Here is a 288358-nt window from a genome sequence, read left to right as displayed (position 1 = left end):
GTCAAGACATCCTCCAGGAAATACTGCAGTCTACAAAGTTGCCAGATCGAGTATGTTGCCCGACGTAGAATTCTGAGCGGAGCACGACTGTATTTCCACTTTACGTGTTCGACTCGACGGACAATTTTTTTGTGTAACACTGTTTTTACAACTCATATTGCACGCCGAAGGCCCAGCAGAAGTAAAAAAAATAGTTTATGACAGCAACGTTAACTATAGCGTTCGAAGTATTCATAGTATTGTATACGTGTTTGTAAACGCCCTCCAATGACCACTCAAGGAAGACAAGGATACACAGTCTAGCTTCAATATTATAAATACGCCTCAGTTTGTGGGTGAACTCAGACTTAGCTGATAATCATTTTGAATATTTAACAGTACTGTACCCATTGGTGTCAAACTCGTTTTCAACCAATGATTCCCACAGTTACAGTAACACTGCATGTGATGCCTCTTAGACCAAATACTTACGGAGTGCTATCAGACGAAAAGATCAACCTGACACAAACTGTGTGAAGATTGTTTTACAACCTTCGTACCTGGATAAAGAGCTTTTCCTATTTGAGATACCTGTGAACATTGCTGCATAAAACGATTTAAGGAGAAACTAAATTCCTTCAGCTACGTCAATGTTTAAGTAAACTGTATCAACGGCACTAAATCGTGGTTTGTGAATCGTTTACTGGCAGTACTCTGCCGAATTTCGCAGTTTGGAAGACAAAAAAGCTTAGTGACAAATTTCACAGAAGGATAAGGGGGACGGAATGTCTCTCACTGGAAGGTCATGTTGTTTTATTTAAATGATTACAAAATCAGCTAAAACGAACAGTGAGGTTGTCAGTATAAGCATATGAATGTTATCAGTATGATGTAGCAGTGCCAGGGGCCTGTAATAAAGGGGCCATTTAGGTCAGTCATATTGTGGACGAGAGAGCACCACTAAATTCTACAATCCGTATGCATTGCATACACACAGAAATTACTGTTACAGTGTACTTATGGAGCCCAGTGAGTCAACTGCATGACATAACTCGTCATCCACCATCTTGACGTAAACGACGCTACTTGTGATGGATAGGTGGGTACCGATGATATGCTGTGTTGGTATTTGAACTTCGTCACGGATGAATCGTTCGACTTCAAAGGCTCGTGGTCGTGCGTAGTCGGGCTGGAAGCTGATCTTGATGGTAGCTTTTCTGTACGAATGAGCCATGGCGACCCAATGTTAACGGATGCGAGTATTAGCTGTGGCGAGGAAGTAAGCAAACTACGCGCGCTCGCGACTCTTGCGGACGGGACGTAGACAAGACGTCCTCGCCGCTCACCGGCCGAAAGCAGACTGACTGACACGTAACTCTAAAACCTCCAGAGGTCAATAACAATTCCTCCAGAACTTGCGCATTCCACAGTGCTGTGAGATAATGAATATGAACGGATCTAGACTTCGGAGAGACAGACAGTTACAGCTTTCCTTTTGCACTCCATGACATTTTCAACAAACAGATAGCACAATAGAGTAGCTCAAGTGGAAAAAACACTTCCTATTTAAATTTCTGCATCCTACACTGTTGGCAGTTCTGTGTAGGTGGCAGTTACGCCGGCCGTTGTGGCCGAGCGGTTCTAGGCGCTTCAGTCGGGAACCGCGCTGCTGCTACGTCGCAGGTTCGAATCCTGCCTCGGGCATGGATGTGTGTGATGTCCCTAGGTTAGTTAGGTTTAAGTAGTTCTAAGTCTAGGCGACTGACGACCTGAGATGTTAAGTCCCATAGTGCTCAGAGCCATTTGAACTATGTTTTTTTGGCAGTTACGTGATTTTATTTCGGTAATTACAAAACAGAGTCGAATGTATGCACTGGGTAGCTGTGGCAGCTAGTGCATGGCGATTCAGTCAATCAAGTAAATGAATGTACTGAACGTGCTGCAAACCACTACAGGGAGCCTGTGTAGCAGAATTCTGATCCAGTGTGGCGTTCTGCGCAGAGAATTCGGTGGTCTGTTGGATTGATAATAATTTCATATACTTCTGGGCTTCTGGGCTTCAGCTGATGATTTTTGATAGGGGGAGACAGATTCTATTCTCTTCTGGCTACGCCAAGTGAAGAAGGTATAACGCCATTGTGGTCTGAAATTCACATTAATCACGATATCCCTTCTCTACCAAGTAGACGTTAGGTTGAACCACAATAAAATCAGGAGTGGCGACTTGTAGAAACTCTGTCACCAGTAACCTTTATTGTACTAGTTATTTATCTATAGTGACGAAACATACGCTATGTAGGGTCACAGGACGCTTCTTACATCTTCTATTAAAGTTTCTGTATGTCGATAAAACTGGTTCTGAACTGGGAAAGCAACTCAGACCGCTCTTAACGCGGAATTTGATCAATTCGTGACAATACAGCTCGACTACAAATTGTTGTTTGTTCAGAACTGCAGATTCTTCAACATCTCCACCTATTGAGCGTGAATGGGTACGAATCCCCAGCACTAAAGTTTTCGTTATGTATTATCAAGCTGTAGCATGAGATCACCTGTCTGCTGGTGGATAATAATTTTCATTTTTAATGTATTTTCATTCGTTGTCAACACTAACGATATCTGCTGTTTTTGACTCCCAGTGAGACACAGGACAATTTGCGAGATCACTGTAAGTTGAGGGATGCTGGTGGAGAAAAATTCGGTAGCTGACGACTCTTTGTGTGTAGTCAACAACGATATGTGTGGGGTTCTATTCCCAGTCAGCACTGAACTCTTCGTCATATTATTTCTAGTTCAAACTTGCTCACATGTCGCTGCTGGTGTAACAAACCCATATTTAACGTTCGTTTCCTCTAGAGTATAACAGCGATAGGTTTCGGGTTGGAGTCCTGGGAAGGAAAAAATTAATGTTTCGTCTCGTCATTTCATTTCAAACATATAGCTACTGCCGAGAAAATCCGATATGCACAGTTGATTGTGCTTCGATAACAATCTGATTAGGTTCTGGGCTCGAATCCCTCTCCAACACAAAGCTTTACCTCAAGCCATTTCAAGTAAGTTACATGTGAAGAAACAATATTTAACATCTCCCGTAGTTCGTTAACAGGGACAACAGATGCTTGGTAGGAATTCCTGTCCATTAAAAATGTTAACATTATGTAATTTAAAGTTGATATTTGCTAACTGATACTGTCTAAAATCGAGGTATATCACTCTCTGTATGCATAGTCAGGAATGACTGTTAGTTTCCGTCAGTCACGAAATCTTTGCTTTGTCTGCATGCCCTGGGTTTGAATCCATATGCAGAACGAGACGGTTCTTCGTGTCATTTGAAGTTCGTACTTATTCTGAACTAACTGCTCCTGAATAATTAAAATTTTTAATGTCATTTTGTGTTAAATAATAAGTACGGTACGTTACTTTGTAGAGCAAATTATGAATATGACGAACTTACTACGTGCATTACGTATCTGACGTTATAATGAGAGTGGTAACATTTCAGTTATGTCATTTATTGTAATAAATGTTAGCTTACAAGCCTTAAGGACAGTCTTATCTGTGATAAGGTGTTCCCTGTTATTTGTAGAATCGTGGTATATCTTTACATCCTGAGATATTGCGATACACAGCAGTGTTTTCTAGTGGTGACTTGTTGGAACCATTTTCAACAGTCAAACGACTGTACCGAGGAGTGATTAGAGGACCTGCTAGACAGCTGCGTTATGTGGGTTGCATACGAATCAGGCGAAATGCAATTCAGGTCGTTCGGATACTTTTTAGCATGAATGTACATTACTCTGAACCGTTCCGCATTGTTGGAGGGAGACCGGCTGCAGATAGGCAACGGAATTATCGTCACACGCGTAGTCTACTGCTAAAGCCATAAAGCAGACGACTGCATTGCGAGTGGTGCTGTGACCAAGGAAAATGTATTACTAATTGTGTTCAACGATTAATCGCTATTTTGAACTGTCTCAGATGACTAGAGTCGACGTGTATACTGGCGATCTTGGGAGAGGTCCCAGTATCCCAACGATTTATATAGACACAGGCGTGCTACTTCTCGCAGTGTGAGCAACTATGACTTCAGGTTGCGGCTGGCAGGGGTCGAGACAAATCACACATCACAATGGTACGTCTCGGACATCCTGGAACTCCTTGAATTACCTCTCATGAGAGAGTATTGTGGTGCCATTTTTCAATTCGACGGTGGTTGTCCTCTCATGGCATGTTTCCATATGAACACTCTCCTGATGTTTCATGACCAGATCTTCAGACCTGTCCCCGATAGAATACTTGTGGGAACAAGTGTGGAAGTCTCCACAACTCCATCACCATTAACCAGGATATTACAGACCTGTTACAACAGTTTTAAGCCAGCGTACCTCACAAGACGTAAATCTACCCATTCGAAACGGCGAATCAGTACATGCATCCCACATAATGGTTTCTTCCTTATATTGTACGATCTATGTTATGGTATGTTGGCGGATAGCAACTTTGTCTTTCTGTTCACGGCCGGCCGTGGTGGCCGAGCGGTTCTAGACACTTCAGTTTGGAACCGCACGACCGGTGCGGTCGCAGGTTCGAATTCTGCCTCGGGCATAGATGTGTGTGATGTCCTTAGGTTAGTTAGGTTTAAGTAGTTCTAAGTTCTAGGGGACTGATGGCCTCCGATGTTAAGTCCCATAGTGCTCAGAGCCATTTGAACCATTTTTTTATCTGTTCGCACGCGAAACTATCCCAAAGATGGTCATCAAAGATTGTCCAGCCCCTTGCATTTAACAAGAAACAACTCCTAGTCATGGTTTCCTGCCATATATACATTCTTAAGATCTTTGCACAATTGTAAGAGTTATGCCTCTGATCTTCTCTTCTGTACTACTCTGTTTACTCATGTTACTAGTGTATTTGTCTTTGAAAGTCCATTGCTGTACACTGGAATTCATGATGTGCTCTACATATGAGACCTGGCCATTATTTAAGTAAAGGACGATGTGATGTGGCTTACACTGTTTTAATCTGATAAATATGCAGTGCAATATATACATGCATACTTAAAAGATTAAAACTGAGCCGCAACGTCACATCTTCCATAACTTAAGTAATGGCCACGTGTCATATGTAGAGCACAGCATTAATTGCAGTATATCACATGGGACATTCAAAGACGAACATATTAGTAACATGTGTAAACAGAGTAGTACAAAAGAGAAGATCAGAGGTACAATTTTTACAATTGTACAAATATCTTTAGAAAGTATTTTCCTCATATGGCAGAAAAACATCTAGATGAGTTCTTTCTTGCTAAACGCAGGCGATTGGACTATGTTTGGTGAACATCTTTGATATAGTTTCCCATGTAAACAGAAAAACAAAGATTCTTTGTGCTAGCATACAATAACATATATCTTACAATATAAGGTAGAAACTATTACAAAGTCCTAATGTTAGCAGCAGGATAATCATTGCATATATTCGATGAAATGTATGCAAACAAAAGTCGATTATATCTTAATCGAGTCATGGCAATGATTAAACTACTGTTCAACATTAGGGTTTTATAACGGTTTCTGCCTTACATTGTAAGATCAGTGTTATTCTATGTTTGTGGACAGAAACTTCGTTTATCTGTTTACATGTGAAACTATATGAAAGAAGTTCACCAAAGGTAGTCCAGTTTCCTACATTTAGAAAGAAACTCCTCATCGAGATATTTTTGTGTCACATGACGAAAATACTTTCTAAAGACCTTTGGCCAACTCCTCGATATTTTGTGCAATTGTAACACTTATACCTCTGATCTGGTCTTCGGTACTAGTCTGTTTACTAATGTTATTACTATGTTTATCTTTAAAACTCCTGTGTTGTATACTGGGACTGGTGCCATGCTGGACATATGAGACGTGGCCATTATTTAAGTAATGACTGATGTGATGTTATAATTTAAACTGCTTTAACCCTGTAAGTATGCATGTATATTTCGCATTTCCTTAGAAAAGAATTTGTAACATTTCCTGTACACTACATGTATTATTTTGTATCTGTAAATAGAACCGTTGAAGAAGGTCCGTAACTGAAACGAGTCGACATTGGGGTTTTAAATAAACAAGTAGCTGATGGTCAATCATGCATTTTGTATACAAAACAACACTTTTTCGCTACTCACTGCTTTATTTTCCCACCTACTGTCTCTGTCTACCTACAGTACGATTAGTGACAAAAATGTAAATAAAAGTGGGTGCATCTTATTGTGGAATATATATATATATATATTCCATCTTATTGTGGAATATATATATATATATATATATATATATATATATATATATATATATATATTTATATATATATTCCACAATAAGATGCACCCACTTTTCCATCTCCACAATAAGATGCACCCACTTTTATTTAAATTTTTGTCACTAATCGTACTGTAGGCAGACAGAGACAGCAGGCAGGAAAATAAAGCAGTGAGTAGCGAAAAAGTATTGTTTTGTATACAAAATGCATGTTTGACCATCAGCTACTTGTTTATTTAAAACCCAAATGTCGACTCGTTTCAGTTACGGACCTTCTTCATCGGTTCTATCCAGAGATACAAAAAAATACATGTAGTGTACAGGAAATGTTACAAATTCTTTTCTAAGGAAATGCCAAATATACATTGATACTAACAGGGTTAAAGCAGTTTAAACTATAACATCACATCAGTCATTACTTAAATAATGGCCACGTCTCATATGTCCAGCATGGCACCAGTCCCAGTATACAACACAGGAATTTTAAAGGTAAACATACTAATAACATTAGTAAACAGAGGTTGGCAATCGATTTCGGATGTTCCCATTTCCGTTCCTGCACTCCTTTTTCCTTAATAAAATCAACAGTAGCGTGTTTTAACTTGAAAAATCACTCCAGGCATGCCGCTTGACTTAATAAACATACTTTGCAGCAGTACATGGTCTCCATACCTTTGTTTTGTTCCATCGAAAACTATTATATATATATATATATATATATATATATATATATATATATATATATATATATATATATATATATATCCCAGAAACTGGTAATCGTTAGCCTGACGATGCTTTCACTAATGGCGAAATCTTTCTGATACAGGACGGACACAGGACAAGAACCACTACTGGTACTATCCCGAAATACTTCATGGAAAAATGCTTTCAAGGAAAATGTACTTGCGCGTGCGTTGCGACAGGGTGAGGAATTGTCTAAAGAAGTGTTGCAACATTTGATGATTTTTGCCTACAACTTAGTTACTTGAGGAGACCTTTTCTGCCCTTCTCAGTATTAAAACATTAAAATGAAATCGTCTTGATGTGGAATCAAGCCTAATATTGATTGTGACAAAACTTATTCCAAATTTCAATGGAATCGTGGAAAATCAAAAAGAATTTTGTTCCTGACAAGAGTGAGCCCACAAATCAGAACATTGTTTATCAAGTAAATTTCTTTAAAAAATAGATCGATTTTCAGTTACTGTACTTACTGTGTTGCATTACTGTATTTCCTGTGTTAGTACACTGTTACTCTGTTACTGTAAGTTACTATATTTTCAATTGAAATTTCATTCCGTAGGCAACAATCATGTAACTTCTGTATAAATTACTTATCGCGTTATTTTTCTTGATTCTGTTGTCACTGGTGATTCTAATAAGCACATTTTCAATGCCACGTGAAATTTTGGATAGCGTTGCAAGGAGGTCCGCAGATCACTTTCCGAATAAACAGGCGGACCATGTTACCGCAATGCTTGAAAATCAACGGTATTAGACTGTTCATACCGTTCAAAAGAACCTGTAATTCCTCTTCACCTTCAATGACAATGTCAGTATCATCAATGTATATCATCAGTGATATAATTTCACCTAGAATTCCTATCCCTCTCTTACGTTTCTTTTATTTACGTTATTACTTCTTCGATGTATAGAATTAACAGTGGGGGCGAGGGAGCTCTTCGTGCTTGGTCTTCCAGTCTTTTTGTTCCCTCTTGGCTCTCGTAAATGTTGTACGTTATCCATCTTCTCTGTAGCTCACTTCTATTATGCTCAGAGTTTCAAACTTGTTGCACTACTTTACACTATCGAGAGCTTCTTCTAAGTCAGAAACTTCAATTTTGCTCCAGTCTTGTTTCCATTATCAAGCACAACATTGGGAATGCCTGTGTAAAGCCTCTTCATTTTCTAAACCAAAACTGATCGTTATCTAGCAGATCCTTAATTTTCATTTTCATTCTTCTGTATATTTTTCTTTTCAGGAACTTGGATAACTTAGTTGTTAAGCTGATTGTGCGATAGTCCAAAGATGTAGGCTCCATTAAGCACAATTCATTATTGCTAAATGCTAACGTAGTACCTACGACGATTCGTGGTACCTTGGAGAAGACACCTAATTATTACTGCGTAGTACCATCATGTTAACCGCGCGGGGTAGCCGCGTGGTTCAGGGCGTGCTATCACGATTCGCGAGGCTCTCCCGTCGGAAGTTCGAGTCCTCCCTCGGGCATGGGTGGATGTGTTGACCTTATCGTACATTAGATTAAGTAGTGTGATAGCTTAGGGACCGATGACCTCAGCAGTTTGGTGCTATCAGGTCTTATCACAACCAACCATCATGTTATGCTCAGTGAGCTTGTACGCGAATTGTTTCCGAGACCTATTTTCCCCGTTATCCTATTTATAGTCGCCCTTGGTATTTCCATTGGTTTATCCTATATTTGTCACCATTTCACAAGTGTAATGCCACATCTGACACATCCAGCACTATGACTGTACTTGTGCGTCACCCTAAACCAGGGTCGGCTACGGCGCGCCAAACTTAACGCGTGCAGCGTGTGTTGGCTGTGGGTGTCTCCGTTTTGTTCGATTCATCCGGAAGTATTGCGGTGTAGCATTTTCACGTCGCCACAACTCTCTGCAGCTCGGCAGAATGGTAGTATGAACGATGTTTACCCTTCGATATTTCTTCGTGATATGGAGGACCATCACAGGTCCACTTTGCAAAAAACAGGCATTGTAGCAATCTGTCGGAACAAGCCTTAAAAATTTATAGCAATGACAGAAAAGGGAGAGGAGTTTCTCAACAAACAGGGTGATTTTTCCACCGGGTACAAACTCTAAAAATTGATCGATGAGAGGATACACAACAAAAAAGGTCAATGAAGTTATGTCCCCAAATGCATTATTTCCATGCTAGAGACCATTTGTCCAAGCATACTTTGTTACAGATACTACGGATTAACACGCGCTGTACTACGCAGCCACAGTTACAGTACGCGTGATTTCCTCCTGGAGGGTTGTACTACTTCTCATGCGTTATGCCTATCGTCCTCTCGTGCCATGGTAATTGGCAATGTTGTGTCCGTTTCACTTCTCTGGCTAACTCACCCTGTAGTGGATGTGACGCAGCGTTGTACACAATAAGTTGGTTTCGTATTCGAATAGAGAGCTTGCTGCCATGGTATTCACATGCGGAAAGGCAAATGGCCATGGACGGTATGTAACAAGATTGTATCAGGCGACCTCAGCCGATATCAGCTGCAGCATTCCACGTTAGCTATATGGTTTCGCCGTTTGTCAGAGTCAGGGTCGTTTCAGGAAGCAGGAAATCATGAACGGCATACCCGAAATGGTCGGACACCAGACCTGGAGGAAAACGTGATTAACTCTGTGGAAGGCGACCATCGCGTCAGTACCAGGCAGTTGGTCCGCCAGTACAAAGTAAATCAGGCGACCGTGTGTAACATTCTCCGTGTCAATTGTTACTACCCTTATCACTTACAGCGTGATGGCTTACTAGCGACAGACTTTCCACATCGGAAGTAGTTTTGTCAGTGGTTTCTTCACCAGGCGACTACGATTGGGTGTCGGTGCCACCCATCGTATTCACAGATTCACGGAGTGGTATCTTCAACATTCATAACAGTCATCTGTCTTATAGTATGCAGATCCCCCACGGTAAGGTGACAACATCGGTGCAGTCGGACTGTGTGGACCGGGATAATTGGTGACCATATTTTGGGACCAGCTACGTTGCATATCAGGCCGAAACTATCGGCGTTCCTTGTGGGTGACTTTGCGTCCCCTGCTGGAAGAAGTGCTATTGATGATTCGAACTCGTGATGACTGGGTGTTTTGTGCTGTCCTTAGGTTAGGTTTAAGAAGTTCTAAGTTCTAGGGGAGTGATGACCATAGATGTTAGGTTCCATAGTGCTCAGAGCCATTTGAACCATTTGATGATTCTAAGGGTTATGGGGCTGCCGCCTGACGGTGCTCCTGTCCAATTCGCCGTTAATGCCCGGACGCATGTAAATCGTGTCTTCCCTGGTCGATGAATCGGACAAGAGGATCCAGTTGAAAGGCATGCTCGTTCACCGGATCTCAACCAGTGTGATTTCTGATTAGGAGGCCATCTCAAAAGTATCGGGTATGCAGAGCGCATTCCAGATGTGGAGACACTAGAGCAGCGTATTCATGCTGCCTTTGACACTGTTCGGATGCAGCCTGGCCGATGTGAACGTGTGAGATAGAACGTGCCATGGCGGATACAGACATGCGTTGAGGCATATGCAAACCATTTTGGACACATACTGTAACTGTGCCTGCGTGGTACAGCGCGTATTAGGCCACGGTCTCTGTAACAATATATGTTTGAATAAATGGTCTCTGGCATGCAAACCATGTAATTCCAGACGTAAGTTCATTAGACCCTTCTTGTTCCGTACTCTCTTATCGATCAATCGTTTGTACACGGTGGAAAAAATCACTCTCTATGTTATGTAGTCGCATAAGTGACGGATATTCCAGATTTGCTATAAAATGACATTACAATACCATGTACACAGAATTTAAAGATTTAATTGCCAGTGAGAGGGCAAAAATTTACAGAGGTTGAGAGACGGAAATAATTGTTCTATGCATCAAGAAGCAATATGTGCTAAATCCGCAGGCATGGAGGACGTGAACAAATTAGTGTTACAAATAGTTAAATTTCTAACAACGCGCCCATTATTCCACTATCAGTGGTAATAGTTTTCGATGGAACAAAACAAAGGGTATGGACACCATATACTGCTGCAAAGTATGTTTATTAAGTCAAGCGGCATGCCTGGAGTGATTTTTCAAGTTAAAACACGCTATTGTTGATTTTATTAAGGGAAAAGGAGTGCAGGAACGGAAATGAGAACATCCGAAATCGATTGCCAACCTCGCCCTGAAGTGGACTTGACCACACCGCACCCAGGTAACTCATTGCAAGGAGAGATACAAAAAACTTCTGATTTGATGGAGATCGTGATGTGGAAGAAACACATTGTGACACATAGTCCAGTTCCCTAGGTTCACTGGCGTTAAAGGAAATACAAGATTTGAATAATTCATTGAGGCCTCAAATTATTACAAGGATAGTTTAGTAAACGTTTTGAGGACACTGCCAGTCTTATATCATTTTCCTAGTTGTTTTCGAGACATTTTTGCGGCTTCAGTTGAAAGCACCCCTGTACATGCGCAGATGTAATTGATCGGTCTGCAAGGCACACGTCATTACTTACCTTTAACAAAGACAAATCCCTTTAAAGATAAAACTGTCAAGGTTGTCTACGTAGGTTTCCTCAAATACACTTTCCACGTCATAATAATGAGGTTGCAAAGGTGCTACATAATTTCCAGCGATATATGTGTGTGGTACAGGTTTCAGCGATTATGAAACTAAATAAGAAACAATTATGTGGCATCCTGAGGGAGAAAATATGTGAAATTTCCTGTGTCTGTCCGTGTGCCTACAATTCGCACCAGATCGAAATTATGTGTCTGCAGGGCACCAAAAGAAATAAAATAATACTGAAAACTAGTTTTGTTTGTGTTCCATGCTTTTGATAAGCTTGAAATATAAAATCAAGTCTTATACAATGCGATTGCGTTGCCATTTCAACGCGGCTCGTTCGGAGTCTCCCCCCCCCCCCCCCCCCCTCGTTCACCATCATCATGCTCAGACAGACTGGGGTGACAGTGGGACAAATGTGCCAAGCTGGCTGAGTGCTATGAATCTCACTCTCGTGCCAGGGTAGAGCCTGCGAGTGAAGTTCTTGGCCACACCTGCTCTAAAACTTTCTTCACGTATTTCTCCATTTCACCCGCAGGTCTCTGAAACAAGATTCCCAGAAACTCGCATCAGTTCCAAAATCACCTATCTTCCTTTAGCTTAGTAAATATCAGCACTCTGTGATCATTATTGGTATAGGGCTTGATCATACACTGAAGAGTCAAAGAAATTGGTGCACCTGCCTAATATTGTGCAGGGCCTAAGCGAGTACACAGAAATGCCGCAACTCGACGTGGCATGGACTCGATTAACGTCTGCAGTAGTGCTGCAGGGCTGTCCATAAATCCCTAAGAGAACGAGGGATTGGAGATCTCTTCTGAACAGCACGTTGCAAGGCATCCCAGATATTCTCAATAATGTTGAGTCTGGGGAGTTTGGTGGCGAGCGGAAGTGTTTAAACTCAGAAGAGTGTTCCTGGAGCCACTCTGTAGCAACGTTGGACGTGTGGGGTGTCGCACTGTTCTGCAGAAAATGCCCAAGTCCGTTTGAATGCACAACGGACATGAATGGATGCAGGTGATGTCACAGGATTCTTGCGTAGATGTCACCGGTCAGAGTGGTATCTAGACGTATCGCGGGTCCTATACCGCTCCAATTACACACGCCCCACACCATTACAAAGCCTCCACCTACTTGAAAAGTCCCCTGCTAACATGCAGGGTCCATGGATTCATGAGGCTGTCTCCATACCAGTACACGTCCAACCGCTCGATAGAATTTGAAAGAAGACTCGTCCGACCAGGCAATACGTTTCCTGTCATCAACAGTACAATGTGGGTGTTGGCGGACCCAGGCGAGGCGTAAAGATTCGTGTCGTGCAGTCATCAATGGTACACGAGTGGGCCTTTGGCTCCGAAAGCCCGTGTCGATGATGTTTCGTTGGACAGTTGCACGCTGATACTTTCTGATGGGCAATCATTAAAGTATGCAGCAGTTTGCGAAAGAGCTGCGTTTTTGTCACGTTGAACGATTCTCTTCAGTCGTCTGTGATCCCGTTCTTGCCGGATCTTTTTCAGGCTGCAGCGATGTCGGAGATTGGATATTTTACCAGATTCATAATATTCACGGCACCCTCGTGAAATGGTCGTACGGGAAAATCCCTACTTCATCGCTACCTCTAAATGCTGTGTGTCATTGCTTGTGCAAGTTAAAACGCACTTCAGTCTTGATAACCTGCTATTGTAGCAGCAGTAACCGATCTAACAACTGCGCCAGACACATTTTGTCTTACATAAGCGTTGCCGACTGCAGCGCCGTATTCTGCCTGTTCACTTATCTCTGTATTTGAATGCATATATCTGTACTAGTTTCTTTGGCGCTACAGTTTATATCTGTCTTTGTACGCTAAGCTACCGAATATATATTCCTTTACCTAATGATGGTGTAATGGAGGCGCGATCTTATCGGAACTCGTACTATTCTTCATCACGAGTAATATCAATAGATGATTCGCACAACCAGATGGAATTTGTCACAGACCTCGAGAAGCGTGTCATCTCATTTATTTCCCTGAAGCCTGCCTATATTCATTAAACATTGTGCCATTAACTCTCTTGTTTGTTACGAGTTCCATCATTTTTGTCGCATTATTGTTATTCAGTTTTCTCTGTTCTCTCATGGGTACTGGAGGAAGAGAGGAGGACAACTATGTCATTAGAGACGGATTACAAGCTCGGATTAGGAAAGAGTGGAGACGGTAAGCGGCCGTGCCCTTCCGGAGTATTCACCCTAGCATTTGACTTAAGCGATTTAGGGAAATGATGGGAAACATATATTAAGATGGCCAACTGCATGTTTGAACCACCGTCTTCCCGAATGCGTGTCCAATGAGCTAAGCACTGCGCTAACCTCCTCTATCTCGTGTATACTGTACAAATCAACAAAGATTTTGCATTAGCATTATGTCGGGTATTTGTGTTGCTATTGTGAATTCCTGTACTGATCGGATGGGCCACCTGACGTACGTAGTTTCGAAACACACATACCGTTTCCTTAAAGGCCTAGTTCGCGTAGAACGCTGCCCCCGAATGGATTGCAGTACGTCAGTTGACCGTAAAGCACCAAGGGGAACGCATTACAGACACCTGTGGAACAATATAATGAACATCAATAATGCCACGAAGGACAGTTCCGAACAATGTCGGCGTTCACATCATCAAGTAATGCGTAGTACGCTTGTCAACAGCAAAAGTTGATCGAGGTATGCACGGGAATCAAAGTGATGTATTGCAGCCATGGAATGGTAGCAATTGATAGTTGTTGTTGAACACTGAAACGTCACAGTTCGTTCTAGTTCGTCCACATTCGACTGGTGCACAAAATGATCGATATCTACAACTTCTGATTCACGGTAAGCCTGGGCTGATCGCTCAAGAACGGCTTTCGGAATTCTGTGAGACTACAGGACGTCATATATCTTATCAAAGTGTTAGACGATACGACGGTGCGGCTCTCCATTCCTCACGACTATGGAGAGCACCACGTCGTGTACTACACCACCATGGACTCAGAGATGGACACGAAATCATGCAGAATATACGCCCCAATACTGGCGTACTGTTTCGTTCACGTCTGACACTCGGAAGTGTTTGTACCCTGATTATGACAGACAATGTGTTTGGAGACAACCAGGTAATTTCTGACACCTACAGTTACATGTTTTACATGTGCTACAAGCTGGTACTGGACTGATGTTCGGGGTTGGCATTATCTGAGGCAACCGTACATCTTTCTTCGTTGTTGAGGGAAATTTTACTGCTCGAGAATACAGGGACGAGTCTGTGTATCCAATAGTGCCATCGAAGAACCAACATTTTGCTGACAACTTTACCTTAATGGATAGTAACTTGCTTCGTCTTCATCATGTTCTCGTAAAACTTACCTAGGATTACAAGAACGGAGTGCTTGCGTATTCTCCAGACAAGACCCCAATCAACCACGTGTGGGATCGATTGAGACGAGATGTTTTTGGGTGTCAACAGCGACCATGTACACTGCGCTACTCATGCAGAATAGACAATGAAGAGTGGACGATTTGTCGCAGGGCTCTAACTTGACGATCTCAAGGACGATATACCACGAGAGATTCAAGTCAACATCCGAGAAAGGGGACGTTCTACCCCGTAATGACGTTTCTTAGGAGTGCGGTGAAACTCCGGTCCTGCCCCCATGATTCTCCAATTTCACATATATCAAATGAATATATACGCAAGCCTCACAGCCAGTTTTAGTTTTCTGTGCCATGAATATCGAAATATAGGAAGGATGCTAAACTTTTGTTGCTGTGTTTGTGATGTGGGTATCATGCCATGGCGTATCATTGTCACCAAGAAGAGGAAAGTGAGTGCTACGCTGTAGAATGTACATAAAACTAATTAAAATCTGAGTTTGTATCCTTCGCCATTGGTAGTGGGAGGTAAGAAACGAAGCTGATGTAGAGCTTACTATAAGATTCATACGTAATGACATTAATCATTGCAAGGAATGATACTTATTGTGGTCAGTGAGTGAGCCTTTAACTATTTCATGTGGTACCTGGTTCATGACCCTGTGGCCGTAGTGGAAGTCCTAATGTGGCACCTTCAGCTGACACTAGCGATGATGGCCTCGCAACTCCAGCAGACAATACAGGCCGATTATGAGAAGTGTGTGTGGCTTTACCTGTAACTAAGAACATAAAAATTAGTTACTGAATCATTCACATATTGCTGAGTCTACACCTCTCTCAGTTTGCAGACGAGACGAAGTTCAACCACAGTAAGATTAACAACACTACTATACAAAGCTTAAGGTCGAAACAGCTCAAGTAACGTAAGTTACGAACTACTAGCCGGAAATTAATGACACTGCGGCAGAACGTTGCTAGAGGTCTCCCACTCGTGCACAGAAAACTGGATGACTCATGGCGTGGGGCATACTTAAAATAGCGCCAAACGGGGCTGTACCCACAACACAAGGCAGTAGAAGAAACAGGGAAAGACAGTGACATCAGCGAGTAGATGCGGTGTATTGTAATGGTGTTCATTACAAAAAGGCCCGGAGACAGCATTTGGTTGACTGAAAGTAGGGAAGAATCATCAAGAAGCTAGAGGAAGGACGAAGTGTTACGGGTGTCTCCCAAGAAACTGGTATTGTTCAAATTATTATTGTTTCACGTGTATGAGCAGCGTTCCAAACTGAAGGCACTACTGCCCGAAGCAGACGAGGTGGTCGGCTGCTGTTAATTACAGCGGTGTATGATCGCTAAGTGTGCAGCGGGCATAGAGGAACCCACGCCAGACCACGGGTGCAGCTGCAATCACAACAGAACCACAAAGCACTCTATGTAATTTGCACGGTGACTGTGGCGGTCGGTCTCTCTACCCGACGACGTGTAGTTTGTGCTCCGGTGATACCCGCGTATCGGTGACACCGGATGTGATGGGGACTGGACCAAAATGGACTGGAGTGGCATGGGGAGCACGTCCTTCTGCCGTGTACAGGGGACCACCATTAATCCCGGTGACTTCAGTATAATTAAAGTCTCCGAATAAAAATATAATTTGTGTTCGTCTCGTTCTTCTCTACTATAGTGTAGTTGGTCTCTCTATGTATGATACAAAGTTCAAAGAGATATGTTACTTGGCAGTGACACAACATGTGAAAATTACTTTCATCCCTGACTTCCGCTATCCATCGTATTTACTGGTGATTACATTAATCCTGGGACGAAGTGTCACATTATTACAGGATGGTGGACGAATATAAGACTATTCAGTATCGTACCTGGACGTGGATTTTGTGTGCGTTTTCCTTGCTTTGATGGACCCAGTATAATGTCTGCACTGGTCAGTCGTGATGGCTTTGCCATAAATCCTGGAATTATTTCAGGGATTTTCGCAGATGTCGGGATGGTGATATCTGAAATAGTGCATATCACATATTAAAATTGAATACTTGAATACGGGATTAAACACACCGAAAATCTGCGGCATGCTATATTATCACGTAGTCACCGCTTCTCCAACATTCTACGACCGATAAAATGTCAGGAAAAAAGATTGTTTCGACATTTTTTCATTTTCGACAGTAGTCCTTCTAAATGTATTTAATCCATGAATTGTCACAATGATAATCCTGTTTTTACTTTCAGTGTCCTTTTAGAAATTATAATTACGTTGCCAGCATTTGCTGAAAGCGAGAACAGTGAGGTATTCGTTATTAGGTAGAATGCAGATCTTCTGATCTAATCTCATAAAGAATGACATGAAATCATGGCAAACTTGGCCTTAGACCATTACTAGAAACAGCTTATTGAAGTAACTCACCTATATCAGTCAAAGCAGAACTTAGTGGTTCCACAATTTACCACCTAGTTTCCTACAAATAACGATGCTTTAATTAACAGGAATTAAAATTGTAGAAAGCATTCTTTCACTGGAGAATGTGCAGCGATCGGTGTAAAATATTTTTAGACTTAAGTGAAACTGTTTTCATTGCCACCGATGTTTATTTTGGTTGACATAAGGCTTGAGCCTATAATTTAGACCATGATGGCGGATGGTGACGGAAGATGGAGCAAGATCCGTAAGAACATGGATCAAAAAATCATTCTTTCTGGACAAGACTGTTTCACTAAATTAATAAAATTAATTAATTAACAGACTATATAGAAGTACTGATTAATTTTCTTATACGTTGAATTGACGAAATATAATAGCCGATCCTAATTTCTTAGTGCACTGCTTCGTTAGATATGTGTGGTATCGTCCTGAGATGGCAGTGCTAAGCCAAACTTGGCAAAGGAAATTGATACCGCAGACTGTTAGCGGGGGCGCCCCACATTCCACAACAACCAACAGGACGCACTTCAGAAGATACCCCCTACCTCTCGGCACCCTATACCTGAGATCAATATACTGTCGAGCATTCAAGAGAATTGAATCAACATTATAGTATAGTACCAACGAGATGTTAAAGTTTCTGTTGAACTTACGCTTTATTAATGTAGAACAATGTACCTCAAGAGAACAGTTTGTTACATTTTGCATCAAGTGATGCTTTGCTAGCCAATAACAGTTGTAAGCTACCCAGTGTTCCTGCGGACAAGATGTGCGTCAAAGTTAAGTACATTTTTTTATTCATTATTGCAAAAAAATGAACTAATGTTTCATGAGTTATTCTGGTCTGCCACAGCGGATGTCGTGAAAAACATTAGAGCCCAAGCTTCTAGTTCTTCCAAGATGTACGGAATATCTAAAGTCCACTAAGGAAATATTCCATTGTGATCAGCTGTTTGCACTATTGATTGTCCTACCTACAGGCTAGCCAAATATTTAACTACGTTGATGACTCCGATAGTTGGCCGCTGCGAACTTTACATGAAAAACTCTCAGGCATTCATTAAGAAAATTGAACAGATGAAAATTGGCCCAAACGACTTATAGCCAGCCTGGATGTGGACTCACTATTTACAAAAGTTCCTGTGGCAGACACTTTGAAACTATTAGCACAGCATTTTCCTCTTGAAACGATAAGGTTGATCCGAAATATGATGAAGACCACGGGTTTCTTGTATAGCGGTAACTTTTATAAAACGACGGGTATAATGGCTATGGGTTCTCCGTAGTCGTCATCAACGGTCAACATTTTTATTGAACATTTTGAGGAGCATGGATTAAATTTGGCTTCCCTTCGTCCATCTTCACTTTATAGCTACGTTGACCACAGGTTTATTGCCAGACCACAAGGCGTAGCAGCCCTTGAGCACTTCCAGGAACATATGAACACCATGCATCTAAGTACCCAATTCATTGCCGACACTGAGGGAAAAGGAAGGCTGCCACTTTTTAGGATTTTCTAGTACAACAAAAACCGGATGGACGTCACGGCGACACAGTTTACCGCGAGCCTATGCAGACTGACTTACATCTTAAACATAAGACAGAAGGGATACATAACATTCCATCGGAATTTCTAAAATAATGGAGGATGTGGCAAAAAACGACTGTTCACGTTGGTGTGTCGAAAGTATGAGCCGGGTGATACACAGTATAACTTTCAGAAATATGTCATCCACGTAATTCCGAAGGCTCCAAGAGCTGACAAGTGTGATAATAATAGCACAATCACCTTAACAACTCACGCATTGAAGTTGTTCACAAGAAAAATACACAGAAGAACGAAACCGAAAATTGGGGATGCGTTAAATGATGATCAGTTTGGCTTTAGGAAAAGATAAGGCACCAGAGAGGCAACTGTGCAAAAATGGTCCAAAAGGTTCTGAGCACTGTGGGACTTAACGTCAGAGGTCATCAGCCCCCTAGAACTTAGAACTACTTAAACCTAACTATCCTAAGGACACCACACACGTTCATGCCCGAGGCAGGATTCGAACCTGCGACCGCAGCGGTCTCGCAGTTCCAGACTGTACCGCCTAGAACCGCACGGCCACTCCGGCCGGCGAGCCAATTGTGACGTTGAGGTTGATAGTGGAAGCAAGACTAAAGAAAAATCAAGACACGTTGTTAGGATTTGTCGAACTGGTAAAAGCGAATGACCGGGTAAAATGGTGAACGAAGCGCTAAGATTAAAAAGGGTGTAAGACATTTATATAGTCTTTTGCCTCTATTGTTCAATCAGTACATCGAGGAAGCAACGATGGAAATAGGAAAAGTGCATGAGTGGAACTAAAAATTAAGGTGAAAGGATATCTTTGATGTGGCTCGCTGACGACATTGTTATCCTGAGTGAAAATGAAGCAGAATTACACGACGTGCTGAATGGAATTAACAGTCTAAGGAGTACAGAGTACGGATTGACGGTAAATCGCAGAAAGAAGAAAGGAATGAGAAGTAGCAGAAATGCCAACAGCGAGAAACTTAACATCAGTATTGATTGCCATCAAGTAAATGGAGTTTAAGAATTCTATAACCTAGGTAGCAAAATAACCAGCTATGGACAGAGCAAAAATATCAAAAGCAGATTCGCACTGGCAAAGAGAAGTACTCGTACCAAACAAACGCCTTAATTTGAGGAAGATATTTCTGAGGCTGTGCGTTTGGAGCACAGCATTGTATGGTAGTAAGGTATGGACTTTGAGAAAACAGAAATAGAAGAGAATGGAAGCGTTTGAGATTTAGTGCTAAAGCCGAATGTTGAAAATAGGTGGACTAATAACATGACGAATGAGGAGGTTCTGCGCAGAATCGAAGAGGGAAACAATATGTGTAAAACACTGACAAGGGGAAGGCGCAGGATGATGAGACATCTGTTAAGACAAGGACTGCCTTCCATGGTACTAGAGTGGGCTACAGATGGAAAAAGCTATAGAGAAAGACAGATATTGCAATACATCCAGCAAACAATTGAGGACTTTGGCTTTTGCTACTCTGGGGTGAGAGGTTGGCACACACGAGGAATTCGTGGCAATTTGCTTGAAACCATTCAGAACACTGATGACTGAAAACAAAAGAAAAACGATAAGGCAGCAGATGACAGGCACGAGTACCTCTGCTAACAAACAGCACGACAACACTTGATGCGCATCTCCTGGCTACGCACCAATCGGTTGCAGCCTGGAAGACTGAAAAGCAGTGTCCTGGTCAGATGAGCCCCGATTTCAGTTGGTAAGAGGTGATGCCAGGTTTCGAGTTTGAGCACACCTCACGAAGCCGTGTGCCCAAGTAGTCAACACAGCACCATGCAATTTGGTGGTTCAGATGTGTGTAAATTACTATGGGACCAAACTGATAAGGTCATCGGTCCCTAGACTTACACACTACTGACACTAACTTAACTAAGAGCAGCACACACCCATGCCCGAGAGAGGACTCGAACATCCGGCGGGAGTGGCCGCGTAGTCCGTGACATGGCGCCTCAAACCTCGCGGAATTAGGTGGTGGTTCCACAACGGAGTGAGCTGTGTTTACGTGGAGTAGACTCGGTTCTCTAGTTCAACTGAACCGATCACTGACTGGAAACGTTTATTTTGGGGTACTTGGAGACCACTTGCAACCATTCATGGATTTCACGCTGTTAAACAGTAATGGAATTTTGTGGGATGCTAATGTGCCATTTCACCGGGACACAATTGTTCGCAATTGGTTTGAACAACATTTTGGACAATTTGAGCTAGTGATACAACCATCCAGAATATCTGACATGAGTCCCATCGAGCATTAGAGGACACAATTGGAGTTCAGTTCCTGTAGAATATGCTGCACCGCCAAAATTTTCACAATTGTGGAAAAAATACAGAGGTAGTATGGCTCAATATTTGCGTAGGGTACCTCTAGCGACTTGTTGAGTGACTGATAACCTTAGCAGTTAAGTCCCATAAGATTTCACACACATTTGAACATTTTGAACTTGTTGAGTCCATGTCACATCGACTTGCTGCAGTATACCGGGCAAAAGGAGTCACGCGCTGTATTAAGAATATTCGACGTCTTTTGTCTATTCAGCGTATATGCAGAAGTAAACAACGAAACAAGGGTACAACAATGTCCACCGGGTTTTCCTAGCAGTCATTATCTTATGAAAATAATTTACATGTGCAAAAATAGCTTCTCTTCCCTCTCATTTTATTTCCTCACAATCCATATACTCACTTCCTGAAATAATGTTCATACGTTTGAACTATTTCTTCATTTAATCTCGTTGCTTATTACCAGATCCGGATTTTGGCAGCTGAACTTGTTAAGTGGTCCTCAGTGTTATCTAACTTTTAGTTGTCAAATTAATAATTTGATCTCTATTTACCTCATAGTAACTCATACTGTTAACAAAATTGCTGGTCATGAAAGTTTACCATTCATTCATACTGTAAGTATTACCCTATTAATATCTGAGCAGTTACTTATGTTCAATAGCTTTCCTTCCCAGTCATCCGTTCCTGGTACCAATTCCTCGTTTTTTCTGATAAGCTCCAAATTTCCCACAAGAGCCATTTTCCCACTTTACTTGATCGGTTTCGTGAGAAATTTGCGTATTTTGTTGTTATTTGACATCGTTAAATATGGAAACAACCGATAGGTAATTTAAAAAGCAGGGATTAAAAATCCTTGGTCAAGATCGCTAAAATATCTATATCGATAATTAGTTCCATCTCAATGACGAACCATCTTGAAATCCAAAAAACATAAGAGATTACCAATAATAAAATTCATTTGATAATTTCACTTGTATTGGACAATATACAGGGTGAGTCACCCAACATTACCGCTGGATATATTTCGTAAACCACATTAAATACTGACGAATCGATTCCATAGACCGAACGTGAGGAGAGGGGCTAGTGTAATTGGTTAATACAAACCATAAAAAAATGCACGGAAGTATGTTTTTTAACACAAACCTACGTTTTTTAAATGGGACTCCGTTAGTTTTGTTAATAAATCTGAACATATAAACAAATACGTAATCAGTGCCGTTTGTTGCATTGTAAAATGTTAATTACATCCGGAGATATTGTAACCTAAAGTTGACTCTTGAGTACCACTCCTCCGCTGTTCGATCGTGTGTATCGGAGAGCACCGAATTACGTAGTGATCCAAAAGGAACGGTGATGGACCTTAGGTACAGAAGAGACTGGAACAGCACATTACGTCCACATGCTAAAACCTTTTTATTGGTCTTTTTCACTGACGCACATGTACATTACCATGAGGGGTGAGGTACGCGTACACACGTGGTTTCCGTTTTCAATTACGGAGTGGAGTAGAGTGTGTCCCGACGTGTCAGGCCAATAGATGTTCAATGTGGTGGCCATCATTTGCTGCACACAATTGCAGTCCGTTCCGTAATGAAAGTCGTACACGCCGCAGTGCATCTGGTGTAATGTCGCCGCAGGCTGCCACAATACGTTGTTTCATATCCTCTGGGTTTGTCGGCACATCACGGTACACATTCTCCTTTAACGTACCCCAATGAAAGAAGTCCAGAGGTGTAAGATCAGGAGAACGGGCTGGTCAATTTATGCGTCCTCCACATCCTATGAAACGCCCGTCGAACATCCTGTCAAGGGCCAGCCTAGTGTTAATTGCGGAATGTGCAGGTGCACCATCATGCTGATACCACATACGTCGACGCGTTTCCAGTGGGACATTTTCGAGCAACGTTGGCTGATCATTCCGTAGAAACGCGATGTATGTTGCAGCTGTTTGGGCCCCTGCAATGAAGTGAGGACCAATGAGGTGGTCGCCAATGATTCCGCATCATACATTTACAGTCCACTGTCGCTGTCGCTCTACCTGTCAGAGCCAGCGAGAGTTGTCCACGGACCAGTAATACATGTTCCGTAGATTCACTGCCCCGTGGTTTGTGAAACCCGCTTCATCGGTAAACAGGTAGAACTGCAACGCATTCTCTGTTAATGCCCATTGACAGAATTGCACTCGATGATTAAAGTCATCACCATGTAATAGCTGATGTAGCGACACATGAAACGGGTGAAAGCGGTGATGAAGCAGTATGCGCATGACACTACTTTGACTCAGTCCACCGGCTCTCGCCATGTCCCGTGTACTCATGTGTGGGTTCGTGGCAACAGCAGCTAACACACCAACTGCACTCGCTTCTCCTGTGACGGGCCTGTTACGGACCCGTTTGCGTGCTGCGACCGTACCTGTTGCATACAGTTGGCGGTAGATGTTTTGCAATGTGCGGCACGTTGGATGCTCTCTGTCCGGATACAGTTCTGCATACACCCTGCAGGCTTCATCTGCATTTTGTCGACACTCGCCATTGATGAGTATCATCTCCGCCTTTTCAGAGTTCGAATACACCATGGTCACAGTTCCTACAACACTGCACTATCACAGACGTCTGGTAACACGGTGTACTACAGTTGGTCTGCGTGCGGAGACGAATGCAGAATAACAATAGCAGCAAGCGCTACATGCGGACATTGCGACAGCTAGACCAAACCACAACAGTGCACTACAGCCACACTCGTGAACACGGTCGTCATCGTAAACATGTTCCTGCAGATGCTGCTCGCCTACCGTGGCCCGTGTTTGTTACAACACGCAACTGAACGTCGGAGGTTTCAAGCGTCAACTTTAGGTTACAATACCTCCGGATGTAATTAACATTTTACAATGTAACAAACAACACTGATTACGTATTTGTTTATATGTTCAGATGTGCTAACATAACTAACGTGGTCCCAATTAAAAAAACGTAGGTTTGTGTTAAAAAACATACTTACGTGCATTTTTGTATGGTTTGTATTAAACAGTTACACTAACCCCTTTCCTGACGTTCGTTCTGTGGAATCGGTTCGTCAGTATGTGGTGTGGTTTACGAAATGTATCCAGCGGTAACGTTAGGTGACTCACCCTGTGTATGAATATGAAATTATTATTTTGTTCGGTGTGCGTATTAGCCAGAAGGCATTACATATCCTCATAATCTGTTGAGCTAGATCATTCTTATTGAACTGAAAGCCGTATGGGTTTTTACATACAGAAAAATATATTAAATCGTAACAAAAGTGAAGAAATACAAACTTATATTAGGTCAATTGTGAGAAACTATTTTCTTATCTATTGTAAAAGGTTGTCATTGGTTTTCTATGACGTTTGCCATTTGTCTTATATAGATCCATAGCTCTTATTGCCACACATGTTCGTTAACACACGGTTACTGACAGCGGTAACAGTTACATATCCCGTATGGGGCTGTAAAGAAGACGTATCATTCGCAGTGTTAACTACAACAAGTACTAAAACTTTCCTGTAGCTGGCGTTGCGAGAGAAATGTCTCTTTTACGGCCCTATTGGAGTACGTGACGGTTAGCGGTATCAGACACTGTGTATTAACACGTAAGTGTGGTAATATGGACACTGGATGTATACATGAGAAATGGCTAACATCGTACATTTTCTCTCTCACATTATTATTATTTAATATTTTACACAGTGAAAACTTTTCACTTTAAGTAAGTAACAGCTTGCTGCTATTTGTTATAATAGTATAATGCAGTATGTCTTAGTTTTTGTCTCGATGTAATATATTATTCACTATCTTCATAAGAGACGTCAGTTTAGTAAGAGAAACTGGCAGTGGCAACAGATTATGACTTCGTGTGATGCATGCTTGCTAATACACAAAGCATAAAACAATAATTTCATTTCGTATTTTTCATATGGTACACTTTCATACAATAAACATGTGTTGTTATTATTGCATTCTTATATGAAAGTTCCGGAATTTTAGATCTGAAGATGGCTTGTCAGTGACCTGAAACAAATTATAAATATACTTTCGCGAACTTTACATAGGATATGTAGTCCACATATTTTTCCCCGAAATTGTAGAGTCTCTTAACAAATCACATCGTGGACTACGCTTACAAAAAGATTTCAGCGAGACACTAGCTTACTTCAGGAAGGTTTTGTGAAGGAACTGGTCCTTATACGAATGACGCAGAGAACATAAAACTTTTTATTATTGGCATACTGTTTGTTTCCTCGATACGGTTTAGTCTTCCATGAAAGACAAGTACCTGCTTGTGAATTTGATAGCCTAATTTTCCTCTCATAATACTGGATTCCAGCGCCCTAGATCATTGACGCACCGTCCTCATTTAGGAACAGTATTCGTTACATAAAAACTATTTAACGGCCACAAAGCGTTTAATTAGAATTGGTTATAATGGAGCACGCTGTCTCCTGATTGCCACTCATATACGCTAACTCAAAAGGTACTACCCCAGATTCTATGACTAATTAATTTTAGAATGTTAAGCACTTGCGAAGCATTGTTTTTGTCTTCACTGCAGAATACACGTATTCTAAAGCAGAGACAAGTTCGTTATTTACATTCCTTCTTCAATGGGGAATGACTTTCTGTATCAAAGCCTCATTTTTGGCCGTAACCAGTTGTATTAGCGATGCTCGACCGAGAAATCAGTAATGTAAACGGGATATCCTGAGGTTTATAATTTGAGTCCGAAAGAAGATCGAGCACATATCACCCAAGAGGCCCGAAACCTACCCAGTTCAAGAATGAATCACATTCCTGTAGACTGCGCGCTGTTTTCTGAACTTTCTGACAGATTAAAACTGCGTGCCCGACTGCAACTCAAATAAATAATCTTGCCATTCGTTGGGAGTGCTATAACCGAACGATCCATCCACACACGCTTCACCATCCGTTGTCACAGCTTTACTTCCATCCAAACCTCTCCCATATTCTCCAAAATTCATTTAAGTTCTCTTACACCCCTTGCTGTTCTATCACGTACTCGTGGATCCGTATTGGCAGATTGTGAGTCTGGTCTAGTGGGTGAGAATTTAGCTGGACTACAGTATGGCCCGAGGTTACAATTCCGGTCCGACAGAGAGTTTCAGTCTGCGAGGAAGTTTAATCCGTCCACTTGATTCTGCATGCCCAACAACGGCGTAACTCCATTTGAGGAATTCCTATGGTACTGGGGTTTCTACGTTCTACTCCATCAAATGGGTCATGAGTACCTCCGTTCGAGGAAAAGTGTTGCTGTTTGAGTGACGTGCCGTGATATATAATTTTAGTTTATAGTGGCCGCCGACAGCTGTTTTAGGTAATTATTGTAGACGGACGGTCCACATTGTTCCTAATCACTCATTACTTCAGCATATGAGCAATCGTTACATCATGTACCCATAAATATATAGAGGGTTCAGACCATCCCGCACATACCGCGAAGATAACATGGGTCTACAAACACTACCATAGGACGCTGGAAGATTAGACAAAGTCCAATGAGCTTCCCATTGGTGCAGTGTTCAGAGATGGTACAAGATGATGGCACGTTACGAGCACCTAGGAAACCTTATGGCACGCAAATCGCACACTGCACTCTGAAACGCAGGCGTTTACGGATTCCCGTAAAATTGCCTACATGCAAGCACTGGATGGAGAGGTTGTCCTCCAGATGGACCCTACTGCGCTCATTGTGTGCATGTGATAGCCACTTGATCTGCCACGTCCCTGTCACCGTTTCATAGGCTATGGCCACGCTGTGGGATTTCTAGGGTCTCAGTTGTCTTCCCATCCCCGCCCATAGCAGGGCACAGAAAGTGTAAAAGCGAGTCTTATGACATGATCCAACGCCATTTGCCGAAAGGTGGAGGATGTCACATTAATGCGGTCACCTGTCAGAAAGCTAGATTGTTCACCTTTTGGAGCTCGGACGAACAGGAAAAGAATCCACGAGTTCCGAAGGTACCGACAGGGATGTGGAGCCATTGTGGCTCCAGTGCTGCTGCCAGCTGTACTATGCTTCTTGGTTGAGGATGCGTTTTGCGAAGAACCCGATCGAGGTGGTCCAAGAGATTCTCAATTGGGTTTAAATCCGAGGAGTTTGGTAGGCAGAGGAGTACGCTACACTGAACCTTGCACTCTTGAATCCACGGTCGAACATTGAGAGGTGTGTTCGTTCTGAACTCATGGGGCTGCGTAGCTGAGACATGCAGTGATACCCGGCTGCTTCAAGCTCCTTTATGATAATGTCTCATTTATGGTCCAGACAGAACTATTGTTACCCCGTCATTGGTATAAGATGGCTCCATATTGCTATCCGCGGTGTACTTCAACCACAGCAGCATGCGAACAATTTACTAACTCAGCCATTTTGGAAATGGTTCCACCCTTGTGCAGAAAGCCAGTGTTCATGATGTTTTTGTCGTCAGACAGATCGTTGTGTTTCCTCATTGCAAAAACGGCTGCGCCGTATTCCCTCCCACACTGCTAGTGCTACCACCAGTCGTCTGTGAGTGGCTAATGCACATTGACACAGAACATTTACGGCAGTGACATTAATGTGACTACACCATGTATTATGTGCATGCTATGAAATAGGCCTTCTGTTACCTTTTCCGTTGAATGTCACCACAGAACAGTAAGGGCATTCGATGAGGAGCAAGTTTTCGTCCTCAGCAGTACCCTGCCGTGAGCTGTATCTACAGAGAGATAACCGCAGTAATTACGTAGAAACGTATACGAAACACTGACATAACGTTTCGTCTTCTCCTCACTAGGAACGCAACGTCATTTACATTGACATATTTGTAAGTCATCGAGTGATAGATAGGCCGAGATCCTATTGCCGATCAGACTTTTCCTATATTAGCAGATATTGAGATATCATGGATTAGAATATCTATACGTTGGCTGTAGGTGTTTCATATCATGTTACGTCGCCATTGCCATCGGAACAAAAGTGAGTGTTTCAAAGTAAATGTAGATTTGTATAATTCCAACGGTCATAAATACATACAACTCGAGATTAAGTATGTGAGTCATTGTGAAATATTTTCACATTCAGAACCGATACAGATACTGAAAAGCGAACCAAACGCAATGATATTAGTCCTTGAGAAAGCTAGGGTTGCTCATTGCTGCTGAATGAGTCTCAAACTATACTACGAGGTACCAGATCCTGGTTCTAGTCGCAGTGTGCCTGGTTGTGCAAGTCCTGGTGTAGTGTCTCCAGTCAGCACGGGGGACGGTGCTGCCACAGCTCCAGGAGCAGATTCAGGCACATTAGTGGGTGATGGTGCAGCTGCATCTGAAATAAAGACTATTATCATTAACTTTAATAAGTACATGGACCTAGAGTTATGTGTGTCGACAAGGCGAAGTACTGTGACAAATCTTTCCGATTTCCGCGTGCCATTACTTGCTCGATTGCTTCAAGTTTCTTTAGTTCTTACACCTAAATTGATTAATGTCTGCAAGTGTACCACGGGGTGTTAATTTAGGTACATTTGCAGATTCCGGCATGATTGTATCTGATACACGCAATAATAAATCTTAATAACTGAATCGATGAACTCAGGATGAGGAACTTTGACGGGATGGAGTATTGTGATAAATTCGCTTGATATCACAGCTGCTAACATTCGATGTCCAGAAACATGCACTCGATCAACATCTGTACAGCTTCTATTAACCGCTGTAATTCTTTTCTCTGAGTTAAAATTTCATACTTTATTCTGTGGTTCCAGTGCTATGTACGTAGAATAGACACTTTCGATTATAAAATGGGATGTCGTAATATGTTTTGTTTCTGTCAATGAGCAAATTAAGACTACATTTATTAAATCAATTGTCGTTATATGATTCAAATATTTATTTTAATTTCTATTGTAGCTTGTACCAAACGTTTTTAACCTTCATTGAGAAGCATAACAATATTTTATTCGTCGTAGGATAATACACATGGGGAAGAATAGTGCCCAGTTGTATCCCCTTGAAACTGGAAACACAGTGAAACTCGAAAAAAATGCGTTCAGACAAATTTTACATATTATTGACTTATTTACATAAACTAGTCGAAGTTTCTTAGCATTCCTGCACTCTGGAATTTTGTTGTGGTATGACGACACATGTCAATAATGACAACGAATCTTTACCATTTCTGCTTCAATAACTTTTTATTGAATACAGCATTTTATATCCCAAATAAATCTAGTGTTGATAACGTCGCGGCAGTTGCGGTACCAGTTCCAGATAAAACTGTGCTCAAGTTTGCGCCGTCCACTGCTGTTTCAGCCGTTCCAGATAAAAGCGGTGTAATTTCGTCTGTATCTACATTTATTGCAGTGTGACCTTCCTCGCCGTACTGATATGTATGACGCCGGCGCAGTCCAGTATTGACTTCTTCTGATGGCATTGGCTCCAACTCAAATTCGACGACTTCTTCGTCTAAATCATCATATGCTGGATTTTCTCCGTACCTAATTTCATCTGCGGCATCTTGTGGAAACATTGTGTGTATACTATTATCTCTATTAACATTAAAGGTGTTTCCATGTTCCGCCATTTCAATATGGTCCACTGGTTCTGGATATAAAGTTCCTCTGTCGTACCGAATTGAACTATGTGATCCTGTGCTTAAATACTGATTCAACCACGACATTGTGCTGACTGAATAAAATATAGAACATTCTGCATTTATATACATATTGCATGACGCTCGAAAACGAAAACTTATACACGTGCCAACCTTTTGCTGGCGTGGGTGCTTGCTCAGATAATTGTCCTAAAAGGACAAATTATCTCAGCGGGACAGGGACCGCCGCCATGCTGACCCTGGGGGTCCCCGGTGGGTAAATGACCTTGGGCGCTCACGAAACGAAGACATGACGACTCGTCTTGTTGAGAGGAGAAGCTCAAAGAATGTTCAAATTGCAATTAAATTTCTCGACAGACTTAAACATCAAAGAAAAACTGGGAATGAACTCTATAGATGTAGGAATCAGGGCGAACAGGCTTAGATGGTGGGGTCATGTTACACGCATGGGGGAAGCAAGGTTACCCAAGAGACTCATGGGTTCAGCAGCAGAGGGAAGGAGGAGTCGGGGCATACCAAGGAGAAGGTACCTGGATTCGGTTAAGAATGATTTCGATGTAATAGGTTTAACATCAGAAGAGGCACCAATGTTAGCACTGAATAGGGGATCGTGGAGGAATTTTATAAGAGGTCTATGCTCCAGACTGAACGCTGAAAGGCATAATCAGTCATAAATGATGATGATAATGATGACTTATACATCAGATGAAGCTGACACTGTACAAGCCAGTTTTGTAAGATTTACATGCGATAGTCGAAAGTAATATAGCTGAACCATCCTCCCTGAGAAATTGTAATTGATAATCCAAAGGTTCTTTAATAAGTATCATCTTTTCATATGTGAGATCAATTTCTGAAAATACATTAAAGCATATTCGTTACTGATATTCAAATTGTGCCAAGAAAACGGCTACTTTATGAATGTTAATTTTTTATGAATCACTGAAACTTGAAATGAGTGAAGTATAGGTACTTTTATTCTGGAGAAAGCACTGCAATAACTGAAGCAAGTTATCATTTCTCTATCATAGAATTCGTATTTTTATCAGAAAGGTTCTCTGCCTTTTGCTAATTGTTTGGGACTGTAGCTAGCCTTGAGAAAAGAGAAGAGTCTTGTTTCTACTTTCTGTTTGAGAGTGCCGGCATTTTTGCTGAATCTTAACATTATGTAGGTTGCTAGATGCCTGATCAGTTATAATTGATTGTGATTCTCCACTGCTAGCGCAGGCTCGCCAATCTTTCGGACGTAGTGAATAAGCATAGAAGTTTAACTGCCCCCACACAGCAACTTTCTTAGGACATGTGCATCATGATATGTTGCCGTCGGCGCCAAGATTCTACTTAAGTGAACCCCTCCATCTTGTTCAGACCAGCATCTAACCACAGGCTGTTGGCTGCGTTCAGTCTTCTTACAAAAGCAAGTGAGATTTCAGTTCACCATGGAATGGTACGTTCAAGGTAATTAAAATTTATTCAAGTGATTCACTGCTCGCAGAATATTAGAGGTCATGGGGTGTGATTTCAAAACAGTAACAAGTGGTCTATTTTTTACGTTTGTGAGTTGAGTGTTTGCATATCCGTTTTTAACGTAGTTTTGTGGTGAATAAGTTAGCTGCTGTATTTCTCAGACGCTGATGTGCTCCCACATGTCCAATAAAGTTTGTGTAACCATCAACAGTGGCGTCAGACAATTAGATCACAACATTTCAGTGTTAGTGTCGTATCATCAACTTTCGTTGTCAGAGGGAACACATTTGAGTGTGTAAATACGAATTACAGGAATTTCTATGGCAGACTACTTTCAACCTTGTTCCCTTCCAATATAAAGTTACCATGCCTTTGATTACTAATTTTCAAACTAATTTCACTATCAGTGCACAGAGGAACCTAAAAGAAATAACTGTTGTTACCATGGTATCTTTATCTACGATATTTTCGCGTACTGGGGAGCTTGGGAGACTAGGACTTTGTTCAATCCGATTTTCACCTCAGAATATTAGAGGTCATGGGGTGTGATTTCAAAACAGTAACAAGTGGTCTATTTTTTACGTTTGTGAGTTGAGTGTTTGCATATCCGTTTTTAACGTAGTTTTGCCGTGAATAAGTTAGCTGCTGTATTTCTCAGACGCTGATGTGCTCCCACATGTCCAATAAAGTTTGTGTAACCATCAACAGTGGCGTCAGACAATTAGATCACAGCCGGCCGCGGTGGTCTAGCGGTTCTAGGCGCTCAGTCCGGAGCCGCGCGACTGCTACGGTGGCAGGTTCGAATCCTGCCTCGGGCATGGATGTGTGTGATGTCCTTAGGTTAGTTAGGTTTAAGTAGTCTTAAGTTCTAGGCGACTGATGACTATAGATGTTAAGTCCCATAGTGCTCAGAGCCATTTGAACCAAGCCAATTAGATCACAACATTCTGAGCAAATCTAATGCCTGCATTCCTGACATTTTTATTGATTTCTGACATACGAAATTAAGACTGGTTTCACCCAGTTTTGCTCAAATTCTCGCACATGTCTATACAAGCACATGTAGCCAACAACAGTGTTGCTAAATGAATATATCTCAACTTACTCAATATATTTAATATGTATATCTAAGGCCAATTTCATTCGTTTCGTGATTTTTTAATTAATTAATTCTTTTGCATCATGACACTTGTCAGGGAACACAGGTCATTTTACTGGCGAAAGTACTTTAGTGATCTCCTATTCCTATCTGAAGAAGGGAAAATGCCCTTGCAGTTGAGTATCTTGAAAATATGTTTGTATGACTGTTTGCTACTTTTCGACGTCAATATACTCGTATGTTACCACATGGCTATCCTAGAATACACGATGCAATGTGGTACGCTGAACGAATACATTTAATTTAGAGGTACATTCCACAAATATTACTGACTTCTCGATTATTTATTCCCACGTTGGGAACGGAATGTATTACATGACTAACTACTGCTTTTTGTTTGACAGTACCGACTTATTAATTGTATAATAAATATTTTGTGAAATTTCTTGTGAGTCTAGATATCCTACTCTCATGTTCCTGCACATGTTGCCCCTTCTTTTAACTTACTGGTTCTAACCGGATAGAGACGTACAGCAAATTTATCAGGACTACCTCTTGCCTACATGCGGTCGGTGTGTAAGTCGTTATCCTTTGCCTCTTTTAAATTCATTACACTGTATTCTCACTAACTGAACTAGCGAGTCCTATTACGGTAGTTGTGCATTTGAATTTCGGTCGTAACAGTCAAACTGTTTCGAAAACATCTTTTCTCTTTTATGGGATCCCGCAAATAAGTCAACCATAGTTGTTGGTTACGTTTTATTTGTAAATGTCTCTTTGGCTAGACTTTTTTCGTACAGTCTACCAATTGATTCCTGTCTTTGACTTTGCCTTACCCTGTAACGTTTCGTATTGTTTATGTGGCAGCAATTTGCGTGTCCTGCCAGGATCTTCTGTAAGCTAGACGGCCCTCATCGTTAGGAAACAGGTATCTTTTACTCTTCATGTGATGGCTATCTAAAATTTGTCGAGACGTGCCAGGACGTGTTATACCTACCAAAATGAAATCACTAGTTATGTTTTCATAGACACTCAGTCAGGAATATACGGTTATATCATTCAGTTCTTCTGATAAGCAGCCAGACACAGACGTATCTATCTGTGAACAATGTATGGCTAATAGATTCCATTTCATATGTATATTAGCGTTGTTTATTTTTTCCAGTGTTTTGTTGTGGTTTTATGTGTCTTGGCGTATTTGTTGCTACAATTTGGTGGATTTTGTGTAACTGAGGGGGACATTATATGTGTGATGAATTTCGGAAGTGAGAAAAATGTGGTTAGGATAATTCTGTTGGCCTTTCATCATAGGTTAAAGAGCAGCTGTACGAGAGTAAGAGATGAGGATGTGGAAGAGATTGTAGGCATTGAAGTAGGGGTTGAGTAAACCCTATGGTACGTATGAGTAGAGCTGTCCCAGTTAACAGACAAATAACACTACGTGAAACAACCGGAGAAATCAGTGTGGGTCATATAATTAACGTATCCGTTATGAGAGGGCGGCGAAATTTGACGTTAACAAGCCAGCGAATGGTCTAGGGGTGGCGCCTTTGATTAGTATTCAAAACGTCCTCAGTTCCAGGATCGTAATCCACCATTGCTTAATTTTTGATTAATAATCAGCTTTCGCGGCGCATCTGTAAGACCAAGAACTCCGGCACAGAAGTAACCATCTTTCTGCCAACGGCCTCGTCAATGAGGTCGAAGGAGCGGTCAGAGTTTCTGGGCACTCATTCCCCCTTGGGCTGGAAAACTGCCCCTACACGCGGAAGAATCAATAATGATCAACGGCAAGTCGATTCAGAAGGCTACGGAAACAACAGCTATACAGACACGTGGATTTATCCTCCAAGCGTAGCATTTGCAACCAACGTCCTCAGTTATTTGCGGGATGTATTCCAGTCTTTTCCTTCTTCTACTCCTGTTGGCAGCTGTTCTCTATTCGAATTCTGGAATATTCACTTCGTCTTCTTTTGTGAAGCCATTTCAGAAGGCTGTGTTTAGTAACTCTGCTTTGGCAGCACTGTCTTCGATAGTACCTCCATTGCTATCGCGCAGAGAAGACATTCATTGTTTCTTGCCGCTGACATACTTCATATAGACCAGAATCTCTTTGGATTTCCTGCCAGGTTTCGAGAAAAAGTTTCGTTGTGGAAACTGTTATAAGCATCTCACATTGAAGTCCGTGCTAAATTTTGAGCTTCTGTAAAAAGAAATCTCCAATTTTGGGGATTTTGCGTCTGTTTAAATTTGGCATGTTTGTTTCCTTGTTTCTGCAACAGTGTTCTAGCTTGTTTTGTGTACCAAGGAGAATTAGCTCCGTTTTTTGGTATAAATATCTCAACTACTGGCGATACTATTTCTTTGAATTCAATCCATATCTGGTCTACACTGATACTATTAGTTTGGAATGAGTGGAGATTCTCTCTTAGAAAGGCGTCAAGTGAATTTTTATCTGCTTTTTGAACAGGTATATTTTTCGCTAATTTTTGTAGAATTTGGGGATTACAATATTCAACTTCACTACGACAGCCCTGTGTTTACTAATCCTTGTATCGGTTTTGATGTTCGTTATTAACTCAGGATTATTTGTTACTAAGAGGTCAACCGTGTTTTCACAACCGTTTACAATTGCATGGGTTCCTGAACTGATCGCTCGAAATAATTTTCAGAGAATGCGTTTAACACAATTTCGGATGATAATTTATGCGTACCGCCGGAATGAAACATGTATTTTCGCCAACATATCGAGGGTAAAATTTAGTCACCATCAACTATTATCGTATGATTCGGGTACGCGTTTGAAATCAAACTCAAGTTTTCTTTGAACCTTTCAGCAACTGTACCATCTGAATTGGGAGGTCGGTAAAAGGATCCAATTATTATTTTATTCCGGTTGCCAACAATGACATATGCCTATACTAACTCACAGGAAGCATCTACTTCAATTTCGCGACAAGTTAAACTACTTCTAACAAACACGCCACCACCAACCGTGTTTAGCCGATCCTTTTTGAACACCGTTAGGTTCATCCCAAAAATTTCGGCTGAGCTTATAACCGGCTTGAGCCAGCTTTCAGTGCCTATGACGATTTAGGCAGCAGTGCTTTCCATTACCTCTTGGAGCTCTGGTACTATCCCAACACAGCTACGACAATTTACAACTGTTATACCAATGGTTCCTGTATCTACGTTCTTCCGGTGTTCAGCCTGAACCCTTTGTGACTGAGACCACTCTTGTGTTTTCCCGAGATCCTCTAACCTAAAAAAACGCCCAGTCCACGCGACACAGCCCATGCTACCGATAAACTGGAGGTGACCAAGAGAAAAAGATTGAATCCCCCACGTAAGGATAACGTTCTATGAGTCGGGGCGTGGAATGTCAGAAGCTTGAAAGTGGTAGCGAAGCTAGAAAATTTGAAAAGAGAGATGCAAAGGCTCGATCTGGTTATAACAGGGGTCGGTGAACTGAAATGGAATGAAGACCAGGATTTCTGGTCAGATGAGTGTAAATTATTATCAACAGCAGCAGAAAGTGGTATAACTGCAGTGGAATTCGTTATGAATGGGAAGGTAGAGCAGAGAGTGTGTTACTGTTCAGAGTTTAGAGACAGGGTCGTTCTCATCACAATCGACAGCAAACCAACACCGACAACAATAGTTCAGGCATACATGCCGACGTCGCGAGCTGAAGATGAAGAGGTAGTGATAGTATATGAAGTTACTGAAAGGCTAATACAGTACGTGAGGGGAGATGAAAATCTAATAGTTATGGGGGGCTGGAGTGCAGACGTAGAGGAAGGAGTAGAAGAAAACAGGTTACCGAAGAATATGGGTTTGGGACAAGGAATAAGAGAGGGGAAAGACTAATTGAGTTCTGTAATAAATTTCAGCTAGTAATAGCGAATACTCTGTTCAAGAATCACAAGAGGAGGTGGCATACTTTGGAAAGACCGGGTTGTACGGGAAGATTTCATATACGTTACGGCATGGCCAGACAGAGATTCCGAAATCAGGTACTGGATTGTAAGACGTAACCAGGAGCAGTCACTATGAAGCTGTTATGAAGAGGTGGCTGAAGTTTGAGAAATTAGTGAGGAGGTATCAATACGCAGGAAAGTGGGATCAGAAAGTACTAAGGAATGACGAAACACGCTTGAAATTCTGTATGGCTACAGATACAGCTGTAAGGAATAGCTCAGTAGGCAGTATAGTTAAAGAGGAATGGACACCTCCAAAAAGGGTATTACAAAAGTCTGAGATAGAAACACAGGTACAAACAAGGTAACTGCGAAGAAATAATGGACAACAGAAGAAATATCTCAGTTGATCGATGAAAGAAGTGAGCACAAAAAATGTTTAGTGAAATTGAAGAATACATAACTGTGATTGACGTAGGAAGCAAATGCGAAATTGTTGTGTGAAAAGTGAAGAAATGATTGTCGGAAGGACTCCCTCTGCATAAGAAAAAATTAAAACAACCGTCGAAAGAAATTAAAATCAAGGATGGTTAACATTAAGGCTGAAATGCCTCTCTTAAATCCAGAGGAGAGAGGAGAGGTGAACAGATTACACTGAAGTCCTCTGCGAGGGGGAACACTTGTCTGATGACGTGATAGGAGAAGAAACAGGAGTCGGTATAGAAGAGATAGGGGATCCAGAATTAGAATTAGAATGTAAAACAACTTTGGAAGACTTAAGGTCAAGTAAAGCAGAAAGGATAGATAACATTCCATCATAATTTCTAAAATCGTCGGAGAACTGACAACAAACTGAATATTCACGTTGCTGTGTAGAATGTATGAGTCCGGCGACGTACCATCTGACTTTCGGAAAAATATCATCCACACAATTCCGAAGACTGCCAAAGTTGACAACTGCGAGAATTATTGCACAATTAGCTTCACAGCTCACGCATCCAAGTTGCTTACGAGAATAATATACATAAGAATGGGAAAGAAAACTGAGAGTGTGTTAGATGATGATCAGTTTGCCTTTAGGAAAGGCAAAGGCACAAGAGAGGCAATTCAGACGCTGGGGTTGATAATGGAAGCAAGACTAAGGATATGTCAAGACACGTTTATAGCATTTGCTGACTGGAAAAAACGTTCGACAATGTAACATGGCGCAAGATGTTCGAAATTATGAAAAAAATGGGGGTAAGCTATAGGGAGAGACGTATGATATACAATATGTACAAGAGCCAACAGGGAATAATCAGACTGGATGAACAAGAATGAAGTGCACGGATTAAAAAGGGTGTAAGGGAAGCATGTAGTCTGTACATCGAAAAAGCAATCATGGGAATAAAAGAAAGGTACAGTACTGGAATTTAAATTCAAGATGAAAGGAAATCAGTGATACGATTCGCTGGTGATAAGGAAAGTGGAGAAGAATTACATGATCTCCTGAATGGAATGAACAGTCAAATGAGTATAGAACACGGATTGAGAGTAAATCGAAGAAAGTCGAAATTAATTAGAAGTAGCAGAAACGAGAAGATCGACAAAGTTAACATTAGTATTGATGGTCACGAAGTAGACGACCTGAAGGGATTGTACTACCTAGGCAGAAAAGTAACCAATGACGGACGGAGCAAGGAGGACATCGAAGCCAGACTAGCACTGTTAAATAGGAAATTCCTGGCCAAGAAAAGTAAACCAGCATGAAACCTAGGGCTTAATTTTAAGGAAGAAATTTCTGAGAGTCTGCGTTTGGAGCATAGCCTGGTACGGTAGTGAAACATTGACTGTTGGAGAACCGGAACGGATGAGAATGGTAGCGTCTGAAATGAGGTGCCATAGGCGGATGCAGAAAGTTAGGTGCACTGGTTAGGGGACGAATGTGGAGGTTCTGCGCAGAATCGGAGAGGAAAGGGATGTATGGAAAACACTGACAAGGAGAAGGCACAGGATGATGTGGCAGCTGTTATGAGTATGACATCATTGATACTAGATGGAAATGCAATAGGAAAAACAGTAGAAGAAGAAATAGACTGGAATACATCCAGCAAATAACTGAGGACGTAGGTTGCAAATGCTACTCTGGGAGGAGGTGGTTGGCACAAGAGAGGAACTGGTTTCGAGATCCATCAAACCAGTTAGAATACTGACGACTCAAGTTACAAAAAAAGAAAAGGATTAATGTGAGTAGACCATGCACTATGTGAATTCGGCCTTCTGGTATGTTTTCCAATGAATGTCACCACACAACAATAAGGGCCATCGATGAGGAGTAATCTTCCGTCTTCAGCAGCACTCTGCCGTGAACTATACCTACAGAGAAATAACGTAGTAGTTTGGTAGAGACGTATACGAAACACTGAACATAACGTTTCTGCTTATCCTCAGTAGGTACGCAACGTCATTTACGTTCAGATATTTGTATGGCAAAGAGTGATAGGCGTAGATCCTATCGGCGATAACTGTTCCAGGATTAGCAGATACAGAAATATCACGTATGAGAATACACTCCTGGAAATGGAAAAAAGAACACATTGACACCGGTGTGTCAGACCCACCATACTTGCTCCGGACACTGCGAGAGGGCTGTACAAGCAATGATCACACGCACGGCACAGCGGACACACCAGGAACCGCGGTGTTGGCCGTCGAATGGCGCTAGCTGAGCAGCATTTGAGCACCGCCGCCGTCAGTGTCAGCCAGTTTGCCGTGGCATACGGAGCTCCATCGCAGTCTTTAACACTGGTAGCATGCCGCGACAGCGTGGACGTGAACCGTATGTGCAGTTGACGGACTTTGAGCGAGGGCGTATAATGGGCATGCGGGAGGCCGGGTGGACGTACCGCCGAATTGCTCAACACGTGGGGCGTGAGGTCTCCACAGTACATCGATGTTGTCGCCAGTGGTCGGCGGAAGGTGCACGTGTCCGTCGACCTGGGACCGGACCGCAGCGACGCAAGGATGCACGCCAAGACCGTAGGATCCTACGCAGTGCCGTAGGGAACCGCCCCGCCACTTCCCAGCAAATTAGGGACACTGTTGCTCCTGGGGTATCGGCGAGGACCATTCGCAACCGTCTCCATGAAGCTGGGCTACGGTCCCGCACACCGTTAAGCCGTCTTCCGCTCACGCCCCAACATCGTACAGCCCGCCTCCAGTGGTGTCGCGACAGGCGTGAATGGAGGGACGAATGGAGACGTGTCATCTTCAGCGATGAGAGTCGCTTCTGCCTTGGTGTCAATGATGGTCGTATGCGTGTTTGGCGCCGTGCAGGTGAGCGCCACAATCAGGACTGCATACGACCGAGGCACACAGGGCCAACACCCGGCATCATGGTGTGGGGAGCGATCTCCTACACTGGCCGTACACCACTGGTGATCGTCGAGGGGACACTGAATAGTGCACGGTACATCCAAACCGTCATCGAACCCATCGTTCTACCATTCCTAGACCGGCAAGGGAACTTGCTGTTCCTACAGGACAATGCACGTCCGCATGTATCCCGTGCCACCCAACGTGCTCTAGAAGGTGTAAGTCAACTACCCTGGCCAGCAAGATCTCCGGATCTGTCCCCCATTGAGCATGTTTGGGACTGGATAAAGCGTCGTCTCACGCGGTCAGCACGTCCAGCACGAACGCTGGTCCAACTGAGGCGCCAGGTGGAAATGGCATGGCAAGCCGTTCCACAGGACTACATCCAGCATCTCTACGATCGTCTCCATGGGAGAAAGGTGGATATACACTGTACTAGTGCCGACATTGTGCATGCTCTGTTGCCTGTGTCTACGTGCCTGTGGTTCTGTCAGTGTGATCATGTGATGTATCTGACCCCAGGAATGTGTCAATAAAGTTTCCCCTTCCTGGGACAATGAATTCACGGTGTTCTTATTTCAATTTCCAGGAGTGTATATGCATTTTCGCTCTTCCTCACTGTATTTGGGTCGAAAGTGACTCTTTCAACAACGATCTAGATCTGTATAATTCCAGTGGTCATAAATACATGTCAGTCAGTCATTGTGAAATATTTTCACAGGCAGAACGGATACAGATACTGAAAAGCGAGCCAAACGCAATGGTATTAATCCTTGAGAAAGCGAGGGTTGCTCATTGCTGGTGAGTGTGTTTCAAACTGTACTATAAGGTACCTGATCCTGGTTCTAGTCCCAGTATGCCTTGTTGTGCAAGTCCTGGTGTAGTGTCTGCAGTCAGCACTGGTGAAGGTGTTGCCACAACTCCAGGAGTAGGTTCAGGCAGATTAGCGGCTGACGGTGTAGCTGCATCTGAAATAAGAACTACAATCATTAACTTTACTGAATCCATGGACCTAGAATTATACGTATCGACAAGGCGAAGTACTGCGATAAATACTTCCGATTTGTCCGCACCTATTACTCTCCCAATAACTGCAAGATAGTTTACTTCTATCATCTAAATTAATTAATGTCTGCACGTGGAATACTGTTCCATATTTCAGGGTGTTAATTTAGGTACATTTGTAGATTCCGGCACGATTGCATCTGATACACGCAATAATAAATCTTAATAACTGAATCCATGAACTCAGGATTAAGCATGTTAACAGGATGGAGCATTTTGATAAATTCGCTTGATATCATAGCTGCCAAGATTCGAGGTCCAGATGCAAGCACTCAGTCAATACCTGCACAGCTGCTGTTAACTGATCTAATTTTATTTCTCTAAACTAAGTTTTTGTATGTTACTATTTGGTTCCAATGCTATATACGTTGAACAGACACTTTCGATTATAAAATGCGATACCTGAAGGTTTTTTTTTTCTCTCAATGTCTAAAATTTGACTACACTTACTCAGTCAATTGTCGTTATAAGATCCAAAAATGTATATTGATTTCTATTGAAATTTGTACAAAACGTTGGTAACCTGTATTGAGAAGCGTTGTAGGATAATAGACATGGTGATGGATAGCACCTAATTCTATATGACTGAAATAGGAAGAACATGGGTTCAGATAATATTTATATATTACTGAGTAATTTAAATATACCAATAGAACAAAACTGTTGAGGCTTTCGTGGCCACTTGTTGACAAACTGCCTATTGGCTTCTGTCTCGGGTTCTTCGGCCGAAGTTCATCTAATGATTTTACTGACGTTTCGCCAGCAAGAGTGGCTGGCACTGTCGAGCTTCACCCTCCATTACCGGGGGTGAACTGGAGTCGAGCTCGCGGCCGCAGACTATATGTACCTGGCGCGACAACGTCCGAGGGCTTCTCCGCGGTCATTTACAGTGCGTTTCTCCTCTTGCTACCTGCGACGGTCGTTCGCTGCACTACGGGAAGCCATGATCCGTTTACCTTAAGGCTTTCCTCTTTCTTGTTGAATCTGTTGGCGCGTTTTTGTATTTCTACAGCTTCTCTGAACAAGCGCGTGTGATAGTGCTTTTCTATAGTCAGAACTTCCGTGTCGGCGAATTTAGTTACGTAGTCCGTCTCACTCAGTGCGTGCTCTGCCACGGCCGATTTCTCCACCTGCCCTAACCTGCAATGTCGCTTATATTCTTTGATCCTGGTGTTGACTGACCGTCCTGTCATGCCGACATCAACTTTTCCGCATGTGCATGGTATACGTTACATTCCTGACATTGCAAGTGTGTCCCTTTTCTCCTTTGCCGTTCTAAGTCACTCTTTGATCTTCCTTGCCGATTTGAAAATCGTCTTTACGCCATGTTCGCGCAATATACGGCCGATTCTGTCCGTCACTATGGGAATGTATGGCAGAAAGGCCGTACCCGAGATTTCTTTTTCTGATTCCTTACTTCTCCAAGTGTTTGAGTCTGTTCCACTTCTAATATAATTTGTGGAGTATCCATTGCTCCTCAGAACACTCTCCAGGTGTTTCATTTCGCGTCTTTGGTGCTGCGACCCACATATTCGTCCTGCTCGCCTTTCGAGCGTGTTAATCATGCCTCTTTTCTGGCTCGGGGGGTTTGATAGTTTGTGGAGGTATCGGTCCGTGTGTGGCGGTTTTCTATACACGCTGTGTCCCAGGTTTTCACCATCCCTTGTGACCAGCACTTCTGGAAATGACAGTTTTTAGTCCTTTTCTACTTCCACGGTAAATTTTATGTTTATGTGGAGGCTGTTCAAGTGGCTTAGGAAGTCAGCGAGCTGTTCTTCAGCATGGCTCCACACAACGAAAGTTTCATCGACATATCTGTACCACACCTTAGGTTTGCAAGTCGCCCATTCCAGTGCCTGTGCTTCGAATTGTTCCATCAAGAAGTTGGCCACCACTGGACTAAGAGGACTGCCCATGGCGACGCCTTCCTGCTGCTCGTAGAAATCACCATTCCACGTGAAATAGCTCGTGGTGAGACGTGCATGGAAGAGCTTTGTGATGTCTTGCGAGAAACTGGAACCGATATGTTCCAGTGCGTCACTGAGTGGCACTTTCGTAAACAAAGAAACAACATGAAAGCTGACCAGGATGTCGTTTGGTGCAAGTTTCTTAAGCTTGTCAATGAAATGTCCTGAGTCCTTTATGTATGCGTCAGTCTTCCCTACGTGTGGCTGGAGTAGAGAGGCAAAGTGTTTTGCCAGTTTATTTGTCGGTGAGCCAGGAGCGCTAACAACTGATCTTAGTGGAACGTTGTTTTATGGATCTCGGGTAATCCATACAATCGAGGTGGTAGGGCTTCTGTGTTGCGCAGGTTTCTCTGTATGTCAGCCGGCAGAGAAGACGCCTTGATTAATAGATTCGTATTCCATGTGATACGCTGCGTCGGATCTGCGCTTAGTTTTCGGTACGTCGTCGGATCTAATAGGTCTCGGATCGCCAGTTTCGTAAGATTTTCATGCAATAGTTGAAAATAATATAGTTGAACCATCATTGCTGATCTCTGGTAGCAGATAATCTCTACAGAGTGAAAATCTAATTCTGGAAACATCCCTCAAGCTGTGGCTCAGCCATGTCTGCGCAATATACTTTCTTTCAGGAGTGCTAGTCCTGCAAGGTTCGCAGGAGAGCTTCTGTAAAGTTTGGAAGGTAGGGACGAGGTACTGGCTGAATTAAAGCTGTGAGGACGGGCCGTGAGTCGTACTTGGGTAGCTCAGTTGGCAGAGCATATGCCCGTGAAAGGAAAGGGTCCCGAGTTCGAGTCTCGGTCCGGCACACAGTTTGAATCTTCCAGGAAGTTTCATATTCTTTAATGATTTTCAAATGGTGCCAACAAAATTGCTTAATGATGAAGACTAATTCCTGCATTATCACTGAAACTTGGACGTAATGATTGAACTTCAGTTACTCTTATTCTGGAGAAAGCATTGAAATATTTTAAATACATCTGTCAGATTTCTTTCATAGAATTCGTCCAGTTTTCGGAGATATTCTCTGCATTTTGCTAACTGTTTGAGACAGTAGCTAGTCTTCAGGAAATAAAATGAATCTTTTTTTTCACTTATACCTTCTGCTTGAGAGTTCCAGCATGTTTGCTGATTCCTAACCTGATGTGGGTTGCCAGAGGCCTGATAAATTGTAGTTGAATGCGACTCTCTCATTGCTTGAGCAGGATTGCCAATTTTTTGTGATGTAGTGAATAGGCATAGAAGCTTAACTGCACCCACAGGGCAATTTTCTTTGGTCTTGTGTATTGTGTTAAGTTGCCGACGGTGCGAAGATTCTCCTTAAGTGAACCCATGCATCTTCTTCAGATTAGCATCTAACGGAAGGCTGTTGACCGGGTCAAGTCTTCTTACGAAAGGGAAGTAAAGCAAGTGAGGTAGCAGTTCATCATGTAACGATACGACGAATGAAATGAAATGTTATTTAAGAGGTTCATTACTGTGATTAACGATTGCAGTTCAGCGTTAGTATCGTAGCATCAACTTTATTTGTCAGCTGGAGCACATTTGAGTGTGTAGATACTAATTATAGGAATTTCTGAGGGACACTACTTTTAACTACGGTCCCTTTTCGAATTAAGTTACCATGCCTTTGAGTAATGATTTTCAAAATAACTTCACAGTGATTGTACGAAGGAATATAGAAGAAATTACTGCTCTTAACATGGTACCTTAATCCATGATATTTCCGTCTATTGGGGAACTTGGAAGACAAGTATTTGGTGCCAATCCTTTCTTCACTTCAGAATATTAGACGTCATGGGGCTTGATCTTAAAATCAGTAACAAGTGGCCGTATTTTTTAGGTTTGTGAGTTGAGTGTGTGCCAATCTGGTTTTAACGTAGTTTTGCGGTGAACATGTCCACCAAAGTACGTTTAACCACCTACAATGGTGCAGAACATTAGATCATAATTTTCTGAGCATAACTAATACCTGTACTCCTGACAATTTTTTATTGATTTCCGATATACGAAATTAAGACTGTTTTCATTAAGTTTTGCTCAAATTCTCACACATGTGCATCCACCAAATGGAGCTATCAATATTAGTGCTAAATGAATACATCACGCCCAATTTCACCGGTTTCATGATTTTTACATTAAATTAATGAAATCTTCTGCATCCAGCCACTTGTCAGGAATATAAACAAGCTTACTGCCGATGGCACTGTAGCGTTCTTATTCTGGTCTGAAAAACGGAAAACTCCCTTGCAGTTCAGTTTGTATGTATGACTGTTTACTACTTTTCGAGGGTAATACACTTTACCACATGGTTATCTTAGAAGACACGATGCAGTCTGGTACTGTGAATGATAATGCGTAACTTGGAGATACATTCCCCGAATTTTACTGCGTAGCTTACTGTTTATTTCCATGTTGAGGACAGACTGAATTATATGTCAAACTACTGCTTTTTTATGCTGCAAACTCGTTTATTGTTTAATGCATCTTGTTTGAAATTTCTTGTAAATCGAGATCTCCTATTTCCATGTTCCTGAGCCTGTTGCTCCTTTTTTTTTTTTTTTTTTTTTTTATCTTACTGGTTCCTACCGCTTTGTGTAGTTTGAAAAGAATGTCAGTTCAGAGACTACTGGCTGTTCTAGAAGAAAAGCAAACGTTTCAGAACTACCTTTTGCCTCCATGAAGTCAGTATGTAAGTCATTATCCTTTCTCTCCTTCAGATTCATTAAGCTGTAGTAACTGAACTGGCGAGTTCGAATGGCAGTCAGTTCTCACCATTTGGACGCAGGTATTTTTACTCTTCATGGGATTGCTGTGTTACATCTGTCGAGACGTGCCGAGACATATTATATCTACAAAAATGAAAGTAATAGTTCTCAAAATATCCACGGGTGTACTGCCTGTCTACAGTGTCCAACGGGCACAATATTTCGGCGATCGTACATGTCGCCATCATCAGGTGAACTGACGGACTGAGCTCCTGTGAACGTGCCGGCACGGAGATTCGTACGCTATGGCTGCTCAGAGGGAACTGGGTTCGGTCGCGGCGGCGGCAGATTTAAATACTCTCCGTCCGCGGCGAGCTCCTTCCGCTGTCCGCGCCCCGCGCCACGGTCGCGCGGTGGAACAGATTGCGACGGCGTCTGAGATGACGTCGGTGTGATGGCTCTGTCCGCCGTGGTCTTATGTGGCTTGGTGTAAATGTTGCGAAAATTTTGTCGATTTTGTGCATTTGTGTAACTGACGGGATAATGATATGTGTGACGAATTTTGGAAGGGAGAAAACTGTAGTTAGAGTAATTCTGAGGAAATGGCTTCTACAGCTTTTTCTTTTAAAGACCTGATTGTGGTTTTGCCTTTTGTTTTCTTTGTCTGTGACTAAGTTATTTGGGACGAATTTGCATGTCGGATAAGTCGCTGGACACTACTAACAGAACAATGTGGTCCCGACTACCTGACTATAATCCATAACCAACACCCAAAGTAAAGAATATCTTATGGACTGCGTTGCCTTAGAATGAATGGTACGCAATTTGCTTTCGAAATTCAGCAAATAGTGTAAGTAATATATCTGGGCTTCCCGTCCCGACTACCTACTCCCAGACTATACAAATGGGTATACAAGATGTCGCAGCTAATGGGTTTACTAGTCACGAATCCGTAATTTGATGTTTCAGGAGATTTGCTGTTAATATTTTCATTCCAGTCATCAGTGCTCAGACTGACTTGATATTTTCCGCAGGAATTCGTCGCCTGCGCCAGTCTCTTTATCTCAATGTGCATCTTGCGTCCTCAGTTATTTGTTGTATGTATTCACTCTTTATCTTCCTCCATAGCTCTCGCTCTCTAAGACTCCTTGTAGTACCATAGATGTTACTCCCTGATGCCTTACCACACATTCTACAACACTCCCACGTTCTCGTCAGTGTTTTTTATATGTTCATTTCTTAGCCGACGTTGCGAAGAACCTCTTCAATCCTGGTCATCTAGCCGGCCGGTGTGGCCGTGCGGTTAAAGGCGCTTCAGTCTGGAACCGCGTGACCGCTACGGTCGCAGGTTCGAATCCTGCCTCGGGCATGGATGTGTGTGATGTCCTTAGGTTAGTTAGGTTTAATTAGTTCTAAGTTCTAGGCGACTGATGACCTCAGAAGTTGAGTCGCATAGTGCTTCAGAGCCATTTGAACCTTTTCATCGTTATGATTTTTAGTTTTCTTCTGTAGCACTACATCTCAAATTTTTCGAAACTCTTTTGTTTCCATTGTCCATGATTGATTACCATACAATGCTATGTTTCAAACGTATGTACATCGCAGAAAAGTCTTCCAGAATTTCAGACCCATGTTTGATATCGGTAGACACCTATTGGTTGCTAGTTTACTCTTTTCACATGCTAGTCTGGTTCCTTTGACATTATTCCTCCGTCCGTCATAGGATTTTTGATTCCAAGGTAGCAGAAGCAGTTTTACTTCGTCTTCTTTGTGGCCACCAATTTGATCTTAGGATTATCGTTATTTTCATTTCTCCAATTTTTAGTTACTTCCCCCGTCTACTCTCAGTCCATAATCGGCACCCATTAGATTATTCATTTCATACGTCTTCACTTTCACTGAAGGTAACAACGTGAGCAGAGAATTTTATCTCTGATGCCTTTCAAAAAAAATTTTCATCTCACTCTCGAACGTTTCTTTCATTTCCGTCATTACTTCTCGATGTACTGCTTGTTAGTTTTTCAGAAGGTTTCAGTAAAAATATTTAGAAACAAGGTGAAATATTTAGGGAATTAAATATAAGGCTCTCGGTTACAACTGATAAGAAGCGAAGCAAATTCTTTCTACCCAGGTGTGGAAGGAACTGAAATAAGAACAGGGGTTGCAGCGGTATATATGAGCTTTAAAAAAAGCAGCGGAAAGGTAAACAGAAAAATGGTAGTTCATGGTAATATTGAAAGCGCAGGGAACACTGGGAGCCTTAGGGAGCCAGATACAGAACAAGATTCTCTGACGCCATATTTCGAAGGTAAATTCGAAGTTTTAACGTTAGCACCGACGGATGCAACTTTAAATTTGAGAAGTGGACTGTGTAAAATTACAAGATGCCTAAGTAACTGAAACTTCAAGACGAGTCAGAACTGTGTGGTGGATTGGGACTCGGACCCAGGAACTTTGCCCTTCGCCGTGATGTGCTCTACCGACTGAGCTACCCCAGCTGAATTCACAACCGTTCCTCATTGCTCTACTTCCTGCAGAACCCTATCTCCTGCTTTCTGAACTTCTTTAATTGCATTAAAAAGTTACCTATCAAACGCAGAGAACACCAGTGATGAGGTATTATCTGTTTCGGTAGCGGAATCTGAAGAGGCAAAAGCTCTGCTAAAATTCAAGTAAGGACAATACAAATTTAACATGTGTCAGTGTGGAGGAACACATGCTTTACATGAGCATCTCGCACAGGTAGAGCGGAGGACAGGATATACGGCCGATGGTGTTGGTAAATGAAGTAATGATCAGTGTAATGACGATGGTGATAACTCAGGACACGAAGACGATTATAAATGAGGTCCAGAGGATTGTGAACTTGTGCCCGGCTTGAATAATATTCTTGAGGTGGTATCTTAGCTGTATTTTCCCTTGGATGATGTGTAACTCATAGAAAGTGAGATTCAAAAACCAGGTTCTTCAAACTGAAGCAGATGTTATGGTTTAGAAGCCTATAGCTTTCAGCCATCGCCGTCAAATGGGATATCCATTTTTTTCTAATTAATTTCTTGCAAGAAACAAGGCAGGTCATCATTTTTGTTAGTGTGAATTTTATCTTGTGTTAGGACTTTCTGGAATAGTGAAACATCAGCCCTGCATTTGACGTGAATTTTTTACAGTGGATAGCAGACATGTTTAGGTACTATCATGCTCAAATGTATCCGAACTAGACGAGTTTCAGTGTACCGGTTTGTATCCAACCCACATAACGTAACTTCTTGTAGGTTCTCCCCTCTTTTTCCGGTACAGTCGTTTGACTATACAAAACAGTTACAAGAGGCACTAGAGACAACAGCTCTGTATGGTTATCAGTCCCTATGCAAATCAGTAAGAACACTCTGCAGCTATCAGGAAACACATTGTTAGAGATAACACAGCCTCCGGCACTTGTTAACTATAATTTAGTACAATAAAATGTAACATTTCAAAAACCATGTTAGAACTTGAAAATTACATGACGAAAATCTAACAATCACTGTCGTTGTTAAATAACTGCAAAAGATTGTAAATACGTTTTGAAATGAAAGTAACAAGGTGTGTTTACAATTTAACTTATTAGGGCTGCAATGTTCCTGATGGATTTGTTACTCAGGTGACACAGAATGACTAGCCGTCCACGTTCCAGGTCACTGAGTTTTCCTGACTGAACGACTCTACAACTCTGGTGTTACCGGTTCTCTACTGACAACACAGCACACACCACTTCCATTTCTACTGGCTCTATCTCGTGCTAGATTTTCCATCTCCATAGAACTATTGCTGCTTGCAACTATCTGAAGTTGCCCTCAAAGCCTTCTTCTCTCTATCCGATTGTTATCAGTTCACTCATTTTACGTAACTGGCTACTTCTTGACGTTTCATGACTAACTGAACTCTTATTGTAATTGAACTATGACCAACATTTGCTTTACCCCCACTCTCACTCAGTTCCAGCTCATTTATTTTCCGATGCACCTATGTCATCTTCAGAATTCCTCTGCTGCACAAGGTTTGAAAAGATTAGAATTCTCATCTTGTTTGAAGAGTCTGCCGTACACATTTCGCTTTCTCAGGCAGTTACATGCCAGGCAAATACGTTCAGAAAAGACTTACTAACATATTCGTTCGTAATATCTGTTCAGAGAGATTTGTACCAAATGAGTTAATAAAAATTGTACTGATCCTCACGGAACTCAGAGCAAAGCACAACAACGAAACAAGCCTGCCAAATTTAAAAGAACACAAATTCTCCGAGACTGGCGATGTTTTACTGAGACTCGAAAGTTAACGCGAACTTCTACGCGCAATGCTTTCACTACAACAAAATCTGACAGAAAATTCCAAGAGGATTCGGTCCTATGTAAAGTACACCACTGGCAAGACACAGTCAGTACCTTCACTTCATGATACCAATTGTAATATAACCGATGACAGCGTCACTAAAGCCGAGTTATTGAACAAAGTTTTCCGGAATATCTTCACCACAGCAGATAAAGAAATTTTCCACAATTCTAATAAAAAAAAGCTGTCAATGAGCAACTTAGAGGCAGATGTCCTCGGTGTAGAGAAGCAGCTTAACTCAGTCAATAATGGCAAGTCTTCTGGTCCAAACAGAAGGTTCCAGTCATAGTGTGCTGACACAATAGCCCATACTTAGCAATCTTGTACAATCGCTCAGTCCACGAAAAATCCGTACCAAAGGAAAGAAACTTGCACATATCACAGCAATGCTGAACAAAGGAAATAATAACAATCCGCAGAATTCCAGACCCATATCCGAGACGTCGAATTGCTGTAGAGTTCCGGAACAAATACTGTATTCGAAGATAAAGAATTACCTCGGTCTGTTGACACGTAGACAAGACAGATTCATAAAGTATCGTTCTTGTGAGAGACAGCTACCTCTTAATTCACGTTATATAATGAATGCTATAGATAGGAGACCTCATATCGATTCCACATTTATAGATTTCTAGAAGGATTTTAACACCGTTCGTGTCGGAACACGTGTAATCAAATAGCCTGCCTACTTCGTGCTGCTAAGTTCTGCCACTGGATTCGTGATTTATCATCGTAAGGGTAGCTGTACGCAGTAAACGACTGAAAATCATACAGTAAAGCACAAATGATAACTTGGCATCTCCATGGAAGCGCTATAGGCCCCTCTTCTATTCCTAATCTACGTAAATGATTTAGGAGATAATCTGAGAAGCCCTCTTCGAATTTTTGCCAATGATACTGTCATTCATGCTGATGAGTCTCCAAGTCAAGTGTCTGTGAATCAAACCTTACTGACGGTGGTGAGTCTCTCGCTGAGGTAGGACCTGGACATAAAAACGAAGCAACATAATTAAAATCTAAAGAAAACCTTGACATCAAAACATAAGAATCTGCAGGTAGTTATCTTATAACGTTTTCAGTAGATCAGTAGGTGCTGTACACTCATGACTTTCTTGGCGCTTAAGCTGTCGGAAAATAGGACGTGTTAGCTAACATGGACGAGTCAATCTACAAGTTTCGTCAAGTCACTTCCTGCTATATCACGGTGAGGAGCCTTTTCGTGACGTGAAACACAAAAGAAGTTCTACGATATTTCGGTGACATGTCACGTAAAGTAGAACCAGTAGGTATCAATAACGTTCCGTAGGTCTCAAGAAAGAAGCTTGAGGCACGCTGAAAGCAAGAAGCCGTACTATAATTGTCGCGTTTGGAAGAAGCCCTTATTCGATAGGTTTTATGTTATACCCCATGAACATATGTTGTGTGTATGCACAGCACGTTGAAAGTGAGAACGTATCCCTATAGGTTTGATCTTTTGTAACAAAAAGATGGCGTACTAATGATTTAAGAATTTTCGTATTTGCCTATTACTGCGTAATTACTCGCGTCTCATTAGAATAAGCCGTTTTAACGAAACGGCACATTGAAGATCCGCAAAAAAAGTGTGTCGTTCTTTTTAGGATTTTGTATAACTAAATATAAATTTATAATATTTCGGCCATTAAGTCCTGTAGAACACAAAAAGCTAAAATAAAAGTCGCCTGTAACGAAGATACAGCATAGCATAGTGAGCAGAGTCACCAACTTTCAGAGCAGAAGTTAGATCGATACAGCACCCTAGGCGTGTTATACGCAATTTTTTAAAAACTTCACGTTCTCCAAAACGTTGTTAGACTGTCTTATGAAGCTAACAGAAAGGATTTCTGCGATACTTGACGTTACGTAAATATAACTGCGTTCTCTGTGAGGAGTGTGTTGGTTTGATCTGGTGAACGTCTATAAACTGATATCTTTGGTGGCTGGACTCGTATCTATCCTTTCTGTCTGATTACTTGTCCATGAATACTGAAGTTCATACTTATGTATACCACAGACAGAAAAACATGAATTGCACTTGGACAAGGGAGGAAATGTGCTTGTTAGTGGAGCTAATGTAGGAATTTTACGTGCGTTCGTTTTCGTAAACAAACTTTACCATTTGCGAGTCAAATGAAATGAACAACTGCCGCCGGAGAGAGCTGGGAGCGTAAAATCATGTTAACGAGATCGTCCCGTGTGGCAATGGCGCTGTTTCTTGTGACTCGGTACACCACTCTCTTCAAACTTTCAAAAGACCAAATACCGCAATTTCAAAACCAGTAAGAGTTTTCATTCCAGCAAGTGTATAACATATGAAGACCAGCAGGTCGAAGAGGTTAACAGTTAACATATCTGGGATTATAACTCGATAATAATTTCAGGTGGGTAGGGCATACAACCGAATTGCTGTAGCTCCTAAACCAATCTGTATTTGCAATGAGATTGATGTGAGATTCAGGTCATATAAAAAACTTGCATACTTTACTTACTTTCATTCTGTTACATAATACAGGATCAGATTATGGGGTAACGTATGAAACCGAGCAAAAGTTTTGAAGGTGAGAAAGTATGTAGTAAGAATTAATTGTGATGTAAATTAAAGAACATCATATAGAAACCTTTTCATGGAACTTTTTATCCAACCCCTGGTTCTTAATGACATTTGTTGCAAGTAATATTACTCTATTTTCAAACAGTAGCTCAATACATAGTATCAATACTATGGACAAGAACAATCGCCGGCCGGCGTGGCCGAGCGGTTCTAGGCGCTACAGTCTGGAACCGCGCGACCGCTGCGGTCGCAGGTTCGAATCCTGCCTCGCGCATGGGTGTCTGTGATGTCCTTAGGTTAGTTAGGATTAAGTAGTTCTAAGTTCTAAGGGACTGATGACCACAGCAGTTAAGTCCCATAGTCCTCAGAGCTATGTGAACCATTTGAGCCGATAACAATCTACATAAAGGCTTAAAATCACTTTCCTTGATCCAAAATAGGGTTCAATATCCAGGAACACACATTTTCAATAAACTGGCAGCAACCATTAAAAACTTGTTTTCATGTAAAACACGTCATAAACAGAGTATGAAAGGCTTTTTCATAGGCAAATCCTTCTATTCCATAGATCAAAATCTTTACTGAGACTGTGGTACAAGCTTATGTAAAAATGGCTGTTACGTTTCAGTTTCGACCGAACTTCGTCACAACACTTAAGATTAACTATTTTTTTGTATGATAGATTTATTAAAAGTGCATACCAATGTTCCCTCCTGACAGTGTATTATTTCTGTAAATATTATCAGTTCCAGTTTAGTGTAATATATTCACCAATTATCACAATTTCCTGGAAAATGATCTGGGTGATATCCATTATATTCAAGTGTTTTCTGTTTTTTACGTTATACTTTCTGACATGTTGCACAACGACGAGAATCATCCCATTTTTGGGTCTATGGAACGAAAAGTGAATCTACTCTAACGTAATCTAAACCATTCCGCTTGCACGTCAGAGTTAGCTGCTTTGTCCCAATTACTGTTGGCTTTAGTTATAAATGCCCTCAGTGGGTCTCTGGAGCATTGCTCGGAAACTGGAGTATGCTGGCCCTGTTCCATTTATTGGTGTTTTATGCTTCTTTAGATTAGTGTTTAATGCTGCTTGTGTGAGTGTGTGTTTTACTGGACAGTTGTTATTTAATACATTGGTTATTGAAATCAAGAGTCTATCTGAGAACTGTCTTCGCCGAATGCATTAGTTGGTCTTACCGCTTTCATCGGATCATTTTTGGTAACATAATTTCCTCATACATATAAGGAAAAGAGATCTACTTTAGGTTTTAGTAAGAAATTTGGCCAGCTGATTCTACTGAATCTGCATCACTCGTTAATAGCTGTTCACTATACTAGCGACCTGTGTGATAATGCTATTGTTATTTACTTTTCTACCATTTTTGCCTTCCAGGCTTAACTAACTCATTCTCTACTTGTCACTGGCTATTGCTACTGTTTCCTTCCATGTAACCCCTTGACATTAAAGTGTCGACCTACCTTTTTTGTTCTATATTTCAAATATATGATACTGTTCATGTGGCCTCTATATTTATAATTAGTTTACCTTATGATTTAAAGTCTCACAAATTTCACAACTTGTACTTTGTTTGTTTGTTCGACCATTGGTGCGTAATGGTGATTGTGCTTATCAGTCACATAGACAGCCTGTCGCCTGAGGTGGGTTTGGACATAACCTGAAGATCCATTACAATAATTACAATGGTTATCTTGTACTCTTAACCAAACTTTGTGTCAGTCCTAAAGCAGCTTCTCCCATTGTAAAACTTGTTTGCATGGTCACTGGCCATTTATTCTGGTTTCCTGTACCTGTTTCAAATGTTCTTAAATTTTTATTTCTAATATTTGTATTCACTGATGTTGTGAACCTTGGGTATAATGTCTTATTCAGTATTCATCGTTACTCCAACTGTTAAATTGTGGATCTTAGTAATTTTAAGGCATTCATTTGCTTTTATTACTGAACTACTGTTTATGTATATATAATTTCACTCCATAACCAGCTCCCTCCCACCTAAGTGGTACTGGAGTGTAGTTAGATATTAGTGGCAGATTACTGATGCCGTTTAGTTTTAGTATATGTTAATTTTATTGCTTGCTTTGTGTTTTGGTTTTTATGTTCCAGATTATGATCAAGAGCTGAACAGTCATTGATCACAGATGTGTATGGCCAAACCCCATCTTACAAAAGCGCAGCTACAAGAACTAAATGCGAACTGTATATGGGGGAGGGTTGTGGGGGAGGGGGCGAGAGAAAACGAAAGAAGGCCGTGCACAGGTGGGACAATGCTTGCGAGGCGATCTGGGAGGTGGTCTTATCATTACAGCTAACATCATGGGTGAGATTAGTGACAGCTTCCTTTCAGGTCTGGAGCCCATCGCTTACATGCAGCAGCGGAGTGTACCCATCCACACTCCACTGTTCAGAATCCAGGTTCATCTCGGTCAACTAGGTTATCTAGTGCCAGACTTCACAATTATAAATACAGGCCCTAAACATTGATTAGATGCCGGTTCAACAGCCAGTTACCATTTACCAACACCAAACATGAGGTAATTAAGAAAATCTGTTGATCAGCTCTTGGATGATGGTATACATAGGCCACAGGTTTCGCCCTACGTATCACCAACAGTTTTGGTACCAGCCAGAAGAGGATTATGAGGTATTCAGTCAGAAAGTGAGTCAGGAATTCGAACCACTGTGCAACACTGTATTCTTTTCATGGTCTCATAAATGCAGAGTGATTTCTGTGCTAGTTGAGAAAAAGTTCTCGTGACCTGTATTTTATCCTCAAGCTATAGATGTAAGGTTTTCTTCAAAGAATCGTTTAATACAAATCATGAATTCACTGATATCCTCATGTTTTGTTACAACTCTCCGAAAACTAAATTGATCTTCACCGAGTTCAACTTCTGTTACCGTTGTCATTCTTCCAGAGATAATTTATGTTGGTATTTCACAACCATTCCTTTTAAAAGATGCTTTGGTAGCATTCAAACGTTCCAGAAACCCTGGAATGAAATCTCTAGTGCAGTTGCATGATCCGAATGGCAGAAAGACTTACCTGACTGTAATGCCGCTCCTGCCACTGAGGTATTTCCTTCAACTGGAAGTACCTGCTGGGGAGCAGGCGATACATCATTTTCCTCCATTCTTAGTTTGAGGTTTACTTGTGGAACACGCTGAAGAGCCTCCAAGTGAGCTATCAGTGAATCATGCGTTTCAGACGATAGCGAGTCACGTGCTGAAGTTTGACCTGGACATAAAAGCGGAACATAATTGTAATCTAAAGAAAACTTTAGCATTAAAACATTAGACCCGGCCGGCAGACCTTTATAACGTTTAAAATGGATCAGAATGTGCTGTGCACTGGTGACTTTCTTGGCTCTTAAGCCGTCGGCAAACCGGAAGAGTTAGCTAACGTGTTTCGTGACGTCACTTCCTGCTATACCACGCTGAGGAGCCTTTTCGTGAATTGAAACACAAAGTAAGTTCTGCGGTATTTCGGTGACGTGTCATGTGAAGTAGAACCAGTAGGTATCAAGAAAATTCCCTACGTTACAAGCAGGAAGCTTGAGGCCCGCATAAAGCAAGACGCCGCATTATAATTGTCGTGTTTGGAAGAAGCCCGTATTCGATAGGTTTTTTGTTACGCCCCGTGAATGTACATAGTTTCTAAGCACAGAATACTGTAAGTGAGAATGAATCTCTATTGGTACGATCTTGTGTAACAAAAAGAAGGAAACATCGTACTAATGGTATAAGAATATTCGTACTTAGCTATTACCGACTTTTTACTCGCCTCTCATTACAACAAGCCATTTTAATTCAAAGGCACATTGAACATCCGCAAAAAAAAGAAACACTTGTCGTTCTCTCTAGGATTTGATTTAATTAAGTGTAACGTTCTCCAAAACGTTGTTACTTTCTTGCGAAATTAATAGAAATTATTTCTCTAATACTTGATCTTATGTAAATATAATTGCGTTTTCTGGCTGGAGTGTGTTTGATTGGTGAACGTTTATAAGCTGTTGTCTTTACTGACTGGACTCGTATCTCTCCTTTCTGTCTTATTACATGTCCACGAATACGGGAGTTTACATTTACGTATATCACAAACAGAAAAACGTGACTTGCACATGTACAAGTGAGGGAATGTGCTTGTTAATGGAGCTAATGTAGGAACTACACTTTCGTCCGGTTTCGTAAACTAACTGTATCGTTGACAAGTCAAATGAAATGGACAACTGCCATCGGAGAGAGCTGACGCCGTAAAATCACGTTAACGAGATCGTCCCGTGTGGCGATGGATCTGTTTCTCGTGAGCCTAGATACCATTCTCAATAAACTTTTAAAAGACCCACCATAGGTATTTCAGAACCTGTAAGCGTTTACCTTCCGCCATTTGTGTAACATATGAACACATGAAAGAAGGTTATATACATGGAAGAACCCTGGAGATACTAAAAGGTATCAGATTGATTATATAATGGTAAGACAGAGATTTAGGAACCAGGTTTTAAATTGTAAGACATTTCCAGGGGCAGATGTGGACACGGACCACAATCTATTGGTTATGACCTGTAGATTAAAACTGAGGAAACTGCAAAATGGTGGGAATTTAAGGAGATAGGACCTGGAAAAACTGACTACACCAGAGGTTGTACAGAGTTTCAGGGAGAGCATAAGGGAGCAATTGACAGGAATGGGGGAAAGAAATACGGTAGAAGAAGAGTGGGTAGCTTTGAGGGATGAAGTAGTGAAGGCAGCAGAGGATCAAGTAGGTAAAAAGACGAAGGTTAGTATAAATCCTTGGGTAACAGAAGAAATATTGAATTTAATTGATGAAAGGAGAAAATATAAAAATGCAGTAAATGAAGCAGGCAAAAAGGAATTCAAACGTCTCAAAAATGAGATCGAAAGGAAGTGCAAAATGGCTAAGCAGGGATGGCTAGAGGACAAATGTAAGGATGTAGAGGCTTATCTCACTAGGGGTAAGATAGATACTGCCTACAGGAAAATTAAAGAAACCTTTGGAGATACCAGAACGACTTGTATGAATATCAAGAGCTCAGATGGAAACCCAGTTCTAAGCAAAGAAGGGAAAGCAGAAAGGTGGAAGGAGTATATTGAGGGTCTATACAAGGGCGATGTGCTTGAGGACAGTATTATGGAAACGGAAGAGGATATAGATGAAGATGAAATGGGAGATACGATACTGCGTGAAGAGTTTGACAGAGCACTGAAAGACCTGAGTCGAAACAAGGCCCCCGGAGTAGACAACATTCCATTGGAACTACTGACGGCCTTGGGAGAGCCAGTCCTGACAAAACTCTACCATCTGGTGAGCAAGATGTATGAAAAAGGCGATATACCCTCAGACTTCAAGAAGTATATAATAATTCCAATCCCAAAGAAAGCAGGTGTTGACAGATGTGAAAATTACCGAACTATCAGTTTAATAAGTCACAGCTGCAAAATACTATCACGAATTCTTTACAGACGAATGGAAAAACTAGTAGAAGCCAACGTCGGGGAAGATCAGTTTGGATTCTGTAGAAACACTGGAACACGTGAGGCAATACTGACCTTACGACTTATCTTAGAAGAAAGATTAAGGAAAGGCAAACCTACGTTTCTAGCATTTGTAGACTTAGAGAAAGCTTTTGTCAATGTTGACTGGAATACTCTCTTTCAATTTCTACAGATGGTAGGGGTAAAATACAGGGAGCGAAAAGCTATTTACAATTTGTACAGAAACCAGATGGCAGTTATAAGAGTTGTGGGGTATGAAAGGGAAGCAGTGGTTGGGAAGGGAGTAAGACAGGGTTGTAGCCTCTCCCCGATGTTGTTCAATCTGTATATTGAGCAAGCAGTAAAGGAAACAAAAGAAAAATTCGGAGTAGGTATTAAAATCCATGGAGAAGAAATAAAAACTTTGAGGTTCGCTGATGACATTGCAATTCTGTCAGAGACAGCAAAGGACTTGGAAGAGCAGTTGAATGGAATGGACAGTGTCTTGAAAGGAGGATATAAGATGAACATCAACAAAAGCAAAACGAAGATAATGGAATGTAGTCGATTTAAGTCGGGTGATGCTGAGGGAATTAGATTAGGAAATGAGACACTTAAAGTAGTAAAGGAGTTTTACTATTTGGGGAGCAAAATAACTGATGATGGTCGAAGTAGAGAGGATATAAAATGTATACTGGCAATGGCAAGGAAAGCTTTTCGGAAGAAGAAAAATTTGTTAACATCGAGTATAGATTTAAGTGTCAGGAAGTCATTTCTGAAAGCATTTGTATGGAGTGTAGCCATGTACGGAAGTGAAACATGGACGATAAATAGTTTGGACAAGAAGAGAATAGAAGCATTCGAAATGTGGTGCTACAGAAGAATGCTGAAGATTAGATGGGTAGATCACATAACTAATGAGGAAGTATTGAATAGGATTGGGGAGAAGAGAAGTTTGTGGCACAACTTGACCAGAAGGTGGGATCGGTTGGTAGGACACGTTCTGAGGCATCAAGGGATCACCAATTTAGTATTGGAGGGCAGCGTGGAGGGTAAAAATCGTAGAGGGAGACCAAGAGATGAATACACTAAGCAGATTCAGAAGGATGTAGATTGCAGTAGGTACTGGGAGATGAAGAAGCTTGCACAGGATAGAGTAGGATGGAGAGCTGCATCAAACCAGTCTCAGGACTGAAGACCGCAACAACAGCAATGAAAACATGCATATTGATAATGTTAAATTTCTGGGATTACAACTCGATAATAAATTCAGTTTGGAAGGGCATACAACAGAATTACTGAAGCTGCTAAACAAATCTGTATTTGCAATGAGAATGATGTGAGATTTAGAACACATAGAAAACTTGCCTACTTTACTTACTTTCATTCTATTACATCATACAGGATCAAATTATGGGGTAACCAATGATATCAAGAAAAAGTTTTTAACGTGTGAAAGCGTGTAATGAGAATCATTTGTGGTGTAAATTAATGAACATCATTCTGAAACCTATTTGTGGAACCTTTTATTCCAACCACTGCTCCTCAATGAAATTTGTTGCAAGCAATATAAGTCTATTTCCAAACACTAGCACAATACATAGTATCATTACTGGGAGCAAGACCAATGTACATAAAGACCTAAAATCACTTTACATCTTCCAAAATGGGGTCCAATATTCAGGAAAACACATTTTCAAGAAATTGCCGGCAATCATTAAAAACCTGGTGTGGAAGACTTTTTGAGAGATAATTCCTTCCGCTCTATAGATGAAAATCTTAATTGCGACTGTTGTACAAGCTTACTTAAAAAGTCTGTTACCCTCAGTTTCCACAGAACTTCGTCACAACAGTTAAGATTAGCAATTTTCTATGACATATTTATTAAAAATGCATAGAATGTTTCATCCTGACAGTGTATTATATCTGTAAATGTTACCAGTTCCAGTTTAGTGTAATGTATTTCCATTTACCACAATCTACTGTCAAATGATCTGGGTAGTATCTACCGTATTCAAATGTTTTCTGTTTTTTACGTTATACATTCTGACATGTTGCACACCCAAGAGGATCAACTCATTTTTGGGTCTATGGAACGAAAACTGAATATACTCTAATGTAAACTAATCTCTTCCACGTGCACGTCAGAATTAACTGCGTTGTCCCGAATGCTGATGGCTTTAGTTATAAATGCCCTGAGTGTGTCTCTGGCCCGTTGGTGGAAACTTGTTTCATTTATTGGTGTTTACTGCTTTTATAGAATTGTGTTTAATGCTGCTTGTGAGTGTGTGTGTGTGTGTGTGTGTGTGTGTGTGTGTGTTTTACAGGGCAGTCGTTATTAAAACATTGTTTATTGAAATCAAGAGTGACCCTTAGAGGGGGCCTCACGATATCCATTAGTTAGTCTTGTTGCTCTCATCAGATCAGTTTTGATAACATGAATTCCTTATACACATTTGGAAAAGGTATCTATTTTAGGTTTTTGTAAGACATCTGGCCAGCTGATTCTACTGAATCTGCATTACTTGTTATTAGATGTTCACTATACTAGTGACCTGTGTAATAGTTTTATTGTTATTTACTTTTTTACCTTTTTGCCTTCCACACTTAACTGACTCATTCTCTACTTCTTACTGGGTATTGCCATTGTTTGCTTCCATGTAACTGCTTGACATTTAAGTGTAGACCTACATTTTGTGTTCTATATTTCATATATGTGACACTACATATGTGGTCTATATATGTATAATTCGTTACCCACATGGTTTAAAGTCTCACAAACTTCATAGCTTGTACCTGGTGTGTTTGTTCAACCATTGCGCCATACGGTTCATTGTGCTTATCAGTCACACGGCCATCTTGCCGCAACGGTTGGTTTGGACGCAACCTTTAAGTCCATTACAATAATTACTAATAGGCATCTTATATTCTTAATCAAACTTCGTGTGAATTCTAAAGCACCTTCACCCAGTGTAAAACTTGTTTGCACTGCCACTACCACTGGTCTTTGATTCTTCTATCCTGTACCTGTTTCAAATATTTTTAAATTTTTTATTTCTAAGATTTGTGTTTATTCATGTTTATTGATTCACTATTCATCATTGCTCCCAAAGTCAAATTGTGCCATAATGATAATAACCGCCTCATTGGTACCAGAGTGTGGTTGCATATTAGTAGCAGACTTATGAAGCTGTGTAGTGGTAGGATATGTAAGCTTTGTTGCATGCTGTGAGTTTTGGTTCCAGATTAAGATCAAAAGGTGAACAGTCATGGATCACAGAAGTGTATGGCCCAACCCTATCTTACAAAAGTGCAGTTACAAGAAGTACATGCAACCTGGATATGGGGGAAGGAAAGGGAGGACGTCAGTACAGAGCTTTGTCTATACTTGTGAGTTGTGCTGGAGTGTTGCCTTATCATTATGGCGTGTTAAGCTTAACAGCGCATTTGAAAGATCTAGCGACCATCGACTAGTACTGATTCTGTATTTTTATCAGGTTATCTATCAGCTGACTTGTGGGAGGCTAAGTAGAACACTTCCTGAAGCTTTTGGTGTGGCTGATCCATTAAATGCGCTCTGACGAAGGCTGTTAGAGTTGTCTAGTCTGATTCGCAATGACCTAACGAGTGAATAATTTTTTTCAGGTTAGGGGACTTGAGGCAATTTTTGTGTTGTTTGTCGATGATGTCTACATTGTGATGAAAGCTTTGAGGCATGACTTTACTGAATCAGTAGCTCATTCGAAGAGATGCGGCCAGAGAACATGTGGGGGCTATTATTTTTTAGTTGGTCCAATGACTTCTGTGAATTTAATGGGTTGGTTTTTCGGGATTGGAAATTCCCTCTTCAATGATGAGAATCATGTTTTGGCACCATTTATTCCTAGAATATAAAAGCGAAGTCAGCGGCCCTATAAGGGCTGCTCAATGGCCAGCCAAAGATCAGGGCTATTGCAGAGACTGACTCACCATTCATGTCTGTAAACATGGATCATGAACCAATTTTTGAGCTGTTAGATTCTGATAGAAATGTGTCACTGGCGAACTGGCCATGGTACATTAAACATTCTGTTATTAGTTGAGTTACCTGATATTCAGAAACTGAGTTTAGTATATCACTCTCTGAATGGGAGGCAATTACCGATGGTTGGCAAGGTGAGATTTAACTTAAGTACGCCCATCCTAGCTGTACCAGATGTCGAAAGAGAGTTTATCTCGAAGATTGATGTTTGCTAATCAGGTGTTTTGGCTACCCTCCTCCAAGAGAAGATAGGAGAGAGGAGGACTATCAGTCACATCTCCAGGTCATTATCTGTATCTTTGGAACCCAGAAACTTTCAGTTAGCGTCTGTACGGCATCTAATGCGTCCTGTGAATTTAAAGGAATTTGCTCTAACTGCGCTATTTTTCAGTTAATCATCACTTGTTTCCACCCATTACGCTTCTTTGAGGTGTGTGAACCGCAGTCGTAAGCCATCCTTGACCATTTAGCACGGGAAGTTGCAGACAGTGTAGGACTCACGAACTGGGCAGCTTAATTTGTTTTCAACGGGGCTGTGGTGAATCTCTTCTGAACGCTCTCTACAATGCTTTGTACGCATTCTATTTGAAGTCACCACTTTCCAGTCTGTGGTCGATCAATGACCTCCTTTATAAAGACAACGATCCTAAGGTCTTCAAGGTGACCTGGGAATATGCAAGAAATTTCATCAGCCCTGCGCTCCACCGGAAGGTTGCCTGTTAAAACAAGGGTAGGCATCCGACCTCGCTATGGCGCGGGGGACTGAGTCTACTTGAAGAACCTTTGGACGAAGAGAAAAGAGGGACAAATGGTCACATATTTTTCCACGGTTTGTGGGAGTCTACAATATGGTCCAAATCACTTGCCCAATGAGCTTCCTAGCCCAGAACCTACCAGTGACAAATTAACCAAGGTCGTATCAGCTTAGTGAAGGTCGTAAACTGGGGGGTGTCTCCTCATATATTGCGGCAGCTTGCCCCATCGTTTCCAAATTAACAGCTGCGGGAGGCGATTATGCCGTGTGCTCGCGACATCTTTGGTGCCCAGTTGTTGCCCTGCGTGTGTGTCTACGTCCCGTTTCCCGTTACTGGCTGACCCCCGATCACTCGAGCACGCAAGAAGGTGAATGCGCTATTGCTTTTGATAATCAACTACAGTTTAAGTACATACAGTTTGTAAATTCGCCACTGTAACACCTCCTAACCAGCCACCTAGCGACTCAAAATAGTCATAGTACACAACCTTCTGATCATCGGATGGTAGATATTATTGCTTACTTGGTACATCATATTTAGCTAGACACTGGGGATGCGTTAATTGATTGTAGGCTCTGTATGAGAAAACGGCTACCTAAGAATTTTATCTTTTGGTTGATGAAAACTGATACTAGTACAGTGCGTTTCTTATCAGGTCCTAGGACGTCATTTAAATGGAATAACGATCCTGCTAGCAGCTGTTATCATTTATGCATAAATACCATGTGATTATGATGTTGGAGTAGAGCGGAAGGTGACTAAAGGATAATAAAGTATATGAAAACTTTGAATACACCTGGTTGCAGAGAAATGTCAACATGGTTCTTTTGGAGGAAAACCAGAGCATCGCAGGTATTCACAGACGCTTGTAGAATGTGTATAGAGAACTGGTAGTGAATAAAAGCACTGCGAATCCAGCAGCACTCATCAAAGCTACTCGAATACAGCTACATGAAGAACTGTTCCACTCCATAGTAGTTACAGAAGTAACCTGGGAGCTCCAAACAGGCATCAAAATTGTGCTACAGTGGCATTGCCAATCAAAGCGTCTGCAGAAAGACGTGAACAATACAGGAGCCTCAGTTTGGTAACACATTCGTAGAAGACCTTCACTTGTGTCACTTTATGGCGGATCGAAGACAGGACAGATGCAGTGATCATGGACGAGCAATTTGGCTTCGTAGGAGGAGCACCCAGTGATAAACAGTACTCGGCTTACGATGAATTTTTGAGATAGAGCTAAGGAAAGCTCAAGACACGTATATTGCTTCGATAGACATAGAAAAAGCATTTGACAGGGTTGGCTGTCGACAGCTTTTTGAGATTTTCAGAGTTCCACAAAGTAAATGGACAGTAGCTTAGAGCAGAAACTGTATCAAAAAGAAGTGGTTGAGATATGATATGGAGAACATGAACAAGAAGCTACTATTAAGGAGGGGGTACGACAGACTAGCTTAGTCTCTCATGTCTTGTTCCAAGGATACACTGAGAGGGCGTTAGAGGCAGTTATGGAGCTATAGGAGGAATTACAATTCAAGGTAAGAGTCTAGAAATCTTCAGATTTGCTAACGATATGGCAGTGTTGACTGAGAATGGGGATGAACTGTAGGCGATGTTGGCCAAGATGTAATCTCAGACACGAAGTACAGAAAATGTATTCGCATTTGCAGGTAAAGACAACCATCAACTGTATAACGGAATGGCGAAAACGAAAATTTGTGCCGGACCGGGACTAGAATCTGGATTTCCCGCCTAGTGCGCTACGTCGCCTTTGCATTTGGCTATCTGAGCACGTCTCACGGGCAGACCCAACGTTCCATATGTCATCATCCACGTGTCTGCAAACTGTTCTCGTATATATGGGAAACTATGAAGACAAGAGAAGAGGCGCTGCCTTCTCAGGAGATGGTTAGGTAATGGGGAAGGCCTTTAGAGAAAAAATTGTGTGTGAAATCTTGTGGGACTTGACTGCTAAGGTCATCAGTCTCTAAACTTACACACTACTTAACCTAAATTATCCTAAGGACAAACACACACACCCATGCCCGAGGGAGGACTCGAACCTTCTCCGGGACCAGCCGCACAGTCCATGACTGCAGCGCCTGAGACCGCTCGGCTAATCCCACGCGTCGCCTTTAAAGACCTGGTAAGGTGGACACGGTGAAGTAAATAAATACAATGCCTTAAAAACGAAAAAAAATACAAAAGTATATATCTTCTAAAAATTTTACTCAACCACATAAAAGAAAGTATCGTAAGACCAGTAATATGGAAAAGTAAAGAGAGTAGACGACGCTACAAGAACTTTAGACAAAGCAGTGTCGGACTTGGAAACTGCAAGCGCTTCTCTGTACGCAAATAAGATGTTTCCATGATATGAAGTACTAAGGGAGGCCTATTTTTCACATTACGTGAGGCACAAATACTGTGTAACGATGAATGACGGCTATAGATTCATTTACATTGCAACATATCCAAACATTTTGAAGAACATGAAGAAAACCTATGTTTTTTAAGTCTACTCTTCATTAAGATATTTGTTCCTGTAGTGGAGCTCAAGTTATAAATTTATCTCTCTTTCAGGACGACCATAGGGATACCTTTCTCTATATTAAGCTAAATCGTAACATTATTTTCAACATTAGGAGCAATGCATCCTTAAGTGATTAAGATGGATGTAGAAGTGAATTTATCTTTAGCGCTTTTCCAATCCTGTTTGTCCCTTGCATTTGGTTTTGATGGTTTTGCCTGTTTGATAGATATAGAAATCTCCAGAATCAGCACAGGGGGTTTTCTTCTTGTTGTTTGTATATATATACTCTCTAAATCATCGTATGTGTTTTTGTCTGTCTCAATATGCTGATCTCACATGCTACTAGACAAATTTTCATCGGGTTTCCAAGGGTAATTTGAGAGTAGCTCTGGGCAACGTATATGGTTTAATTCGTCAAATTCGGATCCAGAAAAGAAAAAGATAACGTGGTTTAACTTTTTATCTAAGACCATCGTCTCTGTTAGCCTCTTTGAACACGCTGGTCTCCGGAACTACAAGCCGAATTTTCACAGGTATATAAAGCTAAGCTTTGGGCCACACATAGGCCTACCATTTATTTCATCAAAATGGATGACGGAAAAAAAGTATAGCGATTTAAAAGTTTATCGAAATGCAACCTGTCTGTATTACAGTTTGAACACGCTAATCTCCAAAACTACAACACGAATTTTCATGATATGTGATCTGAGGCTTTCCCGGCGAATGTGCTGCATCCAAGGTTCTCGGATGTCCAGCCGGTTCCGATCGTCGAATCCGATCGTCGGATCCGGCTGGACACCCGAGAACCTTGGATACAGGACATTCGCCGGGAAAGCCTCAAATCACATATTACCAACCTCTACGGGGAGGATATATACCAACTGGTGAAGAAACTGGAAAAGTTTCGGAACCAGAAAGGACGTCTGCTGAGTTCTCTCGCCTTTTCACTAAGGTGTAGGGATAAAAACACCATACCTACTTTCGCCAAAATGATGCATCACATATGCACGCCTGCAGCGAATCGTATTAAGCGACGAGCCAGTCTGGCCCTGGTCAGGGAGAGGATTCGCTACACCCGTTACAACTCGACAAGAACGCCAAGGAGCTGCTGCTTCTTCACCTACGATTATCCTCCGTGTTCCAAGAAGATCACTCCTGGGAATGGGTGAACTGTGTAACCTGGGCCCAGGCAGACTGGACCCACCGGAAATCCACGGAAAAGCAGATCACCAAGTTTGCACGACTACCTGGCAAACCGAAAACTGAGATAGTGCCCACTAGGCGGGCCGTGGTTAACCTCACGGGTAAACCAGTCGACGACACAGCTACAGCTGTACTTGAAAAAGGACTCACTTTCGCACATATACCTGCATCTCTGCCGTTCAATGAAATAATCTTTTCAGTAGAACAGGCAGTCCGTTGCTTACCAGATGACGAAGCAGAAGAAATCAGAAGCGAAACTTCCCGGATTGTTTCAAGGCCAACACCGACCAGAAGCAACATCTCGGGAGCAGAAAGAGCAGCACTACGAGCCCTCAGAGACAATAAGGAGATAGTCGTTCTTCCTGCCGACAAAGGAAATGCCACAGTCATCCTTGAGAGACGCGACTACGAACAGAAAATGCTGCAATTGCTAGACGATCCAGCATATCGGAAAATCAACACAGACCTGACCAGGAAGATACAACAAAGCACCGCGACCTAGCTGGAAAATGGCACGCTCGAGGACAAGGACATCAAAAGACATCACCAATGTTCGGCGGTAGCTCCGAGGATATATGGTCTCCCAAAACCGCACAAAGAAGGGATGCGACCCATACTCAGCAGCATTGGGGCACCGACGTATCTTTTGGCGCAGCACTTAGTGGGCATGCTAAGACCTTATGTGGGGAAATGTGTGCACCATAACCGGAACTCGATGGACTTCATTGGCCGCCTGAAGGAGATGACAATACAAGAATCCGACATCACGGTCAGCTTCCATGTCGTCTCATTATTCGCACGTGTCCCGCTCGAAGATTCTCTCCACTTAATCAGTGAGAAATTCGGGCCTGAACTGACACAACTGTTTAGGCACGTGCTAACATCTACGTACTTTGTCTTCAACGGTCAATATACGAGCAGACCGACGGAGTAGCCATGGGGAGGCCGCTTTCCCCAGTGGTGGCCAACCTGGACCTGGAGAGTATCGAAAAGGAAGCACCGGAAGCCGCCGAACTGAAACCTGTATGCTTCTTTTACTACGTGGACGACACGTTTGTCATCTGGTCACATGGACAGGAACAGATACAGATATTTCTACAACATCTGACTTTGGTCCACAGTAACATTCGGTTCACCATGGAGACTGAGAAAGATGGAAAACTACCCTTTCTTGATGTCCTAGTGGAACGTAGGTCTGATGGCTCACTGGTTGACAGTGTGTACCGCAAGCCCACACACACTGACCTGTACCTACATGCATCCAGCTACCACCATCCGGTGCAGCTTAATGGAATGCTCTACGCCTTGGTACATAGAGCATACTCGATCTCTGATGAACAGAACTTGCCAACGGAACTCAAACACCTGGAGACCGTGTTCCGCAAAAATGGGTATGGCAACCGCCAAATCCAAAGGGCCTTCCGACAACAGAAGTAGAGCAATAACCGAGATGAAGAACAGCTCCAAGAATAGAAGCAAGCTGTGGCCTTTCTGCCGTTTGCTGGCAACGTGTCGTCAAAAATAGGGAGACTGTTAAGGCGAAATAAGATTGACACAGTGTCAGAGTGCCGCATATGCCTTCATTCAGACAATCATGGTGCTTCAATCCGGAACCGCGCTGTTGCTTCGGTCGCAGGTTCGAATCCTGCCCTGGGGCATGGATGTGTGTGATGTCCTAGGTTATTTAGGTTTAAGTAGTTCTATGTGTAGGGGACTGATGACCTCAGATGCTAAGTCCCATAGTGCTTAGAGCCATTTGAAGCATTTTGAACAAGAAAATCGTCGGAGACGTGTATGGAGGCAAACCGGTTAGGCTGAAAGCCTTAGACACACTGTCCAGCTAGTGCAGCAAGTGTGGAGGTTCTCTGCTGTTTTGGGGTGGCATTATGTGGGGCTGACGTACGCCGCTGGTGGCCATGGAGGGCACCGTAACAGCTGTACGATACGTGAATGCCATCCTCCGACCGACAATGCAATCATGTCAGCAGCATACTGGCGAGACTTTTTGTCTTCATGGAGCACAATTCGCGCCCCCATCGTTCGCACCTAGTGTATGACTTCGTTCAGAATAACGACATCGCTCGAATAGCGTGGCTAGAATGTTCTTCAGACATGAACTCTACCGAACATGCCTAGAATAGATTGAAAAGGGCTTTTATGGACGACGTGCCCCACCAACCACTCTGAGGGATCTACTCCAAATCGCCGTTGAGGAGTGGGACAATCTGGACCAACAATGCCTTGATGAACTTGTGGATAGTATACCACGACAAATAAGGCCTGCATCAATGCAAGACGTGCTATTGTGTTTTAGAGGAACCGGTGTGTACAGCAATCTGGACCCCACCTCTAAAGGTCTCGTTGTATGGTGGTAAAACATGCAAAGTGTGGTTTTCATGAGGAATGAAAAGGGAAGGAATATTGTTTATGTTGATCTTTATTCCATTTTCTTTTGAGGTTCCGGAACTCTCGGAACCTAGGTGTTGCCAAATTTTTTTTGATGTGTGAAAATGAATTAAAATCATCATAACTCCTGAAAGGGTTGCATTAGAACGTTCAAACTTCTCGGTTGGCCGCGGGGCGTGATGGGAACTAGTACCCTCTGCACGCTTAGCGACGAAGATCGCTTTTATTTGGATGGGTTCGTCAGTAATCAAAATTGTGCCATCTGAGGGACTGAGAATGCTCATTTCGCAATCGAGAGGTCTCTTCACCCTCAACAGGTGACAGTGTGGTGTGCATTGTGCAGACACGCAATAATCGGTGCGATATTCCTTGATGGTACGGTGACTGCCGAACGGTACGTGGAGGATTTCCAAGATGATTTGATCCTCACTATCCAAAGTGAGCCTGACTTCGGCAATATGTGGTTCATGCAAGACTGACTCGATCCCTTCGAAGCAGGAAAGTGTTGATGTCCCGGAGGAGCTCTTTGGGGATCTCATTCTACCAAGAGACCATTGGTATGGGCCGCTATTAGCCGACATATGCTTCAGATCTGAATGCGACTGCTCTCTGTGGGGCTGTATTAGAGACAAGGTGTACATCAATAAACCCAAAACCATCGATGAAATGAAAGCAGCCATTCAGGAGGTCATCGATAGCATCCATGTTCCGACACTTCAGTGGGCCATGCAGAATTTCGCTATTCGTCTGTGCCACATCGTCGCCAATGACGGCAGGCATTTCGAATATTCATAACCTAAATCCGAATATATGTAGGCACGTTTATATGTTGAATAAAATGTGTGCACGCCGTAGTTTGCAACTAATTTACGTTTTTTTCATATAGTTCAATAACAGTCACCTTGCATGTTAACCAGGCCGTCGGTAGTGATACCACGCATGAGGCTTTATAAAAGGTGAAAAATCGTTTATGGCTCCCGTCTCATATCCTGTCGTCATCATCATCTAAATTAAATACGAAAATATTCACTGGACTGAATGGTTAAGCAGGACCAACAGACGAAAGTTTATCTTTATAATGGATCCTTATAACAAGTAGAAATCGATTAAGTTCAAAATTATGACTAACATGAATGAACAGTTCCTCTCTACCAAAATTACAGTACCTTTAAACAGACTTGATTTGAGTGACATTTTCCCTCAGATTCTTCACAGTGACATGGAAATGCCGTGTGGTTAGGGCCTCCCTTCGGGCAGACCGTTCGCCTGGTGCGAGTTGACGCCACTTCGGCGACTTTCGTGTCGATGATTATAAAATGATGATGACAACACAGCACCCAGTCCCTGAGCGGAGAAAATCCGCGAACCAGCCGGGAATCGAACCCGGGCCGTTACGTATGACATTCCGTCGCGCTGACCACTCAGCTACCAGGGGCGGACTTCACAGTGACATGGAAATGAAGATGTCATCAATGTTCTACATCTAATTACTAAATTGAGGGTTACAGATTATCCGGCTCAGCTGGACGCCAAGCTCATGGAACACAATAATAAAAGAATAAAAAATAATCATGTCCTTGTTTTTCCCTGCATCTAGCAGCTGTCACGCGTACAACTATTTGAGGGGCTATGCTATAAAGACACTGGAGTTTCTTTCTGTGTGTAAGTCCTAAATAACCAGTGATAATGCGACAGGTCTCGTTAAATGTCACATCTATGTTCCTGGCATGGCTGGATTTGTACCATGACGAACATGAACATTCAGCAATGGAGTACCACGTCACTCGCGCGCTGTAGTTCAAAGGGCATGGATGCGCTCCGCCTTTGGTACCCGTATATTTCCGCCCTGTGTTGATTATGACAGACACTTTCTGATTCATATTTAGACAGTGTGTGTCATATAGAAGCGTACAGTCCAGAGAAACTCCCAGTTGGACAGCGTTCAAGAGCAATTCCTTCTGAGACAATCTGAAGGGTTTTAGCTACTCAAACATTTTTATGATGTTTTAGTTACTGATACATTTTTAAAATTGAAACTAAACCTGTACAACAGAAACACAACTGTATTGTACATCCAAACAAGAAATAATAATTTACAGTCGTGCTGACTAATTATTAAGAAGGTGTACGAAGGTTATAACTGTTTTATAACCTGGAAATAAAGCTTTTCTGAACATGTTTCCGCCACCTACCCATGGTCAAGAGATAGCGTCTTTGATTTAATAAGCAAAACGTCCTCGGTCCCGGGTTTGAATCCAGCCAGCATTGGCTGCCGAAGACTTCCGGCATAAGAAGTCACGCTCGTTCTGCCAACGGCTTTGTCTAAGAAGGCGAAGGAGCGCACGGATGATCTGGGCACTCTCTTGTCCTAGGGAAAGTAGTGATCAACGGCATGAAGATGCAGAAGGCAATGGAAATCACGGCATTCGAGACACGTAACGTGTATCCACAGGACATGTGGCCTGTAATTGAAGTACCATGATGAACTCTCCATGGTAAACGCTTCCGGAATAGTCCGCCATTCCATTCTCCGGGTGGCGTCTGCCAAGGGGGGGGGGGGGACTACTATGAGAAAAAGATTCAATAATCAATGGAAGGGTAACGTTCTACGAGTCGGGGCGTGGAATGTCACATGCTTCAACGTGGTAGGGAAGCTAAAAAATCTAAAATGGGATATGCAAAGGCTCCACCTAGATATAGTATGGGTCAGTGAAGTGAAATGGAAAGAAGACAAGGATTTCTGGTCAGATGAGAATAGGGTAATATCAACAGTAGCAGAAAATGGTGTAAAGTAAGTAGGATTCTTTATGAATATGAAGGCAGGCCAGAGAGTGTGTTACTGTCTACGGTTATGTAACATGGTTGTTCTGATCAGAATCGACAGCAGACCATCACCAACAAAGATAGTTTAGGTATACGTGCCGATGTCGCAAGCAGAAGATGAAGAGATAGAGAAAGTATATGAGGGTTTCGAAAGAGTAATATTGTACGTAAGGGAATTAAAAATCTAATAGTCATTGGAGACTGGAATGTAGTTGTAGGAGAAGGAGGAGAAGGAAAGGTTGCAGGAGGATATGGACTTAGGTCGTGGATGAGGGAAGAGAAAAGCAAGTTGAGTTCCGTAACAAACTGCATAAATGAGGATATTGACAGAGAGAGTTTTGGCCGTTAACGAAGGAGTTTGCGCTTGTTTTATAGACTGGCAGAAGGCCTTCGACAGAGTCAATTGGAATATATTGATGAACATCCTTAAGGAAATAGGAATCAACTGGAAACATCGGAGACTTATCAGGAATTTGTACCTGGGACAAAGGGTAAAGGTACGACTGAACTATGGAGACACGAACAGTGTGGAAATAGGAAGGGGGAGTGAGACAAGGATGCTGTCTGCTGCCAAGTCTCTTCAACCTGTATGGAGAAATGCTGGCGACAGAAGCGCTGAAAGGATGCGGAAGCTTCAAAGTAATCAAGTATGCAGACGACCTGGTAGTGCTTGCCAAAGATCAGAGACAGCTGCAACACATGATGAACAATTTGATGGAAACGGGAAGAAAATACGGCATGGAAACCAACATTGAAAAATCAAAAGTGGTGCGCATATCAAAACTTAAAGATAACTGTTGACAATCAGGAACTGGAAAATGTGAATCAGTTTGAGTACCTGGGAAGTTTTATCACAAAGGATGCCCACTGCACCAACGAAATTCGAGCAAGAATCGCCGTGGCCAAAGCTGCTTTCAACAAGAAGACAGCTCTGCTGACCAGCAAGTTGAGTTTGGCATTGAGGAAAAAACTGATATTTTGAGCATTGCACTGTATGGAGCAGAGACATGGACCATGAGAAAGAAGGAGAAAAAAAACTTAGAGAGCTTTGAAATGTGGTGCTGGAGGAGAATGGGAAAGGCCAAGTGGACAGATCGCATAAAAAATGACGATGTACTGCGAAGAGTAGGAGAGAAGTATTCTGCGTACAATTCTTCAGAGAAAGGCCAACTGGATTGGATATCTACTTAGACACGAGGGACTCATACATGATGTCATCGAAGGGAAACTCAGAGGAAACGCAGGACGAGGATGAAGAAGAATTCTACATGTGAACGACATGAAAGATGGAAGGAGATACAACAGACTGAAGGAAAGGCTGAAGACAGGGAACAGTGGAATCAGAAATTTTCCGTACGAAGGCATGGACCTGCCACTAGGCAGAATACCACATAATAATAATAATTTTCAGCTGGTAATAGTGAATACTCTGTTCAAGAATCACAAGAGGAGGAGAAATACTTGGAAAACGCCGATAACGCCTGTTGGCCTGTTTATACGGGAAGATTTCAGTTAGATTACATCATGGTCTGACAGAGATTCCGAAATCAGATATTGAATTGTAAGCCGTACCCTGGAGCAGGTATTGACTCAGATCACAATGTAATAGTAAATAAGAATAGGACGAGGTTTCAGACATTCGTCAGGAAGAATCAATATGTAAAGAAGTGCGATATGGAAGTACTAGGGATTGACGAGATACGCTTGAAGTTCTCTAAGGCTACAGATACAGCAATATGGAATAACTCAGTAGGCAGTACAGTTGAACAGGAATAGACATCTCTAAAAAGGGCCATCACCGAAGTTGCAAAGAAACAAATAGGTAGAAAGAAGGTAAATGCGAAGAAACCATGGGTAGCAGAAGAAATATTTCAGTTGATCGATCAAAGGAGCAAATATAAAAATGTTACGGCAAACTTAGGAATACAGAAATTCAAGTCGCTTAGGAATGAAATAAATAGTGCAGGGAAGCTGAGACTACATGGCTGTATGAAAAATGTGAAGAAATCGAAAAGGAAATGATTGTCATCAAGACAGACTAAAGCATACCGCACAGTCAAAACAGCCTGCGGTGACATTAAAAGCTAGGGTTGTAACATTAAGAGTGATGTTGGAATCCCACCGCTAAATGCAGAGGAGAGAGCGGGAAGGAGGAAATAATACATTGAAAGCCTCTATGAGAGGGAATATTTGTATGATATTATATAAGAGGAAACAGTAGTGGATTTAGAAGGGATAGGAGATCCAGAATTAGAATCAGAATTTAAAAGAGCTTAGAAGGACTTAATGTCAAATAAGGCGAAAGGGACAGATAACATCCCATCATAATTTCTAAAACCATTGGGGAAGTGGAAACCTAACGACTTTTCATGTTGGTGTGTAGAATGTATGAGTCTGGCGACGTACCATCTGACTTTCTGAAAATCGTCATCCACACAATTCCGAAGACAGCAAGAGCTGACAAGTGCGAGAAATACCACTTGAACAACCTCACAATTATTACATCCAAGTTGCTTACAATAATAATATAAAGAAGAACAAAAAAATTGAATATGCGCTAGATGACGATCAGTTTGCCCTTAGGTAAAAAAAGGGCACGAGAGAGTCAATTAGGACGTTGTGACTAATAATGGAAGCAAGATTAAAGCAAACTCAAGACACGTTCATAGAATTTGTCGACCTGGAAAAAGCGTTCGACAATGTTCAGCTGTACATCGAGGAAGTAATGATGGAAATAAAAGAAAGCGTAAGGAGCGGGATTAAAATTCAAAGTGAAAGGATATCAATGTTACGATTCCCTGATGACGTTACTAACTTGAGTGAAAGTGAAGAAGATTTACATGATCTGCTGAGCAGAATGAACGGTGTAATGAGTACACAGAATGGATTGAGAGTGAAACGAAGAAAGACGAAGGTAATGAGAAGTAGCAGAAATGAGAACAGCGAAAAACTTATCAAGATTGATGGTCACGAAGTAGAGGAAGTTAAGGAATTCAGCTACCTAGGCAGTAATATAACTTTGACCGACGGAGCGAGAAGTATACTAGTATCAAACATAGACCTTAAGTTGAGGAAGAACATTCTGAGAACATATGTCTGGAGTACAGTGTTGTAAGGTAGTGTAACATGTTCTGCGGGAAAACCGAAAAAAAAAAGAGAATCGAAGCATTTGAGATGTGGTTTTACAGACGAATGTTGAAAATTAGGTGGACTGATAATGTAAGGAAAGATAAGGGTCTGCGCAGAATCGGAGAGGAAAGGAATATGTGGAAAACAATGGTTAGGAGAAGAGACAGGATGATAGAACATCTGTTAAGACATGGAGGAATGACTTACACGGTACTAGAGGGAGATGTAGAGGGCCAAAACTGTAGAGGAAGACAGAGATTAGAATACATCCAGCAAATAAAAAAAGTTTCCAATAATTCACTTTCAATGTCGTTTTCTGTTATTAGAAAATAGGTAAAGGGCTTGCTTAGTTGGCTAGTGGGTAGGAATTTGTTGAATGTCAGATATACTGTGATAGAATGAACAATATGAGAAATGTTGTTGTTGTGGTGTCACCGCCAGACACCACACTTGCTAGGTGGTAGCTTAAATCGGCCGCGGTCCATTTAGTACATGTCGGACCCGCGTGTCGCCACTGTGTGATCGCAGACCTAGCGCCACCACAAGGCAGGTCTCGAGATACGATATAGCACTCGCCCCAGTTGTACGACGACATTGCTAGCGACAATACGGACGAAGCCTTCCTTTCATTTGCCGAGAGCCAGTTAGAATAGCCTTCTGCTAAGTCCATGGCTACGACCTAGCAAGGCGCCATTAGCCTTACATAGTTAGAGAGTTATAGTACAAATGTCTCATGAAGAACGCTGTAGTCATCAACTAATAAAGTTAAGTATAAAGCAGCTACGTACTTTTCTTGCTACCATTCAATAGTTATCCTGTTCCAGAATTCACGCCCGTCGGCGTGTGTGTACGCATGCCTTTCTTTCGGCTACTTCAGTGTGGCGTAACAGTCGTGTTACGTCACAACAGTTGTCATCACGTAAATATGAACAACTGTTGCGAAAATCTAGTTTTCTGTGCTATTTGCTTCGTTTGATGAAATGGTTTCTATACATACCTCGTTGTTTTAACAGCAGTTTGAGGACTCCAGCAATAGCTGCTTCAAGAAGACCATGTGGATATGGTGTTACCGGCTTTGGTGGCGGCGGTTTTGTGACAGATGATGGCGGAATTTCTTGCACGTTGTCCGGTACTGGCGCCGGTGTCAGTGACGATACAACTGGTGATTCGGTTTCTGGTAACAGTTCTGGCGTTGAATCTGAAATTTTAATAATTAGTATACGCGCTGAAAATTTATAGGATACAACGCAAATTATAAAATGAAAACGAGGAATTTTAGCAGGAGCTTCATAATTTACGTTAATTATTTATCATCATTTACGTAGAAAGTCACTTAAAGTCATGTAGGTAAAGTACAAACAGTAGTTATGAAACAAGGTACAACATTTGTAGAAGACATAAAATGATATAAGTGACAAACGTCACGAATGAATAAGCAGTTTTCGTAAACTATTTGGTTGCATATACGACTTCATAGTGTTGCATAGTTTTTTTTGTGTAAGGTTGGCAGCACCAGCAGAGGAAGGTACATATGATGTGTCTGAGGGGGTGGGGGTGGGGGTAGGGGGATGCGGAAAGCATTGCAGCCGTCGTTGTAGTACGGAAATTGAGCGATTAATCTGACGTCACAAAGGGCATAATCATTGGTCTCAGGGCTAAAGGTGGAAGCATTTCCGAAACAGTTGAGTTTGTAAACTGTTCACGGCTCGCTATGGTGAAAATATGCCGTAAACGGCAAAGTGGCACTGGCGTCGACGCAACGTTGGTGCATCATAGGAAATAGATAACAGCGGTGAAAGACTGCTGCCGAGATGTATAAAAGTTAATAGACGTGCAGCTGTTGAGAAATGTACCCCTCAGAGAACGTTACAACGTATGGGCCTCTGCAGATGGCGCCCAGTTCTTGCACCCATCCTGACTGCCGTTCATCGTCGACGAAGACAGGAATTTGAACGCCAGTACCGGAAATGGTCGTCCACTGAGTGGCAACAGCTCCTATTCTAATTTTTTTTCAGAAGAATCACATTTTCTCCTCCATCGGGGTGCAACGTCTGAAAGAGAACCCTACAACAATTGTCGGAAGCATCCGAGTCGGAGGAGGGAGCATTATGGTCTGAGGAACGGTTCAAATGGCTCTGAGCACTATGGGACTTACCATCTGAGTTCATCAGTCGCCTACACATACAACTACTTAAACCTAACTAACCTACGGACATCACACACTTCCATGCCCGAGGCAGGATTCGAACCTGCAACTGTAGCTGCAGCGCGGTTCCGGACTGAAGCGCCTAGAACTGCTCGGCCACAGTGGCAGGCTCTGAGGAACGTTTCCGCGCCATCGACAGGGTGATGTCGTTATTTTCGAAGGCACATTGGATCAACAGAAGGATGCATCTTTCCTTGCGGACCATGGACGTCCCTAAATGCAGTTTATTTTCCTCACCACGATGGCATCTACCAGCAGGACAATGTAACGTATAACACGCCTCGCAGTGTGCAGGCGTGTTTCTAAGAGCACTAGGTTGAGTTTGGTGTACTGACCTGACCACCACACTCCCCGTATTTATACCTAGTCAAGAATCTGTGGATCACCACAATCGGCTGTTCGTGCCACAGATCCTCAGTCGAGAACCCTAGCGCTGCTGGTCTCAGCAATCGAGTCGCCAACGCTCCGCATCCCTGCTGATACTTTTCAGAACGTCAGTGGCTGTCTTCCTGCACACCTAGCAGCAGTCAGCACCGCAAAATGGGACAATTCAGGTTTTTGCAAGGTGGTCACGTTAATGTGACTGGACAGTGTAAAATTATCTTGAAGCAGTTTCTTGGAGTTGTAGTAAAGAGTGGCTCTGCAGCGTAAACTGTCCGTTTCGCGCGTCGTTTGGTGATGATCGTGTGATCACCCACCACTTTCGTCATGCTTGGCTTCCCAGGTCCCCAGACCTCACTCCGTGCGATTATTGGCTTTGGGGTTACCTGAAGTCGCAAGTATATCGTGATCGACCGACATCTCTAGGGATGCTGAAAGACAACATCCGACGCCAATGCCTCATCATAACTCCGAACAAGCTTCACAGTGCTGTTCACAACATTATTCCTCGACAACAGCTATTGTTGAGGAATGATGGTGGACATATTGAGCATTTCCTGTAAAGAACATCATCTTTACTTTGCCTTACTTTGTTATGCTAGATATTGCTATTCTGATCAGATGAAGCGCCGTCTGTGGGACATTTTTTGAACGTTTGTATTTTTTTGGTTCTAATAAAACCCCATGTCATTGCAAGCATGTGTGTCAATTTGTACCTCTCTACCTACATTATTCCGCGATTTACTCAGTTTTCAAATTTATACAGGCTTTTTAATCACCCGGTAAATTAAATGTAATTGAAGAAATTGCTTAGAGCGATTATAATAGGTCTACGCTTCATTGGTAACGTACTAGAAAAGAGAGACAGAGGACAACAGCAATCCGGTATTCTCCGCAGAAGACACTAAATCAAATAGACGATAAACAAGGCTCAAACACTGTACCTAGATTGGACATCATAGTTATTTGCTAGCAAACTAAAATCCAGGAAATATACACCATCTTTCTACACTAGGTGCAGACTTATCCATATTCCGTTCAACAGTAAAAATAATAACCCACCTTTAGAACAGAGTGAAATTTATAGGATTTTATGGATTTGTGTAGCAAATTATACGTCGATCAATCAGGCAGGGCTGCTACTAGTAGGCTGATTGAACATGAAAGAAGTGGGAGGCCGAAAATGAAAAATTCCACTGAACGTGCTGTGAGCGAATCTCTTTCTTACGATATCAAATGTTGTGTTCTCCATAGAGAAAATAAAGGCAAAAAACTCACATTACTTTAAATTGTGGCTATCAATAATCATTAATCCCTAATCCTGACTTAATCCGCAGTCATCAGATACAATCTTTTATTGATCTTTGCAGCTGTAGCAGCAGCCAATTGACATTTCCCTCTAAAGCGCTGCATTCGTGGACTGTGCAGCTGGTCCCGGCGGAGGTTCGAGTCCTCCCTCGGGCATGGGTGCGTGTGTTTATCCTTAGGATAATTTAGGTTAAGTAGTGTGTAAGTTTAGGGACTAATGACCTTAGCAGTTAGGTCCCATAAGATTTCACACACATTTGAACATTTTTAACATTTTCCTGATCATAAGATAATGCGCTTGTCGTAAACAGCACTGAGCGAGGTGGCGCAGTGGTTAGCACACTGGACTCGCATTCGGGAGAAAGGCAGTTCAATCCCGCGTCGGGCCTTCTTGATTTAGGTTTTCCGCGATTTCCCTACATCGCTCCAGGAAAATGCCGGGATGGTTCCTTTGAAAGGGCACGGCCGACTTCCTTTCTGTCCTTCCCTAATCCGATGAGACCCATGACTTCGCTGTTTGGTCCCTTCTCCAAAACAATCCAATCCAATCGTAAACAGTATAACATTTCGCCACGTCTCCTGCCGTCTTCCACTACCCCATCTGCTCGTCCATCACATTTACCAGTTATTTTGTCAGTATAACATAGCAGTATGTGTCAGTACACATTTGCGATTTGGTTTGGACTGCACATTCTTATGTACCTTCAATCTTTATGTAAAATGTAGCAGTGTGATAATTATATGTTTATTGCATCTCTGTGCACTTCATAATGATTGTTTCCGTATAGTTTTATAGTCGTTAAAGGTCATACATCTTTAGGACACCAAGCATTGTACAAACACAAACTATCGTTAATGTTGTGTGCGCTGTCTACTTAGTCTTGAGTTGTCTAAGGATGGCCTAAATACTCGTGAAGAAGCAAATGAATTGTAATTTAGTTTTATTCTGGGGCGTTTACATTGCGTATTAAAATTTTAATATGTGTATGTTTCTCAAAGTGGCGACAGAATAGTACGTAAGTATGCCACCCTTGCACTTTAGTTTATTTCCTCCACCGTATTAGGAATGAATGAATACAGGTGACTTTCAGGAGCCAACAGGCATAGGAAGACATTTTAGTTTCAAGTACTATCCGCTTGGTACGTTTCTGTTATACTTTCACTTGTTCCGTCGTCGTCATCACGATTCTGTTATGTTAACAGGCCGGTGTCTCCATTTCAGCCTTTCCACCACTTTCTTCTCAAGGATGCAGTATGTGCTGCTATCAAGCACGTTGTCCATGACCTGAAATCTCTTCATCCCTCGGTTCATCTCCCTTCCCATACACAACCTTAGGACTTTTTTTGCCGGCCGCGGTGGTCTGGCGGTTCTGGTGCTGCAGTCCGGAACCGTGGGACTGCTACGGTCGCAGGTTCGAATCCTGCCTCGGGCATGGGTGTGTGTGACGTCCTTAGGTTAGTTAGGTTTAAGTGGTTCTAAGTTGTAGGGGACTTATGACCTAAGATGTTGAGTCCCATAGTGCTCAGAGCCATTTTTTAGGACTTTTTGTCCCCACCTTCTTTGTTGCTTTACGTCTTATCCGGTTCATTTCACTTCTCTTTACAACGCTGAGGAATTCTTTCTCACGTTTAACTCTTCATAGCATTTGTTTTGTTTTCACCGAATACATCCAGCTTATACATTCTGTTCCCCAGAAAGTACACAACTCAGAAGTCTACAGACTTGCTCCGTCTTTCTTCCTCGTTGTGTTCGCTACAGCAACAACCAGGAGGGCACTCCGTACAAAACAATGTTTTCCTCATATATTCGACCTTGTTTACTTGAACATTATTGAGCCACAATGGTGCACTGTATTCTGCAGCAGACTGCACCTCGCTCATAGGAGGTATTAGTAGTGAAAAATGGTCCCTTTATTGTTCTACAAGGTATTTTACACAACTATTCACCGCATCCGAAGTTTCGGAGCGATATGTGTTGTATGTTGTCTATAGTTTAAAGTTATGCCCATGTGCACATGGTCATAGTATGGAAATATCGTGTTCTGAAAACGTAATCTGTGTTTGTGTTCAACTATTATCTTACGTGCGAACATATGGCCTATGTCTTGGTAGAGCTAGAGTAATGTATCCACTCACGAAAGCATGTGCAACAGTCAGCGTTATAACTTGTCTTGAGTGATTATTCATTGAGTTGATGTCAGCAACGCTGTTGTGGTTACTTTACTGTCACATATGTACACTGCCTGAGGCTTGTGTAAACACAGCATTACACTGACTTTGGTGCCCTGTTCTACGAGTAATTAAATGACCACAAAATATTAATCAAGATTTCTTCCACTGTTCGTGAATGTACATGCAAATGGTTGCTTTCAGCAGGACAACGCTTCACTACTCCTGCCTCCTGCTACTTCCTCGGTTCTAACAATACTACGGAATGGGAAGACCTACCGTCTGAAGTATACTCAGTCAATAGCAATAGTGTTACCTTCTGCCTTATTATCAATAAACATCTGAAAATTCGTAGTAAATGTCAGCGAAAATTCGACCTACGAGTTTGGATTATCAAGGGTGGACATCGACGTCCCGACGTCTATAGCTTTGGTTTTGTTGATATGGCGCCGCAGCGTCTTAGCGAAATCCAGTACGTTCGTGTTTGGCGTAGAAAATGTAGCTCCGGTAAACGCCAAATTTATTTGTAGTCCCAGCTGCTATTCCCCTCTAACATTTTCACGAAGAATTTCCTGTGGAGTTTACTAGTCGACTGATACTCGTTACATAGGAGGAAGTAGCACATCAAAATCCAGAATTTTTTCGTACCTATATCCTCATTTCCTAGAAATTCAGTTGCTTCGTTGTTCTCCGTTTCGGTTGGTACTTCAGTTGGCACTTCGGTTTGAGATGGTGGAAACTGTGTAGTCGTTGTTGACAACTCTGACACTGTTGTATTTTGCGTCGGAGTTACTGTCGTTGCGTCTGAAATAGAAACCAGTATGTTTTTGAATAGAGATTCTTATACATATAATTATAACGTAACAAAGAGACATAAATAATGTTGCCCCTGGGCAGTTATAGAGTTAAATTTGGATTTTTTACTGTCTAGAGGTCCTATACTTCAACTCAAGTCGAGTGGAAGTTTATCTGAAGAACTATTTAGTGTATCCGACATTTTAAAGTGGTCGTATTGCGCGTGCGAATTGATGGTGTAAAATATCGTGCAATCATAGTACCTTTTGTTCTCCTTGGTTCCTGGAAATCCGTTGAGAAATAAGGTGAACGGTTTACACAGTTTCAACAGTAAAGGAATGGTAGATGAGCTGAAAAGTGATGGAGTTTCGTCCTGCGATGGTTCTCGTGAAAAGTATCTTACATTTGCAACCACATACGAAAACATCAATAAAGTGCGCGGCACGGTGTTGGATGATTGGTGATTAAATGTATCTTAAGCTATATCATTTTCTAGAGTTATAACGCAATTAAGATGAATGATCAGATATGAGGAAGTTTTGTGTTAGTTTGGTGCCACATTTATTGACTGATGATGAACAGTACGATGTATGATCAATCTGAAAATTTATATAACTGACTATATAGCAAATTCATTCCGGTAGATACATCGTCGGGAAATATTTCGTGTCAGAAACGAAGAAAGCAATCGAAGCAGGCTTGGGAAGCTGGTGAAGCAGAACAAAAAATATCAAAGCAGTTGTTATTCGTCGTGGAGTTTATTTATTACATTATAGAGGGTTAACCAGTAACTTGTGAATTCCAAGAGTTTTTTTCTGGATCAACAGCATTAAGAAGTATGGGACTGGACGCCAGTATTGTTAACAAAGAACGTTATCGTTTATCAAGGCAGTGAACACGTCTAGAAAGATTGATTAGGAATGAGAAAATTGAACTACATGGTCAAGGAAGCCGCTGTACCATAATACAGTTCATGAGATTTCACTACTTCCGACTTCCAATTATTTCAACAATTAAATTAACTCGTGCGGAGAGCATAGTGTGACACCAATGAAGTCGATGTGTTAATCGCAGAAGTTTGTTGTGCACACTCTCCAGAATCATGCTTCGGGGATGTAAACTACTCTTTGGAGAAAGGATGAAATTTATGTACTTCAAAGGAAGAGTACGTAGAAAACTGGGTCCACATAGGACACAGAACAATGTTCCATCGTCACAATGAGAACTTTTTTCGTTGCTGTCGTACATAGCTCACACAAAGTTAAATGTGAAGTATTCAGGAGATGCATTAGCTCACTGGAGTGTGGATGTTTAGTCTTTTTCTTTTTAATTCGTTCCCTGTAATTTAATTACATGTGTTTCTGCACGATCTGGCATAACCGTGGGAAAATCGTTGACTAATGAGTCCCAGTACTGTTGTTGGTTAATGATATATCGACAAAGTAATGAGAGTGATTAGATAATAATTCGACTTTATTGACACAAATTTGAAAACAATAATTACTATAATTTAAGCTGTGATCCTGTTGATGGCAGACTTCTACGACCTGACAGTGGAAAATTCTAGGGCCCCTACCCGAACCTCGTGGTCCAGGTCGGAATGTTAGAAATTGCTACAAATGTCAGGAATCCATCATATTTAAAATATATGCTACAATTAAGTGATGACATACCCGCTCCGATGTCTCCTAGCTTGACGACAGGTGCAGTGGCTTGTATTTCTATCAAGGCACATAATGCTGGGTCAGATAGCGGAGGTTGTGCCGGGGTGGCCGAGCTATGAAGACTGACGGTGGTTGAAATTTATTTGAAATTGTACTGATGTTTAAGTTAAATTTAGACGATTTCAGGTGTCAGAAATGAGAAAAATGCTGCTCATGCTTCAAATTCTGTGCAGAATCTAATAAATGTTTATTTTTTTTGTATCAGTAACAGATCTCAATTCGTATTCATTTGCTTACGGTGTTTTATAGAAATGTGTGCATTACAAAGCAGTAACCTAATATGAGTTGCCTTAGAACGGTGAGTTGATTTTGAATGTTTAAATTCATTGTTGCCCTCTTGTGTAAGATAACAAATTACCTGTATAAGCTTTCCAATCAACGAGTAATACATTCTTTCAAATTATGTAGTTGTCGAAATGATATTATCCTGTCTACCAAAATTCCCGAACCATAGTTATTTGGAACACAGCAGACATCTGCATAATATGAAGCATTGAGGTTCAAAAATCGTATATTAGCATTTTCAGACAATGTACATGTCTAAATTTAAATGTACTGAAAGCCTAAGAAATTTAGAGTGTTCGTTGTTGTAGTAATTAAATGGGACTGAAAGGTCCGCTTTCCTGAGGCGATCAACTGATCAGTTATGGAAGATTATTACATGTTGTATGCGGTGTTGTCCCAATCTTGTTATTTGAGCAGGTTGGTTTAACAACACTATGTACTTTTTTATCGATTTGTATATAATTATGGCATATTTTAGTAACTAATAATAGGTTAGTTTTATTGTCTCATTTTTGTAGATATTGTGAAAGAGTAGGTGAGTAAGCTAGTTCTCTACCTTATAAAAGCTGATCGACAGGCAACCCTGAAGTCGCCCCAATATTAATTCGTGATGAAGATGTGTCACTAACAAAGGCCTCACAAACTTTTAAATTACGAGAAGGATTACTGCGTAACAGAATTATAAATAAACTTTTGAAATAATACCTGGTAGACGAATAGTTCTTACTGTTAATGAAGAGTAAATGTTGTTTCTATAATATCAGAATTTTGTTGTAAAGATGAGAACTAATTTTTGGTCTCTAAAGAGGTAAGAAACAATGGTAAGTTAAAAATGTTCACATAATCATGTAAAAACTGCTTCAATGCACAAAAAATACGTTATTGCTCGTGAGAGAGTTGTCGTTTATAAAGACGACCTCAACTTTCAGCAAGTGAAGCAACAATTCCATGTTCGAAGAGATGTCGACCATTGTTTGATTTTGAAGGCAGACAATATGAAAAAAAGTAGAAAAGAATAGAAGATACAAAAATATTTAATATGTTTTCCATAGTCTGTGATATCCTGAGTAGTCTTGAGAAGAGTTTGTTATCAGATACGTATGTAGTGTTGGTGTACTTCTGCAATTTTCTATAATGTTGAAAGTCACTTCATTTTACGGTATTCTGTAAGTGACAATGAGCAGTATGACTGTATCCATTCTGTCACTGTATCTGTTTATTACATTCAGGGGTTTCCCCACATTTAATTACAGATGATATAATTAATCAAAATATATTTCATTCCTTTAAAGAAATTTTCAGCACGAGAAACCATTCAAGGCATCAGTGTATTGGGTTTTTAAATCGATTCCCCATTACATTATATGGAGAAACGTAGACTGTACAATTTGTTCAATGCCGAACTGGAATTTTCTCTGGAAGATGCTTTTGATTCCAGCTGGTAAACGTGATTAGAACGTTAGGATAGGCGTTATTAGGATCATATTTTCAAAAGTTCGTTTCCAATGTTACCGAACTCTGCTGAAAAATTTCATTAAGAAAATGGTTATCACACCTGGAAACTAAAGTTGGAGAGCTACTTGCCATCCTTGTTGAGGTTTCAGTACTATGTCTTGCTACGACAGTGACCAATAACAGAAAATTACTGATTCGTGGGCGATATGGTTGACACTAACCATGATCCATGTGAACTAACTGATTTGTGTATCAAGCCATCCTCTCAAGGTTCGATCTGCGTGCTGAAGTTGAGAATATAGCTAAAAGATCTGAGACTCGTGATTAGAGCCGCTCTCTCCGAATAGGATGTGCAGCTTTTAATGGCGTGAAGATCATTATCTCGGCGCACTGCTTCTAAAGCAGCAAAATGGTTGCGGGGAGCAGGTTTTGAGATGCGTTTAAGTCAACATACACTGAAGCGCCACCGAAACTGGTATAGGTATGCGTATTCAAATACAGAGATATTTAAAGAGACAGAAAACGGCGCTGTGGTCGCTAACTCCTATATAAGACAAGCGTCCGGCGCAGATATTCGTTCGGCCACTGCTGCTACAATGGCAGATTATAAAGATGTAAATCAGTTTAAACGTTGTGCTATAGTCGGCGCACGAGCAATGGGACACAGCATCTCCGAGGTAGTGATGAAGTGGGAATTTTCCAGTACGACTATTTCCCCTGTGTACTGTGAATATCAGGTATCTGGTAAAATATGAAATCTCTGACATCGCTGCTGCCGGGAGAAGATCCTGCAAGAACGGCTCCAACGCCGACTGAAGAGAATCGTTCAACGTTCGACGTGGGGCCCTACACGATATTATTCAGGTATACCAATTCCTTTGGCTCTTCAGTGTATACCCGACTGATCCACGAAATGTTAGAGCTGTGTTGCTCTATTGAAAGTTTCAATACCAGTCTGCCACAGCCGCCGTTCAATATGTTCCAGGTATCATACGAGTGTAACAAACTGATATGTGAAATGGCAGGCAGTACATGGATAGACGGTGACTCTTGTTGCTGTTTTGCAAGTTTCAAGACAAGTTGGTCAGAGTCGCTGTTACCAGTTATAACCGAAGCATTTTTTAAACACACCGTATCATCTTGAGATAGTTTATTTGTCGTCGAGATGTCCTGAAATGTACCAATTTTGACGTTTTACTCCAGTGTTATTAGGCGACTAAAATGTCCATAAGCCTTGTAACACCCTTATATTTAGAAACTGCGTCGTCTCTTGTGCAGGTCTTCTGACCCCTAAATTTATCTATTGAAAGGTTTGTAATAAATTAGTTGAAGAAATTCAGCCTTTGTTGGTCGGAGCCGTGTTTCTTCATGTAACCTACGAACGATGTTCTGGGTGTACTGTTGCCTGTGGAAAAGCACGCACCTAGAGGGGGAAATATTGCCTTACTAATCTGTAGATGGGAATCGAAACCAGGTAATACCGAACTCCTCAGTCAATCCCGCAAGGACGTGTGTCGTTTGATTTCTTGCTTTCCTTGCATTTATTTCTCCTATAAAAGATTGCTTATCTTCTTTCAGAAAATTCTTCCACATTTCATCCCTACATTTATTGTGAGAGCTCCGAGTTTTACTACACTTAAGTATTTGTTTTGAAACGCAGTAATGAACACCCTTTTCAGCTTCCTTTAAATGTAAGTGGTCGTTAAATTTACCTTCGTTTCGTCACTGTTCATTTGCCTTTTTGTATTACCTGAAGCTGGTAAACCACAGAGTTTTAAGAAAAACACAACCAATAACTTTTAATGCTTGTGTGTTGTACACTGAAAACGATATATGCAACAATAAAATATTTAAAATTTCTAAGAATTAAACTTAAGGTGGAGGTTAGATAAAATAAAATAAATAGAAATATAAATGATACAATTTGGTACATATGAGGAAATAATCTAGATGATTGTAGAATTTTAGGTTACAAACCCATTAATTTTTATGTGATTTTTAGAGAGTGAGGAAAGCTACAAGTCTTAGTCTTCAGCGTTTTACAAGGGACCGAGCTACACAATCAGCATGTGTAATAAGAATTGAAAACGTGTCGTGAATCAGAGTACTGTGACACGTCGTTCCGAGTAGACAAGATGGGTTCCTGAAGCACATGCTTAAATCTGAAGATGATACTGAGCGATCGGAATATGGAATCTAATTAAACATGTTCAACTGAGACGGAACAATAAATGAGGATTATCTTAGGTATTACATTGTATTTTCTTGAAAAACTGTTTTTGGAATTGCGACAGGTCCTAAGAGGGAGAGTAAGGCTGAAATTGGAAGCTGAACGGCCACTATGTTTTCAGTCAATTATAGAAAATGCCTTTCACGTAATTTGGTAGTAGACAGGTATTAACTGCGCGGGTTTTGAGGGGTCTGTGGTCAACCCTCGAGCTGAGAGGTCACAGAGTCCTAAACATTTTTGTACACCTTGTGTAGTTATTGTTTTATGAAGAACTAGATTAACAAGCTAAATGTTTCTTTACAGACGTGAATAAAGTCCACGGAAATCTCGAGTTTTTGAATGAGAAGTGAACCTTTATTTCGGAGGGTATTACATTCCTCGTCTATTACTATGTAGCTGTAACTATCACCTTTCCGAGTAATAAAGGTGATGAGGAATCGCATCCATTAAACATCATGGGTCTCCTTAGAAACTCGTTGTTAACTGATAACAAGGGCGATTCTTTCAGGTTGCGAGTTCAAAACTTCGGATGGCTTCTAAAGAGAAAGCGCGTGCATTAAGGGTTAAAAGATTAGTAGAAAGTGAACTTGTTGCCGAACTTCCATTTCTGGAGCTTCGTGGTAATGTGAACTAGATACCAACACTTGAGTGCTCAGACTGACAAAACAGAACATATATTTAATGGAAGAATATTTCTTCATTTGGTAGTTACTCGCCGACCTAATAAATCAGGTCTAGTAGTAACTATAAGAGCCGGCCACGGTGGCCGAGCGGTTCTAGGAGCGTAGTCCGGAACCGCGTGACTGCTACGGTCACAGGTTCGAATCTCTCCTTGGGCTCTGATGTGTGTCACGTCCTTAGGTTAGTTAGGTTTAAGTAGTTCTAAGTTCTAGGGGACTGATGACCTCCGATGTTAAGTCCCAAAGTGCTCAGAGCCATTTGAAGCATTTGAAGTAACTATACGCAACTTGTTTACACGTGCTTCGCTGATAGTTTTTACAGCTTTCACTGTAAGTAGCACTGTAAACTATTTCTGAAAGGCTCTCAAAGGTGAGTAACTGTCGATGTCACCAGGAAGACGAAAGAGGATGCGTCGCCTCGCTTTGTACTTTGGCAAACGCTACGAGTAAATAGGATAGGCCGGAAGGAACGAAAGCCAAATGTTGTTATTCCTGTTGTTGTCATACTAGTAAACTGCTATAAAGTAGGTAAAATAAGTAATCCGGCCACGAGGCATTTTCAGCGATGTTGGTACGAGGCAGTGTTGAAAAGCAATGCCTCTGCATTTTTTATGTGAAAACTCTTAAACCGTCGTAAATAAAATAAATCTGTTAACACTTTCCATCTTTCTTCTTCATTTCTACAAATTTATTTTTCAAAATAGCCACCCTGGTGACGATGACATTTCTCCGAATGAGAGACCATTTTGTTTATACCATGAGCGTAGGAAGTTTTACTTTGCTGACGGAGCCACAGTCTCACCTCTGCTTGTGTCGCTTCATTATGATCAAAGTGAAGTCCTCGAAGGTATTCCTTAACTTTTGTAGACAAATAAAAATAAGTTGGTGCCATGTCGGTATTATCTGGTGGATCACCTATAGCAGTGAAAGCTATACGTCCGATTATTGCAGCAATCGTGTCTGACCTGGCACTGACAAGCTGAAGGAGCAATTATAGCACTCCATTTTTGGTGCACCGACATAACCATGTTACATACTGTCATGTTACGCTCTACAGTTCGCAGCCCAATAGAGGAAGAGGGCTGCAGATATGTATATATGAAGAATTATAACGTAGAATGTTAGTAAAGTTGTTTTATTTAAAAAAATTTAAAAGTTTCCTCACAAAAAATAGCCCTTGTGTGTAGTATACCTACGACTGTATTGAGTTGTGTTAGAGATGTAGTAGTTTAGACTGTGACGCACTAATTCCAGCCATGTCGAGCTGTAAAACTACCAGACGATTAGATAAACTTCAAAGGCAATGCACCTATTGGCTCGATTGAGGCCGTTGGGACTAAGTTCTACTCCGAAATGAAGTCTCCCAAAGAGGACTCCTTTAATCTAATTGAATGCAATCGTCTTCAGGAATCGTCCGCAGCCGTCCGACAGCGGCAGCTTTGATAACTGTAGAAGACATTTCTTGGTGTCTTAAAACATATCCTTTCATCCTCTCACCTCTTGTTGTCACTATTTTCCACATGTTTCACACTTCGACGACACTTCAGCGAACCTCCTCATTTCCTATCTTATCAGACTATCTGATTTTCAACATCCTTATACAGCACAAATTTGTTCATCGTTTTTCCCACAGTTAATGACCCACTTCCGTACAATGCTGTGCTCGAAAATTACGTTCTCAGAAACATCTTCCTCAAATTAAGACTGATGTTTGATACTAGTTGACATTTTTTGGTAAGCAATGCACTATATGCCACTGCTAGTCTCCTTTTTATGTCCTCCTTGTGTCGATCGTCAGGTGCTATTTTGATTCCAAGAGAGAAGAATACCTTCATTTCATGTACTTCGTGGTCCTCAGTTCTGATGGTAAGTTTCTCACTACTCTCATTTCTGCTTCTCATTACCTTCGACTTTCTTCGGCTTACTCTTGGTCCAGCCGGCCGGTGTGGCCGAGCGGTTCTATTCGCTTCAGTCTGGAACCGCGCGACCGCTACGGTCGCAGGTTTGAATCCTGCCTCGGGCACGGATATGTGTGACGTCCTTAGGTTAGTTAGGTTTAAGTAGTTCTAAGTACTAGGGGACTGATGACATCAGAAGTTAAGTCCCATAGTACTCAGAGCCATTTGCACCATGTTTTTCTTTTTTATTCTTGGTCCAGAGCTTGTTCTCATTAGGCTGTTCATTACATTTAAGAGGTCTTTCCTTTTTCCTCAGTTCCACTGAGGACAGCCATTTCAACAGCGGATCAAATCATCATACCCTTTCACCTTGAATTTTAACCCCACTACTTAAACTTTCGTCATTTTATTCCTTGCTTCTTCGATGTTTAGATAGAACAGGTGAGGAAAGGCTACCTCCTGGAAACTTAGTTCTTGGGGTCCCATCCGTCTTCTGCGTTCTTTATACTTGTACGTATTGTATATTACCCTCTTAACCTGTAGTTTTTAACTACCCGTAGTTACGTGAGAATTTCGAACACCTTGTGTATCGTAGCAAGTTATTACGAGATAGCATTCGATGCAGAAAGGCAGGCAGCCAAGTAGCACGGTAGCTTCAGGATGCCTACGTTTTTCTTCACTCTCACAGTGCAGCTGACGCTACCAGCCGTGAGAACGTTCTCATGTAACATTCAGTCGGTGCGCAAATTCATATCTCTTACGAATCTAACTAAACCATAGTAATTATCATCCGATTTTGTTCAAACTTGGTACGCATGTGTCTGCAGTATCCTTTCGTCTAGGAGTGCTAGTTCTGCAGCATCGCAGGAGGGCTTCTGTGAAGTTTGGAAGGTAGGAGACAAGGTACTGGCAGAAGTAAAGCTGCGAGTACCGGACGTGAGCCGTGCTTGGGTAGCTCAGACGGTACAGCGCTTGCCCGCGAAAGGCAAAGGTCCCGAGTTCGAGTCTCGGTCCAGCATACAGTTTTAGTCTCCAGGAAGTTTCATATCAGCGCTCACTCCGCTGCAGAGAGAAAATCTCATTCTGGATACGCAATCTTTTGTTATCAAGGAGGGGATCCTGTCAAAGTTTCGGGTTTTTATCTATTATAGTTACAGATATTGAGAAAATTACTTAAATCTCCTAAAACCCACACTTATGTACAAAACTTAGTTATGAACAATAACCAAATGTCTTTTATTATCATCTGAAGTCATAACAAAGCTCACAGTATATAAAATCACTTAAGTGGAATTTTATTTTGAAAACTTTAATTACTCTACGTTATGTAGTATAAAAAATCATTCTAAGTTATTATTTGCTTATATAATATTTTTTTGTGTGTGAATACATGGGAATGAATGAGAGAGTATATGCGGGTCATACGCTAAAACTTAACGTCATTTTATGTAAAACCTTAAAAAATTGAACCGTGGGAAAATTGTACTGGAACCACGACCCTGATGACGTTTGTCAATATGTGCTTGCTTTTGTAAGAGAGCAGCCAGAACAAAAGTCTGAAGCGGAAAAATTTTCCGTATTGATTTAAAGAATATTTTACATTTAGTTCTATTTTATTAAACAATATATTAGAAACTGAAATTGTAATGACGTCAATGAGTATCTGATTAGTTGTTGGCTATGCCGAGTTTTGCCGCGAGAATGATCTGAATCGATCATTCTGATTGGTTATTCAGATCAATATCCAATCACAGTTAAGTGGTTCCAGCGTGCAGATAGATAGGCAGTGAGGAGCATCGAGATAGTCGCTCGCTAACCCATCTTACGAGTATCACCATGCTAGATGCCTCAGCGAAAATAGTACGTATTTAAAGGAAGAGCTAGTGAGATCATTTCAGATAAAACGTGTCGTGACTAAAGCGGTTTAAGTTACGAACATTTTGAGGAAAGTGTGATGTTTCGGAATTAATTAGTAGAAGTTTTATAAGCGTGAGATCGTTTGGTCGTAGAGAAAATTCCGCGTGCCACATTCCATATTCTTTATGAAATACTTTGGCGAGCACTTCTGACATAGAAGACCACTGAAACGACCGAATGTTCTACTCACTAATAGTGGTGGGTCAGTGACTGTTAGATCGCAAAATTAGTCGGGTCGGATTCGCCTAAATTCTCGCTGTTTTTTCGTGTGAAATACGTTCTACAGAAAGTGAATATGGAATGATAGAGTAGTTATCATATTAATTACTAAATTGATAGCCATATCATTGGATTCTTATTTAATAAAAAGCCGTTTTTATAGAATTTTCAAATGGTTACTGCAATTAAACTGCATTTTCCTATCGCCCAAAATTTGTGAAAATGAACTTACAGGAACTGATTTGGAACTTGAGTAACGCGGCCTCTGTGCGGTAGGTACTAGGTAGTGGTTTCATCAACGCTGCTTTACACTGTCTAGCGTGTGTCTACTACTGCAGAGTGAAGGGACATCGGAAGAAAGAAATATAGAGGTAGGTGAACTGTTCAATGAAAGTGACTGAGAGAGAATAAGGAGCCGAAAGAACAACCGACCGAACCTGGCCCGCCGCACTTGCAGCACCATCTTACATTGTCGAACGCTTTTTCTAATTTAACAAATCTCATGAACTTGTCTTGTTTTTTTGTTAAACCTCGCCTCCAGCATCAAGCGGGAATCAGAACTGACGCCCTAGTGATTGTACCTTTCCTCGCGCCAACTCATTGTCATCTAGTAGATCCTCAACTCCTTATAGAGTCTTCTCATTATTATTCCTGTCAAAACATGAATGAAGGAGCTGTTAAGCAGACTGCGTGATAGTTGTCGTACTTACTACCCTTTTTTCCTTCGAGATGATATTTTTCCGAATGTTTGGTGGTATGTCCGCACGACAGTTGTCTCTTCCTCCGACGATTTTAGAAATCCAGGAGGAACGTTACCTATGGATACTGCTTTATTTCATCGCAATGTTTCCTGTGATTTGTCACTCTTTTACGCTAATACCGGATCCTCCGTGCTTCGCATATCGACTCCAGTTTCTTCTTGTGTCTAGTCATGAGACACTTTTATCACCTTGTACAGGCCCTCAGTGTAAAATTTCCACCTACCCGCTATCTCCTCTGCGTTTAACAGTACTATTATTGTTAATGTCCTTGATTTCTAATTTCACCGAGGGCGGTTTTATTTTTCCTATACGCTGAATCGGTCCATTCACCGAGAATTTCTTTTACGCTTTGGCTTCCACAAAACTTCCTGTGTATTCCATTCCTAATTGACTAATTTTGCTATATTCCTGTCTGTTCGTATATATATTTGTATTACCTTCTTCCATAGGTTGCTCGAAGTATTTATTCTATTACTCGAAGTTGCCACGCTGTTCTGTTTGTCTACTTCGGAGATTGCCCTTTTCAACTGGTCTGCCTATTCAGGTATTCACTATCATAGTACCCACATTCTTAGAGAATTTAAGCTCTTCCGTATCCTACTTCATTCCACATTGATTCTTCCAGATTACTCTCTTAAACTTCAGTCTACTCTCAATGAATACTCACTTGCGATATGAGATAATACACTGTGTGATCAAAACTATCCGGACATCACAAGAAATATCCTTTTTCATATTAGAAGCATTGTGCTGCCACCTACTGCCACGTACTCCATATCAGCGACCTCAGTGGTCATTTGACATTGTGAGGGAGCAAAATGGACCGCTCCGCGGAAATCACAAACTTGAGGCGTGGTCAGATGATTCGGTGTCAGTCACTTGTGTCATACGCATGTACGCGAGATTTACACACTCCTAAACATTCTTATGTCCACATTTTCCGATGTGATAGTAAAGTGAAAACGTGAAGGGACACGTACAGCACAAAAGTGTACAGGCCGATCTCGTCAGTTGACTGACACAGACCATCGACAGTTGAAGAGGGTCGTAATGTGTAATAGGCAGACACAGGAATTCCAAACTGCATCAGGATCCACTTCAAGTACTATGAGAGTTACGCGGGAGGTGAGAAAATTTGGATTTCATGGTCGAGCGGCTGCTCATTAGCCATACATCACGCCAGTAAATGCCAAACGATGCCTCGCTTGGTGTAAGGAGCGCAGACGTTGGACGACTGAACATTGGAAAAACGTTGTGCGGAGTGACGAAACATAGTACACAATGTGGCGATCGGGTGTCGGGGTGTGTGTATGCCGAATGCCCAGTGAACGTCATCTGCCAGCATGTGTAATGCCGACAGTGCAATTCGGAGGCGGTGGTGTTATGGTGTGGTCGTGATTTGCACCCGTTGTTGTTGTGCGTGGCACTATCACAGCACAGGCCTTCAATGATGTTTTAAGCACCTTCTTGGTTCCCACTGACGATGAGCAATTCGGGGATGGCGAGTACATTTTTGAACACCATCGAGCATCTGTTCATAATGCAAGGCCTGTGGCGGCGTGGTTACACGACAATAACATCCATTTAGAAGACTGGCCTGCACAGAGCCCTGACTTGAATCCTATAGATCACCTTTGGCATTTTTTGGAACGCCGACTTCGTGCCAGGCGTCACCGACCGACATCGGTACCTCTGCTTAGTGTAGCACTCCGTGAAGAATTGGCTGCCATTCCCCAAGAAATATTCCAGCTCTTGGTTGAACGTATGCCTGCGAGAGTGGAAGCTGTCATCAAGGCTAAGGGTGGGCCAAGGCCACATTTAATTCCAGAATTACCGATGGAGGGTACCACGAACTTTTAAGTTATTTTCAGTCAGGTGTCTGATTACTTTTCATCACATATAGTATCTGCTCATAAATGAACCTTAAATCCAAAATCCGATTTCGCAATTTATGTCGTACCATCTTCCCCTGTCTTCACGTCTATTCCAAGTAATCTCACCGGACAAAATAATTAGTCACCCTAGTGCACGCAGACATAAGAATCGTCAAGCCATTACAGAATGCGCAGCGGTCGAGTCATGTGCTCAACCGCGTGCCCGCTGCCTCTGCGTCAGCATAAGGAAGTAGTGACCAGTGACACACTGCGATCTGTAAGTCATTTGTGTTTCTAGTGAACATTGTACGTAAACACGGATAAATGTAATGGCATGACAATCTGACAATAAGGGGCCATGGCCGTAGCCATGCTCGTGACCATAAAGTGAGCGAAGTTGCTGTATTGTTGGTGTTCCGCGGCAGACTGTTTAATGTGTCTTCAAGCAATGGTGTAACTCACGTGGCTACGAAACACGACGTGGGAAATGTGTACGGAAGAAGATCCTTGCTGGGAAGAGCCGGAGATGAGTTTCACGACTTGTGAATTACAATCGCTTCCAAATCTGACAGGAGTTGCTGTAGGCAGTGACAGTAGGTCGACCCAAACCTGTTAGGAAGAGAGCATTGCGACAGGGACTGCAAGCAGTGGCCATTTGATGTCAGTCACCTCGTAAGAGTCCATTGCTCAAAGAGGCACGTAAAGACGACAACAGATAAGTTTATCGGGCTGAAAGAATATGTGACTGTCTTTCTGTATTACCACTCGACTAGTTTACAAAATTACCTAAATTGAAAACCGCAGAAAAACTGTGGATATATTGGAACGGCGGGTAAAACGTCGTCATCAGCATACCTGCAATTTTGTCGAACAGCCCAATCGAATCCTCAGACAGTAGATGAAACTGAATGGGGCTTTCCTGCATAAGCTTTTGGAATTACTTCCGGCCCGAATCCCTGCAGTTATCAAGCACAGGGCGGAATGAGGCGGTATTAAATCATGCTTGTAATGATTACCTTAGGGGTGACTTATTTTGTCTGATGAGCTTGTATCGTCTTCTGGAAACGGGTTCCAGATAGCGTATCTTAAGGGGGGAAAATGGAAATGATCGTGTTGCATCGTTGGGCGGGAGGCCCCGTTGGCGGGAGTTCGGCCGCCGTATTGCAAGTCCTTTTTAAGTGACGCCACATTGGGGACTTACGAGTCAATGATGATGAAGGACACACAACACCCAGTCCCCTGCCAGGAATCGAACCCTGGCCCCCTGCGTGGTAAGCGATAACGGTGCCGCTACGCTGCGGAGGCGGACATCTTAGAGAGTGACCGAGGTTCAGAGTCGCAGGCGCAGCACTGCGACCATATCCTCTACAGCATAGCCATCAGCATGTGAGCGGGTTCCAGCAGAGCTGTCCAGGAGTAATTATGGTGAGCTTAAGTCGCAGTACTAGTGTGATAGAGCATTGCCCGTCCTGTCAGTTTCACATATACTGTACTAAGTGCGTGGGCAGCCCTCCCGACTAGCCGAGCAGTCTAACACGCTGCTACCCGAACCGGAAGGCTTGTTGGTTCCCGGCACAAATCCGCCCAGCCAGTGGATGGTTTTAAGGTGGTTTTCCATCTGCTTCAGCGCATGTGGGCTAGTTCCCAATATTCCGCCCCAGCTACAATATGTCGGCGATTGCTGTGAAAACACTCTGGGGAGGGGGCAAGGGAGTCCACTGGGACTGAACTGTACAGTAACACCCTGGGTTCAGTTTGAGGCGGCGGAGGTGTGGGAGGACTGCTGTGATCTGTTGGGGGGGTTGTGAACCACTGAGGACTACGGTGGAATGAAACCTCTCCATCGTTTCTGGGCCCACAGGTCAATACACAAGCACATGAGCCTGTTTACTAACCAACAGGAGTCAGTTCACTGTTTCTTTGGTGTTTACGAACTTTTAGACCAAATTTCTGTTTAGTATTTTGCGTCTGAAAGCCGTAGTCATCTCAGTGTAGTTACCTCACTAGAGGAAAAAATCTAGCAGTTACCGTTATATGCACTGAGTTTGTAAATCATATACTACTAATCTTCGGTAATATATCCATTTTAATGTCTGTAATTGAATAAATTACTGTGTTTAATGAAAGATATTTCGTGTTAGAAAACTTCCAATGATATTAACATAAAGTGTTAAATAAATCTAATCCATAGGTTCTATGGGTACGGCCTTAGAAATCGGATTATTCATTAAAAATGGTTAACTTCGATATTAAAGGCGTGCCCAGCTCATAAATAGTTTTCTGGGACCAGACAGCTTTTTGCACCAAGGGGTTTCGCAACACCTTTTCGATTTCAGGCTCTTTGTCCTGTGGAAAGTTTTGGTAATTTTAATTTTTCTTAGGTGCATCTGCCTTCCCCTGCCGGTTTTGCCCATTTCACTTCCCTGTAGTACCATGGAGGCTACTCTGTCATAGCTTAGCACACGCCCTGTCATCTGTCCTTTTTTCTTGTACTTTGTTTGTAGAGAACCTCCACATTCCTTACCTTATCAGCCCATCCAATTTTCAACATTCTCCTGTGGTAGAAGCGTCAAATGCTTCGATTCCCTTCGGTTCCAGTTTTCCCACTGTCAATTACACACTAATGTATACAGCTGTGCTCAAAATGCATATTTTCAGAAATTTCTTCCTATAATTAAGACTTACGTTTTATAACTGCAGACATCTCTTAGCCAGATTTCACTTTGCCTGTAGTACTCCTACTCTTTAAGTCGTCCTTGTTTCGTCCGTCATGAGTTATTTTGCTGCCGAGGCAGCAGAATTCTTGACTTCTTTTACATCAAAAATATTGCTATTTTCTCGCTGTTCTCATTTTTGCTACTTCTCATTACTTTTGACTTTTTCCTGTTTAATCTCAATCTATCCTCTGTAATTATTAGACTGTTCATTCAATTCAGTAGTCTGTAATTCTTCTTGAACTTCACTGAGGAGAGCAATCACATTACGTCACCGAACCATATCAATGAAATCCTTTCATATTGAATGTTAATCGCTTTCTAGAACTTTTACTTTGTTTTCGTTATTGTTTCTTTCCTCCCCCGTTAACCATGGACCTTGCCGTTGGTGGAGAGGCTTGTCTACCTCAGCGATACAGATAGCTGTACCGTAGTTAGTATCTGTTGAGAGGACAGACAACCGTGTGGTTCCTGAAGAGGGGCAACAGCCTTTTAAGTAGTTGCAGGGGCAACAGTCTGGATGATTGATTGATCTGGCCTTGTAACATTAACAAAACGGTCTTGCTGTGCTGGTACTGCGAACGGCTGAATGCAAGGGGAAACTACAACCATAATTTTTCCCGAGGGCATGCAGGTTTACTGTATGGTTAAGTGATGATGACGTCCTCTTAGGTAAAATATTCCACAGGTGAAATAGTCCTCCATCCGGATTTCCGGGCGGGGACAACTCAGGAATACATTGTAATCAGGAGAAAGGAAACTGGCGTTCTACGGAATGCCAGATCCCTTGATCGGACAGGTAGGTTAGAATATTTAAAAAGGGGAATGGATAGGTTAAAGTTAGATATAGTAGGAATTAGTGAAGTTCGGTGCCAGGAGGAACAAGACTTCTGGTCAAGTGAATATGGGATTAAAAGTTCAAAATCAAATAGGTGTAATGCAGGTGTAGGTTTAATAATGAATAGTAAAATAAGAATGCGGGTAAGCTAATACAAACAGCATAGTGAACGCATTATTGTGAACCAGATAGATACGGAGCCAACGCCTACCACAGTAGTACTAGTTTATATGCTAACTAGGTCAGCAGATGACGAAGAGATGGATGAAATATATGATGAGACAAAATATATTATTCAGATAGTGAAGGGAGACGAAAATTTAATTGTCTTGGGTGACTGGAACTCGATAGTAGGAAAAGGAAGACAAAGAAACGTAGTAGGTGAATATGGAATGGGATTAAGGAATGAAAGAGGAAGCTGCCTGGTAGAATTTTGCACTTAATCATAGCTAACACTTGGTTCAAGAATCATAAAAGAAGGTTGTATACATGGAAGAAGGCTGGAGATACTCGAAGGTCTCAGGTAGTATATATAATGATAAGACAGAGATTCGGGAACCAGGTTTTAAATTATAAGACATTTCCAGGGTCGGATGTGGACTCTGACCACAATCCATTGGTTATGAACTGTAGATTAAAACTGTAGGAACTGCAAAAAGGTCGGAACTTGAGGAGATGGGACCTGGATAAACTGAAAGAACCAGAGATTGTAGAAAGCTTCAGGGAGAGCATTAGAGAACTATTGACAAGAATTGAGGGAAGAAATACAGTGGAAGAAGAATGGGTAGTGTGGTGTCACCGCCAGACACCACACTTGCTAGGTGGTAGTTTAAATCGGCCGCGGTCCATGTAGTACATGTCGGACCCGCGTGTCGCCACTGGGATCGCAGACCTAGCGCCACCACCTAGGCAGGTCTCGTGATACGAGTGTGGACTCGCCCCAGTTGTACGAGAGCCTAGCTACCGGCCAGTTGTACGCGAACCTAGCTATCGCCCAGTGGTACGAAGCCTTTCTCTCTCATTAGCCGAGAGACAGAATAGCCATCAGAAGTTAATGGCTACGAACTAGCAAGGAGCCATTTGTATCAGTGCCTATAGCTTACGAGTATTCAAGAGAAATAAAAGTTAAGTAAAAAGCATCTACCTACTTTTCTTCTTATTCATTTATAAGTTCTCATGTTCCAGACTTCACGCCCGTCGGCGTGTGTGTGTACGCGTGCCTGTCTTTCTTTTGGCTACTACCGTGTGGCGTAACAGTCTTGTTACGTCACAACAGGTAGCTTTGAGAGATGAAATAGCGAAGGTAGCAGAGGATCAAGGAGGTTAAAAGACGAGGGCTAGTAGAAATCCTTGGGTGACAGAAGAGATATTGAATGTAATTGATGAAAGGAGAAAATATAAAAATGCAGTAAATGAAGGAGGCAAAAAGGAATCCGTCTGAAAATTGAGTTCGACAGGAAGTGCAAAATGGCTAAGCATGGATGACTAGAGGACAAATGTAAGGAAGTAGAGGCGCAAATTACTAGAGGTAAGATAGATACTGCCTACAGGAAAAGTAAAGAGACCTTTGGAGAAAAGAGAACCACTTGCATGAATATCAAGAGCTCAGATGGAAATCCAGTTCTAGGCAAAGATCCGAAAGCAGAAGGTAGAAGGAGTATATAGAGGGTCTATACAAGGGCGATATTCTTGAGGACAATATTATAGAAATGCAAGATAATGTAGATGAAGATGAAATAGGAGATATGATACTGCGTGAAGAGTTTGACAGAGTATTGAAAGACCTAAGTCGAAACAAGGCCCCAGGAGTAGACAACATTCCATTAGAACTACTGACAGCCTTCGGAGAGCCAGGCCTAACAAACCTCTACCATCTAGACAGCAAGATGTAGGGAACAGGCGAAATACCCTCAGCCTTCAGGAAGAATATAATAATTCCAATCCCAAAGAAAGCAGGTGTTGATAGATGTGAAAATTACCGAACTATCAGTTTAATAAGCCACTTCTGCAAAATGAAACACGAATTCTTTACAGTCAAATGAAAAAACTTGTAGAAGCCGACCTCGGAGAAGATCTGTTTGGATTCCATAGAAATGTGGAACACGTGAGGCAGTACTGACACTACGACTTATCTTAGAAAATAGATTAAGGAAATGCAAACCCACGTTTCTAGCATTTGTAGCCTTAGGGAAAGCATTTGACAATGTTGACTGGAATACTCTCTTTCAAATTGTGAAGGTGGCTGGGGTAAGATACAGGGAGCCAAAGGCGATTTGCAATTTGTACAGAAACCAGATGGCAGTTATAAGAGTCGAGGGGCATGAAAGGGAAGCAGTGGTTGATAAGAGAGTGAGACAGGGTTGTAGCCTATCCCAGATGTTGCTCAGTCTGTATATTGAGCAAGTAGTAAAGGAAACAAAAGAAAAATTCGTGGTAGGAATTAAAATCCATAGAGAAGAAATAAAAACTTTGAAGTTCGCCGATTATATTGTAATTCTGTCAGAGACAGCGGAGGACCTGGAAGAGCAGCTGAACGGGATGGACACTGTCTTGAAAGGAGGCTATAATAAGAACACCAACAAAAGCAAAACGAGGATAATGCAATTTAGTCGAATGAAATCTGGTGAGGCTGCAGGAATTAGATCAGGAAATGGGACGCTTAAAGTAGTAGATTAGTTTTTCTATTTGTCGAGCAAAATAACAGATGATGGTCAAAGTAAAGAGGATATAAAATGTACACTAGCAATGGGAAGGAAAGCGTTTCTGAAGAAGAGAAATTTGTTAACATCGAGTATAGAATTAAGTGTCAGGTAGTCGTTTCAGAAAGTATTTATGTGGAGTGTAACCACGTATGGAAGTGAAACGTGGACGATAAATAGTTTAGACAAGAAGAGATTAGAGACTTTGAAATGTGGTGCTACAGAAGAATACTGAAGATTAGATGGGTAGATCATATAACTAATGAGGAGATATTGAACAGAATTGGGGAGAAGAGAAGTTTGTGACACAACCTGACCAGAAAAAGGGGTCGGTTGGTAGGGCATATTCTGAGGCATCAAGGGATCACTAGTTTAGTATTGGAGGGCAGCGTGGATGGTAAAAATCGTAGATGGAGACCAAGAGATGAATACACTAAACAGATTCAGAAGGATGTAGGTTGCATTAGGTACTGGGAGATGAAGAGGCTTGCATTGGATAGAGTAGCATGGAGAGCTGCATCAAACCAGTCTCTGGACTGAAGACCACAACAACAACATTGTTTCTTTGACGTATAGACTGAACAGTAGAAGGGAAATCTGCATCCATGTTTTAAATCCCTATTAATTCGAGCTCTTCGTTTTTGAGCTTCCCATCTCGTTGTTCCATTTGATGTATTTACCGTCCCCGGTAGCTGAGTTGACAGCGTGACACAATGTCAATCCTACGTGCCCGGTTTCAATTCCCGGCTGGGTCGGAGATATTCTCCGCTTAGGGACCGGGTGTTGTGTTGTCCTAATCATCTTCATTTCAACCCCATCGACGCGCAATAAGCCGAAGTAGCGTCAAATCGAAAGACTTGCACCAGGCGATCGGTCTGCCCTCCCAATTTAGACCATCTTACATTATTTTAGGTTGGCGAAAGCCTTTACTAGGTCGAAAACCCTATAACCCTATAATTTATCATATTCCTTCGCTCCATTATCGAGTCAGAATTGTTGCTCTCGTTCATTTACCTACATCAGAGACCAATGATCTTAATCTGTTTACTAGTCCGAGACATACTATGTGTCTAACGTCGTTGTTCCCACCGTTAATTTGCTGTTTTGAAGTCTCGGGGACGGTATGATGAGTGATTTCTACTGCACCTAGACTTAAATCTGATGTTACTTCTTTGGTATAACTATATTAACATTGTTTAACTGAAGAATCACCAATTACTCGTATGCTATGTTTACAATGACGGCTCCAAATGCACTACTGGCCATTAAAATTGCTACACCACGAAGATGACGTGCTACAGACGCGAAATTTAATCGACAGGAAGAAGATGCTGTGATATACTAATGGTTAGCTTTTCAGAACATTCACACAAGGTTGGCGCCGGTGGCGACACCTACAACGTGCTGACATGAGGAAAGTTTCAAACGGATTTCTCTTACACAAACAGCTGTTGACCGGCGTTGCCTGTTGAAACGTTGTTGTGATGCCTCGTGTAAGGAGGAGAAATGTGTACCATCACATTTCCGAATTTGATATAGGTAGGATTGTAGCATATCGCGATTGCGGTTCATCGTATCGCGACATTGCTGCTCGCGTTGGTCGAATTCCAAAGACTGTTAGCAGAATATGGGATGGGTGGGTTCAGGAGGGTTATACGGTACGCCGTGCTGGATCCCAGCTGCCTCGTATCACTAGCAGTCGGGATGACAGGCATCTTATCCGCATGGCTATAACGGATCGTACAGCCACGTCTCGATCCCTGAGTCAACAGATGGGGACGTTTGCAAGACAACAACCATCTGCAAGAACAGTTCGACGACGTTTGCAGTAGCATGGACTATCAGCTCGGAGACCACGGCTGCGGTTACGCTTGACGCTGCATCACAGACATGAGAGCCTGGGATGGTGTACTCAACGACGAACTTGGGTGCACGAATGGCAAAACGCCATTTTTTCGAATGAATCCAGGTTCTGTTTGCAGCATCATGATGGTCGCATCCGTGTTTGAAGACATCGTGGTGAACACACATAGGAAGCACCTATTCGTCATCGCCATACTGACGTATCACCCGGCGTGATGGTATGGGGTGCCATTGGTTACACGTCTCGGTTACCTCTTGTCCGCATTGACGGCAGTTTGAACAGTGGACGTTACATTTCAGATGTGTTACGACCCATGGCTCTACCCTTCATTCGATCCCTGCGAAACCCTACGTTTCAGCAGGATAATGCACGACCGCACATTGCAGGTCCTGAAAGGGCCTTTCTGGATACAGAAAATGTTGGACTCCTGCCCTCGCCAGTGCATTCTCCAGATCTCTCACCAACTGAAAACGGCTGGTCAATGGTGGCCGAGCAACTGGCTCGTCACAATACGGCGGTCACTACCCTTGATGAACTGTGGTATCGTGTTGAAGCTGCATGGGCAGCTGCACCTGTACACGCCAGCCAAGCTCTGTTTGACTCAATGGCCAAGCGTATCATGGCCATTATTACGGCCAGAGGTTGTTGGTCTGGGTACTGATTTCTCAGGATCTATGCACCCAAATAGCGTGTAAATGTAGTCACACGTCAGTTCTTGTGTTTTGTCAAATGAATAGCCATTTATCATCCGCATTTCTTCATGGTGTAGCAATTTTAATGGCTTTTAGTGTACCAGTGAACACACATCGGTCTTTGTAGTACCTCATCAAGTCAGGGGGACACGCATCAGTCTTTTTAGTACCTCATCAAATGATCCTTGAGTCATATCGCTGGTAATTTCATTACATTGTGAAAAGTACCTGGAACTGACCAGTAGGTGCCATGAGTTTGCGGCCGGGGGGATGACTTAGCAGTGAAAAATGGTGGTGGGGGGGTGGGGGGGTGGGGGGGGGGGAGTACTGCATTGCCTGCCCTGAAGCGGTAACAACAGAATGGGCCAATCAAGAGGACTCAGTGGTTTAACTTCAGTAATAAATCCATTAGGGACATGTGACCGCTTCTACATCCACCCTTAGATCGACTGTTTTTGACGTGACAGTGAAGGGGAAACACGAAATATCATCCACAACCAAGATCAGGCAGACCTCATACAGTGATGAACAAACACCGTCAAGCTTTGCGAAAAATGATATCAACAAACGTCTTGAAATCAGCTAAGGGAACCACCCGTGAGTGACAAAGTGCTACAACATGCCCAGCTAACACAACAACTATATGAAGTGAACTGCTAATAATGGGGTATAATGATCGAGGAGCTCTTCATAACCGACAAATATCTGTATTCAGTGTTAAGCGACGCTTGAGGTTGTGGAAAGAGCAAAGCTATTGGACAGTTGGTGACTGGCAACAGGGTATTTGGTATGTTGAGTCACGTTATACTCAGTAGGAATCCGATGGAAGAGTCTGTGTATGACGGATGGTTCCCTTCGCTGATTTCAAGCCGTTTGTTGAAATCATTTTCCGCAAAGCTTGACGGTGTTTGTTCATCACTATATGAGGTCTGCCATCATGTGAAGCGCCAACATTGTTTTTCGCGTTTAGGATGTGGCCCTTTTATCGCACCTAACAACACGCAAAATGCCATCGGACATGAACCCATACTAAACTGCTGTATACTATGTACTGTGGAAGAACAGGTAGGAGACGATGGTTGTTCGAAACAGCGTGGCATTGTTCCCTGTCATAAAGCAGCATCAGGGAGCCAATAGTTTGTGGTTAAGAACATTCCTGAAATGGACTGGTCCACCGAGAATCCCAAACCGAAGTGAATGGAACATGTATTATTTCAGTTTGAAAGTCAATTTCGCTCCATACTCTGGAGTCCAACATCAGTACCTTCTGTGATTTCGGCTCTTGATGAAGACAATAAGACACCTCACTGAAAGTGTCTCCGCCATAGTTCAAGTCGTCATAAATGGAAAAGTAGGACACCACTCATTCTGATGTCCGTTAATAGGTGTCCAGATACAATTCCACACTTCACGTAGATCGTATAGAAAATCAGCGTCTTGTCTTTTAAGATACCTGTATTTTGCGTTACATCTGAAACCACACTTTACAATCCATAACGTTCTCAGTTCTGTAGGATGAGTACTGGATATGGTCTACTGTGTTCAGTTTTACATCTGGATGTTGTCGTTATTTGTGTAATCATGAAGAATTTGAATGAGAGAATGGTTCAAATGGCTCTGAGCATTATGGCACTTAACTTCTCAGGTCATCAGTCCCCTAGAACTTAGATCTACTTAAACCTAACTAATCTAAGGAGATCACACACACCCATGCCCGAGGCAGGATTCGAACCTGCGACCGTAGCGGTCACGCGGTTCCAGACCGTAGTGCCTAGAACCGCTCGGCCACTCAGGCCGACTTCAATGAGAGAGTTTGGGCCATGTAATACTGATATGGCTCCGGTGAGAATCATTTTTGTTGTTTGGAAAGTCCATGTCAAAGTTCATCGTAATCGTTAGGATGAATTCTGTAGCCTATTCTTTTTATATATGCGTGCAGTAGTAAAAAGGATTTATTTTTAAGTAAAATGTCACTAAAGTTGTTTTCACGGACGTTACTCTATCACTGACCTGTGGTTGCTAGTAGTGGTAGTGAAAGGTATTAACAACACAATTGCTGGAAACTGGGGAAATATGTATTGTACTCCTGGGGAGTGCTATTGGAACCGTCATCGTGCATGTTATACATCGATGGCATAGGAACAGTAACAATCTCATGCATATCGCAATGATGAAAATGTAGCATCGAACTGAAATTCAAATGGTTCAAATGGCTCTGAGCAGTATGGGTCTTAACATCTGAGGTCGTCAGTCCCCTAGAGCTTAGAACTACTTAAACCTAACTAACCTAAGGACATCACACACATCCATGCCCGAGGCAGGATTCGAACCTGCGACCGTAGTGGTCACGCGGTTCCAGACCGTAGTGCCTAGAACCACTCGGTCACAACGGCCGGGAATTTGAAGTTTTAAGTTATTTTTATAATTATTACTGCAATTAATTAATTATTCGTAATTTTAAAACATGTAATTATATCGCATTTAAGTAAGAAGTATAGCGTTGACTTTCTCTGCCTGAGACGCCACTCGACGCGATCCATATACTGCTGCTAATGCAATATGGTGTATAGTTATCAACGAGGAAGCTCTGTCTGACAAAAACTGAAGAAATATTCAGGTGTAGACACTATATCATCGTGCTGTAATGACTGACAACCTGTTCTTAATGTAGAGAGAGTCCAAGTTATTCACTTAAAAAATGAAAAATAATGGTACATTTTAACCGCAGACTTCATTAGTGAGATATCTGGCCAAACAAATATGTAGAAATGTTCTTGCGGTCTTCAGTTCTGAGACTGGTTTGACGTAGAAATCCCTACTACTGTATCCTGTGCTAGCTTCTTCATCTCCGAGTAACTCCTGCAATCTACACAATTCTGAATATGTGTAGTGGATTCATCTCTTGGTCCCCTTTAGGATTTTTACCCTCCACGCTTCCCTCCAATACTAAATTGGTGATCCCTTGTTACCTCAGGACGTGTCCTACGAAGCGATTCCTTTTTCTGCTCACGTTGTACCACAAATGCCTCTTGCCCTAAATTCCGTTCAGTACCTCCTCATTAATTACGTGGTCTAAACATATAATCTTCAGCATTCTTCTGTAGCACCACATTTCGAAAGCTTGTATTTTCTACTTGTCTAAACGGTTTATCGTCCACGTTTCACTTCCATACAGGGCTACACTCCATACAATACTTTTAGAAAAGACATCCTAACAAACCCATACTCGATGTTAACAAATTTCTCTTCTTTATATATGCTTTCATTGTCATAGCCAGCCTACATTTTATATTCTCTCTACTTCGACCATAGTCAGTAATTTTGCTCCCCAAATAGCAAAACTCATCTACTACTTTAAGTGTCTCATTTCCTAATCTAATTCCCTCAGCATCACTTGATTTAATTCGACTACATTCCAATATCCTCGTTTCGCTTTTGTTGATGTTCATCATATATCTTCCTTTCAACACACTACCCTATCCGTTCAGCTGCTCTTCCAGGTCCTTTGCTGTCTCCGACAGAATTACAATGTCGTCAGCAAACCTTAAAGTTTTATTTCTTCTCCATTGGTTTCAATTCCTTCTCCAAACTTTTCTTTTCTTTCGTTTATTGCTTGCTCAATATACAGATTGAATAACATCTGCCGTAGGCTGCAACCCTGTCTCACTCAGTTCTCAATCACTGCTTCTCTTTTTGCCCCTCGTCTCTTACAACTGCCATCTGGTTTCGGTAAAAATTGTAAATAGCCTTTCTCTCCCTGTATTTGACCACTACCGCCTTCAGAATTTGAAAGACAGTATTCCACTCAACATTGTTAAAAGTTTTATCTAAGTCTATAAATGCAAAATGCTAGAAACATAGGTTTGCCTTTCCTTAATCTAACTCCTAAGATAGCTCGTAGGGTCAGTATAGCTTCGCGTGTTCCATCATTTTTCCGGAATCCAAACTGATCTTCCCCGTGGTCGTCTTATACCACTTTTTCCAATCGTCGGTAAAGAATTGGTATTAGTATTTTGCAGCCATGACCTATTAAAGTGACAGTTGTGTAATTTTCAGACCTGTCAACACTTACTTTCTTCGGAAAGGGAATTACTATATTCTTCTTGAAGTCTGAGGGTATTTAGCCTGTTCCGCATATGTTGATCACCAGCTGGTACAGTTTTGCCATGGCTGGCACTCCCAAGGCTATCAGTAGTTGGAATGGAATGTTGTCTAGTCCAGGGGCTTTCTTTCGACTTATGTCTTTCATAGCTCTTTCAAATTATTCACGCAATATCATACCTCCCATTTCATCGTCATCTACGTCCTCTTCCATTTCCACAATATTGTCCTGAAGTACATCGCCCATGTATTAGATCCTCTATATACTCCTTCCAACTTTCTGCTTTACCTTCTTTGGTTAAAACTAGTTTTCCACCGGAGCTCTTGATATTCATACAGTTGGTTCCTTTCGTCCTAAGGTCACTTTAATTTTCCTGTAGGCAGTATCTATCTTACCCTAGTGATATATGCCTCTACCTCCTTACATTTACCCTCTAGCCATCCCTGCTTAGCCATTTTGAGGCATTTATACATTACTGAGACGTATAGCTAAATTCAATATCTCTTCTTTACCCAAGGATTTCTATTAGCCCTCGTCTTTTTACCTACTTGATCCTCTCCTGCTTTCACTATTTCACTTCTCAAACATACCCATTCTTCGTGTATTGTATTTCTATTCCCTGCTCTTGTCAATCGTTCCCTACTGCTCTCTCTGAAGCTCTTTGCAACCTCTGGTTCTTTCAGTTCATCCAGGTCCCATCTCCTTAAATTCCTACCTTTTTGCAGTTTCTTCAGTTTTAACTGCAGTTTAGAACCAACAAATTGGGGCCAGAGTCCACATCTGACCCTTGAAACGTCTTAAAATTTTAAACCTGGTTCCTAAATCTCTGTCTTACCATCTTATAATCAGTCTGAATGCTTAGTGTGTCTCCAGGCCTGTTCCACGTATAGAACCGTCTTTCACGATTCTTAAACCAGGTTTTAGCCGTGATTAGGTTATTCTCTGCGCAAAATTCTACCAGGCAGCTTCCTCTTTCATTGCTTACCACCAGTCCATATTCAACTACACTTTTCCTTCTCTTTCTTTCCCCAATAAATATTGAATTATCATCTCTTTTAAGTAGCCGAATAATTTCTCTTATCGCATCATACATTTCGTCATTCTCTTCCTCATCTGCGGAGCTAGTAGGCATATAAACTTGTACTATTACGGTAGGCGTGGGTTGCACATCTATCTTGGCTACAACAATGCGTTCATTATGCTGGTCTTAGTAGTTTATCAGCGCTTCTATTTTTTTATTCATTATGAAACTTATTCCTGCATTTCGCCTATTTGATTTTGTATTTATAACCCCGTATTCACCTGACCAGAAGTCTTGATATTCCGGCCACCGAACTTCAAAAATTCCCACTAAATCCAACTTTAACCTATCCACTTCCCTTTTTAAATTTTCTACCCTACCTGCCGGAATAAGTGATCTGACATTCCACGTTCCGCTCTCTTAAAATGCCTGTTTCCTTCCTCCTGATGACAACGTCCTCCTGAGTAGTTCCCTTCCAGAGATCCGAATGGGGGACTATTTTACCTCCGGAATAATTTACCCAAGAGGACGTCATCATCATTTAACCCTGCGGTAAAGGTGTATGCCCTTGAGAAAATTACGGCTTAGTTTCCACTTACTTTCAGCCATTCGCAGTACCAGTACAGCAAGGCCGTTGTGGTTAGTGTTACAAAGCAAGATCCGTCCATCACCGTGACTGTTGCCCCTGAAACTACTGAAAAGGCTGCTGCCCCTCTTCAGGAACCAGACGTTTGTCTGGCCTCTCAACAGACACCCCTACATTGTGACTACACCTACAGTACGGCTATCTGTATGCCTGAGGCACGCTAGTCTCCTCACCTACCTAAGGTCCGTGATTCATGGCGCGGGGGATGTAGAAATATGAAATGGAATTGAATTACCCTATGTCAGTAGGCAAACCACGCGTGGCTCTACGATTCATTAGTAGAAAGCGAGGAAAGTGAAGACTATTTACAAACGGACTCCCGAACAGAATTCTTATAGGTTCCACACTTAGATACTGCTCAGTTGTACAGAATCTATACCATACTGTAAGTTAGTAGGCAAACTATGCGTCACTCAACGATTCATTAAAAAAATGGGGGAAGTGCAGACTGTTTACAAACAGAAACCCGAACAGAATTGTTAAAGGGTCCACACATCAGCCCTGCTCAAGTGCACAGCACCCATATCAGCTTCCACTCAAAGATGCATCGAGCGTGTGTGCAAAGAAGGTGTGAGTTAACGAGCACTTCGTTCTCATTTAAATATATGGCCGCAAGATTCAGCCTTCAGGAATTGTGAAACGAACACTGCCGCCCAAGACTGTGTGCCACAAAGAGCGCAGATTCACCATGAGATGGGGAAATTCACAGGCGTCTATTGTGCTGAATGAGACATAAACGCTGTACTTTTGCGAGTGAGAGATACGAGAACCTACGTCATAGGGAACTCCCCGTAGAAACCGTTTGTAGTGAGGGAGACGTAACACTGTTAAATATGGTGGATCTAAGATTGGTCATAAAGGGAAACATTTATAAAAACTATTTAGTTCTGTAATAATTCGGGGAATGAAGCCACAGTAATTTTAATCTACTATCCTTCATAAATTGTCATGGTGATCCCAATAAAATTTGAATATTGGCCATATCTATTAAAGTTTACAATTTACTGTTAAAGTGAAATTAACGAGTTTTGTAACAGAGACCTGAATGCTAAAATTTGAACGTTTTGGTCGATATTAACTATCGTCATTTCATATAGAACCGCATCATTAAGATGAGAAATGCTGTAAATATCAGCTCTGTATTTTTATTTGCTTAAAAGATATAGTAAATTTAAGTTATCAGTATTTTCAGTTATCAGTATTGTGACGAGCCAGTTGCTCCACACAAAACACATTGAACGATGACGGCATGACGCCTTATTGAATCGTTAGGTAATAGAATATTTGTTGTACAGTTCAGTGCATAATAGTTACTTTTGTTCTTTACTTATTTATCAGAAAGCACGTGGGTGCAAGGCTACTGGTGGTGGCATTCAAAGCTAAAAAGGAAATTATATTGGTTTTATGCAAAAGAATTTAGCTTTTATTATGTAATGGATATTATTGTCACTTTATTTAGAACGCGAAGGCGGTCAAGCTTTGATTATTTAAATATGTTAAAATGTAAAATAGTGTAGAATAAGCTGTAGTCAGTTAGATGGACGGCTTCAGGAAAGGGAACTGCCGTAGTAAGTTGAGCGAAGATGTTCGGTGCGGGGGAAACGCGGCCGGGAACGGGCAGAGGGACAGTGCTGGCTGAGACCCGAGAGCGGACGGTCGGTCTTTAGGTAGCTACGAAGTGAGACGACTTATAAAATTTCGCGTTGTGTGGTCTCGTGAGACTTAGTCTCTGAGCGGTGAGCGGAGGCGCGTCCGGTGTCGCGTAGCTAACAAGGTGGAGCATTGGACTTGTAATTCGCGATGAGACTGTGAATGGTTGAACTGTTTCAAATGGATATGAACTCCAGTGTAATAGTAATTCTAAATACGACCACTTTCGCTATTATTTCGCTTTTTAAATAAACATTATTGCAATCAGATAGCAACTGTGTGGTATGCATCATTTATGGGCTCCCGATATTATACTGTTGTTATATGTTATATTAACGTATGATGTTTGAACAATTTCGCAAATTTTCCTTCAGCCAAACAATTTAAGCAAGAAGTTACAAGTGTCTAGTTTAGAGCGTGTAATGCGACACGTGCGGTTCAACCCCAAGGCGAATTTGAGCCAAGACATTTTGACGAAGAGGAAGCGAATATGACCCCGAAAATCTTTGGGATGTTAGCTCGCAGTGGGTAATGAGATTTCTCACAGAGTTATTTAGCGAAGGAATCTAACTGATGTCATAAAATTTGAACTGATTTCGTTCTAACATTTTGTCAGAAAGCTTTTCTACGCGAATCCATAGGTTCCTAAATGGAGAAAGTAACTGAATAGTTAGCATCAGTTGGGTGTTGAACGATTTTGGTGTGCTCAAGTATGTTGCAGTGAATTATCTTTATTTTTGTGGTCGTCGTTGGTTGTTTTGAATGGAAGCACGAGTCTTTTGGAGCTGCTTGCTTTGTGCCCTTGTGAATAGTTTAAGTCTTACGGGGAAAAGTAGTATCCTCCGATCCAGCGATTTCAACGAGCTTTACTATTTCTGTCACAGACAGCTGGGGAAAAGTACCCATGACAGGTTTCACCAAAACAACTCAGATGAATGGATATGACAAAGAATCGTGTAGGACCAAGTGAAAGTATTATAGGAGTTAAAAATTATAACAAAAGAATAGTTGCACATATCAGGACCGTGGGCTAACATTTACCAAGAGATCAAATAATTAGTGATCTCGATCTGTTCTAGACATAATTATAACATAAAGCCTGCATCAGTTGGTTCGGAGTTTAAGTGACATAATGGCTGTATTCCGATTAGTGTCACCTACTGCACGCGAGAGCTACAATCACATTTGTTGCAATAACTACGACTCTTTAGCAAGGGAATATATTATGGATAATGAAAAAGTGTTTAAAAGTGACACGCAGTTGTTACCGGCATCTGTTTCTCTTTCTTTCTTTTTATTTATGAAAGAATACTTAATTTTACTCCTATTGCGGGGAACCTACTCAGGGCTATAGATAATCATGAAAACAGAGAAAAGTTCATTTGAAGAAAACGTTTTTCCATCGCTGACACATAACCCTTCGAATATGCGATGGAAAGCATTCATTGATAAAGACACATAGTTAAAGCGGTAGAAAAGTACAGATATATCGTTTTACATTTTCAATCGAAAACTGAGAATTTTTAAGTGATAACATTGCATTATGTGCGGTTCGAACCCGTGTACAAGACAGTACGCTGTGCTGCGACGCAGTCCTAATACCACTTGCCCACAACCCCGTTTCGTAAGGATTTTCCTCCTGATGTACTACTAATTCTTCGCTTCCTTGGAAGCTGATACTTGAGTAGCTTGATGTACTTAAATAAGATTTTCTTATTTTTCTAGTGCTCTAGCGTTTTTAAATGGTCCGAACCGATTTCTTCGTCACAATTTGTGTCCAGAAATTTTTTATCATCTAAGCATTCTAAGCTTTGCGACCTAAAACCTTTCACACGTGTGTCATTCTAGCGGATTCCTGACTAGCATGCCAGAACTGGGTGAAAGGGATGTGTCACAGTGGCTGACATCGTTAACTGATTAGACATATTATTCCACACATACCTTTTTCAGGTAAGTGTTCATCTCGCCCGGTGTCTTGAATTGGTTCGTTCGGTGTTTCTGTTGCACTGTCCGCCGATTCTGTTGATGCTGGAGGTGGCGAGAGACTTGTTGCTTCAGTGTGTACCTCCACTACATCCGTATCTACTGTTTGTTCCCCAGGAGTTGTTTCTGAAACTGTTTTTATAAATTAAATTAGTACTTCATTCATCATAATAAAAACCAAATAGAGATTTCAGTTGAAGATAAGGCGATAGGCGATAGGAGTATACATATAGGGACCTTACGTAATCATACTGGAACAAACTTAACTACTGATAATTTTGTGGTAACATAATAAATAGAACACGTATGGAAATAGGTAAAAGTATAGCAACATTATGTCGGCGGTTGAACGACTGTCAGTATGTCCTTCACAGCGGACAGGAATTCCATTTTTCGCAGGTAGTGGCACACACAAGATTCTAGACTCTCTGGATCGTCTGTTGTTTGATAGCATCTCTCTGTGAGAGCATAGCAGTCAGCATGGATGCTCAAGACTGTCAATCTCGTTATCAACATAATTTCTTTGTGAGTAGACGTTAAATTTCGTTTGAACGTAGCTTGTAGTCGCCACTGGCATTATAGTCTTACAGTGAATAATAGAGTATCGGGTTACGCCTTTCTTCTTTGAACTTCGAGAGGTTATACGTTTACTCTCTCCCTTAAACCGTCCTCGCACTGGACGTGTTTCTCACAGAGAAGAGGGCCATACGTAGTGTCCAAGGTTGCTGTATGCTCTGAAACGACCTGCCACATCCTACGAAACGTGCTGCACAAAGTGATTTGCGACCTCAGCGTTCTCTAGCGGCAGTCTGTGGCATTTGGTACGAAATGGACGCATGTAAATTAGGTTCTCTGCCTTAACTCTGTAGAAGCTATTCATTAAGTTAGATTAATCTTCAACTCCTTTTCGGTTTTAAATTGGTTGTATAGTGTATAGCGTCAGTCTGCTCCTCCCAAGTATCCATGTTGTCGATGCTGCATTGACTACAACCACTCCTTAATAACGTACCTCATCACATACGAGAGCTATTCTGAAAGTAAGATCCCATCGGTCGCGAAATGGAAAAAGTCACCGCTTGGTGCAACCAGTGGTTCCTCCGTATCAAACCCTCGAAGACCCGGACGATCATCATAGGCCGCACCACAAGCTCCTTCCGCCATCATGATTTCTACCTCGCCATTTGTGGCCGTCCTATCCAACTCATTCTTACCCTCAGATACTTTGGCCTCAGTCTCAACCGCTACCTCATCTGGGCTCCCCATCTCCTTACCATCCACTAACCGAGATAGTCTGCTGCAATGCATTCTCTTTAAAAAAGACCAAGCCTGCTTGGTTCCTAACAAATTTGAGTAAGTAAACATGATTACTCATACTCTGACATGGAGTTTGGATGTGGACAAGAACTTGGAATAAAGTATGACATCAAATGTGATTAGGTTTCTATACTGAAACATCAATACACAAAAAAGTATAGTTCATTAATGGACCATCGTAAGTAGTCTTTAACATCAAATGAGATCTTTTAACAAAAAAGCGACTCGTGAAATGACGTTAAAAATTCATCAGTTATTCCTTCTTACAAATTCAAATCGGACACAATGCATGGCTGTTAATCTTCCCCCATACCGAAGTGTCTGAATGTCTAAACAAGGAATGTGTAACTAAAATTTGCCGGAATAAACTACAAAAGACATTAGTTACTGCAAAATAAAAGCTCTTCTATTACTCATGGAACTAATCTTGATAAAATATTCTTCTCAAACTGCTTAAACCGCTTCCTTATCTCAAATAATTAATCAATAAATCAACAAGTTTCCTTCTCCAGGATATAATCGTAACCGTACCACTCCGACCTATGCCACGCTAACGCTCATGACACACCACTGACGACTTCTGTGTCGCCCCATCTCACGATTAACAGTGGGTGCTCACTATCTCCCACACATCTTGCATAGATGGTCCAAGTTGACGTCATTAGCAGAGGATGACAATTGTTTTGTACTGCACGGTATATTTTTTACCCTAGCACTGTGTCTCTATAATATCTGTCTGACTCTGAAAGTAGCTGAAAGTGGATAGTTGAAAACACTGCGACTGTACCAAATCATAGGGCCACTATAGTGTGTTGGGGACTTTGGGAAGTAGTTGGTAGTCGTTAGTTGAAACCATGCTAACGCTCCTTCTTTCTTACATGAATGTGTATCAAGTCAAGACATAAAAACTGCTTGTTGAGTATCCTGTTTGACTTAAGCGTCATATAGCTGTCAGTGTGCCACAGTGTAAGTCCTTTTGCACCAAATGAACCTTATCCTGTAAATCAGATCAGCAGTGATATTTTTGTTTGTACTATTATAGACAGAATTCCGATAAATTTTACACAATATTTTTGGGTTCTTTAAAGTGTGGCACACTGATAGAACTTTGTTCATCGACAAGTACTACTTCACCTGTAGGTTATATCAGTAGAGCCATGCGTGTTTTGTAATGCTACAGAAAATAACTTTTATACATTGTCATAACTAATAACATAACTTTGATTTCTTTAAACTGTCACCAGTTGTAGGTTAACCTGAAAGTTATATCAGCAATAGTACACATACTTGAGCTATGTGTATTATTGCTGTTACCAAACAGTTAAGTTACAGCAAAGGCTCTTATGTGTTCAGACCTTGTCTTTGAGCAATACTAAATAATAGAAAATTCTCCATGAGATTATCTACAGCCCCACCCCCCCAAAAAAAAAAAAAAATCATGAAATTATGTGCAGACCCCTATAGTAGCATTTATGGGATGTTTTTATGTTTTTTATGAGTAAAACGGTATATTTTCGTAATACACAAGCATGTGTATTAGAAGAAAATTTATTTTGAGGCAACTGATGTCAGCTTAAGTACATTCCTGGAAATTGAAATAAGAACACCGTGAATTCATTGTCGCAGGAAGGGGAAACTTTATTGACACATTCCTGGGGTCAGATACATCACATGATCACACTGACAGAACCACAGGCACATAGACACAGGCAACAGAGCATGCACAATGTCGGCACTAGTACAGTGCATATCCACCTTTCGCAGCAATGCAGGCTGCTATTCTCCCATGGAGACGATCGTAGAGATGCTGGATGTAGTCCTGTGGAACGGCTTGCCATGCCATTTCCACCTGGCGCCTCAGTTGGACCAGCGTTCGTGCTGGACGTGCAGACCGCGTGAGACGACGCTTCATCCAGTCCCAAACATGCTCAATGGGGGACAGATCCGGAGATCTTGCTGGTCAGGGTAGTTGACTTACACCTTCTAGAGCACGTTGGGTGGCACGGGATACATGCGGACGTGCATTGTCCTGTTGGAACAGCAAGTTCCCTTGCCGGTCTAGGAATGGTAGAACGATGGGTTCGATGACGGTTTGGATGTACCGTGCACTATTCAGTGTCCCCTCGACGATCACCAGTGGTGTCCGGCCAGTGTAGGAGATCGCTCCCCACACCATGATGCCGGGTGTTGGCCCTGTGTGCCTCGGTCGTATGCAGTCCTGATTGTGGCGCTCACCTGCACGGCGCCAAACACGCATACGACCATCATTGGCACCAAGGCAGAAGCGACTCTCATCGCTGAAGACGACACGTCTCCATTCGTCCCTCCATTCACGCCTGTCGCGACACCACTGGAGGCGGGCTGCACGATGTTGGGGCGTGAGCGGAAGACGGCCTAACGGTGTGCGGGACCGTAGCCCAGCTTCATGGAGACGGTTGCGAATGGTCCTCGCCGATACCCCAGGAGCAACAGTGTCCCTAATTTGCTGGGAAGTGGCGGTGCGGTCCCCTACGGCACTGCGTAGGATCCTACGGTCTTGGCGTGCATGCGTGCGTCGCTGCGGTCCAGTCCCAGGTCGACGGGCACGTGCACCTTCCGCCGACCACTGGTGACAACATCGATGTACTGTGGAGACCTCACGCCCCACGTGTTGAGCAATTCGGCGGTACGTCCACCCGGCCTCCCGCATGCCCACTATACGCCCTCGCTCAAAGTCCGTCAACTGCACATACGGTTCACGTCCACGCTGTCGCGGCATGATACCAGTGTTAAAGACTGCGATGGAGCTCCTAATGCCACGGCAAACTGGCTGACACTGACGGCGGCGGTGCACAAATGCTGCGCAGCTAGCGCCATTCGACGGCCAACACCGCGGTTCCTGGTGTGTCCCCTGTGCCTTGCGTGTGATCATTGCTTGTACAGCCCTCTCGCAGTGTCCGGAGCAAGTATGGTGGGTCTGACACACCGGTGTCAATGTGTTCTTTTTTCCATTTCCAGGAGTGTACTTTATTACGGCAGCTGGTAGTTACACTTTCTTCGTTTAGACATTTTGAGACTTGAGAATTGGGGAAGATTAACAGCCACGCATAACTTTCAATTTAAATTTGGGTGAAGGAATGGTTGTTGAAGTTTTAACGTCATTTCACGAGCTGCTCTTTTGAAAAGATCTTATTTGATCTTTTAAAGAGTACTTACGTTCGTCCACTCATGGACTGTAGTTTTTTGTGTATTACTGTTTATGAAGCAAAGAAAGAGATAATTTTGCAGTGTAGAAAAGCTAATCAAATTTCATGTTATAATTTATCTCAAGTACTTGTCCACATCCAAAGTCCATGCCAAAGTAGGAGTTATCATGTTTACTTACTCAGATCTGTTAGGAGCCAAGCAGGCTTTGTCTTTCTCTTTAAGAGAGCGCTTTCACTATAAGAGCAGTGTCACGGTGTTTCCATTGCGCAACAAGTAAGCCAAAATTGAAAAATAATGAAAAAAAGGGAACATTCAGTTTTTCCAGGGCCATTATATCAGTTTAAAAATTTCATCATTCACAGTGTTGGATTCAGACCGTATTCTTGTCATTACGAATTTTTAAACAGACAGGGAACCAGATAGACACTTAAAAGGTACTTCCTGGCAGTCAGATTTCTCAACACATTCTCGCAGTCGAATTCTAATGTTCAAAGTTGACGGATTCCTGTATTGAAAGTTCACGTATGCTTACAGACAGCTTACACTGCCAGCAAGCAAAACTTCTAATGTATAACAAAAATAATATTGTTTTAATTAAAATAGCGTTCAGCATCACTTTCAGTGTGGTTTACTGTTATGCAGTGTCGGATAATAAAACGTCAGTGGGTAATAAATATAGAGACGCCGTGTGCTACAACCTATGTGTTTTTTTCACAGACTTTTAGAGGTGGAAATGACATTTTGACGCCAAGTGTGCATCAGTAGTGCCAACAACCGAATCACGTGTACTTTGTTCCGATATAGAACAATTGAGACACGACAAATGACAGTGATGCTATGCCTGAGGATCCACTGTGCCTTACACAAGTGTGGTACAAAGACCGAACTTTGTTTATAGATAATACAAATTGGTGAGATGCGGATTTATTGAATTGTGCCTGCACCTAGTGTGGCACAAGTACAAAAATTTGCTCTTTGTCAGGTGGAAGGTACAGATAACAAAGAAGTGAACTGGCTATTTGTTTAAAATGGCTAACTAATTACTGGGATTGAAGTGGCTGTTTCAATGTAATGGCTGGTAAAATTCTTTTCAGTAAGTGCGAGAGCAAAATACATGTTAGTGAGCTCTCTGACTGGCTACGTGGCGTAGCTTAAAATAGATTTGAAAAGAATATGATTGACTCCTAAACTGCTGGCCTGTGATTGTGAACTCTAAATATGTGTCTTCCGTTTCCCTTAAAAGCTCTCTGATTCGTCATTTTCTAGAAACGGATATAGATTAGGAGACGGGAGTTACATGATGAGGTAATAGAAATTGGTGTGACTCATGACGTCATCTGTAAGTTACAAAGCGCAATACAGTACTAACACAGAGTGATTCCGTGATGATGTTACCAACTCTCAGGGGTGATGGAGAAGGGTGAAACTACCTATTTGAGGTAAGGGAGTCTGGTCAGGAAACAAACAACTCAAAAGCTACAAGCGAAAATCATTGCTACCTGTGACTGTGGAAAACGAGTACTGGTACTGTTGTGGCTACAATTTTAGGATCGATAGCTTATAAAGATGTTCGTATAGATCCAAAACATAAAAAAAGTGTGGTAAACGTGATTTCTGAATGCCTACATGAAGAATTTTGAGCACTTGTCCATCTTCAGTACTGTTGAGTACATGTGCAACAATGTCTTCGATCTCCGTGTTTTGTGAGAATGTAGTATAGACAAAACAAAACAGAATTATCTACTAACCATGAACTCTAAAATGTAAACCTCAAGGGTGCCGAACACTTGTTCAATACACGAGATGTGTTCCACAATAGCGAAGATGAATAAGTGGTCATTGGTATTAAAGTATGCATTTTAAAACCCAAGTTCAGAGGACCTTTTCTCTAGTCTTGGTCCATACTGTCATCTCTGAAAGTTGTGTACACTACAGTCTTAGCGAAAACAGTACCAATACGTCTTGTACTCCACTGTCAGAGGTTCCAGAACAATTATCGCCCTTGATTTTATCCATACTGGATGAGAGGTCGTGGTTGTGAATGTCAATGTTAAAAAATATATCGGCTCAACCACTTGTTTATAGCGTAAAACACCAAGACTGACGCATTTCGGAAGTCAAGCTTCCATCATCAGAATAATAAAAAGTAAAAGATCGTGTTAAAATTCGCTAAAATGGAACATGCACCAGGCACAATAAAATTGATAATAAAATTAAAACATCGTGGCTACTTCCCTTGTGGCACCCGTGTCTTCCAAGGTGCATCTCCACGTAGTGGTCAAAATATAAAAAACTCTAAAATGGTGTCGCCTATAGTGCTCAACATCTAAGCACACGGCTCTCTCCTCTATCGTCGTAAACCGGCCGTGCGTCTTCGTTGATACCACACACCCCGTAGCCAAACATGACACTGAAACGCGAGTGAGCTCACGCGCAAGTAAACAAGGAAGTCACAGAGATGTCTATAGAAGCAGATAACGTATGCATGTTTCAAGGACCTCATGAAATGATGGTAACTTGCCAATCGCTAAAAATGTAGTTGCTAAAAGAAACCAGTGAAATGTTTGAAAAAGTTATTTGTATCACCAGTTAGCTGTTCATTCAGTGTGTTCTGACTATCCACGCTATGTATCGTAATTTCCAGTTGCCAGGCGAAGCATTGAGGTGTATTTATAAGTACAAGAACCTGCAGCGCAGGTGGTTAAAAACAACAGCTAATTTAAATTATAACAAAGCGTGCGTGACATATAAATGTATCCCCAATTACATCAAAGTCAAATTATGTAATTCCAAGACCAATGTACGTAAAATAGTGATCGAGAAAACACAGAAAGTTTGGCTGGCAGCGGAAATAAAATTCCTCCATAAGAAAAAAGGTGTAATTAACGAATAGCTACTTAGGGCCCACTTAGAAGCGGCGAATGCAGTATCCAGTGCGTCATTGGACCTTGTTATAGCCGAAATAGACGAGAGGCTACAGAACGAATTCTTAAAAATTAAAAGCAGGCAAGATACTAAATTAGAGAGTTTACGACAACGGTACAGTAATGGTAGAATAGAGAGAACGCAACAAGTAGATAGGTTCCAGTTTTACCCCAGGGTTGTTAACGAAACCGATATCGTTTTCAACAATGACGAGCTAAATTTACGTAAGGGGCTAAAATTTAATGTACAACCGGCTTTAAATAAAAAAGTAATAAAAGATTTGGTTGTGGCAACAAAAATCGCAGCTGATGTTGCTAAACTAAATACAGATGAGAAAGGGCATGTGGGGCATAAATTAGAAAAAGCAATTAAAGCTGAACAAAATAAAAATTCGAATAAAGCATACAGTCACAGTAAAAATTACAGACTGTTACTTCTATTAACGGAAAGCTTGAGTCAAATAACGCAATCGTTACCAAAGCGGACAAATCAAATTCTATTGTTATTGTTAGTGAAGAGCAGGACATTAATATAACATTGCAGTTCTTTTCGGAAAACAATATTACAGAAATCTGCATGGATTTAAGAAACAAAGATACAAGCCGAGTTAAAAAAGCTATTGAAGAGGACTTTCTTCCTCTTCACAGAAAAGGAAAAAATACGCTGCTCCGTCATGAATCCGAAAGCTCCACGACTTAGATCCCAGTTTAAGGTACACAAGGAAAATTGTCCTGCTAGAGTAATTGTGAATTCTAGAAACAGGCATTTATGCAAAATTACTAAAATACTCTATAAAATTTTAAAAGAATCTTTCGTGTTCGAGGATAAGTTTTCAATCAGTAATAATTCAGCTTTGATAAATGACATCAAGGATAAGCCTATCGCTGACACGGCCCGCCTAGTATCTCTAATTAAAAACCTTTATGCGAATGTGCCGGTAAATGAGGCCGTTTAGGTGATCAAAGAAAATTTGCATAAGTACAAAACACTGTCTCAGCAAGAAATAGTCGAATTCATCGAACTGTTGGATTTCGTTCTGAAATATAATTATTTTTCTTTTAACAATAAATTTTATTTGCAAAAAGAATGACTGGCTATGGGTTCCAGCATATCTGGGACCATATCAGACATCTTTATAAATCATTTGGAAAAAAGACTCCTCGTTAACCCGCAACATCCCGTGGATAAAGTAGTATCTTACAAACGCTATGTAAATGATACGCTGCTTCTTATTGATGGACAAGAAAAACAAGTTGCAGAAATAGTAATTAAATTTAACAAGTTACACCATAAAATTGAATTCACTGTGGAAGAAGAAAAAAAAATGGTGAGCTGCAATTTCTCGACCTAAGTATTAGGAAACAAAATTTTAGGCATGTTTCTAAAATATTTTGGAAACCAACCACAACTGATGTGTTGAAACAAAATAATTCCGGCCATTCTAATAGCCAGAAACTTTCTGCTTTCAGAGCTTTGATAGATAGAGCCTTTAGAGTCCTTATGAATGAACAAGATAGAATGACTGAGATGAACATCGTGAAACAACTAGCCAGAGCTAACGGATATCATCAAAACGTTGTCAATAAAAATAATACGACAGAAACAGCGCGTGAATGCAAGGAAGTATACCGCAAATAATATTACGGGAGTCACACTACCATACTTCGGTGATATTTCGCAAAAAGTTGGTAACATTTTGAAACCTTTTAAAGTTGATACCGCTTTTCAGGCGAATAATACGCTGTGGTTTAAACTAAGAAATAATTTACAGCAGGAAGGCGATAAATATGAGAGAGCTGGGATCTATAACATTCAGTGTAACACGTACAAGGCAAGCTATGTGGGCCACACTGGTAGGTCCTTTAAAGTACGTTACAAAGAACATAGTGATGCTTTACGGCTTAATAATTTCGAAAAGTCAGATGTAGCCACGCATATTTGGGAACGGGACACCCCATGTTGAGAATAGATCAGGATCTCGTTATTTTACATAGACGGGACAAAGGCAAAAAGGTGGATCTACTACAACAGCTGGATATTGCGATGCATGGCGTGCATAATCAGAACACACTGAATGAACAGCTAACGGGTGATACAAATAACTTTTTCAAACATTTCACTGGTTTCTTTTAGTAATTACATTTTTAGCGATTGGCAGGATACCACCATCATTTAATGAGATCTTTGAAACATGTATACGTTATCTGCTTCTATAGACATCTCTGTGACTTCCTTGTTTACTTGAGCGTGATCTCACTCGCGTTTCAGTGTCGTGTTTGGCTACGTGGTGTGTGGTATCAACGAAGACGCACGGCCGGTTTACGACGATAGAGGAGAGAGCCATGTGGTTAGATGTTGAACACCGTAGGCGACACCACTTTAGAGTTTTTTTATATTTTGACGACTACGTGGAGATGCACCTTGGAAGGCACAGCTGTAACAAGGGAAGTAGCCACGATGTTTTAATTTTATTATCAATTTTATTGTGCCTGGTACATGTTCCATTTTAGCGAATTTTAACACGTTCATTTACTTTTTATTATTCTGATGATGGAAGCTTGACTTCCGAAACGCGTCAATCTTAGTGTTTCACACTATAAGCAAGTGGTTGAGCCGATATATTTTTTAACAATTATCACCTATAATTTTCGACTCGGTCGTTACTGGACGGCGATCTCATACCCTAAACTGATACATCTACCCCTCTCCATCACCCAAGAAAGATTGTAACATCATCACGGAATCACCCGCTATACGCACCGAAAAGTGTTCGACAATGCCAATTACTTGGAATGAAAATGGCTATCGATTATCCACCCTAATGTATAATCAATGACAGTAGCTTCTTCAGGATACGCTGTGTTCCCCAGGACACAAACCACTGTCAATGGGACTACTGACATCGAACTCGATGTTAACTAACGGGTTACCTGCTCAAGCACAGATTACTGTAAAATCGCATGAGGTAGCTTGGAACCGCACAAAATACAACCCACAAATAGGTGCAGCGATTTTATCAATTTCTACCCTGATTAAACCATTAGGGACAGAAATGTAGTTGCAGGATACCTTCAAACGGTTTTGTAATTGACTATTTAAAACGCTGTGTCACAGTCACAGAAGATTCATAATTTAATGCTATCACTGATGTGATATTTGCATAATAATGTTAACTATGTTAGTAAATGTTTAACTTTTAATGTTACACAAGACAACAACTGACGTCTTGTTATTTTCCTGACTGGATATCATCTGTTGAGATATACAAGGCACGTAATTCGGAGCTGTTACTGCATCAGTAAAAGTGACGAAGAAAACAAAATGGGTACCTTGTGCGGGAGTTGTCGGTGCTACTGCAGCTGTCGTTAGTTCAGGTGCAGAAGGTTTCAATTCAGACCCATCAATAGATGAAACTGTGGTAAGTACTGTTGGCGTTGGCGTTATCGGTTCTGCAACAGAGGATAAAGAGAGCAATTAGCAAACGAAAGATAATGAACTGTGTTGGAACTGCAAGGTAACTTAAAATAACTTTTTCAAAATCAAGCCACTCGAAGGATATCTTGCATAAATTAATTTTAATCCAGGAAAACGGTGCTCAGTTACGGCTTCCATAATCAGAAGGTTCCAGGAAGTGACTACTGCCAGTACCAGTTTCTTTTAACGTATCGTGTGCTACATATATTCTGAAACACAGAAGCATTCCATACCGCACAAATGAAATTCGATTATACTAAGGATTTCTTGATAGGGATGGCGCTGAACTTTATTTCGATGGAGAATAATGGATACTAACTGATGCAAGCCTTGGAGAAGAGCCTTGCTCCACCTGTTCAAGCTTGTTATTAATGATATAGCAAATATTACTAACAGCATCATCGGACTATTTTCAGATTATACAATTATGTGTGCTGAAGTAGTTTCTAGAAACGTCCAATAAGAGCTTGTAAAGATCTGAAAGGGGTGCAGATTGGCAACTAGCTTTTTATGTTCTGAAGGGTAAAATTATGCAACTCGCGAATCCGAAAATCGTTTTGCTAGCAATGAGCGCAATGTCAACTCATACAAATACCTGCGACTACAAGTGTGTGGACACAAGGAATGTAATGATCACGTTAGTCTAGTGACAGGGCTGGTGTAGCAAGTGTTATACTCCGCTTCATTGATATGGTTCAAATGGCTCTAAGCACTATGGGACTCAACATCTGAGGTCATCAGTCCCATAGACTTAGTGCTACTTAAACCTAACTAACCTAAGAACATCACACACATCCTTGGCCGAGGTAGGATTCGAACCTGCGACCGTAGCAGGCTGGCGGTTCCGGACTGGAGCGCCTAGAACTGCTCGGTCAAAGGGGCCGGCCATTGATATGATAATGGAAATATACAATAAGCTTAAAAAGGGCATCACTTTGAAACTCTCCGGTGACTCAGTCTAGAATATTACTTAAGTGTATGGACCTCACACGCAACAGGGCTAAAAGTTGGCATAGAACTTACACAAAAAAATGCAGCACGAACTGTCATACAGTACCAGAAGAAAATGCAGCACCTTCAAGGGCAAGGACATTTTATTGACAAGCGATGTGGCTGTAATACACTATTGTAGAAACATGTGCTAACGAATTCAAACTAAATGAAGCAGACATGTCACAGTAAAGGATGCTCAAACCGTCCCATGAATGCACAGTGGTTCCCCCTGTGCCTAACACACAGGCGGGTATTACAGCATGCGAACGGTCACAAGGGTGCCAAATGTCATCTTACGGTTGACCATCTCAGGCTTCTTGCACCTTTTGTTGCATTTCACCAATTTTTCAAGCTAAGGAGAACGAATAAGTTCCTGCTTCATTAGGTCCCATACCTGTTCAATTGGCAGGAAGAGCACGTGGCGTCGCTACAGCAGTTATGTGGACGTGCATTGTCCTGCTGAAGAAGCATATCACCTCGCTGTCGAAGAAAGAGCAGTCGCACATATGCAGTGTAAGAGGTACTCGCTATTTTACCCTCCATAAACACTAAAAGTGACCGCAGATTGTAACTGGTATTCCCCTAAATCACGAAGCCTGGGATGTGTCCTGTGTGTTGTTGGCGAATGCATTCCAGAACAGACCGCTCACCAGGTCTGTGCCTTATAGGTGTTCTTCGATGAATCTCATACAGACAGAAGCAACAATCTGAAACGAAAGTTCCTCCATTTAACTGTATAGTCGTTTATTTTATTGCACAATCAAGATTTCCGCCCTTGGCCGTTTAGATGTACCACGATGTTGGGCATGATCAGATTTCAATGAAAGAAATCACATCTAAATAGATTAAATTTTCTCATATAACGCAGGGTTCACAGTATAAAAAACGAGAAAACATTCACAATATGCCTGGTAGGAGTAAAACAAGCATGTTTACTATACAGTGAATAATTGTCCTATGTGTGTGTGTGTGTGTGTGTGTGTGTGTGTGTGCGTGTGTGTGTGTGTGTGTGTGTGTGTGTGTGTGTGTGTGTGTATGTGTGTATGTGTGTGTGTGTGTTATCACAAATGTTTGTCTTGTTTCTGCTAGACACTTGGTGAAAGTGGTTTTGTTCCAGCATTATATAAGCAAATTTAACTTATTTCGATGAAGACTTTGTTTATAAAAGTCCTAAGATGTCCAAATTTGTGGTACCTGAAAATGGTCAAAGGCCAAAATCATGATTGTTAACTCTTTTCGTCCGAACAGGCCTCAGAAGGGTCAACGTAACCGAACGACCGCAGTGCCATCCTCAGACGAAGGCCTCAGTGGATATGGATACGGTAGGGCACGTGGTCAGCACACCACTCACCCAGGCCAAGTGGCTCCATTCAATGAAGTAGCTCCTCAATTGACCTTACAAGGGCTGAGCGCATCCCGCTTGGCAACAGCGCTCGACAGAGCTCCATGGTCCTCCGTCCAGATGCTAGCCAAGCTCGATAGCGCTTACTTCCGTGTCCTGACGGGAACCGGTGTTACCACTGCGACAGGGCCGTTGGCAAAATCAAATGGTGGAACATCCATTTAAAAAGTTTTGCCTGACTATGGCAGCAGACCAGGGTAAAATTAAGAACCTACTCTGATCACTGAAGACATCTTCCAGCCGACTGTTTCACAACACCAGAGAAGCCGTTCATCTCTATGTCATAGTGTCAGTAGCGAGAGGCACACGTCATACTGGTCCTGCTGCAACTAAACAGTTTCCAGCGGTCCTTGGTGACGCATAAGGTAGAATATGGGCCCAGGTTTCTCCCCTGGATGAATTTCGGCCGGCCACTGCTGCTCGATAAGTGCGTCGTAATTGAAGTGTGTCTGTACTGCGCGGACCTGCAGAATCTGGTCTGAAGGTCAAACAAGATTTCACAGACCAATGTTGAAAGCAGAGACGCACCATTGATACACTGTGCCCAACATGTGCAGCATCCGTCGATTCGTCCGTCCAGTTCCTACAGATCCACAATGCGATGCCTTAAGTTGTTCAACAGGCGTAGATACTTCCCTGCGGCGGATGGTTGTACTCCTGAATGAGTGTTCCAAGCACTTTTCGCCCTTAAATCCAGCACTGTCACTAGATTCAGAGCTAAAGCAGAGGGGCCACAGGCTGCTCTCTCGTCAGCGCCCACTGATTGCTGATGACCGTTACAAATAAATCACTAACACTACAAGCCCTCAGTAAGCACATGTTATATTCTGGTGTCATTGAGCAAAGCCCTTGAAGATGTTGCATCTTTCTTGGAATTGTAGTTTGGCTTGAACCCCGGCTTGAGCCTTAGGGAAATGCTAAAAATCCCTTACTGGTAGGCGTTTGTTGATTGACGTCAGCTATAGTACGAAGGCCTACTTCAGTAGAAATAACCAGATTTAAGCATGCAACTTAGGAATGTATTACAGTTCCCACGTTTCTTTACTACAGGGGCCACCAGGACGTGATTAAGACAGTTTAAATCGCACTCTGACGCGCTAAGGAAGTCCTTTATCCTGAGTTCCATACATGAATGCAACGAGAAGCAGCCCTAATACACAGCACAACCACAAGTACAGAGATCTGCAAAGCGTGGGCATCTAACGATCTAACGATTGATCCTATGAATGATGCAAGTACGTAAATCGAAGTTATACAGCAATAGTGAAAACAGTAGAAATGTAAACAGTTCATACCTGAAGCCGGAGTCGTGTGTAGTGCAGGTGCCGTCGTTGCTTCTGGTGAGTCATCAAGACCTCCTTGAACCACCAGTGTTGATCCATCAGAAGGCTGTGTTGTCACTATTGGTGTGTATGTTTCTAACTCCGGCGTGCTTGTAGTTTCTAGAACTGGCGATTAAGAGACTAGATATTGTACCAAATAAAACGAATAATATTGGAATTGTTGAGCAATAGTCATCAAAAGACGTTTGCAAGATACTAGATGGTTGTTGAAACCATTTACCTAAAACCATCAGGCGAAAATGTTTTTCTGCCGAGGAAGGTTCACCTTCCAAAAACAAATGGTGAGGTGCCAATGATTGCTGCCAATCCGGCTTTGCATTGACGTATTGTCTCTTTTTCGATTTCGGGATTTGTGACACTCTAAACTGTATTTAGATGGTTGCGGATATGAGAATTTAATGTTAGGAAATGAATATTTCAGAAGTAACATGTTTACGAATAAGTTATTCGTGCTAGTATTAATCAATTTCTTATGTATCTCGACTAACAACTTCCTCCCCGTTCGACATTGGTGGCACTACCTTCAAAAGGAATACACAGTCGATCACCAGTGATGTGTCGCAAGACTACACTGGTTTAGCGGCTTGATTTGAAAGACTACAGGCGGTTGTAAGTTCACCCTCACAGCAATCCTTTAACTTATAAGCCTGTCATATGTCTATCTGGCTATGCATCCGCTAAATTAATCATACCCTGTGACTGTAGTTGCTGTTCCTAGCCTGCACTGGAGGTTATCACTTTAGTGAGAATCTTAGGTAAAATTTGAATACTGAAATAATGTTATGAAATGGTTGCCACGTAAATTATTGACGGCTGATTAATATATCGACGCAGGATTAATCTTGTATAAAAATGTCAAGAATTTATAGATCATAAAACACAAGTAATGGAAAAGACAAATAAATCATTCACGTATGGCAACACAAATAGAAACAACAAATAATTAGCATTCCAATGGGTGGCGTTTGGTTGGCAAAGAGTACGGTTTATCTGTTTAATCTATTTGTCCTGGCTCAAAACATGGAAAACGCAATTTAAAATTATCTAACGCTGAGTAGACTTTGAGGAATTCGTTCTACCCAGAAGTTATTCTGTATTAGTGCAGCTGAGAACAAGTGTCCAGACTGTTATTATGTTTGCCTTAACAAGCTGGAGCAGCAATATTATACCTCTTTCTCGATGCTTAGCGCTGTCTCATGTCACGGTTGTGGCGCAAGCGTCTGCAGAGTTGCGATGTGCGTCGCTATAATCCGTTATCCCTTGCACGAAATATGCAAAGTCGTGGGCAATATCTATCTGATGGCGTCCTGCAACCTTCCAGCATGTGACGCACCTGTTCTCTAGTAATACCATTGGCCAATTTGACTCACTGATATAGCAGTGCACACAAAGGGATCAAACGTCAAGGTGGTAGACCTGATGGGAATAAGATTATCCTCGGCAAAGCGAGTTGTCCAAGGTGACTGATGTCTAAATGGTGCTGATAAGACGTCACCACATGCTCCCCAGTCAAGTCGAGTGACCATGTGAAGTCACCTGTGTCCTAACTACAAGCGATTCACAACAACAGTCAAAACCAGCATCTCCTCTCCAGACTGGAGTCTGAATCAGAAACACCATTTCTCCATTTGTTCTTTTCCATCAAACCTCGGTAAATTTAAAAGCGCATCCACGCAGCTCCCCCCACAAAGATTTTATGCCAATCACAAGACTCCACAGCTACCATGGCTTCTCTCTAGCTCATTTGCTCTACCTTCCAGTCAATCCTAAGCAAAGGTAATGATATTCTTTTCCCTGCTGGAGAGGCAGCCAGTCTCTGACAAATTTCAGTACCGGGAGGAGAAGATGTTACGCTCCCGAACTGTCTTCCCACAGCCACTTCAAACAGTGTGTTTTTATTTTCTCATAGGTTTCAAGTGATATATATTGCAGATGGGCTGATCGTTACACATGTCCCGCCACGGACCTCGTCTAAACTGTGAGAAATGCTTTTGTTTCCCAAAACAGACCATTTGAAATCCACCATAAATTTTGCGTTCCATCCTAAAATTAGTCTGAAGGCCTGAGGCTTTTGCAAAAAACTCGGTAGGCAGAGGGACAATGACACCTGATGGCTCCATAGATAGCGTCAGATCCGCGGTGAACATCGAAACTCGTGAATCTTTATGTTTGTTAACTCTTTACACAAATTGGTATTTACGACACTGTCAAAATGCCTAGGCTAGGGGCCTCACTTCCCTCCGGCACCCCCGTCCCTGACGTGGCCAGAAACACCTAACAGATAGATCCTGGTAGCCAGTTTTTCGCCTCTTCGGACAGAAGCATTCTCTGCACATCGGTGCTAGAAATTCTTGGGAACAGCATTCTATCCCTGGTAAGTGCTTTCAGGTGTTCGTCTCCCTAACAGCTGCACATGGCTTCGAAGCCACAAATGTCTACAGCAAGGTGCTGTAAAACGCTATTTCAAAGAGAGTTACCATATACATACCGAATCCATTAACAATGTACATGCTCCCATCAATGACTGCACATGTTGATAACTTCCTTTCGTCTCAAATATATATATATATATATATATATATATATATATATATATATATATATATATATATATATATATATATTACGGTGCCATATCAGAATTAAAGAAGAGTGTTGTATATGAGAATAAGTGAAAGACTCACTTCCCCTCTCTCAGTGTCCGTGGTGTTTACCATTGGCCGCAGCTCTTTTCTCTTTGTCCAAGATGCAGTATTACTTGTTACACAAACATACGGACATTAATTCAGTATTTGGTTCAGTAGAACGTATTATTAAGAAATAAAACCTAATATATTGAGAAATTTTTCCCTAGTGATGTGTGCCTTGTAGTGACACAGCGAAGTCAATGGAGTTACATTAAATGTGTTGTGTTATACTTGTTCATAAAGTGCAGGGGTTTCTTTAACTCTCTTCACTTACGTTTTGAATTTTGAAGAATTACATTCCACGCAGACTGCTTGCTCCTTTTATAGAATAATTTTGCAGCGCATTCACGTGGGACGTGGGAATCCTAATAGAAGTTCGAGCCTTCAGGGACTCGGCATTTGTTTACTAAGTACGGGCTTGGCTATTCCGGGATTCTTCAGCTGGGAACTGGTAGGCACCACCAGTTCCCTTTCACCATAAGCTCTGAGCACGTTTCAGCGAACACCACAGGGCGCGGTGATAGAACGTGTTTGTCTCTTGGAATGGGGATCTTGGCTTGACCACCCGGATCGTGAGGATGGTAAAAACATCTATACAAAAACCCTCTATCTCAACGTGTGCTGCGCACTGATGAGATGCATGGCTGTTACGGTGCATCAGTCAATAGCGGGCGACTTCAGAGGAACCTGCCGCAGCTCAGTTGTATAACGCTACCCAGACACGAGGGGCTCTGTGTGGGTGGACTTTCCTCCCTAACTGTTCATGGGAACACCATGAAGAATAGATTTCATTCTTCTAATCCCAAAGGTTCGGGTGGGTGTTGGGCAGTCTTACCACCCAAATCCTAAAAAGGCCTCATGTGGCTAGTCCACTTAGATCATCTCTGACTATCGATGACAATATCCACAATAATAGACCACTTCCTGTATGGATAGTGTTTATGTTGTTATCAAATGTGTCGAGGATTCTTTAGAAAAGCTGACGCCATTTTATGTCCATAAAGCACTCAAAGGACTTGCTTGGCCACTCAAATCTATCAAGAGGCTACAGAATGGTACTCTTCTGCTGGAGACTGTGAAGGCTTCCCAAGTACAGAACCAACTGAATGCCAAACTACTTGGGGAATATCCCACCACTAATGAGTTTCACATTGGGTTAAATAGTGTTAAGGGTGTTGTTACTTCCCAGGACATTATGGGTATCGATAGGAGAGAACTACAAGAGGAGTGGGCAGTTGCACTGGTGATGGACGCCCAAAGTCTTATGAAGAGGGTTGATTGGGATCTCCATAGGTCAGCATAATTTATTCTGACATTCAGTCATCTCAGGTTGCCAGACTATATTGAAGCAGGATTTCTTCACCTTTAGGTCAGACGGTACGTCCCCAATCGAACGCACTGCTTCAAGTGCCAATGCTTCTGTCATACCAACACGGATTGTAACAGTTGGGTTACATGTAGCTGATGTGGCAGCATAGCATACGAACAGGGTTTCCAGTGCACTGCGCCACCCAATTGTGTTAATTTCTCCCAGGTCCATCTAGTCTGGAGTACGGATTGTCCTGTCTGCACTCAAGAAAAGAAGATTCGGGAACTGAAAGTCACCTGTACTCTAATGCAAAGGAGGAATTTAAAACCACTCAGACACCAATTTTCGTCAAGTCTTTCCCCTCCATGTTGATGCAGCCTGTCCATCCAGAAGATCAGTGTTAGCACCAAGACTGTGACTCTTAAGTAGGGCACATATACCTATAAATGTAGTTAACATCCTGTACTGCGGGTCCCTATCGCTAAAGTATTAAAGTATTAGCCCCATCATTGTCAGAAAACCCTCACAGCAGACACTGGATGAAGTTCCACATGGTGTTTCTCTTCCATCAGCCTTGTCAACGTCCCCCAAATCTAAGCTGGGGTCGAAGGCCAAATGATCAAAGCAGTTCGTTCCGAAGCCAACAGACCGTGCTCTCGTCTGATGGATCTGACAGAGATAATCTCATCGCTGCTATGACCCTTGATGTTTGCCCAAGTGTACCAGCGAGTCCCTCAGGTGATCCCCTTTGTTGCCTTATCGCCATCGCGATATATCAAGAAGGGGAAAGACAGAGTAAATCCTCACCTTTAAAATGGCTTCGATACTGCAGTGGAATATCAATGGGTTCAGGACTCATGTGGAGGAACAGAAACTCCTAGCACAGGCGCGCCCCTTGTGCTTGTGTTTTGAAGAAACTCATTTCAAAGATAAAGACGTCCCTGTGATACAGTGTTATATGCTGTACATCAAGGATGACCTACAGGAGCCAAGGGAAGGGTCACCATGTTCGTCCTGTGCTCTCTCCCTGTCTACTGACCCGCAGGTAGTTACAGTTGTAATTCATTTCCATTAGAGTTTTACAGTTTGCTCGTTGTATGTACCTCATGATGCTGTAGCCTCTGAAGCTCTTACAGCTCTTGTGAAACAACTCCCCAACCCATTTCTCTTCGTGGACGACGTTAGTGGCAATCACGTCTCGTGTGGCTCGACCACTAGTTGCCCTCGAGGTCGTGTTTTGGAGAGCCTCGTGATGTCTCATGTGATGCGCATTCTCAGCACAGCTCCTCCCACTCATTTCTGTTCAGCTAAGGGCTCATTGTCAGCCACTGATCTCTCTTTCTGGCTGCCCACACTCACAGGCTCTGCTCAGTGGTAGGTCACTGACAACCTTTATTCTAGCGTAACATTCCAAACCGCATCCCCTTACTGGATGGAGCCCCACCTGCAGAGAAGCCACTGACATGAAGGGTCAGCATAGCTAATTGGAGGCTCTTCCGACAGCTGGCTGTGTTTGAAAGCTGCGACAGCGTCCAGGAATGGGTGTACCACATCACACGAGTGGTCCATCATGCCGCTGACCAATCAATTCCGCAGTCCCCTGGTCATTTTAGGACGCAACCTATGCCTTGGTGGACCAAAGACTGCCCTTTAGCCATTCGGAACAGTCATGTGGATTTCAAAGCCACCCTTCGGCAGACCATCTTATGGCCTTTAGAATGGCGAGAACCAAAGTCCGACGTATGATTAAGGAGAACAAGAAACGGTCATGACAAGCGTTTCTGGTTTCCATCAAACGTTCCACTTGTCCTACGAAACAATGGGAAGAAATCAAGAGTATTTGTAGTAAACACAGTCGTTCATCAATAGCAGCAGTGCTGGCACGGCGATGTCTCCAAACAGCGCCCAAAGACATTTCTCAGACTGTTGTTGTTGTGGTCTTCAGTCCTGAGACTGGTTTGATGCAGCTCTCTATGCTATTCTATCCTTTGCAAGCTTCTTCATCTCCCAGTACCTACTGCAACCTACATCCTTCTGAATCTGCTTAGTGTATTCATCTCTTGGTCTCCCTCTACGACTTTTACCCTCCACGCTACCCTCCAATACTAAATTAGTGATCCCTTGATGCCTCATAACATGTCCTACCAACCGGTCCCTTCTTCTGGTCAAGTTGTGCCACAAACTCCTCTTCTCACCAATTCTATTCAATACGTCCTCATTAGTTATGCGATCTACCCATCAAATCTTCAGCATTCTTCTGTAGCACCACATTTCGAAAGCTTCTATTCTCTTCTTTTCCAAGCTATTTATCGTCCATGTTTCACTTCCATACATGGCTACACTCCATACAAATACTTTCAGAAACGACTTCCTGACACTTAAATCTATACTCGATGTTAACAAATTTCTCTTCTTCAGAAACGCTTTCCTTGCCATTGCCAGTCTACATTTTATATCCTCTCTACTTCGACCATCATCAGTTATTTTGCTCCCCAAATAGCAAAACTCCTTTACTACTTTAAGTGTCTCATTTCCTAAAGTAATTCCCTCAGCATCACCCGACTTAATTCGACTACATTCCATTCTCCTCTCTCAGACGCTGGTGGAAAATTTGGCACTTACTGCTACAAATGGCAGCTAGGATCCGGCGTCTCGTCCCTACCATGCGACTGCAGAGAGGAGAAAGTTTTACTTTAGAGCCAACGATTCCGAAACTTACAACTACCCTTTCTACATGTGGTAGCTGGAGTCAGCTATGTCCAAGACTCGTGATACCACATCCAGTCAAGATCAGATCCGGTACTGCAAGCTTAGAAATTAGCCAGTAGCATCGAAAGAAATCATCCTTGAATGTTTTAATCCTATGTGGCAGACGGGTATTTTCCCCAATTCGTGTAGAGGGACAATTTTGATACCTCTCCTCAAACCAGGAAAGGACCATACATATCCCAGTAGCTATTGGAATATCGCCATAACGTGTAGGAAAGATCCTGGAGGAAATGGTTAACGTCACCTGGTCTGGTTGTTAGAGACCAGACATCTCCTTAGTCGCTCTCAGTGTGGATTCCGGGGATTTCGGTCCACTGTCGACCACCTGGCTCTGCTAGAGGCGACTATACAGCAGTCTTTCCTAAGCAAGCACCACTGTGTCGTATCAGCATATTCTTTGATATCAGTGGAGACACTGTATTCTCACACAACTGCGTCAGTGGCGCCTTCGTGGCCACCTCCCCATTATCATGCGGTCCTTCCTGTCTCACTTCTAGGATCCGAGTTGGTGCCTCACTGTCAGATCGATTTGAACAGGAGAAATGTGTCCCTCAGGGCATTTTTTTAAGTGTTACCCACTAAGCCATAGTCATCAACAGTATCACATTTATGATATGGAGTCCAGTACAGTGCTCCGTACTTGTGAACGGTTTTTCTGTTTTCTGTTCCTCCTCGGTGTTGCCACAGCGACTTGCCAGTTGCGACTTACACTGCGGGGTTAGATGAGTGGATTGCGAAGACAAGTTTTCAATTTTCTGCAGGTAAGTGTATGTGTGTGTTCATTTTAATGGTATTTTTACTTTACCTGTAATGTATGCGAGGGACTCCATGCTACATTTTAGAGATTCAATGCAATTTCAGGGCCTTATTTTTTTACCACAGTTTGGCGTGTCTGCCACATCTGAGAGAGCTGAAAGCCATATTTGTTTCTCAACATAGTCACCCTGGCGATGAATACGCTTCTCCCAACGAGAGACGAGTTTGCCGCCACCGTCAGTGTACAATGTTTGAATATTATTGTCGGAGCATAAGCACACCTTAGCTCGTACTGATTCGACAAACTGAAAGTAAGTCTTCGAAGATATTCTTAAACCACTGAAAATAGATGAAAATTAGATGGGGCCAAACGTGCTCTCTATGGAGGATAATCAGTGACAGAGAACGCTTGTATGTGGTCTGACATTGTCATGCAGAAGGAGATTGTGTTCGATGTAAGGATGAACTCTCCGAATTCGAAACTCGACTGCAGCATGGTGTTTCTCACGCACCCACACAGTTACGTTACACACCACCATGTTACACGCTAAAATTCCATATCCTCTCGCATCAGGGGAGTGCAAATATGCAGACACGGGAAATGAAGATATAAAATCTTAATAACATGAGTTATATATAAAAAGCTGCAAGGTTTTCACATAAAAAATTCTGAGGCCTCATCACAGCTCCCTTGTGCATTCTGCATGCCTTTTCCATTTCGGGTGGGTATTTTGTCCACATCTCCACTGATTTATAGTTCGAAATCAGAATGATTGCACTGTTTAATACTTCCTGATTTGGTGCATCACCTGCGTCTTTACAATCCGAAACATGATGTTAATTCTCCAGAAATACTTCAATATCAGATATGCTCAGTAGTGTGTCTGAGATTTCATCATCTTGCAAAGAGGCTATTATGTTGAGAAAAAACATAATGTTTAAGAACTCTAAAGGGAGGATGATAATGACGTGAGAAGAAGTGAATTTGTAAAGTGATGTGGTTACAGCAAAAACACAGGACTGGCGTTCCCCCATCCCTTCTTTCCACGGAAATAGACATTCTGTTGTTCAAAACAACGTTGACATCATTTCTTTACACCAGACATACTGTAATTTTTCTTCTCTGTGAATATACTCCAATAAGGGGTAAATAGTCATTATTAAAACATTATATTTTAAATGTTGTTAACGAGCAAGAACCCTTGTGAGTCAAAATATAATCAATACCTTACGACTGTTAAATTCTGACTGTAATACTGGATCGCCTTCGTCCTCCACATCGACGACAATTACTTCCTCTATCACATCATCAGACAACCCCTTCCCTCGAAGAGGGCTTCAGTGGAGTCTTCCCACAGATCTGCTCGCTCCTCTAAATTTAACGGTGGGAATGCCATTGCATTCATAATATTATCACCCTTGTCTTTAAAGTCACAGAAGGTTGGTTTGATTTTCTATATACTGAGACAATCCTCCCGACGGTCATTTCTTTTTCTGATTGTAATACTTCGTTCCTTCAGCCAGCCTTAAGGTGTTTGCATTGCTTTATGCCTGCATTTCCCTGAACATTTTTGTAATTCCTTCTCTTTTCGGTCACCTGGAATTTTTCTTCGGTTGCACAAGGTTTCTTTACAGTTACTTTCCTTGTACCTATGACTGTCCGATATTTATGACTGTCCATTTCAAAGATGCCAACTCCTATTCAATTGAACAGCCTACATTGCTATTCCTCATCACAATATACACGTCTTTAGCTAACTTCAAACGCTTCTCATTACTCCTCAAAACTTCGGTATCGGACATGCTTCCAAACAGATACTTTTGGACGATGCTCTTAAACTTCAGTCTACTCTTCATCATTATTTAAGAGTGTTCTGAGTCTACATTTGTGCATAGGTTCGCCTTACAATACACAATCTGATTTCGCTCTAGTGTGTTCCAGCTGTAATCTTCCCCTGTATTTTCCAAGTATACTACCCCTTCTGACTTTTGAACTGATTATTCGCTATCAGAATTTGAAATTTAGTGCAAAATTTCCTCCTCTGTCATTACTACTGTCAAACTCATATTTTTTCGCAACCTTTTCATCTACTCCTGTCTCTAAAAATCACATTCGAATCGATTACCATTATTATACTTACATGTTTCTTTATATACTGCAATATGCCTTCAATATTCTCACGAACTTCCAAATTCTCTTCATGTACAGATTTCACTGCTAGAAATGTCACCTGAACTGTGGTTCTGGATTGCTGTCGAATCTGTAAGGAACAACCGTATTACTGAACAACTCACAGTACCTCCCTCTTGTCCTACCCTCAGGTTATACTATTTTCTGCTGCTGTTGGCATTACCCTACAGTCGACTCACCACACATCCTTACGATCTTTCCATTCCACTTTACTCATCCCCACTATATGTAGACTGAGACTTTGCCTTTTACTCATGCCCACCTCTCTTTTGTCAGTTCCCACCCGGATATCCAAATTGGGGTCTAATCAGGAATCTTTCACCAATGGAGAGATAATCTTGCTATTTTTTTCCGTTAAATGCCACATGTCCTATAGATGCACATTATGTGGTTCTAACACAGTTGTTACTGTTGGTCTCTGCATCGTCATGGTGATAATTGCTGACCGTTTCGGCTTTTAGGAGAAATGTCATGCCCAGTGGCAAAGGTTTGCCCTGAGTCACTGTCCGCCCATCCGCCATCTTTAACGACGCAGTTGACAGACAATGGACACTTTCCTGCTGAAATTTATTCAATACTGAAGCTGTGGCGGGGTTTTAACCCGGACCTTGGATGTTTCGATTACTAGCTAAAACAGTACGAATACTTGTTGGACTCCATTGCCAGAAGTATCACAACAATTATTCCCTGTAATTATCAAATCGGTCGTTACTGCACGGCGATCACTTACTTCAAACTGATACATTTACCCACAACCATGTTGTTGTAGTTGTAGTCTTCAGTCCTGAGAGAGGTTTGATGCAGCTCTCCATGCTACTCTATCCTGTGCAAGCTTCTTCATCTCCCAGTGCCTACTGCAACCTGCATCCTTCTGAATCTGCTTAGTGTACTCATCTCTTGGTCTCCCTCTACGGTTTTTACCCTCCAAGCTGACTTCCAATGCGATATTTGTGATCCCTTGATGCCTCAGAACATGTCCTACCAACCGGTCCCTTCTTCATGTCAAGTTGTGCCACAAACTCCTCTTCTCCCCAATTCTATTCAATACCTTCTCATTAGTTATGTGATCTACCCATCTAATCTTCAGCATTCTTCAGTAGCACCACATTTCGAAAGCTTCTATTCTCTTACTATCCAAACTATTTATCGTCCATGTTTCACTTCCATACAAGTCTACACTCCATACAAATACTTTAAGAAACGACTTCTTGACACTTAAATTTATACTCGACGATAACAAATTTTCATCTACATTCCCTTCCATTTCCAGAATATTGTCCTCAAGTACGTCGCCCTTGTACAGACCCTCAATATACTCATTCCATCTTTCTGCTTTCCCTTCTTTGCTTAGAACTGGGTTTCCATCTGAGCTCTTGATATTGATACAAGTGGTTCTCATTTCTCCAAAGATCTCTTCAATTTTCCTGTAGGCAGTATCTATCATACCCCTAGTGAGATAAGCCTCTACATCCTTACATTTGTCCTCTAGCTATCCCAGCTTAGCCGTTTTGCACTTCCTGTCAATCCCATTTTTGAGACGTTTGCATTCCTTTTTGCCAGCTTCATTTACTGCATTTTTATATTTTCTCCTTTCATCAATTAAATTCAATATTTTTCCTGTTACCCAAGGATTTCTACTAGCCCTTGTCTTTTTACCTACGTGATCCTCTGCTGCCTTCACTACTTCATCCCTCAGGGCTACCCATTCTTCTTTTACTGTATTTCTTTCCCCCATTTGTGACAATTGTTCCTTTAAGCTCTCCCTGAAACTCTGTACAACCTCTGGTTCTTTGAGTTTATCCAGGTCCCATCTCGTTAAATTCCCACCTTTTTGAAGTTTCTTCAGTTTTAATCTACAGTTCATAACCAATAGACTGTGGTCGGAGTCCACATCTGTCCCTGGAAATGTCTTACAATTTAATACCTGGTTCCTAAATCTCTGTCTTACCAGGATATAGTTTATCTGATACCTTCTAGTGTTTCAGGATTCCTCCATGTGTACAACCTTCCTTTATGGTTCTGGAACCAAGTGTTAGCTATGATTAAGTTATGCTCTGTGCAAAAATTCTACCAGACGGCTTCCTCTTTCATTTCTTTGCCCAATCCATAGTCACCTACTATGTTTCCTTCTCTCCCTTTTCCTACTCTCGAATTCCAGTCACCCATGACTATTAAATTTTCATCTCCCTTCACTACCAGAATAATTTCTTATATCTCATCATACATTTCGTCAATTTCTTCATCATCTGCAGAACTAGTTGGCATATAAACTTGTACTACTGTAGTAGGTGTCGGCTTCGTGTCTATCGGTACCACAATAATGCGTTCACTATGCTGTTTGTAGTAGCTTACCCACAGTCCTATCTTTTTATTCGTTATTAAACCTACTCCTGCATTACCCCTATTTGATTTTGTATTTATAACCCAGTATTCACCTGACCAAAAGTCTTGTTCCTCCTACCACCGAATCTCACTAATTCCCTCTATATCTAACTTTAACCTTTAACCATAACCCATGAAATTTTGTAACGTATTCACGGAATCACCCGGTATACGCACTGAAAACTTTTCGAGATTGCCAATTACTTGGAATCAAGATGGATACCGATTATCCACTCTCATGTATAGTCAGTGACAGTACCTTCTTCTTGATACGTTGTGTTCCCCAAAACACACCAACTCTATGAAGGGGACTGGTGGGAGCGAACTCGATGTTGACTAATGGGAGATAGATTGTAAGTTAACTTCCCATGCACAGATTACTGTAAAATCACATGAGTCAGCTCAGAGTGCACAACATACTACCCACGAACTGGTGGAGCGATCTTATTAACCTCTACCGCTGGTTAGACCAAAAGGGACAGAAATGTAGTTGCCGGATATATTCATACGATAATGCAATGACTACTTGAATCGCTGTGTCACAGTCACGGTGGATTCATAATTTAATGTTATCACTGATTTGATATTTGTATAATGAAGTGAACTATTTGTGTTAATGCTTAACTGATGTGTTATACGACACAACAACGATGGTCTTGTTACTCGTATTTTGCTGACCATTATAGTCCTTTTAATGTTTGTTGGATGTGATGGGTTACGAAATGTTGAGATATGCAAGGTATATAAATCGGAGCTGTTGCTGCGTCAGTAAAAGGGGCAAAAGAAAACAAAATGTGTACCTGGTGCGGGAGTTACTGGTGCTGCTGCAGTTGTCGTTACTTCTGGGGCAGAAGGTTTCAATTCTGACCCAGTCGTGGATGAAACTGTGGTAACTACTGTTGGCGTTGGTGTTGTTGGCTCTGCAACAGGGGATAAAGTGTGTACTTAGCAAACATAAGACTATGAACTGTGCTGGAACTACAAGGTAATTACAAGTACATTGTAAATTGCCTCGAACTCAAGCCACTCGTAGGATCACTTGCATAAATTTATGTTAATCCAGAAAATGGATGGTCAGTTACGGCTTCCATAATGAGGAGGTTGCTGGAAGGGACTACTGTTAGTAGCAGTTTCATTTGACGTATCATGTGCATTTATCTGTAAAGTCCAAACCGTGTAAAGTTTCTCTATTAAAATTGTTTGTTAGCATTTGTATTTATATGATCTCATTCTACATAATAGCATACAAATGAGTGGACCTTGGTAAACCCTGTGAATTGGAGAAGCGATTTTGGCAGTTGCCGGGCCCCAAAGCGCTATCCGCTACTTCTGCTGATTTATTCGAATTCCTCAGTAGGCTACTGTTGTTCCTTGTTCCTTACGTTTGATGTTTTTGTAGATACTATGTGCACTTAATCACTATGTGCAATGGATATCATATTTTCTGTCTGTGTCAGGTGTTAATTCCTTTTGCAGTGTTCTGATAGTAACGCACCCCTTGTTTTAAAGACACTGTTGATTCTCAAGCATTAGGTGAGGCAACCTTAGGGACTGAAACATGATTTGCACTTGGGCCTAATTTTCTTAAAGCAAATGTTAGCAAGGATGCAAATTTGGCAATGAACCGTTGCGTTCTGTAATAAAAAAGCGTCTGCGATGATGTAAATGATTTAGCCCCTTGTAGGATTACATGAGAACGTTGATATTGATACCTCTGTAGTAACACAAGTTGAACAAGTTCATAGGGATCATTCCTTCCAGTTTTCTTCTACAACCGACAATGCAGGAATGCAGGAATATTTTATGCACGGTTTTAATACATTTACTGAGTTCAGCAGTTGTCATCACGAAAAGTAAGGCATTAAATTGTTACTGTAACATGTAAGTTTTTAAGTAAATAAGTTAACCTGGCAGTTTTCATTCCATAAGACTTTTGACACATGATGGAGTTGAGCTACCATTGATCATGGAGACAAAGTAACATGATTTAATGCGTTGTGGACTGGAACCTGGAACCCTATGTTTCACAGGTAGTATCCTACATTTCCTGCAGGTGAACACGAATTGGTGAACACCTTTGGAATTTTTATATATATATATATTTCTTTCTTAAATTATAAGTCATCCGTCTTGTGACTATTTTGATGCGGGCTGTCACAAATGCTTCTCCAGCGCTAAATTATTCTTCTCATATTATCACTTCAACGCTATATGCTATTTTTAATTTTTTCATAAATTCGACTATCTTACACCAATTGACATTGTTGTATGCTTTTCTATGTCGACACGTCCTATGAGCGAGTCTTCATTTTTCTTCAGTCTTGTTTCCATTATCAAATACAACATTCAAAAAGTCGCTATGGTGCCCTTACCTTTCCTAAAGCCAAACTTAACGTCACCTAACAGATTCTCAGTTTTCTTTTTCATTATTCTGAATATTAGTCTCGTCTGCAGCTTGGATGCATGACCTTTTCAGTTGATTGTACAAGATATTTAGCACTTACATGCCCTTAATTGCGTGGATGATATTTTTCCTAAAGTCTCATGGTGTGTCATCAGAATCATAAATTCAACACATCGCCCTGTACAAGGTTTTGTTTGTTTTGGTTAGTATAGCTAAGTGTCGGATAGACCATGAGTGACAGAGCAGCTTCTGTTCCTGCTGCTAAGAAGGAGAGTACACCATCCGTTTGTTGCATATTTTTACGAGCTTCAACCGGGAGCGACTGCACTAATAGGAACTGTCATTGCTGTGAACATATGCATACTGAGTTCACAGCTCCAGGCTGCACTGGCTTCCGTCACACAGCTTGACGCTGGTGCCAAGGGGCATAACTGTTGGGGGTTAGATGCGGGTACGCGAGAGACTTCAAGCAAGTCCCACGTATCCCCCATTCGGTCCACTGCTGTGGACCACCCTGTTCCAGACGAAGCTTCTCGGCCCGCAAGGTCAGGGCGTTCACAGAGGGCGGGCTTGCTGGTAGTTGGGAGATCCAGTGTTTCGCGCGTAATGGTTCCCCTTAGGAACAGGGCTGCCAAGGAGGGGAAGGAAGCCAGTGTGCTTTCAATGTGCATACTGAGGGAGTCATTCCGGATGTGGAAAGGCTGCATCCGGGTGCCATGAAGAGTACAGGGTGCAGCCAACTGCATATTGTGGCTCATGTCGGTACCAATGATATACGTTGCTTTGAATTGGAGGAGATTCTCTCTGGTTTTCGGCGGCTAGCGGAAATCGTAAAGACTGCCAGTCTTTCTAGCAGGATTAAGGCGGAGCTCACTATCTGCAGCATCTTCGATAGAACCCACTGTGGTCCTTTGGTGCTCAGCCGAGTGGACGGTCTGAACCATAGGCTCAGACGGTTCTGCGACCATGTAGGCTGCAGATTCCTTGACTTGTACCACCGGGTGTAGGATTTCCGGGTTCCGATTAATATGTTAGGAGTCCCCTACACCAAGGATGCTAAACGGGTAGCGGGGGATGTGTGGAAAGAACTGGGCGGTTTCTTAGGTTACAGGGCCACAGGGAACCACACAATCAGTGACCATCTAAAAGGGGGCAGGTAAAACACAGAAAGTTAGTTGTATAAGCGATCGGTATTGTAGTTGTAAATTGTAGCTGTGTTTTGGAAGAACCAGAGCTCCAAGTCCTAATAGAAAGCACTAACGCTCAAATAGTTACAGGTACAGAAACCTGGCTATAGCCGGAAACAAGTTCAGGAGAAATTTTTTCTAACGATCTAACAGTGTTCCGAAAGGATAGATTAAATGCAATTGGTGGAGGAGTATTTATTGCTATCAGAAGTAGTTCGCCTTGTACTGAAATTGAAATAGATAGTTCCTGCGAAATAGTAGAGATAGAGGTTATATTGACAATCGGACTAAATTACTAATAGGGTCGTTTTACCGAACCCCCGACCCAGAAGATACAGTTACTGAACAGTCCAAAGACATCGTGAGTCTCGTTTCAAATAGGTACGCCTCTCATACAATTATAGTTGGTGGTGACTTTAATCTACCCTCGATATGCTGGAAAAAATCTACGTTTAAGGCCGGCGGCAAGCATAAAACGTCATCCGAAATTTTACTGAATGCTTTCTCAGAAAATTATTTTGAACAATTAGTTCATGAGCCCACTCGATACATAGATGGCTGCGAAAGCATACTTGACGTCGTAGCAACAAATAATCCTGGACAAAAAGTGAGCATCGAGACGAATACAGGGATTAGCGAGCACAAGGTAGTAGCAGGTCGGCTGAATACCGTAACTCCTACAGCCATGACAAAGAAACGCAAAATATGTCTGTTTAAAAATGCTCTTAACGCCTTTCTAAGAGACAGGCTGCACTCCATCCGATCTGATCATGTAAGCGTAGAAAAGTGGTGGAATTATTTCAAAGAGATAGTGTCGACAGAAATTGAGAGATATATATCACATAAATTAATACGACGGAACTGATCCCATGGTACACAAAACGGATCAGATCGCTGTTGCAGAAGCAGCGAAAAAAGAACGCCCAATTTAAAGAACGAAAATTCTAAAGACTGCGAAACTCTGCTGAAGTTCGAAATATAGAGCGTACTTCAATGCGAGATGCTTTCAATAATTTCCACAACCAAACTCTGTCTCGAAATCTGGCAGAAAACCCAAAGGGATTCTGGTCATACATAAAGCACACCAGTGGCAAGACGTAATCAATTCTTTCACTGTGCACAACAACGGTGAAGCCATTGATGACATTGCCACTAAAGCAGAGTTCTTAAACACGATTTTCCGAAACTCCGTCAGCCAAGGAGAAGAAGTAAATATTCCTGAAATACAATCAAGAACAACTGCCAAGATGAGAAACATAGAAATAGATATCCTCGGTGTCACAAAGCATCTTGAATCACTTCATAAAAGCAGGGCTTCCGGTCCAGATTGTATACCAGTCAGCTTCCTCTCAGAGCATGCTGATACAACAGCTCCACATTTAGCAATTATATACAACCGCTCTCTCACAGAAATATCCGTACCTAAAGACTGGAAAATGGCTCAAGTCAAACCAATACCCAAAAAGGGAAGTTGTAGTCCGTTGAATTAGAGGCCCATATAACTATCGTAGATTTGTAGTAGGGTTTTGGACCATATACTCTATTCGAAAATTATGTTAAAACGTTAAAAATGCCTTCCTTGGATTATGTGTCAAGTTAACACTGTCCATTTTCCACTATTCTGCACACATTTTCCGCTTTCGAATTACGAAATTCATAACCTAACATTAAACATTTTCGTGACAGGAATATGCATTTCACGTCATTCAAGAGAAAAAAATAAAACATATATTAAGACAAATTACACCTGACGATAGACCCACAGTGTCCGAAATGCATCGTGTAGTTAATAAAACACGAAATGTTGTGACTGAAGGCGTTGTTTAATTCATACCTAAAATATTATGAAGTACCTCGGAGAAAACGATTTATTGACATGTAGTCAGCACGGATTCAGAAAATATCGTTCTTGCGAAACACAAATAGCTCTGTATACTCATGAAGTAATGAGTGCTATTGACAAGGTATGTCATATTGATTCTGTAGTTTTAGATTTCCAGAAGGCTTTTGACACCGTTCCCCAAAAGCGTCTTCTAACCAAACTGCGTGCCTGTGGAATGTCGCCTTAATTGTGCGATTGGATTCGCGATTTCCTGTAATTACAAGAGTAATTACCACCAACATATCTCCCATTAGTTAACATCGATATTGATCTCACCAGTCCCAGAGATAGAGGTGGTGTGTCCTGGTGATCTCAGCGTATCCTGAGAAATGTACTGTCATTGACTATACATGACAGTGGATAATCGGTATCCATCTTCATTCCAAGTAAAACTTGATGTTACAAAGTTTAGAGGGTGATGGTGGTGTGTAAATGTATCAGTTTTGGGTAAGTTATCCGCATCCAGCAACGACCTTCTCGAAAGTAATAGACGATAGTTGGTCTGATACCTCAGACAGTGGGGTCCAAGACGTATTGCTACTGTTCGATCTATTATGGTAGGGTAGACAACTTTCAGAGGTGACAGTGCGGACCAAGACAAGAGAAAATATCTACGAAACGTGGGTTCTAAGGTGTATGCTTTAAGAGTAATTACCACTTGCTCATCTTCGCAAGTGGGAAACACATCTCGTCTATTGAATAAGTGCTCATCACCCTTGAGGTGTAGAATTTAGTGTCCATGTTTAATAAACAATTTGTATCTACTTGTAGCAAATGTGATTAACAGTACTGAAGATGGACAAGCGCTCAAAACTCTTGAGGTATGCTTTCAGAATTAACGTTACCAGACGTTTTATCTGGTTTTTGTCCATACGAACATCTTTAGAAGTTTTCTATCCTAAAATTGTAGCAACAACAGTACCAGTACATTTTTTCCACACATCCCCCGCTACCCGTTTAGCATCCTGGGTGTAGGGGAGTCCTAACATATTAATCGGAACCCGGATATCCTACACCCGGTGGTACAAGTCAAGGAATCTGCAGCCTAAATGGTCGCAGAACCGTCTGAGCCTATGGTTCAGACCGTCCACTTGACCTCTCAACTACACTACACTGTAAAATCGCAAGAGTTGCCTTGGAACTGCACATAATACAACACAAAAATAATTGGAGCCATTTTATCACCCTCTACCGCTGGTGAAACCACTAGGGACGGAAATGTAGTTGCATAATCTCTTCATACGATATTGCAATTGACTATTTACACAGTCATGGTGAATTCGTAATTTAATATTATCACTGATTTTATATTTGCTCAATTAAGTGAACTATTTGTGTAAATGGTTAACTGATATGTTACACAACACAACAACAGTGGTCTTGTTACTCGTATTTTGCTGACCATTGTAGTCCTTTTAATGTTTCTTAGTTGTGATGGGGTATGAACTATTGAGATATGCAAGGTATATAAATCGGAGTTGTTGCTGCATCAATAAAAGTGGCAAAAGAAAAGAAAATGTGTACCTGGTGCGGGAGTTGTTGGTGCTGCTGCAGCCGCCGTTACTTCTGGGGCAGAAGGTTTCAATTCTGACCCAGTCGTGGATGAAACTGTTGTCACTACTGTTGGCGTTGGTGTTGTTGGCTCTGCAACAGGGGATAAAGTGTGTACTTAGCAATCATAAGACTATGAACTGTGCTGGAACTACAAGGTAATTACAAGTACATTGCAAATTGCCTCGAACTCAAGCCACTCGTAGGATCACTTGCATAAATTTATTTTAATCCAGAAAAAAGGTGGTCAGTTATGGCTTCCATATTGAGGAGGTTCCTGGAAGGGACTACTGTCAGTAGCGGTTTCATTTGTCGTATCGCCGGCCGCGGTGGTCTAGCGGTTCTGGCGCTGCAGTCCGGAACCGCGGGACTGCTACGGTCGCAGGTTCGAATCCTGCCTCGGGCATGGGTGTGTGTGCTGTCCTTAGGTTAGTTAGGTTTAAGTAGTTCTAAGTTCTAGGGGACTTATGACCTCAGATGTTGAGTCCCATAGTGCTCAGAGCCATTTGAACCATTTGTCGTATCATGTGCCATGTATTTTCTGAACCACAGGAGTATTTCGAAACATAGAGACGAAATTCGAGAAATAAGAGGTTAGATTGAGGATTTCTTGTTGGGGATGATGCTGAGCTTTATTTTCGATTGTGAATTATTTATTGGATGGAGAGCGTTGTGTTTGCCACATCTGAGAGTCCTGAATCCCAGAACCGTGAAACCACTGAATATCTTAAAGACCCTTAGCTACATGTCTTGGGGAGCGGACAGGTCGCGTCCCGCCAGTTTTATTGGGCTTACGTGCGTTCGCAGCTGGACTACGGTGCATGATGTATGGATCATCGAGGACTTCCTACTTGAAGATCATTGACGCTGTCCACCACGAGGTGCTGTGGCTGGCCACATGTGCTTATAGGACCAAGGCCGTACCCGGCACTGTGCTGAGACCGGGGAACCGCCACTTACCAACTGGCGGCGGCTCCTCCTTCTGCATCGGGAGTATAAGTTACTTGCAGCACCGACCTCACTAGCACAGCGTACGTTACTTGTCTACCTTTGGAGGCCGGCCGCGGTGGTCTAGCGGTTCTAGGCGCGCAGTCCGGAACCGCGCGACTACTACGGTCGCAGGTTCGAATCCTGCCTCGGGGATGGATGTGTGTGATGTCCTTAGGTTGGTTAGGTTTAACTAGTTCTAAGTTCTAGGGGACTGATGACCACAGTAGTTGAGTCCCATAGTGCTCAGAGCCATTTGAACCACTCTACCTTTGGAGCGCCTATTTTCCAACTGTCCATGAGCCACAGTGCCGTTTGGGATCCGCAAGCAGCGTGCGCTGTGGTCCATCGGTGGTTGGCCAGTACGGCCCCAAATCCAGGGTTCTAACAGTCTGCCGCCCTGGTTACTGGAGAAGTCCAGAGCGATGTCAGATTTGGTGCCGCACAGGAGGGATACCACTCTAACTGCCGTTTTTAAAGCGATGTTTTCTGCCGTTTTATCTGAGCAACACGACAATGGAGCTGTTTCAGCAGATGAGTCGAAACAGTGGGTTTCTGTTGGTTGTTCTCCCAGAGCGTGTTCTCAAGGTCCGACTGCCTCAAGAGTTTACTGTCGTTGATGCAGAATTGTCTGCGGCTTTCGTGCAGTGGAGCAGATGAGACGTTCTTCCAGTACTAAATTTCTTGTCTGTTCCGATTCTCTACGTACACTTGATTTGTTGTAACGTTGTTACCCAGCAAATATAGTAGTCCAGACCATCTAGGATCCCCTCCTCCAACTACATCGACTGGGGAAGTTTCTGGCATTCTGCTGGACACCAGGGAACATCGGCACTGAGCGCCCATAAGCACCAATTCACACACAGTAGATGTTCGGCAGTAAAGTACAAAGTTTCTGTATGAAATATTTGTTTCACCATCGCAGTAAATTAATAAATTTATTAACCCCACGGTACCAACTGTATAAATGTTTGCGCTCAATTGTCACATTGAATTAGAGTAGATTACATAAAGTCTTCGTTGCATATACCCAAATATGTGATGGTTCTCGTGGGTGTGGGATGACACAGATTCATGATTAGTGGTATAGTTTGCTAGTATGGTTATTTGGTTCATTACGATGGTCATTAAGAATCAACTTTACCTTATGATTCTGACCTACAGCTATCATGAGCTAACCTGCACCAGCCTCCAAGTATAATAAATGTTTCCTTTTTCTCCAGTTTCAGTTTATCACTTTGTACATGTAAAAGTGAAATACAATTTCCAGTCACAAAAACGTAATTACCTCTCAAAAGTATGAATATACTCCACAAGGATACACGCTTACTTCTGTTAACCTAATGTGCCCTTCACAAGTACGAGATCGCCCAAGAATTGTCACGAAAACATTCCCCACACCATAACACTCCGTAATTCTGTCTGGACACTTCCGTCTATTTTTTCTGGTTCTCTTCGTTGTACACATTAACGGCCTTCTGCCTAATGTAGCGTAATGGGTGATTCAGCAGAAAAGGACATCTGTCACTATTCAGTAGACGTCCAAATGCGGTTTTGGTGTGCAAATTCCAGCCTTGGTCGCCGATGAACAGTAATCGGCATGGATGCTTGAACCTAGCATTTACTGAGGCGGGCTATACGCAGCAACGTTTCCTGAACGGTTCTGGAAGAGACACTGTTGATAGCCCTGGACTCACTCTGGCCGTCAGTTGCTGAACATATGCACGTCTTTTCTTGCTTAACACAACTCTGCAGCCGTCGTTCTTGCCCGTCATCTAAGGCCGTGGTACACCACAGTTGCCTCGGCGGGAATTTCAGATATCGATATTTTTTTCCATACACGATGTACTTTAACCACGGCTTCACGACAAAGGTATAAGAACTTAGCCGTTTCGAAGTGTTTCGATTCTTAGCCTCAAACCAACGATTATGTCCTTTTGGACGCCAGATAAACTGCTCCGTTTCTGCATTACGACAACGACTGCACTGCTAACTGCGTCTGCCAACACAGTTTATATCCCCTCCCCCCCTCCACCACCCCTCACTGCTAGCGCTGCCACCTGCCGCCTGTAAGTGGCTATAGCACACTGACGCCACGACGTACATAGCAGTGGAAACATTAGTGTTAGTGGAACGTGTACTATTACCAGATGTACATTGACGCCTTACATAGCAGTGGCACCATTAATATGAGTGGAACATGTATTATTACCGCATGTCCATGGATAATTAAGCATCATATCCCAAAGACTGCATAAAAACCTATAAGCAACAGACAGCTTACTAAGTATCGCAGCACTAATGTTTGAGGATCTGACATTATGTGATATAGAATTAATCGGTACCAGTTTAGTTAACGATGAAATACAGACCTCGAAGTATGCACAGTGGGATAACTGATCGGTAAGCCCTAAGTGTCTCTCTAATTATAAATGGAAAATAATACACAAACGCATGCTCTGTTATTTTGTTTAACTCTTTCAGATCCTCTGCCTACAACTGTGTAAATAAAATTTTACAGCGTCTGAGCTGCGACAGAAGCATTGTTTCCCAATGGAAACCTGAGGTATACATTTGTGAATTTTCAACATTTTCACCACGCGCAAGTGCTGTCAGCTATTTAACATCTCTATGAAAATGTCAGCGAGTCAACATAGCAGTGTACAACAGCTCATGTCATCAGTACACACGGACGTGGTTGATTCGCTATATTCCAGTAGATAATCGAATATTGGTATCGTCATTTTGCATTGTATTTATTGACTGAAGGTTTTGGTGTTTAATACAACAGATAACATTTCGTAATTAATTTTTTAGTTCATAAAATGAAGCCAAGTGTACAAAGTATGTTTTGAAAACGGTTAAATATTTTTGTATAAATCTTGCATCTAAAGTCATTAGAAAATCACCTAAGAGCATCACCACATAAAGAAAAATTTTCCTTTCTCTAGAAAACATTCAGGTGTGGAAGGATTAAGGAGCATTAGTCAATCATGCACAGAATGTTTCAGTAAATATTCTTCAGTCTCATAATGCTTGACACATCATCAGAGACTATGTAGAATCAGATAGTCATTTCTGAGCTAAACAGGTTAAGAAACCTGAACTGTTTAGCTAGTTCACAATGCCATAATCATGAGGGCTAACTTGTACTTCAGCCAATGGTGGCAAAAGTCGACTCACTTTCAGCCAGAAGTATTTATATCCTTCTGCTCTCGACATTAGCAGTGTAACAATACAGTATCTGTGTGCGCCGTAGCTGTTGGAAAGATATTGTCATGTCATGTGAAATCAGTGAAACTATGTGTAGCATCAGTAATATTTGAGGGTAGTGGAATTCATTCCTTCCTCTGCACCATTTTCCTTGCATCTGAACCATGTTTTTGGATTAAGTACACAGAGGTGTTTAGTTCCAGATTCACCAAACCCCACCCACACCAGTAGTATATCATTTTACGATACTTTCTCACTTCAGACTTTAAAAGAAATCGGATTAAAACAATGACTAAGAGGTGGAGGCAGGTCAGAACCTACATATGTAGTTGTGATTCTTTATTAACGTGAAAATGGAGAAAATTGCATCGCCGTCCAAGTTTTAGATCATGAGGTACTACATTTTTGACTGACCCATGCACAGATGAGGACTCAGAACTGTATTAAATAATGATGAAGAGTAGACTGAAGTATGCCGGCCGGTGTGGCCGAACGGTTCTAGGCGCTACAGTCTGGAACTGCGCAACCGCTACGGTCGCAGGTTCGAATCCTGCTTCGGGCATGGATGTGTGTGATGGCTTTGGGTTAGTTAGGTTTAAGTATATCTGAGTTATAGGGGACTGATGACCTCAGATGTTAAGTCCCATAGTGCTCAGAGCCATTTCAACCATTTACATCGTGTGATGTTCCATCATTCCATCTCTTGTCTATAAGTGAGACGATGAGGACTGCGCGGTTTCTTAATGCCTCAGTGTTGCGAATATATTGTTTTACAGGAACTTGGTCATAACGGATGGTTAAGGTTTTCTTTGTCCTCTGAAGAATATCGTGTTTCTTCTTCCTTGCATCCTACACTTTCCTGGTGTTTTGGTCTTAAAGCCCCACATCATAGAATGCAAAAATGATACTTCAAAGAATACAGAAGTGTTGTGGCAGCTTATAATTATAAATACAAGCATGCATAGCTGTTTCATTCGTTGTGGTTGTGCTGTGTTGATCGGAGTTTGGTTATGCATATGTGTGATCTAGAAATTCTGAGGAACACGTTATTAACTTCTGCAATTGATGTAAAGAATGCACCACATAAACAATTAAATAGCACTGGACCTCAACAATTTGATAATAATTCACGATATTTATTTCCTATTAATTTACAGGTGCCAGAGTATTGTTGTCTTAGGGTAATTTATCGGCGGAGCTAATACCTTACAGTGCAGCATACTGCAGCAGCACTGCGGGTTAGGAAAGTGAGTTTAACAGATGGAAAATATATGGACGGACTCAGAAGACGCAGTACCAACAGGCAACTGTGCCTTGCACATGAGTCATGTAGCCCTATTAGACTTATCCTTCCAAGTATCTCCCATAGTGCTTTATTGATTGTGATTTGGGCAGTTAACTTCTCTACATACAAGGCAATGTATTTTTTGCGAGTAGTGCTAATCTTGCCGCTGTGCCCGAGTGATTCTAGATGCGTCAGTCTGGAACCGCGCTACCGTAACGGTCGCTGGTTTGAATCCTGCCTCAGGCATGGATATGTGTTATGTCCTTATGTTAGTTATGTTTAAGTAGTTCTGCGTTATAGGGGACTGATGACATCAGATGTTAAGTCCCGTAGTGCTCAGAGCCATTTGAACCATTGAACCAAGTAATGGTAACTCTCTATAAAATTCTAAAGGTGGCAGGGGTAAAATACAGGGAGCGAAAGGCTATTTACAATTTGTACAGATACCAGATGGCAGTTATAAGAGTCGATGGGCATGAAAGGGAAGCAAAGGTTCGGAAGGGAGTGAGACGGAGTTGTACCCTCCCTCCGATGTTATTCTATCTGTATATTGAGCAAGCAGTAAAGGAAATCAAAGAAAAACTCGGAGTAGGTATTAAAATCCACGGAGAAGAAATAAAAACTTTGAAGTTCGCCGATGACATTGTAATTCTGTCAGAGACAGCAAAGGACCTGGAAGAGCAGTTGAACGGAATGGACAGTGTCTTGCAAGGATTATATAAGATGAACATCAACAAAAGCAAAACGAATATAATGGAATGTAGTCGACTTAAGTCGGGTGATGGTGAGGGAATTAGATTACGAAATGAGACACTTCAAGTAGTAAAGGAGTTTTGCTATTTGGGGAGCAAAATAACTGATGATGGTCGAAGTAGAGCGGATATAAAATGTAGACTGGCAATGGCAAGGAAAGCATTTCTGAAGAACAGAAATTTGTTAACATCGAGTATAGATTTAAGTGTCAGATGTCGTTTCTGAAAGTTTTTGTATGGAGTTTACCTATGTATGGAAATGAAACATGGACGATAAATAGTTTGGACAAGAAGAGAATAGGAGCTTTCGAAATGTGGTGCTACAGAAGAATGCTGAGGATTAGATGGGTAGATCACATAACTAATGAGGAGGTATTGAATAGAATTGGGTAAGAGTTTGTGGCTCAACTTGACAAGAAGAAGGGACCGGTTAGTAGGACATGTTTTGAGGCATCAGTGGATCACCAATTTAGCGTTGGAGGGCAGCGTGGAGGGTAAAAATCGTAGAGGGAGACTAAGAGATGAATACACTAAGCAGATTCAGAAGGATGTAGGTTGGAGTAAGTACTGGGAGATGAAGAAACTTGCACAGGATAGAGTAGCATGGAGAGCTGCATCAAACCAGGCTCAGGACCGAAGACCACAACAACATCAACAATGCAAAATCGAATTAATTTTTAATACGAGAGGTATTACTGATGTTCTAGGGTCATGACATCTATAGACTGCTGTGTAATATTGCACAGACACGCCGTATTTTTGTTATGGAGCTTGTAGTGGTGAGGTTTTTCTTTCTTGTTTTTTTGCTTCATTTATTGGTAAAGCCCAAAATGTGTATAATTTCTCTCATGAAATTGTTTGTGAAAATTTCTACTTCCGTGATCTTTTTGTACAACCTCGAATACTAATGTCTGGACCTTGGTGAAACCTTTGTGTTTCAGACACGATTTTGACGGCTGCCTGGTACCAAAGCACAATCCGCTATTTCTGCTGATTTATCCGCATTGCTAGGTAGACCACTGGTTATGCGTTGTTCTGTAAGTTTGATGTTTTTGTAGATATTATGTGCAGTTAATCACTATGTACAAGGTATATCATATTTTCTGTTTGAGACACTTATTAATTCCCTTGCAGTGTTGCAGCACTAACGCACCCCTTGTTGTTTTAAAGCCACTAATGATGCCCGAGAACTAGGTAATACAACCTTAGGGACAGAAACATGGTTAGCATTAGGGCCTACTGCTGATGAAGCAAATGTCCCCAAGGATGCCAATATTGGCCATGAACCCTTGTGTTATGTGATACAAAAGCGTCTGTGACGAAGTACATGATTATTCCCCTTGCAGGGTTAAAGGAATGCGGTGATGTCGAGACCTCAGCGGCAACACAAGATAAAACTCTTAGTAGGGATCGTCCCTTGGTGTTTCTTTCAACAACAGCAAGGAGGCTATATGAAAGAATATGGAAGAATTTTATGCACTGTTGAAATATATGTATTGAGTATAGAGGTTGTCAGCACGAAAAGTTACATGGGCTTCAAGTCTTACTGTAAGATGTACGTTTTTACGTAAGTAACTTAACCTGGCAGATTTTATTTCTTAAGATCGGAGACACATGATGGAGTTGAGCTAACAGTGTTCACAGCAACAAAGTAAGATGACTTACTGCATTATGGACTCGAACCTGGAACCCTATGTTCCACAGGCAGTATCCTACAATTTCCTGTAGGTTAACACGAGTTACTAAAAACCACTGGAATTTTTATAGACATATTACTTTTTAAATTTATCTGTCATTTGTCATCTGTCTAGTTTGATGTGGCCCATCTCGAATGCTTCTCCACCGCTAAATTGTTCTTCTCAGAGTATCATTGAAACCTTACGTCCTATTTATACTTTTTTCAATTTAGAACATCTTACACCAATATACTTTGGCGAATGCTTTTTCTACTTCGATACGTAAAATGAGCGTCTCTTAATTTTTCTTCAGTGTTGCTTCCATTATCAAACACAATGTGTGAAATGTCTCTGTGGTGCCCTTACCTTTCCTAGAACCGAACTTAACGTCACTTAACTGATTCTCTGTTTACTTTTTCATTATTCTGAATACTACTCTTGGCAGCAGCTGGGATGTGTCAGCTGTTCAGCTGATTCTACAATATTTTTCGCACATATCTGCCCGTAATTGTTTCCTAAAGTCTCATGGTAAGACGCTAGAATAATAAAATCTACTCAGCGACTTGAGTAGATAATTGTTTGACATTTCCGAAAACAATTTTAGAAATTCCGATTGAATGTTAACTTTCCATTGTGCCTCATTTGATCTGAAGCTATCAAGAGCTCTTATAACCCTACTACAGTGTTTATTATGTACATCCAATCAAGATCATGGGGTTAAAAAGCCCCATTTTGTTTCAGGTAGATTCACTTCTACACATTTGTGTATTCAAATCATAAATACAGTTCTTATGTAGATAGTTCAGTGTATTACTTCTTCAAACTGCATAATACAATAGTACAGTATCATAACCATATATTACAATGATTTGCGTTTCTGTTTTTCTACATTATTCCTTTTACCGAGAGTGTTTACACGTGTATCTAAGATGTTCCCTGAAAGTCATATATTTTTTGCACTCATCGGACTGCATTGAAGTTTAATTTTCAGTTCTTTTTTTCCATAAAGACTACGTCTCCCTCTCTTCTTACTCCTAGCATCAATTTCTTCTTTCTGCAGTGAGTCTATCAACATTTGATCTAGGGAAAGGTCCTCGGCTCCTCATTGTCCAATAAATCTGTTGCTCGCAAAGCTTTTGGGGGAACAGTTTTCTTCACTTTAGCTTGTTTGCTTTTCGTTGAAGGCGGGTGGGCAAGGGGTGGGGCGTAAGTAGCAAGAAAGAGTAATATTTAGATATATTGATGATATCTGGGAACTCCATATTGTCTAGTGTGACGACAGCTCCTATCGTAGCATTGTAGTGTTAATATAAGCTTTCATTTGGTGTTATCACTGACATCGTCATCGTAAAGCAAAGTGCTATGCAGACTAACATATTTGTTTTATCTTTCTGAGGAATGCTTCAAGCATTGTGCCACTAGTGAAAACAAATGTTGATAAGCGTTTATTTTAGTGTGAAGTAAGGCTCGTTTTCATTTACAATGAGGGAAGTATCATTCAGGGCGCTGAAAGCCAATACCTCTGGTGTTTTGTAAACAAAAGAGACAGTATTAACATCTTACATCTTATTCTTGTCTACATATTTCATTCTCAACATAGCCACCCTGGCGACGAATACGCTTATTATTGTTACCGTCAGTGTAGAATGTTTGAATTTTTCTGATGGAAACATAAGCACACATTTCCTCAAACCTATTCTACAGTATGAATATGAAGTTCTCGAAGGTGTTCTTAAAGTTTTGGAATGAGATGAAAGTAAGATGGGGCCAAGTGTGCTCATTATGGAGGACAACCAGTGACAGTGAAGCTATGGCACTGAATTCCTGCAAACGTCATAGCGCTTCTGTGTGGCATGACATTGTTACGCTGAAGGAGAGTCTGTTCTATGTGTGGATGAATTCATTGAATTCTAAACTAGATGGCAGCGTGGTGTTTCTCACGCACCCCCACACTTAGGTTACCCACCACCATGTTACCCGCTACAATTCGGTATCCTCTAGCTGCAGGGGAGTGCAAATATGCAAACACGAAGCATGAAGATATAAAATGTTAATAAACTTAATTATATATAAAAAGCTGCAAGGGTTTCACATAAAAAATGCTGAGGCCTTTTCACCACACCCTTGTCCATTCTGTATGCCGCTACCATTTGAGTAAGTATTTCGTTTACCACTCAACTGATTTACAGTTCCAAATCAGAATTATTGTACTGCTCAACGTTTGCTGTTTAGGAGTATCAACTGCGTCTTCTGGTGAAGATATGGTGTTACAATGCGAAACATGAAGTTAATTCTCCAGAACTACTTCATGAATATCACATATATTCAGTAGTGTGTCTTAGGTTTCATGATCTTGCCAAGAGGCTATTATATTAGGAAAAAGCATAAAATATATGAATTCGAAAGGGAGGGAGGAAGTGACCTGAGTAAAAGTAACTGACATTTTAAAGTGATGTGGTTACAGCAAAAACACAGTGACTGCCTTACTCCATCCCTTCTTTCCACGTAAATAGACACTCTATTGTTCAAAACAACGTTGACATCATTTCTTTACAGCTACCGTACTGGAATTCCTTTTATCTACAAATATACTGCAACAGGCTGCAAATAGTCTTTATTAAAACACTATATTTTAAACGTGGTTAACGAGCAAGGATCCTTGTGAGTCAAAACAGAGTCAACACCTTACGACGGTTAAATTCTGACTGTAATACTGGATATCTTCTCTGTTAAAGGCCACACGTTATATAGATACACATTATTAGGCTCTAATACAGTTGGTTCCATTGGTTTCTGCATCGTCATGGTGTTGATCCTTGCTGACTGTTCCGTCCTTCAGGAGCAATTTCATGTCCCAGTGACAAGAGATTGCCCTGAATCTCTGTCCGCTCATCCACCATCTTTGACAAGGCCGTTGACAGACGATGGACACATCTTATGTCCAGTAACTACGGCAAACCATTGGTGATGAATTTTATTTAAAACTGAAGCAGTGGCTAGGTTTTAACTCGGACTCTGGATGTTTCGATTACTACACTCTACCGCCAGAACTCTAGCCCGCTATCATCTTATCCATAATTAACCTACACAATCAGAAAATGGAGAGGAGTCTACAGGTGCACTATAGAGAAACAGTCCAAAGCGATGAGTTCCTCTTATTTATGTCCACAACATTACTGAGATGAGAAACGTTTCCTCACGGTAGGAGAGTGCTCTGAGATCGACACTCTAAATATGCGTGTAGCGTTTTCCTTAAAACCTCTCTGATTGGTCATCTCCATGAAAGGGATACTGATTACGAGAAGGGAGGTAAGTGATGACGTCATAGAAAGGGTTTGGCATGTGACGTCATGTGTAAGGTACAAAGCGCAGTACAGTACTTACGCAGAGTGTGTCCGTTATGATGTTACCTACACTCAGGGGTGGCAGAGAAGAGTTAAGTTCTGACTGTAACACAGTATCGCTTTTATTCTCAACACCAACGACAATTTTTTCCTCTATCACGTCTTCAGACAACTCCTCCCCTCATAGAGGGCTTCATTGGACTCTTTCCATCTATCTTCTCGCTCCTCTACATTTAATGGTGGGAGTCCCATTGCGTAATTATTGTTGTCGACATTGCTATTAGTTTTTATGAAGTTTGATTTGACTTCTCTATATGCTGAGACAATTCTCCCGACGGTCATATCGTTTCTAATTTCATTACTTCGTCGCTGTAGCGATTGTTAAAGCGTTTGCATTGATTGATACAGGGTTATTACAAATGATTGAAGCGATTTCACAGCTCTACAATAACTTTATTATTTTAGATATTTTCACAATGCTTTGCACACACATACAAAAACTCAAAAAGTTTTTTTAGGCATTCACAAATGTTCTATATGTGCCCCTTTAATGATTCGGTAGACATCAAGCCGATAATCAAGTTCCTCCCACACTCGGCGCAGCATGTCCCCATCAATGAGTTCGAAAGCATCGTTGATGCGAGCTCGCAGTTCTGGCACGTTTCTTGGTAGAGGAGGTTTAAACACTGAATCTTTCACGTATCCCCACAGAAAGAAATCGCATGGGGCTAAGTCGGGAGAGCGTGGAGGCCATGACATGAATTGCTGATCATGATGTCCACCACGACCGATCCATCGGTTTTCCAATCTCCTGTTTAAGAAATGCCGAACATCATGATGGAAGTGCGGTGGAGCACCATACTGTTGAAAGCTGAAGTCGGCGCTGTCAGTCTCCAGTTGTGGCATGAGCCAATTTTCCAGCATGTCCAGATACACGTGTCCTGTAACGTTTTTTTCGCAGAAGAAAAAGGGGCCGTAAGCTTTAAACCATGAGATTGCACAAAACACGTTAACTTTCGGTGAATTGCGAATTTGCTGCACGAATGCGTGAGGATTCTCTACCGCCCAGATTCGCACATTGTGTCTGTTCACTTCACCATTAAGAAAAAATGTTGCTTCATCACTGAAAACAAGTTTCGCACTGAACGCATCCTCTTCCATGAGCTGTTGCAACCGCGCCGAAAATTCAAAGCGTTTGACTTTGTCATCGGGTGTCAGGGCTTGTAGCAATTGTAAACGGTAAGGCTTCTGCTTTAGCCTTTTCCGTAAGATTTTCCAAACCGTCGGCTGTGGTACGTTTAGCTCACTGCTTGTTTTATTCGTCGACTTCGCTGGCTACGCGTGAAACTTGCCCGCACGCGTGCAACCGTTTCTTCTCTCACTGCAGGCCGACCCGTTGATTTCCCCTTACAGAGGCATCCAGAAGCTTTAAACTGCGCATACCATCGCCGCATGGAGTTAGCAGTTGGTGGATCTTTGTTGAACTTCGTCCTGAAGTGTCGTTGTACTGTTATGACTGACTGATGTGAGTGCATTTCAAGCACGACATACGCTTTCTCGGCTCCTGTCGGCATTTTGTCTCACTGCGGTCTCGAGCGCTCTGGCGGCAGATATCTGAAGTGCGGCTTCAGCCGAACAAAACTTTATGAGTTTTTCTACGTATCTGTAGTGTGTCGTGACCATATGTCAATGAATGGAGCTACAGTGAATTTATGAAATCGCTTCAATCATTTGTAATAGCCCTGTACTTGTATTTCCCTGAACACTTTTGTACTTCCATCTTTTTTTGGTGAATCAAAATTTTTCTTATTTTGCCCAAGGTTTCTTCTCATTAGCTTTCCTTGTACCTACGACTTTCCAACGTCTGTGACTGTCCACTTCAGAGATTTGGACACCTCTTCAGTTCAAGGGCCTGCAGTGGAATTCCTCTTCTTTATATCCACGCCTTTAGCGAAATTCAAACGCGTCCCATCGCACCTCAGCACTTCAGTGTCCCACATGCTTCGAAACAGATTTTTTTGGACGATTCTCTTAAACTTAAGTCTACTATTAATCGGTATTTAATATCGTTCTGAGTCAACATCTGTGCATGGTTTCGCCTTACAGTACTGTATTTAAATTCGCTCTGGTGTGTCCTAGCTGTAGTCTTCCCCTTTCATTGGGTACTTTCAAAGTATACTACTACCTGTGACTCTTTAACTAATTATTTACTATTATAATTTGAAATTTAGTGCAGAATTTCCTCCTCTGTCATTACTACTGTTAAGCGCATATTTTTTCGTAAACTTCTCATCTATTCAGTTACCTGCAACCACATTCCAATCGACTATGAGTATTATATTTTCGCTTCTCTTTATGTACTTGAATATCCGTTCAATATCCTCATGTGCTTCCACTATCAATTCACATGCAGCTCGCACTGCTCGCATTTTCACCTAAACTGTGGTGCTGGTTTTGCTGTCGAATCTGATGAAACCAACCCCATCACTATACCTCTCACAGTAACTCCCTCCTGCATCTTGTCCTACCCTCTCGTTCACTAGTTACGGCTGCTGTTGACATTACCCTACATTCGTCTCACCAGAAATCTATACGTTCATTCCATTTCATTATACTGATCCGCACCATATGTAGATTGAGGCTTTGCCTTTTTCTCATGCTCACTTCCCTTTTGTCAGTACCCTCCCGGATTTCCAAATGGGGGCCTAATCAGACCTCTAAAAGTTTTCTACTCAACGATTGTAGTTAAAGTAATACCAATAGGCCTTGCACTCCAATGAAAGAGGTATCAGAACAACTGTCGCCGATAATTTTCGACATTGTCGTTGTTGGACGGGGATCCCTTTCCACAAATTGATTCATAAAAATGGTTCAAATGGCTCTGAGCACTATAGGACTAGATTTCTAAGGTCTCAGTACCCTAGAACTTACAACTACTTCACCCTAACTAACCTAAAGACACCACACGCATCCATGCCCGAGGGCACGTGGTTCCAGCCCGAAGCGCCTAAAACCGCTCGGCCACATCCGCCTGCAAACTGATATATATACTCTTCTCCATCACCCATGAAAGTCTGTGACATCATCAAGGAATCACTCGGTAAACGCACCGAATTCTGTACTAGAATCCAAATTACTTCAAATGAAGATGTCTACCGTTTATTCACTCTCACGTATAGTCAATGACAGTACCTTCTTCAAGATACTCTGTGTTCCCCAGGACACACCACCTCTATGAATGGGACTGGTGAAAGCGAACTCGATGTTGACTAATAGGAAATAGTTTGTAAATTAACTTCTCATGCACATATAACTCTAAAATCTTATGAGTTAGCTCAGAGCTGCACAACTGCACGAGTAGGTGGAGCGATATTATCAACCATACCGCTGCTTAAACTAATAGGGACACAAATCAAGTAGCAGGACATCTTAAAACTATGTTGCAATTGGCCATTTAAAACGTCGTGTCACACTCAAGATGGATTCATAATTTAATGTTATCACTGGTTTGATATTTGTAGAACGAAGTGAACCATTTGTGTAAATCGCTAACTGATATCTTACGCAAGACAACAATTGTGGTCGTGTTATTTTCGTTACCACTGTCGTCCTTTTAATGTTTATTAGAACTGACTGGGTATCACATATTAAGGTATGTAAGGTACGTAAATCGGAGTTGTTGCTGTATCAGTAAAAGTGGCAAAAGAAAACAAAATGTGTACCTGGTGCAGGAGTTGTCGGTGCTGCTGCAGTTGTCGTTACTTCTGGGGCAGAAGGTTTCAATTCTGACCCATTCGTGGATGAAACTGAGGTAACTAGTGTTGGCGTTGGTGTTGTTGGTTCTGCAACAGGGGATAAAGAGTGCAGTTATCAAACAAAAAATAACGAACTGCGTTGAAAGTACGGGGTAATTTCAAGTACATTATAAACTGTTTCGAAATGAAGCCACTCGAAGGATCTCTTGAACTGATTTTCTCTCGCCGTGAGTTTCTGTGCAATTTCACATCTGTTTACGCTTAACACAACTCTGCAACCGTCGTCCATCCCTGTCATCTAAGGCCAGTGGTACACCACAGTTACCTCGACGGCAATTTCGAATATCGCCATTTTGCCATTCACCACGCACTTTAAACACATCGTCACCGGAGCAGTTCAACAACTTTGCAGTTTCGGAAGTGTTTCCATTCTTAGCCTGAAACCAGCGATTATGCCATTTGGGACTCAGATAAACTGCTCCGTTAGCGCATTACGACAAGAACTGCACTGTTTACTGCGTCTGGCAACACAGTATATATACCCCCGCCCAACCCCCACCACTGCTAGCGCTGCTACCTGCCGCCTGCAATTGGCGGTTTGCACACTGACGCCGTATACAGCAGTGACAACATTAATATGAGTGGAACGTGTATTATTACTATATGTACTTGAAACTTGGTTGCAACACAGCGTTGAGTTGTCCAATGTTCACTGTCACATTTTTAATAATCCCAAATACTGCGTTAAACCCTTCAAGTTACAGAAATCTTGCTAAGTATGGTAGCACTAAAATTTGAGGATCGACGTAATGCGATATAGAATTAATCAGTACCATTTTGGTTAACCATGTAATACACACTTCACCGAGCGAGGTGGCGCAGTGGTTAGACACTGGACTCGCATTCGGGAGGACGACGGTTCAATCCCGCGTCCGGCCATCCTGATTTAGGTTTTCCGTTATTTCCCTAAATCGCTCCAGGTAAATGCCGGGATGGTTCCTTTCAAAGGGCACGGCCGACTTCCTTCCCCGTCCTTTCCTTATCCGATGAGACCGATGACCTCGCTGTCTGGTCTCCTTCCCCAAACCAACCAACCTAATACACACTTCGAAGAATGCACAGTATAGATAACTAATCTCTAAGTACTTGCTGCCTCTCTAATTATAAATGGAAAACAATACACAAACGAATGCTGGGATATTTTGTTTAAGAAGCATTAGGCCATGATGTATAGTATGTTTTTTGTGAATATTCATCTGTCTCATTATTGTTGAAACATCATCAGCGGCTATGTAGAATCAGACAGTCATTTGTGACTGAAACTGGTTCAGAAACTCAAACTGTTTAGTTAGTTCACAATGCCATTATCATGGGGGCTAACTTGTGGTTTAGCTGATACTCCCTCTGATTCTCGAACTGATTATTCACTATTAAAATTTGAAATTTAGTGCAAAATTTTCTTATCTGTCATTGCTACCGTTAAGTGTATATTTTTCCTTAACCTTTTCATCTGATCCATTCTCTCCATCCACATTCCATTATTATATTTTAATTTCTCTTTATGTACTTTGATATCCGTTCAATATCCTCATGTACTTCCACTATATCTTCATATGCAGCTTGCACGGCTTTCATTTGTATCTAAACTATGGTTTTGGTTGGTGTCGAATCTGATGAGACCAAACCCATCAATGAACAGATCACTGTAGCTCCCGCTTGTCCAACCCTTACGTTATGCTATTTTCTGCTGCTGTTGACATTACCCTGCATTCGTCTCAGCAGCAAGCCTTACATTCTTTCCATTTCACTTCACTGATCCCTACTGTATGTAGCCTGAGCCTTTGCATTTTTCTCATGCTCACTTCCCTTTTGTCAGTTCCCTCCTGGATATCCAAATGGGGGCCTAATCAAGATTCTTTCACCGATGGAGAGATCATCGTGATAATTTTTTCTGCTGAAGGCCACTTGCCCTATAGATATACATTATGTGGCCTTAAAACAGCTGTTCCCATTAATATCTGCATCGTCATTGTGTTAATCACTGCTGCCTGTTCAGTCTTCTAGGCGCATATTCATGCCCGAGGGGCAAGAGATTGCCCTGAATCTCTGTCCGCTCATCCACCACCTTTGACAAGGCCGTTGACAGACGATAGAGACATCTTATGTCCAGTGCCTACAGAAACCATTGCTGATGGGTTTTATTCAAACTGAAGCAGTGGCTGGGTTCTAACCCGGACGCTGAATGTTTCGATTACTGGGCGTAGACGCTACCGCCAGCCCTCTCACCCACATTCATCTTTTCTGTAATTAACCTACACAGCCAGGAAAGGGAAACGTGGCTATAGGTGCACTGTAGAGAAAAATTCCAAAGCGGAGAGTTCCTCTTATTTATGTCCACAATATTACTGAGATAAGAAAGTTTTCCTCCTGATAGGAGACTACACTGCGATCGATCCTCTAAATATGAGTGTTGCTTTTTCCTTAAAAGCTCTCGAATTGGTCATCTTGAAGCAAGGAAAATTGATTAGGAGAGGGGAGGTACATGGTGAGGTAATAGAAGGGGATGTGGCTTGTGACGTCACGTATAAGGTACAAAGTGCAGTACAGTACTTACACAAAATGTTTCCGTGATGATGTTACCAGCTCTCAGGGACGGAGGATAGGGGTGAAAGTACCTATGTGAGGTAAGGGAGTCTGGTCAGGAAACAAAGAAGTCGAAAGTTACAAACAACAATCACTGCTACTTCTGACAGTTGAAAATATATACTGGTACTATTGTTTCTATAATTTTAGGATTGCCAACTTCTAAAGATGTTAGTATGTACCAGAACATAAAGAAATGACTGGTAAACATGAGTTTTGAGCACTTGTCCACCTTCAGCTCTGTTAAGCTCCAAGCCCTTTGCTCTCCGTGTTTTGGGAGAATATAATATATATAAAGCAAGAAATAATTATTTACTAAACATTGACTCTATAACGTACACCCCAAGGGTGACCAGCACTTATTGAATAGATGAGATGTGCTTCACAGTACCGAAGATGAACAAGTGGTCATTGCTCTTTAGGTATGCGTTTTATAACCCACATTTACTAAACATTTTCCCTTCGTCCGTACAGTCATCTCTGAAAATTGTCTACCCTACAATCATAGCTAAAACAATACCAATACGTCTTGCATTCTACTGTCAGAGGTGTCAGAACAATTATCTTCATTAATTTACGACTTGGTGCCGCATGTTTGGGGAACCACTGCCTCAAACTGATACATATACCCTACTCCATCACCCATGAGAGTTTGTAACATTATCATGGAATCTCCCGGTATATGCACCTAAGAGTGTTTGAGAAAGCCAATTACTTGGAATGAAGATGGATAACGATTATTTACTCCCGTGTTTAGTCAATGAGAGTACTTCTTTTCAGGATACGTTGTGTTCCCCAAGACACACCACCTCTATGAATGGGACTGGTGAAAGCGAACTCGATGTTGGGTAATGCTAGATAGGTTGTAAGTTAACTTCCCATGCACATATTACTCTAAAATCGCATGATTTCGCTCAGAGCTCCACAAAATATTAACCACGAGTAGGTGGAGCCAGATTATCAACGTTTACCGCTGGTTAAACTAATAGGGACAGAAACGAAGTTGCGGGATATCTTCATACGATGTTACAATTCACCGTTTAAAACGTCGATTCACACTCACGGTGGATTCATAATTTAATGTTAACACCGATTTGATATTTACAAAATGAAATGAACTATTTGTGTAAATGGTTAACTGAAATGTTATACAAGACAACAAGTAAGATATTGTTATTTTCCTGATAATTGTAGTCAATTACTGTTTGTTGGATCTGATGGGGTATCATCTGTTGAGATATGCAAGGTATGTAGATAGGAGTTGCTGCTGCATCAGTAAAAGTGGCAAAAGAAAACAAAATGTGTACCTGGTGCGGTCGTTGTCGGTGCTGCTGCAGCTGTCGTTACTTCTGGTGCAGAAGGTTTCAATTCTGATCCATCCATAGATGAAACTGTGGTAACTCCTGGTGGTGTTGGTGTTGTTGGTTCTGACACAGGGGATAAAGAGTCCAGTCATCAAACAAAAGATAATGAACTGAGTTGGAACTACAAGGCAATTAGAAGTCATTATAAACTGTTTCAAAATCAAGCCACTCGAAGGATACCTTCCATAATTTTATTTTAATAAAGAAAAATTGTGGTCCGTTATGACTTCCATAATGAGGAATTTTATGGAAGGGACTACTGTCAGCACCAGTTTCATTTGACATATCATGTGCTATATAGTTTCTGAAACACAGGAGCATTCCGAAACGCTTAAATGAAATTCGAGAAATAGCTGATTAGACTGAGAATTTCTTGATAGGGATGACGCTGAGCTTTATTTTGGGTGGGTAGTTATGAAGTGGATGGAGAGGGCCGTGTTTGCCACACTTGAGAGTCCTGTATTCCAGAAACCTCAAACGACTGAATATCTTAAAATCTCTTAGCCACAGGTGTTGGGGAACGGACAGGGCACAACTCCGCCAGTTTTATAGGGCTTACGTGCGTTCACGGCTGAGGTCTTCGTACTTGAAGATCATTGACACTGACCACCATGGGGGCTCCGGTTGGCCACATGTGTTTATAGGAGCAGTCCCATACCCAGCCCTGTGCTGAAACCCGTTAACCGCCGTTTACCATCCCCTGGCGTCTCCTCCTGTTGCATCAGGCGTGTACGTTCCTCGCAGCTCCGCCTTCACTCGCGCACCACACGCTTCTAGTTTGCCTCTCGGGTTCCTTTTTTCCAACTGCCCACGAGCCACGATGCCCTCTGGGATCGGCATGCAGTGTGTGCAGAAATCCCTTGCTGTCGGTACAGTATGGCCCCAAATCCAGGGTTTTAACCGTCTGCCATCCTGGTTACTGGAGAGGACCAGAGTAATCTTAGATTTGTTGCGGCACACGATTGATAGCAATCCTACTCCCATTTTTAAAGCGATCTTTTCTAAAATTGTATCTGAGCACCACCACTATGTCGCTGTTTTTACAGGTGACAGAAACAGTGGGATTCTGTTGGCGGTTCTGTTATTCTCCCCGAGCGTGTTCTCAAGGTCCGACTGCCTTAAGCGTTTACTGTCTTTGATGCAGAATTATCTGCGATGTTGCGGGCAGTGGAGCAGATGAGACGTTCTTCCAGTACTAAATTTCTTATCTGTCCTAATTCTCTAAGTACGCTTCATTTGTTTTAACATTTGTACCCAGCACCTAAAGTAGTCCATACCGTCCAGGATCCCCCTCCTCCAACTACATCGACGGGGGAAGAGGTGGCTTTCTGTTGGACACCAGCGCCCATAAGCAACTTATCCGACAATATAAAAATTCGGCAGTGAAGTACAAAGTTAATGTATGAAAACACAGTTTCACCATGGCAGTAAATGAAGAAATTTACTAACTGCACAGTACCATCTGTTTAAATGTTAGTGTTAATTGGTCACATTGGATTAAATTAGATTAGATGCAGTATTTCTTCCACAGACCCAAAAATGTGATGGTTACCGTGTGTGTGCATTTACTGAGATTCAGGATTAGTTGTATATGTTGCATGTACGGTTGTTTGATTCATTACGATATTCATTAACACTCTACGTTACCATACGTTTCGACCTACAGCTATCATTAGCAAACTTACACCAGCCTCCAACTATCTCAAGTATTTACTTTTAATTTCAATTTATAGGTTAGTGTACACGTAAAAGTGAAATACAATGTCCAGTCCCAAAAATATGACCACCTGTCAAAGGGCTAAATATAGTCCCCAAGGATACATGCTTACTTGTTTTAACCCAATGTGTCCTCTAGAAGCACGAGATCGCCCAAGAAATGTCATGAAAACATTCCCCTTACCACAACGCTCCGTTATCCGTCTGGATACTTCCTATCATTTTTTCATTTTTTCTTGACCGTACGCATTAACGGTCATCTGACTGATGTAGCATATAGCGTGATTCAGCTCAAAAGGGCACCTGCCGCCACTCAGTGGACGTCCAAAGGCGGTTTTGGTGTGCGAATTCCAGCCTGGTCGCCGATGAACAGTAGTCAGCATGGGTGCTTGATCCAAGCATTTAATGTGTAGGGCTACACGCAGCAACGTTTCCTGAACGGTTCTGGAAAAGACTCTGTTGATAGCCCTTGACGGACTCTGGCTCATCACTTCCATGTCTGTTCACGCTTAACACATCTCTGCAGCCGTTCTTCATCCCTGTCATCTAAGGCCCGTGGTAAACCACAGTTGCTTGGCTGCAATTTCGGATTTCGCCTTTTTTTCATGCACAATGTATGTTAACCACATCGTCACGAGAAAAGTTTAAGAACTTATCCAATTAGGAAGTGTTTCCATTCTTGGCCTGAAACCAACGATTATGCCCTCTTGGACGTTAGATAAATTGCTTCGTTTCCGCACTACGACAACGACTGGTCTTTTTACTGCGACTGCCAACCCTCTACTGCTAGTGCTGCCACCTGCCACCTGTAAAGGGCTATTCCACACTGACGCCAAGCAGTACGCAGTAGCGGCAACATTAATGTGAGTGGAACTTGTATTATTACCACATGTATGTGAAACTTTATTGCGCCTCCTCTAAGTGGCTATTGCATGCTGACGCCGTATATAGCAGTGACAACATTAATTTGAGTGGAACGTGTATTATTACCACATGTACATGGAACACGGTTGCAACACAGCGTTAAGTAGTCCGATGTTCATGTCACATTTTTAATAAACTGGGATAATTAAGTACCATATGCCAAAGAGTGCGTTAAACCCTCCAAGGTAAAGACTTGCTGATGATTGTAGCACCAGTGTTTGAGAATCTGACAGTATGCGATGTAGGAGTAATGGCTCTGAGCACTACGGGACTCAACTGCTGAGGTCATTAGTCCCCTAGAACTTAGAACTAGTTAAACCTAACTAACCTAAGGACAACACAAACATCCATGCCCGAGGCAGGATTCGAACCTGCGACCGTAGCGGTCTTGCGGTTCCAGACTGCAGCGCCTTTAACCGCACGGCCACTCCGGCCGGCTGTAGGAGTAATCGGCACCAGATTTGTTAACCATGGAATACACACTTCGAGTAGTGCACCGTGGAGATAACTGATCGGGAAGCCCTAGCTGCCTCTATAATTATAAACGCAAAGCAATACACAAACGTATACTCAGATATTCTGTTTAAGGAACTGTAGTCCATGATGCACACCTTGTTTCAGTGAATATTGTTCTGTCTCGTAATTCTGGAAACATAATCAGTGTCTAAGTAGACTCAGATTGTCATTTCTGACTTAAACAGGCTCAGAAGCCTGAACTGCTTCTTTAGTTTACAATGCAATAATCATGGGGGCTAACTTGTGGTTTAGGTAATGGTGGCAAAGTCGATTGACTTTGAGCCAGAAGTATTTATATCCAGCTGATCCCGACATTAGCAGTGTAACAATACAGTATCTGTGTGTGCAGTAGCAGTTGCAAAGCTACTGTCATGTCATGTCAAATCAGTGAACAGATTTGTAGCGTCAGTACTGCATGAGGGAAGTGGATCTCATTCCTTCCTCTGCACCCTTATCACCGTATCTGAACCGTTTGTTGGGATTAAGTATACAGAGATTATTTTTTCCTATACCACCCAACACAACCGCCACCGCGAGCCCGAAAACTCCTTCAGGATGTCGTGAAAAAACTGGTGTATCCACACAATGGTTGGGTTGAGACATAGCAGTAGTATATCATCTCAGACCACATTCTCATTTCAGAGTTAGTGAATTTCTAGACTAAGATAATGATCAAGAGATGTGGTCAGGTGGGAACCTACATTGGTGGTTGGGAATTTTTATTAAAGTGAAATTACTGAAGAGTGCGAGATACTTTACATTTGGTTGAGCGTAAATGTCAAACTTAATGGTAGCTTGCTGCCGCCACACAAACGCAGAAGGGATTGTGTGTAAGCTAAGAGCAAGTCCTCCCATATGTACTTCAGAGATCGGTGTCAGGAAGGCTGGCATAAGAATACTAGCAGGATCAAAAATTATGATATGGCGTAGTCTGCAGGATTGGACAGCCCTTCGGTTACAAACTGATGGAAAAGTCGACGGCAGTGCCGGATGGAAGGGAAAGATAGTTCACCCCAGAATTACTTATTGTCTGCGTTCATCAGTAGGAGAAACTATGTCATGTACCATTGTGTGAGTATCTTCCCTGGACCCATCAAGTTAGGCCATTGTGTTATGAGAAAGATGAATAGTGTTAAAGTGGATTTCTGACGTCACTGCAACGTAGAAATTTAAGCAGTGGGGGCGACGAGCCAATGTTAAGACTGAACGAGCCTGGTGTTGGATGACGTTGGACATGTGACTAACAGCAGTTCCACAACTATGGCATAATAAGCTTTACTTTCACTCATGTCGGGTTAACAACGTGCAATCAATTCAGTGCTCAACCTGACATCTCTGTTGGTAGTGCTGTCACAATTGTTCACTAGTTGGGATATTCAAAGGTTTGTTCCCGCTGGGTCCCTCGTTGTCTAACCGAACACCATAAAGAGCAAAGGAGAACCATCTGTGCGGAATTGCTTGCTCGTCATGTGGCTGAGGGTGACAATTTCTTGTCAAAGATTGTTACAGGCGGTAAAACATGGGTTCATCACTTCGAACCTGAAACAAAACGGCAATCAATGGAGTGGCGCCACACCCACTCCCCTACCAAGAAAAAGTTTAAAGCCATACCCTCAGCCGGTATAGTCATGGTTACAGTCTTCTGGGACGCTGAAGGGGTTATTCTGTTCGATGTCCTTCCCCATGGTCAAACGATCAACTCTGCAGTGTATTGTGCTACTCTTCAGAAATTGAAGAAACGACTTCAGCGTGTTCGTAGGCACAAAAATCTGAACGAACTTCTCCTTCTTCATGACAACGCAAGACCTCACACAAGTCTTCGCACCCGAGAGGAGCTCATAAAACTTCAGTGGACTGTTCTTCCTCATGCACCCTACAGCCCCGATCTCGCACGGTCGGATTTCCATATGTTTGGCCCAATGAAGGACGCAATCCGTGGGAGGCACTACGCGGATGATGAAGAAGTTATTGATGCAGTACGACGTTGGCTCCGACATCGACCAGTGGAATGGTACCGTGCAGGCATACAGGCCCTCTTTTCAAGGTGGCGTAAGGCCGTAGTATTGAATGGAGATTACGTTGAAAAATAGTGTTGTGTAGCTAAAAGATTGGGGAATAACCTGGTGTATTTCAATGCTGAATAAAACAACCCCTGTTTCAGAAAAAAAATGTGTTGCATTACTTATTGAACTGCCCTCGTATTTAAAAAGCTGCAAGGGCTTCACATAAAAAATTCAGAGGCTCTTTCACCACTCTCTTGTACATACTGTATGCCGTTACCATTTCAGGCACGTATTTTCTGTCTACCACCCAACTCATTTGTAGTTCGAAATCAGAAAATTTAGCACTGCTTACCATGTGCTGTTTTGCTGTATCACCTGCGTCTCCTAGTAAAGACATATGCTACAAACCGAAACATGACGTTAATTCTCCTAAACTACCACATCTACATCAGATATGCTCAATAGTGTGTCTGAGGTTTCATCATCTTGCCAAGAGGCTATTATCTTGAGAAAAAACGTAAAATATCTGAATTCTACTTGGAGGAAACAAGTGACCTGAGGAGAAGTAAATGACATTTTAAAGTGGTATGGTTACAGCAAAAAACCAGTGACTGGCGTTCCCATATCCCTTCTTTCCGCGGAAATAGACACTCTATTATTCAAAACTTGATTTCATTACCCCTGCCATTCTGTAATTTTCTTTCTCTATGAATGTGCTCCAATAAGGGTTCGACAGTCATTACTATAAGACTATATTTGAAACGAGGTTAACTAGCAAACAATCATAAAAATAGAATCAAAAACTTACGTCGGTTAAATTCTGACTGTAATACAGGATCGCTATCGTCCTCCACATCGACGACAATTTCTTCTTGTATTAGATCTTCAGACAACTCCTCCGCTCGTAGAAGGTTTCAGTGAACTCTTTCCACCTATCTGATCGTTCCTCAACATTTAGCGGTTGGAGTCCCATTGCATACTTCATGTCGTCACAGTTGCTTTTAATTTCAACGCAGGTTGGTTTGACTTCTTTATATAGCGAGACAATTCACCCGACCATCATTTCTTTTCTAATTTCACCACTTCGTTCCTGCAGCGATTCTTAAAGTGTTTCCGTTGCTTTATACCTGTGTTTCGCTGAACATTTTTGTACCTCCATCTTTTTTCGGTCAATTGAAATTTTTCTTCTGTTGCCCAAGGTTTTTTCACATCAGCTTCCCTTGTACCTATGACTTTACAACATCTGTGACTGCCCATTTCAGAGAGTCGACTCCTCTTCAATTCAACAGCCTGCAGTGGAATTCCCTCATCGCTATATCCACGCCTTTAGCTAAATTCAAACCCGTCTAATTGTACCGCAGTAATCCCACATGCTTCAAAACACATCTATTTGGATTATTCTCTAAATTTAAGTCTACTCTTAATCGTTATTTAATACTGTTCTGAGTCTACATCTGTGCATGGGTTCGCTTTACAATAGAGTATCTAATTTCGCTCTGGTGTGTTCCAGCTGTAGACTTCCCGTGTCATCGGGTATTTTCGAAGTATACTGCTCCCTGTGGTTCTTGAACTGATTATTTGCTATTACAATTTGATATTTAGTGCAGATTTTCCTCCTCTGTCATTACTACTGTTAGGAGCATATTTTTCCATAACCTTTTCAACTATTCCGTTACCTGCTACCACATTCCAATCGACTACGATTATTATATTTTCATTTCTCTTTATGTACTGGAATATCCGTTCAATATCCTCATGTATTTCCACTGTCCATTCGCATACAGGTCGCACTGCTGCCATTTTTACCTGAACTGTGGTTCTGGTTTGTTGTCGAATCTGATGGGAATAACCCTATCACTCAACAGTTCGCAGTATCTCCCTCTTGTCCTACCCTCTCGTTCACTATTTTCTGCAGCCGTTGACATTACCCTCCATTCGTCCCACCAGATATCCTTGCATTCTTCCCATTTCACTTTACTGATCCGCACTATATGTAGACTGAACTTTTGTCTTTTTCTCATACTCACTTCCGTTTTGTCAGTTGCCTCCCGGATTTCCGAATGGGGGCTTAATCCAGAATCTTTCACAAATGGGGAGATTATCATGCTACTTTATTTTCTGCTAAAGGCCACTCGACCTGTAGATATACATTATGTAGCTCTAATATAGTTGTTCCCATTAATTATTGCGTGGTCATGATATCGATCATTGCTGACTGTTGCGTCTTTTAGGAGCAATTTCGTGCCCCAGTGACAAGAGATTGCCTTGAATCTCTGTCCGCTGGTCCGCTATATTTGACAAGGCCGTTGATAGACGATTGGGACATCTTACGTCCATTCCCTACGGCCACCATTGTTGATGAATTTTATTCAAAACTGAAGAAGTGTCTGGGTTTTAACCTGGATAAAAGATGTTTCGATTACTAGACATAGACACTACTGCCTGACCAACAGCCCACTATCATCTTTTCTGTAATTAACCTACACTGTCAGGAAAGGGAAACGAGGCTATAGGTGCAGTGTAGAGAAAAACTGCAAAGTGGTGAGTTCCTCTTTTTTATGTCCATAACATTACTGAGATGAGAATGTTTTGCTCGTGATAATTGAGTACGTTGCGATCTACATTAGAAATATGTGTGTTTTGTTTTCCTTAAAAGCTCATAGACTGATAGTATTGAAGAAAGGGATATTGATTAAGAAAGGAGAGGTAAGTGATGACGTCATAGAAAGGGATGTGACTCGTTAGGTCATGTGTATAGTACAAAGCACAGTACAGTACTTACAGAGAGTGATTCCGTGATGATGTCACCAACTCTCAGGAGTAACAGAGAATGGTGAATGTACCTATTTGAGGTAAGGGAACCTGGTCAGGAAACAAACAACTCGAAAATTACAAGTGATTACCATTGCTACGTCTGACTGTGGAGAATACGTACTGGTACTGTTGTTGCTACAATTTTAGGATACACAACTTCTAAAGATGTTGGTATGAACCAGAACAAGATAGAAATGCCTTGTAAACATGAGTTCTCAGTGCATAGCTCAAGAGTATTGAGCAGTGGTCCATCATCGGTACTGTTAAGCACATGTGCTGCAAGTTCTTTGCTGTCCATGTTTTGGGAGGATATAGAATAGACAAAACAACAAACAAGTTATCTACTAAACACGTACTCCGAAATGTACATCTCGGTACATGAGATGTGTTTCACTTTAGCGATGATGAGCAAGTGCTCATTTCTCTTAAAGTATGCGTGTTAGAACCCACGTTTATTTAACATTTTCTCTTGTCCTGGTCCGCAATGTAATCTCTTAAAGTTATGTACCCGTTGCTGGACGGGAATCTCTTGCCTCAATATGATACATTTACCCTTCTCCATCACACATGAAACGTGAAACCGACTACACGCCCTTCTCAAAGGTAACGATTTGGTGCACCAGTCAATGCAATTCCGATTTATTGTACCACTCGGATTAGATGTGTGATTTCCAAGCAGAGTTATGAGGAATGGGAAGGTACACATTCATTCAAAGGCCAATCTATAAACATTACACGAGATCCAAATACCTTCTTTACATATCTACGCGAAATGAAAGGATAGTTGCAAAATGTAGTGTAAACGAACACAGATTGAGATTCTGGATACAAATGCAACTACCATTTACTGAGTATATGAAGTTAATATTTTGTCTACCTATACAGACCAAAGAGTCTAAGAGTTTTTTAGAGTAACCTCTCGATGTGTAACTCAACTGTCTCAGTGTATGAGAGATAGTATGCTGCAAATGAGTTACGAATTGGAGGAGTTCATCCACCCATGGCGGACTCTCCCCTTCAGTATGACAGTGCTGTGAGGTCTTGAACCATTCGACGCCTTGTGTCCACTGTCATAGATCGTTGCACATAGCGACCCAACTTGTCCGCTTCCGATTTTCATCTGCTTCCAATGCATTAAGAACATTTTCGAGAACTACGTTTTGATACTGTTGAGTTGGTTTAAGCAGAAATACGGTTATGGCTCCGCCAAAAATACTCAAACATCGTAAAGCGTCCGTCTCAACAAGCTGGTCTCTCATTGGCAGAAATCTGTTTGTCACTAAGGCGACTGTATTGAGAAAAAAATTGCAAACAAAAATAAAGATGTAAATTGTCAATACTATCTGCTTCATTTCTAAAGGTCTAAGAGTCTTCACATAAGTAATTTCGAGGCAATGCCTTTCTGCACCTGGTATGACACTTCTCGCATTATAAATGAAAATAAGCGTTCCACCCGCCAAAAATATTGCTGACCAGAGGGATTCCTAATTATTTATCCACATTTGCTTTCACAAAGAACACAATGCTTGTATGATACGCAAGAAGGAAAAACAAATATTCTATTCTGTAAAACATTCTGGTTTACGATGGAGATGTCAGTGATAACACTAAAATAAAACCTTACGTAAACTAAGTAAACTGTAGAAAATCATCCATGTCAAGTAAGAGAGAATGCCGAGGTAGTGAATTCCGTTTCCCAAAAAAATTTTACTGACGGTAGAATGTAGTATGGTTCTTGTTACAATAACAGCATGGATGTCGATTTGAAAAATACCGAGATGAGTGATCACACAACAGAAAAATCAACGGGACCGAGTGGAATACTTGTACGATACGTAGTGTTACTACAGAATAATTTTGCCCTCTTTGTTGTATATCATATATAAAAGTAGGGATCTGCGGTATCAGTGACCTGTGCTCGTCCTGAAAAGGAAACTTATTAACATGACTACAATGAACAGATATTAGCAATTTGTGCATTCATTGAAATTAGTATGATAAGTGATATTATTTAATGTCTAATGTGTTCATTCTTCTGTCTGGCTTTTAGTTAACTGAAATGGTTTCCGCTCATTTAATTTTGGCATAATTTTCATGCAACAACTTCATGACTTGTTTCACGGATTAATTCATTATGACTTAAAATTTCAATACATATTCTAGTGCCATGCTGTAAGATGGAAAAAACAAGTATTCAAACACATATTCTGCCTTTAAGTCAATCGAACATTATTACTGTCGCCAGACTGATAGCACTAATTTTAGGATATTACAAATGTTGTGGGTTTTAGATTTATTTTGTAAGTAAATGACAGTGAATTCGTCTGTTTCGTGATTTCATTTTTAATTCCTGTTGTGGGAGCATCATAAAAGGTAAAATTTGTTGAAACATCGAGAAAAGAATTGTCGTCGGAGGTGCTATACTGGAAGAGCGACACTGTATTAAGTATTATTGTACTGCCTTTCTTGCTAACAAGTGGGTCTTTCAGATGTTATATTTTGTATCTTCATGTATTTACACTTGTAAATATGTATGCTGTGCCAACAATAGCGCCTGGCGCTGCTAGATTTGTCCTTGCAAGCTTATTACGGTGCTGCTACCGCTGCTGGCAGTCATTTTGCGTAGCAGTGTGATTTTGTCTGATTTGATGTTATGGTCAAAACAGCGAAACTGCCAAACATGTGTCCCACTGAGATCAGAAAAGTCGCAATCGCACTGTACTACGCAGTGATAAAATTTGCAGCTCGGGGAAGCCAATTGGCTGGTCAATTAATGGAACTTCTTAAGAAATTACAATTAACGTCTGTTAAAGGGTGATTATGAAATTTCAGAATCACACGTGGCTATGTCAGCAGCCCATATTGAAATCCGACAAAAACAGAATTCTTTGTCAAAAAAAATTTGAAAGACATGGCGTGGTGGCTTCAGAAATTTCAGACGAGGAAGATGTGTTGTCGGCTGAAATTTCAGAATAAAAGATGGTATGTCGTCTGAAATCTCTAGCCCTCCGTCTCTCAAAAGCAAGATGCTATGTTTTCCGAAAGTTCAACGAAAGAAGATGCAATATCGAAAGAATTACCTGCTGAAATTTTAGCAATGATTCTTCGCAGGGAGATCTATGAGAGGCTACGCAGGAATTAATGGACGAAGTCATCGAAATTAAAGAAGCCCAGTCTACGCTCACTGGAACAACTTAACAGTTATCAGATAGGGTGAATAGGATTGCTGCTAAACAATCTGAATTACAACTAAAAATGTTTGCAGGTGAATTAGTTTCTAGGATGTCAGACCACTTCACACTGACCTGTGGTGTAACACACACAAAATTTCAAGAAGGTATCGACAGAATCACAATCGATATTTCTAACAGTCGGGTAGAAACCGAATTGTGAAATTTAACGCAAAAGTTCGAGCATGATTTGTCATTGTCTTGTACTCCTCACAGTTAGCAAATATAAAATGTGAAGGAAGAGTTAGCCGAGGTACGAACCGAAGAATAAGACAGCCATCAGTTGAAAGAAGTCCAGAAGACATTTATGCTTCTGAAATAATGTAGTAGCGACCACAGTGTGAGCCATTCGTTCAGAAATTGAACGATTCATTGCATAATATGAGAGCTGTACTATTTTCACTTCTGACTATTTTCACTTCTATGCTACTAGAGGAGAATTTGGTCAGACGCACCCAGTTTCCAGTGTTTATGCCTGACAAAAGAAAAACCCGCCCAGCTAAATAATTCGGGCACATCACAGAACACTGCCACATTCGTGGTCAGACGCTCAGAAAATACACCTTGTGAGGAGCTTCATTCAGGCTTAAGTCTTGCTTAGTCGAATACTCGTTTACGCAAATCTAGGAACACTCTGCAAAGAGGTTTCAGTCCAGAGCAATTTCATGAGCATTTGGGAAGATTGAGGAAGTATTTGGAAAAGTACATCGATAAAACAACATACTGGATAACCCCCTGCCCCGCTATGATGTGTTAAGAATACTGAAGGCAGTTTTGCCTATCTACGTAAGAGAAAAACATCAGAATGTAATCTTGATGGATTCATGAATCCTTGAATCCATTGATATGATTCATTAAGATGCAAGAACAGCAACAAAACACGTACGATTTACTAACAGCAATGGCGACGATTATAGTTATGAATCGAAATTACTGTGTAAATCATATTGTTCAGCATAATGGAACGAAGAATAGTGCAATGGCATTAATAGTAACAATCACGATCACAATATTTACTCAAGCAAACACTAGCAAATACCCCATGACCATAGGTACAGTCTAAACTATGTGAATGGTAAGTCACATTCAGCGACATAAGCAACACCGAGATCATCAAATTGATCAAGTCTTTTATTATCAGGCCCCTAACAGAAATGTGGTGTGTAATGACAATCGCCTGTCCTCATCTCTTATGTAATGAGCAGCACTTTAGCGTGTCAAAGTCAGCAATCAGTGCATATGTAGACAACATTCCGAGAAGTATAATGCTAGATATAGGTGCAGTAGTTAATGTATTGTCCATTGTCTTCTTTAAACGAGTGTGTGAGAGTATGAGGGTACGAACCTCTGCCCTAAGCAGCTGCAAGCTACTGTGGGTAAAATGGTGGGCCCACATATTTGTACTTACTAATCTGGGAAATGCAGTAACTCCCTGCACATTCTTAGTATTTTATTATTTGGTGGTGAGCCGTATTGTAGTTATGGAGTTTCTTCGGGAAAGTGCTACATCTATCAGCCTTTGATCTGGAAAATGCCAATCTGTATTTGCTGGTGTAGGAGTGAATGCATAATTATGGAAATCAGATGTTGGGCATGGAAAATATTGCGGAGATAACGTCAATAAGCAGTGAGACTAGCTGCACAAATAGGCAGTGACCTTAGATAACTACTGTTACGTGTTTTAAGGAACAAACTTTTAACAATATAAATAACTTAACACGTCGAAGCAGTGATCAGGGCTCCGACTTACAAGAGTTTTGCTAAGTTGTCAAGAAAGATCCGTTATAATCCGAAGTTGTAAATGTCACCTCAGTGTCATACCTCATGAAACATTATGCCATACGTCTTACTGCAGTCCCGTGGTCACACTATCTGCAGTCACTAGAGTAATGAGAAAAACAGTATAACGCTAATAACTGTACACTGGATGAATTGTTACTCCACGAGCGACATAGGAATGGAATTTTTTGATCCATTGCCAAGGCTTCCCAAACATATCATTTCTTTGAAAGGAAAGGTAAGACGACTCTTCGTAATGCTGATGGACAAACATGTTCAAAGAAAATAATTTGACAGAAAGTTTCTAGGAGTACAGAAATGCGATGTAGCAGAGATGGTCTTAGCCAGGAACCATTCTAAGATCTTAATGCCTAATAAGAAAAATGAAATACGGGCTTATTTACTGATCTATCCTGAAACAAGTGGAATCAGTGGTTTGTACCCTCACTAGGATCATTAATAATGTTCCACTAATTATGTTTCTTATGTATAGCAGAGTTGCATGGACATGTTACAGGTGGAGTAAGAAATCAGATATTCTGTTGAAAGAATATAATGATTTGTAAATAGTTATCACCAACAATTTAGGTTTGCTTTCTTGTCATATAGTTACCGTGTTTTCCATACAGATTAACGAATTTTAACGCATAAAGTACATTTTGAGTTTGAAAGAATAACTGAAGTCAGAGCTTAGCACTCGTAAATCAGTGTAATCATAGTCTCAATTACTGACAAACAAACAGTCTGTAAACACAAACCTTGAACAGCTTTAAGAAAACAGTATGTTCTGTACACAGGAACCAAATGTGCGTGTAAGTGGAGATGTAGTATGGAAAGTGTGTCACATGCCATTGGGGATATAATATCAGGTAAAGCCGAGGAATCGGAAAAAAAACTTTGGTTTTACTTCCTGTCCAGGACAGAGCTGTAGGAAACTAAGATACGGATGTGAAGTGTGTTCGATCGTCGTGTTATAAAACTACTGCTTTACACGTTGTTCCAAAATTTGTTGGCGGAAAGTGTAAGTTCCGATTTCCGAAGTTTCTTAAATGACATATTTATCTATTTGGATGATTTATCTAGCAAAAGCTGTAACAATATCCAGTTACAACTACATTAAATATTAGGACGACGACAGCACTAAGAAATGAAGCAAAGCAAGTAACAGAGATTTTTCACTCTGCAGCCGAGTGTGCGCTGATATGAAAATTCCCGGCAGATTAAACCTGTGTGAGAGACCGAGACTCGAACTCTGGACCTTTGCCTTTCGCTGGCAAGTGCTCTACCAACTGAGCTACCCAGCACGACTCACGACCCACCCTCACAGCTTCAGTCCCTCCAGTACCTCGTCTCCTACCTTCCAAACATCACAGAAGCTCTTCTGCGAACCTAGCAGAAGTAGCACTCCGGGAAGAAAAGATATTACGGAGCCATGACTTAGCCACGGCCTAGGTGATGTCACCAGAATGAAATTTTCACCCTGCGTCCCCAAGGAGAGCTTCTGTAAAGTTTGGAAGGTAGGAGACGACATACTGGAAGAAGTAATCTGTGAGGACGGGGCGTGAGTCGTGCTTGTGTAGCTCAGATGGTAGAGCACCTGCCCGCGAAAGGCAAAGGTCCCGAGTTCGATTCTCGGTCCGGCACACAGTTTTAATCTGCCAGGAAGTTTCAAATTGAAAATATGTATTTTGGTGCAAAACATAGTACTGACCGATGTCAGTGGCCTTATGAGGTCACTAACAAGGGGACAGTCCGAAGCACCAGTAAAGAATAAAGAGATACACAAAGTATACGAAAATACTGAAGGGATGATTCAGCATGGAAACCTAATAGTCATGGGGGACTGGAATGTCGTTGTAGGGGAAGGAGTAGAAGAAAGAGTTGTAAGAAAAGATGGGTTTGGTTCTAGGAATAAGAGAGGAGAAACCCTAACTGAACTGTCAGGTATACAGAGTTAACAAAACTGTGCAATACGTATCTCTTCGTTTCAAACGATTTTTCTTTTAAGAGGTGAAATACCCCGCAAAAGGTAATTTGGCAGTTTACGTTTACAGGGAATATCTTTGAAACAGTGATACATAAAAAAATGTTTTTCATATAAGAGTTGAAATGTAATTAATGTTCTGGAAAACTGTACAATCAACTTCCGTAATAATTTTAAGTTTTCCGAAGAATCCCACCAAAATTTATTAATTTTGAAAAATGAAACTTTAGTTTCAATGTTAGTTAAACAAACTTTCAAGCCACGTAAATCCCTGAGTAATTAAGCTGAATTCCGAAATACTATTTTTGGAGAATAGGCGTAAACCATGTGCAGTGTGAGTATTTTCGAGATATCTAATAAAATTATTTGAACATTCATTACTACATTTGTATTATTTTTAAATGGTTACTTTGCATTTAACATTCACGTTTTCTTTCTAGCTTGCAAAAGGCAATGGAAATCACGGAATTAAAGAAACATGATGGGTGTCCACATGACATGATGGCTGTAACTGAAAAAGTGTCATGACGATCTCTCCGTTGGAAAGGATTCAGGACTAGTCCACTATTCAAATCTCTCGGAATGGACTGCCAAGGAGGAGATGGTCATGAAAAAGAGATTGAATAACTAACGAAAGGATAATGTTCTACGAGTCGGGGTGTGGAATGTCGGAAATTTGAACGTGGTGGGTAAGCTAGAATATTAGAAAAGAGTAATGCTAAGTCTTAGTCTAGATGTAGTGGTGGTCAGTGAAGTGAAAAGGAAAGAAGACGAGGATTTCTATTCAGATGAGTAGAGGGTAATATCAACAGCGGCAGAAAATGCTGTAACGGGAGTAGGATTCATTAGGAGTAGGAAAGCAGGGCAGAGAGTGGGTTAATGTGAACAGTTCAGTTCAAATCAGAATCGATAGCAAACCAATACAAACAATGATAGTTCAGGTATACATACCGACATCGCACAGAAGTATATGAAGATACTGGACGGATAATTTATCACGTAAAGGAAGGTAAAAATCTTATAGTCATGGGGAACTGGAATTTGGTTGTGGGAAAAGGAGTAGAAGGAATGGCTATTGGACAATGTGGGCTTGGTACTAGGAATAAGAGACGAGAAAGACAAATTGAATACCGCAATAAATTTCAGCTAGTAATAGCGAATTCCCTATTCAGGAATCGAAAGACGAGGAGGGATACTTGGAAAATCCCGTGAAGTACAGGAAGATTTCTGTTAGATTACGTATTGGTGAGGCAGAGATTGCCAATCAGATACTGGATTGTAAGGCGTACCGAGGAGTAGATACGCACTCGGATCCCAATTTAATAGTGATGAAGAGCAGGCTGAATTTTAAGAGACTTGTCAGGAAGCACTAGTACGCAAAGAAGTGAGATACGGAAGTACTAAGGAACGAAGAGATACGCTTGTAGTTCTCTGAGGCTACAGTTACACAATAAGGAATAGCTCACAAAGCAGTTCAGTTGAAGAGGAATAGCCAAGTATAAAACGGGCAGTCATGCGTGCCGGATGGAAAAATATACGTACAAAGCATTTAACTGAAAAGAAAACATGCGTAACAGCTTATTGATGAAAGAAGGAAGTTCAGGGAAATTAAGGAATACAGAAGTACAAATCACTTAGGAATGAAATAAACCGGAAGTGCAGGGAAGATAAGGCGACATGGCCGAACAAAGTGTGTGAAGAAATCGAAAAAGAAATGATTGGCAGGAAGACTAACTCAATATACATAAAAGTCGAAATAATATTTCGTGAAATTAAAATCAAAGGTGATAACATTATGAGTGCAATGGCAAATTCCAATGTTAAATGCTGCGGAGAGGGCGTATAGGTGGAAAGAGTGTACGGAATGCCTGTATGAGAGAGAAAATTATTCAGATGACGTGATAGAAAAAGAGGTAGGAATCGATATAGAAGGCATTGGGGATCCAGCATTAGAATCACAATTTAAAAAAGGTAAGGAAGAATTAAAGTCAAATAAAGCAGCACTTAATATCAAATAAGGCAGCAGGAATAGATAACGGTCACTCACAATTTCTAAAAAATATCATTGGTTGAATTAGCAACAAAACGGTTATTCCCCATGGTGTGTAGAATGTATGCGTCCGGCGGTATACTATCTAGCTTTTGGTACAATATCATCCACACATTTCCGAAGATTGCAAGACCTGACAAATTCCAAAAATTATCGCATAATCAGCTTCACAGCTCATGCACTCAAGCTGTAGAGAGGAAAGGTAACGGCAACAGAGAGGAAGTTCTGAGATTGCGGTTGATGATGGAAGCAAGACTAAAGAAAAATCAAGACATTCTTAGTAGCATTTGTCGACCTGGAAAAACGTTCGACAATATAAAACGATGGGATATGTGCGAATTCTAAAGTAAATAGGTTTAATGTAAAGGTAAATACGTATGTAATAAATGTGCAAGAGCCAAGAAAGAACAATACGGGTGGAAGACCAAGATCGAAACGCTTAGATTAAAGAGGGTGTATCACAGGGTTGTAATCTTTCCCACTCACGGTCTAATCTATACATTGAACAAGCAATGATTGAAAAGTGGAGTTAAATCCAGTATGTAAGGATATCAATGATAAGATTCGCTGATGACGTAGCTATCATTAGTGAAAGTGAAGAAGAATTAGAGAATGCGTTGAACCGATAGAACAGTCTATTGAGTATAGAATAAGACATGAGACTAAATCAAAGAAAGACGAAAGTAATGAGAAGTACCAGAAGTGAGAACAGCAAGAATCTTAACATCAAAATTTGGGGTCAGCGAGTAGACGAGCTTAAGGAATTATGCTACCTAGGCAGCAAAATAATCCGTAATGGATAGAAGAAGAAGGACATAGAAAAAGCAAACTAGCACTAGCGTCAAGGGAATTCCTGGCAAAGATAGAAGTCTATTAGTATCAAACGTAGACCTTAATGTGGGTAAGAAATTTATGAAAATGTGCGTTTTGAGCACAACGTTCTATGGTAGTGAAATGTGGGCTGTGGAAAAACTGGAACAGAAAAAAATCTAAGTATTTAAGATGTGGTGCCACAGAAGAAATGAATTTAGGTGATCTGATAAGGCAAGGTATGAGGTAGTTCTCCGCAGAATCGGTGAGGAAAGAAATAAATGGAAAACGCTGACAATGAGGAGAGACGCTATGGCAGGAGATCTGTTAAGACATCAGGGTATAACTTTCTGGGTACTAGAGGGAGATACAGAGTGTAAAAGCTGGAGAGGGAAACAGTGATTAGGATACACCCAGCAAATAATTGAGGACGTACGTTGCTATTCTGAGATGAAGTGGTTGTCATAGGAGAGAAAAAGCTTTACCGTTTCACATATATGAATTTTGTAAATTGGAAAGGTTCAGTAACTAACTGTTACGATAATAATAACAACAACAATAATCTACAAGGAAATGCTTACAACATAACATCATGTTTTATACCATGCATGTAAAATGAACTAAGTTCTTCACGTAATATACACGACATAGAAAACATAAATCGAAATTCAATGGGATTTTAAACTGTCACGGGTGGTTCTCTAAATATCCTCGTTCGTATTTGGCGTACTTCGGTATAATGGTAATCCTTCGCGAAGAGAACTGATTATGTAGCAGTGAGCACCTTCATTGTATTATTCCTCAGGTGGAGTTTGACTTCATTATCATTGAGCAGAACCAGATCTGAAAAAATTCTCACGAAGTTCTTCCAACATCGAAAGACATATACACACCAAAACTATACCTGTGCCATCGAGCCCTTTGGGATCATCAGATGTTTCTTGTCCTCGGATACGACTCTCAAAACGATTCATAAACGGTTTTCAAAACAAACATTTTTTTTTTGGAAGATATTATCTCTAAACACAAAATGACAAATCGGCTTTTGGGATGTGTTTTTCCCCTAAAATGTTAAACTGAGTACAAAAATATACATTTCTCAATATTTTGATCCCTCTACACATTCGCCACGTTTCATTGTTGTTGTTGTTGTGGTCTTCAGTAATGAGAGTGGTTTGATGCAGCTCTCCATGCTACTCTATCCTGTGCAAGGTTCTTCATCTCCCAGTACCTACTGCAACGTAAATCCTTTTGAATCTGCTTAGTGTATTCATCTCTTGGTCTCCCTCTACGATTTATACCCTCCACGCTGCCCTCCCATACTAAATTGGTGATCCCTTGATGCCTCAGATGTCCTACCAACCGATCCCTTCTTCTAGTCTAATTGTGTCACAAACTTCCCTTCTCCCCAATCCTATTCAATACCCCCACATTAGTTATGCGATCTACCCATCTAATCTTCAGCATTCATCTGTAGCACCACATTACGAAAGCTTCTATTCTCTTATTTTCCAAACTATTTATCGTCCATGTTTCACTTCCATACATGGCTACACTCCATACAAATACTTTAAGAAACGACTTCCTGACACTTAAATCTAAACACGATGTTAACATATTTCTCTTCTTCAGAAGCGCTATCCTTACCACTGCCAGTCTACATTTGATATCCTCTCTACTTCGACCATCATCAGTTATTTTGCTCCCCAAATAGCAAAACTCCTTTACTACTCTAAGTGTCTCATTTCCTAAACTAATTCCCTCAGCATCACCCGACTTATTTCGACTACATTCCATTATCCTCGTTTTGCTTTTGTTGATGTTCATCTTATATCCACCTTTCAACACACTATCCATTCCGTTCAACTGCTCTTCCAAGTCCTTTGCTGTCTCTGACAGAATAACAATATCATCGGCAAACCTCAAAGTTTTTATTTCTTCTCCCTGGATTTTAATACCTACTCTGAATTTTTGTTCTGTTTCCTTCACTGCTTGTTCAATATACAGATTGAATAACATCGGGGATAGGCTACAACCCTGTCTCACTCCCTTCCCAACCACTGCTTGCCTTTCGTGTCCCTCGACTCTTATAACTGCCATCTGGTATCTGTACAAATTGCGAATAGCCTTTCGCTCCCTGTATTTTACCCCAGCCACCTTCAGAACTTGAAAGAGAGTATTCCACTCAACAATGTCAAAAGCGTTCTCTAAGACTACAAATGCTAGAAGTGTAGGTTTGCCTTTCCTTAATCTAGCTTCTAAGATAAGTCGTAGGGTCAGCATTAACTCACGTGTTCCAACATTTCTACGGAATTCAAACTGATCTTCCCCGAGGTCGGCTTCAACTAGTTTTTCCATTCGTCTGTAAAGAATTCGCGTTAGTATTTTGCAGCTGTAGCTTATTAAACTGATTGTTCGGTAATTTTCACATCCGTGAACACCTGCTTTCTTTGGGATTGGAATTATTATATTCTTCTTGATGTCTGAGGTTATTTCGCCTGTCTCATACATCTTGCTCACCAGATGGCAGAGTTTTGTCAGGACTGACTCTCCCAAGGCTGTCAGTAGTTTTAATGGAATGTTGTCTACTCCCGGGGCCTTCTTTCGACTCAGGTCTTTCAGTGCTCTGTCAAACTCTTCACACAGTATCAATCTCCCATTTCATATTCATCTACATCTTCTTCCATTTCCATAATATTGTCCTCAAGTACATCGCCCTTGTATATACCCTATATATACTCCTTCCACCTCTCTGCTTTCCCTTCTTTGCTTAGAACTGGGTTTCCATCTGAGCTCTTGATATTCATACAAGTGGTTCTCTTTTCTGCAAAGGTCTCTTTAATTTTCCTGTATGATGTATATATCTTACCCCTAGTGAGATGAGCCTCAACATCCTTACATTTGTCCTCTAGCCATCCCAGCTAAGCCATTATGCACTTCCTGTCGATCTCATTTTTGAGACGTTTGTATTCCTTTTTGCCTGCTTCATTTACTGCATTTTTATATTTTCTCCTTTCATCAATTAAATTCAATATTTCTTCTCTTACCCAAGGATTTCTACTAGCCCTCGTCTATTTACCTACTTGATCCACTGCTGCCTTCACTACTTCATCCCTCGAAGCTACCCATTCTTCTTCTACTGTATTTCTTTCCCCAACTCCTGTTAACTGTTCCCTTATACTCTCCCTGAAACTCTGTACAACCTCTGGTTTAGTCAGTTTATCCAGGTCCCATCTCCTTAAATTCCCACCTTTTTGCAGTTACTTCCGTTTTGTTCGACAGTTCATAGTCAATAGAAGGTGGTCAGAGTCCACATCTGACCCTGTAAATGTCTTACAATTTAAAACCTGGTTCGTAAATCTCTGTCTTACCATTATATAATCTACCTGAATCCTCTCAGTATGTCCAGGCCTCTTCCATGTATACAGCCTTTTTTCATGATTCTTGAACCTAGTGTTACCTATGATTAAGCTGTGCTCTGTGCAAAATTCTGCCAGGCGGCTTGCGCTTTCATTCCTTAACCCCATTCGATATTAACCTACTACGTTTTGCTCTTTCATTCCTTAACCCCATTCCATATTAACCTACTACGTTTCCATTTCTCCTATTTCCTACTACCGAATTTCAATCACCCATGGCTATTAAATTTTCGTCTCCCTTCTCAGTCTGAATAATTTCTTTGATTTCATCATATATTTCTTCAATTTCTTCGTCATCCGCAGAGCTAGTTGGCATATAAACTTGTACTACTGTAGTAGGCGTGGGCTTCGTGTCTATCTTGGCCACAATAATGCGTGCACTATGCTGTTTGTAGTAGCTTTCCGCCCTTCTATTTTTTATTAGTTATTAAAGCTACTCCTGCATTACCCCTATTTGATTTTGTATTTATAATCCTGTATTCGCCTGACTAAAAGTCTTGTTCCTCCTGCCACCGAACTTCACTAATTCCCACTATATCTAACTTTAACCTATCCATTTCCCTTTTAAAATTTTCTAACCTACCAGGCCGATTAAGGGATCTGACATTCCACGCTCCGATCCGTAGAACGCCAGTTATCTTTCTCCTGATAACGAAGTGCTCTTCAGTAGTCCCCTCCCGGAGATCCAAATGGGGGACTATTTTACCTCCGGAATATTTTACCCAAGAGGACCCCATCATCATTTAATCATACAGTAAAGCTGCATGCCCTCGGGAAAATTTACGTCTGTAGTTTCCTCTTGCTGTCAGCCGTTCGCAGTACCAGCACAGCAAGGCCGTTTTTGTTAGTGTTACTAGGCCAGATTAGTCAATCATCCAGACTGTTGCCCCTGCAACTACTGAAAAGGCTGCTGCCCCTCTTCAGGAACCACGCGTTTGTCTGGCCTCTCAACAGATACCCCTTCGTTGTTTCATAAAGATCGTTTATAGACACTTTGTAATGGTCCCTTGTAAGTCGCCAGATCTGCATAGATCCATAAGTAGCAGCTTCAGAACGCTGTAAATAAAGAACCGCCGTTCAGTATGACGCCAAACGAGACTGGAATTTGTGGAAGAAGGGGGAAACATAATGTAAGCAAAACAAATTCATCGATAATGTTACCACTCAGTGGTGCTGTAAGCGTCATAACTTAAATGAGTTCCGCTACGATGGCAGTTTCATACCAGTACGACGAATACGGTGTTAGCTGCACATTACACCATTCGTCTGTGGAAGGTGCATAACCGCCCAAGTTTCAGATTCAGCAGCTGCGGCACTGTTTGGTAGGAAAGCCCATACACCGCATCAATGTCGTACTACATCAGATGGGAAAGAAACAGTTTTAACTGTCCCGCATTCAAAATCCACAAAAACCAGCTATGAAATTGGTATATTACTGTCTTAGGTCTCGGAAGACATTTTCAATGCGCTGTCTACCGTTTTCTGCCACAAGCTGAAATCGAGAATCAGCATGTTCCACAATATATCGAAATATATCAGGCTTGACGTTCAGATTACGTTGCGGAATTCGTGCCTTCTGTTCAGCTATGTTTGTAATTTAAGCACTGAACACAATACCTTTCAGATAACTTCACAGCCTGAAGTCACACGGATTAAGATCAGGTGATCTGGACAGCCAAGTTCTAGGGAAGCGACGGCTGATAATTCTAGCAATTCCAAAATGTCTCTGCAGCAGCTGCTAGACTGGCTGTGCAAAGAGCGGAGAAGCACCATCATGCTTATAAATGATCCCATCCATCCGTGTTGAGCAGTTCTGCGTATTGGCATGTACTTAGAGATGGAAATGGGTTTCGTCTGTCCACAGTATGTTTCATGACCATTCATCGTCCACTTCCATGTGAGCAAGATATTCTAGAGCAAACGTTTGTCTTACTGGCAGGTCATCATGAAGGAACTCCGGGACATGAGTAATTTTGTATGCATAGCAATGCTGGATGTTTCGTGGAATCTTATGAACAATACTTGGAGGCATATCCAAAGTTCTGACACTTCCCCGTGCACACCACTGCTCTACCCCTCATTGAATACTATGGCCACATCTTCTTCTGACGTCGGATCAAATCTTTTCCTCCCTCTGCTACAAAATTCTTCAATGTAACCTGTATTTTATAATTTCGTAATCTTTTTCTCCAGACCCTTGTCAGACAGAGAACTAACGCCTTACTTCTTACCCTTATTTTCTGCAGAGCTACTGGTGCATAGTCACCGTTCGTGTAAGAGAGTGATGCCACGATCTTCTACTGAAGCAGTCATGCCGAGCGTCTCAGAAGCCAACTGAGGAACAGCTGTGTGACCCTCCTCTCTTATTTCCTTTCGTGCCTGTGTTAACAGTAACTGAGGCATCCACAGCGATTTAGGCTCCATCGTCATCGCCATTGCCGTCATCCAGATGGTGCAAACTCCGATGATGACCCGTAATTAAAAGGCCGAAACTGGCCAGAACTTAACATCGGCTGCGATCTAGACTGCTGAAGGCAAATACCCACCTAATTATAAAAATCATGGAAAAAAATGCAGAGGAGGTGTGGATGGATTTCGGGAGCGTTTGGATCAAACGGCAACAATTATTTAAAAAAATCGTAATAAAATTCTAATTAGAAACACTAATGTCATCTTAGGAAGGAAAAAGAGGTACAGAGATGTTGTAGGGAAGTGAGCAGCACTTGCGGAGTTATGTGGAAATCATCATTTTTAGCATTTATTGCATTAATGTGGTATTTACAGGTAATCACGCTGTAACAGCATGCGTTCTAAGAAATGATGAGTTCACAAAGGTACATGCATCACATTGGAGCAACCGAAATAAAATGTTCAAACGTACCTACGTTCTATATTTAATTTAAACACCTACCTGTTACCAACTGCTCAACTAAAATTATGAGCCATAAGTTTGTGACTATTACAGCTTCATCTATCACAGAGCGAAAAAAGTGGTCAAACTAAAACATTCATATTTCTTGACGTACTACACGAATATGTAATAAAAATGTGGGTTCGTATTTAAAAAAACACAGTTGATATCCGTTTGACCTATGGCAGCGCCATCTAGCGGGCCAACCATAGCGCCATCTGGTTTCCCCCTTCAAGCTAGACGAGTTTCGTTCTTTGTAGTTTTTTCGTTTGACGCTTATTTCGTGAGATATTTGGCCCGGTCACGATCCGTGTACCACCCTCTGTAATTGCCAACGTAGCCGAGAGCGCTAATGCACTGCTTCCTGGACTCGGGCAGGCGCGCCTCTCCCAGATCGAATCCGCCTGGCGGATTAACGATGAGGGCCCGTATGCCGGCCAGCCTGGATATGGTTTTTAGGCGGCTTTCCACCTCGCGCTAGGTGAATACTGGGCTGCTCCCCACGCCGCCTCAGTTACACGACTAGTAGACATTTGAATACGTTCACACTCTTCCATGGCTTCTACTAGACACAGAAAGCTGGGGTACACTAATTCTGTCCCGGGGGGGGGGGGGGGGGGGGCAGGAAGGGCATCCAGCCAACCTCTGCAACTAACACTGCCAAATCTGTTGTAACACAGCCGTCCCTGCGTGATGCGTCGTGACAAAGGCCCCAAGATATAATTTCTGTTACAATTATTTTATATTTTATTCACAGTGCCCGTTTCTACATTAGAAGTGGCAGTATATCTGTATAACGATCGCATTCACATTTGAAAATTTTATCATATTTAAGCTCAAACATCTCACACATTCGTCATTATTGTCATCACAATGTAATTCCGCAAGAATTTTCATGCATTTTCTATCAAGAGAAATGAAATGGTTGGCACTTTCCTTACAAATAAGAGAAGAAAAATTGACTTTCCAGAAATATTCATAAACACTTCTACTTGCTTATGTGCAAGTTGTAAGTAGGCTGTTTAGGTTTTTTTATTGGTAACGCCACCTCTGTATGAAAATCACTGGCTGTGCTGTGTGCAGTCTGTGGCTGCTTTGCATTGTTGTAATACTCGCCATTGTAGTGTTGGGCAGCGGCAGCTGGATGTGAACAGCGCGTAGCGTTGCGCAGTTGGAGGTGAGCCGCCAGCAGTGGTGGATGTGGGGAGAGAGATGGCGGAGTTTTGAAATTTGTCATGAACTGCTATATTTATGTATGATGATATCAAGGTAAATACATTGTTTGTTCTCTATTAATATCTTTCATTTGCTAACTATCCCTATCAGTAGTTAGTGCCTTCCATAGTTTGAATCTTTTATTTAGCTGGCAGTAGTGGCGCTCGCTGTATTGCAGTAGCTTGAGCAGCGAAGATTTTTATGAGGTAAGTGATTTGTGAAAGGTATAGTTTAATGTTAGTCAGCGCCCATTCTTTTGTAGGGAAGTTTGAAAGTCAGATTGCGTTGCGCTAACAAAATATTGTGTGTCAGTTTAAGCACAGTCTTTTGTAATTGTTCAAAGGGGACGTTTCATATGTCGACCCTTAGCCGAGGATACCTCACTGGAATCTTCTGATTTTTTTCTTGTAGTTTGTGTAATTAGTGTAGATTCTGTTCATTGCTAGCGCGTAATTATAGAGAGAATTTCCTTTGTAGTTGCAGTCTTTCATTGTTGTACAGTAAAACAGTTGTGGCATGCATGTAGATTTGCACCAAGTATTTCGCAGCTGCGCTTGCAATTAACTAGATATTATTTTCAGTGCTATGTTAATGTGTTCTCTTATTTTTGATCTTCAAATAGTGTTTTTCTGTGTTGTCGTGTGAAATATTGTGACAATTATGGCGTGTGAAAAACGTAATACTAGGCTCCAAAGTAAACTGAGAAATGACAGTGAAGACGAAGGCAGTGTGTTAGCGCCGCAGAGTAATGAATTAACTAATGTTCAAAGTAGTAATTTGGTAATTGCGCATAAGGAAATGGAGCGGGCGGCAAACAATGGTGTAGACAGTGAAACACGTAGTGAACAGGGAAGCGTTATCGATCGATTGGTCGGCAACAGCTCGCCTCAGGAATCGGGAATGACAGAACACAATATTGCAAATACTGCAGACTCAGGTTTTGGGTTCTCACTGTTTTCTCAAATGAGTCAAGACACATTTTCCGCTTTTCAAAATGTGAATGTTGCCGGTGCAACTTCACTGCCGAAAAGCACTGAGGAACATGTTTCAGACACCAGTGCATTGTTATTACAATTAATGCAACAAATGGGACAAAAGCTTGAAAAGTTAGACACAATGGAACAACACCAGAGACAAACACAGCAACAGTTAGATACAGTGGAACAAAATCTCAAAAAGTTAGACACAATGGAACAAAATCAGAGACAAACACAGCAAAAGTTAGACACAGTGGAACAAAATCTTAAAAAGTTAGACTCATTGGAACAAACTCTTGAACAAACACGTGAAGATTTAACTACTGAGTTACATAACATTGAATCGAAATGTCAAAAAGTCTGTAATGACGTAAAAACTCAAATTTGTGAGCATTTTCAACCTTTTTTTTCGCGGCATGAAAATGCATTACAGAATCACGAAGCAGCCATAAAAGAACTACAAACTATTGTTCATGAAAATCATGAGACCTTGCAAGCTAAATTTGACTCAGTTGCATCTACCGATTCGGTTACGCAACTTGCAAAAACTCAGGAAAACTTAAAGGACACAGTAGATACTCTGAAACTTGGTTCAGAAAAACACACTGAGGAAATAAGTACACTATCGGAGAAAGTAGCCGAACTTTTGGATCAGTTCACTAATTTATCTACGAAGGTAGATGATAATCTGATTGACGCAAGACCGGTAGTCTTTAATGACACAGAAGAGTACGAACAAATAAGAAAATTCAAACAAAATCAGAATCAAATTAATACACAACACCAAAGAGAAATCCGGGAAGTACAAGATCAGCTGACACAGGTAATACAAGAATTACGTATTTCAGAGGACACTGGCGCTCCAACACGGGAAGAGGGACTTAGAAACACGGAAAAGCCGCAAAATAATAACACAGGGCATTTCGGAAGTTATGAAAGAAATTGGCAATGTGCACCGAATTTTGAGATTGAACAGCCGACACGACGTAACAATGACCGACATGCGACTCGCCGACATGATGATTTTGACTGTAAGCTGTTCATTACTACACGTAAATTCAAAACATTTAAGAATTCTGGCAACGACATTCATCCACAAGCATGGCTCCATCAATTCTCTCATTGTTTTCCTCCCAACTGGTCGTTGGAACACAGATTAGAATTTATGTGTGGCTACTTAGAGAATGAACCAGCTGTAAGAATGCGATCGGTCATTCACAATTGCCACAGTGAAGGAGAATTTTACCATGCCTTCCTCTCAGCATATTGGTCTCAAGCCACACAAGACCGCGTAAAACATGGTATCATAATGATGAAACATTTCGAACAATCTGAATTCTCCAGTCTTGTGAAATATTTTGAAGACATGTTGCACAAGAATCAGTACCTGTCAAACCCATACAGCCCCTCAGAACTCATCCGCATTTGCTTAATCAAATTACCTGAACATTTACGACATATTATTTTGGCAGGACGTTGCAAAGACGACATTGAAGCTTTTCAGGGACTGTTACAAGAACTGGAAAGTGACACTGACAATCGCAGAACGCAGGAACACAACAATTACAGATCACATCAGTCGCAATTCCGCGATGAAAGAAATAATAACTGGACGCGACAAGGCTATTCTTACAACGCAAATCGTGACCAAAATAGACACCACCCATACGACAACCGTTGGCAGAGTAATAATAGTTACAGAGAAAGATCGCATTTCCGTAGTAATGACTATCACAGAGACAATCAGAGAAACAGACAATATGGGAACCAAAACAAGTATTATCAAGGGAGGCAGAATAACTTCAGACGCAACAGTTCGGCGCAGAGTTACGATTCAGGGAGAAATTCTCCACCACATGACCGACAAACAAGAAACTATGTAAACAACCGACAAAACGACAGACGTGAATTTCATCAGAACTGGCGGGATTCTAACAGAGCTGGGCCCTCTCGGCAAGGCGAATTTGTAGAAGTTAGGTCTCCTAATCCCAATAACAACGCGCGGCAACAAAGAGACAGACAATGACTCGCGCCGCAGGCACCCACGTGCGCCGGCTGGCTCAGAGAAAAATAACATTGACGCTAACCCTGTGAAAAATTCCAGTATTCTTTACCGACGTATACTGCATGATAATTGCGTTCAAGCTGAAATTCTGAGTACTTTGAAGAGTAAAAGATTGTACCACATTTCACATGTAAAACCGATTATTGAAAGATAATCTGCTTTTTAACTTTGTCTTTGCCATAAAACTTTTCACTTCACATTTCTAGTATGCTTTGTCAGATTTAGAATCTGTTAACATGTAACAATGTTTGAAGTGAAATATGCAATCAAGAACCAAGAGAACTTATTTAAACAGAAATGACGAATGCATTGTTATAGTGAACAGACGTCACAGTGTTATTGTGTGTGTACATTCTTGCTTGTTTGTTGCACGATTACGTAACGACTATAAGGTTCACATACTTAGAACGTTTACCAGTACTGCTAATGAGATTTTAATGCAACATTTTGGTTTATTTGAAAATACATTCTGAATTTAAAGTGCTTTCTGAGAGATATCAGATGACACAGAGGTTAGTTTATGTGACAACTACACGGTTTTATCACGACGCTACTAATGAGTGACAATTTACAATGTGGCTTTTGCGGTGTATCTGTTTTATATCTGCACAGTTTTCTGTTTTATTCTGGAAAGAGAAACATGTTTTAGTAGTAACTTTTGTGGTATAGCAACAATGAGACAGCCTTTTTCGTGGCACAACAATACGTTACTGTACAGTACTTTCTTCATCACGCCAATAAGCATAATAACTACGATATCTATACGCAAAGCATTTCACTTTTGTTTATCATGAGGTAAGTACATTGACTTCAGCAGAACTTAGCTTTCGGAGGACGATAACTACGACACTTCCACAGAATTATCTTACAGCAAGACGCACATTTAGCGCTACAGTACACGTATTTGAGTGATCAATTTTATACTTAAAACATTTATTTTTAAAGATATTTGCAGTACAATGATACAAAGGTTTTCAGTGATACATTTCATTTCATTGCTGTAATCTGTAACACCTGAGGGTATAATTACATTAATCCTCAGGGGGTTACACGCTTACTTTGTGTACCATGTGTGTGGCAACCACAAGGAACCCTAGCTAATATGGTATTTGCTTATACAATTTTACACATCTGTACCATATTTCTCTAACACACAAATTACACAGCTATCTGATCATTTAACTGAGAGATAAACATGTTTTTTACTACGTCAGTGACACATGTTTACGTAATTACACCGTTGGATAACTTCACACTTACGAAATTGTATTTTGTCTGTACTGTGTGAACTCTTCATATTTTTTCGGAGCCATTGTGATACTATGAGAGCTTTGAATTATGTATTTGGTATGGATTCATGATTTTTAAAGTATGTTTGAGGCAGATGACACTTTTGGCATGAGCAGAGAATTTTTTTAATTATTGGAGGAAGCTACGACGATTTTGAGATTTGACTGAGGTGTTATGATGTTATTTTTACGACGACGATGTGTATTATGCTGCTGAGGTATGTTTATGATTAATAGGCTGAGGCTATATGAGTTATTTGATTATGCTTCATATTTATAATGACGAAATATTGACGAGTGTCGATGGATACGTATATGTATAATAAGGTAAGGAGTAATGAATAGTGGGTAGGGACTCTTGACTTGTGAAACAGGATGTTGGAAACCAAGAATCGTACTTTAAGAGTTATGAAATGTGTGTATATGCGTGAATGTATAACAATGCTGGCGAAAATTTTTTGAACACTGTTATATTTACAGGATTTTTTTTCTACACATTTGTTACGCAAATTTTCGACCTGTGAAATGTTTATATGAGACTGTCACTTTAGCGGAAACTGCTGTCGTAAATATGTCGGTAAGAAAGGTAAGTGACCGTGACGTAATGCGTTGCGAGCGGCCAGGTGTGCCAGTTGCCTGGAGGAAAATCCATTATTGCGAGCCCTTTTCAGCGGCACAGGTAGAAAAAAAAAATAAAAAAAAGACGCCATTAACCTCGCTTCTGACATTCCTGTGTAGAAAGCATCGCAAAAACGACACGGTCGAACTTGAAAACATATGATTACACTGGATGCCTAATGAAATGACGAGAAATATTTTTATGTCTATACACCTGATTATGACTACTGTCTCTCTAGTTGAGAGATTTTTCTACTAACTTATGAAATGCCACATGGCTATTGAACGATGTTCTTATGCTTTGCTGTGTACATAGTTGCTTATTTCATTTGATATCTAGTTTCTAGCTGCACTGCTGCATTGGTTCAAATAAAATTTTATAGATGTACTAATATAAATATTTTCTGTCTACAGATCCAGTAAATAATAGTTTTGTGATATATTTCAAAAAAATGAGGGAGCACAAAAAGATATTTCCCTTCACAGGAACTGCATACATAATTTTCTTTACAATATTTGGTAATTTATTTCATAGAGTAAGTTATCGTGATGCATCACCTTAGTGTTAAGATGTGACATAGGTATTAGACATGGCCATTTTTAGTGTAATATTTTTTCTGCTTAAGCTTTGTCATGTTTAGGTATATCATTTTCTGCTGCTGTTTGCCAGGCATAGTGTTGCTGAATTTTAATTTGTGTTACTCTGCTAAGCCAGATTTTTTTTTTTTTTTTTTTTTTTTTTTTGCGCATTGCCTCATATTAGTTGTAATGTTGAATTGCTTGGTAATTTAGATTTACTGTAGCTTGCTTTGCAACTTTCCATTTTTTTGTCATTGCTGTTTGTGTTAATTTGTTATGTGCTGCTGCATTGCCTCGTCCCTTAGTTTAGTATCTGAGCTCAGTAGATTTAAGTTAGCTTAAGATGAGTAGACTACATAAGAAACTAACTATGATGAATTTATAAGAAATGCATTGAGAAGCTATCAGAAAATGGTCTGGCAAAAAAAAAAAAAAAAAAAGGATACTGTACAGTGGAGAAAAAATATTGACAGAGGATGTGAACAGAATACAGAAAGCAGGCTGAGATAGGACCTTTTGGGAATAATGATGAACGAAGGGAGATCTCCATGCAAAATACTGCAGTAAAACAAACCCTGTCCTTTCCTTTTGTGTTATCCCACTATGTGTTTGTGTACCCTTGTGTAGTTGTTTTCTTCCTGTCTCTGGGTAATTTTATAGAATTTTTTTCTTCTTTTAATATTAAGCTACATTCACTATGATGAGGAATACTGTTATCCTCGAATATAATTGGCATTAATAATATGTTATTTACTTTGTAAAGATGTTAGATATTATTAATTCTGTTCTGTTTAATGCTCATGTGTGAAGTTGATGTTTCGAAAGTTACTCTGATCTTTTATGTATGTACTCATGTCATAATTCCTGTAACACTGATGTATATGTTATTTCGATTCTTTTGTAAAGCCCATATTACTACAAATGTTATCTGTACTATTATGTTCTTTAATGATGTGTTTGTACCTTTGTAATTGTATTCTTATGTTATTAAATTGTAATTGTCACCAGTTCATGATATTATTAACTTGTTAGTTACATTTCACTGCACACGTTTCTCTTGGTCATAGTATATGGACAATATGTGAGAAGTTGGGACTGTTAGTGTTTGCACGTGTGTTACTAATTCAGCAAGGGACTGGATAACAGCATTGCTGGTTCTAAGGACAGTTCCGAAAACTTTGTGAGTGCACAAGTGGTGGTTTATGGACTTGCTATATTATCCGCAAGACTCTGCAATGGTGATTGTGCACCTGCACAGTCACAACAGATGGCTGCTGGCTATCTCTACAAGGACTACAGTGGGTCTGCATCTATGATGACCCACCAACGCCATTATTTCTACAAGGACTACAGTGGGTCTGCATCTTTGATGACCCACCAATACCATTATCTCTACAAGGACTACAGTGGGTCTGCACCTCTGGTGGCCCACCAATACCATACTCTCTACCAGGACTACAGTGGGTCTGCTCTGTGATGACCTACCTACCAATATTCTTCAAAACTTCGAATGACTCTGCTGTGGGTTTGCTATGTTGTTGCCCATTACCTGTCAGCATGTCAAGAGTCAGCACTGTCTTTCCGATGGAAGGACACTACTTCATCAAGACTGCATGGAAATCCACTACTTCTGTGTGCATTTTCTTTTACTGCTCAGACTTTGAGAAAAACTCTGCATTTTTACTGTGATGAACAATCTGGACTGTCTTTATGGACTGTGAGAAATTTTTAGCTTTTGACCAACATTGTATCAATAAGTGTGTGCATTTGATTTCTTTGTTATTGTAATTTTGAAAAAAATTTTTCAAATCTGTATTCGCCACTGCCCAATCCAATTTGTAAAATTTTTTGTGGGGAGCATGGGGGCTATGTAAGTAGGCTGTTTAGGTTTTTTTATTGGTAACGCCACCTCTGTATGAAAATCACTGGCCGTGCTGTGTGCAGTCTGTGGCTGCTTTGCATTGTTGTAATACTCGCCATTGTAGTGTTGGGCAGCGGCAGCTGGATGTGAACAGCGCGTAGCGTTGCGCAGTTGGAGGTGAGCCGCCAGCAGTGGTGGATGTGGGGAGAGAGATGGCGGAGTTTTGAAATTTGTCATGAACTGCTATATTTATATATGATGATATCAAGGTAAATACATTGTTTGTTCTCTATTAATATCTTTCATTTGCTAACTATCCCTATCAGTAGTTAGTGCCTTCCATAGTTTGAATCTCTTATTTAGCTGGCAGTAGTGGCGCTCGCTGTATTGCAGTGGCTTGAGCAGCGAAGATTTTTGTGAGGTAAGTGATTTGTGAAAGGTATAGTTTAATGTTAGTCAGGGCCATTCTTTTGTAGGGAATTTTGAAAGTCAGATTGCGTTGCGCTAACAAAATATTGTGTGTCAGTTTAAGCACAGTCTTTTGTAATTGTTCAAAAGGGGACGTTTCAAAGTGAATTAATTGGTCAGTCAATACCAGAAGGCAGCCAGGAAAGATAATATCCTTCGTGTGTGGTTGATCGATCCCGACAAAGGTATCATGCCACCACTTCACATTAAGCTGGATCTTAAATTCATCTCCTCGTTCACAAGTCCACCCCGAAAATGTTGGTTCAGACACTGACAAAGATGGCGGACGTTTTCACCAGGACTTCTCGGTAATAGAGTTACGTTTCAAAGGTCTATGGAGTAGATGTAAATGTCGTGTGACTAGGGCCTGTAGTCGGGTAGACCGTTCGCCGGGTGCCAGTCTTTCGATTTGACGCCACTTCGGCGACTTGCGCGTCGATGGGGATGAAATGATGATGATTAGGATAACACAACGCCCAGTCCCTGAACGGAGAAAATTTCCGATCCAGCTGGGAATCGAACCCGGACATTTAGGATTGACATTCTGTCGCACTGGCCATTCAGCTACCGAGTGCGGACGATTGATGGAGTGTACCAGTGTTAGCTGACTACTGCTGGACAGTTCTGCGTGACATGCCAAATGCTGCGCGCAAACTCAAGTCTATAGCAAATAAATTCAAACCAAAAGTATCCTAGATTACGGAAATTTCTACCGTGTCTGTGGATTTTATCTTGGAATAGATATGTGTGATGTAGCTCAGTCTCACGATTTGCTTAGCTAATGCCGTATTCATTGGTAGCACATGTAACAATAACTGTTAAGTGAATTAGTACTGAGGGAAGGTACATCTAAAAAGCAGTGGGTGATAGAAATGATTTCCATATTTTGAATCATCGTGTTTCTCTAGTCTTAGAGCAGACGTTGGATAGCAAGATATTTGAAAATTTTTACAATCTGTTTCTGAGAGTGATTAGTCACAGCCACAATAAAACATATATGGCAATAAGCTACTGCAGTGCATCTGCAGCCAGTTCCACAAGAGAGTGTAAGCCGTAATTTTAAATGTAACGAAGCGACATCTCTGGTAGTGTTGTCAAATCTATAATCAATGCGCTTTTACACAGTGTACGGACAAACAGTGTGAGAGTTGATTGTTTTGTTTTGTCAGTTGCAGTTTAAAATGGGAGCAACATATCCGAAGCGTCACGAGACAGTGTTCCATGTAGATCATCCAAATGAACCAAAGCTTTCATATGGAGCTGCTACAAAAAGTTCTTAGAAAGTCAAATACATTCGTTGCGAATTGGGTCAAACGATATTTAGAGGTTGGAAACGTGGATGTTTTACCGGAGAGAGGGCTAAGGTCCCAAGCTATATTCGAAAATGGCGGCTGTTGGATTAACTATTAGGTAATTGTGCAATTGGTAATAACATGTATTTTCAAGTAAACTTTTACTTATAATAGTGTGTTTTATCTCATACAAATAACGTGGTACACTTTCTTGTGGAACTGTCTGTACATTCTCTATGGCAACTGTTACACAGAATTCTTTATATATAATTAACTTCACATAGAGTTCTCAGGGGCGTGTAGTAAATTATTAGCCAGTCGTCACTTATTCATAGAATCCACAAGATAAAAATATACGGTCACCATTAAACCGGTTTCTCTTTCAGTGGCTTGACTGTCTGCAGACTGTTCTTGGATTTGCAGAATGAATTTCCGCTTCAGAGAGGCAGGAGCCCCGCGACTCTCGAAACTGTTCCGTACACATATTTAGTCTGCCAGGAAGTTTTAGTCTTGACATTACTAATCCGATGTGTTTAATATCACACATTAGAAGAACGTCGTTGGTTAATATACTACAGACTTGTGCCTGAAGTACCTGAGGCCGTTGTGGGTGGTGGCTCTGGTGCTGCAGTTGCTTCTGACGTGCGGTTCGGACACCCCGCTTGTGCTGGCGGTGATATCTCTGCAGGTGCATTAGGTAACAGGAGTTGACTCAGCAGTGCTGGCGGATTTATTATTGGACTGGCTCCAATCAATGGTCTCAGATTTGGGAGTACACCTGGAGATATAAATTAATGTTGATGAGGCAAATAAAAGTACATAGAAAAGTTACAGTTACAGTTTTAATACATATAGCGCAGATGCTGTCGCAAAGTTCGTAAATCTGTCGAGAAAGCCATACTTAAAAACAATCAAGACCTGCTCACGGCAAAAGCCTTTACTCACTATCAGTATCGACCTACATGGGGTATGATAAAATTGTTATAAATTGTCGTCATTAGGAGGCAGTACCTCTTGGTGGTTCTTAAACATCACTTTCTTCCATCAGGTTTTCAAAATTAATTTCTTCTCGTTGACCTGTTTCAAAGGGTTCGCATTCATTATTTAGTTTTAAATTATACTGTCGTGCAAAACCTAAGGAAAAAAGTAATTTTTGCGTGATGTGTCATTGCGAAGTAACATAGCTCGATGAGACTTGAACATAGAGAGAACTATCACCGCACAATTGAGAAGCTAGCTGAAAGAAAATACGCCGTGAGACGAAACACAAGTGACACTTTTATTCAAAGGCAATAATTATAATGATGTGCCTCGGGTTTATGAGGGTTCTCTGCGCTTTATGAAAGGCAACTGTCTCACATCCTGGCCACGTGGTTGGTAAGGAGTTCTTACGGCAGAACTTCCCAATCTTCCACTGCATGGTTGACAGCTGCTGGATGGTCTTTAATAAAAATTAAACAGCTCTCTTAATCGGGTAGACCCATTTATTTAAAACTAGCTATGCGTTTCAGTATGTGTAGACCATCTTCAGAGCACGTTCTGCAGTAAGAGTATATTTAGAGACATAGCAGGATGATTGTAGGATGTCTAAACAAGAGCTGCAAATCTAAAAATCACAACAGTAATTAACTGGTGATATACCCAAAGGTGACACGCAGCAGGTGTTCTCCGCTCCACTATCTTCCACACGATGGAGACAATAGCCAGTCAGGTACAATGTGAAGAGACGCATGAGAAAAGATCTATACCTATGTGATTGTAGAACAAAAGTATAATTACTAGTACAATTACAATAGAATGTACTGCAGTATAAAGCACATTGCTGAAAACGTTATGATGGACATTATTTAAAGTGAACCAATGGCAACAGGTTGTACTAACAATAGCAGCCCTCCATAGGTCCTTGATACTGTTACATGTGTCGTGAGACCACCAAAGATAAACGAGGAAACGCTGACGGTAGATAAGGCAACGGCTTGTAGAGCATTGGCTAAGAGCTGTATTTCGTTGACACAGAATGATAGGTACTGAGTGCCCATGTTGTGCCAGTTATCGACAAACCTTCTCGATTATCTTTCCTAGCCTTCTGACTCGCGTAATAACATCAAGTCCCCATAGAGAGCAGCTAGTGTTTGCAGAACCTGTTGCCACTGTTTAACTGTTTATAATGTTATTCATAACGTTTTTGGTGAGCTACTTTATACAGCAGTAAATTCCATTGTAATTATACTAAGATTTATACGTTTTGTACTCATATTCTATACTACAATGAGGTATGTGCTGCTCTTTTGTCACGCTACACCTCACGTTGTACCTGATTGGCTACTGCTGACGTCAGACGCTAGACGGAGTCGGAGCCTCCTCTGCTTAGCCCGTAGCTTCTTCACGTTGTCCAGCAGCTAACATCCATGTTTCACACATACGATTCCTGCTCCGTGTCATCGTCTCCGCCTGCTGGCTTTTGGTATATCATCAATAAATTACTACTTTTCTTTTAGTCTTAAATTCAGTTCTCGTTTGGACATCCCTGTAAGTCCCTAAATTTACTCTCATTGCAGTGCAATAAATTTCTGTAGGTTTCACACTTGGCATTGGCCGCTTATCTATTTTGCAAATTTTGTTTGTAGAAACGAAAGCAAAAATGAACTGTATTTGCACTGAAGTATTGAAAAAATTTCAATCCCATGTATTCGCGAAAATACATTTGAGATTATGAAACAGTCGTGCAAAGAAATATGTATTTTGTATGAATGTGTTAGTGTCTTTAGCACGGTTTTGTAATCGTTTCCATAGCAACGTCTCTTCATAGCTCTATAGATGGCTATCGCTTTCGCCGACAGCCGTTTGCGCTTTGCAGCTGAAAGTAGTCAAAAACACTGTCAAGTTTCAGGGATTTCCTTAAATTGGTTCGACTGTAAGAGTGTCTCAGCACTGAAGAACAAGTACATTAAAGACTTCATGCATGACATGGTGTTTTCACGCGTCTCAGTGCTTATAACGGCATATCTCCGATCTACGTGTCATACAATGATAGAATTTTGTAGGTACGTTCAGTGCCATACGTAAATACTGTCAGAAAAATTTGTTACGAACAGAGATAATAGAAAAGAAGTAATACATTTAAACGTCACGCACAATACTGCAGTTCTTCACACAGCTCCGTGATTATAACATTTTATCTCCCGAACTATGAAAGATAGATGATTCCTACCCTCACAGCGATTATTGTCTGACAGTAAGAGATATGTGTGACCAGTCTGGTTGAAATCGATCCAGGGATTCAGGAGGAGATGTGGAAAATACATACACAAATACATATAACTATCCGTTTTTATAATATGTATGGAATAAAAGCCATCCGGCAGCTGTCAGTGGAGCTTATGGGCGAGTAGACCGGTGTGCCACAAGAAATTTTAAAACTCGAGGCCAGTATTGATGCACGTTGCAGAACACGTCTGGTCGACCGCGCTGGTTACACACTCTTTTAACAACCGTTTCTTGGCAGCTGCAACGTCAAGGACACCGTTAAAAACCGCCGTGAGTTCAGTGTAATTATTGCCTTTGAATAGAAATGTGGTTTTTGTTCGTCTCATTGCATATTTATTTCTGTTACTTTCAGTACTATAGTGTTGTAATTCTCTCTGGGTATGGTCCAAGTTTAATTGAGCTATGTTACTTGGCAGTGGCACATATGAAAAATTAACAGCGTTCCTAAATTTTGCGCACCATCGTATATAATACTCCAAGTAAGAGCCGTGCTGTGTGGTTCTTGTTTCCAGTTAACTTCCCCTTTCCACATTCTATGTTTATAGAGTTCATATGAATGTACGTGATTTATACACTATGTCTGACGCACTTTCCAATTAAATACCAGCAAACAACAGATAGCGACTATGTGGATTGCGATTTCTAAGAGAAATTTAAAACTCTCTTAAATATTTCAATTGAGTGCCAGACTGAGACTCGAATACGGAGTGTTATCTTCCTCGGAGAGTGGTCCATTCACCTGAACTACGCAGCTACGCCACTTGGAAAACCTAAGGGCAACCGTTTACAAAGCTGGTAAGGTTATCGTTTAACGTCCTGTCGATAACGATGTGTATTTTCCGTTGAAACCGTTTAACAAGTAGAGCTAGGCAATTTTTGGAAACTACGAGAATCCTAATTCTGGATGATCGGACTGGCATTTGAAGGGCCATCATGCCAAACGCGAACCTAGATGTTTCACCACTGTGCCAAGTCAGTTGCGCGTAGGCGTACCTTCTTCTTGCTTTGTACATTGCTCAGAACCCTGAAGTATGCAAACGGACGAACTGGGCAGAGGAAGGGGTGATTAAACTATAACGCCTAAGTTAATCAGTATGAGAACTTTCTCACTCCTCAGTGCAACCTCCAAAAAATAACCAGAGGAATCTGCAAATGAATGAAACCCATTAGAATCATGCATTGTATGAGACATCAGTATTGCACGGAAAGGCTTTTTGTAGAAAAATAATTAACAGTTTCGGATCTAGGAAGTGCATTTCTTCCAGTAAAACGCAGTTATATTTTGACAACAACAATGAACCAACGCTATTCAGAAGAATTTTTACATGTTTTCTGAAAAACTGTTGGTAGTTTTACATTAACACGTCCTGCCTCAGTTACACGGCTCGCAGACATTTGAAAACGTTCGCACTATTTCATGGCCTACACTAGACGCAGACAGCCAGGGTACAGTAGTTCCATCTCGGAGGTTCGGGCTGATGACATGAGGGGCATCTGACCACCCTCTGCCACTAACATTGCCAAATTCCATAGTCACAAGGGCGAACCCCGTTGGAGTGGGACAAAGGCCCAAAGAAAATTATGGTGATTTAATCTCGACGTTTAGGTTATCGATCTTAGGCCACCGAGGATTGTCTACAGACATAGCCTCGGTGACGTAGAGGTCATGCTCACAGAATCGAGGAAATACAAATTGCAGACCTTTTCTTTCCAAATATATTGCAACGAAAATAAAACTAACTGAATCCAAAATGTTCCATGTAGATGACCAACTGGGATGAAGGAAGCGAAAAAATCCTTAGGGATGCATTCGAAGAGAGAACGTCAAGCTCAAGAGAATACGATAGGAGAACACAGAGACACCGTAACAGAAGTTTGGACGTCGTGCAGGAAACTACGTTTCTGAGCATACATAATTAAGGAAACTTTATTACTTCACCGTACGTCGTTAGCCTTGGACATCAGCAGGGATATTAACACGGCAATAGTAGCATTCGTCAGGAAAAGGCAAACTTTAACGACACGTTAATTACGTTGAAACTTCCACGAAAGAAATGCGATATACGATTACCAAATGACAACTTAAAACATAACCAATAAAGAAAGGAAAACTCCGAGGATTATGATGACCTAGGTAATAAAATCACTAAATGCCTAATTAATGAGACCCCCACAATGTCAGTTACAAATTTCAGCTCTGTATGATGTCTTTTACCGAGTATACTTAAAAAGGAAAAGGAAAACAAAAAGTGTACAGAAAGGTCGTGACTAATATGATGCGTATTCAACTGAAAGTTGATGGGTTTTATGAAAGCCATTATCTTATCTGCTCCTGACATGTGTCAAGACTGCAAGCATGAAGACACATCCGAACATAAAATCACATATTACCAGTCGGCTTAAATATGGAACTGCAGTGAAGGCAGTGTAGAAAAATTAACAACATGGTAAATAGTAGACTGAAACACAGGCTTCAGCTAAAGATCCAGTTTCAGAACGCTATAGAAAGAGGTCCACGGCTCAGAATGACGTAATATTCGAACAGCACATTTCGAAGCAGGAAGAAACGTCTAAGAAAAAAATAAAGAAAATTTCACCAATTTAAATGGGAGTATATGGCCACCAACACATGCGAGTCTTACGGCTGTTCCTACGGTTTCTGTCGGAGATTCTCAGCACGTTGTCTCACTCGGGGATCGCGCGCTGCTGGTAAAACTGTCTTACAAGAACGCTGACTGCTAGTCAGTAGCCCTGCATAAGTTCCGGGCACCCAAGGGTATGAAGAAAGCCATTGATCATATGTTTGCTTAGGATCTCAAGGAAATGATTACAAAATTCTAGGAGACAGGTTCTTCTGAAGTGAAACGTGGCACAGGAGAAAAGCATTTGATCCGACGCCTGTTGAAGACGTAGTCACAGCATTGCAGGAGGGGTCGAGAAAACGTGCAAGCGTGCAGTACACGGGGAATTGTCCGAATGTTGGACATGGCTGTGAGCACGATGCATAAAATACTACGAAACATCCTGAATTGCTACACACACAAAATCAGCCATTAGCTGTTTAGTTCCAGTCCAGGTATGATGTCTGCTGTGGATGTTTTGCTTCTTTACCATTGTTGTACAGGCACTGTGAACCACATGACCACAGAAATCTGCCGCATGCGTCTTATTGTTGACGCTCGTATATAATGCGGGAGGTGTAACATTGGAAGATAGGCACTAGGTACCTCACACCGATTAAGAATGAAATTTCTTTTCTGCAACTTTTTGCTGATTATTTCGATACAAATCTCCCACGTTCGGGACTTGCCAGAAAAACTAACGTCCGCACTGTACTTTCATGCTTACATGGAAGTAGACAAGGAGTCCCCATGGAATATTCTGTGGCCAGACGAATCAGATTTCAATCTCTAAGGACATGTCAGTACGTAAAACTGCAGAATATGGCCAACGGAGAATCCTCACATACAGCAGCCAGTGCCACTCCATTCTGCAAAGGTGGTTGTGTGGTGGTCATTGTCGGCATCGTTTATCGTAGAACATATTTTTCCAGGAGATCTGTCTTGCGGATCCTGTTATCTGTACCGTCAATGGTAAACGCTATGATAGTCTTTTGCCAACCAACGTCATTACGACACTTCGGCAGCGTGGATCTGTGGGTAGGGTCATTTTTATACAAGATGGCGCTCCTCCACACGCTGCACAGCCAGCGAAGCGTCTGTTGTAGAGGCATTTCGGAAATTCTAGAGTTATCAGCCGTCAATTCCCTGCCACCTTGCCGTCCGGATCACCTGATGTTAATCAGTGTGACTACCGGCTGTGGAGTTATCTGAAAGATGTTGTGTTCAGTGCTGCAGTTACGAACGTAGCTGAAGTGAAGGTACGCATTGTGCTACGCACTCGATCTGTTGCGAAACATGCTGTTTCTCGGTTTCAACTTGTGACAGAAAACGGTGGACGTCATACACAACTTGTATTGCGCCAGTCTCACGACACTTATAAACCGACGTAATTTTGTTATTTATGTGGCTTTTTGTCCCAGGACAATTAAAAAAAAGGTTATTTTGTTTTTATGTGCGGTTTCTGGCTACAGGAAAATTAAAAACCGATTTCTCCCATCCGGTGGGATACTACTTTGATGAGCTGCATGATCTTCCTCATGGGCTTACCTAACTAACAGTGCCACAACTGTTGACTGCCAGACTCCTGCAGTAATTCACACTGAACAGTACGAATGGTATAATGTGCAGCTCAAACCACAGCCGTCGTATTTGCGACTCATCTGTGGGAGATCCCATTTATGTTGAGACCCATACAAGACCATTATTTCGTAAAAGGTGCGTATTTCTTCCTTTCTTTTTCTCTTGTTCAGTGACGTTTCTCCCTGCGTCATTAATATGCTGATTGAATACATGGAGTATTTGAAGTCATTCTGTTCAGTGGTTCTCTCTCTACAGCGTTTTGAAACTGGAACTTTAATTGTGGACTCCCTGTATTAAACTGGCAACGGCCTTGCCGCAGTGGATGCACCGGTTCCTGTGAGATCACCGCAGTTAAGCGCTACCGGGCGGGGCCGGCACTTGGATGGGTGACCATCCAGTCGCCTCGTGATGCCAATTGAGGAGCTACTCGACCGAATAGTAGCGGCTCCGGTCAAAGAAAACCATCATAACGACCGGGAGAGCGGTGTGCTGACCATGTCCTCAATCAGGATGATATGGCGGTCGGATGGCCCGATTGGCCACTTGTGGCCTGAAGACGGAGTGCTTCTGTATGAAACTGGTCCCTAGGTGCGCTGTCAATACCAGAGGACACATAATGCATGAAATCCGGTGAATAGCCGGCCGCAGTGGCCTAGCGGTTCTAGGCGCTCAGTCCGGAACCGCGCGACTGCTACGGTCGCAGGTTCGAATCCTGCCTCGTGCATGTATGTGTGTGATGTCCTTAGGTTAGTTCGGTTTAAGTAGTTCTAAGTTCTAGGGGACTGATGACCACAGATGTTAAGTCCCATAGTGCTCAGAGCCATTTGAACCATTTTGAACCCGGTGAATAATCTCCGTTTGTGTCCCGATCTCTATGGCAAACTACACTCATTGAAAGCATATATTTAATCCTGGCCTTCGTATAATCGAAGTGTCTGTTTATTATCAATATATCATTTTCGTCCCTATGCAGTTTTACTTGTTGTTGAGTCGATGGAACGAGCTTAGCAGTAATGGTATTAATTGGACGTTTAGAACGTAAGTACCTGAAATTTGCCGCACACGTAAATCAGAAATTTCGGTTTATACAACTTAGGTGAATACAAATTTTTAACTGTAGTTATGCGCTTATTGTTACTTTAATCACAAGGTATGGTCCAATCTGACATGTCGAAAACCGAAATTTTTCATACAGGAAGAATACTCAGAAAGAATTCACTCTTACTGTAAGACTCTTAGCTACTAAGGCCCACTGCAAGTATTTTTTAAAACTTACAGCGGTTAGTGCAGCCCTTCCTGTTTGGCGTGCCTGTTGCCGAATAGGGAGATGCAGCCATGACAGGAGACATTATCGCCGCGTACTTTTTCGAAATGTTTGCGAACAGAGTAACTAAGACGAGACATGGGTACCAGTCCGCTGTTCACCTTGTCGGATGTGGGAAACCACCTAATATCTATGTCCAGGGTGGCCGACACACCGGCCTTCGTCGTTAATGCGCCACACGGATTCCATCCGGGGACGGTGGGCTAACCCGAACACCGAAACCGACGTGTTAACCCGCCAGTCCATCCGGGTAAGTATCAAAATAAGAGACAAAGGGATGCAATTTCATCAGAAATCGCTCAGCACAGGAAAGGCAACTTAACTAGATGGGACTTGGCTCTGAGCACTATGCGACTTAACATCTGAGTTCAAGAGTCCCCTAGAACTAAGAGCTACCTAAACGTAAATAACCTAAGGACGTCGCTCACATCCATGTCCAAGGCAGGATTCGAACCTGCGACCGTAGCCGTCGCGCGGTTCAAGACTGAAGCGCCTAGAACCAGTCGGCCACAAAGGCCGGCTAGATGGGACTCCTACAAGGTTATACAAAGAGCGTGTGTAAGATGTCTACTGCAGGTCGTTAGAGGGACGAAACTGTTCCAAGTAATTGCAAAGAAAAAAAAAAAAAAAGAAGTGGGAGTAAATAGTAGATGCGTGTAGGTCTCGCGCTCCGAGGGTTACGTACGAAACTTAATTACGTACACAGATAGTTCATTCAGCCTGGCAATCAAGAAATTTTCCAGTCATCGATATTGGTAATGGAAAAATATTAAAATACGAGTATTGACATATGTGGCCATATCTATTGATTACATTGCCCTAGAAGCTTAAATATCTTACATCGCCAAGGAACTGTCGACCTTAGTAGGTGACGTAAACATCAGCTTGATACGTCAACCTGTTCTTGAGAAAAAGGATTCTTAGTAGTCGGACAGACAGACGCATAGCTAAGTGATACCATAAAGTTTCGGTTTTTACCAATTGGGGTACGAACACCAGAAACACGGGTCGTTCCTGTTTCGAAAAAGTATCTTAGCGCGGACGCAGAAAACTAAAAGCCTATTACTTGAAAGTCAGTACGTAATTGAATTGTGAAACGCGCCTCACGTCCTTGTCTATAGGAATCGGTATGGGTTGTACAGACGATGCTAGGGTGAAATACAGCTCGCTCTATTCATCCACGAGACTTTAAAAGGTGGTGTATATCGGTGCCCGGTTTGATGGCTTCTTCCTTAACTTGCAGAAGGATGTCGATAGAGTTCCGCACTTTAACCTACTGAATAAAATATTAGCGTAGGGAATATCGGAACAGCTATGTAATTGGGTTAACGAGTTCCTAGTAAACAGAACACAGCACGTCACTCTAAAGAAGGGGAGAGATTTTCAGGTGTAAAAGTAACTTCGGCAGTACCCATAGGGAGTAGTATAGGAACACTGCAGTCCACAACACATCTAAATGACTGAGCGGTAACGTCAGAATTTGCATCAGGATTTACAGGGATGACATTTTACACATAGCAGTCCCAACAGACAGTCGCGAAATGAGTGAAGAGTTGGAGATGATCGAGGCTTGGGTGCAGCGATCGACAGTAAATCGCAAATATAAACGAATGTAGTGTGCTGGACATAAACAGAAAGAAGCTTCATTACTGTATGATTACACCACTGGAGAAAAATCATTGGAAGCAATTACTTCCACTAAATATCGAAGGTTATGCCTACGGATTGATTTGAATTGGAAGAGTGAGTTGAACTTGAATGACCACATAAAACTAAGAGCGGGTAAGGCTAAGGCGTGAATCAGATTCATTGGAGGAATCCTCGGTTGCTGTAACCAACCGACAATAGTGGTACCTTACAAGACTCACGTTCAAACAGTACTTGTATATTGCCCAGTCTGGAATCAGAGGAAAAAGAGAATATACAAAAAAGAGAATATCCAAAGGTTTCTTTTAAAAGCGTGAAAGAGTCACGGCGACGCTCATCCAGTCCAATAGCATACGCTGTATAAGAGAGGCGTTGTGCATCGCGATATGGTCTCCTGTTAAACTTCCGAGAGTGTGCATTTGAAGAAGAGGCAATGAATAACCTATATTCGTCCAACTTAACGTATATCTCGCGGAAATGCCATTGTAGTAAAAGTAGTTGGATTTGAGATCTCATGGGGGCTTTACAACCACGTCCTTCCAGTTGACTATTCGTAACTAGAACAGAATGGAAACATGGGGTGTGACACTGACTCACACAGTACAGTCTGGCGGTCTGTGGAGTATTCCTGTAGCTCTAGCTACAGATGAACTGGTTAGTAGTAGCCGTATATCTATGCCACTATACGTCGATAATGGTTTGACTTTATATAAAATCACTTCACTGAGCAAACGTAGCTGCGAATCGTTATCTCAACATAAGCAGCTTCCTACTTACACAGAGTGTATTGAGGAACTAAACGCCGTGGGATAGGCACAAACGTTTTACCAAAGACATAAAAAATGCTGTTTTACAGCTTGCCTTCAACTTAAGACTGGCTTATCTAGATATCTATTTCGCTTGACTTGCCTGAGTGGCAATAAGGACCAGCAAAAAAATGTTCCAATCAGAGCTCAAAAAAGGCGAATATCGCTTTCAGATCTTCTGGCTACAACTGCGCACACCAACTTTTACTGTGTCTTAGCTGCAACAGAATTACTTTTTCCCGATGGAAACGTGAGGTGAACATTTGTGAAGATCCAGCGTTTCATCATGCGCAAGATCTGCCAACAGTTCGGCATAACTATGACTATATCAGCAAGCCAATGTAGCAGTATGCAACTGCTCATGACCACCAGAAGACAAGGCAGTGACTGGTTCGCTATATTCCACTGCATAACCTAATATTTCGTATGGTAATTATTGAATGTTCAATCTACTGTTTATTAGAATAGAGATTATTTCATTATTAATTATTTTAGTGCATAAAACGAAGTCAAGTGCAACAAGCATGTTTTCAAAATGGACACACATTTTTTTTATAAATCTTGCATCTATCATTGTTAAAAAAATCACCTACAGTAAATTAAACAAGAAAGTTTACGCCATAATTTTAAATGGCTCTGAGCACTGTGGGACTTAACTGCTGAGGCCATCAGTCTCCTAGAACTTAGAACTACTTAAACCTAACTAACCTAACAACATCACACACATCCATACCTGAGGCAGGATTCGAACCTGAGACCGTAGCGTTTGCACGATTCCAGACTGTAGCGCCTAGAACCACTCGGCCACTCCGGCCTACAATTTTAGATTTAACGTCCACAGTGACATCTCTTCTAGTGATCTCAAACCCGTAATCAATGAGATTTTGCACAGTGTAAATATAAACAGTGGGAAAGCTGATGGTCTTGTTTTGTTGGTTGCAGATTAAAATGAGTGCGAAATATCAGAAACGACACAAGGCAGTGTTTCTTGTAAATCTTCCAAAGCTTTCATATGGAACTGCTGCTAAAATACTTATAAAGTCGAGGACATTCGTTGCAAAGTGGGTCAAACTATACTTAGAGGTTGAAATGCGGATGATTTCTCTAACCCCTGCCCTCTGCCGTGCCTTCACCATTGTGTCCTTCCTACCCTCTATCTCTAAACCTTTCATCTTTTCCCCCAAGGTCGCTTCCGTCGACTCCCCCACCTGGCTGATGCCCTCTCTCCCTCCATTTATCTCTCCTGTCAACTTTGATCCTCACCTCCCCCTCCCTTCCTCTGTCCTTTTCATGGGCTCCCTCAAACCCTTCCGTTTTTTTTCCCCAGCCTATCCTCTCTCTGCCTCCCTTCTCTCCCCTGAGTCCTTTTGCATTTCCCTCCTCTGCCTTTCACCATTCCCTCCTGCATCTGCCCTAAACCCCCCCCCCCCGTCCTTATGAGTCGTCTCCATCCGTCGGCTCCCGCCCCCCTTCATTTTTCCTCTCCACCCCCCTCTTTTCCCCTCATCTGTCCAGGACCCCCCCCCCAACCATCAGACCTTGGCTGTGGTGTGTCATCTTCATGCCGACTTTTTAGTGCAGTGTTTCCAGTGAGTGTTAAATGTTGTGCGTCTTTTCCGAACTATTGCAAACAGGTATCATACTGTTCCTTGGTGTGATTTTATATCTCTTGTGAACAAAAACCAGACTGTCTCTGTGTTTTTTAATTGTCTGTCTACTATTTTACCTCTCTGCTTCCTGTGTATTTTATTAGCATCATCTACCCTTTGTTTTATATTTTAACCTTCCACAATATTCCGCCGTTTTACAATTTAAGTCACTGTTTTATCGCCTGCTTTTATTGCTTCTTATCTCCTTCTTATGTTCTAAAAATTCTGTAGACCAAAGAGCAGCGTACTAAGCTGCTGCCAGCCTGCCCCCTTCCAGGGGAATCCAAATTCAATAAAAGAAAAAAAAGAGGGGCTGATGATTTACCGGCGAGAGGGCTAAGGTGCCAAGCTATAATCGAAAATGGCGGCGATTCGATTAACTGTTTGGTAATTGTGGAATTAGTAATAACATGTATTTTCAAGTAAATATATTTTTATAATAGTGTCTTTTATTTCGTATGGATAACAGCATACAGTTTCTTGTGGAACTGACTGTATGAGCATTACCACATAAAACTATCCCTTCCCCCAAGAATATATATATATATATATATATATATATATATATATATATATATATATATATATATATGAGAGGGATATATTCGTCTTCATTAAAAGTATCTCACTGAAAATGTGGCATCAGCTACTTCCTTTAGCCATTATGAGCTGCTTTAAAAATTTCCAAAAGCCTTCACATGCTCTCTTTCTACCCTTCAACTCACCTCTCACTCACACAAGCTCCACGAACTGCAACCTGCCCACAATAACTAGGTCAATGCTGTACGTCTCTCATACCCACCCAATCTGACTTGCCCATCCTCGCTCACTCATTCAACTGATCACACATTCATTATATCTTTATGTCTCTGTGTTTATAAACGCTGTCTCACAGCTCACGGCCACACTCTTCTTCGTCTTGTCCTACGAGTATTGTCTTCTCTGACTGTACTGCCTCCCTCTTACTCTGTCTCATTAAGACCTTCTCACATCAGGTGTCTTCTCACTGTCACTATCTCCCTCTTCTTCGCTGTTACCGTCGTAGAATCGGTCTCTCATTATCACAGGCTCTCACCCACTTCCACTTTCTCCCTCTCTTTACTCCTCTCCAAATGGCACTATTTCCGTCAGCCTTTTCTTAACACTGCTCTGTCACTGTCAACTGTGTTCTACTGTCTAATGCCCCCCCCCCCCCGCCCAGTGCTTTCTGGACTTGCATTCGGAAGGACGACGGTTCAATCCCGCGTCCGGCCATCCTGATTTAGGTTTTTCGTGATTTCCCTAAATCGCTCCCGGTAAATGCTGGGATGGTTCCTTTCAAAGGGCACGGCCGACTTCCTTCCCCATCCTTCCCTAATCCGATGAGACCAATGACCTCACTGTCTGGTCTCCTTCCCCAAACAACCGAACCCTACCCAGTCCTTTCTGTTTTACTGCCATTGTCTTCTCGCTCTTTCTATACGACAAACTTTTTCTACCATCTTCCATTTTTTATAACTCTTCCGTCTCTTTCTCACTGCTACTGCCTCTTTCTCTCTCGGCATAAATATGCGCGAATACGTTCGCATGACGAAGCTTTGGGAAAATTATTGAACGTGTTGAGGCAGGTAGAATGATCCACCTGGTGCTCCACTTTTCAGTCAGAGTCTTTTAATAAACAGAAGCATATTCGCTGTTTTTATGTTTCTATAGAAGGGTTTTTTCCGCTGGTTTCCTTCCTGTCCCCTGCTACAGCGGGGTATGTCACTCATATGAAAAGATCTTCATCTATCAGCAAAATCTTGGTAGTTCATTTATGTGAAATTTAAACAACGCAAAACTCTATAATTTTACATCTGAGATCAGGTTTCCCATGCACAAACGCTTTTCATGTCCTTCAGTAGCACAAGAAGTTGGTGTCCCCAGAATCCCTTCTGGTGATAATGGAGATACTTTACAGTATATTTATCCGTGCTAGATCACTTTACAAACAATGTTTCCGCCTCTTAAATACCACTATAATAGAATGTATAGGTACGTATGCGACAGCATACGCTAATAGTGTGTTCCAAAATACCGCATACTTTTGCGTGTGTAAGCAGAGTAATTTTGAACCTCTGTACCTCGGAAACGGATAGGAATATCAACTAAGTTTTCACCTTTTGTCGTGATGGGATGTTAGGCAGATATGGTAAAAATTACAACCATTTGCTATGCATAATCGTCTTGGAATCCGCACTCGGTTTTGGTACTCTAAAATCATTTTATGGGGTGTTTCCCGACAATGGATAACGATTTTTGAAAGCAAGAAGATGGCACTTCAATATAAATGCACAGAGAATGTATTGTTAAATTTTGAGCAATTAGCGACGGCTATTTCTTGTTTAGCTTTCACCTCAACCGGATTTTCAGTGCGTTCTCTACGTTTAGAAGGTGGATAACTTTGAACCGTTGTATCTGGGAAACGGATACAGATATAAAGAAAACTTCCAAGGTTGTTCGAAATGAGGATATTAGGTACATATAGTAAATTTTTCAGCCATTGGGTATTCATAACCGTGTTGGAATCCGAGGCTCGGTTTTGGTAAGCAGAAACTAGGTTTATCAGAAACCACCCATGTACTAAATGGTGCCCCGATAAGCTCATTAAAGCGCACCGTACACCACATGTAATGGAAAGAGTACCAATCGACTTACACCATTTGCCTACGCTTTAAGAAGTGTGTAATAATCAAGCTTTAACCCTCCACTGTAGGGTAATTACTGTAGAACGCACATTCTGTTATGCATACAAAGGATCCGTAGCCTAAGGGTTACTAGAACACTTCAACCCACCATTATATAACCAACAGAGGCCAGCATATGAGTCCAGGAAAAACATTTATATGCGTATCGTTTGGGAACGTATTAGGTAGCTTAGGCTGTCACATGCGTGGCGATACGTTTTTTCATGGTGCCATTAATGAGAAAGTAAGAATTTACTCCTATGGTTTGAAGAAAATCCCTTTCTCGCAAATATACTACTGCAATCAGTATTTTGTGCCGATTGGTTTCTTTAATTCCAGCCAGTGTGCACAATAAATTGTCGTCAGGCTACCTATTTCCATGCATAACAGCCGTTTTCAGATCAGATGAAAACATTTTTCTGATATAATTTAGACATAGTGGCGTCATCAAAAAACATATACTAAATTAGGTAACTTTTCATCTTCGATGATGACAATTTGTTTTAAGCAAATTAGGATACTGTAAGGTTCCCGTACAATCAATCACAACTGAAGATGCTCATTGTGGACCGAAATCGATAGTTTATTGGGATCATCGACTGGCATTAAAGAAACGAATTCAATACTTTCTGGATCACTTCAAGCCCTTTGTACGGTGCTAATCATTCAAAGGTGCTATATCTCCACTCAGTCTTGAGGAAAGCTTTTATAATAATTCAAAGTGTCATCCTAAGCAATATTGTATTATTTACCTGTGCCGTTCTTATTTAACTTGCTGTCGTCGATCCCCTGAAACAGAAAACAAAACCTGTCAGATTATACTTGTTTGGTAAAGCCCTATAGAAATTTAATTGTTAGCAAAACTGTGATATGGTTAAACAGTGATTGCACAGTTACATCTTCTGTAGTTAGCGGTAGTCTTATCATGATTAAAAAGAAATATAAACGTAGGGGACTATAAAAATTGGGTATTTATTACGACATATTAGCACATAATACTTGAATTGGTATAGTAGACAACCGTAGGGCTCTTCGAAAACTGCGAAATTAATATTGCATGTACGTGACACCTTTCTTTTGGTCATACATTTTTATGACAATTTTTTGTCGTAAACAAGAGCTATAACGTCAAAATCTGGTGAACTCCTGTTCAGTATTATAAATGTGTAACTCTCTTTATTAATATCGAACTGTAAGCAAAATCATACTTCCAACACACTTCATGAAATTTGAAACGTGAAAGGAAACAGTGAATCTGAACACTGAGCAGTGAACAAATATACGGTACACAGATAACGTTGAAGCTTTATTTTGATTGGGCTTTAAATTAACAATGAATTGTGCGAATGATTTCAGATATATTACGGAATGACTTGAATCGATGTTGTATGACAATGCGAAATAAGATTCATTCAGGGAATACCATACGATTTATCATATACACGACAATCGAAATAGGGGACAGTACCAAATTTAAACATGCAAAACTGGCTTGTAATAACGTAAAGAATAAGCGTACACTCGTAACTTTGAAGAAAAATGTACGAGGGCGTGCTGAAAAGTAATGCCTTAGACTTTATGTGTGTCAACTTTCAAAGCTTTTTAAATTAAAAAAACGTCAGTAACTTTGTGTGTTCTTATTCTTGATGTCTATATATTCATATCACAACAACGTTATTAACTTTCTGCATATTCGTTCTTGATGTCTACATATTTATTGTTCAACGTCGTTAACCTGGTGATGACCACATTTCTCGCAACGAGAGACCAGTTTGTTCACACCGTCACTGTGGAATGTTTGACTTTGTTGGCGCGGCACCAAACTCATATCGGGTTGCACCGCTTGATCACTATCAAAGTAAGGTCCTCAAAGATCTTGTTTGAGGTCTGTAAACAAATGAAAATCGGATGGGTGAAGTCGGGACTGTATGGAGGATAATCGGTGACAGTGAACCCAAGAAGCCGTAAGGTTTTTCAGATGTTGCAGAGCACGTCTGTGGTATGACATTGTCATGATGAAGGAGAGGGTGTTCCATGTATCCACACACTCTTTGAATACGAAACTCGATTGCAGAATAGTGCTTTCACCGCACCGGAGTAATTACCTGACACATCTTTATGTTACGTGCTACAATTCGGCGTCCTCCAGCGGCTCAGAGCTGCTAATATGTAAACATCTTTATTCTTCAAGATGTAGATGTGTTATTTAAAAAGGAGGAATTACTTTTCAGCTCGCTCTCGTACCTTTCGTCAGATAAATGAAGTAATTTTTAGATGATTGCATTTTACAGGGAGAATAAAGCGAGTTCTCGTAATCTGTAAGACGATATCCGTTATTCATGAACTTAGAATCCATACGAAATGGAGCAATATTGATAATAGGTTCAACACTCAATGCACGTGTGCAATAGTTTAGTTTTCAAAACTGCTGGGATATTAACATTCTGAAATTTTAAACTGATACAGTTACGCCGATAATACTCTGATGGTCATGGAAAAAAGTAAGGGGTCATTAGACAGAAACCACTGAAATTGTGATTGTAAATGGTAATAAGGTGGTTGTCGTCCGAATGACTTCTGTGAATTTCGACTGTAGAGGCTTCAGGATTGCAAACGTCAAAACCAAGAAAAAAGAAACAAACAATCATTTGATACAAGTTTTGTGTTTAACTTGTATAGATCGGATGGGCTTGAATCTTAATGAAACTAAAAAGATATCTGGACAAGCGTGAAGTAAGTGTCATTCAGGGTAAGGAGAGGTAATTATCAACGAATTTAATTCTAGTCTACACATACGTGGGTAGAAGGTAATAATAAGAAATACTTTTCATGCCAGTTGTTATAAATGTAGTTTTTAAGAACATATCTCGTGGTAAAACTACGGTCTGTTTAAAACTACTTTATAAATGGACACAAACAGTTCTGACCACAAAAAAAAATTATTCAGATGGTAACCGGTTTCGGTCAGTTTTTTGCCATCTTCCTAACTTCATACCATGATTGTATACGGCGACGGTGAATGGAGTGGGGTTGTAGCTCCAAAAATGTCAACAGCTCAAGATATAGTTTCTTTTGGTGGACGGTTTGAATTCATGGTAGGAATCACGGTGTTGTAAGCACTTAAATAAAAAGGTCGTTGAACCTAATGTGCTTGTTTATCTCGTACATTAAGTGTAATTTTCCCAAGCCAACTAAAGCCACCAATAGCGTGCCTAAGTTTGTCTTGCATATTTTCGTGATTACCAGTAATTTTATTCTTAAATCACTGAAGTTGGCATAAGTCTGCAGAAGATTCAGAGACCGTTAGTTCAAATTCAAGCCGAGACAATGATTGGGTGGAGGGACAGCAACCTGTCCCGCAGGCAGTGTTGGCGCCGCTTGCACGAACGCCAACCTGCGCACCTGCGGGCCGAACTAGCCCTCAGCAAAAGACTGAGTGGCTCTCGCCACGCCCGCTTCTAACTAACTCGACTGCGGAGGACTTCCTGCTGTCGGAGGAAACACAAAGTGTGTGTGCATGTGAAGAAACAGAACTGCCGAGAGGCGCCCTCTCAGCCTCGGTCCGTTGCAGTTCTTTACCTCTTGGCCAGCTAACACGCGATGCCATATTCATGGTACATGTGCTTGTGTCCGTCTCTTTGGATACATTAGTTTACTGTTACGTTCACCTTTAGCCAAGTCGTTTGAGGTACAAAGCTCGTAGCACTTACTTCCGCATTTAAGCTGCAAATACGCGATTTGGACCGCGATCAATTAGCTTCGCAGGATTTGCAGTGCTAGAGCGGTTATCTTTGCCTCTCTGTCTCCGTCTGCTTGCTCGAAGCACGTCTTTACTCATGGCTCATTATCTTAGTTTTTAATTCTGTTCCTGGAGTTGCGTCTCTAATTTATCGCATCAGTATTCATTTTTGGGAGTGGACCACGTACCATTATTCATTGAGCCTGACTGTTATTCACCTGTAGTCTACCCCTCTTCCCTTCAATAGTCAGCTAATTGTAACAGCCAATCTCAATCCTACGCCATGTCTCCCCAATATCCTTTGTTCCAGGAGTGCTAGTTGTGCAAGATTCGCAGGTGAGCTTCTGTGAAGTTTGGAAGGTGTGAGACGAGGTACTGGCGGAATTAAAGCAATGAGGAGGGGACTAGAGTACTGCTTGGGTAGCTCAGTTGGTAGAGCACTTTCCTGCGAAAGGCAAATGTTCCGAATTCGAGTCTCTGTCTGGCACACAGTTTTAATCTGCCAGGAAGTTTCAACATTACTTTTGATTTTATGTATTTATCTATGAGAAATACCTGTCCGCTATAGATTTCAGACAATTGCATCGGAGCTCGAGAAGATGCTCATATCAGGCGATGTAAGCAATTGGACAAAACATTCTACCGAGGAAATGCTAAGTTCTCCTATAACACTGGATTTCAAACGAAACTTGGGTATATTCTTACGAAGCGGAAGCCTATCTGTAGTCAACTGTTTGGCTTTTCCGAGGTAAGAAGAAAGCATTAAAACTGGCTCGTTCCCGAAGTTCTTCCTATGAAATGATTCATTCCTTCGACCCCCACCACTCCTTTAGGGCAATGGTCACCAAATATTAAGATTTTAAGATGTGCTTCATTTTAAAGGACGTTGCTGAACTCGACCGTGAGCTAAGTAAAGTTGACGGTTTACCTTAGGGGCATAGGAGTATGTCGCGCGGCTACTGTGGGGTTAGAGGATGTGAGATGGAGAATGTTTTATTGTTTATCTTCGAGTACTGACAATTCACAGAAATGCGCCACAGGTACGGATCAGACAGTATGTTGTAAATTTTTATGCGGAAGCAAACACCGATTCATGAAAGTGCAATTTAGAGGTAGTCATCGTCAAATGCGGTAAATATTGGTAGCAAGGAATATGAAACTAATTTAAGGGTGTTGCAATAAAACGCAATGAGTCGAGGAAAAACGACATTCAAACATACAGTAAACATTTATGACCATGTCTCACAATGCACAGTTCATTTAAATATAAGTAAAATTATTGTAATTAATGAAATGAATTAACCATCCGCCCACACTTACAATACAACCCTCACTGAGACGGACACCGAATTCGAGAGCTTGCGTCCGGCGAGTTGGACAAGTTTTTGCCGGGTAGAGAGTCTTTCGTATTGTGTCTGATGGAAGAGAAGAAAATCAGGATGGCAGTCGGAACTGAACGGCGATGGTGAGTGGCCTTTGCGTTGGAACCTAGCTACCTCCTGGAGGGCAACTGGTCATTATTGCCGACACACCATTTTTCTTGTGTGAGCGCTGGCGGCCGGTGTACTTTGTGCAGGGCGGTGCGGTTGTTGACGTGCCGCGCTGCGCCAGCCTAGTCCTGCCCTGGCCGTACTCGTTGGCGCAGTGCCCGGATTCCTCTCGGAGAATTTGGTGCGACTCAGCAAAGCCCCCTCGTCATATCCTTTTCTGCACTACCGGACCAATTCACCACAGGATTTTGCCTTCTTCGGGTTCGTTGGACGAGGAAAGAGCCCCTTTCCGCTTTGCTTATGTTTATGCTGAACATTATTTCTATTTTCTCCAGAGACTTGCCTCCTTTACCTGATGTTGGTTGTGTTTGAAGAAGCTTGGCGCCAGCCTCCCACTTGGTTTTTCAAACTTTTTGGTAGTGCCATGCTCCCATGTTTTACATTTAATGTATTTTGAAAGTCATCAGTAAATACTTCCGGGCTAAGTTGCCGTGGTCGACCTGTAGAACTTCTTCTCCCTGACGCTTCGTTCACAACTACGGAGAACATCTTCCGAGGTGAGTCAACGACTGGCTGCTAGGAGCTGGGGCCGCCGCTTATATGGAGATCGTAGAGGGCGCCACCGCACGTCACGTGGTGTCGATGTGTAGCTATCTCTGGCTATCGTCTGTTCTCTCGATTGCAGGCAATCGATTGTCACGTGATTGATGCAACGTCGACCGCCATATCTTATCCAATTTTAATCCTCCTTCTTTACGATTAAAATTGTATTGATGTTTGTGGATTTCAATTGCCTCTCTATACATACGTGTATAATAATGCGACGTCCTCGCTAGCACGCTTGTCTCACCAAATTTTATTTCGTGATCTCCGTCCTTAAAAACATGTTCCGCTACTGCCGATTTGTCGATAAGTTCCAAGCGACAGTTTCTTTTGTGCTCCGTCAACCGAGTATTGATGCTTCTTTTTGTACTTCCTATGTAAACCCTGCCACAACTACACGGAATTTTATATACCCCCGGGGTGGCTAGGGGGTGACGAGCATCTTTTGTTGATCTCAGGCATTCACTGATTTTCTTAGTAGGTCTGAAAATAGTCTCCACCTGAAACTTGGCTAGTACTTTCCCAATGCTATCCGTGATGTGGATGAACGGAAGAAATACTTTTCCAGCTGATGGTTGTTGCTGTCTCCTATATTTAGGCATTTTTCTACTTGGGTGAAGTGCTCGGTTAATCTCGTTTTTCGTATAACCATTTTTCGCAAAAGCCATTCGTAAATGATTAAGTTCTTCTTGTAAGTAGCCTGGTTCACAAATATTATTGGCCCTATCCACTAGTGTTTTTATGAGCCCCCTCTTTTGCCTAGGGTGGTGGTTTGAGTTCTTATGGAGGTAGCGATCAGTATGTGTACCTTTCCTGTAGACCTTATGGCCTGAGGTCCCATCCGCCCGTTTGATAACTGATACATCCAAAAAGTTAAGTTGTCCATTCTTCTCTTTCTCCATAGTAAATTTGATCTTTGGGTTGATGCTATTTAAGTGTACCAGGAAATCATTCAAGTCTTCTTCCTCATGATTCCATATTACAATGGTATCATTCATATACCGATACCACTTCGAGGGTCTTTTTTGGCCGACTGCAGTGCTTGATGTTCAAAATATTCCATGAATAAATTCGCAATTGCGGGGCTTAGGGGGCTTCCCATGGCTACCCCATCAATCTGTTCATAAAACTCACCATTGTACTGAAAATAGGTCGAGGATAGACAGTGTTGGAACAAGGCCAATGTATCAGTAGGGAACATATCGGCTATATGAGAGAGAGCTTCATCAACTGGAACCATAGTGAACAAAGACACTATATCAAAACTGACAAGGATGTCATTGGGACCGACAGTAATTTCCCTCAATTTCTCAATGAAGTGTAGAGGGTTTTTAATATGACTCTCAGTTTTGCCTATGTAAGGTTGTAACAAAGAGGCAAGGTGTCTGGCTAGTTCTTGGGTAGGAGCTCCAATTGCGCTGACTATTGGTGTCAAAGGAACATCAGGCTTATGTATCTTTGGTAATCCATATAATCTCGGAGGATAAGCCTCCGTTTTACAAAGATGCTTTTTAACTTCTGTAGGAATGGAAGACTGTTTTATCAGACGATTGGTAGCATTCACCACATTCGTTGTGGGATCCTCTTTCAACTTCTTGTATGTGCTGGGTTCCAGGAGATCAGTGATCTTCTCGTGATAATCCTCAGTATTCATTAAAACAGTAACATTTCCCTTGTCAGCGGCAACTATAAAAACATTCTTGTCTGCATTGATCTCCCGCAATGCCTTCCTTTCCCCTTGAGACAGATTGCTGCTGGATGGCTTAGCTTTGCGTAATATCCTGGAGGTTTCCATCCTAATTTCATCAGCAGAATATGATGGTAACAGACGAATTCCTGCCTCTATATTAGCAATAATGTCCTCCATAGGAACCTTGGATGGAGTGATTGCAAAATTCCCTCCTTTAGAAAGAACAGAAAATTCTTCCTTAGACAATTCTTTTTCCGATAAATTAATAACTGTTTGGGAATTGTTTGGAATCGGTGTTTCCTGTCGACCCTCTTGTAGACGATCAAACTTCTCCTTCTGCCTATTGGAAGACACTTCTGCATTAATCTCCATAGATCTAAATGTTAAACTGTCCACTTTGTTCCAATGACAAAACTGCATAGTATTGCTAATAAGTAAATGAAGTTTTAGCAGTTGACTATCACATACCGCCAGTCCTCGTCGTGTCTGATGTATCCGCTCACGTAGTAATGCCAGTTCCATACGAGAATAAATACGATTAGCTTGTGCCGAATGAGATGTTTGTAACATCCGCTCAACAGTCTCCTGTGGCGAATTGTGGGTTACGTCTAGAGTAAATGTTTTTGGAAAGCTTTTTGGGCTGCCAACTTTAAGTAAGGTATAGCCTATTGTTTCGGTGATCTAAAATAAGGCCTAATGGCCTGTGACGGATTATAAAACACATTTTTTTCACTATGTTAGTCTTAAGGAAAGTGATCCGCTTAATCAGTGGAACTGACTTGTTTCTAACAGCCAACAAGCTCTTTTTCGCCTTAGTTACTAGAAATCTTGCCTCTGTTAAATTATGTCTAAGAGTGTGCGAAAAATACTCCATGAGGACAACTGAGGTTCTTGAGAACCCTTGCTTTGATCATTAAGCTAAATGGTTCAAATGGCTCTCAGCACTGTGGGACTTAATATCTGAGGCCATCAGTCCCCTAGAACTGTTTTTTTTGGTCATCAGTCTACTGACTGGTTTGATGCGGCCCGCCACAAATTCCTTTCCTGTGCTAACCTCTTCATCTCAGAGTAAAACTTGCAACCTGCGTCCTCAATTATTTGCTTGACGTATTCCAATCTCTGTCTTCCTTTACAGTTTTTGCCCTCTACACCTCCCTCTAGTACCATGGAAGTCATTCCCTCATGTCTTAGCAGGTGTCCTATCATCCTGTCCCTTCTCCTTATCAGTGTTTTCCACATATTCCTTTCCTTTCCGATTCTGCGTAGAACCTCCTCAGTCCTTACCTTATCAGTCCACCTAATTTTCAACATTCGTCTATAGCACCACATCTCAAATGCTTCGATTCTCTTCTGTTCCGGTTTTCCCACAGTCCATGTGTCACTACAATACAATGCTGTACTCCAGACGTACATCCTCAGAAATTTCTTCCTCAAATTAAGGCCGGTATTTGATATTAGTAGACTTCTCTTGGCCAGAAATGCCTTTTTGCCATAGCGAGTCTGCTTTTGATGTCCTCCTTGCTCCGTCCGTCATTGGTTATTTTACTGCCTAGGTAGCAGAATTCCTTAACTTCATTGACTTCGTGACCGTCAATCCTGATGTTAAGTTTCTCGCTGTTCTCATTTCTACTGCTTCTCATTACCTTCGTCTTCCTCCGATTTACTCTCAAACCACACTGTGTACTCATTAGTCTGTTCATTTCGTTCAGCAGATCATTTAATTCTTCTTCACTTTCACTCAGGATAGCAATGTCATCAGCGAATCGTATCAATGATATCCTTTCACCTTGTATTTTAATTCCACTCCTGATCCTTTCTTTTATTTCCATCATTGCTTCCTCGATGTACAGATTGAAGAGTAGGGGCGAAAGGCTACAGCCTTGTCTTACACCCTTCTTAATATGGGCACTTCGTTCTTGATCGTCCACTCTTGGTTGTTGTACATATTGTATATGACCCGTCTCTCCCTATAGCTTACCCCTACTATTTTCAGAATCTCGAACAGCTTGCACCATTTTATATTGTCGAACGCTTTTTCCAAGTCGACAAATCCTATGAAAGTGTCTTGATTTTTCTTTAGCCTTGCTTCCATTACAAGCCGTAACGTCAGAATTGCCTCTCTCGTCCCACTACTTTTCCTAAAGCCAAACTGATCGTCACCTAGCGCATTCTCAATTTTCTTTTCCATTCTTCTGTATATTATTCTTGTGAGCAGCTTCGATGCATGAGCTGTTAAGCTGATTGTGCGATAATTCTCGCACTTGTCAGCTCTTGCCGTCTTCGGAATTGTGTGGATGATGCTTTTCCGAAAGTCAGATGGTATTTCGCCAGACTCATATATTCTACACACCAACGTGAATAGTCGTTTTGTTGCCACTTCCCCCAATGATTTTAGAAATTCTGATGGAATGTTATCTATCCCTTCTACCTTACTTGACCGTAAGCCCTCCAAAGCTCTTTTAAATTCCGATTCTAATACTGGATCCCCTATCTCTTCTAAATCGACTCCTGTTTCTTCTTCTATCACATTAGACAAATCTTCACCCTCATAGAGGCTTTCAATGTATTCATTCCTCCTATCTGCTCTCTCCTCTGCATTTAACAGTGGAATTCCCGTTGCACTCTTAATGTTACCACCGTTGCTTTTAATGTCGCCAAAGGTTGCTTTGGCTTTCCTGTATGCTGAGTCTGTCCTTCCGACAATCATATATTTTTGATGTCTTCACATTTCTCCTGCATCCGTTTCGTCTTAGCTTCCCTGCACTTCCTATTTATTTCATTCCACAGCGAATTGTATTTCTTTATTCCTGATTTTCCCGGAACGTGTTTGTACTTCCTCGTTTCATCAATCAACTGAAGTATTTATTCTGTTACCCATGGTTTCTTCGCAGCTACCTTCTTTGTACCTATGTTTTCCTTCCCAACTTCTGTGATTGCCCTCTTTAGAGATGTCCATTCTTCTTCAACTGTACTGCCTACTGCGCTATTCTTTATTGCTGTATCTATAGCGTTAGAGAACTTCAAACGTATCTCGTCATTCCTTAGTACTTCCGTATCCCACTTCTTTGCGTATTGTTTCTTCCTGACTAATGTCTTGAACTTCAGCCTACTCTTCATCACTACTATATTGTGATCTGAGTCTATATCTGCTCCTGGGTAAGTCCTACAATCCAGTATATGATTTCGGAATCTCTGTCTGACCATGATGTAATCTAATTGAAATCTACCCGTATCTCCCGGCCTTTTCCAAGTACACCTCCTCCTCTTGTGATTCTTGAACAGGGTATTCGCTATTACTAGCCGAAACTTGTTACAGAACTCAATTAGTCTTCCTCCTCTTTCATTCCTTGTCCCAAGCCCGTATTCTCCTGTAACCTTTTCTTCTACTCCTTCCCCTACAACTGCATTCCAGTCGCCCATGACTATTAGATTTTCTCCCCCTTTACATACTGCATTACCCTTTCAATATCCTCATACACTTTCTCTATCTGTTCATCTTCAGCTTGCTACTTCGGCATGTATACCTGATCTATCGTTGTCGGTGTTGGTCTGCTGTCGATTCTGATTAGAGCAACCCGGTCACTGAACTGTTCACAGTAACACACCCTCTGCCCTACCTTCCAATTCATAACGAATCCTACACCTGTTATACCATTTTCTGCTGCTGTTGATATTACCCGATACTGATGTGACCAGAAATCCTTGTCTTCCTTCCACTTCACTTCACTGACCCCTACTATATCTAGATTGAGCCTTTGCATTTCCCTTTTCAGATTTTCTAATTTCCCTACCACGTTCAAGCTTCTGACATTCCACGCCACGACTCGTAGAACGTTATCCTTTCGTTGATTATTCAATCTTTTTCTCATGGTAACCTCCCCCTTGGCAGTCCCCTTCCGGAGAACCGAATGGGGGACTATTCCGGAATCTTTTGCCAATGGAGAGATCATCATGACACTTCTTCAATTACAGGCCACATGTCCTGTGGATACACGTTACATATCTTTAATGCAGTGGTTTCCATTGCCTTCTGCATCCTCATGTCGTTGAATATTGCTGATTCTTCCGCCTTTAGGGGCAATTTCCCACCCCTAGGACAAGAGAGTGCCCTGAACCTCTATTTGCTCCTCCGCCCTCTTTGACAAGGCCGTTGGCAGAATGAGGCTGACTTCTTATGCTGGAAGTCTTCGGCCGCAAAGCTGATTATTTATCAAATATTAGGCAGTGGCGGGGATCGAGCCCGGGACCGAAGACGTTTTGATTATGAATCAAAGACGCTACCCCTAGACCCTAGAACTTAGAACTACTTAAACCTAACTAACCTATGGACATCACACACAACCATGCCCGAGGCAGGATTCGAACCTGCGACCGTAGCAGTCGCGCGGTTCCGGACTGAAGCGCCTAGAACCGCCCGGCCACCACGGCCGACCCATTAAGCTAAGAGACCCTTTGTATACCCTGGGTGGTGGAAACTAGTTTGAAGGTGGCTTCTCCATTTATAAAATTTGTGGTGATATGTGCTCCACACTTAAGGTACTAATAATGTAGATCCTCGGCCGGCAGCAATTCCCGGTTTAAGTGTGTACCCCCCTCGAACCGTTAACTTTAAGTAGCACCGCGAGAAGAGCTAAGATTCTATTGCGCTTAAAACTTAATTTAATATTAGTTATTTGGCAGCTTGTTGTCATGTGGCAGCTGGGGGGAGGTGGGAGGAGGGAGCGGGAGGTGAGCTGGGTACGCAGGTATATCTCGAGTTCGTTTAGCTGCGTGTGGGTTTGTGCCCCAACCTAGTGTGGCGCTATTCATTTGCTGTTTTTTAATTTTCATATTATGGAGTGCCTAGGCATGACTTTCAAAGTTAATTATTAGTATTTTGTTGAATTGCTAATTTTTCAAGAGCTGTAAAATATTTGTAAAGTGTTTCGCTTCTGGTGTTGTTGTGGTCTTCAGTCTAGAGACTAGTTTGATGTAGCTCTCCCTGGTACTCTATCTTTTAAAACTTCTTCATCTCCCAGAAACTACTTCAACCTAAATCTTTCTGAAACTGCTCAGTGTGTTCATCTATTGGTCTCCATGTACGATTTCTACCCTCCACGCTTCCCTCCAGTACATAATTGGTAATCCCTTGATGCCTCAGCACCTGTCCTACCAACCGATACCTTCTTCTAGTCATGTTGTGCCACAAATTCCTCTTCTCCCCAGTTCTAAAATGGTTCAAATGGCTCTGAGCACTATGGGGCATAACATCTGAGGTCATCAGTCCCTAGAACTTAGGACTACTTAAACCTAACCAACCTGAGGATATCACACACATTAATGCCCGATGCAGGACTCGAACCTGTGACAGTAGCGGTCGCGCGGTTCCAGACTGTAGCGCCTAGAACCACTCGGCCACACCGGCCGGTAGCCCAAGTTCTATTCAGTACCTCTTCATTAGTTACGTGATCTACCTATTTAATCTTCAACATTCTTCTGTAGCACCATATTTCGAAACATTCTATTCTCTTTATGTCTAAACTACCTATTACCCATGTTTCACTTCCGTACATGGCAACACTCCATAGAAATACTTTCGGGAAAGACTTCCTGACACTTATATATATACTCGGTGTTAACAAATTTCTCTTCTTCAGAAACGCTTTCATTGCCATTCCCAGTCAACATTTTATATCCTCTCTTCTTCAACCATCGTCAGTTATTTTGCTCCTCAAGTAGCAAACCTCGTCTACTACTCAGCAAAACTCGTCTACTACTTTAAGTGTCTCATTTCCTAATCTGATTAGCTCAGCATCACTTGATTTAATTCGACGGCATTCCATTATCCTCGTTTTGCTTTTGTTGACGTTCATCTTATATTCCCCTTTCAACACATCGTCCATTCCGTTCACTTGCTCTTCCAGGTCCTTTGCTGCCTCTGACACAATTACAATATCATCGGCAAACCTCAAAGTCTATATTTCTTCTCCATGGATTTTAATTCCTACTCGAGATCTTTCTTTTGTTTCCTTTACTACTTGCTCAATATACCGATTGAACAGCGTCGGGGATAGTCTGCACCTCTGTTTCACTTCCTTCTCAACCACTGCCTCCCTTTCATGCCCCTCGACTCTATAAGAGCTACCATCTGATTTCTGTAAAAATTGTAAATAGCCTTTCGCTCCCTGTATTTGACTCCTGTCACCTCCAGAATTTGAAGAAGAGTATTCCAGTCAACATTGTCAAAAGCTTTCTCTAAGTCTACGAATGCTATAAACGTAGGTTTGCGTTTCCTTAATATATCTTCTAAGGTATGTCGTAGGGTCAGTGTTGCTTCGCGTGTTCGGACATTTCCACGGCATCAAAGCTAAGCCGTGAATTATTAAACTGATAGTTCTGCAATTTTCACACCTGTCAACAACTGCTTTCATTGGGATTGGAATTATTACATTCTTCTTGAAGGCTGAGGGTATTTCGTCAGTCTCATACTTCTTGCTCACCAGATGGTAGAGTTTTGTCATAGCTGGCTCACCCAAGGCTACCAGTAGTTCTAATGGAATGTTGTCTACTCCAAGGGCCTTGTTTCGACTTAGGTCTATCAGGGCTCTGTCAAATTCCTTACGCAGTTGCATATCTCCCATTTCATCTAAATCTACGTCCTCTTCCATTTTTGTAATATTGCCCTCAAGTACATCGCTCTTTTATAGACTTCCATATACACCTCCCACCCATTGATTTCCCTTCTTTGCTTAGAACTGGTTTTTCATCTGAGCTCTTGAAATTCATACTGGAGGTTCTCTTTTCTCCAAAGGACTCTTTAATTTTCCTGTAGGCGTTATCTATCTTACCCCTAGTGATATATGCCTCTACATCCTTACAGTGTCCTCCAGCCATCCCTTTTTACCCATCTTGTGCTTCCTGTCGATCTCAGTTTTAAGATGATTGTATTCCTTTTAGCCTTTTTCATTTATTTACGGTAATTTTTATATTTTTTATTTCAGCGATTAAATTTTATAACTCCTCTGTTACCCAAGGATTTCTACTAGCCACCGACGTTTTATCTACTTGATCCTCTGCTGCCTTCATTATTTCTTATCTCAAAGCTACCCATTCTTCCTCTAGTGCATTTGTTTCCCCTTTTCTCGCCTATCGTTCCCCAATGCTCTCTCTAAAACTCTCTACAACCTCTAGTATTTTGAGTTTATCCAGGTCCCATCTACTTAAATCCCACCGTTTTGCACTTTCATCAGTTTGAGTCTATAGTTCATAACCAATAAATTGTCGTCAGAGTCCATATCCGCCCCTGGAGACGGCTGACAATGTAAAACATTGGTCCTAAATCTCTGTTTTATCATTACATAATCTATCTAAAATATTGCAGTGTATCTAGGCCTATTCCACATACACAACCTTCTTTCCCGATTCTTAAACCAAGTGTAAGCTATAATTAAGTTATCCTGTGTGCAAAATTCTACCAGGAGGCTTCCTCTTTCGTTCCTTAACCGCATTCCATATTCACCTACTACTTTTCCTTCTCTTTGTTTTCCTACTATCGAATTACAGTACATGACTATTAAGTTTTCGTCTCCCTTCACTACCTGAATAATTTCTTTTATCGCATGATATATTTCTTCAATCTGTTCATTATCTGTGTTGGTGGTTGGCATATAAACTTGTACTATTATAGTAGGCGTACGCTGTATGTCTCAATAAAGAGTTCACTATGCTTTTCGTAGTAGCTTACCCGCGACCCTATTTTCTTATTCATTATTAAACCAACCCCTGTTTGATTTTGAATTAATAGTCCTGTATTCACCTGACCAGAAGTCTTGTTCCTCCTGCCACTGATTTTCGCTAATTCCCACTATATCTAACTTTAATCTATACATTTTCGTTTTCAAATTTTCTAGCCTACCTGCCCGTTTCCACGTTCCGGTCCATAGAACGCCAGTTTTCTTTCTTCTGATAACGACGTACTCTTGAGTAGATCCTGCCCAGAGATCCGAAAGGGGGACTATTTTACCTCCAGATTATTTTAGCCATGAGCACACCATCATCATTTAACCGTACAGTAAAGCTGTATGTCCCTGGAAAAAATTACGTCTGTAGTTTCCCCTTGTTTCCACTTGTTCGCAAAACCAGGATAGTAAGGCCAGATCAGTCTACCATACAGACTGTTGCCTCTGCAACTACTGAAAAGACTGCTGGCCCTTTTCAGGAACTATGCGTTTGTATGGCCTGTCAACAGATATCCCTCCGCTGTTGTTGCACCTACGGTACGGCTATCTGAATCACTGAGGCAGGCAAACTTCCCACCAACGACAAGGTCCATGGTTCTTGGGGGTCGCTTCTGGAATTTCGCACCTAATGGCTTTACTTAAGGGTGTAACCTCAAATTTAATCTTAGATTTTGTTTAAAGGTGAGCCACCAGGGAGACAACCAAAGACCCTCTTGCCGGCATAGAACATGCTCAACTGGTGGGGTGTGAGCTATTGAACTCGGCGCACGGCTCAAACACTTTGTGACTCAACGACAGCCACAACTTTGGGTTCAAAAATGGCTCTGAGCACTATGGGACTTAACATCTGTGGTCATCAGTCCCTAGAACTTAGAACTATTTAAACCTAACTAAACTGAGGACATCACACACATACATGCCCGAGGCTGGATTCGAACCTGCGGCCGTAGTGGTCACGCGGTTCCATACTGAAGCGCCTAGAACCGCACGGCCATTCCGGCCGGTCACAACTTTGGGGTCGCAGAGGGTGGCGGAATTATAAAACAGAGAATAGTCGACAACAAGTTCAAAAATGGCTCTGAGTACTATGGGACTTAACATCTTATGTCATCAGTCCGCTAGAACTTAGAACTACTTAAACCTAACTAACCTAAGGACATCACACACATCCTTGCCCGAGGCAGAATTCGAACCTGCGACCGTAGCAGCCCCCCGGTTCCGGACTGCAGTGCCTAGAACCGCGAGGCCACTGCGGCCGGCAAAGGACAACAAGTGTTCCGACTGATGTCGAATTCCTATAGTTGGTCTATTCCTGGCTCGTAACATGCCAATTTGTGTAGATTACCAATTAATAACAATATGGGTACGTATGCGGCCTGAGATGGCGCCCCACTATCTCAGTATTGGCTGTTTGGCAAATACTGTAGGCGCGTGAGGGATGGAGTTTGCTGACTGGTTGAGAACTATTAGTTATCTTAAGATCGTCGATGATTTTAGAAAAAAATAACCGAAGACTTTGTATCATTCTTCATAATGACAAGGCCAGGTGTAACACTGCATTCCACACAAATAGTTATCTGGTGAGGATAAACATTGAATTTATGCCGTTTTCTCCTGGTTAATTGCCTCATTAATTCTTTTTCTTTTTCTTTACGTGAAGCAAAGAATACAGGTGTAAGGAGATGTTGATGTCTTTGACAACCATATTTTGGAATTAGTATATTTATGATACGGATAAAGTTTATTCCCTGTTTTCAAATTCTATCGTTTGCAACTGAATTTTTTGAACATATCACGTTTTGCCTATTCCCACTAGGCATTGTTGGTGGTCTATAATACAAAGAAAGTTATTTATGTATATATATTTTCTTCAGCAATCTGTAGTGTTACTTGGCAGCACTTTCAAAATGCCTAGTTATTTACAAAAAGGTGGTTCTCATTTACCATCTACTTTCATTAGAGAGAGTAAGTGATAAATCATAATCGTATATTCGTAAATACTTTGACAATTAAAATTGTTGCGAGGAATTACTATGGATTACCTAATAAAATACGTGTAGTTGAAGAATTATCTTTATATTATAGACCACACATTGTGCCTATAAAATACGGGACGTACATCGGCAACGTTTTTCACCTTATTATTCACTGAAATCTACCTTTTTGAGTGCCGTGCCGAGAAGGAGAACGAGAGGATGTGCAAATTTTTTATGGTAATAGTAGTCGATGAGTTTGCACACATTTTCTCCTTCTGACTCTTTTTCACCTTTAAGCCAATTACCTTCTTTGTACTTCTTATGACAGTTGTAGTTCAGCCTATAGTGCAATGAGTTAGCTCGTAGCAGAGCAGACTGTGCCAGGACTGAGCGAAAAAGCAGGTTTGAGAGAGGACGGTGAGGGAGAGACTCACTGCTGAGACAAAGGGTGCCGTTCCACAAGAGGCCACGCAGACCGTGGTCGGCCGCATGCAGAGGACGGTTTTTGCCCCTCAGGCTCCAGGTACGGCGAAGACTCTGAACAAGTACTGTCGTCGCCGCACAAGGACCATGCTGTCGAACGTCAACGTTAGGCGCAGCGAGTTCGACGGGCCGCTGAACGCTCAGGAACGATACGATTTGTCCATACGATACGTGTGCCTCAACGAAGTAAGCACGATCGCAACGTGCTCGAGCTGCAGTTGTCACCTGTATGTGGCTCGTAAATCACACTGTTTACGAAATGTGGGCGTAAAATTCTCTTATTAGCTCTATTAAAACGTACTTCCCTCCCTTGTCCACATGATAGTCAGGTTGTTTTGTCTGCAGTATGCATAAATAAAACTTCATAATCCATGAAAATATTACAAGGCAAAAAGGAAAGTACCATGTTCAGTTAGTAAGGACATTAGTTTATAAAAGTTCCATTACAAATAGTGCGACACAAATTTGCAATAGCTCTCCACATCTGATAAAACTTATTTCGTCTCTCTCACATTTTAGTATAACCCTAAGATCATTCATATTTGATCACTGTTCCTCCTCCGTAGCCAAATAGCTATATGTGAACTAAAAAACTTAAGAGAAAAAAAGGGCAAAATATCTTACTGCAACTAATGCAAGGTGCCACGTAGATTAAGTCAATCGAACAAACTCATCTCTGAAAAAGAGCACCCTTATATTTACATAATATCGAATGTCATAGTACAAACTTATATTACACTGTATCAGAAACTATCAGGAAAGCGAAGGTTAGAAGAAAAAATATTTGAGTTACGTGGTATCCGAATAACCAAACGTTCAATACGCTAACGTTCAGTTACGCATGTTAGCACTGTGTCTGTCTTATTACAAGGCCTGTAAGCTTTAACTGCATCTATACCAATAATTGAAATATAAATATAACAAATTTTACCAATAACAATGCGTTTTTAATGGATCCTCAACACGCTGTTGATTTCAAGTGGCCTACTCTCATAATACGTAAGTTACAATAATCTTTCTTCATGAATATGACGTTCCTTGTCATTTTACTACAACGAATCGTACAGCTAACGGCAGGTTTCCAAGATCTCCCCAGTTTGCTGGTGCTCAGAAACGACATCAATATACACGGTTTAACTGGAAACCAGTATGGCGCCTCACAACACTGCGCCGAAGTGAGATGGCGTGCAAGTGACATAATAGACGTTCACCCGTCTCATTGATCAACGTTCAACCGCACGTTCAGAATATCTGACATGGTGGATATAGCTCTGCACGTTATGAAAGACTTTCCAACGTGCTGCCCACTCTGTGACGTCAGAAACTCGGCACGGTCAACGCTCAACGTTCGGATGCACGGTCCGTGTGCCGACTGCTTTACGCAACCCACGCTGGGGAGGGGGTTCTGTTGGAAGTCAAAATCTCAAAAATTTCGGCAGAGGGACGATGGAATTCCTCGTCCTCCCCCCCCCCCCCCCATACTCTGACCACTGCTGTTTTATTTTACTCTTTATAGAGAATTTCTGAATCGAGCGTGAGAACGTTGTGACCACAGTAAAGTTTAGAAAGAGAAATGTTCATTGTACTAAACGCAACGACGTCAAAAGGGCTGTAGGAGACGCTTCCTTGGCAAGCATATAATGTAACAACACACAGTAATGGTCAGAAATGTGTTTCAATTTGTAATACAGACTCTCTGCACTGTGCCCCGCTCTATGTTGTTAGAGGCACGCAGGAAATGATAGAGAATGGGGGGATGTAAAGTTTCATAATTTCCAAAGCCAGAATCTGAAGTCTTTCCTTCGCTCATTTGCTTCCTTTTACACCCTTCAGCCGTCTCCTATTTTCTGAGACAGACACACTGCTTTACGAGATTAATAAGCGTATCTCTGTCGGGCTGCCCTGGTAACGGACAAAACGTATTTCTGCTTCTAAATTAGCAAGTGAAGGCCGGCCATCTGCCTTAGTACACAGCTAAGCAGACAGTTTTCTGATTAAACTTGAGTTGTGGCAGAATCAGCTCTGTTACCCCCTCCTGGCTAGCCATGCGATCTAACGCGCTGCTTCCCGAGCGGGAAGGCGTGCCAGTCCCCAGCACAAATCCGCCCGGCGGATTAGTGTCGAGGTCCAGTATTCCGGCCAGCCTGTGGATGGTTTTTTAGGCGGTTTCCCATCGACCTCGGTGAATGTAGCTGGTTCCCCTTATTGCGCCTCAGTTATACTATGTCCGCGATTGCTGCACAAACACTCTTTCCACGCAAGCGTACTCTACCACCCTGGGTTCAGTGTGGGGCGGCGGTGGGGTGGGTGGACTGCTGTGGCCTGTTGTGGGGTTGTGAACCACTGAGGGCGATGGCGGGACGAAGCTTCTCCGTCGTTTCTAGGACCCCGATTCAATACAAAACAAAGCTCTGTTCATAACTGCAAGATTTGACAGTCTGCTGGTCTTGATCGCGGGAAGTGGAGAGGTCTCAGGAAAACGTTCATTTGCTGATCCATGTTAGGTGAGCTTTGACTCTAAGTGCGTCTTTATTCAAGAACTTCACTCGGGTACCTTTGTTTTACTCTTCCGTGAGAAATTATTCTTCATTTTCTGTTGACTTTTGTACAAGTTCACCGTCGTTCACTTGTACTTATATTGTGATGGTTTTTTTCTTTCTTTCTTTCTTTTTTTTTTTTTGAAACATTTTCAAGAGTAGGGCAGGTATAACCGTGTTTCAATCACCGCCAGACGAATCTGTAAGCCTAGACCGACATGCGAAGCCAGCCGTCGCGGCCATGGCGCCGCTGTGCAGCCTCTCGCTACGGTAAAGTATCGCTCAACTTCGGCATCGTAGTTAATTCATGAGAAAAATTTCTTGACAATTTCTCTCGAGTCTATAGATTTCTTTTCTCTTCAATGCATGAACCATTTCATTAAGGTCTGTAATGCACATTCCTTGTTATTCTTGATCGACAATTTGTCTCGTGAACGAGAGATACGAAATCTATTGGTTTCTACACCTCCTACTCTTTCTAGTCCAATCACAAGTCAGCTAATGCCACTAAATTGATTCTTATTTTTCTAATCTAGATTACCCTTCGTGTTCAGCGTGATCAACAGTTGTTGAAGTCATGTTCAGTGTCCATTTTTATGCAGTGAGTATAAACGGTATTCATTTAACGCTACATTTTGTTTCAAGAAGCAGCACCATTAATTCCTGAAGTTTGTATGTTATGAATGCAGTTGAAGGAGGAAACAATTTCAAGTGACATAGGTCACATGAGATTACAGACAGGAGCAAGAGTAGTATGTGTTAAACACCAGGCTTTAACTGTCACAGGGTTAAATCATTCCTTTACATGTTGTTTTTCAGTTCCCTGCACGGCTTTATCAGACGTTCAACCTGAGGGGAGCAGCGCGGCATTTCACATACGCACACACGAGTCGGATAACCATTCCAACCGGCATTTTGAACCTATTACGAATAATCGGAAACGATTGTTTGAAACAAAATAAGCAAAGAGTAACAAAAGACGGATTTTTTGATACCCGTGATAAAAGTAAGTGAAGTTCGAACTTAGAGAGACACTCCTAAAGAAATCACACTATTTTTGTAAAAATACAGTTTTCATTCTGCATGTGGGAAAGTTTTACAGTGTGTAGATACACCATTCCCGCTTGTTTCCAATCTTATTTCAACCTTTTCCCGTGAGTGGTGCAGTCACGGCATGTCCCCAAGATGGCTACTACACTTGACGTTCGTCATAAGCAACGTGCTGTTAGAAAATTCCTGTGCTGTGAGAACGAGACAGCGGGAAACATCCATAAGAGGTTGAAAAAGATGTTGATCGCAGTACACTTAGTCAGAGGGCAAGCAGGTTACTTGATGAAAGCGGGCACGGCAATATCGGAGATTGCCATCCTAGCAGCAGGCCACGTACTGCACACACTCCAGACAATGGGCAGAGAGTTAACGAATTGGTGACTGCCGACAGACGCATTACAGTGAACGAATTGTCACGCTACGTTGGGATTGAGGAAGGAAGTGTTTGCAGAATACAGAAACTGTTGGCGTTACAAAAGGTCTGTGCCACGTTGGTTCCCGGAATGTTGACAGTGGCTCACAAAGAAACAGGAAAAACGGTATGCAGCGAACTTTTGGTAGAGTTTGAGAATGGTGGAGAAGAATTTCTTGGAAGAATTGTGACAGCTGATGAAACATGGCTCCATCATTTTTCACCAGAGACGAAGTGGCAATCAATGGAGTGGCATCATGCAAATTCTCCCAAGAAAAAAATTCGAAATCTCACCTTCTGCTGGAAAAGTTATGGCTACGGTGTTTTTCGATTCCGAAGGAGTCTTGCTTGTAGACATCATGCCAAGTGGAACCACCATAAATTCTAATCCATATGTGACGACACTGAAGAAACATCAAGCTCGACTGAGTCGTGTTCGACTACATCGGCAAAAGCAGGATGTTTTGCTGTTGCACAACAATGCACGGCCACATGTCAGTCAAAAAACCATGGAAGCGATCACAAAACTCTGATGGACTACACTGGAACACCCGCCTTTCAGTCCTGACCTGGCTCCATGTGACTACCATCTCTTTGGGAAACTGGAAGACTCTCTTCGTGGAACAAGGTTTGAAGATGATGACTCCCTTGTGCACGCTGCCAAACAGTGGCTACAACAGGTTGGTCCAGAATTTTACCGTGCGGGTATACAGGCGCTGGTTCCAAGATGGTGTAAGGCAGTTGAGAGGGATGGTAATTGTGTGGAGAAATGAAAATATTGTTCCTAAAAGATGTATCTACACTTTGCACATGTAGAATAAAAGATGGATTTAAAAAGAATAGTGTGCATTTCTTTTGGAGTGACCCTCGTACCAACGTAACATGAGTAGAAATAAATGTTTCCAGAGATGTTTCGAGCAACGGCCAGAGTGAATAAATTTTAACAGCTTACGAGTATATCTAGAGAGACAATGAAACGGTGTGTGCCAAAGACGTCTTTCTTCTTTATCTGTAGAAATTAAAAAGACATGTTATTATAAAGGACTGTGCTGATAAATCACTTCTACACTTCAACATACCAGCGAGGCCAGCTGCAAAAGTGTCCACTGGAGCAACATGGTGTGACAAGCGGCCCCTCCTTCCTGCCCTGCCCAGTGCTCTGCAGAGAGTGTGTGTGGATGTGGTTAATCGGAATAGCCAGCGGCACTCTCTCATTTAATTAAAGGCAGAACTGTGGAGGGGGATATCCACATTTACGTCTGATGTGCAACGAACAATGAAATGAGCTACGGACGTTTATTTCTTGGGAGATGTTACGAGCGTATAATTTCCTGAATGGCGTCGACTAAATGCCAAAGCTACGACATAAACTTTTATCAAACGTCAGGTTCTTTAATCTTGTAATAGGCCACCTACAGTCATTATCTAGCAGATAGTTAATCTACACATAACTGAAAATATTGAATCAGTATAGCGATTTGCAATTTTTTTTACGCGAAACGTATTCTTCACAAAAAATTTAGTAGTTTCGTAACTTTATCGGTTTTCCGTTGCTCATTAGCTGCTTCACAATTCGTTGAATTCCTTCTTTGCATCTAAATGAATGGCAGTTGGTTATTTGCCATACGCCTTTCGCTTCTTTTATTTGTAAAGCATTTCACTGGCCCAAGACGCATGTTTGCTTTATGTGCATAATAAATGCTTGATATAGTTATTACCACTGTGATAGTATATTATATGTTCTCTAGGTATTTTCCTCATTTTTAGATTAGAAACAACTTTTTCAGCACAAGTATCGTGAGGTTAAATTGTCATTTGTTGTTACCTACGACTTCAGATGTCAGTGCATGTATGCTGTCCTGAAGATGTGTATAATTACTCTGCAAGTTCCCAACGGCCCTTTTTCGGCGTTTTCTGGAGCACATATACTTTAACACTTCACCTCCACCTTCCAATGTGTGCTGAATGTATGTGATTACAGTCTGCAGTGTTGCCAACTGTCGTAGTGCATTTACTTTCCAGCTTTTGATTTCGTGTTGCGCTATTTATATGTGGTTTGAGATTTGTTGTTGTGTATGTGTCTGTGTCTATTTGTTATGATATGTGAGTCTGTTATACATCGTATGAATGGACTGGTTGTGTGTGTGTGTGTGTGTGTGTGAGTGTGTGTGTGTGTGTGTGTGTGTGTGTGTGTGTGTGAGTGTGTGTGTGTTTGTGTGTGCCCGAGAGAGAGAGAGAGAGAATGAAAATTTATTATTTTGTCTCATTAAATCTACATCTCTGTTTATCAGATTTTTAGTGGTGATGAGTATTTATGTATCAATTTGATCATCAATTATTTTGTTGTTCATTACAAGGGCTCTTTGTACATGAAAGTTTTAGTGTAATGTCTGTAGGTTTTTACTGTCATTGTTCACACTAGTAATTACATGTCATATTCCGTGTTGGGTAGTTGAGGTCCACGTTTCATCATGTTTCACCAAAGATAAAATGACTATTTTCATACATCCAGCTTCTTATATGGTCTTCAAACCTAGTTTAGAATTTCATCCCCGATTCTCATTCTCCACTATCTGACTGCGATTTGCCTGCTCCTTGATATTTATCTTGTTTGTCTACCTCTGGTTGTATGTGTGATTGGAGTGTATTTTCTTTTCTGTAAGCTATGTGAAATCCTTGTTTCTTCAGTATATTTAGTATTCTGTGTGTTAGTTTGCTAAAGTGCACCATTTGTCCTTCTGTCTGGCATGTCAATAGTGGTACTGTTTTATGTTTCTATGGGTACTGTATAGTGATTTTTGTATTCTCTAATTGTTTTAATTGTGTTGCGAATTTGTGGCTGAGTCTTTGTACTATATGGTTCTTTAATCATTGTTTTTGGATCATAAATATATTTTTTGTAAGCATTTGTCATAGTTCCATCACTGAGTGGGACATCATTCAGTCTGTGTGAGATTTGTCAGGGGCCGCATCTTTTGGAATTTGTAATTTCTTCGACGTGGCTTGTGTAAATTTGTCTGTTACCGTTATCTTTTTGAAGATGTCAGATATGTGCTTATTGGTGCCTCTCTTTATTGTTGTATTAAACGACTATGCTTCTTTCAGGTATTTTCTTATATGGTGAACTGAATGGTTTTGATCAATACTGTAATTTAATCTCACGAAGTGTGTGTTGCAAACATGGTTTCTAACATTAAAAAGAAGATAAATGTTGTTCTTGTGGTCTTCATTCCTGAGACTGGTTTGATGCAGCTCTCCATGCTACCCTGTATTGTGCAAGGTTCGTCATCTTCCAGTACCTAGTGCAACCTACATCCATCTGAATCTGCTTAGCGTATTCATCTCTTGGTCTCCCTCTACGCTGCCCTCCAATGCTAAATTTGTGATTCCTTGATTCCTCAGAACATGTCCTACCAACCGGTCCCTTCTTCTCGTCAAGTTGTGCCACAAACTCCTCTTCTCCCCAATTCTATTCAATATGACCTCATTAGTTATGTGATCTACCCATCTAATCTTCAGCATTCTTCTGTAGCACAACATTTCGAAAGCTTCTATTCTCTTCTTGTCCAAACTATTTATCGTCCATGTTTCACTTCCATACATGGCTACACTTCATACGAATACTTTCAGAAACGATTTCCTGACACTTAAATCTATGCACGATGTTAACAAATTTCTCTTCTTCAGAAACGCTTTCCTTGCCATTGCCAGTCTACATTTTATATCTTCTCTACTTCGACAATCATCAGTTATTTTGCTCCCCAAAAAGCAAAACTCCTTTACTACTTTAGGTGTACCATTTCCTAATCTAATTCCTTCGGTATCACCTGACTTAATTCGACTACATTCCATTATCCTCGTTTTGCTTTTGTTGATGTTCATCTTATATCCTCCTTTCAAGACACTGTCCATTCCGTTCAACTGCTCTTCCAAGCCCTAGGCTGTCTCTGACAGAATTACAATATCATCGGCAAACCTCAAAGTTTTTATTTCTTCTCCACGGATTTTAATACCGACTCTGAATTTTTCTTTTGTTTCCTTTACTGCTTACTCAATATACAGATGGAATAACATTGGGGAGAGGCTACAACCCTATCTCACTCCCTTCCCAACCACTGCTTCCCTTTCATGCCCCCCGACTCTTATAACTGCCATCTGGTTTCTGTACAAATTGTAAATAACCTTTCGCTCCCTGTATTTTACCCCTGGCATCTTTAGAATGTGAAAGAGAGTATTCCAGTCAACGTTGTCAAATGCTTTTTCTAAGTCTGCAAATACTAGAAATGCAGGTTAGTCTTTTCTTAACCTTTCTTCTAAGATAAGTCGTGAGGTCAGTAATGCCCCACGTGTTCCAATATTTCTACGGAATCCAAACTGATCTTCCCCGATGTTGGCTTCTACCAGTTTTTCCATTCGTCTGTAAAGAATTCGTGTTAGTATTTTGCAGCTGTGACTTATTAAACTGATAGTTCGGTAATTTTCACATCTGTCAACACCTGCTTTCTTTGGGATTGGAATTATTATATTCTGCTTGAAGTCAGAGGGTACTTCGCCTGTCTCTTACACCTTCCTCACCGGATGGTAGAGTTTTGTAAGGACTGGCTCTCCCAACGCCCTCAGTAGTTCTAATGGAATGTCGTCTACTCCCGGGGCCTTGTTTCGGCTCAGGTCTTTCAATGCTCTGTCAAACTCTTCACGCAGTATCGTATCTCCCATTTCATCTTCATGTACATCCTATTACATTTCTATAATATTGTCCTCAAGTACCTCGCCCTTGTATAGACTCTCTGTATACTCCTTCCATGTTTCTGCTTTCCCTTCTTTGGTTAGAACTGGATTTCCATCTAAGTTCTTGATATTCATACATGTGGTTCTCTTTTCTTCAAACGTCTCTTTAATTTTCCTGTAGACAGTATCTATCTTACCCCTAGTGAGATAAGCCCCTACATCCTTACATTTGTCCTTTAGCCATCCCTGCCTAGCCGTTTTTCACTTCCTGTCGATCTCATTTTTGAGACGTTTGTATTCCTTTTTGCCCACATCATTTACCGCATTTTTATATTTTCTCCTTTCATCAATTAAATTTAATATTTCTTCTGTTACCCACGGATTTCTACTAGCCCTCGTCTTTTAACCTACTTGATTCTCTGCTGCCTTCACTACTTCATCCATTCTTCTTATACTGTACTTATTACCTCACTGCTGTCAGTTGTTCCCTTATGCTCTCCCTGAAACTCTGTACAACCTCTGGTTTAGTCAGCTTATCCAGGTCCCATCTCCCGCAATTCCCACCTTTTTGCAGTTTCTTCAATTTTAATCTGCAGTTCATAAGCAAAAGATTGTGGTCAGAGTCCACATCTGCCCCTGGAAACGTCTTACAATTTAAAACCTGGTTCCTAAATCTCTGTCTTACCATTATATAATCTATCTGATGCCTTTTAGTATCTCCGGGATTCTTCCATGTGTACAGCCTTCTATCGTGATTCTTGAACCAAGTGCAAGCTATAATTAAGTTATGCTCTGCGCAAAATTCTACCAGAAGGCTTCCCCTTTCATTTCTTACCCCCAATCCATATTCACCTACTATGTTTCCTTCTCTCCCTTTTCCTACATTCGAATTCCAGGCACCCATGACTATTAACTTTTCGTCTCCCTTCACTATCTCAATAATTTCTTTTATCTCATCATACATTTTATCAGTTTCTTTATCATCTGCAGAGCTAGTTGGCATATAAACTTGTACTACTGTAGTAGGCGTGGGCTTCGCGTCTATCTTGGCCACAATAATGCGTTCACTATGCTGTTTGTAGTAGCTTACCCGCACGCCCATTTTTTTATTCATTATTAAACCTACTCCTGCATTACCTCTGCTTGATTTAGTATTTATAACCCTGTATTCACCTGACCAAATGTCTTGTTCCTCCTGCCACTGAACGTCACTAATTCCCACAATATATAACTTTAACCTATCCATTTCCCTTTTTAAATTTTCTAACCTACCTGCCCGATTAAGGGATCTGACATTCCACACTCCGATCCGTAGAATGCCAGTTATGTTTCTCCTGATTATAACGTCCTCTTGAGTAGTCCCCGCCCGGAGATCCGAATGGGTGACTAATTTACCTCCGGAATATTTTACCCAAGTTGACGCCATCATCATTTAACCATACAGTAAAGCTGCATGCAATCGGGATAAAGATAAAAAGAATACAAAATGTGAAATGGTAGCAATAAATACTACATAATTTCTTTATTACATACAAAGTACAGAAATACATTAAAGCCAGTCAAGATGACTCACAAATAAAAAAAACACTTATGAAGAAAATGGAAAATCAGCCAACCAGTTGCAAATAAGGGTTAATTAGCCCTTCACCATCAGCCAACCAGTTGCAAATAAGGGTTTATTAGCCGTTCACCATGGTTATGGTACTTTAAAAATATGTTCTTCAGAAGTGGTGACCTTATTGCATCACATAAGGCAACTACTTTTGAAGAATATATTTTTACTAAAATCGAAACCATGGTCAAGGGCTAATAAACCTTTATTTGCAACTGGTTGGCTGATTTTTCAGCTTCATCACATTTACACAGTTGCTGTGCCACAGCCATTTTATAGTTTTTAAACACATATGAGGAAAGCAAATTGCCTTTCACTTAGTGGCAAAGACCGAACACAACTCTATATATAATTTTTTCCGCTGAGAAGCGACGAGAAATTTATCAAATGACTATTACACACATATGAGGCATTTATCTTAAAGTCATACAAATGTTTTAAGAACATTCGTATCAGACTCCAAAGCACCACCCAACACATCAGATTCAATCAAATGTGCAAAAGAAATAATGTAATGTCATGGTATGTTGGTAGCGCAAAAAAATGAAATAATTTACAGAAAAAGCTTGTTTAGAAAGTGATATCAAATTGATTTTCTCCAAGAAATTCATGACTCATAAAGAGTTATATCATGTACCTTTCACTTTATATGCATTTATCAACAACTAAAAGGCGATAAGTAACATAATACAGAAAATTACACACATTACACCAAGAAGACTGCTGTACATATCAAACAAACTCATGCAAAATATTGAAACACTTACTAAATGTACTGCTAGAAAGAAGAGCACAACAGATGAAACTAGATCCATCACCAATAATTCTACTCAAAACTACTAAACCTTCCGCATGCCAAAGTAACAGAAAAAAGTACATAGCAATTAGAAAAATGGCTCAAACGCAACATTAGCACAGAGCTACATGACCACTACATAGAAAATCTGACTGTAAAAACAGAAAGCATTCTCATAGAAGAAGAGAAAGCAGAAAATAACACTGCAAATTTTGGGCTATTGCCAGAACTAGTTAATAAGCGAATAAGGAACATAGCCACATTGTCAAAAAAGAGTAAAACAGGGTATCGCAATCAGATAACACTACCTTTAAGAAATTAAAAGGAAATCATTCACTTAAATAACATCATAGTCACCAGATATGATAAATGGAACACCACAAGGGTTATTAGTAAAGATAGATATACCGAAAAATACCAAAGAATTCATCACCTCTAACACTATCACAAAACTGAAATCTGATATAGTACCATGTTTCCAGGTGCATTTCAGGAACAACCTCAAAGACTGAAACATGTATTCACAGATGAACAAAAAGAACAACTCACACAGAAGAAGAGAAAAGCATGAACACCCCGAAACCAAACGAAAATTCACAAATCACATATTCCAGTGATGAGGGTTATTAATTGTAGAATGAACCACAATACCATGTGGCAAAGTACTGAAATAAACTCATAATGCTACACTGTGATATGAAGTGCTGTAAAACAGTCAAAATCATAAATTAACTTATAATATAAGTAAAGGACTTAATCATTCTACAAACAGGATCACTCTTTTGTTTTGGCACGGAGAAGATGTAGACCGCAATAACCAACATATAGGCAATGAAAACAACTAAATAAAACCCACTAAGGTACAAAAAAACACCTGCAGATAATATCAGAGTGATAATCAAATTTTTAAAATAATCAAATACCAAAATTACCTCCAATTTGAAAAGAAACTTTACTTAAAAAAGATGGCCTATAAACTGCACCAGCAATAAAAGGAACAATGGCAAACATATTCATCATCCAAATAGAAATTACAATATTTGATTCAATTACAGCAAAGGGAAAATACAAAATTATTTACTGACGCAAATTTGAGGATGATACAATCTATGTGGTAGATGAGAGAACAGATAAAATAGATCAAGTCCCCAGAGATATAAATAATATACCAAAATACATTAAATTCAGCAAGAAGAAGGACCTCATAATCAAATAAATTTCCTTGGTAAGACCATACAGTGAAACACCAATAAGCACAATCTGAGATCTTCAGTAAGTCAACAGCAAAAGACAAAATGACACATGGAAGGCTAAGACAACCACAAAATTAAAAATTAGCAACACAATGAAAAATGTTACATGGACTGAATAATTTCACAGTCAACAAGGGAAATATACAAGGTCTCTATTAAAAAAATACATTTCCAAATGCAATAGTTAGTTAGTTAGATCTTTGCATGTGCCATTGGTCAAACACACAGTACGGTAGCCGAACGTGATGTGGAACGTGTCAAGTGCACAACAAATGCACATATGAAAAAAATTTTTTTTTGTATATACATACATATACACTCCTGGAAATGGAAAAAAGAACACATTGACACCGGTGTGTCAGACCCACCATACTTGCTCCGGACACTGCGAGAGGGCTGTACAAGCAACGATCACACGCACGGCACAGCGGACACACCAGGAACCGCGGTGTTGGCCGTCGAATATCGCTAGCTGCGCAGCATTTGTGCACCGCCGCCGTCAGTGTCAGCCAGTTTGCCGTGGCATACGGAGCTCCAACGCAGTCTTTAACACTGGTAGCATGCCGCGACAGCGTGGACGTGAACCGTATGTGCAGTTGACGGACTTTGAGCGAGGGCGTATAATGGGCATGCGGGAGGCCGGGTGGACGTACCGCCGAATTGCTCAACACGTGGGGCGTGAGGTCTCCACAGTACATCGATGTTGTCGCCAGTGGTCGGCGGAAGGTGCACGTGCCCGTCGACCTGGGACCGGACCGCAGCGACGCACGGATGCACGCCAAGACCGTAGGATCCTACGCAGTGCCGTAGGGGACCGCACCGCCACTTCCCTGCAAATTAGGGACACTGTTGCTCCTGGGGTATCGGCGAGGACCATTCGCAACCGTCTCCATGAAGCTGGGCTACGGTCCAGCACACCGTTAGGCCGTCTTCCGCTCACGCCCCAACATCGTGCAGCCCGCCTCCAGTGGTGTCGCGACAGGCGTGAATGGAGGGACGAATGGAGACGTGTCGTCTTCAGCGATGAGAGTCGCTTCTGCCTTGGTGCCAATGATGGTCGTATGCGTGTTTGGCGCCGTGCAGGTGAGCGCCACAATCAGGACTGCATACGAACGAGGCACACAGGGCCAACACCCGGCATCATGGTGAGGGGAGCGATCTCCTACACTGGCCGTACACCACTGGTGTTCGTCGAGGGGACACTGAATAGTGCACGGTACATCCAAACCGTCATCGAACCCATCGTTCTACCATTCCTAGACCGGCAAGGGAACTTGCTGTTCCAACAGGACAATGCACGTCCGCATATATCCCGTGCCACCCTACGTGCTCTAGAAGGTGTAAGTCAACTACCCTGGCCAGCAAGATCTCCGGATCTGTCCCCCATTGAGCATGTTTGGGACTGGATGAAGCGTCGTCTCACGCGGTCTGCACGTCCAGCACGAACGCTGGCCCAACTGAGGCGCCAGTTGGAAATGGCATGGCAAGCCGTTCCACAGGACTACATCCAGCATCTCTACGATCGTCTCCATGGGAGAATAGCAGCCTGCATTGCTGCGAAAGGTGGATATACACTGTACTAGTGCCGACATTGTGCATGCTCTGTTGCCTGTGTCTATGTGCCTGTGGTTCTGTCAGTGTGATCATGTGATGTATCTGACCCCAGGAATGTGTCAATAAAGTTTCCCCTTCCTGGGACAATGAATTCACGGTGTTCTTATTTCAATTTCCAGGAGTGTATATTACAATACATAGTTAAAGATTAATATTTCTATCATTTACCCCATTCCCTTAAATGGCAAGGAGATATATTTCAGTTAAACTATTACTGCTATCTGTAAGACACCTCATTTCAGGTGGTAATTTGTCGAAAAATTTTGTAGCAGTATATTTTACCCCTTTCTGTGCCAAAGATAGGTTGAGCAAAGGATAGTGTAAGTCATTCTTTTTTCTGGTATTATAATCATGAATATCACTATTGTTCTTAAACTTATGGTTCACACAGTAAAATACTTTGGGCAAGTCACAGAAAATTGTGTTACAAAAAGGTATGGCCAAACTTTCAGGAAACATTCCTCACACACAAATAAAGAAGAGATGTTATGTGGATATGTGTCTGTAAACCCTTAATTTCCATGTCAGAGCTCATTTTAGTTTCGTCAGTATGTACTGTACTTTTTCGATTCACCGCCAGTTGGCCCAATTGAAGGAAGGTAATGTTGACTTCGGTGCTTGTGTTGACATGATACTTATTGCTCTACAGTACTAGCATCAAGCACATCAGTACGTAGCATCAACAGGTTAGTGTTCATCACGAACGTGGTTTTGCAGTCAGTGCAAAGTTAACAAATGCGGAGTTGGCAGATGCCCATTTGATGTATGGATTAGCACGGGGCAATAGCCGTGGCGAGGTACGTTTGTATCGAGACATTTCCAGAACGAAGGTGTCCTGACAGGAAGACGTTCGAAGCAATTGATTGGCGTCTTAGGGAGCACAGAACATTCCGGCCTATGACTCGCGACTGGGGAAGATCTAGAACGACGAGGACACCTGCAATGGAGGAGGCAATTCATCGTGCAGTTGACGATAACCCTAATGTCAGCGTCAGAGAAGTTGCTGCTGCACAAGGTAAGGTTGACCACGCCACTGTATGGAGAGTGCTACGGGAGAACCAGTTGCTTCCGTACCATGTACAGCGTGTGCAGGCACTATCAGCAGCTGATTGGCCTCCACGGGTACACCTATGCGAATGGTACATCCAACAATGTGTCAATCCTCGTTTCAGTGGAAATGTTCTGTTTACAAATGAGGCTTCATTCCAACTTGATCAAATTGTAAATTTTCACAATCAACATGTGTGGGCTGACGAGAATACGCACGCAATTGTGCAATCACGTCATCAACATAGATTTTCTGTGAACGTAAGGGCAGGCATTGTTGGTGATGTCTTGGTTGGGCCCCATGTTATTCCACCTACGCTCAATGGAGCACGTTATCATGATTTCATACGGGATACTCCACCTGTGCTGCTAGAACATGTGCCTTTACAAGTACGACACAACATGTGGTTCATGCACGATGGAGCTCCTGCACATTTCTGTCGATGTGTTCTTACACTTCTCAACAACAGATTCGGTGACCGATGGATTGGTAGATGCGGAACAATTCCATGGTCTCCACGCTCTCCTGACCTCAACACTCTTGACCTTCATTTATGGGGGCATTTGAAAACTCTTGTCTACGCAACCCCAGTACCAAATGTAGAGACCCTTCGTGCTCGTATTGTGGATGGCTGTGATACAATACGCCATTCTCCAGGGCTGCGTCAGAACATCAGGAATTCCATGCGACGGAGGGTGGACGCATGTATCCTCTCTAACGGAGGACATTTTGAACATTTCCTTTAACAAAGTGTTTGAAGTCACGCTGGTACGTTCTGTTGCTGTGTGTTTCCATTTCATGATTAATGTGATTTGAAGATAAGTAATAAAATGAGCTCTAACATGGAAATCAAGCGTCCACATAACATATTTTCTTTCTTTGTGTGTGAGGAATGTTTCCTGAAAGTTTGTCCGTACCTTTTTGTTACACCCTGTATATTGGCCTGGTACTGAGAACAGGTGTGAAGTTTGTATGAAAACACACACACACACACACACACATATATATATATATATATATATATATATATATATATATATATATATATATATATTTGTGTGTGTGTGTGTGTGTGTGTGTGTGTTTTCTATTGATTTAGTGGCCCACATGATCAGTGCCTTAGTGTTTGTATTGACTTAGCCATTAACTTTTCTCTGGTTCACTGCATGAGGTGTTTGTTCATTCTAATAAGTTTCATGTCCTTTTCCATGTTGGACGGTCCATTTCCATGTTTTATCAGGTATTCAGTGAACCTAGATTGGCTAAAGTTGTACTTCCAACTTTCTATGTGTTGAATCTTCCCAACAGTTTATAACTGTGTGGTGACAGAGACTCGAACTCGAGACCCTTGCCTTTTGGGGGCAAGTGCTCTACCAACTGATCTACCCAAGCACGACTCACGACCTGTTCTCACAGCCTGACTTCCGGCAGTACCTCGCCTCCCACCTTCCAAACTTCTTATGCGTTGATTAAACCTAGTTTTCATATTTCTGCCTATCATTCCATGATACACTGATTTGCATTCATATCATTCTAACTGAGGTATTCCTGCTTCTTAACATTTATCTGGTTTGTCTCTTGCTGGTTCTAAATATACGATATTCGAACATTGTCACAAAGGGTAACATACTCAGGCATAGCAACACATGCACACAAATAACAAATGAAGAAATACTAAAGCACCCATACTCACCACAACGTGAACAAACGATGAGAAATAAACACAGAACGACAATTGGCAACACTACATGAAGTAAACACATACACTCAGTAAAGAGTGAAAGGTGGACGTTAAATATTCAAGTGGATGTGGTCGAAAAACGCCGAAAATCGTGCATTTTGAGTACGCTGAGCATGTAAACATATCTCCAGGCCTTCACACATGGATTCACAACATCATAAATCGTAAATGACACCAAACGATAAGTATGCTCACAAAACCTGTCTTGTAAAGTTGTTTCTAACAATGAAAACCAGAAAAAAATGTTATGCAGTAACGCATTTGTGACTACTATGTAATTATAATTAAACAAGAAATAAGTATTACAGGCCACTGAAGACACTTCGGAAATAGAGGGAGCGAAATGTGTATGGAAAAAACGAACCTGTCACCTAGTGTGTATCTACAAATATGAAAAACATCTGCATGAACTTTTTTACTTGTAATCGGTTGTCAGAGATTCTACAGTTCACTGTCAAGAAAACATATACCTGACAGTATGTGTCACAGACGTCTAACTAAACAGAATATTACTTTTTCCACTCTTTTAAGTGCCCAACTCCCTTGCTGTACAGTCAGCACTTCTGACTGCACTAGTAGATGTAAGTGTAGGCAGCACTCAACAGATTTTCACTAGGAAACCAACTACTGCAAAAAAAAAGTAGAAAGTAGGAGGAAAGTTCTGTTGTTATGTAATAGCCATGAAAGAGGTGAGGCCACATTTTGCAGGAAAAATTAGGTGACAGGTACCAGGTCACAAGTATTTTCAAGCCCAGTTCATGTCTTAGCCAAGTGATAGAGGATGTAGGATCATTGTGCAAAGGTTTTACAAAGCAGGATCATGTTGTGCTAGTGGGTGAGCGGGAAACAGTGTTGATAGGGATAAGGGCTACAATACTAAGTTTGATTTGGTAAAAATAGTATCTGCAACGAACCATAAAAATGTTAGCCTGGTTCCTGCTTTCAGGTGGTGTGATCGGCCCTCATTGAACAGCTCTGTGAGGAGGGTCAATATGGAGCTAGATCAGCTGCTTCAGGTGGCTGCTTTGTCAGGTATAGGTTTGGTTCCAGTTGATGGTATTGGTAGGTGGGACTTCACAAGACATGGCTACAATACTAAGTTTGATTTGGTAAAAATAGTATCTGCAACGAACCATAAAAATGTTAGCCTGGTTCCTGCTTTCAGGTGGTGTGATCGGCCCTCATTGAACAGCTCTGTGAGGAGGGTCAATATGGAGCTAGATCAGCTGCTTCAGGTGGCTGCTTTGTCAGGTATAGGTTTGGTTCCAGTTGATGGTATTGGTAGGTGGGACTTCACAAGACATGGCCCGCATGTCAATAGAAATGGATGGAATCTGGCTGGGATGATACCAAAATATTTAAGGGGGCACCGAAACTCATGGGAGTACTTTTTTAAGCTAAGATCAGTATCCACTCATCCTACATTGATTGAAATTAAGCTTAATGAAATGTTCAGACAGGCAGGTACTAGAGATGTGAAAATATCACAAGATCCTCATAACAGTACAGTGAATAAGAATGTTAGTATGTCACAAGATTCATATAAAAGCACAGTAAAAAGTAATGTTAACATATTGCATCAGAATATCAGGGGATTAGAAAACAAAGTAGATAAGCTTCTTGTCTGTATAGAAGATTTAGAAACTGAGGGTGGAACAGATGTACTATGCCTGTCTTAACATCATATAGTCGCAGGTATGGAAATGGTAAATGTAGGTGGATATAAGCTTTCAGCATTGTAAGTAGAGACACTATTGAGAGAGAGGAATTGCCATATGTTAAAATCCGTCATAGCATGAAAAATTTGGAAAATACAAAATTTTGCTTAGAGAAACACGTAGAAGCATGTGCTTGTGAGCTTAAACTAAATAAAGATACTTTTATAATTCTAGCCGTGTACAGGTCCCTATTGTAAAATTTTCAACTATTTTTGAAAACTTTGGACTCTCTGTTGTGCTAAATGCCAGACAAAGGAAAGCAAATTATTGTCTGCCGAGATTTCAATGTAGATTTTCTGAAAGAGTCAGATAGAAAGCTTGACATTGAACTATTACTTTGTTCTTTCAATTTGACGTCAGTTATTGATTTTCCTATCCAGGTGGCACACGAAAGCAGCACACCGATAGATAACGTTTCCATAGACCAAGTTAAATTTAATCAAATAAAAATTTTAACCTCTTATGAGTGGTCTGATGCACAGCTACTTAATGTATATGATATAGCTCTATACAGTAATGCAAAACAGTCGTCAAAAATAGTGCATTCCATTAATGATTCAACACTTAAAACTTTTAGGCAAAGCATACAACAGTTAGACTGGAATGAGATGTACAGGAAACATGATGCTAATTTAAAATTTAACCTATTACATGATACGTTTGTGAGTGCATTTGAAAACAGTTTCAACAAGAAAACAGTTAAATATAATTGTAAGAAACCATGTAAAAAGACATGGCTTACTAAAGTAATAAAAATATCTTGTAAACAGAAAAGGGGAATGTATCTTGTAGCTAGGAGGAGTAATGGTCCTGAAACAATGAAATATTATAAAAACTACTGCACTGTATTAAGAAAAGTTATTAAAACGCCCAGAAGTATGTGCATTAGGTCTGAGATTAGCACATCTGATAATACATTTAAAACAATTTGAAATATTGTGAAAAGGGAAGCAGGACAATCGTGAGCACAGGAAGACTGTATTTCTATCAAACGTGATGAAAAGTTTGTCAACAAGAAGTCAGAAGTAGAAAACAATTTTAATAATCATTTTTTAAGTCAGATGCAGTTTTGTCATGTGATGACATGATGGAGACCGTAGCTGTTATTTGAAGACAAATGTAGATGGTGTTGGGACAGCAGTGCATGTATCAAAACATGGGGTGTGTGGTAGAAATATTCTCAGTGACAAATCTAAAATGTTCAGTGAGAAAAATTTATGTGTTCAACAATAATAATGCAGTGGGAATGTATTCACATCTGTTGGACGAATGTTATGAAAACATACAGTCTAAACCGACATTTCAGGACATTTATGACAATTAATCAGTAAAAAAACACACCACATGTCATAAGGAAAGCGTGTAAACCGTCTGAAGGTGAATCACAACGATTCGAAACCAGTAACGGTGCCCTTTGAATAAAGGAACCGAAAGTTTCTGTCCCAATACCATCAACATTTTTTAAGTCTTGTAGAGGAAATAGGTTCCAGCTGTTCATTAGAAAACGCAAGGCAGTACATGGAAGAAGCAGTACCTATGCTATTTGATAAAATTGAAATCCAACCCAACTCTCCTAATTAAATTACGAAAATAATAAATTCACTCAAAAGTAAAAGCTCTCATGCAATTGATGGCATTTCCAACAGAGTACTAAAAGCTTATTTCCAACAAATAAGTAGGGTTGTCAGGCACATATGTAGTAGCTCACTGAAACAGGGAATTTTGCCAGATAGACTGACAGATGGTAATGTTAAACCATTATATAAAAAAGGGGATAGATCTGATGCTAACAACTACCACCCAATCTCACTTCTGGCAGCTTTATCCAAAATTCTTCAACAAGTAATGTATTCGACAATAGGATTGCATATATATAAAAATGAAGTACTAACAAAATGTCAGTTTGGTTTTCAGGGAGGCTTTTCAACAGAAAATGCTATAATGCTGTCACTGATCAAATATTACATTCAATGAATAACCAAACATCACCCATTGGGTAATTTTGTGATCTCTCATAGGCTTTTGTTTGTGTGATCATGAAATTCCTATAAATAAGCTTCAGTATTGTGGTCTGAGTGGGACAGTGCTCAAATGGTTTAATTTATACTTCACTGGAAGAATGCAGAAGGTTGAAATTAACAGTACAGATAGTCTGCAAAAACCAGCAGAGTCTCTAATTGGGGAGGTATCAAGAATGGAGTCCCACAGGTTTCAGTCTTGGTTCCTTTATTGTTCTTAATATATATTAATGACTTGCCACTCTATATTCATGAAGATGCAAAGTTAGTTCTTTTTGCTGATGCTACAAGTATAGTCATCACACCCAAGAAGCCAGAATCAGCTGAGGAAATTGCAAATAACGCCTTTCTGAAAATTATTAAGTGGTTCTCTGCAAATGGACTCTCACAAAATTTTGAGAAATCACAGTTTATACAATTCTGTACAGTAAATGGCATAACACCATTGATAAATATAGACTGTGAAACGAAGTCTGTTGCTAAGGTAGAATGCTCAATATTTCTGGGTATGTGAATTGATGAGAAATTGAATTGGAAGAAACACATCCATGGTCTGCAGAAACGGTTAGGTTCAGCTACTTATGCTATTAGGGTTACTGCAAATTTTGGTGATAAACATATCAGCCCACTATGCCTATTTTCATTCACTGCTTTCTATGGCATCATATTTTGGGGCAGTTCATCGTTAAGGGAGAAAGTATACATTGCACAAAAGTGTGTAATCAGAATAATAGCGGGAGTCCACCGAAGGTCACCTTGCAGACATTTATTTAAGGAACTCGGGGTATTCACAGTACCTTCGAAATACATATATTCACTTATGAAATTTGTCATTAATAACCCTGCCCAATTCAAAAATAACAGCAAAGTGCATAGCTACAACACTAGAAGAAAGGATGATATTCACTATTCTGGATTAAATCTCACTTTGGTGCACAAATTATTATGCTACCACAAAAATCTTTGGTCATTTGCGAAATCGTATTAAAAGCCTGACAGATAGCCAACCAACATTTTAAAGCAAATTAAAAGATTTAATTAATTAATTAATTTGTGTAAAGAAAACTTAAGTTAATGTGACATGTTCCACATCATTACGAAATGTCGTATTCATGATCTACGGAACAAGGATTACTGTATGTATGTATGTATGTATGTGCTGCCATGTGCATAGGGATCTGTGCTCGGCTCACAATTTCCCAATATTGCCAGCTGTTTTTTCTTGGTAGGACTTTATTGGGTACACTTACCGTCATGAAGCCAACTGAGGAGTTGATCGACCGATCAATATGACTGCAAGGTCAAGAAACCCTACAACAACTGGGAGAACGATCTCCTGACCACATGACCCTCCATACCACATCAAATGGCGGCATTGGCCAAAGATACAGCTGTCAGCTGAGCGCGACCGACATGTCCAGTGTCGGCCTACCTTCACTTTTCCCTTCTTAAATGAGCAGACTGGTCATATTCCGGAACTGTAGATGCGATAAAAGGCAGTCCTATGACCACCCACTTGTGAATACGTCATGAGAGTGAGACGGTATGTATATGCCAGTCACTTGTATGACATCAGCAGAGTAAGGTTGATTTACATGGAGATACAACAGAATTGCAGGGACGAACCAGTGGGGTTATGTGCAGTTATGACAACACTGCAGATGGCGTTAAGTATCTAGAAATAATGATATACCACATGTCGCTGTTTAAAGTGGTTGCGACAACAACATTGATGCAGTTAGCTGACGTACTGATGTATGAGTGTGGAATGTCTAACATGTCACCTATAATAGACATGTTCAAAGACTTGAGAACTGTAGTTCCAGATCCTGTACAAAGAAGAATATCTCGCCTTGTCAATGACTATCGTTTTCTGCTGTCAGTGAATGCATTTCTGTCCAATTTCGCTATGATCATTGGGAAATGCACTGCAGAGAATGAGTGTCAAGAGTCATATACTTCACAAAAAGCTTTTTAATCATAGTTACACGTAAATCTACTCATTTTCACACAACACACAAGGTTAATCGCAGGTGACGGGATGCATGAAATATAGATTGGTGACTCGTAATTTGTATCTTTTCAAGTGGCAAGACCATGTGGTGCCAAGATGGATCTGGCTTCCCTTTGTGGGCGTGGTAATTCTGACTGGTTCACTTCCTGTGCATGTTTGTGTCTTGCTGCCTCCCTATCGGTCTCCATTCACCATAATGTTGTTGTTCTCCCCTGATCCAGTTTGTGGTTAGGTGGTTTGAGGGATGTGTCACTCGCATCAAGACATTATAGCTTCAATTTGGTAATTTTCAAGTATTTTATTTTTGTTTGGCTCCTGTTGAAGCTTCAAGCAAAAGCGTTCTACTCGAGTCCAGCATATTCGATTAGCAACTTTCAACATAATGAGTGGACTGCAATAAAGCGCTACCGTTTGGACTTTATTCACGAGTCTAAAGTTAAAATCAAATTTAAATCATGTCCTTTTCGGGTTTCTGTTGAAATGTGTTATGTCTTTGTTCTCATTTTTGATATTGTCAAAATATGTGGTGATCGGTATCCGTTTATGAGCTAAACATTCCTAAATGCAAGTGACGAAGTGATTTTCTCATTCGAAGTCCAATTTTCCCAAAATTTGTTAATTTATTTTAACACATTCTTTTGGTATGTAGTTAAGAGGGGATGTTAAAGGTACCACTGTTTGTTTTTACTCATTACTGTTAATTTGGTATATTATTGATTATTCACACATTATACGTTTGCACTCATTACAAGTTCAAGAATACGCTATATTAAACTTTATCCTTTGTTTGCAAACTCCACCACCTGCCCCTTGTCTCCATGCATCAGTATTTAAGATTTGCTTCATGCAAAATGTGCTTAAGGCACTTATATTCCAGCTTTCCACTTATCTTCCAGCAATTCAGCACCTCAAAATACACAGCAGCAGACACAGCGTCCTCCTACATTGTTGATTCCACCAAACAAGCTCTCAGTTTTGTGACTATTAGGAATAGTGGGGCCTGATGACACACAAACTCTTCCTGGACACACTGAGTCTATAAGCACATTTTTAACACACTTAACGCAGTACAGTACAATGTTTGCATTTTAGCTCCTTCTTCAAAACGCAGCTGGGATCCTTACTTGTACCTCCTTCTCCCCCTTTGATTGTGTTTAATGCTAGTTTTGGCATTTTGAATTCAGGGAACGTTACGAATGGAACACGTTTATTGTCTGGAAGTATATTTCAGGGCATATATATATATATATATATATATATATATATATATATATATATATATATTGGCCACCCGAAATAACTGTTTGTCGAAATACGAATTAAAAATGCTTCAATCAAATGTTCTCTAGCTATCAGGGGGACATGAATCTGAAGATTGCCTTCGTTGTAGCTTTGTATATTACATTGATATGAACAGTGGTATGACTTCTTTAAATGTCTCTCTGTATTTCTTATTCTGTAATTCGTTTCCTCTCCTAAAGACCTATTCAAAAATATATCACAGTATACCACTCACTGAAACACAAAGTTGTTAATTACATAACACAGCACTGACTTTGAGCCTGGCAATACAAACTCGTCCACTTACAGGAGTTGTCGGAAAACAAGTGAAAACCAAGTAAAAATATAACATAAATTTGACTTTGACTCACTTGTGCTATTGCCTAGGAGTAGAACATTCAAAGGTGCTCAAAGTGGTGACCCTAACACCGATAAACTTGTGTACTCGTTGAATGAAATAGTTATCTACTGCTTCCAGTGTTGCCTGCTGAAGAGGATTATAAGCAAGCAGGAGACGTTCCTGCATGTCCTCCGGAGTTAATGGAATATCGCGATGGACAACGTCTTTAATGCATCCCCACAGGAAAAAGTCCAGAGAATTTAAATCAGGAGACCTAGCAGGCCAAGTACCTATTCCTCCTCGACCAATCCATCTAGTAGGCTACCTTCGAGTCAGAACACGACGTGCACGAAATGCTTTATGAGCTGGTCATCCATTGTGTTGATACCACATAAGCATTCTCGTTCTTAGCGGCACTTCATCCAGAAGAGGAGAAAGTTGGCATTCGGTGTGCCATTTAGACTACCTTTGATGAAATAAGGGCCAACAATTGTAGTACCAAGCATCCCGCACCAGATGTTAACTGTCCATTGACGCTGATGTTCCACCTGTCTAAGCCACAGTAGGTTGTCGCTGGACAAGTAATGCATTCTCCTTGTATTTACCTGTCCTTTGTTTGAGAAGGAACATTCATCGGTAAACATAACACTGGAGTAGAAGTGTGGGTTGGCAAGGGTTTGCTGCTGTGCCCACTGACAGAAGTGTACACGATCCTGGAAATCAGTCCCTTGCAATTGTTGATGTAGGTGTACATGGTAGGATTGGAACCGGTGACGTGTAGTACGATGTACACTGGTGTTAGGAATGCCAGTCTCGCGTTGAAGCTGTCGGGTGCTCACATGTGGATTCATAGCACGGAAGCGAGAACATTAGCTTCATTAGCATCGTCTGTGCGAGTGCTACGACGATTGCGTTGTCGTGGGTTGAAACTTCCCGTTTCCTGAAGCGCCGCAACAAAACATCCGCCGGGAAGGTGGGTTCTTGTCAGGATATCGCTCTCTGTACAGTTACGCTGCCTGCGTATCATTTCGCCTACCTTCAACAACAACAATAAAAGAATCGATATGTCGATGCAGTTTGTAGGAAAGACAGCTTTTACCGTATGCCTACTCTACACAACAGAATTTAAAAGGACTAAACTAGCGTATTAAATGTACCCGTACATAAGAAAACAGTATTGCAATTACTGTTCAGCTTACATTCCCCATAGATGAGTTGCATTTCTACTTCCTCTTCGTTGGTGTACATTCTACTCACACAACTCTTCAACTGACGATGGTTGACGGAATGACGGGTGTGAATTCTACTTATGTTTACATTTGTCCTTTGTCAACGTCAGCACGTGGATGTGTTCCATTACCCCGAGTACCTACGCTAAGCGCTGGGAGCGTCATCGTCAATGTTGTGTTATGCAAATAATAACGTTGTGGTTCAGTTAATGGTACACTCTGATTCGTTCTTGAGTAGGTCTTTAAGAGGGGAAATGGAGTACCGAAAAAAAATAGAGGTTGCCATTTAAAAAAGTTATGTAACAATTCATAACTTTGTAAAAAAAAAAAAAGCTGCAACGAAGGCAATCATGCTGACTGGTGTGCCCCTGACGGCTAAAGAACATTTGCTTGAAACATTTTGTAAGTTGCATATATATATATATATATATATATCCAAAAGGGTGATCAAAAAGTCAGTATAAATTTGAAAACTTAACGAACCACGGAATAATGTAGATAGTAAGGTAAAACTTGACACACATGCTCGGAATGACATGGGGTTTTAATAGAATAAAAATAAATAAATAAATAAATAAATAAAAAAGTGTTGCTAGACGCGTGTAAGATCTCTTGCGTGCGTCGTTTGGTGATGATCGTGTGCTCAGCCGCCACTTTCATCATGCTTGACCTCCCAGGTCCCCAGACCTCAGTCTGTGCGATTATTGCCTTTGGGGTTACCTGAAGTCGCAAGCGTATCGTGATCGACCGACATCTCTAGGGATGCTGAAAGACAACATACGACGCCAATGCCTCACCATAACTCCAGATATGCTTTACAGTGCTGTTCACAACATTATTCCTCGACTACAGCTATTGATGAGGAACGATAGTGAACATATTGAGCATTTCTTGTAAAGAACATAACCTTTGCTTTGTCTTACTTTATTATGTTAATTATTGCTATTCTGATCAGATGAAGCGACATCTGTCGGACATTTTTTGAACGTTTGTATTTCGGTTCTAGTGGAACCCCATGTCATTCCAAGCATGTGTGTCAATTTGTACCTCTCTATCAGCAATACTCCGTGATTTATTCACTTTTTAAATTTATACTGACTTTTGGATCACCCGGTATATACAGGGTGCCTCACTTAACTCTGCCACTTCAAATATCTCTGAAACAATAGATATTTAAAAAACGGTTTTCACCAGCATGAATGTACGGCAAGGGGTTAGGAAACCAAATACTACTTGAAATTTTAAAATGTAGACAAATACTATTTTCTACACAAACTTATGTATTTTTAAAAGGACACCCCCTTTTATTTCGTATGCAGTCAATGGCATGGAAAACCACAAAAATAATGGCGTTGGTTGCATCGCAATACGTCAATTACATATCGAGAAATTGCGAAGCGAAGCTGACACTTGAAATAAATAAAAGCACAGCTAGCTCACGTCCTGTGACTCATCCTTGTACCTCACGCTGCCGGTAATCGTAATGTGATTGACGTGCTACGTCAGTGGAGTCTTAATGTATGGTGAGGTATTGTACGACAACATATCATTGACCCATATTTCATTGATGGTACTCCTAAAGGGGGACAGTTTAGCCCCTTCTTGAGCTCTACCTTACTTGAACCGGACCACCTCATAATGTGTCAAACAATGCGGTATCAGAATGATGGATGTCCTCGGCGTAATGTTTATTGTTGCGAAATGACAAACAGAGGTACAATTAGTGGTAAACCACTTGTTTTTACGTTTCTAAACCTCATAAGTTCTGAAATATGTGATTTGTAAAGGACAGCAACGGCGTCACAGTTTCTAACGTAATGCATCGCATGTAGTACTGTGCTCAGAGCAGGGGCTGCCTGCACTGACGTCTATTTCCTGCCGTAAACATATCAGTATTACCACGGAACGCTCTGCCTTCAGTGTACCAGTGTCTCCTGATCTCGTCTGCTGAACTGCTCTCACACTGTAACGTAATTCACATACGTTGGCACATTAAAACTGTTTTCTTGTGGCTCGTTAAATTTGTCGTCATCTAGTCGATATGCCGGCCTTCAGTGAGAAGGAAAACTAGATATTATTTTAATTTATGGCGAATGTCACAAAATTGCAACCGCAGCTGTGACACTGTATGCTGAACGCTACCCAGATCGGCGGAGTCCATCGCATCGAACCATTGGCAATATCTGTAAGACACGGAAACAGGAAGCTGGGCTCCCACTAAACGTCGACGTACAACCCAGCGATTGGTAATGGAAACGAAATTGCTGTTTTAGCTGCTGTAGCGCACGATACTCAGGTAGGTGTACGAGAAATTGTACGAGGTGTACCAATAAGCCACAGTAGTATGTGCAGAATCGTACATCGGCATCGGTTTCATCCGTTCCATATCTCACTGCACCAAGAACTGTACGGGAATGACTTTGAATCCCGCACTGCATTCTTTCGTTTTGCCCTTCAGCAGTTGCAAGGTAATGCAGTATTCCTAAGCAATACGTAGTTTACGGACGAGACTCCATTTACAAATCATGGCAATGTGAATCTAAGGAACATGCACAACTGGTCCGTGCAAAATCATCACTGGATTTGCCAATTTGCTCATCTACGACAGTTGAGTGTCATTGTCAGGTGCGGTATCATTGACAATTGTATGCATCATTTCTTCAACACACACTAGCGCTCCTCATGGAGAATATTGGATTGGAAACTCGACTATCAACGTGGTTCCAACTTGATGGATTTCCCACACTCAATGCAAAAGTAGCCAGATACGTTCTAGATGCTTTAATAAAATAAAATATATATATTTTTAATGTAAAAATGAATGGATGAAAATGGGGAAGAAATAGCTTTAAATATTTTTGTTATTTACTCTTTCAGTAGGAACTTTATTGTAGAACCCCTTATTTACGTGTGGTAATAAAAATTCATTTAGACAGAATTAAGCACAGCTAAAATTACGTGAACCTTAACAACCCTCTCATGCTGATAAATTCATACTAACTGATTAATAACATTTATGACTTTGAAAATTGTATAAATTAAATATTTTACGTATTTCGGCCTTGGCACACATCTTCTAAATGCAGTGGTTTTTTAAATATTTACTGCATTCTTTCCCGGCATTAGCTATGGAACACAAGACTGTCTCTGTTAGCATAAAATGGTTAAATATTACCAAGCCGACCTGAACGTTTAATTATCGTTGACAAAACACACTTCACTACACGTTTTAGTTATTTGCTTTAGAAATTGAAAGAACCAACAGATTAACAACTTCAGCATTAATTATCCGCCTATGAATGCACAAATGTAAATCCAGTAATAAATTCCGTCAGCCTCAGGATCGCTGTAAAAGAAAAATATTCTGTTATTCACTGCTAATTTTACCTGCTCCCGATTTAGGGGTTTGGTTAACTTTATAGCGGAACAATTTTTTAAATGTGCCGCCGCTGCAAATCGTTCGGTCGCGGCACAGCCCAGCAACACCAACGATAATCGCTAAAAATGCTGAAAATTCTTTATAGAAATATTGTAGATGACATTGGCAAGCTAATTTACATTAGTAATACACAATTTTGATAAATTATAATGTATTTATACCATAACAATAATTAGTATTACACACCTTTATAATTTCTCCTCTAATGGCGGCTAAAGATAGATACAGAAAAAAAAGTCTACTGATTCATACAATGCTAAGTCACAGGTTCCTCTCTCTCTCAGCTCTCGAGGAAGACGACAAAGAATGCACATTATGTGGTGCTTTTTATACTACTGTTGATTTTGAATATCTCTTTGTAATCTTAGAACATTATTTTCCTCTGTGGCTATATTTTACATTTTTTCATCGCAGATATTAACATATTTCGTAATTACATTATGAGTATAGAAACATTACAATCATAAATACATCGAGAATATTATTACAGAAAATATTACAATAATAACGAACGTCCTTTATACAAAATTAAATAATATTTTTTGTTAAACAATTACAGTACATACGAATTGCTTCATAGCGGCGTACATAGTACAATTAAATGTCATTTAATTTTATTAATAGTGTGTTTGCTGCCAGGCAACGTTACATTGCCCCCTGGCAGCATTTGGCAAAGAGTTTCTATACTTTGGCACACTGGTGCCAGTAATGTTCTTTACAATTCTGTTTGTTTTTATGTAATGGCTCTTTTAATTAGTCCCAGGGTTATATATGTTGATGGCTGCCCCATTACGGCGAAGGCAGACAGGAAACCTGGGCAAAACTGTGCCGGAGCCCAGCCATCCCAGTTGGTTCATGATTACTCTTGTCTCTTTAACAGTCATTGTTTTGAAATGATTTAGCAGTTTGTCATCAACGGTTACGTAACATCACAGTCACATACAGTTCAACGAAAGTTTGTTGTGTGTGTTTAACAACTCATAATTATCATTTTTGCGATATACTGCAAGGTCACTTGTCCTAGGATATATCACTTAGTTTTTTGAAATCATTTAGTACAACGTCACTTTTCATAATGTTCTCACTACCTAAGTGTTACAAATCCATCTCCTACACTTTTCAATTTACGGTTTACATAATAAGTGTTCAATGTTTGTCAAAAATCGAGTTCATTGACATGTTACGCAGTTTGTGTAAATATTTTGGAATATGTCAATAATGCTGTAGTTGGTGAGCGGTGCGGAGTGATTGTTGAGCGGCGCTCGGCGCGGCAAGTCGGCTCCGTGTAGGTCACCGCCCCCGGTGTTGGCAGCTACGGCGCGGAGAGGCGTGTGGCTGTCTGGTCTGCTACGGGTTGCTGCGGCCGCTGCATGGCTGAAGTAGCCGGATGCGCGTTGTATATCAGCTCGCCCGTGTGACACCTTCTTGAAGTGCTCCAGGAAACATGCAACAAGTTCACAAACAGTGTACTATCCTGATGGGCATTTTTCCTGCTGTGGGAAAGAATGCACAAAGTTATTGGCAGTTATTATTCAGTAGGCCTTCACTAGTCTAGTTTGCACAATGTTTCGTTGTCACAGTAACGCGTTTTATGGGCACAGAATATTTTTTCACCATGTCATGACTTGTCATTAGTCACACGCAAGTTTTCACCTTAGAACAAAATGTATCTCTGTAGTCTATGCACTTTCCTGGCGTCCCTTGACACACAAAGAGTATTTTTTTTTTTTTTTTTGCACACACACACATTGCAAGTTATAGTATGACACTAGCTTGGTCCACCGTCTGTTATCGGCTTACTGTCCGTGTCGTGTTAGTTCCTTGTCCACTTGCACACACAGTGATGATACAGTTTCTTATTGCTTGTTCAAAACAACCTCGTGACGTATTGCTGCAGTTTTAACAGTCACTGTCTGTCTCTGCCACACAATACTGCACTTTTGTTTAAGTTGTTTCAGTTACAATGTCCGTTGTGTAATTTTTTGTAACAGCACATTCGTAACTTCTTTGTTCACTCTTTACCAAGGTGTGTGATAATTGCGTACATGGTAACAAATATTAAAATTTCGTATTAGTTTGCCCAAAAATCATCTATATTTATGTTCGAATAGATTTTATTTGTGCATTCCAGTCGGATTCAGGCATATTGTTCAATAACTTCTTTGAACTTATGTCTCACTTTACTAGCAAGGTCCTACGTAACTAGAGTTTAGTCACTGTAGGCTAAAATTGACTTGGACTGTATCAGGCTAACTCTTTTTACTGATTCGGTCTGCACATGCTTCAATTGAAGCTTCTTTGTGCGTAACTTTGCGTTACTTAAATTTGCAGTAAGTTTGCCTCCCATGGTGCCCTCTGGTCACTACTGGGTGCATTACCCTCTTTGATAATACTGGTTTGAAAATAAAGTTCTCAGGGTCTCATATTATTAATATTATTCTGGGTTTGAACCTATCAATCTGACAGCTAGACATATATATATATATATATATATATATATATATATATATATATATATATATATATACATATATATACGTGTAATAAAAAAGACTGTACCTAGAAATATTTCAAGTTTGACACACATATAGAATATCATGCAGTACACAAACTAATCACTACTAAAATGTTCCTCCTGACTGATCTCTGTCACAATTTAGCACTACAAATAATTGCACTAATCAGGTGCAGACATTTAGAGCATGTTTAAGCTAACACTAATTAAAAAGAAGACATAACACAAATAATCATAAACAAAGGAGAAAGTCAATCATATTCTTATAACTAAATACTTCTACACCAGTACATTATCTCTACAGATCACACATCATCAATGTTCATTCATTCCAAAAGAATGGAGTACCTTTTTACACATCACACATAGGACTATTAGTCATTTACTGTAGGAATATTTTCACATCTTTACGCGGATACAGTCCCCGTACTGTCCCTGAGTGGGGATCTGCTAAGAGATAGCTACTATTTCCTTCTTGGACCAAGGAATGGAGTATGAGGCTCGACAGTAGGTTTTGTGAGGCATCACCTCGATATTGTATTGATATCCCTTAACAATTCCCGGTCGTTCTGAAAATACATCTCCATATTTAGATAATAACTGTACCAAATCCTGCTGTTGCATTGAGTTCTAATTTTCGGACTGTGATACTTTGACCACAAGTGCGTCCACATTTGCTTTTAATTGATCACCTTGTACGTCTGGATAATAGAGATTTCGTCCCAGAGAATGATTGTCTAAATGTAGTATCCACTGATTCCTACATTTTATGTTAATAGTATTACAATTAGGCACAGGTACCTCTTCAGATCTGAGCATGGACAATTCTATCCTCCTACCCGTGTTCATCAAACTTAATTTTCCCCAAGAAAGGTCGATTACTGCGTCCCTTTCTCTCAAAAAATCTATCCCCAAAATGCAGGCTACCTTTAACCCTTTACTACCAGGAACGAGCACGCTATGGCTTCTCCCCCTATATACATCTATACCCGCACTTGGAGTTTAATTATTTGTCGCTGTGCGCTGATGGCTCCAGTGACTTTGCAATTGTTCACAGGGAAAGTCAGCATACGCTTTTCTTTCCCCAGTACACTGAATAAGTCCATACTAATGACACTGACAGTAGCACCTGTATCCACGATTGCTTGCACATCAATATTGTTAATTTTGATCTCTACTATCGCCTGTACTTTGTCTTTGTGCTCCTTTATGCACGTGGGTGGTTCAGGATACAGATTTCCGATGTTTTGTTCTGTGTCGGGCTGCTCTCACTCCAAACCTCAGCCGACGATGGAGAGCGTATCTCGGCCGAATCTGGTTTGTTGGATTATTATTGGTGGATGGGTCTGGCTGCTCTGTGTCGCTGACCTCCACTGTGTGAAAGTTGTGTTGCGTCGGCCGCCACGGTTGCACAATGGCGCACTTTGTGGTGGCGGTCGGTTATTGTCATGTCTTTCGCTGTTTTGCCGATCCGGACTGGGCCTCTGGTTCTGTGGCCAAGTTCGGTTTGCATCATTATAAGTATTAGTGTTCCACGGCCCCCTGGCATTTTTCCATCTACTATTGCTTGGTGGGCCTGTTTCATATCGGTCATCGAACCTCCTTTTCCGGTCATTATTCACCGGCGGACTACTGCCGTTCCGGTCTCTACCTCTATTCCCGTTTTGTACATAATCTTGTCTCCTATTGTCACCTCCGCCGTTTCCATTATTTGGTGGAGGCGTGTTTTTTCGACCATTTCTGTAATCGTTTCCGTTACTTCTAGCCTGTTCAGAGGCTGCCTTAACATCCTCCTGAATCAGGTCAGTTGAGTCCAGAACAGACAAGAAATGCTCCGTGTCGTTCTCCGGTACGTGTATGAGTTTTTCCTTTACGTGTATCGGCAAGTGTGATTTCAAAAGTCTGATCAAATCCCGGGATGAAATCTGCTCGTCCCAGTAACGGGTCCTACTGATGTATTTCTCAAAATATTTTCGCAAATTGCCTAATCGTAGAGAATACGGCTCTGTGTTATTTACCTCTTTCCGTAATCTCTCCTGAATACATGTTGACCAATATTTGGCCAAGAATGCCTTTTCGAATTGCTCATAGGTGTCGCAACTGTCAGCTGCTTCGGTTGCCCATAATGCAGCATCTCCTTGTATGTAAGACATAACGAACTGTATTTTCTGTGTATGACTCCAAACGCCAGGCCAAATGTTTCTAAATCCCTTGATAAATACTACAGGGTGAACAGATTTGTTCTCCGTTGTAAAGATCCTAAACTGTCGGTTTTTAATCAGGCTTTCTTCAATCACTATTTTGGAATGACATTTGTTTGTCTCGCTAACGTTGGTGGCCATTTCTGTCTCGCAGTCACAATTTTTCACTGCTGTATTTACGAGGGCAGTTCAATAAGTAATGCAACACATTTTTTTTCTGAAACAGGGGTTGTTTTATTCAGCATTGAAATACACCAGGTTATTCCCCAATCTTTTAGCTACACAAAACTATTTTTCAACGTAGTCTCCATTCAATGCTACGGCCTTACGCCACCTTGAAATGAGGGCCTGTATGCCTGCACGGTACCATTCCACTGGTCGATGTCGGAGCCAACGTCGTACTGCATCAATAACTTCTTCATCATCCGCGTAGTGCTTCCCACGGATTGCGTCCTTCATTGGGCCAAACATATGGAAATCCGACGGTGCGAGATCGGGGCTGTAGGGTGCATGAGGAAGAAGAGTCCACTGAAGTTTTGTGAGCTCCTCTCGGGTCCGAAGAATTGTGTGAGGTCTTGCGTTGTCATGAAGAAGGAGAAGTTCGTTCAGATTTTTGTGCCTACGAACACGCTGTAGTCGCTTCTTCAATTTCTGAAGAGTAGCACAATACACTTCAGAGTTAATCGTTTGACCATGGGGAAGGACATCGAACAGAATAACCCCTTCAGCGTCCCAGAAGACTGTAACCATGACTTTACCGGCTGAGGGTATGGCTTTAAACTTTTTCTTGGTAGGGGAGTGGGTGTGGCGCCACTCCATTGATTGCCGTTTTGTTTCATGTGCGAAGTGATGAACCCATGTTTCATCGCCTGTAACAATCTTTGACAAGAAATTGTCACCCTCAGCCACATGACGAGCAAGCAATTCCGCACATATGGTTCTCCTTTGCTCTTTATGGTGTTCGGTTAGACAACGAGGGACCCAGCGGGAACAAACCTTTGAATATCCCAACTGGTGAACAATTGTGACAGCACTACCAACAGAGATGTCAAGTTGAGCACTGAGTTGTTTGATGGTGATCTGTCGATCATCTCCAACGAGTGTGTTCGCACGCACGGCCATTGCAGGAGTCACAGCTGTGCACGGCCGGCCCGCACGCGGGAGATCAGACAGTCTTGCTTGACCTTGCGGCGATGATGACACACGCTTTGCCCAACGACTCACCGTGCTTTTGTCCACTGCCAGATCACCGTAGACATTCTGCAAGCGCCTATGAATATCTGAGATGCCCTGGTTTTCCGCCAAAAGAAACTCGATCACTGCCTGTTGTTTGCAACGCACATCCGTTACAGACGCCATTTTAACGGCTTCGTACAGCGCTGCCACCTGTCGGAAATCAATGAAACTATACGAGACGAAGCGAGAATGTTTGAAAATATTCCACAAGAAATTTCCGGTTTTTTCAACCAAAATTGGCCGAGAAAAAAAAGTGTTGCATTACTTATTGAACTGCCCTCGTATATGCCTATCATTGTTGGACCCGTTTTGATTGTATTCTCTGTGCCCCTCTATGTATTACTTATCGTAAACCTCAAGGGTGAAGAGCGGCGTACTCAGCTGCTGACAGCCCGCCTTGTGTAAGGTGATAAAAATCACAATAAAGAAAAAAAAAATTGAACCTGGCTGGCGTGACACACGTCTGTGCGTCGCCGTGCAACAAGCTGTATTCCAGCTCCGCAAGACGACGGATGACCTTCCGCTGCCACCGCGGAATGTCAGTGTGCACTGCCCCTTTTAAGTCCTGCACTTCCACACTCGAGCCCATGTCTTTGGCCTCAATCGTGGCGTGCACTTTCTCGTCTATTGTTTGATTAAGGTCGGTGTCTTTTGCCTCTAACCAGTTCGTAAATTCCTTTTCAATTTTGTTCGCCTGTTCGGATATTTTCTGCTCTATTGCCTGATTTGTGTCAATTTTTAATTTTTCCATCGTGTTAGCCAGTACACTGATTTCATCTACGATACTGGCGTTAGCCACCTGGATATTATCTACCCTTTCGCTCAGTTCTTGCACCGCTTTGGGTACGGTTTCATACTTTTGTCTCAAACTAAACAATCTCACTTTGCATCGCTTCCAAAGATTGCATTAACTGCAAGTATCTCTCATGCTGGCGTCGATCACGCTCTGCTTGTTTAGCATCATGTTCAGTTTCTCGTTCTGCATGCATAGCATCACGTTCTCTATCGCGTTGTGCTTGCATACGTGCAAATTCAGCTATCAATCTCTGGTCACGCTCTGCTTGTTCATGCACAAACGTAGCTTGGAAATTGAGCATGCGCTCTAACATAACTCTTAAAGATTGCTCTTCTGACACACACCACTCTCTGTTCCGTGTCTAGTGCTTGTGGGTGATACAGTATTTCTACTATCAACTGAATCACTGGCTGGCAGTGGCAACATTTCTTGCCCTTCTACCCCCAGATTCTCACATTGTACTTCCTGGACTACGCCACTAACATTACTTTGTGCCCCACTTTCTAACTCGGTATCACTGCTTGCTAACTGTTGTTCATTATCCATGTTTATATTTTTCTGACTACGCAATGTAACCATACTCAACATAAGAAACAAAATCTGACTAAATATCCTAACACTCAGGTTTCACTGACATAATCACACAAGAAACGGTCATTTGTTGAAACACACTTATTATATACTACGATGACTAACTACTCAAATGTCCTGTTATTTTAAAAAAAGAACACTAACAACAAGCACACCACTAATGATCCGAGAACACTGCACTGAGGCTACTTTACTACCCACAGGACAACTACACTGTAGCTTTACCTTTTGGTGATCTATCTTGGGTGCAGCTGCCCCGTGGTATTGTGATAGGTAATTAATTTTTTGATATAATGAGCTCTCTTCTTCAGCTTGCCTCTGGGTATATAGTGTTCTCATGCAAAAAATCATATGCAGGTATTACCACACAATATTGGTTAGGCAATACATACAATACATGAAAAAATTATTAATTGTTCTCCAACAAAGTTCGAATACAATAATTCCCTAATTATCTCATGGGTATTTTGTGGCCACTGCTTATTCGGGCCCCACGTTATTGGGTGCCACTTTCATGAAAAAAAAAAAATATATATATATATATATATATATATATATTTATTATGTATAAAAATGTGTTGATGAAAATGAGGAAGAAATGGCTTTAAATATTTCTGTTGTTTACTCTTTCGGTACGAACTTTGTTGTAGAACCTCTTATCTACGTGCGGTAATAAAAATTCATTTAGACAAAATTAAGCACATTTATAATTACGTGAACCTTAGCAATCCTCTCATGCTGATAAATTCATACTAACTGATTAATAACATTTATGACTTTGAAAATTGTATAAATTAAATTTTTTACGTATTTCGGCCTTGGCACATATCTTCTAAATTCAGTGGTTTTTTTAATATTTACTGAATTCTTTCCCGGCGTTAGCTATGGAACACAAGACTGTCTCTGTTAGCATAAAATGGTTAAATATTACCAAGCCGGCCTGAACGTTTAATTATCATTGACAAAACACACTTCACTATATGTTTAAGTTATTTGCTTTAGAAATTGGAAGAACCAATAGATTAACAACTTCAACGTTAATTATCCGTCTATGATTGCACAAATTTAAAACCAGTAATAAATTCCGTGAGCCTCAGGATCGAGAATATTATTACAGCAAATATTACAATAATAACGAACATCTTTTATACAAAATTAAATAATATTTTTTGTTAAACAATTACAGTACATACCAATTGCTTCACAGCGGCGTACATAGTACATTTAAATGTCATTTAATTTTATTAATAGTGTGTGTGCTGCCAGGGAACGTTACAATGCGATATTTCCAAATAGGTCGATGGGGCGGGGAGGTACTGTGCGAAGCCCAGCACGGTCCCCCGACTTGACGCTATTAGACTTCTTTCTCTGGGGCAGAGTGTATCAAGAACCCCCAACGACAGTGGAGCATATGCAACATCGTATTACTGCGGCGTGTGAGGCAATATCTGTAGAAACTCTACAATCTGTGCAACACTCCCTCGTTACACGTCGGCAAACGTGTATTGATGGAAGCGGAGGGCACTTCGAACATATGTTGAAGTTACACACTTTCTTTGGTCAAGCTGTGAGTGTATTTTCTATGCTGGATGTAATGCACAACCATACAGTTTCTGTGGGCAACAGGGCACTAGTAAATGCGTTTAGCAAAGTGTATTTAAGTGTGTTCTCTCTAATTGTAGCTCTAGTTGTCATTTCGCTAGAATAAACATACATTTAGAATTTGAAAAACGTAACTTTGCGTTGGACGTGTTACTTGTTTATTTTTGTGGATTGTGCATACCTTCCCATTGTGTGAGTCCCTGACATAGCGTGAAGTGCACGCTTGAGTCTCAGGACAAGTACTAACCGTGCGTTTCGTTTATTTCAGTAGTCAACTTCGCTTCGCTGTTTCTTGGGATGTAACTGACGTATTGCGATGCAACAAACGCCATTACTTTTGTGATTTTTCATGCTATTGATTGCATAGTAATAGGGGATGTCCATTTAAAAATACACAAGTTTGTGTTTCAAATTGTATTTGTTTACGTTTTAAAATTTCGAATAATATTTGGTTTCCTAAGCCCCTGCCGTACGTTCTTGCTGGTGGAAACCGTTTTTGAACATCTATATATCTATAGTTCTTCCAGAGATATTTGAGATGGCAGAGTTAGGTGAGACACCCTATATATATATATATATATATATATATATATAGTGTGTCTCACCTAACTTGGGAAGGTAGCAGTTCAGATAATCACCCCCCCCCTGGCCTATATATATATATATATATATATATATATATATATATATATATATATATATATATAGCCATTAAAATTATTTCAGTACAGGTGCATTCTGTCACCTGAATTGTCGTGGCTATCCAGGGTGACACGGCGAACAATGAATATTACGGACAGGGGCGCTACGGAAGTTGTCAGACAGGAAACATGCTTGAATAGCCGAAGCGGTTAAGTGCACCACTCGTGTAGAGGGTGAAATTTGGTTTTGAGTCCAGGTCCGGCGCTAAGTTTCACTTGTCGGCACCGAATTCATTTCAGTGGTCAGCTGCGGGTGATGTCAGAATTTTTTTCTTTTCAACGCGTGTATGTACGGTTGCAGGTTCAAGAATGATATCTTCTCTTTCGGACGTGTCCGAAAGAAGAGACACCACACATATAAATAGGCCTACTTCGCACTCGATTAGAAACCGGGAGATCCATTAACAAAATAATGACACTTCAAGAAACGATTATATTTAAATTTTCCAAACATGTGAAAGTTTGGTACTTGTATATTTTGGAAAAGCGCGGGTGTCTAAACCAAATAAAATACACATATTCAACAATTTTCAACGTTTAGTTACTGATTATAGAAATTTCTATAACTCATTGAACATATTTATCTTTGATGTGTCTTCCTCTATTAAGGTCTTTGTGAGCTTTGATGTTATTTACCGGATAGGATTTTGAAACATAGCCACGCTCAGTGGAAAACATTCCATACAGCTCTTTCAAATGGGTGTAAGTGCAACGAGAGACAGCCACTGTACAGCAAGCGTCTTGTGTAAATCGCAAGCCATGTGCCATGCAGAAGTCAGATCTCACCTCAAGACGCTCTAGCCCCCGCCACTCTGGCGGTTTCGTACTTGGCTAGGACGGGGACCCAGCCTTTTCAGCATCCTTTCTCATCCATGGTGCATGCCTATCTTTTTGCTATTCTTTTTCCCTCCCTTTGAGAACATAACTGGGGTGATATTGGGGATGTTTCGCATTGTCTGTCGCTGACATAAGAACAGTCTCACCATTGTATATGCTCCATTTCCCCTCCTTCCTTCCTCTTCTCCTCTCGTTCCTCCACTTCGGCGTTTGGGGTTCCTCCTTGTGCGCTCCTGACGGCCGGCTCAAGAGTCTGATGCGTAACAGGTGACTTCGTAACGCGTAATTCCCAGCGCCGGGTCGACAGGTAGTCTTTACATGAACCCCCTGGCACAGGCCAGGCCCGGGGGGGGGGGGGGGGGGGGGTGATTATCTGAACTGCTACCTTCTTAAATTGCTGATTGGTTCCTCTGTCAGTGTCCGGGAGGTGTGACCTGAGGTGTGAACAATCACCTAAGCCGGGTGCGCCTCATTGTGAAGGGGGCCCCCAGTTCGAAAGAGCATGCCATCAGAGACACTGGCAATCTTGGGCGATTTTCTCGCAATGAGCCAATCATCTTCACAATCAACTTCTACGAAACAAAAACTTTACGAGACTAATGATTCAAAGTCCCTTCCAGCTGCATAACAGTTCCTCATGGTTTCACATAATGAAGACGGTCAGTCGTACACAACGGTAAATCCGTTTATTATCTAGAAAGGTGTTGATGCCATTGCCGGACCTGTGAAATCCTGCCCTCATTTACGGAATGACGCTTTGCTTTTGGAGAATACTTCTGATTCTCAAGCACAACTACGTGCCACATCGCTTCTATACAGCTATCCTGTTCGTGTCGAGGCCCATGGAACTCTGAATTCTTCCCGTGGTGTTATTTACATTAGGCTGCCCGACGTTCTGACCAAGACCAAAATCCAATCTTATCTCCTTGATCAGCGTGTCATTGCTGCCCATCATGTGATGGAAAAGGAAGATTACTCGTTAGGGCCCACATGCACTTTTTTCCTCACTTCTGATAGAGTGGTGTTTCCGTCCAAGATCAAAGCAGGCTATGCAATTATCACAGTCCGACCATTCGTACCGAACCTGATACGCTGCTACCAGTGTCATTGTCTCAACCACACTAGAAAATCTTGTCGACACGTGGTAGGGATGTGCATGAGGGCGATTGTCCACCTCTTTCTCCCCACTGTATCAACAGAAATGGCGGCCATGCCGCTTCCTCTCGGGTTTGCCCCATGTATCTTGATGAGCAGGCTGTCCTAAAAATAAGGAAAAAGTGCCTTACTTAGTCATTCGAAAGTTATTGGCTAGTCGCAAAGACTGTGTTCTCCCATTTCGCACTTATAGTTCTATTCTTGTTACATCTCGCTCAGTGAAGGATATGGCCACGCAGACAGGCGACCTTAAATTCAGCTTTGCGGTTGTGAAATCGCCCAGTGTCATGATATTATCGCCATCTCCCCATTTAGCTTTGCAATAAGCCATGAAACTCTCACCTCAAGGGGCGAAGCCACCAGCCATACAACTGATAGGCCAGAAAGGACGGAAGGAGTGCTCCTGTGAAGACTTCCTACGTCCCTCCAGCGAAACAACACCTGGGTCTTCCTCTGCTAACCAGAAAGGGTCGACGGAGTCCAGCAAAGGTGAACAGCTTCTTCTTCGCCGACTAGAAGATCCTCTTCGGCGGTGTTGCCACGTAATACCTTAGCCCAGCCAGTCTCCATGTTGTCAGTGCGCACTACCAACCCACCATTTGCTTTTCTGCATTCGACTCCACAGACTGACAGCATAAGCAAATTGATGCTTCTGTGGATCTCATGGAGCAGAATCCTCCTGTTTCTGTGCACTATAACAGGGCTTATTCGATGTGACACCCCTCCATTTCTTCCTAATCATGACTCTTCCCGCAATTGAATGTTCGTGGCCTTTGGTCCCACAAAGAGGATTTATGGCTGCTTTAGCATTGCAGTGTCCCCTTGCCCTCTGCCTTCAGGAAACAAAATTTCGTCCTCACGGCCACTTTGAGCTTCTACGTTTCTTCACAGTTCGTTTTGATCTTTCCCCTGAGGATGGCATTCCACCTCATGGGGGTGTCATGAAGCTTACATGGGATGATGTTCATAGTAAACCTTTCTCCCTGAGTACCCATCCCCCTGACTACCCACCTTCATGTACTTACAGTTCGGCATTTCCTTCCTCACCTGACTTATTCCCTCTGCACCATTTATGTCCTTCTGTCATTCGATGTCACCAGGGCAGACCTCCTTCAGCTTATTGGGCAGCTCCTTCCACCATTTCTGCTACTCGGTGACTTTAATGTGCATCAAACCCTTTGGGGTTCTCCCAGAACCTGTCAGAGAGGTGCCCTCTTGGCTGATCTTCTTAATCAATTCAACCTCTTTTGCCTTAACACTGTCGCACCCACGTTTCTTTCCGACCCCTCGCACAGCTATTCCCGTTTGGACCTATCGTTCTGCGCTGCTCAGCTTTCCCATTGCTTGGAGTGGTCCGTTCTTTCTGACACCTACTCGAGCTACCATTTCCCACGAGCTATCCGTTTGCTGACTCCTACCCGACCTTCATGCACACCCAAATGGCAGTTTACTAAGGCTGACTGGCAGCTTCACTCCTCCACGGTGGCCTTCGAGGAACAAGATTTTCTCAGTTGTGGTAACCAGGTGGGGTATCTCACAAACGCTATCCTTACTTTTGCAGACCGTTCCATACCTCGCACTTCCTCTATACCATGCCATGTCACAGTCCCTTGATAGACTGAGGCATGCCGCGACGCCATTCGTGCGTGGACACGTGCTCTCTGCTTTTTTTAATGGTCGTCCTACAATAGCAAACGGCATTCATTATAAACAGATGCGTGCAAAGTGTCGTCTCGTTCTTCGAGATAGCAAAAAATCTGGCTACATTTCATTGACTACATTTTTTTAACAGTTCCACCCCCCCCCCCTTCCTCTATTGTTTGGGCCAGTCTCCTACGGCTCTCTGGGACCAAGATCCTTTCGCTAATTTCCGTCCAGACAGTAGCAGACGATGTCACCGTGGACCCTATTCCTATCTGAAACACCTTGGGCCGGCATTTTGTGGATACTTCGAGCTCTTTGCGCTATCACCCTGCCTTCCTCCATCGGTAGCAAGCGGAGGAGACTTGGACGATACCCTTCTCTTCTCAGAATGTGAGTGCTACAATGCCGACTGTACTGTGAGAAAGCTCGATCATGCTCTCAGTTCATCCCGATTCTCCGCTCCCGGACCAGATGCTGTCCATATTCAGATGATACAGCCACTTTCTCTTGCGGGCAAGCACTTTCTCCTTAATATGTATAATCACACCTGGGCAGAGGGCACGTTTTCTGGACATTGGCGTGAAGCCACCGTCATACCGATACCCAAGCCCGGTAAGAACAAAAATCTTCCTTTTAGCTATCGCCCCGTTTCTCTCAACTGCTGTGTTTGCAAGTTGATGGAGACTATGGTTCATGCCCGGCTGGTATAGTGTCTCGCAATTTACTAACGACCGCACAGTGCGAATTTGGAGCACGCCGTTCTGCCGTTGACCATCTCGTTACATTGACCACCAATGTCATGAATAGTTTCCTGCGGAAATCCTGGACTGTGGCCGTGTTTTTCGCTTTGGAGAAGGCCTACGACACCTGCTGGAGAACTTGTATCCTCTGTACTCCCTACGCGTGGGGCTTCTGTGGCCGCCTGCAGTGTTTCCTTCAGGAACTTTTAAAAGACCGAGTTTTCAAGGTGCGTGTGGGTTCTGCCTTGTAGGACACCTTTATCCAGGACACCGGTGTGCTCAGAACTCTGTCGCTAGCATCGTCCTCTATGCAATCGCCGCTAACCCTATAATGGCCTGTCTCCCTTTGGGCATCTCTAACTCCCTTCTTGTTGAAGATTTAGCCACCTACTGCTTTTCTCCGTGGACCTGTCTCCCTAAGCGGCGTCTTCAGAGACGTCTTGATCGTTTTTATTCCAGGAGCATCGATAATGGTTTACGTTTTTCCACTGACGTTCTGTATGAACGATTCCACTGAATCGTTCTGTTTGAATTTCTGGCGGCGTAATTGGTATCTCCCACCATCTTTACATCTTGGGTCTGTTGCTTTTCCGTTTGTTGAAACTATGAAATTCCTGGGGCTCATGCTCCATGGGAAACTCGCTTTGTCTTCCCATGCGTCTTACCTGGCAGCCCGCTGTACGTGGTCCCTCAATGTCCTAATTGTCCTCAGTGCCACTTCCATGAGCGCAGATCGAACTGCACTCCTCCGTTTGTACCGGTCCCTCGCCCATTCGAAACTAGACTATGGTTGCTTTGTTTATGCGTCTGAACGTCCCACTTTCTTACGTCGTCTCAATACAGTCCACCCTTGTGTCATCCGTTTGGCCACTGGCGCCTTTTACACTAGCCCAGTTGAGAGCCTGTATGCTGAAGCTGCTGAACTACCACTGTACTACCGTCGTGACTTTCTCCTCAGCAGGTATGCATGCCGTTTGTGTGCCATGCATGGCCACCCATCCTACGTCTCCTTCTTTGATGAGTCCTTTGATAGCCAGTATTGGGCACGTCCCTCTTCTCTGTCAAGTCATGGAATCAGCTTTCGGCACTTGCTATGGTGCCTTAACTTCACACTACCTGCAATTTGCTGGTAGGTGTGAACCCTTCATCACCTAGGCTTTGTGAAGCGGCATGTGTTAACCTCGGCCTTCATTCACTTCCTAAGGACACCACTCCACCCTCGACCTATAGCCTTCTGTTTCACGACCCTCCCATGGAAATTCGCGACAGTACCTTTGTGTGCGCTGATGGCTCTCGGACTGACCACTGTGTCGGGTGTGCCTTCGTCATTGGTGCCCACGTATTGCGATATCAGATTCCGTCACGCTGCTCAGTATTTACAGCCGAGCTCTTCGCCCTGTATCAGGCCACGGCGTACATCCAGCGACACCGGCTTTCCAATTGTGTCCTCTGCTCAGACTCCACAGAGTACATCCAGCGACACAGGCTTTCCAATTGTGTCCTCTGCTCAGATTCTCTCAGCGCCCTTACAAGTCTCTGTGCGCTGTACACCGCCCATCCCTTAGCGTAACAGGTCCAGGAAAACTGTCACTTGCACACTGTGATGTTTGTATGGGTTCCTGGTCATGGCGGACTGCCAGGAAATGAGGCTTCTGACGCTGCTACCAAGGCTGCAGTCCTAGTACCTCAGCCCACTAGTTCCTCTATTCCCTCCGATGATCTCTGTGTTGCCGTCTGTCAGGCGGTGGTGTTCTTTTGACACGGCCATTGGTCCTCCCTTCGTCGGAATAAGCTCCGGATTATTAAGGCTCTCCCAGCCGCTACCTCCTCTCGGTCCTCCCGCCAGGAGGAGGTCATTTTAACTAGGTTGCGTACTGGGCACTTAGCCATCGTCATTTGTTAAGTGGCGCTCCCCACTTTTAACGCATTGCGCCTAAGTTTTAACCGTCTGCCACTTACTGACGGAATGCTCATTTTTTAACCGTTTACGTTTCCGATTGGTTTTGCTGTCTGAATTATCGGCCCTTTCAGCAAACGACGCGCGGGCTGTCGACCGTGATTTACTTTTTATCCGTGGCGAAGGCCACTTAATTTTTAGTTTTGGGCCCCGTTTCTGTATGGTATCTTTTGTACCCCTTTCTCCACGTCCCTGTGTTTAACTGCCTTCTCTTAATTCGATCGGGATTGACATATAGTCATTTTTAGGCCCTCTCTGTATTCATATTCTATAGATTTGTCTTTGTCCCGTGTTACCCCAGTTATTTTTGTGCATTAAAACAAAAGAAAGAAACCAACAGTCACGACGACCTCTCACTAACGAGGCCTGTCTGTTAGGGTAGTACATCTTTGCTAGTAGGAAAGAGCACATTTGTCTTTTGTAAACGCCAAAACTTCGACGAGTGCTGGTAATAAAAGTCGTTCAGACGCCTCAGGCATTTTTAAGCAAATGTGAACTGTTTCTCGGTAGCACATCGAGCGGATGTGAGTTACACTCTTGTCTTGAGCTTTTGATATGGATACATTCCGTCAGTGAAGACATAATAAATTTAGACGTTACGCATAGTGCAGCACTTTTTCACGACTCTGTTTTCATTACATCATATCTCCTGAGCAATGTGTCCTACAATGTGTATTTTGTTTAGATACATTCTGCAGCGTATGTGGATAGTGTGTCCGAAACATGTTCCAAATAGAGTTAGTAGTAAATGAGTAATGAATTAAAACGTCATTCATGATGCGGAATTTTTTCGAGTATCTCAGTATTTTACGTTAGAAGCCTATGGAACGTGTTGTACAGTAACATAATTTTGCTGTAATTTTCTATGGTACATGCGAATGCCGTCTGCAGAATATGCCACGATTGCAGTTAGCAGTAAAGAAGTAATAAATTAAAACGTCATGATGACCAACGACATATTGTGCAGCTACATAATATATTAGTTCATGATCATGGGTTTTACTAAAGAAGGCACCACCTTGACTATGATTTCAAAAATCGTAGTTGAACGTTGACTAATGTAGTAAATAATTATGGTAATCATGCCTCTAAACGGTCGTTCGACTAAAACGTATTGTAATGAGCCATTCTAATGGGTTACACTGAAGTTCCAAACAAAAGGTTGAAGAAATTATTACATGTCAATGACTGCGATAAATACTATTACATTTTCCTTCAGTATTCTGTTGTTTTAATAACTATGAAGACATTAACGCTTTTTCCAGCACAGGCTTTCGAATAGGTCCTTGGATATTAATGTGTGTATCAGCCGAACAGGTAGTCCTGAACAGTAGAGCTCGGTTGTGGAACGTACGCTGTAATGATTTTGAGTGAGATGAAATGTAGTTGGATCAAGGCTTGCGATCCAATTGTAGCTTCAATATTTAAATTTCCTTCCATCTATCCACATAACCTGTCTAGAAAATGTTGGATAATTACTCTCCGAAAAAAATTATTTATCGATTAGCCGAACTGTTACGTAGGAACTAATCGTACATGGCAGCTCGTACAACATTTTATATCAGATGACCTCACACTGAGATTCACTGTAAAGAGGTTTTCGATACATGCTATAGTAATGGCGTACCTTCTGTTAATGATCACTTTCTCAAGTCAGGTTAAGCGCAGCAGCGCTAGTGGGTTACAATGATCTAGGCTATGCGAGAGGCTATTTTGCATACATGTGTTATGAATAAGTTACTTTCTGAAGTTCAGGAAACAAGGAATAGCAAAGTTTTCGCAACAGATTAGGACCGCTTTTCAAGTGTGACCTCCTGTTTGCCTCTCTACACAGTATGTCAAAGATATGTACAAATTACCTTTCCCAACAACTTTCTACAGATTCATAAGAACTGCAGTTAAAGCTGGGAGACATAATATCATAAAAAGATTAGAAATACCCTGAAATTTTAGAGTGGATTTAAGACTGGTTGTTGAATAGGGGATTACGTAACATTTCCGGTGGAAGAGTTGGAACTACTGTTCCGGAAGCTCAGCCACAAACATTTCATTCACAAGAGAATCTTCAGCGTGCCCGCAGCTGAAACTGCATTGTGACCTAACCTATAATCTTTGAGGGACGATGAGTCTCATAATTTAAAATATTCCTTTTTCATGGTTTTGCTCACATGTAATTATATGTCTCTGTGAACAGTCGTGTGCAAGTTTCAAGTGTATGCCTCCTTAAGTTTGTGTGAAAGAATATGAAACACTGTACAAAACTTTCCTTATTTTTCAGGATGCATTTCTCAACAACATTTCAACAAGACTTCTAATAACGGAACCCACGTCCTCTCAGCCATCACAGTCATAATATGTTCAACACGATATCCATTTGTTCTCTGGCGTCATATGTATCAATCTTTCGGAGTGTCATGGCAGAGCTGTTGGCAGATGGAGTCATGTAACCCATAATATTGAACGCTTCTAAAAAAAAATCAAGCACAACTTGTTGAATCAGATAAATTCATAGGCAGTGCAACAGGACCTGAGTGACTCGTTCAATAATCTCGAAGTCGAAAACTTGCTGTGGCCGTCAGTAGTGAAACACTGTAACTGTAACCGTACGTCTGTAGACACAAAAGCGAAAAGTAATTGATATACATTAGATATCTACGTGGAAAAGCATGTAAGCCGCAAAAAATATTGAAGATCAATTTCTTCGTGATCATACGGTGACCACTCCGAATTTCAGCCCTCTAAAAGACGTGTCAGCCGACAGCTGTAACCCACGGCTCGTGTTCGCGATAGATATGATAGCTGCAAACATACTGGAGCTCTTTAACAAATTGGTTCTAATGGTTCTGAGCACTATGGGACTTAACATCTGTGGTCATCAGTCCCCTAGAACTTAGAACTACTTAAACCTACCTAACCTAAGGACATCACACACATCCATGCCCGAGGCAGGATTCGAACCTGCGTCCGTAGCAGTAGCTCTTTAACAACAGCTAGATAAAGAAGAAGATAAAATGGAACCCATTTTTCGATTCCTGCGTGGGAGGAATGCTCACTCCCTTTGCCGTAAGTTGAAATGCACAGAACAGACCATGGATCCAATCGGGCCTCACAGTTTCTCTTCTCTGCTACAACACAGCCATTACTCAAAAAATTAGGAACACTACAACGCAAATTTCAACATCAATTGGAAATACCGAGTACTTCAGACATCTCATCTGACGACGTGCCTTGATATGCTCTTCTATTTCTTGGTTTTCGAGAGACATTTGAAGAAGTTTTCGTTCCACTATTGTCATTCAGTTACTTCTGCACCTTGTGATCTAATGGTAACCAAAGGTAAAACAGGACCAGAGACGCTTAGATACACACATGTAGCTACGAGGTGCAGGGAAAACATGAAAAGTCTCGAATAATATAGCTGTAAATCTATAATGACTTTAAGTGCTGTCTGCACACCTTTCCAGGAAATACAGTAAGTGATACTCATGCAAACGTTCTCCCAAACCAATACGCTTCAGAGCTGATTGTGGTTGAACTACCATTATTGGCTGCATATTGATGTTATAGGATAAAATGTCGTGTGTTTGTGGCACGTCAGTTTCTTCCACGTGGGTATTGTACATTCCACAACCATTTTTTTAACTACAATTTTCACTTGACAAGACAACAATCGTTTTCCATTTCTCTTGAAAAATATAGCCTTTGTAACTCACTGACATAGTGATGCATGAAACAGTATTTGACCAACAATGAATCATATGCCACTGTTATTTTACGCAAAGCAGATAGTAGCTTTCACATGAAAACAACGCTCTACAACACGCAAGGATAGCTGCTCACAGCTAATGATTTGCACTGATTTAACAGTTAACTTCCCTCTGCCAGTAAGTAATTATAATCTGCCTGTTATCTTTGATACATAGAATATTTGTCGCTGAACACATAAAATAGCAATTATTACCTTCAGCATTTCAGTTGTTACCATGTCAATTTTCACATCCGTTTAGTAACCAACTTAGGATCTTTTCTCATTATACTTTCCACGTGACGAATCATTATGTCGCTTAAATTGAACTACGGACGTCCTGATCTTCTGCTTCCTCTTCTGATGACTCCTTAATATTCTCGTAGAAAGATGAACGTAATGCTTGATATCTTGTACCTTCAGCAGAATTCAGTCATCATTCTATTCAAACATCTACAACGGTAGTTTGAAGCTTCACGTACTGTTATCATTAGTTTTCATTAGAAAAGGTAAAACAACCGGTTTTCTGAAGCATGCTTTACGTTGTAAGCATATCTACTACCAGATAACTCTCATTGTTGACATTAGAATCTTTAAAACGCAGGAGAGCTTTTTTTCTTATACATGTTGGTATGCTTATGGATTTTTGTTTCACTCGCTGGTTACTAAGCACACCACACTTTGTCACAATATGCACTTCATACTCTAAATAGTCGCAAAAATGGCTCCAGTTATAACTGTGACGATATTTCAAGTCTATGTTTTTTCCCCTTTTGATTAAAGGCGATTGGAATTGACGATAAAATTTCATCGTTAACACAAAAGTTGCCTTAAATAACCTTACTATATCATATATTGCAGGTAAAAAAATCACGGTATTATGGACTGCTGACTTATATCCCAGAATATTGGCATGTGCTCCTGGAATTGAACGCACCCTATATGCGCTTTCCAAATGCTTCTTTTGTATGAATTATTCTTGATCTGACAAATAATATGCTGCGTATCGAAATAAGCTTTAGCATTACAAATGCAGTTTTCAGGATACCTTTTCTTGAAGCACCCCAAGACTAGATACTCATCTTCTAAAAGTAGTGATTCCCCTTCCGCTTAGAGTTCTCCTCAGAATGCGTCTTGCTACTCCAGTGACATTCTCGAAACTACAAACAATCTTCAAATAGTTTCTGATACATAGAAGACCTCACACTTGAAGCACAAAAGCGAAGACCTCTTTTGGCAGATATTGACGATATTCATAACAAGTTCAAATATGTATCGAACTGTAATAAACCCAACATAGCTGACATACGTTTAATATAAAACACTGGTGTAATATTCTACAATATGTATTACTTTACAAACCTGTTTCCGGCTGTTAAGGTATCTTCACGTACCGTAACAGTAAAATACCGGTTTCTAAAACAACAGGTGTAAAATATTACAGCAGCAGCATTCCTAATGTATAAAATATTTTACTGAGAAACGAAGGAACAGTCAATTAATGCAGTCACCTAGATTTATTTTACCGACTGAAATGTAAATGTACGTTTCAAACTAAATTTCAAGCGTCTGCAGCGCTCGCCTGGCCGTTTCGGGAACTACATCCAGTTAGTCCCTGTTACCTACTGCGAGGTGGCATGAACATGCATGCATATTACCTTTCTAGCGTACAGCGCGACCGACATAATTTTATTTAACATTCCTCACCCTACTTCCAAATGACTTAAAAACAAGATAAAGCGCAAAATCATACGTACGTTACAGTCTCCTGGACTGTATAATGCATTATTAAATTCTATGGTTTAGAGTTAGTGAGGTTTCAGTGAAAGCTGGTGAAATCTTCAATAGACATGAAAATGATATATGTTCTCCTCTCTGACGAACATCTAACAAAAGCTTTTGTGCAGGGAGATATAATAAAGAACAGCATATGATGACGTATTATAGATTCAATAGTTGCACTTTCTTTTTCACAAGCAAGGCAGAGTTGTTTCGAGGAAGCAGACTCTACAGTACGCCAGCAGATGTAAATAAAAATGTTAATATGTGGTCACGAGCCTTGATCATCATTACTTTTGCTGTGAATTACGCAAATATGTAGCCTATGTTTTCTTGTCCTATCGTTGGTTTCACGTGTCTCTGAAAAGTTTAACGTGAAGGTAGTTCCATCATGTCTTTGCCATTTTGCTCAAGGTAGTTCGATTCTGTGGACGGAGCAATTGAGGCGAACATTTCCAAAGGGTTCCTTGTCTACTAATTTAACAATTTCATGTTTTGGTTGCAATGGCTTCGTTTGTGCGCTCTACGCTGTATGTATTATGTCTTACACTTCCAAAACGCTCTAAAGCCCGCCTAAAGAACAATGAAACACTGCATGCAGTTCCAAAGTGGCCCTTGGCCAATGTCACGAATCCAGTATGGCAAACATAATAATGTACGGCAAAAACTGGTTCCTTGTCCATCGCAAGGATAAGCATTATACAATACTGAGTTTCAATGAGACCCTTGTCCATCAAGGGCGGTATCTTTCATCGGATTGTACTCAGAGGTGAATTCTTTACTCTTTGCGTTAGTGCAATGCAGTAATAGATATTATCCTGTTAATAGCAGTGCTTTCACAAACGATTACCACCAAAACATTGGAATTACAACGCTCAATACGTGAATTATTGGCTCGAGCACGGCTGTGGCTAGAGACAGGTTAGTAATCGTATCAGTTTTACATGGTGATTTAGTATATTGTAACATCTAGCTTTTTGTGATTTAGAATATACATTAATTCTTAAAGGTCATCATGAAAGAAACAAAACGCAGTGAAATTGAAGTTAGGCGAGAAGAAACCGTGACACTGAGTATTGAAGGAAAGGGCAGAAAGAAACAACGAAATCCAGCGTTGTGGAAGAAAAATGTACAGAAAGAAACTCTTTACACCTCCAGGTGCCTCCCAAAACTACCAGACTGCCAGCACAAGGATCGGAAGGATCTCCACTGTTCGAAGGTCACTCTAAATGACGTTCGTAAGTCCCACAACATGTTTTATCGGAGGAAAATGGATTATAGTTCAATAAAAACAGAGCAGGAAGATACCAATTTAAAATATATATTAACCGAATCTCCTGAACGTCAACGAGCTAGAGGAGAACGTAAACAAGTAAGCAAATCCTGGCATAGATATTATATTCCTGTAACAAAACATGATGAAAAAAACAATACCAATTCTGTCAGAAGGCATTTCTGAGCATTTTGAACATATCGTAGAAGAGAGTTCAAAAAGAGTGCCAGATGCATTTTGAACCTTGTGTAAGTCCGAAAGAAATTTAGCGGTGGTGATACTCGCTCACAAGCCAATGCTGAGCAAATAAAATGAGTCAAAAGTTTTATTGAGGCCCTCGTACCTGCAGAATCACATTACTGCCGTAATACCTAGATAAATAAGCAGTATTAGGATACCACCTTAACTATAGCAGAAGTGCATAAGTTGTGCAATAGTTCATGTTTTGAAGAAGGCTTGAAAGTTAAATATGAATATTTCAAGAATATTTTCGTAAGGAGTATAACATAAGTTTTGAATCACCTGCTGTAGATGCCTATTCTAAATGTTTGCGATATGAGAAAAGATGCAAATCTGATAGAAAGATCAAAGAACGTGAAATTGAGATTGAGTATCATAAAAGGCGTCCTAATGCATTCTTTGGAATGTTTAAAAGAGGTGAAGAGAATACCTTAACGTTTTCTTTCGACTGCCAGAAGTACTTGATACTTTTAAAATACCAGACATAGCTACTTATTATTCACGACAATTGTCTTTCTACAATTTTACAATTTGTAAGAGTACATCAAATGCACCCCACACTATGGAAAACACGTTTCTCTATATCTGGACGGAAGCAGATAGCTATAAAGGTTCATGCGAAATAGCCTCAGCTGTTTATCACCGGCTAACTAATACAGAATTAGGAGGCATTGAGGAAATATGCCTGTTTTCCGAAGGTTGCGGCGGGCAAAATAAAACCCAACTATGATTTGTATTTTGATGAAGCTGTTGCACGACCCCCCCGGCACCACCAACATTCGTCAGATACAACTCGTTTTTCCTGTTCCTGAATGTTCGTTAATTCCACCAGACAGAGTCTTTGGGCGCATCTAAAAGGAACTTAAGAAAATGAGTACGATATCTAGCCCAAAACAGTACTACAAAATTTTTTCGAAGTATGTGACTGTCCTAAAGATAGGTGGGGACTTCAATGTGCGCAGTTGGAAAGCAGCAACGGGATAAATTCTGAGGAAACTAACAACTGGAAATTTCAGTTCTCCGTAAGCAAGAGGTTTATAATGACATGCGGAAACACACCGAATGCAGACACTCCTGTTCGTGGAGAGCCAGGATACAATACAGACGTGGGCATTGCAAGAAAGGTTCTCAATCCAAAGTGGAAGGTAGAAGAGCTTAATCCAGAGCAGATTGAAGTTTGCATTCCCGTGAAGCAGACAAAAAGAGGTGACATCAAGAAATGATTGCGACTTCATTACGGTGAAGACTGGCAGACCTTACCTACCTTGGTGTTCTACAAAACTATCATCTTTGTATATTGTGAAAAATATAATCAAGATGCGTCAGAGGGCGAGAACGAGGGTGGTCCAATGCGGGATATTGATGATTCAGGTGTGTAATGGCAGATATATCCTAAACATTAAATTTTAACTTTGTTCAGTTTTCTATCAATAAATCAGTTGATGTGACATCAAAACATCAATTTGGCCTTAAGGTTTTCTTTGAACTTCAAAGAACCAAATCCTTCGTTGTCCATTTCATTGTGTTCCAAAGTTCCCCCTTGTCTACAATGCTGTTCCAGACGGCACTCTGTCCAAGTTATTTTGTTTATTTTATAAATATCCTTTTGGATCCATGAGCTTTAATTCCACCCAATGACCTTAACAGTTAATACTAATCAGTGTACAAAATGTTATTTGCACACAACGAAAGGTTTGTGAGCAGAACGTTTTTTGTGTTTCCACAAAATTTCACTTTTTGGACAAGGAACCTTTTGGAAATGGATGCCTCAATTATTAAATCTCTGAGAACAGTTCATTTAGACTGAATATTGATAGGACCACTTAATTTTGTGCGTGATCTTGTAATCTGTGCAAGGTTGATGTCATGAAGATAGTTACACTAAAGGAGGTAGAAATCCTATGACACCCTAAAGCTAGTAGGGTATGTAAAAATTTTCAGTAGGAGGTTCCATCGTTGTCATCCGTTAGGCGGTTTTCCATGAATTCCTCTAAACCTGAATATAGGGGAACGAGGGGTGAAGATTATCTGGATTCGCAAACTGCCCAAAGAATAATGAGAACTACGATTTTTACTCTGTATTTGTCTCCAATTTCTCATTAAGAATATACCAGATTATAGTAATGTAAACTTCTATCAATAAACGACCATTTCTTTGTAGGAAATTTTATGTTATGTTCAGGAAAAATTTCATGGAACACTTTAAAAGAGAAATAACTCATCTACTTTATGCAGACTTGTTTACAGAGCCTTCGTAGTAGATAACAACATTTTAAAGCTTTCACAATGGCTTGAAACATTTTAAGTACAGACTTGTTTTGTGTAAAGTTGTCGTTATCAACACTGTCAGACATTACAGTGTTAATTGTCCGCCCCGATAGCTGAGTGGTCAGTCAGCGTGTCGGATTGCCGTCCTACGGGCCCGGGTTCGATTCCAGGCTGGGTCGGGGATTTTCTCTGCTCAGGAATTGGGTTTTGTGTTGTCTTCATCATCATTTCAACCCCATCCGGCGCGCAGGTCGCCCAATGTGGCGCCGAATGTAATAAGACTTGCACCAAGGCGGCCGGACCTGCCCCGTCAGGGGCCTCCCAGCCAATGACGCCAAACGCTCACTTCCACTCACAGTGTTAATTAATTGAACTTTTCTGGGCAGTTATGTTATCCTGATGAGTTTGTAATTTATGAAAGTGGACTCCGGCGACATTTTACAAATAATCGAAAGAACTTTTCTCTCAGTGGTAAGTAGGGGACTCATTTTCTCTGACCTAGATTTTTTTGCCTGTTTTTCAAGCTTGCTATTGGTTTCCTTGCTGGATGAAACTGTAATACGTGCCGCCTCCCGCTTCAGAGAAAGTAGATTCGCACAAATCTGAAACCTCTGCTACAAGCTACTCTGTTCCATCTGTAAACGAAAGCTGACTTTCTTTCAGAGAGAACGTGTAGATTACAATCTACAAATTATCTGATAACAAGG

At 41.4% G+C, this 288358-nt stretch overlaps 1 protein-coding gene and 1 non-coding gene across 2 annotated transcripts; both read right to left on the bottom strand.

Annotated features, from left to right (window-relative positions):
* Positions 1–75796: 75796 nt before the first annotated feature.
* On the bottom strand, positions 75797–269432 carry LOC124805759 (mucin-2-like). Its single transcript, XM_047266327.1, has 8 exons — positions 269207–269432; positions 165666–165785; positions 161683–161802; positions 146677–146796; positions 140480–140599; positions 127538–127690; positions 112907–113080; positions 75797–76035 (listed from the first exon to the last, which is right to left on the bottom strand). Exons 1-8 carry the CDS (start codon positions 269430–269432, stop codon positions 75797–75799), a joined length of 1272 nt encoding a protein of 423 aa, XP_047122283.1.
* Trnap-ugg lies at positions 105258–105341 on the bottom strand. The gene has a single exon. It is a non-coding gene; the product is annotated as a tRNA-Pro (tRNA).
* Positions 269433–288358: the final 18926 nt, after the last annotated feature.

This window comes from Schistocerca piceifrons, chromosome 7, assembly GCF_021461385.2.
Source record: "Schistocerca piceifrons isolate TAMUIC-IGC-003096 chromosome 7, iqSchPice1.1, whole genome shotgun sequence".
Taxonomy (NCBI): Eukaryota; Metazoa; Arthropoda; class Insecta; order Orthoptera; family Acrididae; genus Schistocerca; species Schistocerca piceifrons.
This window is presented reverse-complemented; position numbering and strand designations above follow the sequence as displayed.

Excerpts from the sequence above, each read along its gene's own strand:
- LOC124805759 (XM_047266327.1), bottom strand. The coding sequence starts at position 269,432 with ATGTTAGAGCGCATGCTCAATTTCCAAGCTACGTTTGTGCATGAACAA. Across the intron at positions 161,803-165,665 it reads ACCGACAACGACCGCACCAG|AACCAACAACACCAACGCCA; the intron begins GTACACATTTTG and ends CCCCTGTTGCAG. Across the intron at positions 127,691-140,479 it reads ACCAGTAACTCCCGCACCAG|TTCTAGAAACTACAAGCACG; the intron begins GTACACATTTTG and ends CTTAATCGCCAG.